Source organism: Emys orbicularis, chromosome 4, assembly GCF_028017835.1.
Source record: "Emys orbicularis isolate rEmyOrb1 chromosome 4, rEmyOrb1.hap1, whole genome shotgun sequence".
NCBI classification, from domain to species: domain Eukaryota; kingdom Metazoa; phylum Chordata; order Testudines; family Emydidae; genus Emys; species Emys orbicularis.
In genome coordinates, this window is record NC_088686.1 from 9,348,159 (window position 1) to 9,636,516 (window position 288,358).

The 288,358-nt window shown below is 44.8% G+C and overlaps 1 protein-coding gene across 1 annotated transcript; it reads right to left on the reverse strand.

Annotated features, from left to right (window-relative positions):
* Nucleotides 1-21,865: 21,865 nt before the first annotated feature.
* On the reverse strand, nucleotides 21,866-131,576 carry DDHD1 (DDHD domain containing 1). The gene is made up of 13 exons (XM_065403611.1): nucleotides 130,946-131,576; nucleotides 103,844-104,017; nucleotides 96,099-96,200; nucleotides 88,297-88,425; nucleotides 84,306-84,453; nucleotides 62,405-62,511; nucleotides 62,014-62,120; nucleotides 47,092-47,351; nucleotides 38,625-38,700; nucleotides 32,892-33,041; nucleotides 27,682-27,934; nucleotides 26,020-26,214; nucleotides 21,866-22,853 (listed from the first exon to the last, which is right to left on the reverse strand). Exons 1-13 carry the CDS (start codon nucleotides 131,574-131,576, stop codon nucleotides 22,672-22,674), a joined length of 2,514 nt encoding a protein of 837 aa, XP_065259683.1. The 3' UTR covers nucleotides 21,866-22,671.
* Between the last annotated feature and the right edge of the window lie 156,782 nt (nucleotides 131,577-288,358).

Consider the following 288,358-nt stretch of genomic DNA (forward strand, 5'->3'; position numbering starts at 1 on the left):
CAGACACAGGGACTCCTTTCTGATCCAGCAAATGGATAGGACCTTTTCTCCAAGGGAGAGCCTCAAACCTTGCTGAAGGTTTGGCCTGCCAGAGCCCCGTAGGACCAATCCATGACTAGTGGTATGTTTAAGTAAGCGTGTAGATCAGTTTATTGCTCTTTATATGCTCTCTCTGGGATGCTTTTGTCCTTAAATGAATGGACCTGCTTTGGCAGAGCCATGTGATCACTGGTAAGAACACTGTCCTTGTCCTTGGAGAGAAATTACAGAGCAGGGGGCTGGATGTTTGGCAGACCTGCCTGGGATAATCAGTCGAGAGAGGGCAGCGGCAGCCTGAAAACACCTGGTCAAGAAGGAAGTGGGACGTTTATCCATGCTCAGAGATGGCTAGATGTCTCACATCTAGGAGGGCATTCCTTGAGCAGCCCATGGAAGGGAGTTAAAGATGCAGTTACCCAGAAACACTTAATTTTTAGTCCTGACAACCAAACCCTCCACTTTTGCTGGCATAATTATTCCCCTTCCCTGAGTGACATAAGCCTCTACCAGTAGAGTTCTGGTAGCCTACTGCCAGTGCAGATGCAGAAGTTAGAAGCAGTTTTCCAGAAACAAACCCACAATGCAACTGTCCCTTCAGTGGTGTCCTGTCTGGTCAAAAAAAATTAATGGAGATATCCCATCTCCTAGAACTGGAAGGGACCTTGAAAGGTCATCAAGTCCAGCCCCCTGCCTTCACTAGCAGGACCAAGTACTGATTTTGCCCCAGATCCCCAAGTGGCCCCCTCAAGGATTGAACTCACAACCCTGGGTTTAGCAGGCCAATGCTCAAACCACTGAGCTATCCCTCCCCCCTCAGCAGAGTTTTGAACTCTGCTGCACAGGGGTCACAGAGACCACCTCCCATTTAAAATGCCCTCTGTGTAGGGTTGCCAACTTTCCAATTTCTGGAAACTGGACACCCCTGCTCCACCCCTCCCCCTGAGGTCCCGCTCCTGGATTCCCCCTCCTCCCCACGCATCACCCCTGCTCCTGCAGGTGGCAACCAGACTTTTGGAGGCCGGTCAGTGTTTCTGACTGGACTCTGTCAGGTGTCCTTTTTGACCAGACATTCCGGTTGAAACCCGGACACCTGGCAACCCTACTTCAGTGTTTTGAACTGATGCCTCTTTCCTTGTCTCCTCTACACGGCAATTACAAACATGGCTCAATCTCGCCCCCTGGTGCGTCACAGTCCAGGAGAGAGGTGCTGAATTTCCTCTGCTCGGCAGGGAAAGAGCAGAATGGCATTCCTGCAGGAAAGAGAATGTGTTTGCTGACCTGATACCGGGCAGGGGATGTGGGTCCAATCTATTGCCTCAGCTCAGTTGGGGAAGCCCAGCTTACTGAATCCATCTGTTATTTCCTGCACATGGCCTAGGCTGACAACCTTGTACAGCAGGACATGCTTAATCACCTTGCACACCTGGATGACGACCGCCTCTGCCATAGATTTACCAACACCCTGAGTCTCCGCTCGCCCTGCACCACTCGGGGCCGACAGCCTGACCCATGCTGTCTGGCGCCTCTTGTCGCTGCTTGGCACCCCCCCCAAATGTTCCTCCGCACCCTCATAGGAGGACGCCCCCCCTTTTTTGGCAAACTGGGCATTCGCTCCATTTACTCTTGCTAACTGATGATCAGTTGGCAAGAGCAAGTGGGACAAATGCCCATTTTTGCCAAAAATAATCCGGATGTCCGAATAGGGAACAGCCTGGCCAAAGTGGGACGTATGGTCACCCTAACACTGAACAGCAGCAATCCAAGCTTCCAGACAGCCATTGCCACCTGTTTCTCCATTGTCAGAGAAGCTCTCCTCTTCTTGTCTGTGCAGGGCTGGGGTGAGGTTGGCCCACAGCTCCAGGAAAGCAGCCTTCTACATCCAAAGGTTCTGCAGCCACTTCTGGTCAGCCCAGGTTTGCATCTGAATCATGTCCTCCTAGTTAGTCCCCACTCCACCCCGTGCAGTCAGCCAGTGAATATCTGCAATAGCTGGTCAGGTTCACTCACTGTCCATTGGTCCTCAGTAGCCGGTGGGCTTACAAAAGAATCCCTTGTCCTGTCCTTAAAATGGGCAAGAGTCGTCCTGCTCAGGGCAGCATCCTTGTTTCTGGGAGCGAGATTGAAAACAAAGCGAATTAGGGGATAGGACAGTGGGATTTATGGGAATTTGCCCCCCAATCTCACACTTCTCTGAGAGGCGCGAGGGCACGTAGCTCCAGAACACACCGGGAAGACTTCCTACACGGCATCACACCAGGACGGGGCGGCACCAGGACGTCTATTCACAGCGCCACACGTCTTTTGCGGATCCAACCGGATGCTGTATGGACACACACTGTCTCCGCACAAGCAGCCAGACGTGAACGTGCTTTGCTGGAATCACTTTGTCAGTAGCCAGGAGCTGGCTGCATTTGTGCTAGTAAACGTTTCTAGTGTAGACAAGGGCCAAGATAAGTTCTCCCAGAAAAGAAAAAAATGTTAAAGGAAATGGGAAATATGTAAAATCACAAAGGACTTAGTGAAAATTGATCCATCTCTCGCCTTCACTCAGTCTCCTGACGCAAGAAAAAGAGACACAAGATTATACTAGAAGTAAGGCTAATTGGAAATTTGTTGATGACTTTTTTTTTTTTTTTTTTGGACAAAAATGCCATTTTGATCAATACTGAAATGTAGATTTCAATGAAATTTCATTTCAAATGATTTTTCAAAACAATTTTTTTCACCTTAAACGTTTTTAAAAGTCAAAATAGAAACAAAATATTTTGATCCACCCAAAATGGATTTTTTCTTCCCTGAATTTTGTTTCATGGGAAATTCTGAAACTTTTTGCTGACGTTCTGTTTTGGAACAAGAGGAAACAGCAGAATTTCCTGCAAAACAGAAAACCAGGCCCCCTCCCAGCTCTAGTTAGAAAGCAGTGCGCTTAGAACAGATCCAAAGAAATGTGTTTTCACAGCAGGCTGGATCAATGGAATTCACTAGTACAGGAGTTCCCAGAGACGGATGACTTTGTATTTAAAGCATTGCGCTGGGACTCAGGAGAGCTGGGTTCAATTTCTGGCTCTGCCACAGATTCTCTGTGTGACCTTGGCCAAGTCATTTCATGGTGCCTCAGTTCCTTATCTGTAAAAAGGGGATAATACTTTCCTCCCACCTTTTGATCTGCCCTGTCGCTTTAGATAGTGAGCTCTTTGGAGCAGGGCAGTCCCTTACCGTGTGTGCACGGACCCTCAGGATTGGGGCCTCTAGGTGCATCTGTAATACAAATTATAAACAACATCCATCAAATTCCTTGGCTGGCTTTTAAAAATGGCTGGTGACACAGATAATAGTGTCTCACGCTTGCAGGTGTGAGCCTACTGTCGATGAGCTCACAATCACAAAGCACATTTATGGTTTGCTTAACAGGAAGCAGTGGAATGTTTCCCTCTTTCTCTCAAGCCCTGGTACTGCTGCAGACAGGATGCCAAATGAGACGGGTTAATAATTTAATCTAGCACAGTAAATTCTGTGTTCCTAATTTACCAGTGCAGCGAAAGCTTTGACTCAGAGACAAAGGTCACGGCCCTGAGAGTTCTGTGGAGCTACAAGTGGAAGATGAAATTCATTTCCCAAAAATATCCCTGAAAATGGGCAACTGTTTCTCTAAAATGCTTTATAGTTGAGCCAGCAGAGTTCCCAAACGTGATTGGTTCACAAACACCAGGTTTACACACCACAGTTTGGGAACCAATGGATGCAGATCTCCTGGGCTGCAGAGAAAAAAGATCCCCCATGTACTACTTGAAGTGTGTGGGAGTAAATCAGAGATGGTTCCAATTATTTAAAACTAATTCCCGGAGGAGGAGGGGCAGGGTGGATTTCTAGAATTTACTTCAGAGAATAAGAATTACAGTTAAGTAACTTTCTGCTCCGCAAAATGCAAGAGTGTTTCCCAGGAGACTCCCCCCCCGCCCTCCTGGGACCTAGAACGTTTGGGAGATAAATGAACAATTTTCAGTGTTAATTACAAACACTGGAAACAGAAAAACCTTGTGATTTTTTCCCCCTGACATAAGACATCCCGACCAGGAACATACTTGGGGTGTGAGTCAACCGGTGGGTGGGGGAAGAGAAAGTTGTGCCCTTTAACTTAATGAAAAAAGCATAAGGAATCAGACAATACTTTGAACTACATTTGCCCATCCAAAAATAAGGCCAGAGTGAAAACACATGACTCACCCATGATTTACGCCCAACCCGAAAGAAAAAGCATGGTTCAGATGGGTCTCTGTAAAGTGAATCAGAGATAATTGTTTTAACAGGTTAATTAATACAATAACCTGGAGCAGATAAGATTCGGCGTATGCAACGTATGCTTTACACTAGGGGTGGGGAACCCTTTTTCTATCAGGGGCCACTGACCCACTGAAAAAAATCAGTCGCAAGCCACACACAGCCCTGTGGGGGGCGTGGGGATTGGGCGGAGGCACTGGGCTTCCCTCGCAGCAGGGCAAGCTGGTGCAGAGGCTTGGGGCTTCCCCTGGGCTCCGGGGTGGGGCCAGAAATGAGGGGTTCAAGGTGCGGGAGGGGGCTCAGGGCTCCGGCTGGGGGTGCAGGCTCTGGGGATGAGGGGTTTGGGGTGCAGGAGGAGGCTCTCGGCTGGGGTGCGGAGGAAGTGCAAGGTGCAGGCTCTGGGAGGGAGTTTGGCTCCAAGAGGGGGTTCAGGGCTGGGGCAGGGGGTTGGGGTGCGGGGCCTGGGAGGGAGTTAGAGTGCAGGAGGGGGTTGAAACTGGGGGCAGGAGGTTCAGGGTGGGGCAGGGGGATTTGTACCTCAGGTGGCTCCCAGTTGGTGGCACAGTGGGGCTAAGTCAGGCTCCCTGTCTGCCCTGGCTCCGAGCTGCTCCCAGAAGTGGCTGCCATGTCTGGCCCCTAGGCGGAGGAACCTGGGGCTCTGCACAGTGCCTGCGCCCCACAGGCCCCACCTCTGCAGCTCCCATTGGCTGCATTTCCCAGCCAATGGGAGCTGCAGAGCCGGCGCTGGAGGTGGGGGCAGCACGCAGAGCTTCCCTGATCATCGCTGTGCCTAGGGGCCGCAGGGACTGAGGTCGCTGCGCGGAGCTGACCAGACTTTTAACGGCCTGGCAACCCTCCCCCCGCAATGAGCGAGATGGCGCTCACGGCTCCAGCCCCGTGGGGGGGCGCCGAGGCTCGGGGCTTCCGGCCCGTGCTGCAGAGACTTGCTGCGGGCTGGATGAAATGAAGCAGGGGCTGGATCTGGACTGTAGTTTCCCCACCCCTGCTTTAGACCTATATTAAATAAAACACTGCTTTTGAACACTACACTTACACAGAAACACACACACACACACACACATATATATATATATATATATATATATATATATACAGAAACATGTCTCACACCCAGATCTGTTTTTCCATATGAAGTTTCATAATATAGAACTGTAAACTATACATCAAAAATGCTAATAGTATCATTGTGCAACATAACCAAGTTTGACAAAATATTTATGACAAAAATCTTACATTTGGGATTATTTTCCCCGTGTGGCTGGAAATGGTCTTAAAATCCTTAATGATGCACAGCAATAGGAAATGCCATGTATATGGCACTAATATGAATATATCCGCATAAATTTGCATGGCTTTCCAGGATCAAAATTTAGTGAAAAGAAGTGTCAAATAGTCCCAACGTTTGCAACCACAAAAGTCTTAAAAAATGCCGTTTAATGCCTCTTTGGCCCAGTGACTAGGGAATGAAAACAAATACTCTTTAGAGAGCAACCAGTAAAGCTGGGAGCAACTCTCTGGCCTGTGCTCTGCAGGTCAGACCAGATCATAAGGGTCCCTTGTGGCCTCAGCATCTATGAACTTCTACATTTGCCCAATGCCAAAGAAACCCTCTAAGGTTCATGTTGTCATCACGTGGAATTTTGGCCCAATTTCCCTGCAGAAAAAGCCTACTGAGAGGCTGAAAATAGAATGAACAAGGGACAGTGGATGAGATAATCCCCATGGCAGGAAAAGCCACAGGAGAACACGCCAAGTTCCCACCCAATTCCGTTGGGGACGATGAGGGGTTGGGCTTTGTCAAGGTTCCTTCCTCAGTCTGAACTTTAGGGTACAGAGGAGGGACCTGCATGAAAACCTCTAAGCTTCTCTACCAGCTTAGATCTGCTTTTGCTGCCACCACTCCCAATGTGCTAACTCCCTTCCCTGGGTAGCCTTGAGAGACTCTTCCACCAATTCCCGGGTGAACACTGATCCAAAACCCCTTGGATCTTAAAACAAGGAGGAATTAATCATTCCCCCCCTCCTCCCTTTCCCCCCACCAATTCCTGGTGAGTCCAGATCAATCCCCTTGGATCTTAGAACAAGGAAAAATCAATCAGGTTCGTAAAAAGAAGGCTTTTAATTAAAGAAAGAAAGGTAAAAATCATCTCTGTAAAATCAGGATGGAAAATAACTTTACAGGGTAATCCAATTTAAAGAGCCCAGAGGAACCCCCTCTAATCTTAGGTTCAAAGTTACAGCAAACAGAGGTAAACACTTTAGCCAAAGGAACATTTACAAGTTGAGAAAACAAAGATAAAACTAACACGCCTTGCCTGGCTGTTACTTACAAGTTTGAAATATGAGAGACTTGTTCAAAGATTTGGAGAGCCTGGATTGATGTCTGGTCCCTCTTAGTCCCAAGAGCCAACAACAACCAAAACAAAGAGCACAAACAAAAGCCTTCTCTCTCCCCCCCCTCCCCCCCAAGATTTGAAAGTATCTTGTCCCCTTATTGGTCCTTTGGGTCAGGTGTCAGCCAGGTTACCTGAGCTTCTTAACCCTTTACAAGTAAAAGGATTTTAGTGTCTCTGGCCAGGAGGGATTATAGTATTGTACACAGGAGGGCTGTTACCCTTCCCTTTATAGTTATGACAGGCCTTCACAAGCCTCAAGTTTCCATGAGATCCTGCAGAAGCAGAGATCCCACAGGTGCTGCCCCTGAATGTCCCTCAGGAATGGCTGTGGTCACTTGGGGAGTTGGCTCTGATTGCACCGCCCCTTCTTTTCTCTGCAGGGTGTCATGCCCTAGAGCATGCTGTGATCCCACCCCTTTCCTGCCCACTGGGCCCAATCTGCTGCTTTCATGGGGGTTGAAGGAGAACAAGACCAGCACTCCCCACAGCCAAAACAAACTTCCTTCAGTTGGCAGGACAGAGGATGGTCTGCCCTAGAAGGGTGTAGAATTAAGACCCAATTTCAAGACCCCACCCCCTTGAACTGAAATTTCTTAGGGATCACAGCAGCTGCACCATTGATTGGCAGCAGGACTCGGGTGAGGGTGTGATGTCAAAATTGAGCCCTTGCTTGTGGGTGAACGAAATTTCTACCTAAAATCTACACCCTTGAAGCTCATCATTTAATCCCACTTAGTGGAGGAAGGTCTGCAGCTGTTACTCCTTGCTCCCATCTGTATCGCATCCAGACCTCTGACCAAAACAGCAGGGTGGAACATGCATTGAAGATGTACCTCCTGATGCCCATCACATTGTTCCAGTGGCAAATTATAATTTAATTTTTTTTGCACTGATTAAACTTGAGACAATTTTAAGCACAGATTGGATCGGTCACCCTATGACTCCAGATACTGTTTTGCCATTATTTAATCAGATTTTTCCCTTCCAGCTTTTAAATACAGACACCTCAAATTCTGTTCCTTTCACAAATGATAAAGTCAGAACTCTCCTCCCATTGCAGGGCTGCTCTCCTCTGTCCCTAGTTGCACATGCTTCCTACTTTCCCTTATTTAAGTCTAAGGCCTTGTGTACATTAGAGCTGTAGGTACACAAGCACAGAAACTCCTCGCTTAACGTTGTAGTTCCTGAAAAATGCAACTTTAAGTGAAACGATGTTACACGACTCCAATTTCCCCATAAGAATTAATGTAAATGGGGGGCGGGGGGAGGGTTTAGGTTCCAGGGACATTTTTTTCACCAGACAAAAGACTCTCTCTCTCTCTCTCTCTATATATATATATATACACACACACACACACACACACACTATAAGTTTTAAACAAACAATTGAATACTGTACACAGCAATGATGATTGTGAAGCTTGGTTGAGGTGGTGAAGTTAGAGGGTGGAAGAGGATGGGCTATTTTCCAGGGAATGCCTTACTGCTAAATGAACTAGCGCTCGGCTGAGCCCTCAAGGGTTAACACGTGGTTGTTAATGTAGCCTCACACTCAACAAGGCAGCACAAATGGAGGGAGGAGAGACAGCATGGCAGACAGAGAGACACACCCTGTGTAGGACAGAAAGATGTGCATTGCCCCTTTAAGTACATGGAGCCCACTCTAAGTACATTGCCTTTTTAAGTAGATCACCAAGTTGAGACAGCAGCTGCTGCCAGCAAGCTCCCTAGGTCCTGAGCCCTGTCGTGTCCCCCCGCTCTATAGAGATGAGGTAAGCAGGAGCACGGGGGAGGGGGACACCCTGACAGCCCCCCTCTCCTACCGCACAGCAAGCAGGAGGCTCCGGGGAGCAGCTCCAAGGCAGAGGGCAGGAGCAGCACATGGCAGTGGGAGGAGGGACAGCTGAACTGCTAGCAATTGATAACCTGCTGGATAGCTATGCACAGGGAACTTAGGGGAGCTGATGGGAGGCTGCTGGTCCACCCTGGTTCCAAGCCCCCCACCAGCTAGCTCCAACGGGCTGCTCTTCCTGCAAGCAGTGGACAAAGCAGGCGGCTGCCAAACGTTGTAAGGGAGCATCGCGCAACTTTAAACGAACATGTTCTCTAACTGATCAGCAACGTAACAATGAAACAACGTTAACCAGGATGATGTTAAGTGAGGAGTTACTGCATAGTCAAACTGTTCCAAACCACTGGTTGTAAACACTCTGCATTTGATGTAAACTGTGCTTTCATTGTCACTGGTGCAGCCGACCCTGGCTTCAGACAATACTAGTTTCAAAACTGAGTGAGCTGCACTGGTACACAGCCCAGTTCACGCTGGTGCAACATACCTACGCTAGGGGTGGCTAAACCCCAGTGTTGACAAGGCCCATGGTTTATTTCTCTGGCAGTAGCACAGCGTGCACACCTTCTGAAATAACATTTTTATTTTGTCATTTTCCCTCATCTCTTTTCTGCACTGAATCCACAAACTTCTCTTGGGACACTGCCCAGCAGCTCATCTGTAATACTGGTTGAAGTTTATTTGAAAATTAAAAACAAAAACCTTAACCAGAAAGTGAGAACTTCATGTAACTGGAAACCAGTGCAGCCTGTAGAAAATGCAAATGAGAAACTCTGTAACAACTATTTCAATAGAAGTGGCTGTCTCGCCCTACCATCTTGTCTCATGAACAAAGGAATCCTGCTGAGACTTCTGATCAAAAGAAACTCAACATAAACCCTCATTGTAAAGGGTGTATTAGTAAGGAGAAATGCAGTCAAGATTCTTTAGCTAAGGCACTTCTTCTCTGCACATTACATCAAGTTGTGTATCGGACACAGAGGTTAACCACAGATTTTTATTCTCATTCCAGCAAAAGAAAGCTAAGGGCCCTTCACATTCCAGCATGTGAAGAACTACCTCTTGAAAGTACTAGTGGTATGCAGTCATGATTTTCCTGGAATTCCTTTAATTCTGCAGCCATGGAGGAAACTGCATTGATTTTGCTTCCTCATTTATACCCTGCCAGCTGACTTCTATTGAAACTACTTCCAGCTACAGATGAGCCCAAATTGTAGTGCTTAATACAAAAGCCACCCCAAGCTCCAGGGAAGTTCGGATCCAAATTCCGTCTTTGCAGCTCAGGCCCCTTGCTGCTCACACCTCAGTTGGTGTTAATTAGCATTGCTCCATTGTCATTATGCCAGTTTGCACCAGCTGAAGTTCTGGTGCAACATTCCAAACCTCGGAGCAGCTTTTGACCAGCCACTATTTTGTTTTTCCAAAGAACCTGGTGAATCAACCTTTTGTTCTTCCCCAGACCATATGGATCCTTCCCACACAACAGTTAATTGGTTGAATTCCAGGAATGAAATTACAGGTGTAGACCAGTGAGTGACTAAATTCCTGAATTACATGAAACAGCAGGGTTAGAAATCCAAGTTCTCTCTCATGGGAGAAAACTGGGAGTGCAGACTCTTTCCAGTGGTTTCACAGACTCATTTCTAGGTCTGGTTGGTCACAAGGCAGTGCTGGACATTTAATTTGAAACACCTTGATTGATAGAGAAGATAATGATCTTTTCTCCTGATGCCTATACACAGTTGGACTCATGTTGTTAAGGCACTTTGGCTTTACAGAGGGATGTGAAAAAATAGCAATAAAGATTTTGCACTACGTATAAACTTTGCTGTGAAATGTTTGGCAAAAGCGAGATACATGTCGTGGTGTGGTGGCCAAAAGGTTACTGGCAACAGATGTCTGGGTTGGCTTGCCGAACTGATTCAGGGGTTTGACACTTGCAAAGTGACTAACTCAAATGCCAATGCAGCAGCTTTTTCTTTTTGTATGCGGACGTTAGAGCTTGTTGTGCAGGTGCCGTAACGAGAGGATAGCCACTGAATCAAGGGAAGCTAGGCATTGTAAACTGCCCTCCAGATGTCGAGTGAGGCACTCTTCCATCACATGAGTTATTGTCTGCAGCACTGCCCTACAGTCACAACACGGGGAGGAAATCAGGCCAAGCCACTGCATAGTTGCTGCAATTCCAGATGAGCCAGAAAGTAGCCTGTTGAGTCTGGTCTGGACCTACGATCAAGTGGACACGGAGGCTGGTGCAGTGATGGACTTCTGAATTTACTTGGTGTGTCAGACTATTTTCCACCAATGCTTTCACTCTCGCCACCCGTGCATGGGAAAAGGCCAGTAGCGCTCTTGTCCAGGAGTGGGTGAGCTGCTGTAGACAAGGGGTGGGGGTTGAGAGATCAGCTGTGGTGGCATACCCTGGTCCGCAGGAGCGGGATTCCTCCCCTGAATACGTGCAAACCTTTGAGTTGGTGCCACGTTTCCTGTCTGAAAATGGGGAATAGGTCAAATAGAGATGTAATAAGTTGGTTTCACCTGTCACAGCTCTCCAAGCAGACTTAACAGTAATAGCACCTTGTCGAAGGTCTGGCAGAGCTATGTGCTTAGCACATATGAACTGGAGATTGGTGGAGAACTCAAGCAGCCCTAATAAGAAGAGAGGATGAATTCAGCTCGTCGACAAGCTGAGTGTGGCAACTGCTCTCTCAAACTGCAGAACAGTATTCAGTTGGAGCAAACAACAGGCTCAATACACATGTACAAAAGACCAAAGGGTCTGGTCCCCAGGAGGTTCCCTACACTTTCCTTCATCTTTCTGTTTGCTCCTACTGTATTTATAGAACCTCTTCTTCTTGTCTTTTCTGTCCCTTGCTAGGTGTAACTCATTTGGTGTCTTAACCTTTCTGATTTTGTCCTTATATACTTGCGCTATTCTTTTGTATTCTTCCTTAGCAATTTGTCCGTATTTCCACTTTTGGAAGGATTCCTTTTCTGATTTTCATGTCATTAATGAGCTCTTGATGGAGCCATATTGGCCTCTTCTTATCCTTCCTATCTTTCCTTCACATCTGGATAGTTTGCTGTTGTGGCTTTAATATTGTCTCTGAGAAACTACCAAACTCTCCTGAACTTTTTCCCTTAGCTTTTCTTCCCATGGGACCTTGGCTACCAGTCCTTTAAGTTAGTTAAAGCCTGCTTTTTTTGAAGTCCGTTGTTCTTATTCCGCATCTCTAACTCCTTCCTTTTCTTAAAATCAGGAAATCTATTATTTCATTATCACTTTCACCCAAAGTGCCTTCAGCCTTCAGATTTGCAGCCAGTTCCTCCCTGTTGAACAGAGGCATAAGACCTACAATAATCAACTGGAGGAAGCATTTACACACCTGGAATGTTACTATTAATAGCTACTATCTATAGATGAGGTAATATTGTGACAAATTTCCACATTTATGGCCAAAGAAATACAACTTCATAATGAAGTCAAGAACAGCAAAATGCAGTTCGGGAGAACGAAAATGAAAGCCTCTTTCTAGATAAACTATGGAGGAATTCAAAACCACAAGCGATTACACATGGGACTAACTCATGTTTGCAAGAGACTCACTGACTCCTCGTACTCTGACCCAAAAGATCAGCTGAGATGGGTTAGCTGGCAGTCCCTACAATTTCAAGAGTGGGATAAATTGCTCTCAGAGAAAGATTTTTATTCTGGAATCTGCTTCCCAAGAGCAGCTGAACTTCAGAACTTTCTGCAAACCTGTTTGCCCAGGCATTTCTCTCCTCGAGATTAGAGTTTTAATTTTTGGAAGATGAAGACAGATTGTTGACATTTTGTCAGTGTCAGATTTTGTGTGTGTATTTTGAAATAGTTTTGTAATTGCACTTGGGGAAGCACACAACATTGCAACAAATACATCTAAATGTTAAACAAATAGATTTATAAATCTATGTACAAGAAAACCTCAAAAAAGGTAGAGAATCCAGCCTCAGGGGAAGCCACCCCAGATCTACTGCTTACTAATAGGACAGAACTGACTGATGAGAGTGTCAGAAGGAAGTTTGATGCCGCCAATGACCTCAAAGTTGCTTGAATTCAATACATATAGGTTCCACCTGAGCAAAACATCTAAATTCATGCTTAAAGTTAAGCACATCCTTAACTGCTTTGCTGAATCAGGGCTTCAAGGAATAAGTTTCATAGTATACAACAATACAAGGCTATCTGATTTCAACAAAATCTATTTTAGGAAATAAGAAATCTGGCACATAGATAGCCATGAAGTATTTGAGTCCACGAATTTTGAAGACACAGGACATCCTCAAAAGATACTACCATAATGCAAGCTACAATTCCAGTGGACAAATCAAGGCGCAAGAAGAAGCCAAAGGCACTAAGAGATTAATTTAAGAACCACAGGTCGGAGAAAACTTGTACTGGAGAATATACATTGAAGAGGGAGAGAGAAACTAAAAATAAAGATTTAGTGTTGAGGAAAAAGAAGGGCTTTTTTTACAAACTCATCAAGTGAAGGGTAGGATGGGGAGAAAAAGAAACGAGAAAGTAGGTCCATTCAATAAGCTGGAACACAAAGATTCTAACATGGATGAGATTGTGAATTGCTTAAAAAACCTTTCACAAGAAAGAGAGAAGACGGGTATAGGAACGAAAGAAAATCTGCTCAGTATATTTGTTGATGAAGAGTGCAGTTGGTAGGGTAATACCTGGAAAAATTGGAAAAAATAATTCAGACGGTCTAGATACAGCTCCCTGGGGTCTTAAGGCAAGTATGTAGCGAGCTTACCGAACTAGTGGCAGTTTTGAAAAATCAAGGAAATACAGCAACCGAAGGGAGAGAATAGGAAGATGATTTTGTAAATTACCATCAGATCAATTAATGTCAATCCTAGTTAAATAAAGCAATGCAGAGGGGAGGTAAACAAAAATGTAAGTGTCTAGCAATTAATGGAACCATGAGAAATAAAAGTTTTTGGGAGAAACTTGACTGCTTGTTTGATAGTTACAAATTCAGTGGAAAAAAGACATTCAACAAATACAACGTTATTATACCTGACTTTAGTAAAACATTTCATATGGTGTCTCATGAATTCGTACTTGGCAAATAAATTCAAATTGACTTGGATTTGGGCAGTCACACCGACTGATGACTGGCTGAAGGAACAAACGGACAACAATAAATCGCAAGCGAGGAAGAGATGCAGATCAGGACAGTAACGAAAATGTAGAGCTAGGCCCAGTTTTGTTTAACCTCTTCATTAACGGAACCAGAAAAAGGACTAAACTAATTGGATGGTTTTGCAAACAAGGTTAGACATATAGGCAATACAAGCAGAAAGTAACAAAAGAAGAGGAATTGCTTAGTGTGGCCCTAGGAGAAAGGGATGGAATTGAGTAAAAGAATATTTAAGCTGAATCCCAGGAAAAATGACTTAACAACAAGGACAGCAGTGAAAGTCCTGTGGCCAGAGTAATTTAAAACTGACAGAGCACTCAAGGACAGATTGCTGGAAACAGTCATAGATAGTTAGGGAGCTAGATATGACAGCCAACAGGTGGTCTCCATCTCTAATGATTTCTGAAGAAAACTACCAGAAGATGCACCTTGCAAAGCTAAACTCCTCTCTAGTGAAAGAAACACTGGTAGTTGGATGATCAGACATTCCAACTATACCCTCAGATCACATGACTAGGGCCCTACCAAATTCACGGTCCATTCTGGTAAATTTCACAGCCATAGCATTTTAAAAAATCTTGAATTTCACCGTTACAGATATTTTAAAAAAAGGGTTACCTACCTTTGTAACTGATGTTCTTCGAGATGTGTTGCTCATGTCCATTCCATTCTAGGTGTGTGCGCACGCCCACATGCACAGTCATCTAGGGTGACCAGATGTCCCAATTTTATAGGGACAGTCCCGATATTTGGGGCTTTTTCTTATATAGGCTCCTATTACCCCCCACTCCCATCCCGATTTTTCACACTTGCTATCTGGTCAGCCTACAGTCATCGGAGATTTTTGCCTTAGCGGTATCCATAGGGTCGGCTGTGGCACTCTCTGGAGTGCTGCATCATGCGTCGGTATATTAGGTGCCGCTGGTCCTATGCCCTCTCAGTTCCTTCTTGCTGGCAACTCTGACAGAGGTGCAGGAGAGCGAGTAATGGAATGGACATGAGCAACACATCTTGAAGAACAGTTATGAAAGGTAGGTCACTTTTTCTCTTCGAGTGCTTGCTCATGTTGATTCCATTGTAGTTGACTCTCAAACAGTATCCCTAGAGGTGGGCTCAGAGTTCACTGCAGTGCAGCTGGCTGCTCTACCGAAACCAGCATCGTCTCAGGCCTGCTGGATAAGTGTGTAACGTGATGTAAACATATGGATAGACGACCAGGTAGCGGCCCTGGAGACATCTTGAATCAGCACTTGGGTCAGGAAGGCCGCCACCAAGGCCTGCACCCTAGCTGAGTGGGCGGTTACGATCATCAGTGAAGGCACTTTTGCCAGATCATAGCAGCAATGGATGCAGGCAGTGATCCAGGATGAAATTATCTGAGCAGACACTGCACGACCTTTCATCTTGTCTGCCATCGCAACAAACGGTGTTGACTTATAAAACAGCTTAGTCCTGTCGATGTAGAAGGCAAGCGCTCTCCTGACATCCAGAGAGTGCAATTTACGCTCCTCCTCCGACTTATGAGGCTTCGGAAAGAAGACAGGTAAGTATATGTCTTGGCTGGTATGAAACTGTGAAACTACCTTGGGCAGGAACGCTGGGTGCGGCCACAGCTGGACCGTGTCCTTGTAGAACACTGTATAGGGTGGCTCAGAAGTAAGTGCCCTGATCTCAGAGACCCTGTGGGCAGACATTATTGCAACCACGAAAGAAACCTTACAGGAGAGGAGGAGAAGGAAGCAGGAAGCCAGAAGCTCGAAGAGGGGACCCATGAGCCGTAACAGCACGAGATTCAGGTCTCAAGGAGGGCCAGGGTCCCGGCCATGGGGATAGAGTTGCTCCAGACCTTCCAAGAACTGAACCGTCATGTCGTGAGCAAAGACCAGTCTGCTCTGGAGTGGAGGGTGGAAGGCCAAGTGGACCTTAACTGATGACAGGGATAACCCTTGGAGCTTGAAGTGCAAAAGATAGTTCAGGATTGCCTGCAGCGAGGCACCTTGGTCTGAGGACCAGCATGAGAACCTTTTCCATTTGGCCAGGTAGGTTGCTCTGTTGAAGGGCTTTCTGCTACCCAACAAGACCAGCTGGATACAGGCCGAGCATTCCTGTTCTTCCGTATTCAGCCATCTTGTAGCCAGGCTGTCAAGTGCAGCGCCACCAGGTTCGGGTGCAGAAGATTTCTGTGGTTCTGGGACAGCAGATCCGGCCAGAGAGGCAGCTGCAGTGGGGTAGCTACTGAAAGGTCCATCAGCGTGTTGAACCAGTGCTGGTGAGGCCAAGCCAGGGCTATCAGGATCACCTTTGCCTTGTCTTGTTTGATCTTCATGAAGACTCTGTGGATCAAGGCCACCGGTGGGAAGGCATACATTAGAGCCCCCAAGCATGGGCGCAGGAAGGCGTCCGACAGGAAGCCCCTGTTCATCCCCCGAATTGAGCAGAACACGTGGCACTTCCTGTTCTGACGGGACGCAAACAGGTCCATCTAGGGAGTCCCCCACCTTTGGAAGATCACACTGACCACCTCCTGATGGAGCAACCACTCATGGTGAGAAGTGAAGGTCCTTCTTAGGCGATCTGCTAACACGTTCCTGGCCACGGGAAGGTGCACTGCCATCAAATGAATGGCATACTGCACACACAAGTTTCAAAGGCGGAGAGCTTCTTTGCATAGGGCCGAAGACCCGGCTCCACCCTGCTTGTTGATGTAATACATTGCAGCGGTATTGTCCATCAGGACCTGTACCGCCTCACCCTCCAGGTGGGGCAGGAAAGCCTGGCAGGCCAGGCAAACAGCTTTGAGCTCCCTGATGTTTATGTAGAGGGACCAATCTTCCCACGACCAATGACCTTGTGTGCTGAGCTTGCCCAGGTGGGCTCCCCAGCCCAGGTCTGAGGCATCAGAAACCAGGGTCAGTGATGGGGACAGGGCCACAAGCAGAACTCCCTCCGATCCCGGGTCCAACCACCAATTCAGGGATGACCATATATGATCCGACACCCTGACTACCGGTCTAGATTGTGCCTGTTGGGGGATGTAGACTGATGCCAACCACGCTTGCAGTGGCCAGAGATGGAGCTGAGCATGACAGACCACGTACATACACACTGCCATGTGGCCGAACAACTTCAGGCAGATGTGAGTGATAGTGAGCAGGTGGTCCTTCACATGGAAAATCAGGGCTGACACTGCCTGGAAATGGGCCTCTGGAAGGAAGACTCTGGCCCACGTGGAGTTGAGGACCACCCCTCTGAACTCTATCCGTTGCACCAGCCTTAAGGTTGATTTCTTTTTGTTTATCAACAGGCCCAGGTTGTGGCAAGTGGAACATATCAGACTGAGGCTCCTTTGGTACCAGTTCCTGAGACCTGCCCTTGATGAGCCAATTGTCGAGATACAGGCAGACCTGGACACTTCGACGCCTCAGGTAAGTGGCCACTGGTGCCAGACATTTTGTGAACACCCTCAGGGTCGACGAGAGTCCAAAGAGCAGTGCTGTGAATTGGAAATGGTGCCAGCCCATTACAAAATGGAGGAACTGTCTGTGCCCTTGGAAGATGGAGATATGGAAATAAGCATCCTTCAAGTTGAGGGTGGCGTACCAGTCTCCTAGATCCAGGGAGGGGATGATGGAGGCCAGGGAGACTATGCAAAACTTCAACATCTTGAGAGATTTGTTGAGGTGTTGCAAGTCCAGGATGGGTCTTAGGTGCCCTTTTTCTTTCAGGATTAGGAAATAATGGGAGCAGAACCCTTTTCCTCACACTTCCAGAGGAACCTCCTCCACTGCCTGCAGGAGGTTCTCGACCTCTTGAACGAGGAGTTGCTCGTGAGAAGGGTCCTTGAAGAGGGACAGGGAAGCGGTGGGGGCCGCCAAGAATTGGGGGGTGTAGCCAGAGAGATAATTTCTAGCACCCAGCGGTCTGAGGTCACACATGACCAGGCCAAATGGAAGGGATGTAGATGGTTGAGGAAAGAATGAGGCGGATCTGGGAAGTTGACTGGGATGTCGCTCTTGAGCACACCCTCAAAGTGAGTGCTTCTGGCCCGTGATGTTTTGCTGGGCCAGGTTGCGCAGGTTAGTGGGAGGAGGAAGGGTGGCAATGACTAAAACTCATGTTTCTATCCCTTCTCCTTACAGATCCCTGCTGCGGCTGCCAAGGCCTTGGCGGAGGGATGGCCAGAACTGCTTCCTCGCCGACTGTGGCGTACGCAGACTCAGCGAGCGGAGGGTGGCCTGAGTGTCCTTCAGTCCATGCAGCCTCGCATCCATTTGCTCTGCAAACGGACAATTTCCATGAAACAGGAGGTCCTGGGTGGAGGACTGCATCTCCTGGGACAGGCCTGTGGTTTGAAGCCAGGAACTGTGCCTCATGACCACTGCCGATGTGACCACCCTGGCTGCTGAATCGGCCTCGTACCATGCCATTTGGAGGTAGCATCTTGCCACTGTTGTACCCTCTTCAACTAGGGCCCCGAATTCTTGGGCTGAGTCCTGCGGTAGGGAATCCTTGAACTTACGGAGGGAGTCCCATAAGCTGAAGTTATATCTCCCCAAAAGAGCCTGGTGATTTGCCACCCTGAAGGCTGGCCAGTGAATACATTTTTCTTCCAAAAAGGTTCAGCCTCTTGGTTTCTTTATTTTTGGGGATAGAATTGGTTTGCCCCTGTCTGTCTCTCATTGGCCGCAGAGACAACCAGCAACCCCAGAGGCGGGAGGATATACAAGTATTTGAACCCCTTAGCTGGGATGAAATATTTCTTTTCAGCCATCTTGGAGGTGGGTGGGCTGGAAGATGAGGTTTGCCAGAGAGTTTTGGCTATTTTTAAGACCCCATCGTGCACTGGTAGCACGACACGTGCAGGTGTTGATGTTGAGAGCACATTAAACAAGGTGTCTGATTGCTCAGTCATCTCCTCCACCTCCAGACCTAAATTTGTGGCCATCCTTTGGAGCAGGGCCTGATGTGACACTTGTCCTTCACATGTGATTCCCCCAAGCACTTCAGGCAGCTGCTATGGGGGTCACTAACAGGCACAGGCCTGTTACAGTCAGAACAGGGCTTAAAACCTGCAGACTGGGGCATGCTGCGCCTGAGACAAAGTCCCTCCCAGGACAATAACTTACTAACTACACTACTTACTAACTACACTACTTACTAAATACTGTAAACAAACTATTTACAAGACACTTAAAACTCAAAAGAAAGGAAAGAACCGCTAACCAGTTGCTAGGCAAGGGAAATAGGTGCTCTGACCAATTGCTATGGGCAGTAAGAAGGAACTTATACCGATGCATGAGCACAGCACTCCAGATGGCACCACAGCCGACCCTACGGATACCGCTAAGGCAAAAATCTCCGACTGTGCACGTGGGTGTGCACACACATTCCCAGCAGGTGAAGCAGCGCTTGAATCTCAGAGATCCTGGCATACCCCAGCAATGATAGCAATGAGCCCCAAGGACCATCCCAGACAAAGTGGGAAAGGAGGAAGAGAAAAGATTAACAGAGAAAAAAACCATCGAATGAAATACAGGAACTATAAAACTATACATAAAAGAGGAAATTCTAAATAACTACAAGAAACGAATACTAGAGAAACCTAAGGCTAAGCTAAAGGTTAAGTTAGAAGTAGGTATGCTAGACACTCCATCTCAGGCCAAAGCAGCTGAGATGGAACTGAGGGCGGTTTGCCTGCGCAGCTCTACGTATCCTCGGTGTGGGGCATGAGGATGTCTGGAGCGCATGCATGGGCTGAAAAGGCCCTGCTACCAAATATCTGACCAAAGCCACGTGGACACATCTGGACATGGAGTACCCATGAGGACACTACTCGAAGACATGTTCTTCCAGAACAATGATGCCAGGGACAAATGCCTTTGAGGGCATAATTCCATTTTTAATTATGGTCCATGGGCCAGGGTAAAAATTTAGGATTATAAAACATCCTCAATTCACTGAGATAAATGGAAGGTTTTCACAAAGATCAAAATTAGAGCATAGCCTTTTGTAGGTATGATATCAATGGGAGAATACGCCTCCTTTAGGACTCTTCTATTTCTGCCTTATCTCTTCCCTCCCCATCCTCCATTTTCACCATCTTTTCTGTCTTTGTGTCTCTTCTCCTTTCTTCTCTCTAGCTATTACCAAATTCTTAGTCCCAATCTATGGCCTTCCTTTCCAAATTCCCACCAATAATATAAGCAATGAAATAGCTAATGCTCACACTAAAGTGCCTTCAGATTTAACACCCCAAGGGGTGCACATCTCTCAGATGTCGTTTCATAGAATCAAAGGACTAGAAGGGACCTTGAGAGGTCATCTAGTCCAGTCCCCTGCTCTCATGGCAGGACTAAGTATTATTAAAACCATCCCTGACGGGTGTTTGTCTGACCTGCTATTAAAAATCTCCAATGATGGAGATTCCACAACCTCCCCAGGCAATTTATTCCAGGCAAAAACTTCCTGTCAGGGAAGTTTTTCCTAATGTCCAACCTAAACTGTCCTTGATGCAATTTAAGCCCATTGCTTCTTGTCCTATCCTCAGAGGTTAAGGAGAATAATTTTTCATCCCCCTCCTTGTAACAACCTTTTATGTACTTGAAAACTGCTATCATGCCCCCTCTTAGTCTTTTCTCCACACTAAACAAACCCAATTTTTTCAATCGTCCTTCATAGGTCATGTTTTCTAGACCTTTAATCATTTTTGTTGTTCTTCTCTGGACTTTCTCCAGTTTGTCCACATCTTTCCTGAAACGTGGCACCCAGAACTGGACACAATACTCCAGTTGAGGCCTAATCAGTGCAGAGTAGAGCGGAAGAATGACTTCTCGTGTCTTACTTAAAATAATCCTACTAATACATCCCAGAATAATATTTGCCTTTTTTTTTTTGGCAATAGTGTTACACTGTTGACTCATATTTAGCTTATGATCTACTATGACCCCCAGATCCCTTTCTGCAGTACTCCTTCCCAGGCAGTCATTTCCCATTTTGTATGTGTGCAACTGGCTGTTCCTTCCTAAGTGGAGTACTTTGCAGTTGCCCTTATAGAATTTCATCCTATTTACTTCAGACCATTTCTCCAGTTTGTCTAGATCATTTTAAATTTTAATCCTATTCTCCAACACACTTCCAACCTTTTCCAGCTTGATATCGTCCACAAACTTTATAAGTGTACTCTCCATGCCATTATCTAAATCATTGATGAAGATCTTGAATAGAACCGGACCCAGAACTAATCCCTGCGGGACCCCACTCGGTGTTGTCCTTCCAGCATGACTGTGAACCACTGATAACTACTCTCTGGGAACGGTTTTCCAACCAGTTATGCACTCACCTATAGTAGCTCCATCTAGGTTGTATTTCTCTAGTTTGTTTATGAGAAGGTCATATAAGACAGTATCAAAAGCCTTACTAAAGTCAAGATATACCATATCTACCTCTTCAGGCCGTCTCCAGCCTCAGGAAGACATTACTGCATTTGTTTACACTGGGTTTGCATCTGTTCGCAACCACCAAGGACCCTTTTTAAAAAAAATATGCAACGTAGGTCACATGAACACATCATCTGGGTCCAGCACACAGGTCATATATTTGACACTTCTGCTCCAGAGCCTTAAAATTCTGTTTTATGATCCCAGAATTGACTAAGTGATTAATTTGAAGATTTCCTTTCTTCATAACAGTCCTCTCCTGGCTCCTTGGGAATTTGATCCAGCTACAACTGCAATCCTTTTACTGAAATCACATGATGGGGTCTGATTTTCATAAAATGAAACACTGGCAGAACTCTTTTGTTTGGCTTTTAATAAAAAGTATCACACTGTTTGCTTCTGATATCAATTATGCAAATGCTTCTGAGCTCACCAAATTCATTTTAAGTTGCACTCTTTCTTCTCAATACATTATTGCACATATTTTCAGTAGCAGTAAATGGAATACACTTCGCTACTGCAAATTAAGTCTAATGAGAGGTCCAAAATAAGCCTTCAGTCATTTGTGAGACATGTGACCAAAAAGGCAGGGGCCTATGAAAGAGGTTACTTACCTCTGAGAAGAATGTAACTAGTGTCATTTGTGTGAAACCACAAAGATTTATTTTTAATGAAAAAAATACTGAAAGTGTGCCACAGTGTCCATATATTCATTTGAATAGTACAAAGATATGTATATCTGAGAAAAAGTCTTAACACTGTAGAAAATAAATGTGGTTCTTAAATTAAGCCAAAATAAACCAGTAAAAAAGTAATGTTTTGTACACTGGAATAAATGAAGCAATTAGTCAGAGGTAATAATAAATTATAATTACAGTATTTCAAATATTTGTTTCATGCTTTTTCAGCAGTTTTTAAACAAGTTATGTGTAATATACCCTTGAAGTCAGCAGTAGGAATGGTCTTTCAATGGAACTGTGGGTAATATCCTGTAGATTTCAATAAAGTCTTAGAAAAATGACACCAATGTTTATTATTTACTGGTACATAAAACATAGGAACATGGCAGTTTTAGGTTTGCATCTAACATATGTTTTGTTAATTTAGTTTCAGTTGACTAATCTTTATATTTTAACGAACTAAACAGTAATTATGGTCATTAGCACATATGTCACCCAAGCACAGTGCTTATGTGATGCTACATGTTCTGGCTTGTTTATACAATCAAAATCATGAGAATGTGGAATAATTTTCTGCAAATGTTTAAAACTAAATGTTTTTAAATGCAAATCATTTTTGCTCTTTAAAAACAGGAAAAAATCCAAACATGCACTTAAACCTGAAACTTCCATGCCTTAGACACTACGTTTTAACAGTAAAATATCAGTTTTGTGCCATTTGTTGTAAAATTCCCACCCTCCTCAAAATAAAAAAAAATAAAAAAAACCCCCAAAAATTCAAACAGGGTCTAAATTTGATTTGTCAGCATCTTCTTGGTCCTGTTTATACATGAAGGTAAGAAGAAAGAGAGCAATATCCATAGATGACCAATATGCAGTGTGCGATGTTACTGCAGACCAGTATCTGCTCTCCACAAGACCTTCCCTGAGCTCAAAGTCAATCCTGTGCTCCAGTTCCACTAGAAATGAAATAAAACAGAAACAGGAAGAGTTACTAGATCCATACTTCGACAAAAGAAAAACCACATGCTAATTCTTCTATCATTTGGTTTTGTTTCTACTTGCCTGTATATAAAAAGTACCCAATATTCCTGTGCTGAGGGTTTAGAGTGTTCTCTTGTTTTGTAATTTATATGTGTGTGCGCGTGTGGTTTTTTATATTTATACATATGCAATTACTACAAATAACACAATACTAATGGATAGATCATGCAGAAAACACTGAAGGTGTTGGAAAGAACAGTTTAACAACCTTATTCTTCATGTAACTAGAGGGAATTACTCAGCAAGTATCCTGATCTTTTCTTCTAAAAACAGGCTTAGGCCAAGATTTTCAAAAGTGACTAGAGAGATACTGATAACTTAATTTTTAGGGGCCCAACTTAAGACACCTGGAAGGTTCTCAGATTTTCAGAAAGTATGGAGCATCCGCCCTTTGAAAATAAGGCTCCTTTAGGATGTCTCAAGTTAGGCACCAAAACAAATAAAGGCATCCGACAATTGCTGACGCTTCTGAAAAATGTTAGCTTTAGTCCCAGTCCCTACACAGAAAGTCAGTCCTTTTAAGTTTCCAGATTTTTCCAAAATGTTTCAGCAGCTGCCCTTTTATTTCAACAGCTGCTATTGTAATACCACATACATCAAAGCAGCCTTTACTGCACATTTAACTGGCTTAGTTGCTACCACAATTAACACACTGTTGTCAACTCATTTGTAGAGATTTTCTTAGCTCTAAAGAAGCAACCGCATGAAATGGATAAACTAAAATCCTAGTTAGCCACAAAGGCCAAAAAACATACTGGGGAAAAAATAGAATTGCTTGTCAAAGCCATTGGCTCAAAGTAAAAAACTATATCACTCAAAATCTCCACAATCATGATATCAACAACATTCAGGGAGGTATAGGGCAGTGGCTCTCAAACTTTTTTTTACTGGTGACGCCTTTCACATAGCAAGCCTCTGAGTGCGACCCCCCCTTATAAATTAAAAACACTTTTTAATATATTGAACACCATTATAAATGCTGGAGGCAAAGCGGGATTTGGGGTGGAGGTTGACTGCTTGCGACCCCCCATGTAATAACCTCCCGACCCCCAGTTTGAGAGCCCCTGGTATAGGGCTTAATATTTTCCAACCAACATCTAACTGGTTTCCAAATACAGTAAATCAGACGACTCTGGTTTCTCTGCAAGCAAATTGCTAAAACACTTCTATCTCTCGGCGATTCCACTATAGAACCTTGGGATACAAGCAAGATTCACACACATCCATGCAGTAGGCCTTTCAGAAGTTAACACTTCAGCCATGGATTGAGTCAGCCTGGCTGGGCTAGGCTGTGGGATCTCCATCTATAGAACACAATAGAGAGATACTGGGATTGGGTGGCAAGGTTGGAGTTGCTGAGTTTCCTAAAAAGAACCCCCCACTAGGATTTAACCACAATCACTGTTACTCCTCCATATTTTTCCGTTTAAAATTAAACCTCTGCCCTATATGATGAATGAGTCACTCAGATTATCTGTTGAAGCTTTGGGGGGAGGTATAGCTCAGTGGTTTGAGCATTGGCCTGCTAAACCCAGGGTTGTGAGTTCAATCCTTGAGGGGGCCACTTAGGGATCTGGGCCAAAATCAGTACTTGGTCCTGCTAGTGAAGGCAGGGGGCTGGACTCGACTCAATAGCCTTTCAAGGTCCCTTCCAGTTCTAGGAGATAGGATATCTCCATTAATTTAAAGCTAGCTCTTATCTAGAGCTAGAACTGTGATGTACCATGTGGACGCTACCATAAGATGCAGCACTGCTTATATTCTTGACTCAACTGTTACTACAGAGATAATTTAAGATGCACGAGCCCAATCCAAAGCCCATGTTGACCACAACACTTACATTTTTCAGAAAAGGAAAAACAAAACTTCAGCTTTTTCTTAATTCCAACATTAAAATTGTCAGAGTGAAACAACTGACTGCACATACAGAGCTTGGACTTCCTATGATTATTTAAAGTCATCTCTTTGAACTTGACTGATTGGGCAGTACTGTGTATATGCATCTAGGGAAAACACCTTTGAGAGCGTGTGAAGTCAAAAGAGATGAAATAAGGAGTCACTGAAAAATTGTTGAAAGTTTAGATTAGATTAAATCAGATTTTTCACAGTAAATGCCTTGACAATAGAGTGATTGAAAAGTTTTGAAATTAATTTTATCAACATTTTGAATTTTGGCATAGGAAGTGCTCTCATTTTCATAAAAACGTTTGCTAAATTTTTGTCCTGTATTTGGACCAGCTCTGCTAGGGGCAAGGACTGTTTCTTTCTCTGTATTTTGTACATCACCAAAAAGTATGTCTTAGGGCCAGACATATACTGGAGAATTAAAAAAAATGCATTCTACTATAAATGAAACTGGATTTCTGAGGCAATTATGTTGATTTTTCCAATGATATTTTAGAGACCATTGTAGCAGAGAATGGACAGTAGAACCTCAGCGTTACGAACACCAGAGTTATGGACTGACTAGTCAACCACACAGCTCAATTGGAAACAGAAGTATGCAATCAGGCAGCAGCAGAGAAAAAATAAAAAGCAAGAAAGCAAATACAGTACAATACTGTGCTAAACGTAAACTACTAAAAAAATAAAGGGACAGCAGCATTTTTCTCCTGCATAGTAAAGTTTCAAAGCTGTATTAAGTCAATGTTCAGTTGAACTTTTGAAAGAACAACCATAATGTTTTGTTCAGAGTTACGAACATTTCAGAGTTACAAACAACCTCCATTCCCGACGTGTTCGTAACTCTGAGGTTCTACTGTACTAGCTAAAGTTCTGTGAAATATATGTACCATTTAAAGAGCAAAAGAAAAAAAAAAAAGAACAGATCAAAGAGATTTAAGCCTCTGGAAATAATTGAAAAATATTTAATGAATGGGAATGAACCCAGTTTTTATCATCGTAAAGCTACCCAGGAAACAATTTAAACAGGAGCATATGTTTGTTGTTATAACACACATATTTCCATGTCCCCCGCCCCCCCACAACAAATGCATCCAAAGTCAACTTAAAAAATAGTCTCCATTTCCAAAAGAGAAGCCAGAAGATACGGCTAGCTGCTGAACGTAAAGGTACACTAACATGTGGGGTCAAGGAAGCCGGAACTGCTGTGTGGGAAGGTCAACGTTCCAACAGTAGAATGAATGGCAACTGGCTTCTTGTCTTCGCCTTCTGTTCCCTCTTTTCCAGTCTCAGATGTTTGTGAAGTGGGTGCACTTGATCGGCCAAATCTTGAGAACAACATCCCTCCAAGGCCCTTCCCAATGCTAGCAGCTCCTGCATTCAGCACAAAACAGGACAGGCACCATGACTTAAATCATACCACAAATTAAAGTGGCTATAACACCCATCAATTACAGCTGAATGACAGCGAAAGAAAAACACTACTCATGTTTTTCCAGGGTGGGAAAAACAGCTTATTTAAATTAAGTCTACATTTTTTATCATGTGACTCAAGTCTAGTGTACAATCAAGGTTATAATTCAGAAACTGTAGTCAGGGAAACAAAAATATGCAAGAACAGTTTTGGACCAATAAAATAAAATCCAATACTGAAAAGGTCTATTTTAATTCCTGTTTTACAGACAAATTCTTTTAAGATCTCATTCATTTTGCTACACAGTAGGTTTGGGTACTTCACAATAATTACAGTACCTTCTATGTGAAAGAAGAATCACATTATCATCTGTAATGAGAGGACACTCCTTTCATCAACTTCTTATGCTTGCACCATTTTTAGAGAGACTTAGAAGTGCTATATTATCATTGAAAGGGGATGATTATTGTTTGAGAATCACTGCATGAAAGTTTAAGATACTTTACAGATTCATAACCTTAAGAGTGATAACATTTTCTCCTGACTTTGCTGCCATCTTGTGGCTATGTTAAAAAGCTACTTTCACAGTAAAACAAAGTTAAATACACAGATCTTACATGGAAAAAAAAAGCTGTGTAGTGAGATGTGTCAGATCTTGCTTAGGAGTATTATATAAATCAGACTAATTCCTTAAGAAGATAGGAAATAAAGATTTACTTGCTCACTAGGGAAGAAACTCAACAGCAGGTTACCTTGTTTAAACTTCTTTCAAGTTATTTTAGTATAAAACCCAAACAGTGTAGGCCCACACTGAGCAACGCTCTTAGGCACATACTTAACTTTAAGCACAAGAGTAACCCCATCAAAAGCAAAAGAGACTGCTCATATGTTTAAAGTTAAGCTAGTGCTTAAACTGGATCAGGATGCTAAAGGACAATGAATGGGACAGAAAAAAATTTCAGGTTAGAATTTTGCATCTGGAATTCATGTTATATTAAGTTAAATGGAATCCGAACATTTCTCATTACTAACTAAGGACCTTGCTGCCACTAACCAATACTGTGAAATGTGATTTTAATGCAAACATTTTAATTCTTCATGCTGCAAACTAACAACACTTGATTACTGGATACTGACTGACCCATCAGGATGTTATTTCAATTAAACATGCAACAAATAAGATAGCAGTAGCAAAAGAATAACATTGGCTGTAGTATATATAAACATCCCATTCCCTTAAGTAAAAGTTTATTTGGATTTAAATTAGCACTGCACTTATGTTGTGGAAGTACAGGAAAGATACCACTACAGCACATTTATTGTTATATGAAAATAGGGCTCTAGTAACAATTAATCAAAATGTTATTGCATGAAACCTAATTGCAAAATGTTATGTACATATGAAAAAAGACTTAATTAGCAGTTACCTAATATACTTGCTTTGCCTATATTTGTTATTGACTCCCCATAATGGCGTCGAACCATGACTGGTGAAGTAGCTGGGCTTGGTATGGTTGGTATACTTTCATTCTCGGTGACTGAGGTAGGTTCTTTTGTTGGGTTGAGAAAGCTTGGCTTCATGTGCTCATAAGGTAGAGGGTTTGCAGTGTTGTACCAGTGGATCTGGACAGGTGAAATGTTGCTGTAGTGCTTCAAAATTAAAGGTTCTAGTCTATAGGCCTGCAAGATAAATTCAAGAGAAGAAAATCCTGAGCAGTGACAGACACTGAAAATTAAATTTACTTACCAATATATAGCGCTCTTCATCCTCAAATTACTGAACAAACTCTAATGATTCATCCTCACAGTCCCCTGGGGATGAATGGATAAATGGCAGCAATCCCATTTTACAGAAGAGATACATACAAAAATTAAAATAACTTGCTCAAGGCAATAGAGTGAGTCAGTGGGATAGTCAGAATTAGAACTCAGGAGTTCCTTGCTCCCAATCCCTGTCACTCTGTTAAGAAAAGAAATCTTGCTACTGTGAAATAGTTGCAGTAAATTAATAGCCAGAAATTGACTAATGTTGAAAATACACTGTGGTCATGTTTATTTTCATTTTCCTGGAAAACTGACGAGTTTCCCTACTGCTTATGCACATATCCTTGTATATTCCTCTGCAACACTGCTACTACTATATTCTTTCATCAGAAGTGAAAAGTACTGTTAATAGTAGGCTATTACAGTACAACAAAAGACTTATCCTTTCTATATGGATAAACTGATTCTGCATTTCACAGCAAATTGCTAAAACTGGCTATTTAATTTTGCTCGCACAATCTGAACAAACCTCTGTTTATTAGGCAAATGTGGAAATTGTAGATACAATTTAGGTAGTGAGCTTTGAAAGTCTGATGAGTAAGATAGAAGTCTTGCTATACTTATTTTCAACAGAAGACATTACTGGACAGTACAGGTGACAGCAAGTTTTACCACTTTTCTGGCATCTCCTTGTAACTCACCACTGAGGCCTGGTCTACACTTGGGAGAGAAAAGGGGGGGGGGGGGCGCAACCTAAGTCGGTCTAAGTTACGTAACTTCAGCTACGAAAATAGCGTAGCTGAAGTCAACGTACTTAGAGCTACTTACCACGGTAGGTCGACTGTTGACCCTCCCCCGTCGACTCCGCCTATGCTTCTTGCTCCGGTGGAGTACCGGAGTCGACAGGAGAGCTCGGCGGTCAATTTATCACGTCTTCACTAGACGTGATAAATCGACCCTGCTGGATCGATCGCTCCAGAGGCAAGTGTAGACATGCCCTGAACAAAATCTAGGTAATCTTTAGGATAAAGAACAAATGGTTGTAGGCTGGATCAAATGTGTGGGGAGGGCCACACTAGCCTTTGAATTAATTGGCACTCAATTAGCTCAAGGTAAAAAAAGTGTATTGTAGACGTACCCAATGAACAGCGCCTCTGTAGATGGGCTGAGGTGGGGAGGGAGAAATAAAAACTATGGCCCTAATTCAGCAAACCATTTAAATGTGTGATTAGTTCAACTGAACTTGAATTAGACGATTCATGAACTTACATACTTTACTGACTTGGGGCCTATAGTGAGATAATAGTAGTAGACTGGCATGGAGGGCTTTTACAGTCCCATGACGGCTTTTATAGTCAGACAATTCCAATATCCTTAATTTGGTTTCAGGGAGCAGAGATCTTGACCTCCCTTTTGGGATATGTATTTGGCGAGGGCCAGATGACAGGATGGCATGTCAGTTTTCTAGGGCCCCTGTCACCAAGAGTTAAACAGCAGCTTTCTTTAAAATAAATCCTTCTTATATGGATCGCTCTGCAGCATCAGTCAAATAAGCTAACAGAACGTTAGGAACGGCTAGGAAAGGGATAGTAAGACAGTAAATATAATGCCCCTATATAAATCCATGGTATGCCCACACCTTGAATACTGCGTGCAGTTCTTGTCTCCCCATCTCAAAAAATATACATTAAAATTGGAAAAGATACACAAAAGGGTAACAAAAATGATTAAGGGTATAGAATGGCTTCCATATGAGGAGAGATTAAAAAGACTGGGATTGTTCAGCTTGGAAAAAAGACGACTAAGGGAGGATGTGATAGATGTCTATAAAATCATGCATGGCATGGAGAAAGTGAAAAAGGAAGTGTTTAATCCTTCACATAACACAAGAACTAGGGGTCACCCAAAGAAATTAATAGGCAGCAGGTTTAAAACAAACAAAAGGAAGTATTCCTTCACACGACACACTTGTTCCCAGGGAATGCTGCGAAGGCCAAAACTATAATTGGGATTAAAAAAGAATTAGATAAATTCATGGAGGATAGGTCCAACAATGGCTATAACCCAAGATGGTCAGGGATGCAACCCCATGCTCTGGGTGTCCCTCAGCCTCTGACTGCCAGATCCTGGGACTAGATGACAGGGGATGGATCACTTGATAATTACCCTGTTCTGTTCATTCCTTTTGAAGCCTCTGGCATTGGCCACTGTCAGAAGACAGGATACTGGGCTAGATGGACCATTGGTCTGACCCAGCATGGCCATTCTTATGTTCTTACATAAAAAGATATTAGCCCATTAACAAAGCCTGTATCATACATGCGGCTAATTGAAAATTTCCAACTGAAATTATATGCAGGGTTATTGTAACCATTCTGCTGAGGGAGAAGAAACAAGCTTTCAAGTCACACCGAGCCTTGATGTGCACTACATATTTACTTTGGTATAACTACGTTGTCGCACAGGGGTGTGAAAAAACCATCCCCCTAAGCGACGTAGTTATACTGACCGTAACTCCTCCTGTAGAGGTGGAGTTATTAAGCCGATGGGAGAGCTTTCTGCCTCGGTGCAGCTGCACTGAGGTAAATTTGTAGTGCAGACCTGTCCTCAGAGTGTCACAGCTATGAGGCAGTGAGTGGGAAGACTGCCTAGGATTGCTGAAGGAAGACTTTGGTACTCAAGAAGGGGAAACACATAGTGACCTGGCCGGAGGGCCAAGTCATGAAGAAGTTGCAGATACGGGTGGAGAGACCGACAGAGGAAAGCACAACACCTGGAAGGAGCTAATCCCCAGAGTAGCCAGGAGAAGTGGACCTTGTGACAATGAGGTACGCTACATGTTGTGGGATTTCTGGATCTTGAAAGGCGCGTTGTGGGGGGTACTGATTATTGTAGCAGTGGCACCATGTCTGCAAGTTTTGCATCTGTTCTGGCAGGGTCTGGTGCCGCTTTGAGTTGGCGTGTCCTGGTCTGTGAGGAGCTTGCTTCTGATTATGAGCTTCGAGAGATTGGAGGGGATGGGGGTGGTTTGAAGAAAAATGGGTTCAGGAAAGATTTCATTCAGGATGGGGTCCCCATTGAGTTTGGATTGTAGTTTGATGATACCCAAGAGAACCTGTTTCAATAAAGAAATAAAACCCCCTTTTACTGCACACCCTTGGTTGTCACCTCCCACCCCATCCTGGAATCCATATGGGGGTAATTTGGGTGGCCCATTACCATGATGTGATCTACTTCTCTACAAGGACACTCCACCCTTTTTGTCCTATGACTACAGGGGCATTAACAGGCCATTTCACCTTGAATGGTCCCTTAGAATATGGGTTAACCACTTATGCTAAACAATCTGTTCAATCTTGTATTTAGCTGTGACACTGAGTACCTTTCCCAGCCCTGAAGAGCTCTGTGTAGCTCAAAAGCTGGTCTCTCTCTCTCTCAACAGAAGTTGGTCCAATAAATGAGATTACTTTCACCCACCTTTTCTCTCCAACTGAAATTGTACTTTTGCATGCCAGTGGAATTTTCAGACTGTCTTAATAAATAATTCAGTTACTGTACATGGATAAAAGGCTAGTTTTCAGAAGTCATTACGTATTGATCTGTGGGCATATGGATTTTCATTAAGGAATTACATTCAGTATGACCCTTTCAGTTTTCTTTGTTTTCATAAGGTAGGAAAGTATTTTGCACCTTCTGAGTCCACGTAAAGAATGTTTCAATTTGTGAGAGGGTCAGAGTCAATTACAATCTGATTGACCTCTTTTGAAAATAAAACGCCTAATGGAATTTGTGCTGTCTGGCAAGTTAGAGATGTTGGACAGATCCTTAGAGGATGTAAATCAACGACGCTCCATTGCAGTCAGATGATATTTGGCGACAGGCAAAGTTAAAAAACTGCTAGCAACACTTTAATGATGTGGAAACAGAAGTTTTATCACAGAAGTCTCGAAGTTTTTAACTGGAAAGCGCAGCTTCTTTGTGAATGCAACATTACATCATTTGTAGGCTTGGCAGTATTCAATTTTTTTCTACTTCTGACATTTATTTTTATTTTTAACCATTTTTATTTTTACAGTTGCTAGAAATGAAAGGGGGAAGGGATGGAGTTAGGGTAGCGTTGATAGCAGGGCTACAGTGGGTTCCCAGTACTGACAGCTGGGCTGCAGAGGACTCCCTACATAACCAAGGGGCCCAAGACACCCTAGCACAAGATGCAGGGGAGGATGCAAGGCCAGTGACACCTGATCCTTGCAGATATGCTTTACTGACAGATTTTTTTCGTCAATTTCACTTTCAGCTGAAATCAACATTTACCTAACCTTTGGAGGAGGGATAGCTCAGTGGTTTGAGCACTGGCCTGCTAAACCCAGGGTTGTGAGTTCAATCCTTGAGGGGGCCACTTAGGGATCTGGGGCAAAATCAGTACTTGGTCCTGCTAGTGAAGGCAGGGGGCTGGACTTGATGACCTTTCAAGGTTCCTTCCAGTTCTAGGAGATGGGATATCTCCATTAATTTTACCAACTGAAATCGAATCCTACCAAGATTAATCGTTAGTGATTAGTAGTGTTCAAATTATGCATAAAAAAATCACTCTGTTACTGAGTAAACTATTTCCAAAGGAAGGATAAGAACTGCATAGGACATTATTGCATTTTCTAGTGATAATTTATTTTGCAATTACAAAACCTAAGACACTGGAAGATGACTGGCAGAAAGCTGTTCTGCAAAACCATGTTGCATGCAGAAAGATACCTATATGTTGATGCAAGTACTTTGAAGATCACTTCTTACATATTGTCTTTTATTGTCCTTCAGCACACTTTATTTAAAAATACTCTTGAGGTAAAAGCTTGTAACTGCAATAAAAACTCACCACTGGATCTGTTGGATGAAAAATGTTTAGCAACCGGTTACAAATAGTTCTGGGCAGAATGTGATCTTGACTTCCACTGTTTCCTGGACGGATGCCACGCAGTGCCAAAAACACTGCTAATGGAGATCCCATACAGAAGAAATTCTCAACCTAAGGAGACATTTTATTTTATATTAATAGCTGGAGGAAATGTAGCTTTCTAACACACAGTGGGGTTTGGTTTAAATCTCAATGTCTCAACAGAGGGACTTCAGAAACATGTTATGAAGAACTAGTAGTAAAAGTGAAGAAGTCCACAATACATTACAGGTAAACTTTCCATCTCCCTTAAACACGATAAGAAATTTACATGTTACTGCACAATGTAAGACAAATTTTGGAAATCTGCAAACACTGTCTCAGTTCAATATGATACTTCAACTGAAGGAGGCATATAAGTGTTACAGGGGGTGGGGTGAGGGAGCTGATTTTGGAGGATATTAAAGAAAAAATTATGAAGTTCGTAATGCTGAAGTCTGATTTCTCATGAAATTGCAGGAAGCTTACCACAACTACTAAACTTCACTTTAAAGAAGTGCTCTGTGTCTGTTTCTGATACATAGACCATCAAGGAAGCAGAAAAGCAAGTTATATTGAAAATCAAGAACTACCTACATTACATTTGTAGTACTCACATGCACGCACACACACACACCCCCACCAGTGTTATGCACAACCTCTTAAAAACATCTTAGGTTGAGTGAATGGTTTGGTACTTGTGAAAAGGTGCCAGTATCACACAGACTGGGAACCGTTACACACAGAATAGGTACAGTACAGCGGTAGTTTTGCAAGCTCCCCTCATATGGACCCAATCTACTGCAATCTTGTTCTGGAGGGACTGCCTCTGACATTGAGAGGTTAGTTCAGTCTCCACTGGCGATTTAAACTTGCAAACCTGTCCCCTGAGAACTGGGCTGAGACCACTAACTTGTCTGACATAGGTCACTGAACATGCATCAGTGGTAACGACTTTTGGTCACTACCAACCTGGGCCGGGATTCAACATTGACCTAGAGGTGAATGGCTTCGTATCCCATTACCAATCCTCAGACTTCCAGTCCCCTAGAAACATCAAATGTAAAACTCTGTAGTCAAATATATTTTCACAAGTCAAAATTACTTTTCAACCTTTAGTATATTTTCTTATAAGAAAAATTAATTCTATCATTATCAGAACTTCATTGTAACTTTCCCGATAAGCTGGCAGTGCATTACAACAGAATCATTACTAGGGCAATACCATTTAGCGGACAAAAGAAATGGCTGCATTTTTATTAAGTGAATATGCTGAATGCTTGGATTCTTGAAGCAACTGTTATATGTCAGGCAGCATATGGAGCAAGACAGGGGAAATAATGGTCCATTTCATTCACCAGACTCCAGTGCTGCTTAAGAAATTCTTCCTCCTCTAAATTGGTCTTGGTAACACACTTCTGAACACGATTCTTTCTTCAACAGGAATGTTCTTTTCAAACTCCATTTTAATATAAGGACTTTATTTCTACAGCAACGCCAGCCATCTTGCAAGCCACAAAACATTATCTATATTACCGCTCCAGTCAATTACAGAGCAGATCTTCTCTTTTATAACCAAGCTTTGCATAGAATCCTGTATTTTCCTAATTGGATGAAAGCTTCATTTTATCTTCAATAGCAACAATAAAAATGTGGTGACCATTAAATACAGGAAGATTATCATTGCATAATCCTTTAAATCATACAAGTAGCTTCAACCCTGCCAATCTGACACACCTGCATTCAGGGTCTGCGCAATTCCTGTTTCAGAAAGGGGTATCATGAAAGCTACTGTGACTGCCATGTGATACTTGATAGCTGATACTTAAAAAGGAGATTTCAGTAAACTCAGCTTAGGTGAAATGCAGACTAGACAAGTATTTGAAAAGGTAAATGGATCCAGTGATTACAAGACACAGGAGGGTTTTTCCTGTTCCTTCAGGCCCATTGATAATGCATCACTGACAATGTCCAGGTGGACAAGGGCTTCCTTCTTGGGTCAGTGTTCTATACTATATATTCTCCTATAGGAAGAAGTCTTTTGATGTGGTGTTCCGGCTAGGTTAGACTTGTAGATTGAAGACTTAATCAATTGTAGAGTATATCCCATGTAATGGTTCTGATTAATACCAAAATGTGAATCTCCACAGAATCAAAAGAGAGCCTTTCAGAAATGAAGTCCTTCAAACTGAGGAACTAAAGCCATTAGACTCTCGGCATTATCAAGTAGGTAGTTTATTTGGAAAGTTATCATATGATGATCTATTGAGGTGAGGAGGCCACAGTCTTTAAAAACTAGGTAGCATTCATTTGGATAGGCCAGATGTTGAAGCAGCGGTGGGGAATATTACCTATTTGTGTGAAATACAGCAGCAAGTTGTCAATGGCACAGTTTAATAACAGAAGCAACATTTATTTTTAATGTTGCGCTCCAAAGATAGATTATGATGACAGCTATGATTCAGAAGACAAACTGAATTACTGGGGAGGAATGATACACAAGGAGCAGAGCTAAGCTACTACTTTAGCAACAAAACCCAAATCACCAACAATACCATTCAAGACTTTGTGTAATTCTTCCAGACTAGAAGAGCAGCTGAATGAGAGAATGAATGTGTGACAATGCACCTTTCAATGACACAATGTGTGCAAGTGAAGGGGACACATGGGCATATTTACAGGTGAAATTAAAATGGGAGGGCAATGAAGATAACTGCAGCATATGTTTATATATTGCCTTTCATCCAGAAGGATTGCAAAGAACTTTACCGACCGAGGAAATACTTCAGCTGAGCATGAAACTGCAGCCACCTCTAGACTGTAGCCCACAGCCCTTTAACTGCATCAGAAACACCATGCAACTTTTGAGGACAAGAAATGAAGGGACGAAGCTAGTAGATTAGCATTACATGGGGAATTTAACTAGGCAGTTCTGTTCTGAATTGCTGCAGAGTGTTGCTACGAGAAGTCTGAAGACCTCCTTTTCTCTCAGATATGGTTGCATTTCAGTTGTACTCCTAGTAGTTCATCAGTGTCTTTTCAACACCATTAACAGCTTTGGATAGATAGAGGATGCTGCTGTACAAAAGTTGAGTTCTAATATGTTGAAATTTGCCCAGGGAACCAGGGTTAACTGACCTTAAGAATCTTTGTGAAAAGTGCCACAGAATCCTGAAATAGCTTGGGTAATTGTGTTGACAAACACAGAGTTAAATAAACTAATCACTAGCTTTGGTATCAGGAAGTAATTGTGGTATGCCCCTCCTCTCTTCCACTTCTTAAAGGAAAATCCTTCTATCATGCTGTTATCTTTGACCACTGAAGCAAAAATGACAACTGACATGCCCCAATGCCATAGAGCGGCTAGCTTTCCCAGCATTTTTACATTCTTCAGATAAGAAACATATAGAATTCTTCCTTAGCCTCTTCTTCCTTTTCCACAGCTGTTGTCCCACAGACAAGGCCAAAACGAGACTGCATCCCTAAACTTTACATGTCTGGTGAGATACTAGTAGAGTTGTGGCATTCAACTCCTGGTCCCCTCAGTGAGGCCTACCATTCCTAGCCCTGAGAGTTTTAGTGAATCCCTCATTAGGGCTATCAGTGGGGAGGAAGTCTAAAGTCCTTAACTCCAAAGATCCTATTTTGGTGGCCATAATCTTGGCCGGGATGATGAGTTAGGGGCACTGAACAAAGACCCTCCAAATCTTCAGGTTCCCCCCCCCAGAAGGAGCAGTTATATGCACCGCTTCCTTTCACATTAATCACCAGGCAATGTAGTTTCTGGATTTCTTCCTGAACTTATCTTGACAGAGAAATGTGTCTATTTGCTCAAGGTCAAGCAAGCATTTAAGTCTCACTTAAGTAGGACTAGTGACTTTCCCTGATCTTAGGCACTCTGGTGACCACAGTAGTGACCACATTTTTCCATCAAAGTAGTACAGGCCCATTCAATCATATATGAAGGCCAGATGTGACCACTATGACCATCTACTCTGATTGTCTGCCGGTCTTCTTTGGACAGGCCAAAGAATTTCATTCAGCAATTACTACATCAAGCCCAATAACTCCTGGTTAAACTAGAGCGTTATTAAAGGAATAGCTCTGTCTGGGTAGAAAGAGCCAAGACTTTGGTGGATGATATCTACACAGCAGTTACTTGTCGTCACGTTAGTCACATACAACCAACTGGTCTAATATGCCGCTGTGACGTTGTCCTTCAGTGGAAGCATCCTGTGAACTCTTCCTTTAGTAGAAGCATCTTGCTCTCATATATTTAAGGTAAGCCTCTCCTCCTCTTGAACTGCTCTCCATCAGAATGAAGGTACTCAGAAACTACAGTGACAGGCAACAGTATAAAACCCTTTGATACACTATTTAACAGTCTATGGAAGATTTAGCAGGATGAGGAAGAGAGAGGATGTATGACAAGGGAAAATTACCTATGAGTAATTTGGTTTGTCATAGTTCTCTCCTCTTTCCCCATCCTACTTCCCTTGCTTTGTGCCCCTTCGTAGGGCTCTTGTTCTGAAAACGTTCAGACTGAATGCAAGTGGATGAAGGACAAGTCTTTGTACAGAATTGAGGAGTGAAGGGTATCAGTCTATCTCCTGCTTCCCAACCGGTAGAGATAATAGCATGATGTAGATTATGTTTTATTAAAATGATGGTGAAGAGAAGAGGGTTAGGACAAACTGAATTACTAGTAAGTAATTTTTCCGTTTTTCTATCAGCAGATATTGACTTTAGTTACTGAGGCCCAGATTTTTAAAGCTATTTAGGCACGGCTGTGCTCAATGACGCAACGCCTCACTAAGATTTAGTCTCAAGTGTCTAAATCCCTTTAGAAAATGAGATTTAGGCTCCTAAATCTGCTACACATTGCATCACTGAGCACAGCAATGCCTAAATACCTCTAAAAATCTGGGCCTATGAGTACAAAAGCAGTGACATCAGAAGGAGAAAAAAAATGATAATTTTAAAAACTCTGAAAAATGAGCTAATTTTCTTTTTTACATAATGTCATATTTTTAAAGTCCAATATCTCAAAACATTATAGGACTGTTAGGAAGTCTTGTGCAACCAATTGGAAAGCTGGGAATCGCCTCTTTCCAATGGCATAAAGCTCCAGTAATTGGCTCTATTGGCTTATAAAATATCAGTCTAAACCTATCACTAAAGACTGCTTGTCCCGTGTCTCAGCAGGCCAGTGTAATCTGGGGGAAAATTCCACATTTGGAGGAAGTTCAGCCAGGTTTGAAGCTGTTCAGAGGTTTGGCATGTTAGAAGCAGTCCCAGGGCAAGATGGATTAGTGGGCAGAGTAGAGGTGAGACTGTCAAAGGTGCATGATAAATGCAAATTTACAAAATGGATTTCACCACCACATGTGGTATAAAACAAACATGTAATATTAATATAATTCATATAATAATATATAATATATATTTTAGATATAAATATATATTATAAATTTTAAATTGAAGAGCAAAAATTAAATATATGAATGTATATTAATCCTTTTATATACATATGTGAATATTTTAAAAAAAAATCTATAAAAATTACCTCAGTACAAGCAGAAAAAGAAACTTGGGTAGAGCGTATTGAAAGCAAACTTTTATAGCAAACACAATAAATATTCATTCATTCAATAAAAATCCATCGAACATACATACCTTAAATTTTAAGGCAGGTGTTTTCGATATGGTTGATGCCTTTAATTCATGTAACCTTTCTTCTATCTCTCTCAATCTAGAAAAAAGGGGTGTCTTCATTAGGCATGGTGCGGACAAAAAGCAGTTAGCCAATTTTTGAGGTTGTATGTTGTTTCCATTCGGAGAAGGAATTGATGCTGGAGTCAGATATTTGTTTGACGCAGTCCTATTTATTTACAAAGAACATACACAAAGTTCTGTTTCCCTGAGCACAGCAGGAATCAAGCAGCAGGAGACAGTTTCTTTGCTCACAGTCCCAACCCTTTCTCAGCCAGAACTTTACCCAAAACCTCTCTCTCAGCTTTTCTCAGGGTCATGGAACACATGCATCCCCGATTGTATCTTGGCTTCCTTCTCTATCTGCTTCTGTGGTTGTTTTGCGGCTTCTCCCCTTCTCCTCCCTCCCTGCCCCCAACTCACAGCTGCAATCAAAACGATCCCTCATTCCTGTGTTTATCAGACCCCAAGGAAACCTTTTGGACTGCATGGCCCAGCCACTGCCTGTATTTGAATGCAGTCTAGTCCACTGCTTCAGCTATCACTGGGGGCATTTAACTGTTCCCTTGTTTTGCATTAATGTAAGGCAGCTATCATGGCCGCCAGCTTTCCTCAATCCACAGCAGAACAATAGTATTACAAATTATTTACAGAATAGAAGAAATGACTTTATTAAATTTTCAAAGTGTGTTTTATGAATAAAATGTAGAACATATCTATTCTGCTGTGTATCAGTCTAACTAGCAAAAAATGGGTTTTGGGGACTGGCGTTTACTGAAAAGCAGCATTTTCAACAGTCTACATGTGTTCAAGAGTTTGACTCACTCAGCAAAGAAACTGAATATTTATCTCCACCCATTACATATTAAGAGGTATCATATGCTGTAATCACACATGCCACTTATAGAACATTATAGAGGGAAGTACAATTTAAAACATTTAAGAATACAATCAAACTACTCCAGGCACAAAAATTTTCACAAGCCCAATATTGCTTTAGAAAGATTATAAACTTTGAAATCCTGAAGTTACAGATTGTAATTGTATGTTTTATAGAAGCATACATATTAGATTTGTACTGAACTGCATTAATAAAATTTAAAGATGGCTGTATTCATTGATAAATGCATATGCTGCGTAACATTAGGATTAATGAGGATCAAGCTTGGAACATTTTTGCGAATGGCTAGGCAGCTGGGGCAAGAGTATGACCATGGCGATGGCCACTGGTCAGATCCTAATGACGTCTAAGAGGTTATCCTTCCTCCGCATGTTTTGGGATGCTGAAGAGGTTTCTTCATATTTCTCTCAATTGAGTTGCACGTTAAGAGGGAATAGCTGCTAGCACTTCACTGTGGGGTTGCCAGGGCTAGCATTAGACTTGCTGGGGTCTGGGGCCAAAGCCCGAGCCCCCACTGCCCGGGGCTGAAAGGGCTTCAGCCCTGGGCAGTGGGGCTTGGGCTACAGGCCCCCTGCCCAAGGCTGAAGCCCTTGGACTTCGGCTTTGGCCCCCTCACCCAGAGTGGTGGAGCTTGGGTTTTGGCTTTGACCCCCCACACTCAGGGTGGCGGGGCTCGGGTGGCCTCAGGGTTTCAGTCCCCCCTCCTGGGGTTGTGAAGTAATTTTTGTTGTCAGAAAGGGGTTGCGGTGCAATGAAGTTTGAGAACACCGGCTCTATCTGGAGGCATCACACTAGCCAACTGGTAGCATAACAGCATGCAATTGGATATCCAAGATAAGATCATTTGAGTGGATACTGGATAGCCCTTCATTCTGTCCACACACGTGATCAAGAGTTGTATCAAAGACCTAAAAGGTATAGTCTGGTCCAGATAAAAAGCTAAAACTCTCTAACATCTAGAGCATGAAGCCTCTCCTCACCTTTACAACCATGAGGTTTTGGGAAGGTCAGTAAGAAGACAGCTTGGTTAATATAAAAACTGGAAACCACCTAAGTAAGAAACCTTGGATAAGGGCAAAGGTAAACTGTGTAGAAAACAGTCTATGGAGGATCTGATACTAATGCTCTCATTCCCCCCCTTTACTAGCCGATGTAATGGTCACTAAAGATTCATCCTCCACAGAAAGGTGCAATAGGAAGTAGGATGCTGAAGGTCCAAAAGGGGAACCCATCAGTTTTGCTAAGACTAGAGTCAAGCTGCATGGGGGAACAGGATCCTACACCTGTGGAAATAGTTTGTCCAGGCCTTTTAAAACTCTTATGGACAACAGGTTGGAAAAAAGTGAATGGCCATCAATAGGTTGGTGGAAGGCAGAGAAAACCACAGGTGCACTCTGAGTGAACTGTTAACCCTCGATGCTTTAGGAACAGAAGATAGTCCAATACGTGCTGAACAGAAGCATGGACGAGGGAAACGCCTTTCAGTCTGGACCAGATAGAGAACCTCTTTCATTTACCTAGTTTTCTACTAGCAGCACATACCGATCTCCTCTAAAGCAGGACCCCTCTGCAGATGTCAGCCATGAAGCCTCCAGACAGTCACATAAAGGGTCTGTAGATTAGGATGGATGGGGTGGCTGCGTTTATGCTAAATCAAGTTTGTGTCTTGTGGGAGTGACAGCGGAGGATTGATTGATAGGGATAACTCTGAAAAACAGTGTTGACAGGGCCCTGCTGAGGCAATAAGTATAAGATGAGCCTTGTCCTGCTTGATTTTGCACAGATCTCTGGGCAAGAGAGGAATGGGAGGAAAAGCATACATGAGTCCATTTGACCATGGCAGTAGAAAAGTGTTTGTCAACAAACCCGGGCTGTGGCCTATTTGGAAGCAAACCTGGGGACATTTTCTGTTGTCTTTTGTTGCAAATAGAGCCACTGGTGGAGTTCCTAAAAATGGAACTTGTTATGTCTGGGCAAAGGAACCACTCATGGTGATTGATAAACAGTCTGCTTAGGCGGTCAGCCAGAGTATTCTGGATCCCTGGAAGGTAAGCCACTTTTAGATGTACAGAGCTGGCAATATAATAATTTCAAAGCAGAATCACTTCCTGACACACCAGCAGAGGTGAAAGTAAGCCGGTCTGGTCCGGCACCGCATACTGGCAAGAGCCAGTACGCCGTGACGGACCGGACCGGCTTCCCCAGGCTGCCGATTTAAAGGGCCCAGGGCTCCGGCTGCTGTGGGGAGCCACGGGCCCTTTAAAGCGCCGCCCGAGCCCCGCTGCTGGAGTCCTGGGGTAGCGGTGGCAGGGCTCCAGCGGTGATTTAAAGGGCCCGGGCCTGCGGCTGCTCCTGGGGGAGACTGAGGACGACCCCTAGATGCAGGTACACCCCGAGGGGAGGGAAGGAAGTAGCCCAGGGACAGCCAACTGTAGTCTGGCTCCGTCACTGCCTGAAGTCAGGTCAGCGTGTTGTGGCTGGAATCTCTGCTGACTCCAATGGCGGAATACTCCACCACTGTTAGGGCCCTGGGCTGGGAAACAGTGGAGTTGGGTGGGCCCTGGGTCCCCATACACCCTGCCACCTCACACCTGGGATAGCAGCCTCCCCATCATAGGCCAGGAGGCCTGCACTAGTCTACAGTCCGCTAAAGCTAGGACGCTAGATTCCTTTTGCTGCTCTGCCCTGATCGCAAGCTAGAGCCCCGACTTTTTGCTGCCCACACTGCCTGAGTGCCGAGGTTCATAGACTCAGTATTGCTCAGCCCAGTTTAAGTGGCCTGAGCTTTAAAGACAGCTAATTCCCCTCTAATTGGTTGCCGTGCCAAGGGCATGACAGTGAGGAGGTGTGGCCTCCATCAGAGATAGACAAGGAGGGACGGACACGCTCTCTTAAAAGGCTCCTCCTTGTTTGTTTACATAGAACATGGCTACTGCATTTTTTATCAAAATCCTACAAGCCCCTTCCCTGGATGTGTGAAAGAAATGCCATGCAAACGAAACAGATTACCTATAAATGTCAGGGAGTTGCAGGTTATTTTAGATTACACTGTGTCTGTATGAGACCCAAGACAGATCACCAACCCAAACCCAACGCATCCGTGACTAAAGTGAAAGATTGTTGAGATGGAGTGAAGGGATCTTCCTTGCAAACGTTGGAAGGTTCTGTCCATCTATCTAGGGAGGATAAGAACCAATTTGGCATATGGACACGATAGTTCAGATAATGTTTCCTTGATGAATACAGCTCGGCCAATCAGCTCTGTAAGCTCTCTGAAACGTAGTCTGGCATACTAGATAACATAAATGCAGGCTTGCCATGTGCCATAGCAGCCTCAACAACTATTTACTGTGGGGAGGAGATATGTCTTTAAACCTAGAATGATGCCTTGCATAGTCTGAAACCTTGACGGTAGAAGGAAAGCTTTGGCCCATCATGGAATTGAGGACCATTCCAATAAATTCTATTTTCTGAATCAAAGACAGGATGGACTTTTCTGTGTTGATCAGTAGGTTGAGCGCATCAAACCTGGACAGGATAATGTTTATACTGGACAACGTTTATGACCTGGATCGACTTTTTACTAGCCAGTCATCCAGATAATGGGAGACATGGACTCCTGATCTCTGGAGGAATGCTGCTACCACTGCCATACGCTGTGTGAATACGAGTCGGCCAACAGACCAAAAGTCAGCACTGTGAACTGATAGAACCGTTGATAGAATCTTAGAATCTTTCTGTGGCTCTGATGAATTGCCACATGAAAGTAAGCATCCTTTAGGTCAAGGAAAGCATACCGGTCACCCAGCTCAAGGGAAGGAATAATGTAAGTTATAGTGACCATCCGGAATTTCAATTTCTTTAGGAACTTGTTTAACTCTCTCAGATCTAAAATAGGCCTGAGACCCCACCTCCCTTTCCTTTCGGGATCAGGAAGTAATGGGAGTAAAACCACTTTCCTCTGAGCAACTGAAGGACCTACTCTATAGCCCCCACAAGAAGAAGCGATTGTATCTCTCGCAAATAACACAGCTTTGAGAGAGAGGTCCCTGAAGAGGGATGGGGAAGGGGGGCTAGAAAGAAATTGAAGGGTTTATTCCACTTCCACCATGCTTAGAACACACTGAGCCATGGTGATGTGGGCCCAAGCATGAAGGAAGTGGGATAGGCAATTTGCAAAAATCAGAGAAGGCAAAGATGGCACTTTTGGAACTGATACTCTGCTCTTGACCTACTCAACAAATTGTGTGCTAGGAGGATGCAGTCTGCCTGGATGAACCAGCAGCTGCAGGGGCAGAAGGTGAGGGTGGAAATTATTTATTTATTTATTTTTTAAACTCCTATATCTTTTTTCCTTGGTTTGAGCTACAACTCCCAGAAATTGCTGGGTCTGATAAGGACAGAAGGACTTCCTCTTTGCCCTCGGAATATAAATCCTCAGGAATTTCAGAGTTACTCTGGAGTCCTTGAGACGATGCAGAGTGTCACCAGTTTTTCCTGAGAAGAGTGATGACCCCTCAATGGGGAGGTCCTGGATTGTTTGTTGACGCTCTGGGAGAACAGAGGATAGCATCCATGAGGACCATCATGTGATGATGATGGAGACCAGGCAATGAGTTGCAGAATCAGATCCATCATGACCAGCCTGCAGAGCTGTTCTAGAAACTAACTTGCTCTCCTCCACCATCACCTGAAATTCTTGTTTCATATTGTCTGGAGCTCATCCTTAAACTTCAAAATTGTATCCCACTGGGTAAAATCATAGTGCCCCAGCAGAGCTTGCTGGTTCACAACACAAAGGTGTAACCCTTCTGTGGAATAAAGCTTCCTTCCGAACAAGTTTAGTTTTTTGGTTTCAATGCCTGGTGACCTTGCCTCTAGATTAACGGCAGATACTACCAGGGAACCCTGAGAGGCAGGACTGTAAAAATGTTAAAACGCATGAGAGGGGATGTAGTATCTCCTCTCCGCTATCTTTGCAGTAGGTGGCAGGGACAATGGGGTCTGCCAAAAAACCTGAGTAGGCTCCAGAACAGACTCATTAATAGGCAGAGCTATCCTTGATGGAGCTGCTGATGTTAAAAATGCCCACAAGCCTGTTGGACTTTTCCTGGACCTCCTCTTGATGGATGCCTACAACCAAAGACATCCTTCGCAACAACTCTTGATGGGCTTTGTAGTCATCCAGTGGCAAGGAAACAGGCTCCACCATGACAGCCTCATATGGGTTGAGGAAGAACATGCCAATGACCCTCGGGGCTTATCCTGTTTCAACTCTTTTCAGGGAAGCTCAAGAGAAGGATCCTGCCCCTGCACAGGGTGGGCCCACTACCAAGGTTTGGCTGTTTATGGCGCTGATGTTCTTGATGACTAGCCAAGGAGGTAGAGTGGGGAGGATGTGGGGACTCTTGACTGAGGGAGGAACCCCCGTAGGTTCCCCAAAAGCCACTGATATGGGTCTGGCCCCCAACTGTGTGCAGACAAAGGGTCCTTGCGGTCTGCACCCTGCTGGAACAGAGGCTGAAACCAGGGTGGGCAGGCACTGCATACAGGTTACTGGACATGTCCAGACTGAGACACATATAAACCTACTTTAGAATTCGAAGAAGAATCCACTTCTTCAGACCATGCAGGAACTGTCCCCTCAGTACCAGAGAGGTAGGCTCAGATTCTGGAGAAGGGGACAACGAGATCCTCTGTGGATTTCCCCTAGACGGTACCATTTTAGTCAGTATACTAATTGTCAAATCCGATAGTTCCACATGGTGTGGAGCTGAACTGCGACCATCAGTGCTGACGCCAAGCAAGAATCTTGAATTCCCAGGGAGGGCGGTATTGACAGATTCAACAAACGCCTCAAGAGTGGATGGTACAGGGAAAGTATTCTGGTCATGTGGCACTGCAACCCGAGATGACAATAGTGAAGCTGGTACTGAACTGGGCTCTGGAGCCAACAACCTCCCATTCTGAGGCTTGTTCTGGAGAATGCCTCCTTTTTAAGCACACCTTCGAGTCCTTGGTAGAGGCTCAACTTCTGCGCCACTGATCTTGAGGTGCCTAGTACCAAGTCCTTAGATGACTTGTGTTACCTCTTCTTTGGCACCAGTGAAATTGATCTGTCTCTCGGTACAACCAAGGCTGGAGGAGCACTGCTGCCCGATGCAGAAGCACTTCGTACCCGGATTGTGCAAGAAGGCTCCAATAGAGGATGAAGCTCCAATTCCAACTTAAGCAGGTACTTAAGTCTAGCTGCCCTGTCCTTTTGGGATTGGGGCTTAAATGCCTTACAGATACTGCATCTGTCACTAACATGAGCCTCCCCCAAGTACTTAAGGCAGCTGGATTGCAGGTCACTAATTAGCATTAGTTTGCCACAAGAGTGGCAGGGTTTCAAGCCCGAAGAATGAGGCATAACTCCAGTACCCAGATAGGAGTCGGTGTCAAACAGCCCCCCCCCCCCCCCAAAAAAAAAACAACCACCCCCCTAAGGGCAGGTCTACACTTACTTCCTGGTCCGGCCGTAAGCAATCGATCCTCTGGGATCGATTTATCGCGTCTTGTCTAGACACGATAAATCGATCCCGGATCGATCCCGGACGTGCTCGCCGTCGACGCCGGTACTCCAGCTCGGTGAGAGGAGTATGCGGCATCGACGGGGGAGCCTGCCTGCCGCGTCTGGACCCGCTGTAAGTTCGAACTAAGGTACTTCGAATTCAGCTACGTTATTAACGTAGCTGAATTTGCGTACCTTAGTTCGAAGTGGGGGGTTAGTGTGGACCAGGCCTAAGTTAAGCTAAACTAAACACAAACTGCTCTATAACAACAATGGGTACTAATGACAGTAACTATGCCGCCCCACAGGTACTGATAAGGGAAAACTCTCCAACAACTGCACTAGAGTGCACATATACCTACAATGGAAAGGATATGTGCAATTCCTCAAAGGAGAACCTTTATTCCTTCTCCTCTCCTCAAACCTGGATAGGTTCAGAATACTTAGTTTTTTATTTTTTAAAGAACAGTAAGTGCTAGAAACTCAGGAAATTCACAGCTAAGATTCCAACACCAACTATAACTCCACCCTGTATCACTGCTCATTTCCCACCCATGGGCAGTGTGCAGCCTCAGCTTCACCACAGATCTAGTCACTTTATTGGAGTAGAGTACTGTCAATAATGTCTTTGGAGGGCCTTGCATTATTGTTCCTTGCTGGAAGTAGTTCCCAAATTGATCAGCTGGCAATGAACAGATGATTCCTGCTGGCCAGCTGTTTGATTCTGGTACAGCACGCAGGATACGGGCTCAGAATTCCAGTCACTGATCCCAGCTCCCCTTACCTTTGACAGCTTCACTAATGTGTTTGTTCTGTGGTTAGAGAATTCCATTTACCATTGCCATTCAATGCCAGCACAGGTGCAGCAGTGGCCAGGCATTTCTGATAGAAGTAATGGTAAGCTCTGGAAAACTCCTAAAGTGTTTCATTTAGGGATGCAGATTTCTCCTTAATAATGAGAATGTGGAATACATTACCGTTGTTTAGTTATGTAAAGTTCTTCAAGCAAATGTTGCTCCTCATAGCTCATCCAACGGTCTTCAAGATCCTCCTCTTCCTTCTGCAGCAATTGTTCATAGAGTCTTACTGGATTCCAGCCAGTCATTATGTCGTAAGTGATTACACATCCCAGGGAATGTGACACAATTGAGACTTTCCCTTTTTCTTCAAACTCTGGATTCCGAGAACAGAACAGCATATATAACCGGTTCAGCTCCTGTTGAAGGCCTTTTACTAGCTGTTTTAAGAGAGAAAACATTGTGTTAAGATTTCATCATTATCTATTTAATCTCCCTGTTCCTGTTCATCTTACTATGAGTTCAAAGATGGGACTGCTTCATGGCTGTGTATGTGGCCATTCTAGTGTAGTGCCATTCACATGCACTAAATGTGACTCTTGAGAATTTTGCTTCATCAATGAGTAACTTAAAACTGTCCAAAAGATAACCATTTATAAAAGAAAAATTAAACCTGACTCTAAATCTCCTGTTTTAAAAAAAAGTTCTAAGGATTTTATTCTTAAATTTCTGACGTACTCTCTATCCTAACTCCATTTTAACTCAGTTCCCTGTCTGGGAATTTCCAGGGCTTTAGACATGTTTATGGGCATGTGCTAAGAGTCAGGGAGCAGGGTCTCTATGGTGCTTTGGAGAGAGGCCAAGAAGCAAGGAGAACAGCAGGATTCACTATGGCTAGGGGAAATGTGGAAAGCTTAGTTATGCAGGCACTCTGACCTGGCAATAAGACACACCCTGTGCTACTTAGGAGCTCTGTAAGACTACAGGAGTCATCCAGGTTCAGAACTGCAGTCCAGCTGCCTTTGCTGGTGGACTGATGCTGATTCACTTGTACACAGGGCATCACAATGTAAATCCCCAAAGCACCCTAGTTTCATATTAGCTGTTAGAAAGTAATTTTATAACAGTGCTCACAGAAACTGTGACTTCCAGAGACCTCTGTGACATTTCTGCTCTGGGTCTGGAGCTGTCAGCAGGCAGCACCGCAGCTCTCAGCCGCTGCCGGCAGTGGGTCCCCAGCAGCTCCTAGCCGCCAGGCAACAGGGGAGTCCCAGAGCTCCTAGCCGCTGGGCAACAGAGGGATCCTGCAGCTCCCAGCCACCAAGGGCAGTGAGGGACCTGCAGCAGCCAAGCTGCCCAGCCACTGTGGGTGCTGGACCCTCCATTTTGTCAGGGGTATTTGTAGTAAAAATCACGGACAGGTCACGGGCTTTTGTGAATTTTTGTTTATTACCCATGACCGGTCTGTGATTTTTACTAAAAATATCCATGACAAAATCTGAGCCTTAAATCATGAATCTTTTGATTCTTCGTTTCTCTGTGATCATCAAGACTTTCCCTTACTCCCCAAAATTGGGACCAATAAGTGCCATCGGCAAGGGGGAAGCTGTGCCACTTCATGTCCGTTTTGTGGAAGTGAAAAAGTGAAAATTTTGCCGCCTGCCCGTGGTTAGATAGGGGCCCAAGATAGACAGTTAGTACCATGCACAAACCAACTCAGATGGACCCAGAAGTATTAGCTCCAATTCCCATGAGCATTCAATTGGCATAAGAGTTTGAGATGCACCCAGCATATAGAAGAGACAAATAACTGAACACATCTCTTTTACTAAGAGGCTGGAGATGAGGAATTAGAGCAGGCTCATAATCACCCATAAAACCAATACTGGTCCTTTTGGTGAGTGGTGGTGTAAAGGTTGACAGCAGCTGACTACATCCAAGGCTTCTGATTAAATATTTCCCAGTAGTGTCACTCATCTCAGTTTCCTAATTGTAGTTTACCCAGCAATTCACGTATTTTTCCAAAATCTGCTTTATAAATGTAGCAACATTTAGATTCCTTCATACACAATGTGATATTAAAGGACCAATTAAGACTGCATTAAAATTTTGCATGTTAGTAATGTGCCTCAATCATCTAACTATAACAGCTCTATTATGTCATCAATGCTTGTATAAAGATGTGTCACAGACAAGTGCATTTACAACCACACCTGAGGCTGAGACTGTGTATTATTCTTTATATGGATTAATGACATATATGATTATGGATTATTTAGAGCTCCTTGTGTTCAATAGTACTGATCAGCTTCAAGGGTTTTATGAAGATATTTTGTGTGTAAAAATCCAGAAAACATTTCCCCCAAATTGCTTCTAAGTTGCTGTAAGCGTTACCTGATCTGATCAAGAACTTTACTATTCTGCTCACTGCTTGGTTAAACTATGCCATAAATAACTCCTCTGAACACTGCTCTGTCACATTTCTCCTGCTACTGGGCATCTCTGCAATTAGCGTCATTTTCCTATTATACCAAAAAGAATGAATAAAAAGCCCCACAAAAGGCAGAAAGAAGCTGTTTTGGAAGAAAAGAACAAATGAGATAGGTGGAGCTGGCATCCGCTGAATTTGAAACGCAGAGAATGCTCAAGAAGAGAGGATCAAAATTTTACCAATAATGCAGTATAGTCTACAAGCATGTATTGCAGTAGACTAATCCTATGGTATTCCTAAAATGATGGTATATTGTTCCTATGCTAGTTCAACCTAACAGAAACTTCTAATCTGCTCTCAAATCCTGTGTGCACACATGAATCACAAAGACAAGATGCATGGAGAAAACTTACCTTGGCAGAAATACTGACAACCACGAGGTTAAGGAATGAGATCAAAACAAAAGCAGTTCTACATGTAAAACCCAACCCGGTCAATAACTGAAGTGATGTTTCCAGAATTTGGCATAAGGGGTGGCCAAGAACATGCTTTCATTGGGGAGCAAGCACAGCAGCACCTCCCGCTCAGGGATGGCCTGGTATTTACCAGATGTAGGTTTTGCCAGGTAAAATCAAGGATTTTACTGCTCTGGGAAAAACTAGGTATTCCCAGTTTAAAGCATTTTCAATGTTAAAAACTGTTGGTTAATGCACACCGCATTACACTTAGTTTTAGTTACATATTCAAATTGTGGTTACATAAGGCAGTAGATTTGTAGATTAATTCATGGCTGCACAAATAAAAAGTAAAACTGCACTGGGTGTAATACTAATATATGTAATTATAATACTGAACACCAGAATGCCTGTATACATTTTGGTTTGGTATTTTCTCAAGGACTCATATTTCAGTTTTCAATATTATATAAACAAAAGTCAAAAACATTTGATTATATGAAAACAACACCAATGCTGAGTTGTGGGCTTGAAGCATGCAGGAACCAGAAGCACACAGAGTTGCAGATTACCACTCTAGGTCCATTTGGCCATGCAGCATTCTATAGCAGAAGACCAGCTTTGATGTAGTGGATAGACCGAGCCTAATCCCCAGTTTTGAATGGATGTCTTCAAAATTTGAAAAAAGACTCGTTCTACGCTCGCTCAACTTGCTGGACATTGATGCAATTATATTTCTCCGTTTCCTCGTTTAAACCTGGTGTAAGCCAGTATTTACCAGCACCCTGTCCTAAACTAGTTTTTCTGAAGGAAAAGCCAACCCTGCCTATGCCCCCAAGATTGCTACAGGAATTTTAATTTAAAAAATAGAGATCAAGAATTCATTTTTAACTTGCATTTTTCAAAACGCTGTATTCTATGAATCGATACTGCATACAAATATGAATGGCGGCTGTCGTTACAAACGTTTGCAGCACGTTTCACTGCCAGACAGTAATCATTTAACATCCTCAGCTTCAAAACATTTTAAAAACATTAATGAAGCCTTACAACAGCCTTGTGAAATAGGCAAGCATTATCTCAATTTCAAAGTAAATTCTTTGGGGCTGGGACACTGCCTACTTTGATGTTTGTACTGAGTCTAATACATTTTGGGTATTACTGAAAACAAAATAAATAACACTGAATAACACTGCAGATAAAGAAACGGATTCAGAGAGGGTTACCCAAGGGTACAGAAAAAAAAAAAAAATCAGTGTCAGAGCTGGAATTAGAACTCAAGACTTCCTGCCTAACTGTCCTGTGCTCAGATCACACCATTCCTACATGTTATATTTTTACTGGGATGGCAGAGACCTTCTGTGGAAGAAGAAAATATAATTGGAAGCCCCCCCCCCCTTTCATTTCATGGACATCTGCATCGATAAGTGACCTTCAGGCATTTATGACATTACATTATGAATTTCTCATTTTCTACAGATCTTGGGGTAGAACAGGGTATGTTCCTGTCAAGCACATCTGAAGTATCAAGTTATCAACCTGATAGGATGTTTCTATCTAGTCTTTAAAAGCATACTGTTATCGGAGAGTTAAACTAACACACCAAAATGTGTATGTATGGTAGGAAAGAAACTCTGCACATGGACTTCTCAGCAGCTGTAAATTCAGAAGCAAAAGAGAGGCCTGATGACCAGATTACAAGGCTGTAATTCAACCTGATCATCTGACAGAGATTGTTTCTAAACCCTAAATCACTGTATACCTAACCTATTTGCACAGTATAATTTACTACTATAGCTAAGCTGTAAGATTTCCGGTCACCATTATCATTAAAGTGTCATGAATTCACTGAGTACCCAAATATTTTGCAGCTATAGTAAAACAAACAAAAAACTCTAATTGCAGCTGTAAAGCACCGTTTCCTCTGACTACATGGGTCTATATCAGCAGTAGGATTATATAACTGAATCTTTTGGTATTTAGTAAGTAAAAAAAGAAAAGGAAAAGCGGCTTACATTTTAAGTCCCAGCTAAGATATGATTTGGGTAATCAGTGTATGTCACAAAATTAAGATATTATTTAACCCTCAACAAGCTTTCTCAATCTTAAAAGGACAAAATATTCTGGCCAGCAAAAGGAGAGCTTGGTCTGAGAAAATTCTTCATCTTGTTAAAGGTATTTTAACCCCACCAAATCGGTTGTCATTTTATCCTGTTATAAACCTCATCTCCTCTCTATAAAATGCATTCACTACAAAACTCCTTTATGCTTCTTAAATCAATGGCCTTATTTTTTCACGTCCAAAATCAAAAGTACTGCTTTAATTCTCCACTGAATTTCCTTTCCTAGACTGCTTTTTTAAAAATTCAGATACAAACAATTCATTAGCTACAACTACTAATAAATAACTCAGTATTGGCTTGTGTTATACAGGCGATCAGACTAAATGACCATAGTGTTTGTTCCCTTCTGGCCTTGGAATCTATAAATGTTTCCAGTTAGGTTACTTCAAAATATTCTCTTCTCTAAGAAGGTTAAATAAACCCAACTAATTTACCTTTTCCTCATAAATGATTTAAAAAATCCCCAACTTTAAATATGCTTAGATTTGGGGGTAATATTAATTCCCATGAGAATGTAAACAAAATTGAACACTGTTCTGTATGCTGCAGACTTTAACATCAGTCTTTGTATCATCACTTTTTATATTTACAAAAGAGAGGTTAAAGCCTAGTGGTTTTCTTTCTTGACTTCTCTCTTTTTTAAGCAATATATTTTTTCGAAGTGTTGCTCTCCCTCTTCAACCACTGAAAAGTTAAATTAATATTTAGTGGCACAAAAACCTCAAATTGATGTTTCTTAAAAAAAATTAAACCCCAGATTGTTTCAAATTTAACTGTAAGCTCTTCGAGGGCAAGAACCACGTATTCCTGTATTTATCCTAGCATAACGAAGCCCTGATTTTGATTGGGGCCTTTGAGTGTTACTGAAACAAAAAAAACAATAAAAAAATTAAAAAATACTTCAGTTGTTTGGGTTTCTTCCTTAAAGAGAGGATCCCTGTCTTTCTTGTTTCTAGACAGAGCCAGCATATACCCTCCAAACACTTCATGGGTTATGTAGACCTGCACGTGGCAAGATCTAGGGGGCTGATGAGAAACTGTAAGTTGGGGGCTGGTGCAAGGTGGGATAAGGGTTTACTCATTCAGGAAGTTACTGGTATTGCAGCAGGAGGTGCAAATAGCGTGCCTCAGTTTCCCCTGTGTGTCACAAAAGTATCTAGGTGGTGGGTGATTGCTGCAGAGACCCCGAGAGGGCAGGTGTGACTGCCATATAGCAGCCTGGACCCAGAGAGCCTGGACACTTTGTAACTTAGCAACTGATGGCCCAGAGGCTCACCCAATCTTGGGAGCCAGCCAGTTTTGACCAGCGGGAGAACCAAGGGCTGAAGAAAGAGTCCAGGTGATCTGTTTGCCCAGAAAAGAGACAAAGGACGGAGGAGGGGCAACTGAGTGTGACAGAGGGTGGGCTGCTGGAAGCTGGTCAGTCTCCTGGGTTGGGACTCAGGAGGGAGAGCCCAGGGCTCTGGATCCCCTCCCCCAAGATGGACTTTCCTGAAACTACTTTCTACTGACTGCCTACTTTCTGTGCTAACAAGAACTGTTCTACACTTTGTTCCAGATGACTAATAAACTGTTTTACAATGCTGGCTGAGAATCACTGCTGATTGTGAAGTTGGGGTGCATGGCCCCTTTGGGGCGTACGTGTAAGGCCTCCCCAGGTGTCCTATCCAGGTGGATTCACTGCAGGGAGCTCATGGTGTGAACAAGAGTGCTGAACGCTCGGAGGTCAGACCCACGGAGGCCTGCCCTAGTGAGAGTGTGCCCTGAGGGGTAGTCACATTACAAGAGGGTCCTGTCTGAAGTTCATTCAGAGCGGTTCTAGAGCACCGAGACTGTTCTCTGGTGACACTTACCAATGCAGAAGTGCATAAAGATGTCATTTGAAGCACCACAAAGGGCTTCCTCTGGCCCTTGAAGCAAAGAATAGACCAAAAAGGCTAAGAGTGGGGACACATCCATGCTTCACCCTGCTTGTGATTGGAAATGGATCTGTTAGATCACTATCAAAGCTAAGTCTTCCAGCCATGCCTCCATGGAACTGCCAAATGAAGTTAATAAATTTGTCTGGACACCCAAATTTAGTGAGGAATTTCCAGAGGGCAGTGAGGTTGACTGTACTGAATACCTTGGTTAGATCCAAAAACATAATGTACAAAGGTTGGTGCTTTTTGCGACATTTTTCCTGTAACTGCCGAATGCTGAAAATCAGGTCAACAGTGCTCCGCTGAACACAAAAGCCACCCTGTGATGGAGATAGAATGTTGTTGATTTGGGTCACAAGATGGGTCAAGAGAAGCCGGGCAAGAATCTTGCTGGCCACAGAGATCAAAGAGATACCGTGGTAGTTACCACAATTGCTTTCAGAGCCTTTACGCTCTGAGATGTTGGCATCTTTCAGTTGCTGCAGAATAACTGCTTGAAGCTAGATGTAAGAAAAATTCAAAGAGCTTGTCAATGCAAAGATTTCCCTCATGTCTGAAAACCTCCGCTGGAATGGCATCGGGACTAGGGGATTTATTATTTTTCATTACTTGAACACATCGGCTCATGTGGGTGGATCGGCAAGTGCAGCAGATGCCGACAGTTTACAGACATTATTCAGTGACTCAACAGGAACGATTAAGTAGTTCAATAAAATGTTCAAGCCACTGTTGGCGTATAGCAGTATGATCTCTGATGAGAGATTCACCATCGGCACTTGTTAGCAGTGTCAAGGCATATCAGGCAGGGCCATACACAGCTTTGACCACATCATAGAAACCATTGGAGTCACCTTTATCAGCAAGGGCCTGTAGTTCCTCTGCATTATGGTTAAACCACATATTTTGCATTTGATGGAGTTTGTGTTGGAGTGTACTGCAAGCTGCCCTATATCTGGCCTTTTTCAACCCAGAGAACAGGTCAGCTGAGAGCACAGCATGTGCTCGTCGCTTTACATCTGAAAAATTCAATATATCAGGATCATTATTGTCAAACCAGCCTTCATGACAGCATCTCATATACCCAACACAATCCACAATGGTGTTATAGTGTCATGCAGGGATACCCATTCAGCAGATACATCATCACTGATTGTTGGAAGAGATGCAATGGTTTAGAAAAAACAGTAGTTAGCTATGTTGAAAATTGTTCGATGATTGATAGATCATTCAGCCAGGCAACATTTACATACTTGACAGGATTTTATGCATTTTCAACCAGATAGAGAGGGAGAGCTTTGAACAAACAAGACGATGGTAAGTCCAACAATAAGCTCTGCGTAATACCCAAGTTATGTGCACATCTCATAGATCCCACTGTCAGACAAACACAGTCAATCAGATGCCAGTGACCTGAGCAAGGGTGCATCCAGGTCGTTTTATATTTGTTGAAGAGTCAGAAGACAGTATTTGTAATAACTAGATGGTGCTTGGTTAGTTTGCAAACTAAGGACAGAAAATAAAGTTCCAAGTTTTTCCCATATATGGTAGCAAACTGACATCTAAAATCTAGGCATGTTTACAAACAAAGCAAGAAACTTGACCTCACAGGATCAAGTTGCTAAAAGGTCATCAGCTTATATCTCACGACTGAGAGGGTAAATGCACTATGACCTTCATGAACCTGGTTAAGGGCTTTCTACATGCTCATGGAAAGCCATAATGACAGTCAGATAAAATTCAAGGGGAAGGTATCTATAAACCAGACTGACAATCAAGCAGCTTGAATGGGTCCTGAGAAGCCCATTAACACTCACGCTGTGGAGTAGCCCCTTGAATCTGAATTGGAGGAATAAAGGCTGAGAGGATGTCACAAAGATAACTACAGGGCTTATCACATTGGACTAAAGTGTACACTGCCATTCAAGTCTCTTGACTTCTGACAGGGGCATTCTATTCTGTTGCCCCTGTTTCAAGGCCTTCTGATCCAACTTCAAGCCACACTTTTTTGCTTCCCCCGTCTAAATAGCACAGCTCCCTAAAGTAGCACTGTTCTACTCCTCTCACCTGAAAAGAGCTGCTCTCTGCTGCAGGACACCTCATTCTGTTGAAATGTTGAGGCTGGCCAACTGAAAAACTCATTTTCAGAATCTTACTGTCTGCTACAGTCATTTGGGACTAAATTTAAGTATTTTGGTACAGGCACATCCAGTATTCTGGCATATTACAAAGTTGAGAAGACATTCAAGGACAAGCAGATAAATGAAGTAGAAACAAAAAACCTGTAAAGCAGTTCTTTAGCTATTCGGTTCAGCAGACTAAGCAAACACAACATTGCATCAATCTCAGTTATCAGTATAAGTTAGAGCTTCTGGCTTCACAAGCCTCTCACTTTTAAACACACAAAAACAAGTGCATACTCTTGATGCCAGGTAGGCTGAGCAGTGTCAGGAGGCTTCAAAGGTAAACTTGACATCAAGAGGGCACTACAGAGAAGATACAGTCTAGACAGCGAAAAGATTGGAAAATGGGTTCCTTTTCAGTTTATCATCCTTTTTAGGTACTCCAAGAACTACCTTTTAAAGATTACGCTATCGGTGTGATGTAGTTTGGAAATATTTCCTGACTACTTGAGGTTTCAAGTTCCAAAAATAACAGAAGTTTCTCCCATTCAGGTCCATACTCTGAAATATTGATAACACTTAATCTTCATTTGAATAACCTTTTAAAATATGAAAGGATGTTAAAAAAATAATATTAGATATGAGGCCTGTCAAGACTTGTGCCAAACCACTGCATCTTTGTAAACAGGGTTTTAATACAGTAATTTGCAAGATATTAATAATGCAAAAGTTGGTAAATTTTTTCTTTGTTCAAAATTGCAAGAGTATAGCTATTAAATAATTATTACTGAATATTTAGATATTATGAAAATATCAAGTAATTTCAAGGAAGACTAGGGAATACTTGCACAAGGAATCTCCTTGATACGCAGTCTGTGCATTTTAGTTTATTAATTGGCCTAGTAAAGCACATTATCTTCCTTTTCTATATAGTCTGCAGTCATCGTTCCTCAGATCTCACTAAATACAGGCTGGAATGGCCAGACGGGAGACCTTCAAGAAACACTTAGCAGCTCCAGAAGCAGAGCTGGTCATCTGTCAGTAGGTGGCACATTTCCTTAAATACTTAACCAATGCCTAATATAGTGATAGGGGACACTGTTTCTTTGAAACATAACACAAATGTAGTCAAATGGAGGTTTCATGAAATGTTCTGTTAGAATAGAGTTGTTAATCATGATATCCTGGCCAAATTTTAATTTGTTCAGTTCTTCTGTAGTTTCAACTGGTTATAGTATTTTTTACTTCCTGTCCTATGCTATTGTGAAATGTTGCTTTATGTTTTTGTTAAATAGCTGCAGCATTCCATCCTAGCAGTGGCTGCATTTCATTAGTGGACAAAGTGATCCATATGCAGCTCCTACCAACTGTGGGTAAGTGTTGCAAGGCTTAATATAGAGAAAACATTTAGATATCCCTGAATGAAATGTGCAAATTACTATTTATACTGTATTCAGAGGACATTTTCTGCCAAGAAAATACATATAAATAATGTACAGATTACAATGAGCGTGGAAAGTTTAAGTATAGTGCAGATCACTGAAATGAGCATTTAATAAGAGAAGATAGGTGACAAAATGTTAAATTTATATTGTGTCAATTAGTCTTTTTAATCTCTGCAAAACCGTTTATTATTAAAGAAACACAAAGCTACTGTTACATGGTTGTGAAACTTAGAAACCCATTGAAATCATCTTCACACAAAGTTACACTACCATAAATGGACACCAAAGAGGAGAGTATTAAGGTAAGTGATGACTGTTCACATATATGTAGGAGATACCTGCATATCACAACAAATTTTATCATCGTTTCCCACTATTTTCTACCTAATTTAAAACATTAATATATGTGAATAATATGCTACATGACTTATTCATACCAGCCAACTATCCAGTTAAAATCAGAAGCAACTTTTGGAGTTCTGCCACTGTGTTACAGACAAATGCCAACTAATGTTGGAGGTGGAGGTCTTCTGCCATGTTGTCATAGTATTCAGCACAGCAATCCCTCTACATTAGCAGTGTGTGTGTGTGCTGCTTCCTGATTGGGACTGAGGGTATGTTTATAGGGCAATTTGTGGGTGGGTGAGTGGGTAGGTAGGTAGGTATGTGTGTGGAGCACATATAGACATACCCAAGCTAGCTTTAATCTAACTAGCTTGGGTACCAATAACAGTGACATTGTGGCAGTGCAGGCTTCAGCCTGAGGCAGGGCGCCTGCTTGCAGATGCAGACCTGCCTGGCTGTGCCTCCACAGCATGGGGAGGGGGAGTCACAGGTGAGCAAGCCCCAGTCATCATGATCACAGGCACAGCAATTCTCTGGATATTTAATTTCACTGCGGCAAGTAATTCAATCTACTCTTCCTTTCCAGACAGTTTGTGGCTTTTCCTGTAAGAACACTTACAATTTCTTTGCAAAGAAGTCCATTTGTAGTTTTTTCACTTGAGAAGTATATTTTCTGGTTGTTCATAAGCTCATTTATTTTAACTCGGTTTTATAGGCAATTTTAAAAGTCACTTAAAATAAATACTTAAATTATACCTATTTTTTTCCATTGGTCCAAAACCACATGGAAGATGTGCAGATTTTTATTTCTGTGGGCCAAACCACCCTGTGTAGAAATGTAAATGTCAGAGACAGAAAAGCTCTTTAAGGGTAAGGGTCCCTTCAGGAAATTGTCCTCAAGTCATTCACTCTTCTGGGTATTCCATTCTATTGTTCCCTCCTATAGTGATAGTGATCAGTGTTTCCACCCACAGGGGAGAGGCAGAAGACTGGGTCAACCCTGCAGTGACTCTGCCTCTACCCTTGTTCTCTGTCTGCTCCCTCTACCAGCCCCTTTGGTCTCCCTAGGATTGCCCCTACCATTACTCCCTCTGGGTCTTCTTTCTCTGGAGCTTCTCATGAAGTAAAGTCTGTCATTACAGGCTCTTATCTCTGTAATGTATTTAATTTTGATGTATTTATTAAGTGTTAATTAATGCACTATGGGAGTCCCCTTCAGCCCTCTGTATAAATTGATCCTCTTTTTTCCATATGTTTTGCCCATATGGTTTTCTGCAGCCAGCAATAACCCCTGTGCCTTTGCAATGGGGTGAGGGAAGGGGACCATGGGTTCCCTATTTATGTGATTTGCAAGAAGTGTTATCATTCCTCAAGGTACCAAATGTGTTTAAATGATATAAGTGCCTTGTAAAATCCCAAAGCAAGCTCATTTTCATTTCTCATGTAATAATCTCATATACAGTATACACACATTTTTCATTAATTGTATGAGTTGAATTTATTATTATTATTATTATTAGCTAGGTTACTGTTTTGTTTTTTTTCAATGTGGCAAAAAGTGTGCTATTTTATGGGTTGAATGATTGAATGACATAATACCCCCCCCCAATGTCCGTCACTAAGTCCAGTAATTTTGTCAAGTGTTCGTCGCACAACATGGTGGTGCCTACCCCTGCCTTGTGCTTCAGGGGGTCACAGGATCCAGGGCAGCCTGGGGACTTAGAGAGGGGCCTGGCGCTGGCAGCAGCGAGTGACCTGGCCCCAGCCCACTCCGCTCCACCTCGCTGGCTCCCGGCATTGCTCGGGGCAGGGGCTTTGGGGAAGAGGTGGAGTGGGGGCGGGGTGGGAAGAAGCGGGGCAGAGCAGGGTTGCTCGCTGCTGTCGGCGCCAGGCAGCCCGCTAACCCCCCAGGCCACCCTGGATCCCGCGTCCGCCTGAAGCGCGGGGCACCCCAAAGCGCGGGGCCCGGGGCGGTTGCCCCGGTCCATCCTATGGATAGGACAGATCCACTTGGGCACCACCAAAAATTATACAAACCTGCTGCCCATGGTTACACTAGTTCTACTCTGTTCTAAATTATGATGTAGAATTGCTAGGTAGAATAGCTGCTGCATTCCTCCGCAGATATGGCTGAACTGATCCCTACTCATTGCTTAATCTACCTCACAGGGGCATAATGAGGTTTAATTAGTTGCTTGTAAAGTACTTTGAGATATTTGGATGAAAAACATTAGAAGCGTGAGCTGCTTGAAGAGAAACTGCTCAATGTTATCGGCAAACAGGAATGCTAATTCCAAGCAGGAAGTGTCCAAATGAATACAATATAGCAAGGAGGCTAATTTAAGTTAGAATAAGTGCTCTGAACAAGATATCACAAAACAGCAATATAGCAAAACATTTGCCAAAATACAGTTCTTTCAACAAGGTGCTCTGCTTGATAACATGCATCACAAGCTTACTGAAAACGAGCTAAAAGGATGAGAAGGAACTAAAACACAAGAATCTTTCCTGTCATTACAGGTAAAGTGCAGTGTAATAAGTCAGGAAAGTAACAAATACTTTCCCCATGGATTATATTTTCTAAATGGACAACCAACCTAATTCTCAATTACTGCGGGACAATCTCCACTCATTGATATATTTTGCTTTCCACAACCAAATCTCTGTACAACTTTTCCTGAGTGATGTACCCGAGTATTAGGATTCTAATATCTAAACTGTATTGTTAAATCTATTCACCTAAATTTGGATTATTGCTGATTATGTACTCTATGTATCATATGACTTTTAAAAACTAACTTTATATTTGTGGGTAATCTAAGCCCTATACGCAGATGTAAAAACACTCCTTTCCCAACCTATGTATTGTATAATTTTTTTTAACATTAGCTTTAATAAAAATTTTAAATCTGTTAAAAAATTAAGAGAGCTACACAATTTCTTAAAAAAAATACTTTAAATATAAAAAGAATCAATCAAGAAGCTACGTTCTTAAGTGCCTAATGATATAGCCTACGGCACAGCTCAACATGAGAATGCATAAAGTACAGAAATTTTTCTCCCCAAAATGTTTTTGTTAACAGTGGTTTAAAATAAAAGACATTTCAACACAGACAAGTGACAACTGATTACCTTTCTGACTCTTTTCATGGGACGAAGAAAAGAACGTATATGTTCTAATACTAAAAAGCTAAATCAGACAGAAGCAAACAGCACATAAATGGTGTTGATTAAAAATGGTCAGATACAAAGTTCAGTACTGTTATTGGGATATATAATATAAACCACACTCCGCATATTACAAGGTTTGGAATTTTTTAAAATTATTTAGATGTTTGTCTTTACCATACTGACAACTTTTTGTAGTACTCATAGAATCATAGACGATTAGGGTTGGAAGAGACCTCAGGAGGTCATCTAGTCCATCCGCCTGCTCAAAGCAGGATCAACCCTAACTAAATCATCCCAGCCAGGGCTTTGTCAAGCTGGGCCTTAAAAACTTCCCTAGGTAACCCATTCCAGTGCTTCACCACCCTCCTAGTGAAATAGTTTTTCCTAATATCCAACCTAGACCTCCCATACTGCAACTTGAGACCTTTGGTCCTTGTTCGGTCATCTGCCACCACTGAGAACAGCCGAGCTCCATCCTCTTTGGAACCCCCTTCAGGTAGTACTATCATGTTTGTCACTGAAATCCTACATTGCCCCATCACAGACCACAGCACACTGTGAAAGAACTTATAATATAAATGATTTTGCCATAATACAGGCCTTTTGTAAGTCTAACTAGTAGCTTCTTTTGTAAAACAACTGAATATCTAGTTTGAAGATATTCAAAGCAACTGAACACCTACAAAAATGACACCTACAAAAAAATGCATCAAGGTTTCTGCCTTACCACACAGTGCAAGAGCCAGTGCTGAGATGCCACAATCTTATTGCTGGAACCCATCCTTACCACCCTCCCTTTATTGTTTTGCTACCACAGTGTTGCACCATGAATGAAACTGCATTCCACACTCTAGGACAGAAACCCATTTGTGTTGCACAGGACCTAGCAAAAATCTGGGAGCTATTAATATTAACTGAACTGAACACAAAGACCACCATATTTAACACGTTTTTTATAGTTCATAGACACCCCAGGATGAGCCTTCCCTTTTTAGAAGAGGGTGTAAAATTTTGTTTAAATTCTGAAGTGCAGTTTCATTTCAGCCATTATTTGCCTTGCTCTAGAGCAAAATACAAAAAATACACTTACTTCATCTCTATAGAGAGGACTTGTATAATACATTATATCCATTGCACTGCTGTTCAACATATCCCTTAAACCACGTACTTTATCAGGAGTAATGGAATCAACAGTGTCTAGAAAAAAGAGACTCAAGTGTTAGATTCAAAGTCTTACAAGGTATATTGATGAATAAAATGTGGAAAAAATCCAGAATATGGCTACATAATTCTGAGAACAGAATTACAAAATTATGATTAATGATGCATCTAAAAGGAGTTAAGTACTAAAATTAACTCTTCAAGTCAACCTAGGTGTCCACTTTTCCCATATTTGTCCCAAAGAGAAGAACTTTCCAATATAAATCACTATTTTGTTAATTCTTCTGCATGCCTAAAAATTGTATTTTCAGTGACTGTACCTCCATCAAGAGCAAGTTTTGATCTCCATTCAACAGGCAGAAACTCAACATGTGTTGCAAGATTGCAAAAGTACTTCTCTTCTATTTTTCTTGCAGTATCTCGCATCCTAAAAGAATTAAAATTGTTATGTTAGCTAAGTTTCAAGTTGCATCAAATAAAATTACAATATTTCAAATTAAAAGTTACCTTATGTACACAAATCGAACTTCTGTTACTTTTCAATTATTACAGTACACATTAATAAAAATATCATGCTTACTGTTGCTTCTAAATACCATGTGACCTTAAAATGTACTGTACTAAGGTACTGAATTCTCATATAATGGAAAACTTTGTGTATTAATTAACCAAGAGATAAAGTCTTTGAAATTGCTATTGAATTATATTAAAGGCGTGACCCAAAACCCATTAAAGTCAAAGGGAGTCTTCCCATTAACTTCAATGGGTTTTGAATCAGGCCTAGTGGTGAAATCCTGGCCTCAACTGAAGTCCATGCTATTGATTTCAATGGGCTCTGGATTTCACCCAAGTGATTCGTCTTGTACATAAAGCAGCTAATCTAGATTTTTAAAATATGACCATGAAAACAATGATCAGTTTGACTACATGTAGCCCAAAGAGTTAGACTGTTGCTTTAGAAGTGAGATGGCAACCAAGGGAGAGGTCGGAAGGCTTGAAAGGCCTCAAAGCAAGCAACAGGAGCGTTTATTAGTATTCAAACTGGTGGCAATGGCTGCAAATAAACTAACTGTCCTTTAAAGCTTTCTTTTCTTTTTTTAAAGCACATTGGAGCACAGGCATTCATGGGGCTTATTTGAATTTCGTTAATTAAAAAAAAAAAATAAAGTATTTTCAAGTACTGAATATGTTTGACTCACTGTCATTTTTAGGGCTTTTATAATCTTTTTTTTTTTTTTTTTTTTTTTAAGGAAAGTCTCCCTCCTCTGCTGCTGTGTGAAAGACTCTCAAAAAACAAGGGAAGCTGGCTAACCACCTATAAAAAGACGACAGTAAAAATATATAAAAATGCTATATAACGCACAAAGTAAACAAACTTAAGTAAAGGAAGTTATGTTTTTCTCTACTCTCTTTCAGTTACAGTAATCTTGGGTGTTCCTGACAACACTAGCAGGTAACAATTTTCAGAAAGAAGTGTGACTTATGTTGATGGTGTTCCTTTTTAAAAAAACTTGTAAACACACACAAAAATTGGTTTTAAAAAGGCAGTAGTCCTGAGCTAAGAAGAGCCATTTCCAAAATGACTGTTTATTCCCCAATTACAGGCATTCGAGTTTGTTGCGAAAAGAGGAAATGAGACTTAATCCAGTGCTCCAACATGCATATTTCTTTTAAAAGCAAACTCCTTTTAGTGCCTTTAGCTGGAGTAGTATCATTATTATAGACTTGCCTTCAGCTAGGCAATTTTAGGAAAAACATCCCATTGGTATTGAAGCTAGTGTAGAGAAGTCTGTCAGTTTCCAGGTTTTTTCCCCCCTTCTTTCTTTTTAAATCACCATATCAATTAACTAAAGGTGAGAAAGCTGGAAGTGGCTGGAATCCTGTCTACACTAGGGTTCCCACACAGGAAATACTGGTTCAGATGAACTGGTGGAAGCTGGTGTGAGATTTTTCTCCTCCTTAGGTTCTCTGGTGTACATATATTGTCTACCCTGGACACAAGTGACAAACTCCCATTGTACAGCTCTGCTTTGCAGGCATGCCTACAGATTTATGGGTAAGCTGCACTTGTGGTGTTAGAAGCAACTGCATCTAGTGGAACGAACATGCAGCAGGAAACCAGGTAATCCCAAGTTCTACCCCAGCTCTGGCACTCATTCACTATACGCTGCCTTATTCAAAGCTCACTGAATTTGATGGAGAGATTCGAGGTGGCTTTGGGCAAGTCACTTCTATGTCTCTGTTTTAGTTTCCCCACTTCTAAAATACGAATCATACTCTCCTCTCTCACTGGGAGGTTGTGAGGAGAAAGTAGGTGATGTTTGTGAGTGCTTATCTGGGTTTGGTTGTACTCCTAGCCTCTTGATCCCCAGACCTATGGGATGGTAAATGATTAAGAGGTACAGCAGCATGCTCAGCCCACAAGAGAAGGAAATGGAGAAGTCTACTCAGCAAGAAAGTTCATTCAAAGGATAAAGAAGTGGTACTGACTGGCTCTGAAGGAAGCCCCATTAGTCTTCCTCAGAAGGATGTCTCGGATATGAGTAGGGTTGCCAACTTTCTAATTGCACAAAACTGAACACCCCTGCCCCGCCTCTTCTCCAAGGCCCCGCCCCCACTCACTCCATTCCCCCCTCCCTCCATCGCTCGCTCTCCCCCACCCTCACTCACTTTCACCGGGTAGGGACAGGAGATTGGGGTTCGGGCTCCGGCCGGGGGTATGGGCTCTGGGATGGGGCCAGAAATGAGGGGTTCCGGGTGCGGGAGGGGGCTCTGGGTTGGGATGTGGGAGGTGGTTCAGGCTCTGGGGTGGGGCAGGGGGTTGGGATGCGGGAGGGGGCTCTGGATTGGGATGTGGGAGGTGGTTCAGGCTCTGGCTAGGGATGTGGGCTCTGGGGTGGGGCAGGGGGTTGGGATGCGGGAGGGGGCTCTGGATTGGGATGTGGGAGGTGGTTCAGGCTCTGGCTAGGGATGTGGGCTCTGGGGTGGGGCAGGGGGTTGGGATGCGGGAGGGGGTGCAGGGTGTGGGCTTTGGGAGGGAGTTTGGGTGTGGGAGGGGGCTCAGGGCTGGGGCAGGGGTTTGGGTGCGGGCTTGGGGAGGGAGTTAGGGTGTGGGAGGGGGCTCTGGGCTGGGGCAGGGGGTTTGGATGCGGGATGGGGTTCAGGCTCCAGCTGGGGCGGGGGTGGGCTCTGGGCTGGGGGGGGGTGGGGGTTAGGGTGCCGGAAGGGTCTCAGGGCTAGGGCAGGGGGTTGGGATATGGGAGGGGGTTCAGGGTGTGGGCTTTGGGAGGGAGTTTGGGTGTGGGAGGGGGCTCTGGGCTGGGGCAGGGGGTTTGGATGCGGGATGGGGTTCAGGCTCCAGCTGGGGCGGGGGTGGGCTCTGGGCTGGGGGTGGGGTGGGGGTTAGGGTGCCAGAAGGGTCTCAGGGCTAGGGCAGGGGGTTGGGATGTGGGAGGGGGTTCAGGGTGTGGGCTCCAGTTGGGTGGCGCTTACCTCAGGCGGCTCCCAGTAGGCAGCGCAGTAGGGCTAAGGCAGGCTCCCTGTGGAGGAGGGCAGAAACTGCTGGCATCTCCCTCTGGAGGGGCCAGAGCTCTCGTGGTGGGGGCAGTGCGTGGAGCCCCCATGGCTGCCCCTGCACCTATGAGCCGGACAACTGCTACTGGTGGGAAAATGTGCCAGTTGCAGTTTTGCCACTACCCCGGCTGCTTCCTTAGCTCCGCTGCGCCACCAACTGGACTTTAAGCTGCCCGGTCGGCTGTGCTGATCTGAGCCGCCAGGCTCCCCTTTTGACCGGGCGTTCCAGTCGTAAACCGGACGCCTGGCAACCCTAGATATGAGGCCAAACGAATAATGTGGTGGGGGTAAATAGAGCAGCAGAAGAAAGAAAATCCTCAGATTTCCTGGGGACATCCTTAAGGGAAGGAGAAAGGAGGAGATACAGAATGACCACACAGAACAATACAAACACCTCAACCACAAACTGACCTAATGCTGGCAAGTAAAGAATCTACTATGCCATTTCTTACAAGATGGTTCCAGAGAAACTCATTTGAGAGCCTAACTTTACTCCCACAGAATCTCCATTTTAGAGATTATCAAGAAGTTAATGCAGGAAATTTGGTAAATATATTTATAACACCACCCTTAGCGAGCCACATGCGTAGCAAAACAAAAGAAAATACACTTGACTGAATAAAATAAGTTCGCCATATAGCACAAGACACAGGAAAAGTTAAAAACTTTAAAATCTAAAGAGAAGTTCTTGGAAATACTAACACTCCTTAGGCAGAGACTAGAGAAGTTCTTGCCTCTTCTGAGAAAGAGAACAGTTTGTGGCGTACTACTAACATCAATATTAAACAGATTGCATCCTATCAGTTCCTAGCTTCAAACAACTGGTAAAAGCACAGAAGCACCAGACATGCAGAATGCACAGAATTCCACACAATAAGTACAAGAAGTTAGGATAGCAGAGAAACACCTTTGTGAAATAACTGGGTCCTAACAGTAGCCGGAGAAGGTAAAGGATTCATACAACGGTGGAAGTTGTAAATATAAAAAACAATACAAATTATAACCAGGAATAAAGTATTAACCGAAACAGTACATCAGAGTCCTTTAAGATTGGGATGATATGTCGTCAGATACTGCAGCCTTCTTTCTATCAATTAAGTTACTAACCTTTGTTGGGTTTTTAAAGATGTTTAGTTGTCTGATAAAATTCACCCAAAGCTTGGAAGATTATGGGACCACAAAAGTCAATCTCATCTCAGTATCCGTGGATCTCTTCTTTCTTTTCAGAAGCAATGGGGTATAGTCTAGGCAAATTGGAACCTTCACGTCATGGAATACTGAGTTCCCAGAGGCCCAGGTTGTGCGCAGGATTCTATTCCTGTTTGGAAGGGTTTGGCATATTACTAAAACCACCCTTGGGCAAGCTGATGAAGAGGATTTCCTGGTTAGTCTCCATTACAAACAAACAATCATCCAAATTTGGAGAAGCAGTCCACCTTAGCAACTCTAGGGGGGAGGGATAGCTCAGTGGTTTGAGCTTTGGCCTGCTAAACCCAGGGTTGTGAGTTCAATCCTTGAGGGGGCCACTTAGGGATCTGGGGCAAAATCAGTACTTGGTCCTGCTAGTGAAGGCAGGGGGCTGGACTCGATGACCTTTCAAGGTCCCTTCCAGTTCTAGGAGACAGGACATCTCCATTAAATAAATATAAAAATAAATAAATTATCAGCAGTTCACCAAAAAAATCCAACACCCACACACTATTACTTTTTTTTCATTTTTCTCAGGGACACCAACCAAGCACATTTTCTAGTTTGATATTTATTTCCGGATTTTTTTATTAAAACCACCTTAAGACTCTGGAGACATTGCCCAGTCGCTAGTAGCACAAGTCCAAACCTTTTATCACAATGGATTAAAGGTAAAATTTACAAAAGCAACTAAGTCCCATTTTCAAAAGAGACTTAGGCCTGGTCTACATTTAAAGACTAAATCAACCTAGCTAGGTCACTTCAGGGCTGTGAAAAATTCCATGCCCTGAACTCCATAGTTAGGTCGACTTAACCCCCAGGGTAGACACAGGTGGGTTGGCAGAAGAATTCTTCCATCGACCTAGCTACTGCATCTTGGAGAAACTGATTAACTACATTGATGAAAAAAACCTTCTGTTGATGTAGGAAGGGTCTACACTACAGTGCTACAGTAGCAGATGTAGTGTAGACATGCCTTCAGAGACTTTGGAGCCTAATTCTCATTGAAAGTCGATAGGATTTATGCACATCTGAAATCATCATAAGTCAGTGGTCCACCTAACTCTCATTCTGGGTAATGAGGGCCAGTCCCTCAGTCACTGTAGAAGAGTTGGGTTTAACATGTAGGAATGATAAACAAAGAGGGTACAACAATATCCTGTCAGTTTTAAGAAAATATTTACAGAAAGAATATGAAAAACTGACAAAATCAAAGCAAAACTACAATCTATTTATTTTATGACTTCCTCAAATCTCTCATTTTGTATAAGAGTATCCTGAATTTCTAGTTGGTTATTTTTTTAATTTCCACTCTCCACATTTCAAATCATATTACAATCAAGTTCCTCAAAATGGGTTTAAGTATTTTCCAGTCAGATTATACACTGGACATATTTGTCTGACTAAACACATTCATAAGTCACTAAAAATATTGCAAGTCAACTTACAAATACTGTTTTATTATTTTTTCTCACCCAGTAAGCATTCCTGTGGTATCCATCTCAATGTTTACAATACCAGGGCAAATACAGTCACATCTACAGGGAATCAAAAGGTCCTGCAATTGGACTCGGTCCCTACTCCCACTATCCCACAGCAGCAGTGTCACATAAGGTTTCTTCTGGCCATACAGTTCTCTCATACATTGAAACCACTTAGCAAACAGCTTATGCAATCAACGCAAGGGTCCAATGGATAAAGGGCTCATCTGCACAAACATCAATATACAGTGGCTTCCCTTTAATTTTGACCAAAATAAAAATCCGTTTGAGTTTCCTTACAAATAGTCAGGGGTGTACATCAGGATGCATAACACAGGGTTTATAAAATTAACATATGAATAACTTTTGGGGATAGCCCTTTTATCATAAGGCTTCTTTGTGCTCCCTCTGGTTCAATTTACTTAAGAATTTTAAGCTACTTTATTTTATTTATTTTTATTAATGGAGACATCCTATTCTCCTAGAACTGGAAGGGACCGTGAAAGGTCATCGAGTCCAGCCCCCTGCCTTCACTAGCAGGACCAAGTACTGATTTTGCCCCAGATCCCTAAGTGGCCCCCTCAAGGATTGAACTCACCAATCCTGGGTTTAGCAGGCCAATGCTCAAACCACTGAGCTATCCCTCCCCGTGTTATTAGATAACACTTCTCTGTAGCAAGTGACTGAATTAATAATACCCGACTGAAGTGATAAAAACTGATCCACAACAACAAGTGGAAATTTGTCTTCTCCCAATTACAGATGATCTGGTTACTGAAATTTTGATCATATTAAAGGGATAGCCTTCTTGTAAATCAAATTAGTGCAAGTGACTGTAGTTCTGTTATTTTAGGATTTATATAAAAAGACAAAAGAATATTAAAAATGGATGCAATGCAGACCTTAAGAGACATTTTGTTACACAGGTATAATTTTATGTATATAAAATTGGAGGGAGGGATAGCTCAGTGGTTTGAGCATTGGCCTGCTAAACCCAGGGTTGTGAGTTCAATCCTTGAGGGGGCCACTTAGGGATCTGGGGCAAAATCAGTACTTGGTCCTGCTAGTGAAGGCAGGGGGCTGGACTCGATGACCTTTCACAGTCCCTTCCAGTTCTAGGAGAATAGGATGTCTCCATTAATTTATTTATTTATTATAGAATGGTGTATTGAAAATAAATGTTTTGGGACATGTCATGAATAAAATTACAGTGCACTTTCATTCTGCTGCCTTTATTTCTGTGACTAAAATAATGAAATTATGATCCCTTAATTTAGCTGATGTGCATTAGAGACTTAAAAAATCTTTACCGTTATCACTATGACTTTCTCTTTCATTACATTGCATTACTAAGCTTATTCACAATCAATATAAGGAAGGTTCAATACAACACTGAGAACTGGAAAGCTTGCAAGCAAATTAGCTTCATAGTTAGTATAGCAAGTTTACAGATTCAATTTAATAGCTGATAACATAGAAAAAGTATAGTGTCTGAAGAGCTGAAAACATTATTCAGAGTCATTAGTGTCTACTCTTCTCTGCTAGTGCTTCAATCTGAGATTATCCATAACTGAGAGAATAAATGGGTCCTTAACCCAACTCTCTCAAGATCAGAAAATATTAACACAGCAGTCAATTTCCCAGAGACTAGTCTGGTCTCTTAAAAACTTAACAGACAGGGCAATGAAAGAATGGTCTCTTACACACAGGACTGGGAGTCAGAAGACTAAAGTTGTATTCCTTGCTCTGCCAGATGGTGACAGGGATAAATTAAGCTCTCAATACTTCATTTTACTAATCTGTAAATTGGGAATAATACACCCTTTGTAGGATGTTGTTCACGCATATTAATGCAAGGGGTTTAGAGAAAGCTTCATCTATTGAGGATCATAAATTCTTCTATTTTTTTTCAGAAGGGAACCCGTATATAAATGTATGGCTAGAACAGCAAAACCAGTAAGTCATTCCCAAAGAAGTATAAATGGAACTGTCATAAAAGGACTCAAATTAAGGAAGTCTTGTGGAGGTGTTTCTGTGGGAGGGGAGATAATCACCATAGGCCCAACACATTCCTTCGACTTCTACTTTTCTGGATTTTGTTTTCCACCATCTGGCTGACTGTCTGGTGGAGAAAGGAAGGGTAGAAAGGCCAGCCAGGTGAAATAACTGGGTCTTTAAAATAAATGTGTTAGTCTCTAAGGTGCCACAAGGACTCCCCATTGTTTTTGCTGATACAGATGAACACGATACAGACTAACATGGCTACCACTCTGAAACCTGGTTCTTTGGGGTATGTCTACACTGCAGCTGAGTGTGCCACCTAGCCCAGGTAGACAGAATCGCAGCTAGCGCCACTGGAGTTTGCACGCTAAAATCAGCAATGTGGACATTCCAGGAAGGGCAGCAGCTTGGGCTAGCCACCTGAGCTAAGACCCAGGGAGCTTGGACTCAGGCAGCTAGTCCAACCTACCTTCTGTACCAAAATGTCCACACTGCTATTTTAGGCACAGTTACTCAAGCAGAGCTAGCACAAGTCTGTCTACCCAGTCTGGAAGGCTCACTCCCAACTGCAGGGTGGACATACTCTTTGCCTCCCCAAGTGCTGCTCTTTCATCCACAGCTGGAAGAAGTATACTATTTTAATACCTGGGAGGAGCCATAAGAAAGGGTGGCTTTTGTGAGGAGCAGATTCAGGATAGGGTACAGGAAGGGAGGACAACATGATGATCACAATAGTCTCTGTGACCTTGTGCTCCCTCCTCCTGATTGTTGTATCCACCTGTTCTCTCATCTTACACTTAGATTGTAAGTTCTTGGGGGCAGGAGCTGCCTGTTTGTAATATGCCTGTACAGTGACTGGCACAGTTGGGGGCGTGGACTCTAGGCACTACCACAATACAAACAATAAATACTACTACCAATAAAAATAAACTTGTTATAAAGACTCAGGTGAACTACTTTTCTAGTTCTTGTTCTACCACCTGAAGAATTCTTTACTGGTTGCCAGATGCAATTTTCAATGATTTTTTAATGGAAGGGATTCCAAAAAAGTCTTTTTAGCTGACACATCAATAAGCATTTACTTTGCTGGAGACATAGGGTTTTTGATAGGTCCAAGTAATTTTCAGAATGATAAAAGTGGCAACACGAACATCTTTGATCCCACCAGTCTTTAAAAGTCTCCTTCACTAACAGGCCACTCAACCACCTCAATTTGCAGAGATGAAATTCAACATCCTGAAACCTGAAGGCATAAGACTTCAGCAATACAGATATTTTAAGACCTAATCAACTTGTAATTTCCAGAAAAGCTTCTATTCACTAAGCACTACAAGTGAATCTGGAGGACTTGGTTCATCTGGTGCAGAGAGTACAATCTGAATCCTATTCAAGTGACCTTCCAAGGCATCCTGGAATTTTCTGTTGGCAGGCTTCCACAAGGGACTGAACTGTAGCTCTCCAAGTGACAGCATTACAGGCATTCAGTCCACAACTGGAAACAAAGGGAGAGCTGAAGTTGACTATATCCAGTTTTACATTTATTAGGTTTTTTTTATTAGTAATTTTTCTCCCCATAGGTATTTTGGTCTCTTGATAACTAAGACATCAGGATTTACCATCTAAGATGCATCCCATATTTGCATATAAAATTCTAACATATCTAGTTCTTGTTCCCCCCACTCGGGGAAATTATCCTTAATATACACTCTTCCCAGAAGTGGAGTCCAGATTAACAGATGTTTTCATTATGAGAAATTAAATTACAGACCAGGAGTAATTTTTCACTTTTTGGCAGCTGTTTCAAAATCAAAACATTAAAAAGCAGATTTTGCACAGAAAGCTCCACTTACCAAAAAGTTTGAGCCCTACCCATTACCTAATTTTTTTTTAATCAAGTAAGTTTGCTTCAATGCCACCTCGGAGATTCTTAGCGTAGTACATTAGGTTCCTCTCATACAGCAGATAAAGAGTACTTTTCAATAGTGGACACAAACTGACAGTGCAGGATAAATTGAACTTATGTGGCTAAAATTTAATGGGAAAATATATGTAACCTGCTCATTCTTGATTTAATACATGGAGTTATGCATTAGATGTCTATAAAATAAAATCCACAATGCAAAATTTTACGAAAGCATTTAAAATTGTGGGAAACACTGTTCAGTACCAGCTGCAGTAGACATTCTAAGCTGAACAGAATTATTAGTTATGTTAAGAGGCTTTATTCAACTGCTATCATTTTTTTCCTCTTTGCTGCCAATTAGATCCTGCTAAGCTCTAGTAAAGCTAAAGTACTGAACGTTTCACTTCATTTACCCTGCAAGACAATCCCCAGTTGAGAATGTTAAAACAGCATTAGCCATTTGAATTCCTCAGTTAAAGATGAAAATTTAAGCGTAGCCACCAATGACAAACTATAAATAGGCAGTTAGCTGTGTCCTTATCAAAGCCAGACTACTGTCTATCAAAACAGAGTCAAATAGGTAAAAGGAAAACTTAAAACTGCAACAGCACCCTTAATGCATTCAAGTTGTTCCAAGGATAGAAGAAACATATATGAGGTGCAAGATATCCCTTGGATCTAAGTAATTAACCGCTATCTACACTTGGACATTTACCAAAATAACAATTCCAGAAAATGTATTCTGGAATAGCTATTTCAGTAAAATTTCCGAGCATAGACAAAAAAGGCCAGCAAAACTTTGAGAAAGTTAAATTCAGGAATGAAGGTAACCTAGAGAGATTAGAAATATGGACAGAAAACAACACTTCAACTAAGAAAAAAATGCCAACTAGTATGCCCAAGGAAAAATAATGCTTTAGAAGAGTAAGAATCATTGTCTGTTTCAACAAAACTGAACACTATGAACAGGCATTAATCTAAAAGAACAAAACTCAAAAATATCCATCCAAAGAGGCCCCAAAAAGCATGTAGGCAAATTAACAGGATATCAGAGATGCATTTTCTTCATTTAGGATTGTTCAAGATTAAAATCCCCAAAATAGTAAGGTTGGGTCACAGGGAATGCTGGGAGATCCAAAACCAGGTGGGATGCATTTTCCAGAAAGACAGTACTGAAGAACGTCTTTCCATTCTTACATTGTAATGCTGCGTTAGACTGCAAATCAAAATAACCAATAAAATAAACTATGCCAGCGGTTCTCAAACTTCATTGCACCGTGACCCCCTTCTGACAACAAAAATTACTACATGACCCCAGGAGTGGGTAGCAAAGCCTGAGCCCACCCACTTGAGGGGGCCAAAAGCCAGAGTTCCACCACCTTGGGTGGACAAGCCAGCCAAAGCTGAAGCCCAACGGCTTCAGTTCTGGGCAGGGGGCCTGTAACCTGAGCCCAGCTGGCCAGGACTGAAGATCTCGGGCTTGGGCTTGGGCCCCAGCAAGTCTAACGCCAGCCCTGGCGGCCCCAGGGGTCGCGAACCACTTTGGGGTCCTGACCCACAATTTGAGAACCACTGAACTATGCCAATACTCATCTATCTGAGATTAGAAACCTATGACATTTTCCTCCGTAAGCAATAATGATCCACTCTGCTATGCTATCCAGACAGAACAGTGCAATATTTTGTTTATGTTAAGTAAGGTGAATAATTGTTCTAGCTGAGCAGGAAGTACTGTCCCTTCTTAAGATTAGTTTTGTAGCTAATATCAGCTTTGACAGGAACAGCTTGCGCCAGTTGCCAAGCTACATTTAGATAGGAAATGTGTTTAAATACTACAGTGAGGAAACAAAGTTAACAGATACATCATGCCACATCCTTCAGAAGTCTATTTCATCTGGAACTGGATTCCACTGATAGATCTATAGATCCTATCTACTTACAGGAAGACTCCCATCAGCAATGTATCTGAGCACCTCACAAATAACAATGAGATTGCACTCCATATTTTTATGCAATTAACAGATAAAGTTTAAAACCATACTTCATAAAGTAGAATTTTGTTTTGACCTTTGCAATGACCACCACCTAACCAATGGTGATTTCTGTCAGAGCCAGTGATTTGAAGATAGAGCACACTACAGGAGCCTTGGGCCAGGTCACTAGCCCATCCATAATCTACAGTTAAAATGTCCTCCAACTGGGTCAGTGTGAGAACTGTGAAATTTTTAAAACGGAAATTAAAAAAAAAATCTATGCAGCAAGGCTGAATTTTTTTTTGGCCATGAGCAGAGGTGTAGATTGTACATGACTTGGAAATAAAAATATGAGATTCATAGAGAGGCACACCAGATACAGGCAAAAGTTACAGTTTATGCTTATGCCCAGATCACCCCCCACAAAGGTCAAACCCATAGGAGGGTACTCTAGTGCAGTACTCTAGGCCAGGGCACACTCTAGTGATTTTCTGCAGGGCTGGAGAGAAAGAGACAGTGCATGTTTACACTCCCTTAAAGGCCTGGCCACTGACCTGCCCGCTCCTTCCCTGCACCCTCTCCCAAACTCTACAGAGAGGCCTTCACCAGGTCTGGCGATGGATGGTGCCATGGAGGCTGATGAGCTCCCCATTCCATCCAGAAAGGGAAGATCAGCACATGGAGGTCCAATCCTCTATGCTGATCTACGGGGCCTGATTTCTCCCTAAAGTATGCATTGAGTATGGCTGCAGACACAGATTCCTTATTAAACCATACGTATTTAAAAGGAAAGGACACTGAACTATTTCCCCTCTACCCCCACCACACCCCCTGTTTTGGTCTTTAAAATCTGGAGAGCCTTAAAAATATTTCCTGTCCATTCTGTGTTTTTCCAGTGGGCAATATCTGATTTTCCCTACCCTCGTGTTTCTAATGGAGCACAAACCAAGGTGACTTATTTTGTTTATTTCTCTATTTGTGCAAAAGTATCAGCACAAAAGTGCATTGTGCTGCTAATATAGTTTGTGAAATCAACTGTCATGCTGGTGTGGCAGATATTTCTTGAAGAAGTCACTACTTTGTTTGTTTGTTTTTAAATCTTTTCCCTGGAACATATCTGATAATCCCCCATTGATAAATTTGAATCTACGGGAAAAAAGATTAAGCGACCCTTTAATTGCATATTGTCCAGGACAGACAGACTTTATCATCATGCAGTGTTATTGTAGCTGTGTCAGTCAGAGGATTTTAGAGAGACAATGTGGGTTAGGTAATTTATTTTATTGGACCAACTTCCATTAGTGAGAGAGACAAGCTTTCGAGCTACACAGAGCTCTTCTTCAAGTGTGGGAAAGGTACTCAGTGTCACAGACAAATACAAGATTGAACAGATTAGTTCAGCCTAAGTAGTTAGCACATATTGTAAGGGACCATTCAAGATGAAGTGGCCTATTAGCACCCCTCCAGTCACAGGACAAAAAGGACGCTTAGTGGGTTACAAATTGTTGTAACAAAGACATAAATCCAATGTCTTTATTAAGACTATGGCTTTGTCTACAGTACACTACACAGCTTTTAGCTAAAAGTTGTGTAGTGTAGCTGCTCTATGTTGGCTCTCCTGCCAACAAAAAACTTTCACCCTCAACGAGAGGGGTTAGCTTTGTTGGCAGGAGTGCACCATTCATACCTGCACTTGTCGCGGCAAAACTTTTGTCTTTCGGGGGGGGAGGGGTTAACACCTCTGAAAGACAAAAGTTGTGTCGTTCAATTGCCAGTGGAGACCTAGCCTAAGATTTTTGAAGTCTAGCAAAGTTATGAATTTAAGCTCCCAGACTTGTTTTTTTTGCAAGTGTTGTGCAGGTTTCCTTTGAGGATGAGGACTAATAAGTCAGATATAGAATGACTGTTTTGTGAAAAGTGTTCACCCAGAGGTGATAGGGTGTTTTTGTCTTTTATCATTTTCATGAGTGAGTTCATTCGAGAGCATAGTGATTGTCTAGTTTTACCCATATAGTTGTTATTGGGACAGTCGGTGCACTGGATGAGGTACACCACATGTGTAGGGGACAGATCTTGAAAGGTGTGTTGTGGAGGGTGTTGATCATTATTTCCACTGCTACACGTCTGCAGGTTTTGCATCTGTTGTTCTGGCAGGGTCTGCTGCTTTGAGTTGGTGTGTCCTGGTCTGTGAGGAGCTTGCTTCAGATGATGAGGTTGTGGGGTTGTTTGAAGGCCAGAAGAAGGGGTTCAGGAAAGATTTCTTTCAGGATCGGTCTCCAATGAGTATGGGTTGTAGTCTGGTGACATACTGTACGGGTTCCAGTGTGGCGTGGTAGGTGGCAACCATGGGTGTGAGGTCTCTACAAGGACACTCCACCAGAGAAGTAGATCGCCACCCAAATACCCTGAGAGAACCTGCTTCAATACAGAAATGAAACCCCCTCTTCTTCGAGGAGCTTCCCTGTGAATGCTCCACTTAAGGTTACTGTAGAGCAGTTCTCTCTGTGGAAGGAAGGGGCTTAGGAGTTGCAATAGTGGCAGATGATAGAACCGCAAGTCCCAGTAGAGCGTCTGATGACAAGTGCTGCTCTATGGAGTAATGTTGTGTGAACATATGGTGGACACCCAGGTTGCTACTTTGCAGATGTCCATAGTAGGCACATTGTTGAGGAAAGCTATCGATGTAGATAGTGCTCTGGTGGAGTGTGTGTGGGTCCCCGATGGGGGTTGTAGTTGTTGATGGGGATAGCAAAAATCAATGCTGTCGGAGATCTATTTCAACAGCCTTTGTTTGGATATGATCGTTAGATCCCTTAGATCGTTCCGTAATGGAAAGAAATAACTTTGGTGATTTTCTGAAAGACTTTGTCCTTTCAATGTAAAAAGCTAGCACCCTTTGGATGTCCAGGATATGAAGCATTGCTTTTCATTTGTTCCCATGAGGTTTTGGGAAGAACAGTGGGAGACGGATGGGTTGATTCAAATGCAATGCTGAAACTATTTTAGGTAGGAATTGGGGATGTGGTTTTAGGGTAACTTTGCTGTTGAAAAATACCGGGCCTGGCGGGTATGCCATGATGGCCCCAGCGCCACTACTCCTCGGGTGCATGTGATAGCGACGAGGAAGGCCACAGTCATCGAATGATGGAGAAGTGAACACATCACTAATGGTTCAAAAATGGTCCCCGTAAGGCACTGAAGCACCAGATTGAGGTTCCATGATGGGGTAGAGCCTTGTGTTTCAGGGTAAAGACCCTAGAGGAAGCATTTAGTGGTAAGGTGAACAAAGATTGAGAACTCATCCACATCGTGATGGAACACTGTGATTGCCATGAGGTGTACTCTGATCGAGCTCGAGAGATCAGATTTTTTGAGTTCCAGTATGTAATCCAGCACCATTGGTAAAGGAGAAGTAGTGGCTATCGTTTGCTTATTTTGGCACCATGCATGGAATCTCTTCCATTTGCGCAGGTAGGTACACCGTCTAGCAGACCTTCTGCTGTTTAAAAGAATGTCCTTTACCTCCTCTGTGTGGGGAGTTACATTGAGTCTGCCTGGTAGGTGCCGGCAGAGAGACACAAGGAAAACCCCAAAATGACAAGCTTACAGGTGTTCACTGACAGAGATAGCCAAGTGCTCAACAACAACCCCTTATATGGAAACAATGGTCATGAACGAGGGTAAACAAACACGAGCAGGGAATTTAGCAGGGAAATTAGAGGGCAATTATTGGGCCGAGACCGAGACCAGAACTGCCCACCTGGGGATGGGGAGGGCTGATGATTACAATAAAGGGGAAATGCAAAAGGATCTCGGTGTTCTCTCCTCGGGATGTGGGGGAGGTAAACGGGTGGTACAGCTATGCTTCTGCAGGGTGTAGTTGAGCTTCTGCTACAATAAACCGAGCTGTAACGGAAGATGTTGGATAAAAGTAATAATTAATACATTTATGTTATGGGAAAATGTGAGAAAGAATGGCTCAGAGCAGACCCCAGATTTGGCCTGACCATTAGAAAGAAATACGCCTCTCAGCCTGCTGAGTCTGTGCTAATTGAAATATGCCTGTCAGTTTACAAGGTCTGTGTTAATTGTAGAAGCACATCCTGAGACAAAAAGTCTGTTCTAAAGTGATAAGATTACCATTAAGGACAGCTGCTGTTACAACGGTTTTCCTGAACTCAGGAATAAGATCTGTTAACCCACCACTCTTGTATTTTTATCTTGCTTGCTTTTCTTTTCATATGTAACAAATGGTATGAATAGGTTTATTGGAGTCTGTCATGCCCCAATGATTTTAGAATGGTTATGTTAAAGAATGAACAGGTAATAAAATATAGATGTGATAGGAAAAATGCTAAGTGAAATAGAGTGTGATTGCGGTTGTATGTTTGGATGGGTAATAAAAGGTTGAGGTGCCAGCCTCAGAATCATAATAAATGACACCACATCTGGAGGAGGAAAAACCAACTACCCTCCGACAGGACCGTTTGGCCAAAGAATGCGCTGGGCGAGATAACCCGATAACCCTGAGGGCACACCGGAATCCACCACCAACAGCCCCAAGGACAGGGGGATCGAAGAACCAAAGAGCAAGATAACAACAAACTGTCACTGCTGTGCCATCTGCATGATTGATTATCACTTCAAACGTGAGAACAGCATGACAAGGCAACCCCCATAGACTTGTATGAGGATGGATCCCTATAAAGACAGACCCTAAAGACTCAGGACTTTGGGTCCTTATCATGCGTATGACCTTGGCTAAAAAGGGGGGTCGGGGGAAAAGCGTACAATAGATGTGCATCCCATTTGAAGAGAAAAGCATCGCCTAGAGAACGGGGCCCCAGTCCTGCTCTGGGGCAAAAGTATGGGCATTTGGCATTCTGGGTTGTTGCAAAGAGGTCTCTATTGGGAACTCCCAGTGTCTGAATATGCTCTGTAGTTAGGGTGACCAGACAGCAAGTGTGAAAAATCGGGACGGGGGTGGGGGGGTAATAGGAGGCTATATAAGAAAAAGACCCAAAAATCGGGACTGTCTCTATAAAATCGGGACATCTGGTCACCCTATCTGTAGTACCCTGATGTTCATTTCCCACTAGTGGTCATGAGAAATTTTTCTGCTCAGTGCATCTGCAGTAGTGTTTTCGCATCCTGGTAGGTAGGAAGCTGAGATGTCGATATTGTGGTGGATGCACCAGTTCCATAGTAGCATGGCTTCTGTGCATAGGGAGTGTGGCTGTGCCCCCCCTTATCAGTTTATATAAAACATACAAAGCGACATTGTCTTTTCCTGATCATGGCTATGAAGTGTGAGCATTCATTGCGGACTGCCTGCATCTCCAGTAGGTTTATGTGTTGTGTGATTACAATGGGGACCAGCAGCCTTGGATCGTGTGGTTGTGCAGATGTGCTCTCCAACCTAGCAGAGAAGCGTCCGATGTGAGTATCATTGATGGAGGGGTCTGTGCAAAGGTCGTGTGGTTGAGTCCACCAATATAGAGAATTTTTTTAGTGTGGTTGGCATTGTAAGACGCTTGTTTGTGTGTGTCTGGGTGGAATATACACTGTCCTGAGCCAGTCTTGCAGGCATCACGTGCAGTCTGGAGTGTTTGACAACAAATGTCATTGCTGACATATGGCCTAACAGTTGGAGGCAGGTCCTGGCCGATGTCTGTGGGCTGGTTTGCATTGTGGTGATTAGATTGACTAGAGTGGTAAACTTGTGACAGGGAAGAGAAGCTGTAGCTTCCAGAGAGTCGAGGTAGGCACCGATGAACTCATCTCTGCCCCGGTGTGAATGTTGATTTTTGTTATTTGTAGACCTAGCTGTGTGAAGAGAGCTACTGTCTTTTGGGTAGCTTTTAGTGCCTCTTCTTGAGTCAATGCTTTGAGCAGGCAATCATCCAGACAGGGGAATATTATGACCGCTTGTCTGCAGAGGTGGGTTGCCACCCCACAGACTTTTGAGAATACCCATGGAGCAGAGGATAATCCAAAGGGGAGTACTTTGTACTGGAAATGATCTGTTCTCAGAACAAACCTCCCTGTGTGAGGGATGTATCATTATGTGGAAATATGCATCCTGGAGGTCAAGGACCAAGAACCAGTCCCCTCATTCTGGTGCTGGAATTATCATTGCTAGTGTGACCATCCTAAAATCGCTGAGTCTTCACAAATTTGTTGAATCTTCTTAAGTCAAGAATGGGCCTCCATCCTCCAGTTTTTTTCTAGGTTAGAAAGTAATGGGAGTAGAAACCCTTCCCTCTGTGTTGTGTTGGTACTGGTTCTGCTGCTCTTAGCGGCATTTGCGATGGTTTACCTCCTGTCGTCATAGATGTTCATGAGAAGGGTCCCTGAAGAGGGACGGGGAGGGAAGTATATTGGATGGAATATCCAGTCTCGATGATTTCTAATACCCATTTGTCTGATGTGATGTTTTGTCACGTTGGATGAAATGGAGTCAGACGGTCTCTGAATGGATGGATGGTGTCGGATGGGCCCAGCAACAGAAAAAGTGGGAGATGTCTCTGGTCCTCAACCAAACCCTGAAAACTGTTGTTTAGAAGGAGGTTGTTAGGACATTGAGGGCTGGAACGGGAGCAGTATCTCCAGGGTATCTGCAATCGGCTTAAACAGTTCCTGGAACTGTTTAAAGTCATTCCCCATTGTGGATGGGGGCAAGGTAGAAGATGAAATATTTGCAGCTGGTGTGACTTCCTGATCCAAAGTCTCCTCCAATTCCTCGACTGCCTCTTCCGGAGGTTCTGAAGGTATGGATACAGAGGATGAAGGGGAATGCCTTGACCTCTCCCTGAGTGGATTGGGAGGCTTAGGATAGTGTTGGCGGTATGCCGTCCATGGGTCCCAGTAAGTCCACTGTGGTGGAAATGGCATAAAGTATTAACTAACTAACTAGTGTTCTAAAGTTAAGCTAGACTAAATATAAAGTTCAGAGGCACTGCCAAATGTTCCGTCTCAAGCCAAGGGCGGTAGAGAAGGAACTGAGGGAGGGTTGGTCGCACAGCACTATGTAACTGCCTGAGATGGTGCGAGACGGGGACAGCACATGTGTGACCCAGTCAGGCACGGCTACTAAAAATCTCCAATTACAAATGCAGGGGTGCAGATTCACCTAAAGTGGAGCACCCAAAGGGACACTCCTCGAAGAAGAATCTAAGGTTTCATATGTGTTGCTTTGGAGATTAGCCCTGTCATTTTATCAAGGGATCCTGGTCTCTGCCCCTTTGTTTTACATTACTTGCTCTTGAACTTTTAACATGTAGGAGCAGGAAAGCACTAGAAGAGAATCAGGCTATGTCTACACTACAAATTACTTCAGTATAATTTACATCACCGAGGGGTGTGAATAATCCACACCCCTGAGTGACGTAAATTATGCCAATCTAAGCATCAGTGTGGACAGCGCTACGTTGGCAGGAGAACTTCTGTCTCTGACATAGCTACCGCCTCTCACGGAGGCAGGAGTTATTAAGCAGACAGTAGAGCTCTCTCCCGTCAGCTTAGAGTGTCTTCACCAGAAGCGCTACAGCGACGTAGCTGCATCGGTGCAGAAGCACCGCTATAGCTGCTGTAGTGTAGACCGTCTCAGACCAGCACATTGCTGCTGTAAGACGACAACTTTTATCTTCTACAATAGTTGAAATAAAAAGGTTTACTTGGTTTATGTGACTAGTACAGCAAGAAATCTAATCTATCCTAAGAAAACACCACAGAGTTGAATGATAATTTAAGTTAGCTGAACACTTAGATAATATACCAGTCCACTTCATAACTACAGCAATAGAGTTATTGATGCATCAGCACTGGATCTAGATTTTATTGAAGAATCTAAATGAAGGTTTACATAGTAGCTATCATTTATGAAGTCAGGTAAAAATATAGAATCCAATGCTGCACATACTTTCACATGTAATATTCTTGTTAGTAGTTACACTGACTTTTGTGAAAACATCAGTGGAACTACTCATATGATTCAAGTTACTCACATGTGCCAAACTTTGCAGAATCACGTCCATAACCTGAACCATCATCAGAAGTTTTTAAGAACTGGTTAAACAAACACCTGTCAGGGATGGTCTCTGGGTATATTTAATCCTGCCTCAGTGCAGGGGGCTGGTCTCCTCTTGAGGTCCCTTCCAGCCTTATCTTTCTATGATTTTATGATTCTATGAAATGAAATTTCAGGTATCTAAAAAGGTGTCATAAGGAGGAGGGAGAAAACTTGTTCACCTTAGCCTCTAAGGATAGAACAAGAAGCAATGGGCTTAAACTACAGCAAGGGAGGTTTAGGTTGGACATTAGGAAAAAGTTCCTAACTGTCAGGGTGGTTAAACACTGGAATAAATTGCCTAGGGAGGTTGTGGAATCTCCATCTCTGGAGATATTTAAGAGTAGGTTAGATAAATGTCTATCAGGGATGGTCTAGACAGTATATGGTCCTGCCATGAGGGCAGGGGACTGGACTCGATGACCTCTTGAGGTCCCTTCCAGTCCTAGAATCTATGAATCTATGAAATTATTAAATATTTACCATCAGTGTACCTGACAAATAGATAAATATAGTTTAGCACCTCAACACCAAGACTCCACAACAAATCCTTCTGTTGTCTAGCAAAAAAATAAACAAACGTTTGCCGGGCATGAGTTCTCTGAGTCCCAAGCATGGCTCTTCCCTACTCCCAACCGCCCTCTGGCATGGTGGTAACCTGGCCTCTGGAGAACAAGTGACTTCCTGTGCACTCCCATGCCCCATCAGCTCAAACTCGATTAAAAAATTATATCAGGGCATGCTAGCTAGGCTAGACTATTAGACGGGCTAGGAAAACAAATTTTAAGGCTTCTGCTATTACATTTTAATTACCAAACTAGCTCTTTAAACTAAATGAAAACATTTAATAAGCAAACCAATCTTACACGCACCTCCTAAAAAGACTTATCTACTCAGATCTCACTAGGACACATCAGTATTTTATTGAGCTGCCACACAAGACAAATTAAAAACTGGATTTTCATTCTTAGAATGGATGAGGCACAACATACTCAGATGATCAAGTACACTTTTTAAAGAGCCAAAATGCTGATAACTCTCTTACAGTAGATGATTTTAGGATCAGCCTTCATAGACCAGTGAAGAGTCATGAGCTTGGCTATCATACACCATAGCAAGTATGACTGTCAATGAGTGTGTGTATATATTTTATCGTCTTCACAAATTCATAACATTCACTTATCAGTCTCATCAAAAGATGTTTAAGGAAAGGTTTGGTGGTCATTAGTAAGCTTTGGATACGTGTTTCTCTTTCCAGTAGATCTCTATGCAGAATAAGTCAACCTACACGGATACTTAAATAATCTTGGCCTTCTACTGTCAGAGTGACAATAGCCAGACTGACTCCTCATATTCCTTCCCCCCTCCAAGATACCTTTAAACTCACCTACTGTTCTGCCAGTCAAGGACAAGATGATATTCACTCTGATTTGAAGCAAGGGAACACCTCTCCTCACCTGACCAAGTGAGCCACTGACCACCAGTCCTAGAAATCCTCTGCCCTGCCCCCATATGGTGAAGGGTACTGGCCAGGACTAAAACAAACTAAAGGCCATGTCTGTATGTACAGCGCTGCAGCAGTGCAGTGTGTCTGGGGAAGACGCTCTATGCAGACAGGTGAGAAAAAAACCCCATCTCTGCAAGCGGCATAAGCTATGTCGGTGGGAGAAGCGCTCCTGATGGCATAGCACTGTGCACATGAACACTTATGCCGGCGTAACTTATGTCGCTCAGGGGGAGGAATATTTACACCCTAGCGACATACGTTTTGCTGACATAGGCTGCAGTGCAGACATAGCCTTAAAATCTTGTGCTTCTTCCAGGCACTGCTCTAACTAGGCACAAAAGTTTAAACTTTAATGTGAAAAAAAGCAATGAACATTGGCGCATCCACACTATCAAAATAAATGGCCCCAGAGAAAGGTATGTCTTACACTGAAGACTAGGCTGTCATTTATAAGCTACCTGAATAATGTCAGCAGAGTCTTCATATTGACTTCAGAGTCACTACTGTACATATAATAAAGCACTCACATAGCTGTGTTTTTGATGATTCTTCCTTGGTCCATTTTCTGCCCAATACCATGCACAACAAACACTATGTGAGTAGTTTGCGACGGCTTGTCTTCTAATGTAGCTTCTTCTACATAGCCTCTATGAAGCCTTGTCCCACTACTTGAAGCTGTAGGAAAAAAAAACAATTACCCTGGATCACAATTGTATTCCATGAAGTATGACACTTCCATATACACGGACAGAAGAGGCGCCAGCTTCAAACCAGAACATTGCAAATTATATTTTGCAAATAAAATACATTTTCAAAAATCAGCATTCACAATGCTGAGATCTTCAAAGCGGCCTAAGGGATCTGGATAAACAATTTCCATGACCCCTATCAGCCACCTATGGATTTACATGTCATTTCCAGTGAGGATTTTGCTAATTTCATAGCTGTTTTGGAAAATAACTTTAAAGCAGCTGAATAATGCACTATCTATTTTGTAATACAGATAACTTTCTATACGCTTGAGTTATTAATCATTAAATTTTCTCACAGTTCCACAACACTCCTTCAGTGGTCAGTGTATATGTAAAGATTCTTGGCAAGTTTATTTCGAAACAATGGGTGAGAAAGCATCATCAGCTTGACTGAGACACAACTCCCTCTCTCATCCATGAGTAGAGCTGGCCCTAAAATTTCAATAGGACCATTTTCCATCAAAACTGAAACACTTGACATGATTTTGCTCATTTTGCTCACATTTTGTTTTAGAGGAAAACATGGAAGAATTCCTCTGAGAATGCTGAAATGTCTTGTTTCAACATTTCTGGAATGCAACTTTTCAATTTTTGTTTCACTATATAATATAAAATAAAAAATAAATCAAAATAAAACGAGATAAAAACATTTTGATCAATTTGAAACAATTTTTTCCCCCAAAACTTTTTTCAGAGAGAATTTCAAAATTTTGGGGATTTGTTCTGCATAGGAATGAAAACACATTTCAAAATCTTGAAATCCTTTGTGAAACAAGTGTCTCATCAAGTGATCCATCCCGTTACCCATTCCCAGCTTCTGGCAAAACCAACACTAGGGACACCATCCCTGCCCATCTTGGCTAATAGCCATTGATGGATCTATCCGCCAGGAATTTATCTAGTTCTTTTTTGAACCCTGTTATAGCTTGGCCTTCACAACATCCTCTGGCAAGGAGTTCCACAGGTTGACTGTCGTTGTGTGAAGAAATACTTCCTTTTGTTTAAGCTTGCTGCCCATTAATTTCATTTGGTGACCCCTAGTTCTTGTGTTATGAGAAGGAGTAAATAACACTTCCTTATTTACTTTCTTCACACCAGTCATGATTTTATAGACCGCAATCATATCCCCCCCTTAGTTGTCTCTTTTCCAAGCTGAAAAGTCCCAGTCTTTTTAATTTTTCCTCATATGGAAGCTGTTCCATACCCCAATCATTTTTGTTAACCTTTTCAGAACCTTTTCCAATTCTAATATATCTTTTTTGAGATGGGGCGACCACATCCGCACACAGTATTCAAGAGGTGGGCCCGGGAACTCTTCAAGCTCAGCCTATGGTCTGAAAAAATGCCTGAATTTTATTGCCAGATGGATACATCATGGCTATTTCACCCTCAGCTTTTGGAAGACCTATGTCTTGTTTTGGGTATCAGACATTAATAAGCAGAGACATTAAAGTGGAATGAGTCTGTTTGTATAAAAAGGATTAGTTCCAATACAGTGAGTTATTTTAAGAATACATACTGGTCTCCCTTTTTGCTAGGACTTCTACACAAAAATCACATCTGATGTGATATGCAAGTTTCCTCTCCAGCCTCTGTTACACCATTTGTACCCATGGTGTCTTTATTCTGTGACTATCTCATAACAGCAACACATGCCCTTGGAATCTCAAAAGCCTCATTTATTCTAAATTTTTCTTTGAAGGGCTCTCAGCAGAGATGCTCCATTGCTTGCTTGCAATGGCAAAATTGCTGATTGGTTTTAGCTAACATGACCATATTATGCTGACCTTGTATGTTATATATGGGCTGCCTGCAAAGAGGTGGACGGACTGACTTTAAATTGACACAACTGATCTTTAAAATTATTAGTGGTGCTAGTGCTGGCTATATTTGACAACTGCTTGTACAGGCTAATACTGATGATTATCTACCATATCTTCCTCAACATTTTTAAAGATCACATTTTAAGCTTACAAGTGATGTGCTGGACTCTATGGTGTAGAACACAGACCCCTATAAAATCCAGCTCACTTTAATCACCTCACTTGTAAAAATATTTTGGGAGGAAAATATTTTGGGACTATAACCTCCCCTTCTAATCCATTTCAGCTACATATATGTGTGTGCATATAAGCAAGCCCCCTTCATTTGTTTCTAGGAGTTTGTATTTTAGCAGGGTATTTTACTATATTCCTGTATGTAGTTTTCTTTTGTTGTACAATGTCGTGTGGTATGGAAACAGGGCAGGAGCTGCTCCTGTGTTCCCTCCACAGGAGGCAGGGAGAGGCCGGGGAGATAGGGTTGGAAGAGTCTATAACCACTTGAGCACACTCTCTGGGCCTTGCAGAACTTGGAACTGAACCTGTTATTCCTCAGTCTCAACAATCCTTTGCTGTCTAACAAATAGCTGTGAAACCAACTGGCCAAGTGTGTGTCCATCCCCCTCCTGGGGCAGGTCCATATAGAAGACAGAAGCCTTGCACCACTACCAGTTACTCCATCAGTTCAAGTGGTAAAGGATTGTGCTGTGAATCTGATTATCCCTGCTGATGGCCAGGTTGGGAGTCAATATAGTTCCATACTATATATTTTTTAAAAAATTATGAAATTACAGTAAAAAACTTACATTAGGATGGACAGACTGCTCATTGAATAGCAGATATGTTTATCCTCATCATTCAATGTGAGGCCCTATGCATTATTTACTGCACACCATCCAAAACCTGCACTTAGTACAGAATTATTTAATTCCCCCAAGAGTTTTTCTATGGTGATCTCAAAATAACATCTTAGTTCTTTACAAACATTAATGAACTATCTTCACAAACGCTGTGAGAGGTGGGGATACTATCATCCCAATGCTACACTCGGGGGACTGAGGCACAGAGATTAAGGCCAAAATTGTTAGCTAGTTTTGGTTGCCCAATCGGAGATGCGTGGGGTCTGATTTTTCAGTGTTCTTAGCATTTTATAGCACTCTGTGTGTTCGGAGCAGAGCTCCCACTGTCCTGAACTGTAGTTACGGACGCTCACCCCTTTTGTAAATCAGACCCCAGACACCCAGAAAATGAGGACACATGGTGGCCACCTGTGCACATTTTGGTTTAGGGACTTGCCCAGCATCATTAAGAACTCTGTGATAGGGGCTGGGATAGAATCCAACTATCCAGGGCAGCATTCAACTGCCTTAACCTTTCTCTTTGTGCAATCCCCTGCCTCATTCACTACATATCTTTCAACTTCTGCAACAAAATGAGACAGGGTACTATGGACAAAAGTGTCCTTTGCTACATAACCCTTACTCATCACCAGAGCAGGTACATTCTGTGCAGTGAATGAGGCAGGGCTCCAGTGGTAAAAAACAGTATGTGATCATGTAATTAAAGACCATTGTAATGGCTGCATACTGGGGGGGTCGAATTAAGGTTGCACAGACAACATTAATTCTGGCATTTCTTAGCTTCGGAATGCTCGACTTTGTAACCTTAATGTACTTTAAGTTATATGAAACTATATCAGAGTTATTTGGTAATAAGCTGCAGTAAACCTGTTTTATTCTTAATTACAAATGTGCACGACAACCTAACAGCGCCTTTGAGTTATTCTCCCACCAGAGTGCAATGACAAAAATTAACTATGCATTAGACAAAAATTTCAAACTTGAAATTATGGATGGAACCTGGAATTTTCTTCTCATAGCATTAAGTAACAAACTATTAAAGCAATAATCTTTACAAAATTACTTACAAATGCTGAGAAGTATTACCTTTGGAAAATCCCAACTTTTGCGTAACAGTTCTTGCAATTTTAGATGTTGTTGCATCACTGTAAAGATACACTTCATCTACACTGTGCCAGTCCACGTGGTTGCGACTCAACTTGAAACTATGAACAGCTGTAGCAAAAAGGAACAAACCTTTAATTTAAAAGTGTTAAAAAAAGATGGCTTTAAAAAGCCAGGTAAGAGAGAGATGCACATAGGTATGACTGAACTCTAGATTTGAACTTAAGTCCATGTATAAAGGTAAATATTTCTTCTTACCTTTATATTTTGGATCTACCAGTCCATATCAATTGGGTAGTTCCTTTTGGGAATCCTCCCACACCCTTTTTTTTGCGGGGGGGGGGGGGGGGGGAAGAGTAGGGAGGAGAGGCTCCCTAAGGGAGAATACCCTTAGCTGAAAGGAAAACATGAATGCTCTCTCTCTCTCTCACACACACACACACACACAAATTCTGCCAAACTGCCCAAGAGCAAAAAGAAAAATTGAGATCCACATCCACAAGGTGAAAGTGTTTGCTGAAAGCTGTACCACTGAGACACCAGGGGGGCTGAGGTGGATGCATCTCCCAAAATAATGCTTGAGTAAGTTGATGCAGTGGTAGGTGTACACTTGTGCTCATAATGTTACACTCATGCCATCTTTTTGTTCTGTTTGTACAGCTCGTAGGCACTATGGGGTAATACAAACAAATAATAATGCTAATAATGAACATTCTTTCCGGTCTCCATTACTAGCAATGAATGTTAACACATGCAGTCACTTTGGGGACCACATCGTACTAAGTTTATGAATGTTTTATGTATTTTGTGGGCCAGTGATTGTAAGCTACTCTATTGGGTGTGGGGGAGGGTTACCACTGTTCCTCCAAGAACTGAAAGGGTGGAAAGACTTAGGCTTATGAGGGCCCCATGAGATAGAAAACCTACCAGGATCCACCTAAGCGTACAGAAAGCAATAAAAGTTCCTATATGCTTTCTCTGTAATGCTTTTAACCTAAGAATAAATTTATTTTGCTTTGTGAAAGCTGGTTGGTAATTAGTATACACCACTGCAGCCCTTGGAGAAAGGTTAACCATAGTTGCTGGACCTGGGTCAGATCTGCTGGGGAAATCACAATGAGATGCAGAGGGACTGCACCCTGAATCTGGAGAGGAAGAGAGACATGGGTCTCCATCTGAGAGAGGCGACAGCCAGGAAGCCCAAAACCTTGATGAAGACTGAGGGGTTGAGGTGGTGGTGGCGGGGATCAAAGATACAGTTAACCCTGAAACTGGGACATATATAGTGGCAGTTATGACAGTGGGGAATTGCCAGTGAAGTGCCAACAGCAGCAAAAGCAAGTACTATAGAAGGGAAAAGCACAGAGAAAAGTCTCAGTCTTTTCAAGACTGGAACAGCGAAAAGAGATGGTAAAATGAGTTATGAACAGCTGAAAAAAGGTTGTCTAATTGAGATATGCAGAGAAAGGCAACTCATCTCTGAAGAAAGGACAAAGGCATAACTAGTCAACTTGCTATACTCTGGAGGACCAGAAAAAAGAATGATGGTCTAGGGCAGTGGTGAGCAATCTGTGGTCCATCAGGGTAATCTGATTGCGCGCCGAGAGACATTTTGCTGATGTTGACCGTCCGCAGGCATGGCCTCCCGCAGCTCCCAGTGGCTGCGGTTCGCCGTTCACAGCTAATGGGAGCTGCGGGAAGTGGCGGCCAGCACATCCCTGCGGCCTGCCGCTTCCCACAGCTCACATTGGCTGGGAACAGCGAACCGTGGCCACTGGGAGCTGCGGAGGGCTGTGCCTGTGGACGGTCAATTGTATGAGGCCCACAGGTTGCCCACCACTGGTCTAGGATCACAGAGAACATCCAGCCCACTGTCAGAGAGTCCAGCAGGCGGGGAAAATCTTGGAGACACTAGAAGGGATCAGGGAAGAGGCAGACAGAGACAGCAGCCATGTTCTATCCAGAAGAAATGCATCACTTCAGCAGAGATACTGGACAGATCTACAGTTAGAGCAACAGAAGCTGGATGGGGACACAGTGTGTCTGGAAACCCAGCTGCTTGCTGGCAGGGAGAGAGAGAGAGAGAGAGAGAGAGAGAGAGAGAGAGAGCAGTTGTAGGGATATTAAAGAAGGTACTAACAGTGATTCCCCCAAGTGACAGTGACCCCCTCATAATTTGTCCCACACACTTTAAAATCCAGTTTCACCAAGTACAAAAATCTCTTGGGTCTTCTGTTAAAACTTGTAAGCTACTGTTTGTAGAAACCATTAATTATATCTATCCTGTGAAAGATACTTTACTACTATGTAAAACTTACAAACAAGTTAACTGACTTTGTTCTTGAAGTAATTGATACAATGTAAACAAACACTGTAAGCTGTTAAGTGACTTTCACTGCATTCAACGGCTCCTAGGACAGACCCCCCACCCTCTGTGATTAAAGGGCCGGGAGTCTCAAATGAATTAGCACACACCCCGAAAGTGGTGGAGACAGTAAATTAAAATACGGTTAAGATATGGAATGTACGCTGATGAATGCTTGATATACATGGATGGTTAGGGAGGTGCCAGCCTAGAAAGGAAGTATCCATCGGCGAAGAATGTGTCAAGTGGATGACCAGAAAACCCCCGGAGGGTAAACCGGGATCCACCCCATCACCTGGAAGGATGAGAAACACAAACTTTGGACAATGTGGAGCCACCAGGAATGTGCCACTTTGGACAGGAATGTGTGCCATCTGCTGATTGAGTCAGCAACAGCAGGATGAAACAGCTCCCATAGACTAACATAGGAATTAAATCCTATAAGAATGGACTCTCAAGACTGAGGACTTTGAGTCTCTCTGGTTCTGCTGCCAGCCTTCAGGAGCATCAGATGCATCTGACGCAGACTCGGCTCCATCCTCATGACCAAGATACTTGGCCAGTAACTTGGCATGAGCAACTTCTAGGCTGGTAACTATAACACCTATACAGAACTTGAATGAATGATTGTGTGAATGAATCTCTCTCCCTCTCTCTCTCTCTATATATGTATGTGTGTGTGTATAAGAAATAAGTAGTCAAACAACGTTGTTTACTTTTATCTTTTGCTTTATCATTATATTTACAATAAATATGGCATCTTTGCCTTATCCCTCTTAAGATCCTGCTGGTTTTTATTTTATTGGTATAACACAGTCTGGGAGAAGCAGCATCAGCACAAGGGGGAGAGAAGGACAAGGAATGTCAACATGAGCTCGAAATGGAGAGACTGCGCCAGTAAAATACTGATACAGTAGGTGGAACCAGACCCCATATACCCAGTGGATGGCACAGACTCCAAATTATTTCCTCACTTTAGAGAAGAGGATGGTATGAATGTGCTTCCAAATCCTTTTGAAATGGGATATGAATTGAACAAGGTGGGACACAAGGACATGGTATGGGGTCTGGCTCTGCTACTGTCAGGGAAGGCCTTAGACACTTTCACCCATATGGACAGAGAGGGTGATAGAGATAATGGGCTCTATAAACAAGCTTTCTTGCAAAAGTTTAAATTGACCCCTCTCCCCCACGGGTACAGAAGTTCAGAAAACAGGGGATACGAACTATGATGAGGTTGCAACTTGGATTAGGGGATATATCAGAAAATGGAGAACTGGTTGTGAGGTTACCACATGCAAGTGATTGATTTCCTTGTCTACACCAGGGATTTAGACTATTGAGTAGGTACACAGAAGGGTGAAATCATAGTTAATTCCAGCCTAGACAAGGCTTTGGTCTTACAGTCCTATGCAAGGAAGATACATTTTCTGGAGAGGAAAGAGCAATGGCCCTACACCAAACAAGAACGATTTCGCAATGTCACCAATCCTCAACAAAGAGCCTGGCCTGAACTCAGGCAAAGCAGGTTTTTTAGGACAGGTGAAGAGGTGTCCTCTGTTTCCTATTTGAGGCCACTGAAGAGGATTTCCTTCTGCTCTCATGAATTCATTCAGGGAAAGGTTGAACTATTATGCCTTGAACAATTACACTTCAGAGTTTAAGTCAATTACATTACAAGACCGCTACACAGAAATGAGCATTCATGCCCGTTCCTGCTGTATGATTTTTGGTCTCATTGTCAGGGTATGTGGGTATGCCATCTGATGATAAATTAAGTCAGCACAAAGGGCAGCAATGAATTAAAAGAGGATGAAAACATACCCATGATACAAAACTGCTTTACAGACAAATAAGTGAAACTATATAGTTGCTCGGGATTGGTGGCTCCAAAGGACAGAAAAATAAGTTTTAGTTCTGAAACAGAAGCAGAAATATTTTTAAGTGGCAGAAAAACCAAAGAGGAGGTATGTGGATTTAGGGTGACCTTTGGCACGTGTAAAAGGCCACTTTATATAATCATTCAGTGGATTATTGAATGATACTTCCATTTAAAGTTAGCCACTGTAATCTTAGGACTCCATGCTCACTTTGTTTCTAAGAGCAGGGATGAGACCGTGTCCAAGGACCTCTGCTTGGAGTTGAGAAGGGAAAGGAGGGCTCCATGCCATACTTCTCCTTCATGACATCACAGAATTCCCTGTGTGGGGGCTGTGGCTCTGAGTTGGAAGGAGGTTAGGAGGACTGGGAACGGAGGCAGACAACTTTCCTAGGTATCTCTGTGAAATTCTTCCCTCCCCAAAATCCATGATCACAGTAGTGTATATTTATTTCATACCAAGCCTGCAAGAACTGATGCTGCTTCCCGGTTCATGCTGTGGAACATCACACTGAAGTGAGTCTCTGGGGAAGCTGGGGATCAACTTGGAAACGTGGCCCCTGCAAATGCCATTATGTTCAGGTACTGTAGCAAGCTGGGATCTGGGTTAGGCAGCAGTGCAGTGGCAAGACACCTGTTGTGGAAGTTCCTTGCTTTTGGACAAATGGTGGCCTGGGCTGGCAGAATCCTTGACCTCTTCCTAGGACCAAACCCTGCCTTCCTAATGGCAGGATTCCACAGAAACTCCACAAGTTTCCACTAACCTACTTGGGTTATGGAGAATGGGGACCCCAACATTTACTGCTACATTATTCTCCGAAAAAGTATAGACTGAATGGCACCTTGTTTGCTTCCCAGCTGTCAAAGAGCAACTAAGAGCCACACACTAAGGGTGTCATAAGGAGGAGGGAGAAAACTTGTTCACCGTAGCCTCTAAGGATAGAACAAGAAGCAATGGGCTTAAACTGCAGCAAGGGAGGTTTAGGTTGGACATTAGGAAAAAGTTCCTAATTGTCAGGGTGCTTAAACACTGGAATAAATTGCCTAGGGAGGTTGTGGAATCTCCATCTCTGGAGAAATTTAAGAGTAGGTTAGATAAATGTCTATCAGGGATGGTCTAGACAGTATTTGGTCCTGCCATGAGGGCAGGGGACTGGACTCGATGACCTCTCGAGGTCCCTTCCAGTCCTAGAATCTATGAATCTATGTATTGTAAAAAGCAAGCAAAAAGTGCAACAATATTTCTCTGCATATTTAGCATTGGATATAAAAAACTAATGTTAAAGATTGGGGCCTATTTTCGCCATGAGCAGCATGTAGAACTACCACTGACATTCAGTAGAACTGTCTGAGTCCACCATGTGAGAATACAGTATATTCCCTTATGTCTGTTGAGTTCCAAGTTAAATACCTTTTAAAACAAATATTTGAAAAGCATCTGCTCATCTTGCACTTGCTAACCAGAACCAAAGTGTAAAATTTATTGCTTTTTATTTCTTCTGTAAAAATCTACAAAAATCAATCCAGATAACTGCAATCCCTGAAGTGCTGTAGCAATTAATGTAACAATTGTGCAAAAAGGAAACCCTCTTTGGTCAGATCTAATATCCAAAGAAGAGGGACCCTTTAACAAATTTACTTTTAATTTTTATCTCTACATGTTCACACATTATATATTTATTTTTAAAAATGAAACATTTTGGAAGTTTTGTGGATAATAGTAACACAGGCTTCATTATCAACCACATGCAACAAGGTGAAGGAGATGCAGATGCGTTATGAAATCTAGAACCAAATTCTCCTCTTAAATACATGCATGATTTCCTAGTGACATCAGCAGGAGTTCCACAGTATAACCAGGAGTAACATCTGGCCATTTATCTGGACAATTCTGAAGTCCTGATACATAAAGTTGAGGCTAAAATCTCTGCTGATCTAAAATGCAGTTTTATTTTTAAAGAAACAAAAGCGTTGCCATTCAACCTAAAAACACTATTGTTCTTAAGTAAATGGGGCTGTTCTAAATTGTTCACATTATTTACATTATGCCTCAATTTATTCCTTGGCATATCAATTTGTCAGTGTCACAATATACCACTTTTAATTCAAACGCATTGAAGATCACAATTGCACATGTTTGGGTAAACCAAGTGTTACTATTAGAGTTATATTTCTTGTATATAAGTAAAAATGCAGGACAACAGTACAATTATTAAATGATTACAGATCCAATCCCACAAAGATTTACTCGTGCTTTATTTTACATACTGCAAGTAATCCCAAAACACGTTTTGAAGTTAGAAAGGCCAACTTTTATGCTCCTCAGTTTCCCAATTTTTAACATGGGACTCCTTGTTTATCTTTGTAAAGAGCTTTGAGTCCCATCGATGAAAAGTGGTACACAAGAGCTAAATATGAACAGCTTGCTTTCAGAGATTTTCATTTTGGACTCAATTAAGGAAAATGCAATTAAAGAAGTCAAAGGGGCAATATTTTTATGTGCCAAATGATATAGTCTTTTGGGTGAGACATACTTAAACACATCTATATCCAGGGTCATCCAGATCTAGGCGAATACAGGGACAAGTCACAATAACGTCACAGCTACCATCTAAATTTAAACTGTAGGTCTAGGGTGGGATTTTCAAACTCACTCAGTATAGGGCTAACTCTGCTCCCCCTGAAGTCAACAGGATTTTACCATTGGCTTCAAAAGGAGCAGAAGTAAGCCAATGCTGAGTAGGACTTTTGAAAACCTACCCCTAATCGCTAACGGTTCTTAAGGATCCATCCTGTTTATGAAGTGCACTGATTTACATCATGTGATTTCAATTACTTAAATTCCAAGTTTCTTTTTCTGAGGAATAATGTCCTGATCCCATGTGCAACAGCCTCCCCTTTCTCTTTCAATTGCCTGAAGCCTCACTTCAGATCAGCGCTGACTCCCATTGCAAAATATTAATTTAATAAAGAAAAGGAAAACATACATACAGTGCAACTAAGTGAAAAAACACACCGAAATCTACATTTTTAAAATGTCAAAAACAATTTTAAAAAAAGGAGAAAAACACGATGAATGTTACACAAAAAAAGTGATCACACAAAAAGGCAACCTCTTAATTCTATCTAGTGTTTCTTTCCTTTAGCTCCTATTTCTTCTGACATAATTTATCTCTAGGTCACATCTACTTGTGATTGTAAGCTCTTTGGTGCAGGGACCCTGTCTCATTGACTGAAAAGCTCCATACATACCAACAGTGCTGCAAAAATAAATAATGCTTAAATTTTTCATAATTGTCATAAACACTGTAACTAAGTGTTAGCACATATATATTGTTAGTTTCTACTTTTCTCTAAGAGTCACAATGCTTCTACTTTTCCTCTAAGATTCAAAATGCTTTTTCTTCCCCTTCCGAGGGAAGATGACACAAGAACTGGAAGCACAGAGATCTAACACATTTCACTGAAATACACAAGCTACAATTTAAAGCTTCCTAAGCCAGGAGGAAACTACAAGAAAGAAATCTACAATTACTGTACCTTGGGAACGCTTTCGTTTAAGACATGCAGCATCTGTACTCTCCTTATATCCTCTCCATTTGAACAGAGAAGGGAGGGAGAAGGGAGGGAGGTGGTAGACAACTAAAAGTAAAAACACTGAGCTTCAAAGTAAAATTTTAAAAAGGGGCATCATTTCTCTTTTCATTAGTATCATTATCACTGAAATGAATTGTCAGATTTGGAAAATCAAAAATACTGCAAGCACATAATTTCTTTTTTTTAAATGGATTTTGTAGCAAAAATGTCAATTCATCTTAGCCAAATGTTATTTCTTCAGTTCTCATAAACCAAACATTTATATCATCCTGGGTATGGCACATCTAACACCATCAGTAAAAGACAAACCATGCCACAATGTGATTATCAACTCACTCAGTGCCTTTGCATTAGCACGTACAAAAACAAAATGTAGTATATTCGTGCAATGGGTAGTATGCAGGAATCTTAAAAGTAATCTGTAAACAATAAAAAAGTTAGTAGCTTTAAGGACAGCTGCTGGATGCCTCCCTCAGTAGTATGAGGATATGGTCATCGGAAGTTAGTTAGGCTAAAATATCCTACTGTTTTCCTGTTTCGTAACAGGTCTGTAAACAGCTGCCTCTCACAGTCAGACAGCCCAGCATACTCACTGCTTGAGATATCCCTTCCATTCCTGAACAACACTGGAGTTTTCTCATGACGGTAAGGCAAGTCCGTCATTTTTGTAAGGTTTTCAATAGTCTTGTTTCATTCCTTCTAGGATATAAAACAAGACTATTGAAAAGAAAACCCTGGGACTACTTTGCAACATTTGATGGCCTTACCTTACCCTCATAGGGAGGCACCAGTGCTGTTCAGTTATGGAAGGGACACCCTGAGAGGAATGAAAGTTACGGTATCCCACCAGGCGGAAAGTTAGGTGATCTGGAAGAAACTGCTCTCACACACCTGTGAAACAGGAAAACAATAGGTACCTTAAAGGTCAGTTTTGACTAACTGCTATTGTATTTATTTGGGGCTTCCAGCAGCTAGTCTGAAAGTGAGGCTCTCCCCCAAAATTGACTGTGTAAAAATGGCACCTTCTTACTCAGTACAACTGTTCTGTACGTATTCATTCAGTCATATCTTCTTTCTTTAGTGACTAAGGGCCAGCCTACATGGTATCTCAGTTCACGCTAGCTGGGGTGTAAATTCTAATGCACAGTAGCGTGTTGTGCACTAATTAGTAGGTGTGGACCCTGCTAGCACACACTAAGGCTACGTCCTCACTACGGGGAGAGGGGGGGTCGATTTAAGATACGCTAATTCAGCTACGCGAATAGCGTAGCTGAATTCGACGCATTGGAGCCGACTTACCCCGCTGTGAGGACGGCGGCAAATCGACCTCCGCGGCTCCCCCGTCGACGGCGCATACTCCTACCTCCCCTGGTGGTTTACAAGCGTCGATTCGGGGATCGAATGTCGCGTCCCGACAAGACGCAATAATTCGATCCCCGAGAGATCGATTTCTACCCGCCGATTCAGGTGGGTAGTGTAGACGTAGCCTAAAAGTTCCCTACCACAGGTTAACTTAGTACTGCTTGAAACAGGACTACATTAACTTGCACTAAAGAACTTTTAGTGAGTGCCAGCAGGGTCCACATGGGCCAGCTAATGTGCTAGATGCTGGTGTGCACTAGAATTTACACCCCAGTTAGTGGGGACAAGCCTTAAGGAAGCTTTCCCTTTTATTAAAGAAACCTTTTAGCTCCAGAAAGCCAATATGGCTAAGAATATGTGATTAAATTCTGAGAGAATGAAATGGATTCTCTATTCTGGTTCCTGAATCAACAAAATCACTACGTTCCAATTGAAGGGACAGGTAAAACTTCCACAACCCCACTAAAAACAATGGGCCTCATTCCTCCTTTCATGTAGATCAGTATAAACTGGGAGGAGATCCACCATGGGAAGAGAGTTACAGAAGTGTAAAGCTGATGTATGAGAGCCGAGAATCAAGCTCAAAAGGGCTGCACTTGTGTAACTGAAGAGAAAATTTGGTCTGCAGTCTGTCACTGCCTGATGATTATACACTAGTCAGGAAATGCCTGGTTTTACTTTCCCAGGTTGAATGGGTCAGGTTGGCAATTAATCAAAAAATCCTCCTTTTAAAAAAAAAATAAAAAAATTAGGGATGTCAAGCAATTAAAAATGAATTTTGATTAATCGCGCAATTAAAGAAGTTAATCGTGATTAATCGCGCTGTTAATAATAGAATACCATTTATTTAGATATTTTTGGATGTTTTCTACATTTTCAAAGATATTGATTTCAATTACAACACAGAGTACAAAGTGTATGTACAGTACTCATTTCATATTATTTTTATTACAAATATTTGCACTATAAAAAACAAAAGAAATAGTATTTTTCAATTCCCCCATTGCAAGTACTGTAGTGCAATCTCTTTATCATGAAAGTTGAATTTACAAATGTAGAATTATGTAAAACAAAAAACAAAAAACCTGCATTCAAAAATAAAACAATGTAAAACTTTAGAGCCTGCAACTCCACTCAATCCTACTTCTTGTTCAGCCAAGTTTGTTTACATCTGCAGGAGATAATGCTGCCTGCTTCTTGTTTACAGTGTCACCTGAAAGTGAGAAAAAGGTGTTCTCATGGCACTGTTGTAGCCAGCATCATAAGATATTTACGTGCCAAATGCCCTAAAGAGTCACATGTTCCTTCATGCTTCAACCACCATTCCAGAGGACATGTCCATGCTGATTAAGGGTTCTGCTCGATAACGATCCAAAGCAGTGCAGTCCGATGCATGCTCATTTTCAGCATCTGAGTCAGATGCCACCAGGAGAAGGTTGATTTTTTTTTTTGGTGGTTCGGGTTCTGTAGTTTCCGCATTGGACTGTTGCTCTTTTAAGACTTCTGAAAGCATGCTCCACACCAAGTCCCTCTCAGATTTTGGAAGGCACTTCAGATTCTTAAACCTTGGGTCGATGCTGTAGCTATCTTTAGAAATCTCACATTGGCACTTTCTTTGCGTTTTGTCAAATCTGCAATGAAAGTGTTCTTAAAGAAACAACATGTGCTGGGTCATCATCCGAGCCTGCTATAACATGAAATATATGGCAGAATGCAGGTAAAACAGAGCAGGGGACATATGATTCTCCCCCAAAGAATTCAGTCACAAATTTAATTAATGCATTATTTTTTTAACGAGTGTCATCAGAATGGAAGCATATCCTCTGGAATGGTGACCAAAGCATGAAGGGGCATACAAATGTTTAGCATATCTGGCACGTAAATACTTGCAATGCCGGCTACAAAAGTGCCATGTGAACGCCTGTTCTCACTTTCAGGTGACATAAATAATAAGCAGGCAGCATTATGTCCCGTAAATGTAAACAAACATGTTTGTCTTCGCAATTGGCTGAAGAAGTAGGACTGAGTGGACTTGTAGGCTCTAAAGTTTTACATTGTTTTGCTTTTGAGTGCAATTATGTATCAGAAAAATTTACATTTGTAAGTTGCACTTTCACGATAAAGAGATTGCACTATAGTACAGTAACTCCTCACTTAAAGTCGTCCTGGTTAATGCTGTTTTGTTGTTACGTTGCTGACCAATTAGGGAACATGCTCATTTAAAGTTGCCCAATGCTCCCTTATAACGTTATTTGACAGCTGCCTGCTTTGTCCACTGCTTGCAGAAAGAGCAGCCCGTTGGAGCTAGCTGGTGGGGGCTTGGAACCAGGGTGGACTGGTAGCCCCCCTATCAGCAACCCGTGTGGCAGCCGGCCAGCAGGCTATCAATTGCTGGCAGTTCAGCTGTCCCTCCCCCCACTGCCATGTGCTCCTCCTGCCCTCTGCCTTGGAACTGCTCTTGGGAGCCTCCTGCTTGCTGTGCGGGGTTGGGGTGGGGAAAGAGGAGGACTAATGTCAGGGTGTCCCCCTCCCACCTGCTTACCCCATCTCCATAGAGCGGGGGGAGGGGGGACGAACGACACACAACAGGGCTCAGGATGGAGGGAGCTTGCTGGCAGCTGCTGTCTCAACTTGCTGATCTACTTAAAAAGGCAATGTACTTAGAGTGGGGTCAGCGTACGTAAAGGAGCAATGCACTCTCTCACACACACATAGGGTGTGTGTGTGTGTCTGTCAGCCATGCTGTATTCCCTCCCTCCATTTGTGCTGCCTTGTAGAGTGTGAGGCTACATTAACAACATGTTAACGCTTGAGGGCTCAGCTGAGTGCTAGTTCATCATTTAGCAGTAAGGCATTCCCTGGGAAATATCCCACTCTCTTCCTCCCTCTGACTTCACCACCTCAACCATGCTTCACAATCATCATTGCTGTGTACGGCATTAAATTGTTTAAAAGTGTGTGTGTGTGTGTGTGTGTGTGTGTGTGTGTGTGTGTGTGTGTGTGAGTGAGAGAGATAGTCTTTTGTCTGGTGAAAAAAATTTCCCTGGAAGCTAACCGCCCCGCCCCATTTACATTGATTCTTATGGGGAAATTGGATTCTCTTAACATCGTTTTGCTTAAAGTCGCATTTTTCAGGCACAACTACAATGTTAAGCGAGGAGTTACTGTACTTGTATGAGGTGAATTGAAAAATACTATTTCTTTTATCATTTTTAAAGTGCAAATATTAGTAATAAAAATAATAATATAAAGTGAGCATTGTACACTTTGTATTGTGTTATAATTGAAATCAACATATTTGAAAATGTAGAAAAACATCCAAAAATATGTAATAAATTTCACTTGGTATTCTATTGCTTAACAGTGTGATTAAAACTTCGATTAATAAGAGTAAATTTTTCTAATCGTGATTAATTTTTTTGAGTTAATCCCGAGTTAACTGCTATTAATCGACAGCCCTAAAAAAATGTTTCTGATCTGATCAATCTGATCTGGATTTACTGAGGCAAACAAACAAGGTAGCCCACAATGCAATTTTTACAGAGTCAGTTATTGGAGTACAGCCGCATTTTAAACATGCAAGCGCATAACAAAAACAAATACATAGTAAGTGAAGGTTTCCAACATGAAACTCACTCAATTTCAAAAAAAGTAAATTTCAAAATTCATTTAAATGAATAAGACCTATGCTAAACTGCCTCAGAGTGATTTTCAGAGTGATTTTCTGACCTACGAAGAAAGGTTGAAAAAAACGGGCTTGTTTAATCTGAAGAAGAGAAGATCGAAGGGGTACATGATAACCGTCTTAAAAGTATATAAAAGATTGTTATCAAGAGGAGGGTGATAAATTGTTCTCCTTATCCACTAAGAACAGGATAAGAACTAACAAGCTTAAATTGCAGCAAGCAAGATTTAGGTTAGACATTAGGAAACGCTTCCTAACTGCAAGGGTATTTAAGCACTGGAACAAATACCTAGCAAGATGGTGGAATATCTGTCATTGGAGGTTTTTAAGAGCAGATAAGACAAACACCTATCAGGGATGGTCTACATAATACTTTGTCCTGCCTCAATACAGGGGGCTGGACTAGATGACCTATTGAGGTCCCTTCCAGTCTTACATTTCTGTGATTCTAATTTTATGAGGCTTAAGAAAGAAGGAAATCTCACCATGGGCAGGTTATTCCATTAGGGGGTTTCCTGCACCTCCCTCTAAAGCATCCAGTACTCGCCACTGCAAGAGACAGGACACCTGACTAATGGACTATACCCTGATCTAGCAAAGCAATTCTTACTTGCCCAAGACCTACCATTGATATGTCTTAAAGGTCCTGCATAATTCATGGTTATTTTCCTTGATGAGGGATTGGAATCCAGGATCAGAACTAAGGAAAGGGATAACTTGACTCAGGCTTTCTCCTCCTACAGAGTGGGACATTCCCCTGAAGGGAAAACACAGAACTAAGAAAGACACTGATATGAGAGTAACACTTGGGCTATGGCTCTAGGTATTATGCCCTTCACAACTGGTGCATATGGAACGCACTGCGATGACTTTCTGCAAAACAGCAAATACGAATACATTTGCTCTCCTTGGCACTTTTTTGGGGGTTCACATCTACTGGGATTATTCATGTCTAAAGAGAGAGCAGCATCACTTGGCATATACTTAAGCTCTGTGATTCTACTCCACGTGCTGCACTGTGGGATTGCAGAAAAATGGAGTGAGAAACATCTGATAAGCTATTGGTTTATTTTCTGCAGAGGATCAGCTGGGCAATGGCAACAGAAGAGAAGATGAAATGGTAGAGAGGATGTGCCTCAATCACTAGAGTAAAGGATACCACAGGCCATCCCAGGGTTTTCAAGACAAATTAGGGAGAAAAAGTTGCCCCTAAAATGAAAGCAGTTAAAAGGAACTAAACTACTTCCTGTCTACAGGGAGGGAGGGGGATTTCTGCCCTGAAATTCTGCATATGGCTGGGGCCAGCTCCAATAGTATAATCTGGATTACTGATGTCTGGTATACAAACAATGTGCTTTTTTTATACTATAGGTTAGTTTTTAAATATAGATTAATATTCCATAGTATATTTTGCTAAAGTAATTAAGTCTCACTATTCTGCTAATAAATCTTTGCTGAGAATTTAGGACTTCTGTTGCTGATTTGTTAGCATCAGCAAATTTCTACAGTGCTCTCAATAAACAGTACAGCTATGAGTGATAATTAGAGGTCTAGTCTACCATCAGTTAGTATTAATGAGAGCTACATATGAGCCTTGAGAAGATAAAAGACTGCTTATTGTAGCACACTATTATATCAATTGTAGCAGACGTATACAAAACATTTAATGAATTTATACACATAATACACCACTTTCCCAATTAACTACTCAGGGGAACACTTCCAAGCACAGGCCACTTTCTGTAATTTCTGTCCAAAGTATTTTTAAATGTATATTTAAAAAAAAAGTTTAACAGTAAAGTTGTCTTAATAAAAAAAATAAAATCTAAAGCGCTATTTAATTAATTTATATTTTGAAGCCCCTGTAATTGCAGTCCTTGGTTTAATGGGAACTTGACAAATAGTGGCAAGCAAGGACAAAAACTAGAAAGTTAAGAATACTGAATTTTTGTTGTGCTGTACTTACCCAGAGCAATTGATTCTACTGCCTGTGGTAATTAGTTCAACAACAGTAATTTCAGCAGGGTGATCTTAAAAATGTGAAATCACTTTGACTCACAACCTTGAGAAATATCAGCTCAGTGTTTTCAGCCTGGTCATTAAAATACAGGGATTTCCATCACAAAAGCAACACACAGAATTTAATAAAATTGCAAACTACGCTGATAAAGTCCTGTATTGAGCCAGAATGAAAAATGAAGTATCTGATCTGTGAAAATGATGCTCCCTTCAGGGTAGAATTAAGGTAATTGGCTGGACTTTTAGAGCCAGTTTAGACTGAGGTCATCAGCACTTTTCTTGGCCCATGGACAGAAAAGTTTAGTTTCAAGTGAGACTTTCAGATACAATAAAAAGCCACAACATGAAATGAGGCAAAATGGGGATATGACAAGAAATTCACCCATGAGTTTAGTTTTACATAGAATGCTGTGAATGGTACCATTTTTGTGATTCAGTAATAAATCCTAGAACCATCAAGCTACATTGAAAAATGGGAAAAGCAACCAGAGCAAATAATTGCTAGTCGCCATGCAAGATTACAGAATACACTAAACATTCATATTAATAGAAATCTGTTTCACAACCACAGTAATACAAATAAAGAATAATGGTATGAACAACAGTCCAGGCAATATCTTACCCTCTTTCCCATCTACAGGTTTTGATACTTCCATATCAAAGTTCTCTTGCATTTGTTGGCCTTTGAAACAACTGAGATGTTCTTGTTCTATTAGATTACTTTCTTCTTCTTCTAATGGCTGCCATGTACCATCAATAAACCACTGCCCACGCATTACAGGGATTTTATCCGTTTCTAAAAAGCAAACAGGAGGGATTTAGCATTCAACATACCAGAAATTGGCACTAAAGTAAAAGAATTCAAATTTTGTTATGTTTTGATGACAATCTAACTTCATGGTTGGAACCCTTAATGTGGTAATTGCTGTTGACTTATTACTAAAGAGTAACTTTTCCTTTGCGGACCAATTCAATATTTTTAAAATGGTCCAATTTACATGCTGGCAAGAAGGTGATTTTTAGGGATTTCTTCAATATGGAAGCCAGAGATTCTATTAAAACATAAAACTGCATTCTCACTAAGGGCCAAATTTTTAGTCTCACTCCAAACTCTAAATCTGCATGAAACTATTTGTATTTACAAAATGAATAGCTGGGCATTCATCTTCCCAATTTGCACACAAAACATCAGAGGCCTGTGCTGAAAGTTTGCACCCAAGTGTATCCTTATAGTCATTAGTGGCTGTTGCCCAATGTAAGTGGAGGATCTGCAGGTAGCAATCTGCAACCCCTTCCCATTTGCAAGCTAATATTATATTCAAAGTGAAAAACTGGCACACTGTAGTCAGGGGTGTCACCATGAAGCGTTTCAGTGGAGGACAAAGGAGTTGGGGGAGAAGTGGGAAGCAAAAAGTGCATCCTCTCCCCCTCTCAAAATGAAGAGCTGGGACACTTTTACATAAAGGGCACAGTGGGAGAACAGTTTTTATTCCTTTGTGACCATTGTGCTGTTCGCTCCTAGTCCCAAATCATTCACCTCAAATCTCTCTTACCCTTTCATCACTCCTACCCTCTCTCTCTTTCGGACACCTACACCTCCTCCATGTCCAGGCTCAGAACTCTTCCTCCTCCTACCTCACACCCACCAACATCAAGCTCCAACACCCCACTCTCCCTCTGTTCAGAACGCACACACACACGCTTGCTGGGAAGGGAAAAGCAGGAACAAAAGCTGAAAAGAGCATATTCTCTTTCCTCATGGCTCAACTGATGTAGTTCCACAAAAGCCTGTATTCCTGGCTCTGTGCCTCTTCCTTTGGTGCCTTCCATCTAATGTACTGCTGAGCCAGAAGTCCTTGGTGGAAGTCAGTTGTCCTATAGTCTTGGGGTTCGAGCAGACCACGCCTCACCAGAAGTCCCTCAGAGGAACCAGGTGAGCCACTGATTTCTTACAAAGGTAGGCTCCAAAGAAAACAACTGGGGCATGCATAGCAGGTGTATATACAGCTAAACAAATTTAGACATGTTCTGTATGTCTGGGAGCTAAGAACTCTAGACAATGACAAGGAGTTCTTCCGAAAGAGACTAACAAAGAACATGGCTTCATTATTGAAAAGAGCCAGGCCCCCCTAAAAAGAGAGATTTTTTGGGGAGAATGGAGAAAGCAGCTCTCCTCTGGACAGTTTGTCAACAGTTGGGGGGAAATGAAAAGAAACAAATGGAGGCACAGACAAGGACTGTAAGGGTTATCACCACTAAGTTTTCCCCTTTGTCATTAGGAGTTCTAACCAACTGTAGTAAGGTTCTCTTCAGAACTTGCCCACATGAGAATAAGGCAGATGTTCTATATTTTATTCTTTGTTTTTACCAGTATTTTCTCCTTTTTATTTACAAGATACCGCTTAGTTTTTCTGAGCTTTCCATCTAACAATACACACACTGCATTGAGGTATAATCCTTACAAGTTCATGGGAGAACCAAGAGGGCTAGATCTCTCAAGCATTCGAATACAATCGCTATATAGCGCATAGCTTTTCCAATGTAGTGCAAACAGGTATTTGAAAAACGTTTTCACAGGAGGTTCACCAGAGGGAGAAGCTGCTTCCAGAGCATCCTGAATGGCAACCACCTTCCTGTCTCCCTGTAGCAGGGAGCTGGGACGTAACGGGAGGGGAAAGGAAAGCGGAAGAAATGCAGCTACAGCCACTTTGGGAGCAGAGCGTCAACTGGTTCTGGAGCAGCTAGGTATAGCTGGGGGTGGATGGGTGGTGATCCTGGGCTGTTGAGGCAGTCAGGGTACTAGGGTGGTCTGCAGTGTTAGGAGTGTGTGGGATAGCTTGGCACAGCTGGGGGGTGGGTAGAGTAGAAGGCCTGCAGCAGCTGGAGGATTAGTGATGGGAGCTTGTTGCAGATGGCCTGGGAGGAGCCTAGGGCTACAGTTAGCTTCCTTCACTTGGTGCTGCCAGCTGCTGAAGAAGCAACAAGAGAAACCTCCTAAGATGCCTGCAGAGAATGCATCACAGAGTCCACTAGTGGCTAGGAGAACTGCAGGCAGCCCTGTAAGGCAGCAACAACCCTTTAAGTCCCAATTCCTCCCCACAGACAAAACTCCTTTCCAAAACTCAGGCTCCAAACAGTGCAGGCCTCTCTCACCCCCAGGTTCCTCTAGATGCTAGATATTTCCCCCCAGTCCCAGCACATACCAGCTAAACCCCTTCCAGGGCTCCCCAAAGACTCCCCAACTTCTGATGCTCCCAAACACTGCTCCCCTTCTCACCAGAGCCCAACTCTCTCTGCTGCCCATTCTGCCTCTCTCTGTCACCAGTTATGTATAGAGCATAGCTTGTGAGTCAAGGCAGGCAAGGCTGGCAATGTCATTCAGAAATCAAAAGCAGCAGACAACTCAAAAAAGTTTCATCAAACTTATGGTTGCACAGCTCAGAACAGTTATTCTGTGTAAGGATCAAAAGTTGTCTATGTCCAAGATATTTTGTGTGTGAGTGAGAGAGACAGAGAGATTTGGGATTTGTGAGGAATCTGGTTAACTACAGGAATACAAAAAAATGTGAGGAAAATAGCAAAATTTCTGAAAGGGTGTCCTTTTAAACATCTGCTCTGCAAAAGATAGTAAATATTTCATTTGACATGCAAAATTCAGTTGTCCTATGAAAAGTTATTGTGCCATGTCTGGACTCTAAATTCAGTCATTAAAAGTGTGAAATAAAAGGCATTTTTGGTCCTGTTTAAATGCAAACTTTAACTATGGAGTCACCAACCACCACCTACATAATACAAGACTAGGGTGGGGAGCAAAAAGTGAATTTCAGCAAGTGGGGCCTCATGAACCAGTTATTCATTTTAAGCTGTGCTGTATTCCCCTATATTTTACACCTGTCACATATATGTTTCATGATGGAATTAATTTGTACACACAGTAAGGCTGCTCTTTGCAACAAAGGAATGTGTGTGGTAAAACTGAATTCACATGATGTGTGGGTGTTCATGATGGAATACATTGTTGATGGAAGCCAAGATGCAACTATTCCACGCATAAATCTTTACAAGAAATTCTTCAGTTCTTCACTAAGTATCTGATCAGATTACACTCCTTCCATAGCTTCTTAAAACTGTATGTACTTTAAAGCTGTCATCAGAACAAGTGATTCCAAATTTTACATTACAGATTAAATGACTAAAACACTGCTTTCAATTTTTAAGGACCCCAAAACTTTTCAACTGTAATTTTCCTGCCCACAAATCTTCAAAACCTAAATTTTAAAATAAAAAGTTTAATTTTAACATTTTCAAACCCTTCCTGACAGAATTTCTCTTGGTGGTGCTTTGCTGCTGCAGGCTGTAACATTCAACAGCAGTACCCAGGCTATTGACAGGGACAGTCTCCTCCTCACAGACAATCTTAGTCAAGAAGGTGAGACTAGTTTTGAAAAGCCAAAATTCGATTTTAAAAAGTTGTTAAGGTGGCTTAATTTTTAAGGAAACCAACCATATTTCAGGTTCCATGTATGGAACGGGCATGAGTTCATGTGAGAGTGTAACATTCCAAAGATGTTTTTTTGGTAGGGTAGGATTGTTGACCAGGATTAGAGTAATTACATTCTGCCTCCCTAAAGTCCCAATGAAGTTTCAAATGGAAGCAGTATTCTTCCTTTCTTCCTCTAAACTGCTGTGCAATACAGCTATACCCATACTACCCTGAGCTGTAATCTTGTCAGATTTCACAAGGTAAAATAAGATAGGATTGGTCAGTACTTCAGTGAGAGACCTGGAAGGAAAATCGAGATGGTACAGGAAAACAGTCAGTAAGTGGCAGTTTTCCTTCCGTGTCTGTAATGACATTATCCTACCACTGTATTAGGGAACACTAACTTTCAGATGAGAAACAACCAACCTTGTGACCATTTTTGATCACTGAATATTCCATGGGACTTCTCACAAAAGTAGGAATGTTTGGTAAAGCTGATATGAATAGTTTTTCATTAGCATTTGTGTTTAATTTTCTTCACTGATACTACAGTAATGGGTGTATTAGAAATGTTTAGACAGGGACTTTAGTCCTGGGCAAATTCTAGTATGGATTATGATGTTCTACCGACCTAAAATTTCCCTGCACTTTCAGTTATACACCATAGTCTTCATTTCCTGCCTTTAAACTAGAGTGTAATAAATCCTGGATACTGCTAATCAGTTGTCATGTTCTGCTCACAAAGACTGCATTTCAGTAGCAAGTGGAGCAACTATATATCAGGATTAAGCAATTACACTGGGTCAATTAGAGGACCAAAGGAGGTAAGGTTGGGAAAATATTACAGGACTTTTTTTTTTTGGTAAGCTCTAATGGTCCGGGGGGCAGGGGGCTGTGACTCCATGTCTTAGAGCTATGCCCCTGGCTCTGAATGCCAGAGTTCCTGGATTCAAATTCCAGGGATGCTTTGGTAGCTGGGGTACATCTAATTCTCCTTTAATTGTGGTTTGTGTTATGAAGTAGATCAGATTAGATGATCAAAATGTACCTGTCTTGCCTCAAAAAAAAAAAAAAAAAAAATCTATGAAATGTCTAGAAATTGGTTTGTAAATTGCACTTAAAAATTAGGATAGGCACAAAAAAAATTAAATAAAAAAGTTATTACAGTTTTCACCAATGTATGGTGAAATCCCAAAACTTCCATTTCAGCCTCATAATTGTTTCAAGTGAATTCTTCATCTTAAGTTTTTTACTTTTTGTGAATGTTTAAGCAAAATTAATACAGCCATTTTGAAGACACACTTTCCCCTGATGTTTCAACTGAAATTTTTGCCAAAGCATAACTCAAAACCAGCAGACACCTAAAACCCACCCTTCAAACAAAGTATACTTCCTAGTCCTCACTATGGAACATTACTGCTTCAAGAAAAAAAGGTTCTTTCAGCAGCCTAAGCAGTGCACTCTATATAATGTATTTGATGCTCCTCCCCCGACTCCCTAAATTAAAGGTGTGCTGTGATATTTGTTCCTTCTCTTCCCTCAGACCTTTTTAAAAAAGGATGGGGGGACGGGTGGAATTAATTGTTTTAATGCCAGTTTTCGAATTTAAGGTTGAGAAATCAAGCACTGAAAAGCTAGAAAATTCTAAAAATTAAGGACATGATTTTTATAAGCACTTAAGTAATTTAGAAGCAAAGCCCAATTGTGCTCCTCAGTGACTTAGACACTTGAAAATTCCAACCTACAATTTCTACTATGTTATCTGGATATGTTGCATGTACTGTACGTACATTTTAGCCTTGATTTCCTTGGGAAATTAAACCCTTAACGGTATTTAGTATCTAACTTACACTATAAAATTGTGTGTCAAATCTTCATTTCTGGAACTTCCCGACTTCGATGTGTTAATGTCTCAGTCTTAACATTGAATCAATGCTTTTTCTTTCACATTTAATGTTTTACTCCTTTGCTTGCCATTGGTGAAGTTTTACTAATTTTGTTGCTTTGCTTTACTTTTTGTCCCCAAAATTTTGATTCACACGGAGGTATTTCCCTTGACTTCTTGACTTCCCCAACTTTTACACATATAGTCTATAGTTTGCAATGACTTAGGTGTGAAGATATCAATATGTTTGGCTGGTTATTCATTTGCATGGTGTGTATATACAAGATCTTTAAAAACAAATTTCAATGCCAGAGATGACAAGTGGAAGAAAAAGGTGACAAACCAGAAAGTATTCTGTTCTAATTATTCACATAAATTTTACTAGTCTTATAAAAAAGTTTAAGCACAAGAAATTAAACTGCACAAAAAAATTACTCAATTTCATTCTTTCATAGACAAACATTTTTTTCTGGAAGGAGTTGTAAGAACGCTCTCACTGCAGGGAGTATGTTCATTGTAATGTAACAGTAAGACCTCCGTTTTGATATATAATTGTTTTAAAATCATTACGCGAAAATCAATTTTTAAATCATACAGCCATAAACCCAAACCAAAGAGATGTGGCTGACTATTTAGGCAGGCATTCCTAGCAATTAGGACTGAATAAACCTGCCACCATGGAATTTAAAACAATAAAAAGCAAAATAAAGCCATGAAACATCAAATTAGTGGTAGAATGATGAACAATCAATAGTTATTATGAATGAAGGGATAAAGGCCTGTGGATACCAATCTGAATGGCTCATAAGTCCTTTTGAAAGGAAAGGAAAAGGTAGTTTTTAAAATAGAATTTGTATGTATTTAAAAACACCTTTTCCTTTCAAAAGGACTTACTCACATTGTGTGTGTAAGTAATATTACATATTAGAGCCACTGGAAGCTCAGGAGACTGCAACAGCCATTTCATCGTATAGCAACTCTACACTACAATTTAGGACAGGAATTGAATACTGCATCCAGTTAAAACTGGACGACAAGTTCTGCCCAAACTGCAATTCCTCTTCACTTCTCTCCTTCACACTGCTACCGGAACCTTGTGATCTGCAGTGTGATTAAAATACTATACAATTTTAAAATCTTGACAGATACACATTGACACAGAAAGCGAGGTTTAAATGATTCCTCACTCATTCCACTTGAATCAGAACTGTAAATTGCTACACTAAAATGTACAGAGACAAATTATTAAAAAATTAAGCTTGAACAAAAAGCAATGAGGAAAACTGTCTAAAGCATATCAATAAAAGCTACTGTGACATTGCACTCGATATGATTTTATGAAAATATGCTAATAAGTGTGAATTTAATGTAACTGGAATATGCTTTATGCAAAAGGTCTCTTGTAAGGTATCATTACAAAGCTTAGAATCTACTGAGTGTGGTCATCCTATTTGTATAAATGTATCACTCTTGTATCTGAAACCAGATGAAATATAACTCTGAGGTCCTACTGTAATTATGCAAAGAGTGGGCCATTAATGGTGGTTTGGAATCTTGATGACTCCCATTAACCAGGACAATTGACTGCAGATGGCTCTGTTTACTTGTAAGTCTTCCTGTATACGTATGTGCTGGCAAACGGGGAATGAAGTCTTACAGTGACATGTGATCATGTCACCTGAACTGGAATCCATCTTTAACCTGGTGCTTTTCCATTTAGAAGGAGGGATGGGAACCCAGAGGGACAAAGGATTCCCGCCTTGTGCAAAAGATATATAAGGGGGTGGAAAAGAACAAAGGGGGCTGCAGTCATGAAAAATCCCCTAGCTACCACCTGAGCTGGAACAAGGACTGTACCGGGGAAAGGACTGTGCCCAGACTAGGAAGGCATCCAGTCTGTAAAAGAAACTTATTGAAACATCTCTGAGGGAGAGATTTTATCTGTATTCAGTTTTCTTACTGTATTAGGCTTAGACTTGGGTGTTTTATTTTATTTTGCTTGGTAATTCACTTTGTTCTGTCTGTTTTTACTTGAAACCACTTAAATCCTACTTTTTGCATTTAATAAAATCACTTTTTACTTATTAATTAACCCAGAGTATGTATTAATACCTGGGGGGCAAACAGCTGTGCATCTCTCTCTATCAGTGTTATAGAGGGCAAACAATTTATGAGTTTACCCTGTATAAGCTTTATACAGGGTAAAACGGATTTATTTGGGGTTTAGACCCCATTGGGAGTTGAGTATTTGAGAGCTGGAGACAGGAGCACTTAAGCTGTTTTCAGTTAAGCCTGCAGCTTGTGGGGGACGTGGTTCAGACTTGGATCTGTGTTTGCAGCAGGCAAGCATGTCTGGCTCAAACCAGGCAAAGGAACTGAAGTCCCAAGCTGGCAGGGAAAACAAGCTGAGGTAGTCTAGGCACATTAGATGGCAGTCCCAAAGGGGTTTCTGTGATCCAACCCATCACAGCTACTATTCAATATGGTAAACACACACATACACAAAGAATAATAGTAGGATATGAGAGTTAGATACAATAAACAGTTTTCATTTCACTGCTGCAAAACTGACTAGTCTGTCAATGTTGCTGTTTGGTAAAGCTAAGGCAGTTCCAGGGCCTCTAGTTCTGCTCAGTCTGAAGTGAAGACATCTATATTGGTTTACACTCAGTTTATAATTGTAAGAACATCTTCACTAATAAGAGCTAGAAATTTAAATTTTACTTAAATAAAAGCCTAACTTTTGCAAAAATTGATGGCTTACTTTCAAACCTCTCAACCTACCTAGGTCCAAATGCAGAACAAAATGTGTGACAAAGAATCAAAAATAAGATTCCCCAAAAATTATTCATGCAAGAAACTTAAAATCTGTGAGATTCCTTCCTTGAGCGTAAATAACCTTCTAGAAACTTAGTTTCATTATTATTATGGTTGTAAATAATTTGACAAGAGTCAGAGATCCCTGGGACCACAACGAATGGTTTCGAAATGAAAGACATTTGAGAGGTACATTTAGGGTAGGTCTACACAGCCTGCAGCAGCAAGCCTCCCAGCCTGGGGCCCACAGACGCAGGCTTGCGGGGCTCACACTAGCTATCATGCTAAAAATAGCTGAGTAGATGTTGCAGCTTGGGCTGGAGTTCAAGCTCTGAAGCCTAGGGAGAGGAGCGGGCTCCAGAGCCCAAGTGACAACTTCAAAGCACCGTCTACACAGCTATTTTTAGCACGGTAGTGTGAGCCCCAGTCTGTTGACCTATTCTGGCAGGCTCACTGCCGTGGGCTGTGTAGACATACTGTTAGAGCCCCCGGCACTAATCAGTGAAAAATTCTCACTTGCTACTTGTAAATGGCTTTTTCTCAAGCCCTGCTAGCAAAAGTTAATCAGCTTCTTTCTTCAAACAAAGTGATCCGGATAATCACAAATAAGTAAACATATACAAAATTAAAAACCTGTTTGAACTATTGGAATGTACATGTGCTGTAGCCCTTTATCCTTCCCTACTCCATCTCCTTCCTGAAGGCTGTTCCCTTCTTTCATAGTATCGTGTCTAAAATTATGTCTTCTGCACACAAAAAAGTGTGATCTGTAAAATTCACCTTCAGTGCAGTTTCACTGGTGGTAGCAAGAGTGTGGTTATTGTAAGTTATAAGGGACAGAACTTAGGTGTTTTTTACCACTGTGTTAACTCGAGTCCCATAAACACTACAGCTTGCACTATGACTGCCACTAGAGGTGCTACACTACTTGATAATGGTGGCCAACTGCTGGTCCTATTCTTGTCAATGCACACATGTTTAGAGTGTTAGTTTTTTAAGATAGGGAACTTCCCATTCTATTTGTTCTACTTCTCCCACAAACTTAGCCAAGAGTGCACTTTCTTCAAGAGAGAACTCAGAGGACAGGAAGTTTTATTATGAGTATAGCCGATTACCAAAAAAAACAAGAGTAAACCATCCAAGACAGATAGAGATAATTGAAGAGTTATGTTTTACCCATGACAATTTTTTTTTCTACATAATGTTTGAAAGGAAAGGTCTGTGCAACAAAAGCCAACCACTTGGAGTAAGTTCAGTACTTGATATCATCTGGGCAACATCCTGGATTCCTTTTACAACTTGGTACTGTACAGATTTCTACCAATTCATCAAAAAATGATTTCAGAATGCAGTAGGTTACTACTATGAAAATGAATGGAAGCATTCATTTAATCCCAATTATGTTGACCTTTCTATGTTTTAATGGAAAGGTGCGCAAACTGCTGTGTTCTTTTGTGAGGAACAACACAACCTAAAGAAGGAGACTTTAGGTCTCTCATTGACTTAATATGGCCAGGATTTCATCCAGTGTCCCAACTCAGGGGAGTACTTTCATTTATAAAGTGGTGAGGAATCTTCCCCTGCTCTACTCTCAATAAAATATTTCCAAACTATTTATTGAGGGATTTGCAAAAATTAGAGAGGCGGGGGTATTCTTGGTGGCTAAAAACATTAAATGCAATCTGCTAAACAGGGTGGATAAAAATCAATTTTTTTTTTAAAGATAAAACAGATTTTTTAAATTTAAATCAGATTTTTTTGATAAAATGCTTTTTGAGGAAAAACCTAAGGATAGTTTTAATGAAGATGCCTTATAGCTCAAAGATATCTCATCATGGAATAGGGATTATAAATTCTAATTCTATAGTATGAGACAATATATTCATGTAATGTTTAAGAAAAGTTTTGTAAATGAGTTCCAATAATTCATGGATTAGGGACCCAATTTTATGGGGTTCCAGGGGCTTCTGTATAGATTATTTAGGTTAATCTTTCTATCTACCCAATGGGACTCAGTGCTCAGTCTAGAAGATACCATCAGAGACGCTTAGTTTTGCAGTTCTCAAACTGTGGATTTGTGTCTCCAGAGATAACATGCTTGTTAACAGCAAAAATGTTTTTAAATAAAATAAATAAATAAATATATAGAGGTGAGAAATAACAGATCTCAACCCTATTGTCCCTCTGCAAATTTGTGTACACAGGGTCAATCCCTTACCTCTCTCTAAAAGTGTAAAGTTTCAAAAAGTTCAATGAATAGAAGATGGTGGGGGGCGGAATAGATCTGGACAAGGAGAAGAAGTCTGGAGATAAATGTGAGAAGGGAGGGACAGGCAGTAGAAACAAAAGTGAAACTGTTTGAGCAGCATATTCCAGAAGTCTTGAGGTCTTTCTGAGTGTAGCCTTCATTGATTTGAGATCTATCATACCATTCTCTCACTAGAAGGGATAGCCTATAATGGCAGCAGGCGGTAAAAGAGACCCAGTTCAGGAATAAGAACCATTCAAGAAATATATGTTTGCTGATGATGTTTTAAAAGAAAATCACACCAGTGAACTGGTGGAAGTTTCTTAAGCACATGGATTCAGAGACTGTTGAAGTGATAATCTCACTTAACAGCAGTAGCTTCTTTTGCCCATGTAGAAAGAATATTTTCTTCCTTTGGACTAATTCATTCCAAATTGAGAAATTGTTTGGGACCTGAAAAAGCAGGAAAGCTTGTTTTTCTTTTCCAGATTATGAAAAAAAACAGGAAAATGAAGGTGAATACGACTGAGCTAGCTACAGAAGCCAATATTTTAAAGTTTCTCATGTTGACCTGGCTGACACAGTCAATTTAATTTTTGTGGTTTTTTTTAAATATTTCATTTAACTATTTTAGTTAAAAACAATTAACAAAAACAAACCTGATTTTAAAAAACTTGAATGTTTTAACTAAATTCAAAAATTCATATGCTTGTTTTGTTAAAATATTATATGTTTGCTGTTGAACAAAAAAAATCCAGAATACATAACATTGTTGTTTTAGTTAAATAAAACAAACAATTTAAATGTCTGTCTGGTGATGTTCTCCTCCTAAAACAGCATGGCAAGAAAATCCTCCAAATATTAATGATTAACCTGTTGAAATGGAGATATTTATGAAGTCATTGGGAGGTGAACTATCTGCTTCAATTACCTTTGGTAAATGAAATAACCAAAACAATCATTCGTTTTCTGATATAGCTGTAAAACTAATCTGAAAAGTTTTCAAAATAAATCATTTAAAAAATGTATAGTGTGTCCCTTCTAAAAATGAAACCTACATCTATCTCTGAGTTGTGAAGAATATGTATTAAGGTTATAACCACCAGCAAGAAGGCACTTTTATTTAGAAATCCATGATTAAATCGAGTCTTCCTGACTAGTGATTTAAATCAAATCCACCCTGCTGCTAAACAAAGAGATTCTCTTCTCTTTCCAGATTTAGGCCCTGATCCCACAAACAGTTACACATACAAGCAAGTTACCCATTCAACTCACATCTACTGTCACCCAAGTGGACTAAATGGGGAAAGGAACAAGGATTCCACTCCCTCTGTGAAAAGGAAATGCGAAGCTGCCTTATGTAAACAAGCCACTTTGGGTATTCTGCAACAACTTGTAAACATGTTTCTATGAAGCACATTTAATCAGTTTATAACATTGACCAGCAGGTTCCAAAACCATAAGACTTTCAATCTTCAGATCTAGTTCAATTATCACACATAATGCACATGAAAGAAAAGGGAAGATGCCTCCAAACCCACACTCAGGTTACTATTATATATCACCACAAAAGAAAGATTCTGATCCCACTGACTGGAAGAAAAAATTCACTTAATTTCATAAAATCTGGAATCATTCAGCAGACCAGCAATTGAGGTGGATCCTTTTGTTAATCATTCTTTTTTCAAGCCATTAGTAAAATAAAAGATTCTGAGTCTGATCAACTGTTTCCACAGATCTTCTATTAACATTCATGTCAGTTTCTTAATCAGGTAAAGACACATCTAAATACATATGGACTACTGCATTCAAATATAAAACAGGGCTACAGTTCCAGTTTTTAGGAAATTTAATTGATGGGGCTGTATTTTTTAAATATAAAGTAATGAGTCTGCGTCAGACTTCAGATTACCATAATTTAGTCATATATATAAAAATCTTGAAATCCATTTTACATAGGTCTAATATGAAGGTAAAGGAAACCAGCTCCCTTGGACTTTGTATCTGTAATCTATACTTTGCCTGGCAGAGTGGCTCTTGTTTTTAAATTAAACACAGCAAATTGACAGGAGACTTTCCAGCATCTATGGACAGCAATTCCACACTCAAAACTTTGGTTTCCAAAAACATACAAATTTTGAGTATGTGGCAGGCAAGAGAGGTAGGGGAATAAATATTTTTCTTATCAGCAGATCCATTTGAGTCTTGTTAAACAATATTAGGAGATAAATTTCAGTAAAGGTTTGTGAATGTTCTTCTGTCTGAGCCTGGTATTTTTCAGAAAATAGCACTGTACCGGAAATCATTATATAATTAAGCAAGAACCTTATGACACTTCAGATTTTAGTGCCCAACCCAATGAAGGTTGGTAAAATTTAACTGAGATCATGTAGGGGCAATTTTGCTATCCTATCCAGTAAGAAGTCTCTGTGACGTTGTGTAGTCTATATGGTTTTATAAAAATTTAATAATAAGTGAATATCATGTAACTGAGATATGCTTCATGCAAAAGGTCTTTTGTAAGGTATCATTACAAAGCTTATAATCTACCGAGTGTGATCATCCTATTTGTAGAAATGTACCACTCTTGTATCTGAAACTAGAAATATGAAATACAACTCTGAGGGCCTATTGCAATTATGTAAAGTGTGGGCCATTAATGGTAGTTTGGAATCATAGAATCATAGAATATTAGGGTTGGAAGGGACCTCAGAAGGTCATCTAGTCCAACCCCCTGCTCAAAGCAGGACCAGTCCCCAACTAAATCATCCTAGCCAGGGCTTTGTCAAACCTGACCTTAAAAACCTCTAAGGAAGGAGATTCCACCATCTTTAACCTGGTGTTTTTCCAGTGAGGGGGTGGAAACCCAGAGAGAGACAAAGGATTCCCGCCTTATGCAAAAGATAAATAAAGAGGTGGAACAGAACAAAAGGGAAGAGCCATCATGAAGAATCCCCTAGCTACCACCTAAGCTGGAACAAGAACTGTACCAGGGGAAAGAATTGTGCCCAAGCCTGGAAGGTGTCCAGTCTGAGGAAAAAACTTACTGAAGCATCTCTAAGGGTGAGATTATCTGTATTTAGTTTGATTAGACATAGATTTGCGCATTTTATTTTATTTTGCTTGGTAACTTACTTTGTTCTGTCTGTTACTACTTGGAACCACTTAAATCCTACTGTCTGTATTTAATAAAATCATTTTTTACTTATTAACTCAGAGTATGTATTAATACCTGGGGGAGCAAACAACTGTGCATCTCTATCAGTGTTATAGAGGGCGAACAACTTATGAGTTTACCCTGCATAAGCTTTATACGAGGTAAAACGGATTTATTTGGGTTTAGACCCCATTGAGAGTTGGGCATCTGAGTGTTAAAGACAAGCACACTTCTGTGAGCTGTTTTCAGGTAAACCTGCAGCTTTGGGGCAAGTAATTCAGACCCCGGGTCTTTGTTGGAGCAGACGGGAGTGTCTGGCTCAGCAAGACGGGGTGCTGGAGTCCTGAGCTGGCAGGGAAAACAGGAGCAGAGGTAGTCTCGGCACATCAGTTGGCAGCTCCCAAGGGGGTTTCTGTGATCCAATCCGTCACAGTCTTCACTTACAGGGCTCTAAAATATCTGTTAAACAGAACTACAATCCAGACTCTGAAGAGCATAAAAACATCCCTTACACAAACACATGCATGCACATTCTGAATAATAGTAGGCATGGCATTGGATGTATGAATGACTATGGTCAAAAAGAGTTCTTTAGCTCTGTGCCAGTCAAGGCTTATCGGTGACTAACACCTTCTTTGCTGGTAACATCAGAAGAAGAGCATCGTGGAACATAAGAACATAAGAAAGGCCGTACTGGGTCAGACCAAAGGTCCATCTAGCCCAGTATCTGTCTACCGACAGTGGCCAATGCCAGGTGCCCCAGAGGGAGTGAACCTAACAGGCAATGATCAAGTGATCTCTCTCCTGCCATCCATCTCCATCCTCTGACGAACAGAGGCTAGGGACACCATTCTTACCCATCCTGGCTAATAGCCATTTATGGACTTAGCCACCGGTTCAAGCACTGGTATCAGCTGAACTTGGTATTGACAAAACATACATATTTGAAAGATCTTGCATACATGATCCTTCCGAAGTGCAGACTGTGACACAGACCACTCTCGTTTGCTGCAAAGTGAAATTTCAAGCCAAGAAGATTGACCGTAATAAAACTGCCATACAACCTTGTATTCATTTGAGCCAAATCAACGATCCGGTCAAGAAACAGCTTTTTAATGAAGTAGCAGCAAAGACAGCCGGAACTAATTAAACTCCTTTAGATGCACAGGAAGTTCTGGAGACAAGTACATACAATGCAGCAATCAAGAGTTTTGGAAAGAGTACTAAGAAAAATGTTGACTGGTTCGTAGACCATTCTGAGATACCGCTGCCACTCACTGAGAGAAAACATCTGCCCTGATCACCTACAAGTCTACTACTACTGATTCACTCAGCAACCTAAGAGAAGCTTGTAAGGCTGTTCAAATAGCTTGCAGGAGGTGTGCTCAAGAATTTTGGCTGGGTTTCTGTGACAGTGTCCAAAGGTGACTGATGAAGGTGATAGTAGATGGTTGTATGAGGGCATTAGAAAGGCCATTAAGCTGATAAAGAACAAGACAGCTCCACTGAAAGATCTGGATGGCAATATCATAACTGATAAAAGGAAGCAACTGGTGAGGTACATTGAGCACTATGGAATGATATACTCAAGGGAGTCTGTAGCAGACTGTGAGTTAGACAAATTGCCTGGGTTTGAAGTTATAACTCCGCTGGATGCCAAACCTACACTAGAGGAACTTGAACAAAGCATCAAAAAGATTCCCAACAACAAAGCCTCAGGATCTGACTGTTCGCCTGCTAAAATCTACAAATGTGCAAACAAAGACTTGCTGCAAAGATTGCACGAGGTATTGCTACTCCGTTGGAAGGAAGAAACCGTTCCGCAAGATTTTAAGGATGGTCATTTCATCCAACTCTATAAAAACAAAGGAGGCAGAAGTGACTGTAATAACCACAGAGGTATCTCTCTTAACATTATGGGAAAAAATCTTAAACTGTATTCTTATACCTAGACTTCAAACTTTAGCGGAGATTATCTATCCTGAGAGCCAGTGTGGCTTCCGCTCAGGAAGGTCCACAATAGCCATGGTCTCCTCTGCAAGACAACTTCAGGAAAAGTGCAGAGAAAAGCATATTCCACTGTACATGGCTTTTATAGATTTAACAAAAGCCTTTGACAAGGTTAGTTGGTCAGGGCTTTACATTGTTCTGAAGAAGCTTGGTTGTCCACCTATATTGCTAAACCTTGTGAAATCTTTACACGATGGCATGAAGGCAACTGTAATTTATGAAAGCCAAGAGTCAGACTAATTTAACATCAACAACGAAGTGAGCAGGGTTGTGTACTGGCTCCTATATGGTTTAATATTTACTTCTCATTCCTGCTTGAACATGCGTTCCACGTTGCTCGAGAGGGTGTCTATCTTAGCACTAGACATGATGGAGGTTTGTTTAAAATTGCAAGGTTCAGAGCCAAGATGAAGGAGATCATCATAAGGGACCTGTTGTTTGAAGATGATGCAGCCCTTTAGGCTCACAGTGTTGATGCCTTACAACATCTTAATACCAAGTTCTCAGATTCATGAAAAATCTCTGGGCTAGGAATAAGCTTGAAAAAGACTGTTACCATGCACCAAGGCTCTTCAGAACCAGTTCCAGATATCACCTTAGATGGTATTTGTCTGGATGTTATTGACCAATTTTGCTATCTTGGCTCTACTGTTACCAGCAATGTAGATCTTGATGCCGAGCTCACTAGCAGGACTTTGCAAGACAGCATGGAACAATAACAAATTGTCAACTAAAGTGAAAATCCATATTTAAGAGACGTGTTTTATCTACTCTTCTATATGACTCAGAAACATGGACTTACATACCAAACAAACCAAAAGACTAAATAGCTTTGTAATCAGATGCTTGCATAAAATTCTTCTAATAAGATGGCAAGACAGGGTGACAAATGTGGAAGTGTTAAAATGTGCTGATGTGTCATTCATGGGAAGGTTGATTAGTAAGAAAAGACTCAGGTGGCTCGGACATGTCAAATTAATGCTGGATTACAGGATCCTGAAGAGTGTGCTGTACTCTGAAGCACGTGAAGGGTCTAGAAAGAGAGGCAGACTACTGCACTGATTTCGGGATGCTTATAAAGATGATTTAGTATCCTTTGGAATCTCTGTGGATGATTGGGAAAGGAGTGCAGAATGCCGCTCTGGTTCACAGAATATCAGGGTTGGAAGGGACCTCAGGAGGTCATCTAGTTCAACCCTCTGCTCAAAGCAGGACCAATTCCCAACTAAATCATCCCAGCCAGGGCTTTGTCAAGCCTGACCTTTAAAACCTCTAAGGAAGGAGATTCCACCACCTCCCTAGGTAACCCATTCCAGTGCTTCACCACCCTCCTAGTGAAAAAGTTTTTCCTAAGATCCAACCTAAACCTCCCCCACTGCAACTTGAGACCATTACTCCTTGTTCTGTCATCTGCTACCACTGAGAACAGTCTAGATCCATCCTCTTTGGAACCCCCTTTCAGGTAGTTGAAAGCAGCTATCAAATCCCCCCTCATTCTTCTCTTCTGCACACTAAACAATCCCAGTTCCTTCAGCCTCTCCTCATAAGTCATGTGCTCCAGCCCCCTAATCATTTTTGTTGCCTTCCACTGGACTTTTTCCAATTTTTCCACATCCTTCTTGTAGTGTGGGGCCCAAAACTGGACACAGTACTCCAGATGAGGCCTCACCAATGTCCAATAGAGGGGAATGATCACGTCCCTCGATCTGCTGGCAATGCCCCTACTTATACAGCCCAAAATGCCGTTAGCCTTCTTGGCAACAAGGGCACATTGTCGACTCATATCCAGCTTCTTGTCCACTGTAACCCCTAGGTCCTTTTCTGCAGCACTGCTGCCTAGCCATTCGGTCCCTAGTCTGTAGCAGTGCATGGGATTCTTCCGTCCTAAGTGCAGGACTCTGCACTTGTCCTTGTTGAACCTCATCAGGTTTCTTTTGGCCCAATCCTCTAATTTGTCTAGGTCCCTCTGTATCCTATCCCTACCCTCCAGCATATCTACCACTCCTCCCAGTTTAGTGTCATCTGCAAACTTGCTGAGAGTGCAGTCCACGCCATCCTCCAGATCATTAATGAAGATATTGAACAAAACCGGCCCCAGGACCAACCCTTTGGGCACTCCGCTTGATACCGGCTGCCAACTAGACAGGGAGCCATTGATCACTACCCATTGAGCCCGACGATCTAGCCAGCTTTCTATGCACCGTATAGTCCAGGGGTCGGCAACGTTTGGCACGCGGCTCGCCAGGGTAAGCACCCTAGCGGGCTGGGCCAGTTTATTTACCTGCTGACGCGGCAGGTTCGGCCGATGGCGGCCCCCACTGGCCGCGGTTCGCCGTCCCGGGCCAATGGGGGCGGCGAGAAGCAGTGCGGGCCGAGGGATGTGCTGGCCACGGCTTCCTGGTATAGTCCATTCATCCAGCCCATACTTCTTTAACTTGCCGGCAAGAATACTGTGGGAGACCGTATCAAAAGCTTTGCTAAAGTCAAGGAATAACACATCCACTGCTTTCCCCTCATCCACAGACCCAGTTATCTCCTCATAGAAGGCAATTAGGTTAGTCAGGCATGATTTGCCCTTGGTGAATCCATGCTGACTGTTCCTGATCACTTTTCCTCTCCTCTAAGTGCTTCAGAATTGATTCCTTGAGGACCTGCTCCATGATTTTTCCAGGTACTGAGGTGAGGCTGACGGGCCTATAGTTCCCCGGATCCTCCTCCTTCCCTTTTTTAAAGATGGGCACTACATTAGCCTTTTCCCAGTCATCTGGGACCTCCCCCGATCACCATGAGTTTTCAAAGATAATGGCCAATGGCTCTACAATCAGATTGGCAGAGTCAGCCTGTAGATGGATTGAGGCATTGCAAGGTGAACTGAATCAAGCTTTGTGATGACCAGCATTAGAGGAGGAAAGAATCTGCTGCTTGGATTCAGAGCACTGCTAGTGAGCGGGTATGCCCTACCTGTGGATAGGACTGTCATCAAAGAACTCATTGGCGCATACACCATGCTCTGAAAAGAGCGATGGTGCCATTGAATCCAGACTTGGAAGAGCATAAAAACACGCCTTACACACACACACACACACACGTTCTGAATAATAGTAGGGAATTTAGTACTTAGAAGTGAGACAGCTACATAAGTTACTTCCATCACCAGCATCCTATGGATAGAATAAACATGTCTTAGAACCCCTTCCCCCATCAACCCTCTTCAAACCCAGGGAAGAGACCTGCATTCTTTCAAACAATAGGCAGAGGCTAACTGAACCAGAGAAGGATGACTATTTGTCAAATGCCTAACATCACGATTCACGAAAGGTACATAAGCATGTCCTTAACTTTAAGCATTGACTTCAATGGGACTTAAGCACAAGCATATCCTTAACTATAAGCATAAGCACCTTCCTAACTGGGGACCTAAAATGGGACTGTGAGCAAACTACACTACAGGGCAGAGTAGCAATGGACAACAGATTAATAGTCTAAGTGAGAAGGTTTCTGAAATGTGAATGCCTTTTTAACTCCATTAAAAAAAATTGAGATCCTCCATATGGAGACGAAAACCCTTCCTGAAATATTAATGAACAAGAAAATAAGAGTTGTGAACTTCTCGCTCTCCTCTGTTTGCTTTTCCTTCCCCCTCTAGATTCTCTCCTCCCTCTTCTGTCAAGGATGCAGAAGTTTCTCATTTGCTTTCCTCCTCTAACCCTCCCACTTGCTCCAGTCACCACATCCTGATCTCCCTGGTGTCAACTCTCATCTCCTCCCTTATCCATCTCCTTAGCCTCTTACTCTCCACTGGTTCTTTCCCTTCACCATATAAGCATACTTTATTCTCTCCCATCTTAAAAACTCACTGTTATCTCCTTGTCTTTCCAACTACTGCCTCATCTCCCTTTCATCTCCAAGCTCACTGAATGCATTGTCTGCAATAACTGTCTGGAATTCCTCTCTTTCAGTACCATCCTAGAACCTCTTCAATCGGGTGTCAGCCTGTTACACTCTACCAAAACAGTTCTTCCCAAAATCTCTAATGACCTTTTCCTGCTAATGCTCAGAACCAGTACTCTCAATTAGCCAAGACAGTCGGACACAATCCCATGCTCTGGGTTTCCCTAAACCTCCAACTGTCAAAAGCTGAGACTGAACAACAGGGGATGGATCACTTAAAATTGCCTGGTTCTGTTCATTCTCCCTGAAGCATCTGGCACTGGCCACTATCAGACAGGATACTGGCCTAGATGGACCACTGGTATGACTCAATGTGGCGGTTCTTATGATCCAAGGTGTTATTGGTTACAGGTAAGAGAAAGGTTGGGATTTTTGTTTTAATATGAATTTACACTTGACAACATTCCTGAAATTTAAACTTTTAGCCAACACATTTCAATTTTATTTTTACAGAAAAATTTACAAATCATTACTTGTGCAATTACATATTAAAGAAAAAGAAGGGAACAAGAGTTGCAAGGACTGAATATTAATATCAGCTGCAGCTATACAGTCAGGTTTCAATATGTCTGTAGGATAAATATAAAAAAAAGAATTAAAGTTTGCATAAATTTGATAAAGGAAGTATATCTGTTATAAAGAAAGCCCTGACTAGCAAGTAGAAGGAAGTCCTTGAAAATAGTAAGTGATAAGGCCAGAAGGAATAAAGTAGGGAGGATGCCTGGTTCAAAGAAGACGATAAGGGGAAGTTTCTAAAAATAAGGCCTCTGACTGATAGGGATGAGATGGTTTTAAATAAAACAGAATCTGTCTTAAAATGAGCCAACACAGTCCTTCCTTACCCCACACACCAGTGTTAAAGCCTATGTGAACTCACATGCAATGGGAAAACTGCTTGACAGCAAGAATGAGGGGAGGAAAGGCCTTGGGAAGAAGGAGGTTGTAAATCTTATCAGGATTAATACTGGAAATAAGGGTGAACTGTCTCAATTTGGGTTTTAGCTGAAGTCAGTAATTGGCAATGACATCACTTGTTTGGTAAAGGGTATAAAAAGTAAGCTCTTAAAGGATTCATTGCTAATACCTGCCTGACCACATTGGAGCTGACCAATATGGGTCTAAGCACCTCTGGGTTTAGCCTGTTTGTAAGTATCTAGATCAAATGCTTCAAAATGTTTTGTTACTGCTTGGATGCAGTAAATTGCTTATTATTTAGGCTTTTTAGGCATGTTTAGAGCAATTGTATAAGTTAGACTTTGGATTTAATAAAAATTTGTGGTTAAATTAGTGTTTGGTGGTTTCCCATATTAATAATTTCAATTATTAATAATTCCAGCAACTTTCAATAATTTATTTTGTGTTATTTGCATCTCTCCTACATTTGCACAGTTTAAATCACTATACTATCAAGCAATTAGGCTATTAGCAAATATCTGTTTAGAGTACTGGTCTCCACTAGCAGAGGTTGGAAAGCTTTCATCCCTCATAGTAAGTCCAGTCTTACTACTTTGTAATACTTCAAGCCTGTTTATTTGACAATTGGTGCACCTGGATAATTGCACCAAACTATTAATACTGTGCAGAATGGTCTCTCTTGAATATTCAGGTTTCTCCTTCTTTTGCAATGTCTCCAAATAGCAACAAAAGCTGATGTTTTGAAGTATGAAAAGACAAGAGGATGTGCTCAAGGTGAAAGACTTTTAAACTGTACCTACTCAAAACCAGCATTTTAATAATCCATACAAACCCCAGCAGATATATTGTTAAATGTTAGTATCTGACAAAACACTAGCAAGAAGGAGAGTCCTAACTACTGATAAAAAAAAGTCCTGGGAGAAATATATACATTTTATTTTTGTTAGCTCACCAACCATGATCACTACAAGAAAAGGTATGCACTGTACAGTGACAGTGATGTGTGAAAAAACCTTTTTCTCATCAACAGAAAGGATATGTTTTTACCAAAGGGTATACTACCTACTGGTACCCCGGCCAAATAAAATTCTAATAAGGATTAAACAGCATTAATGTGGAACTGAAAGGTGACCTGCAAAAGGAAATAAATGGAATTCTACTCTTTTTGCTGATGTGTGATATACAAAGGGTACGTCTTCACTACCCGCCATATCGGCAGGTAGCAATCGATTTATCCGGGATCGATATATCGTGTCTCGTTAAGACGCGATATATCGATCCCCGAACGCGCTCACCGTCGACTCCGGAACTCCACCAGAGCGAGCGGCGGTAGCGCAGTCGACGGGGGAGCTGCGGCCATCGATCCTGCGCCGTCTGGACCTCAGGTAATTCGATCCAAGATACTTCGACTTCAGCTACGCTATTCGTGTAGCTGAAGTTGCGTATCTTGGATCGACCCCCCCCCCCCCCCCAGTGTAGACCAGCCCAAAGGCTGCCAGAAAGACTTTTTTTCTGCTTGAAATACAAAGTCGTCTCTTCTGTGTTTTTGCTGGCAATCTTCTTTGGAGTCTAGAGAACCTGAGTATGAATTTTCAAAGGCCTTAATTGAAGATGCGGGGCATAATCTTTAACCTAGATTCCCCCCTTCCCCCGCCAATTGTTTGTTCAGGCATTTGAGGTAAAAAATTTTTAACAAAACCAGGTAAAAAAAATGGATTTTAATGAGTGAAGAAAAATTTCCTTCTTAGTTCCACAAGCTTCTCCTTGGTATTTGTGATGACATAGTCCTTTTAGCTCTGCAGTTGTCCATACAATCTTCCAGGAAAGACAGGGTAGATGAGACCTGAATTTCTAGTACAAAAAGAGAAGCTTAAAAATAGGTTCTCTCTCGCTCAAAAAAAAAAAAATATTAACGTTTCAGACTCTTGCCATATATTGCACATCAGCAAAAAAAAGGAGGAACAGTGCCAAAGGGTTTCTTCTTTGTAGGTCAACTTTAAGGCGCGTGGAAGTATTACATCCCTCTTAAAATATAAGCAGTATTCTCATGCTCAGGTAGGTAATGTCCAAAGGGGTGGGGAAAAAAGAACATTTTGTTTTTATCCCAACAACAAAATTTTTGGCTCATGTCATAAATTTCTATTGATAGACAGATGTCAGTTTACAGGATGGACAACCCTGACATGCAGTTAGAATTCAAAATAAAGAACATTCTGAGAACTAGAGTTAGCAGCAGCAGAAGGGGATTGATTTATGAGAACAGATTAAAAAACTAAATATGTGTAACTTGGCTAAGTGACTACCAAAGGGGAACAGAGGTAAAGACAAAATGCCAATCTACAAATATTTGATGGATGTGAACACCAAGTGGGATGAAATTAAGAATAGGAAAACTAGGCTATCAGGACAAACCTTCCTGTCACCACTACGATTAGGCTGTAGAACAGTCTGACTTGCAAAGGAAGGGGAAGAAACTATATTGCTTGGGATTTTGAAAACTAAACTGAGCAAAACTATAGAAAAATGTACTGTAGGAAGAGTCTTGCATTGTCAAGGGGATGGATTGGGTGATCTAATAGTCACAGAACTCAGATGGAAGAGACCTATGAATTATTGCTACTTGTAATCAAATATTCATTGCCATGTCAATGGAAGAGACAGGGAATGAAACTTCAAGTTACATATTTATCTAGAGGCCTCCTCCAATAACTTTACTGATTTGCATGGCACCCTTGCTAGGTTTGCAATATTCATTAAATAAATCTCCACTCACTGGGTAAAGATAACATTCTCAATAATTAATTTCTTCAAGCTGTAACTCAATCTGGTGGTTCTGATGTTACAACTGACTCCTCAGATAGATCTAGGATATCTGAAGACTTCTAGTAAGGAAATATTTTAGCAAGCATAAAGTTTTAATCAAGTCCTTCCTGTCACTTGGGCAATAAATTTCATTGATTAATGAATTGTCAGTGTTCATTACTATAGGGCCTGATCTACACTACAGACTTAGGTCACGGTAAGGCAGCTTACGTTGACCTAATTATATCAGTGTCTACATTACAGCCTTGCTCCCGCGGATGTAAGTGTCTTACTACAGCGGCATAATTCCACCTGCATGAGAGGCGTAGGACTTATGTCGGTGTATTTAGGGCAATGCAGTGTCTGTGTAGACACTGCTTAAATTAGCTGTAGGCTGTCATTCTTGTTAATTCAAGGTTCCTGCTGGAGCTGTGAAATTGACAAGAAAAGCTGGTAGGGTTCCTGCTGTGAACCTTGCTGGGCTCACAGCTGGGGCTGTAACCCAGAGGCAAATGGGGGGGGGGGGGGGCTCCAGCTCTGAGCCCAGCTACTGTCCAGGCTCTCAGCTCCCCATTGGGAGTCCAGCTACCGCCCCCCCAAGCTCTCGGCTCCCCGCCGGAGACCAACAGCAGAAACAGAGCAGTGGGCATCAGTGCATCACACAGCCAAGTGATGCAGGCTTGCTGGGGCTGGACAGGCTGCCTCACTTGGTTGGGACAATTAAGGACTCAGGAGGAGGAGGAAGATGAGACCCCATACTGGGGCAAAGAGAGGAGGAAATGTGAGAGTAAAGAGGGGGAGCTAGAGTAACAGATGATCAGAGGGAGGTCCCTGAAATACCAGAGGCTCTGTTTATCCATAATCCAACCCTGGTAAGGTCAAGCATTGTTGTTTCAGTTAGTTTTCTATGGACAGAAAAGCATCCATCATCCTTAATCTTCTCAGTACCATGAGTTTATGTTCTCTCTTGTACAGTGCTGCTTTAGGTACTGGAATCTAGGAATCTCTCCTTTCAAACTTCAGAAATCCCTCTCACTGAGCAGCAAGTTATTATTTAAAACATCTTTTACTCAGACTTAATGAGACTGAATCAGCTTCCAAAATGGACAAGGCACAGGATCAAGAAATTAAATCTTTCAACTGTTGGGATGCACGGTCTCCTGCCCCACCTCACAGCTGTGTGCACTTGCTCCTGTTCTGCCCCCTGGCACAGTTGCTAGAGAGAAGAGAGCAGCTTTCTCCATTCCCAGGGTGACTTGCATAGTCTCCTCCCTGCAACCAGGGGCCAATTGTGTCCATTACCCATTCTCCCATGGGGCAAGTGCCAAGGTTATGGTAGGTGGGGAGAGATGAGAAGAGGAAGTCTTCTCTGCCTGCTGCTGGGCAAAGGGGAACAGAGAATACAAGGGATCTTCATGGTCTTCTCCTCATCACCTGGTACATCTCTCTAAGAGTCTGTCTACACAGCATTTTGGAGTGAGCCTCCCAACCCGGGGTCAACAGACCTGGGGCTAGCAGGACTCATGCTAGCACTCTAAAAATAGCTGTATAGACAACATTTTCAAGTTGCGGCTCGGGCTGGAGTTTGGGCTTTGAAGCATAGGGAGCTGTCTATACTGCTATTATCAGAACACAAGTGCAAGCCCCACTAGCTCCAAATCTATGAACCCAGACTGGGAGGCTCGCTCCAAAATGTTGTGTAGACATATCCTCAAAGGCCCAGAACGTAGGGGAAGGAAAAGGACGCGTCTCCCAATTCCCAAATAAACTATATTTGCTCCCCACTCCTTTGCCCATTCCACCATAGCTCAGGCTACATGGGGACCAAGAGCAGTGCCCCCTATGTTGTGCTTCTTCCACTACAGCTCTGTGTCTGTGTGGGGGATGATCTGAAAGAGTAGAAATAACAGGAGTACTTGTGGCACCTTAGAGACTAACAAATTTATTAGAGCATAAGCTTTCGTGGGCTACAACCCACTTCTTCGGATGCATCCGAAGAAGTGGGTTGTAGCCCACGAAAGCTTATGCTCTAATAAATTTGTTAGTCTCTAAGGTGCCACAAGTACTCCTGTTATTTTTGCGGATACAGACTAACACGGCTGCTACTCTGAAACCTGAAAGAGTAGATACACCCTACTCCTCAAGTGACCTGCACGGCCTATACCCCCCACGCTCACTCCCCACAGGATGTATGGGGAGAATAGAAAACAGGTGATTCCCCCAGTCTCCAAGGGATCTGCACTGCCTCTCCAACCTCCCACCATGATTCAGGGGGTGGGGGGCCCTTGGGGAGAAGACACGAGTCCCAAAAGTCTCCTGCCTGAGTCTGTTCTGTCCAGGATGTGTGTGGGTGGGGGTGCCCTCAAGTACACAAATGAGCCTGATAGCCTCCCTCCCACACATTCCCACCCAGGTGGGGCCTGAGGGGGGCAAGGGGTAACCAAGTGCCTGCTCCTTCCCGGGAGCTCTCCAGAGTAGGTGTTGGCCATCTGGGTAGGGAGTGACAGGGACAAAGGGGAGGCAGGTGCCTATTCATTCTCAGAGGCTCTCCAGGGCAGGTGCCCACCCGAGCAGAGACTGAGGGGAGCAGGGGCTGAAAGGGATAAGGGGGGGGGGGGGCAGGGGCTGAGAAGGGTGCAAGGGCCTGCTTCTGCACAGGGGCTCTCTGGGGCTGGTGCCCTGGGGGGGAGACCTGGGGGGGCAGGTGTCCGCCCCTCCTGGGCAGGACCTGAGAGGAACAAGGAGGGGCAGGTGGCCGGCCCCCGGCGGGACCTGAGGGGAACAAGGAGGGGCAGGTGGCCGGCCCCCGGCGGGACCTGAGGGGAACAAGGAGGGGCAGGTGGCCGGCCCCCGGCGGGACCTGAGGGGAACAAGGAGGGGCAGGTGGCCCCCCCCCCCCCGGGCGGGACCTGAGGGGAACAAGGAGGGGCAGGTGGCCAGCTCCCCCCCCCCGCCGACGGGACTGAGAAGGACAAGGGGGGGCAGGTGGCCTGAGAGGGACAAGGGGGAGTCAGGTGCCCCCCCAGCAGAGACTGAGGGGAGCAGGGGCTGAAAGGGATAGGGGGGGGGCAGGGGCTCAAGAGGATGCAAGGGCCTGCTTCTGCACAGGGGCTCTCTGGGGCTGGTGCCCTGGGGGGGGGGAGACCTGGGGGGACAGGTGTCCGCCCCTCCTGGGCAGGACCTGAGGGGAACAAGGAGGGGCAGGTGGCCCCCCTCCCCCGGGCGGGACCTGAGAGGAACAAGGAGGGGCAGGTGCCCCCCCCCCCCCCGGGCGGGACCTGAGGGGAACAAGGAGGGGCAGGTGGCCGGCCCCCGGCGGGACCTGAGGGGAACAAGGAGGGGCAGGTGGCCGGCCCCCGGCGGGACCTGAGGGGAACAAGGAGGGGCAGGTGCCCCCCCCCCCGGGCGGGACCTGAGGGGAACAAGGAGGGGCAGGTGGCCGGTGCCCGCACTCACGCTGCCAGTAGACCGGGTAGCACTCGGCGCTGCTCACATCCACCTCGTAGAGCCCGCCGCGCACGCAGACGGGCGGGCCGGGGCCGGCGCCGGGCCCCAGGGCGCGGTAGGCCAGCTCGAGGCGCAGCGAGTCGTAGCCGATGAAGGGCTTCCAGCTCTTCCTGTCCTCGCGGTAGAGCCAGCGCACCTCCTCGGGACCCAGCTCCCGCACCACCTCGTAGCGGGGCCGCCCGCCGCCGCCGTCCGCCGAGCGCGGCCGCTTCCGCTCGGGCAGCGCGCTGGCCGCCAGGGAGAAGCCGCTGCCGCCGCTCTCGCTGCTGGCCAGCCCGGCGCCCTCGCTGCCCTCGCCGCCCGTGGAGTAGCGCAGCGACGTGCCGGACTCGGCCGAGTCGAACTCGTAGCCGCCCCCGGCCTCGTCGCTCAGGCTGGGCTCGCGGCGGCGGGCGGCGGCGGGCTCGCCCTCGGAGGAGGAGGACGAGAGCGCCGGGCGCAGCGGCGGGAGGTGCTCCGGGCCCCGCGCCCCGTCCTCGCCCGCGGTCCCCCGGGCCGAGTGCTCGTAGCAGCAGCCGTAGCCGGCGTCGTTGCCCAGCTGCCAGGGGCCGTGCGGCGGGCCGGGCTCGGGGGACTCCATGCCGCGCACGGGGCAGCTGCCTCCGCCCGCGCCCCCCCGGCCCCCGCTCACACCCGGCCCCGGCTGCCGCAGCCGGCTCCAGCCCAGCGGGGCGGCGCGGCGGCAGCGTCACGCACGCGGGGGCGGTGCAACCCTGCCCTCTGCCGGGGGGCAGACCGGTCATGTGACCCCCCCCCACCCCTACTGACTAACGGGCGGGGGGAACCGGTCATGTGACCCCCCCCAGTCCCTACTGACTAACGGGCGGGGGGAACCGGCCATGTGACCCCCTCCCCCCAGTCCCTACTGACTAACGGGCAGGTGGGGAGGAGACCAGCCATGTGATTCTCCCCCCCCCCCCAGTCCCTACTGACTAACGGGCGGGGGGCGGGGAACCGGCCATGTGACCCCCCCCCCCGTCCCTACTGACTAACGGGCAGGTGGGAGAGAGACCAGCCCTGTGACCCCTACCCCCCCAAACACCTACTGCCTAATGGGGGGACCAGCCCAGTGACCCTCACAGCTGCCTACTGCCTAAAGGGGGGGGGATGGCCTTGTGACCCCCCCCCATCCCGCTACTACCCAACAGGAGGGAGCAGGCCATGTGAGCCCCAGCCAACTACTGCGTAATGGGGGTGGGGGGAGACCGACCATGTCCACCTACTGCCTAAGGGAGGGGGCACCAGTCATGTATGTGACCCACACACCCATGCCTCCATCCACTTTATTCCTAATTGTGGTGTGTGTGTGTGTGGGGGGGGGAGTACTGGCCATAAACCCTATTGCCTAACAGGGGGACCAGGTACCAGCCATGTGTGTGACCGTCCTACAGCTGCCTAACCTGGGACGGGGGTTACCAGCGATGGGAGTGGTGTGCATGGTACCAGCTTGGCTGGGTACACGTCTATCGGGGAGATGGGTTTTCACTTGGCATAGTGTGAATCAAAGAGAATCCAGTAAGCATAAGCTTGGCAGAATTCAATTTTTATTTATTTTTGCAATTTTGATGGATAGTATCACTTGTCTATTATTAAGCATTTTAATATTTTTTTATTTATTTAATTTTTCACAGTTGCAGGACATCATGGGCAAATCAGACAATTATTTAATGACAGTAAGCATTGGGATTCAAAAAGTTAGTTTTATAACCATTAAAACACAAATTGTTAATATGCATGTCAAAATATACAGAATACCGTAAATATCCTTTAATTAAACTCTAATACGTTCTCAAGCAGCATATTTCTTACCTTACCTATCTGTAAATTTTGATAATTATCAATTAAATTTTGTTTTCTGTTTGTCTGTTTGGTGAAATTGATATTTACCAACATTTGCTGATAAAAATCAAATCCTTCCAAGCCTAAGTAAACGAAATGGGCACCTGTGACGGGTTGGACCCCTCTTCTGGGATGCCACCTGATGTACTGTGATTTCACTGAGCTTGCCTGCTCCATTAGCCTGGGCTCCCTAAGAAACATAAGAACGGCTATACTGGGTCAGACCAAAGGTCCATCCAGCCCAGTATCCTGTCTACCAACAGTGGCCAATGCCAGGTGCCCCAGAGGGAGTGAACCTAACAGGTAATGATCAAGTGATCTCTCTCCTGCCATCCATCCCTCTCCCTGTTTTTCTGAATTAGGCTCTCCAGCCTCTGGCAGCACACACACACACACAGGTAGGGACGCACCAGCTGTAGAATCTCACAGTCTGCAAACAGCTCTCTATGAGAAGACACAGCAAGGAAAAGGCCCAGCACCCAAGTGCAGCTCCCCTCTGGAAAGTACACCCCAAATAATATTGTCTTGCACTGTAGAGAAATCTATACAACGTAAGCTCATAAATTCGCCCCCTCCCTCAATGTGGAGAAAGATATGCACAACTTCGTGTCTTTCTCCCCCCCCCCCCCATTATAAATTGCACAAACTGGGTTTACTAATTAACGAAAACAAGTTTATTAACTATAAAAGGCAGATTTTAAGTGATCATAAGGAATGGCAAACAAAACAAGACAGATTACTAAGCAAATAAAACAAAACATGCATACTAAGCTTAAGATCTTAAAGATCAGGTCAGTTCCTTTGTCTTTTCAGGTACTTTCAGCATTCACTCTTCTTGGGTGGGAAGGCAGTGAAGGGAGAGACCTGTTTGCCTTACTCCCCAGCCTTAAATAAGATTTACATGAGGCGGGAACCTTTTGTTTCCCAGTCTTGACCTTCCCCCTCCTTTTAGTGGAAAATTACTAGAAGTCCAAGATGGTGTTTAGTACCAGGTGACAGGACCACTTGACCTAGTAGTGTCACAGCTATGTCCCAGGATGCCTCTCAGGAAGGAGAGAGATTAGTATCTTCAAAGTCTTATTGTTTCTTCCTAATGGCCCATCAAGGCTGATGGCCTGTTGTCTGGTGGGTGTCTCCTAAATACACACACAGTTGTAATTGTTACATAGTCAATATTCCTAACTTTAGATACAGAAATGAAACATTCATACAAATTGGATAATCACATTCAGTAAATTATAACCTTTCCGATGATACCTTACAAGACCCAGCTTGCATAAAATATATCTCAGTTATGCCATAGCCATATCATAAGCATATTTCCATAAAGAATATGGGATGTAACATCACAGCACCTTCTCTCTACTCCACATCCATCTCCTGAACAGTAAGGGGGATTACAGTACAGAGGGTAAGATCGCGCTCCAGGGGAGCTGGATCCTAGATCTGTCAGGCAGTCTCATGCTGTATTATTGATATAGCACCAGACAAGTTAGTTACTTTACAGACATGTAGAAAGGCAAGATTAACCTAATGCTGGAGGGATTTTTAAAAACTATGTTCGTGTATCTATTGTTTTCCTTAATCATTACAATTATAGTACCAAAAAGACACAGCACACAATTCCTTTAATTCATTAATAATACTTTGCATTTCTATAGCACAATCTATCCAAGGCTCTCCGAGCTCTTGACTAACATTAGTGAATTTAGTTTCACAGCAGTTCTGTGCCAGATCATTCTCATTTTACAGGTGGGAAAACAGAGGCACAGACAGGTAAAGCATTGTACATATAAGAAGTCAGTGGCAACACCTGGAGTAAAATGCAAAGTACAAAATCCCTCCAGCATTAGATTATGAGCGAGGCCATAGCAGTGAGGGGTGTCATTCAACTGCCCTTCAGCCATGGTCTTCTTGGAGACTACATTGCCCAGGAATTGGCTTCATGCGACAAGGAGTAGGGTGGACCCTAAGGCGTGTAGTCCACTCCAAGTAGAGCCCCACTTTGAATGTGTGGGGAAGGGCCTTTCTGGGATAAACAGGCAAGCATGGGAAGAATGTTGGGAGGATGATGGTTGGGTCATTAAGGTGGGAACCTGACAACAGCTTGGGATATCTCAGATGAATCATCATCACTACCTTATCCTTGTGTACTCTGGCATAAAGCAGACAGTTACTAGAGCTGAGGAATTGCCCACTCTATGAGCTGGAAACATTGTCACAAGGAAAAACATTTTCCACTTAAGACAGGTACCGAGCACCTCAAAGGTGCTGTCATACCACATGATGCACATTGGCATAGTCAAGGGTTTCGGTAGAACATAAGAATGGCCATGCTGGGTCAGACCAAAGGTCCATCTAGCTCAGTATCCTGTCTTCTGACAATGGCCAATGCCAGGTGCCTGAGAGGGAATGAACAGAACAGGCAATCACCAAGTGATCCATCCCTACCACCTACTCCCAGCCTCTGGCAAACAGAAGCTAGGGACACCATCCCTGCCCATCTTGACTAATAGCCGTTGATTGAGCTATCCTCCATGAATTTGTTTAGTTGTTTTTGAACCCCATTATAGTCTTGGCCTTCACAACGTCCTCTGGCAAAGAGGATTTTTTGCCCTGATTTGCGTTGCCCTGTATCAAGGACTGTCTTCATAATTATTTGCCACATACCAGGCTTTGCTTTCAAAGCCAACTAGGGAATTAATTTAATTTGAATGGAAGTTGTGTGTTTAAATCTAGCCAGTATTGAAAATCTCAACCAAAGTTTGCAGATGAGACAGGCCCAGAGCCTCAAAGATCCATCAATGGCTATTAACCAAGATGGTTAGGGATGCAACACCATGCTCTGGGTGTCCCTAGCCTCTGACTGCCAGAAGCTGGGAGTGGACAACAGGGGATGGATCACTTGACTGCCTGTTCTGTTTATTCTCTCTGAAGCACCTGGCATTGGCCGCTGTCAGAAGACAGGATACTGGGCTAGATGGACCATCGGTCTGACCCAGTATGGCCGTTCTTATGTTCTTGATCTACTAACTTCCACTGAATACCTTTGAGGCAGGAGAGGCGGAAGCACCCTAAAAGTGGGGGGGCCACAGGCACCGAAACCGTGGCCTCACTCCCCCGCCCCATGTCACCCCCAAGGCCCCGTCCCGTCGCTCATCCTTACAGCCCGTAAAAAGTGAGAGGGGGCATAGCCCCCTGGCCCGCCTGTTCTGGCACCCCTGCTCTGAGGATCTGCTCTGCACGGATTTCATATCTTTTTCCAGATCAGAGATAAAGTCAGATAAGAATAGCATTGGGCCAAAAATTGGGGCCTGCAGGACCCCACTAGGAGCACACATTACTCATTGATGATTCTCCTTTCACAATTACATTTTGAGATCTAACATTTAACCCATTTACTACGTGCCATGCTGATTTTGTATAGTCCTGATTTCATAATCAGAACGCTGCGCAGTGTTAAGTCAACACGCCTACTTTTACTCAACCACACCTGTAATTTTATCAAAGAACAATATCAAGTTTATTTGACAAGACCTCTTTCCCAAGAAAACATGTTGACTGGCATTGATTATATTTCTGTTCTCTAATTCTTTATTGCTTGATATCAGCCATTCCATTATTTAGTCCAGGACTGATGTCAGGCTAACTAACCTGTAAATATTTGGGTCACCCCATTTACCTTGTTTAAATTTTAGCACATTAGCTTTCTTCTAGTCCTCTGAAACTTCCCTCTTTTCCAAGATTTATTTAAAATGAATCATCTAGCTAGAGAGCCAACTCCTTTAAAACTTTGGAGTGCAAGTTATCTAGACCTCCTGATTTAAAAATGTTTAACTTAGCACTCCTGTTTAACTTAGCACTCCTGTTTAACATCCCCTTAGATACTGTTTGAAGATGAAGTATTTCATCATCATTATACCACAAAGGTACACCACGCAACTTTGTACCAAATACAGATGGGAAATATTTATCGAACACTGCTGCCTTTTCAGCATCACACCTATCCAAATATATTTCAGGCATTGAGGGCATTATTAATTAGAACCCACTCAAACACTGTTCACCAAATTAAGCAGAGCTCTGAAAAAGCTGCAGAACTTTGCTTACAGCAGGAAACCCGCCGCAAAGGGAATTTTAACCTGCCTAGCTGTTTTAAAAGGGATTGTCGCACATATCGGTTAGCTGGGTTAAACATCCACCGTGAGAGAGTTTTGTGCTGTTGGCAAAGCTGTGAAGCTTGTTTTGTTTCTGGTGTTCCAGTAGATAATCCTGTATAGTTGTTGTTTCAAGGTCAGTTGTGTCTTTCACTAGAGTTGAAATGTTCTTTCAGAAGTATGGCTTGAAATTCTTTTCCTCTCAGCTGCAAACAGCAAAAGAAGAGTAGTTCATAGGGTCTCTCATTTAAAGGAAAGAATAGGGCAATAGAGGGTCACATACATGAATTCATATACTATACCTAGCAATGCAATGTTTTGTGTAAATTGTATGTGCTCTTATGCTGCTATTCCATAGCAAATAAAGAAGGGAAAACAAAATAACAAATCCTGTCATAAATATTTACCCTTTTAGGCCCAGATCCTGCAAAGACCTATGCACGTGCTTAACTTTACACATGTAAGTAATCCCACCTGTGCTTCATCAGAGAGGAACTTGTAGTCATCCGCAGACAGATCGCTGACTAAGGCTGCAGCAGGAAGGGTGGAACAAGTAGCTGCACTGCTCACATGACCTCAGCTCTTGCTCACCCCCCTGTATATCCCCACCTGCTCCTCCAGAACTAAAAACGGGCATATATTTTTGGCAATTTTACTGGGGCAGCGTTACAGTTGGATGAAATGTGTACATTGGGGTGATAGTGAGTGATGAAGGATTATGTGGCAATGGTGAACTGTACCCAAACATGCAAATATGGGTACATGTCAGTGCATACATGTTTTGGATGCAGAATGCCCCCTCCCCCTCGCTTTATTAAAACTATGCCTGGCTGTGATGGGGCCTGGGCCTCAAACGCTCCCCTTGAGTGTTCTGCCTCAGTTTGCTGCCCCTCCCCCACACATCCGGTGGCCTATCCAGCCATAAGATCAGCGTAACCTGCCAGCCAGGTGATCTCTAAGTGTCTGACCCCTTCCAAGGGAAAACAAAATCCCCAAAGTTACAAAACAAAGGAATCTTCCACCCTGCCAGGCTCTACCTCCAGGCCCTGTTCCTGTACATAATTGTCCAACATTACACCACTGCACCTCTCAGACAGATAGTTTGGGTTCAGTGTCTATAGCCCTGATCCACAAAGGCACTTAGGTGCCTAAACCCCAGACTTAGGCTCCACAGTGATTCACAGAACTCCTGCCTAAACTCCCTCAGCGCTTAAGTTTCTGCCTCTGGGCATGTGTGCTTCTACTTCCCAATAGGCTTCTGGATGCCTATCGCCCACCTAAGCCCCAGAATGATCCACAAATAGGCAGGCCATTCGTCCGGTTTTAAGCCAGTCTTTTTTGGGTGGTTTGTCTCCCATCCAGTACTGAGACAAAATTGGACGTGATTTTGGCTGGTGTCCGACGGGGGACACCACTTGGAAGAGCGCATTGCTCCATCCCCACCTGTGTGACCTCGCATGCACTGTGGGGGGGCCTGATCCGGTAGGGGTGCTCAGAGCAATGCCCACAGCTAGGGCTGTGAATTTCATTTCTTGCCAATCACTAGATCAACAGCGAAAGCATGACGTCTGTGCTGAGGAAAACAGGTGCAGACCTTTGGAAAAATAGAAAGCTGATGTCATCTATATATTATATAAAATAAAAAATGAAAGGCAGAGAAGGAAAGAGCAATCAATCCCACTCTCACACGTGTTCACATGCTCAACTATTAGTCCTATAGTTGACCTTGATATTAGGGGGCCTGGTTTGTAGACCAGCTTCTTCATATCCATTGATGAATTTGTACAGTACCTAGACACAGATTGCAGAGGATGGAACTGTGGTGAAGAGGGATGGAGGAAGGAAGCAGTCACCACTTATTAAATCCGTGGACTCATATAAATGTATAGGTCAGGCTATGCCTGCTACTGTAAGGAGAGTACATGGTACTACCTGCAGCTCATCAAACCCACTGCCTTGTGGGTAGCCAGTGAGGGCGTAAGGCTAAGGGAACAACCCCTGACAGAAAAGCCCCACTGCCTTGTTGGTGAATTCGGGAGAATGCAAGGCTATGAGAGTAAACTCGGACAGAAAATCTGGAGTGGAGCCCCAAAGGCGGTTAGGTACTAACTAGGGCTGTTGATTAATTGCAGTTAACTCACGCAATTAACTAAAAAAAATTAATCAAGATTAATGGCAGTTTTAATTGCACTGTTAAACAATAGAATACCAGTTGAAATTTCTTACATCTTTTGGATGTTTGTCTACATTTGCATATATATTGTATTCTGTGTTGTAATTGAAATCAAAGTGTATATTATTTATTACAAATATTTGCACTGTAAAAATGATAAACAAAAGAAATAGTATTTTTCAATTCACCTCATACAAGTACTGTAGTGCAATCTCTTTGTCATGAAAGTGCAATTTACAAATGTAGATTTTTTGTGTGACATAACTGCACTCAAAAACAAAACAATGTAAAACTTCAGAGCCTACAAGTCCACTCAGTCCTACTTCTTGTTCAGCCAATCGCTCAGACAAACAAGTTTGTTTACATTTACAGGAGATAATGCTGCCCACTTCTTATTTACATTGTCACCAGAAAGTGAGAACAGGTATTTGCATAGCACTTTTGTAGCTGGCATTGCAAGGTCTTTATGTGCCAGATATGCTAAACGTTCGTATGCCCCTTCCTGCTTCAGCCACCATTCCAGAGGACATACTTCCATGCTGACGCTCATTAAAAAAATAATGCATTAATTAAATTTGTGACTGAACTCCTTGGAGGAGAATTGTATGTTAGGGTTACCATACGTCTGTTTTTTCCCGGACATGTCCGGCTTTTTGGTACTCAAATCCCCGTCCGGGGGGAATTGCCAAAAAGCCGAACATGTCCGGGAAAATACTCCCCCCCCTCCCCCAGTCCCCTGCTTACCTTGGCTCCGGCAGGCTGTGAGCTGCAGGCGGATTCCCCCCGCGGCGGCGCTGGCTGCTGCTGCTCCCCCCAGACACCTCAGCTCTGTGCAGCTGAAGAGCAGAGCTGCCCGAGTGCTACCGGCTTCATGGTTTGCCGGGCAGCCCCCAGACCTCCAGACCCTGCGCCCCCGGCCGGGCGCTTCCCTTCCCGGGCTCCAGCTGCACTGGGGAAGTGCCCGGCCGGGGGCGCAGGGTCTGGAGATCTGGGGGCTGCCCGGCAAACCGTGAAGTCGGTAGCGCTCAGGCAGCTTCGTGTGGCTGGGAGGGAGGAGGGGGAATGCGGGGCGCTCAGGGGAGAGGGCGGAGTTGGGGCGGGGACTTCGGGGAAGGGGCGGGGCCGGGGCGGGGAAGGGGTGGCGTTGGTAACCCTATTGTATGTGTCGGTCCACCTACCCGCTAGGGGGCGGTGGGGAGCTACGATGTCACTGGCCGGCCTGGGTCACACCTCCGCCAGCGGGGAATTAGCAGCGGGAAGGCCGCCAGCCAGAGTCTGTAGCGCGCCCCTCAGGCAGGGGAGCGCCGGCACAGGTCAATAGCGCGCCCCTCAGACAGGGGAGCGCCGGCACAGGGCAATAGCGCGCCCCTCAGGCAGGGGAGCGCCGGCACAGGGCAATAGCGCGCCCCTCAGGCAGGGGAGCGCCGGCACAGGGCAATAGCGCGCCCCTCAGGCAGGGGAGCGCCGGCACAGGGCAATAGCGCGCCCCTCAGGCAGGGGAGTGCCGGCACGGGTCCTGGCGTGGCTCGGCCGGGTAGGGGAATGCAGGCCCACCCTACACCACTGCGTTCCAGCCCAGGGCCCTGACAGTGGCAGGACGAGGGTCCCGCCACTGGATCAGCGGGGTCCTTCCGCGATACAGACTCACCACTGTGCAGCTCTGTCCCTGGGCTACTTCCTACCCGATTGCTCGTCCAAATCCCTCTGGTCCCACCAGTGCGTCGGGGTAGTCCGCTGTTGGCAGCTCCAGCTCCCCCTCAGGCTCAGGCTCCTCCAGCTCCTCCCGGTCCTTGGCTGCTGGCAGCTCCAGCTCCCCCTCCGGCTCCTCCAGTTCCTCTGGGTACTCGGCAGCGGGCAGTCCTGGCAGCCCCAGTCCGTCCTCCAGGTGAGGTTTCCACTGGTCCAGGGCCTCCCCTGGTGTGGCAGCAGGGTCTGAAGGGAGCAGCCCGCGGTCTGTGTCTGCCTCCCTCCCTGGTGCTGCTCTAACTGAGCTAAGGGCCCCGCCCTTTATACTTCCTGTTCCACCCCTCCCCTTCCGGGGGGTGGAGCAAGCTTGGGCTGGCCCCGCCCACTCAGGCTGAGAGAAAGGCCCTTTACCCTCAGGTTCGGAGGGCAGCCACCCTGGCTCCCTACAGTCCCCTGTTCTGTTTTACCCGCATTCTGCCATATACTTCATGTTACAGCAGTCTCGGATGATGACCCAGCACGTTGTTCATTCTAAGAACACTTTCACAAAATGCAAAGAAGGTTCCAATGTGAGATTTCTAAAGATAGCTCCAGAGCTTGACCCAAGGTTTAAGAATCTGAAGTGCCTTCTAAAATCTGAGAGGGCCGAGGTGTGGAGCATACTTTCAGAAGTCTTAAAAGAGCAACATTCTGATGCAGAAACTACAGAACCCGAACCACCAAAAAAGAAACTCAACCTTCTGCTGGTGGCATCTGACTCAAATAATGAAAATGAACTTGCATCGGTCCGCACTGCTTTGGATTGTTATCGAGCAGAACCTGTCATCAGCATGGACGCATGTTCCCTGGAATGGTGGTTGAAGCATGAAAGGACATATGAATCTTTAGCGCATCTGGTACATAAATATCTTGTGACGCCGGCTACAACAGTGCCATGAGAATGCCTGTTCTCACATTCAGGTGACATTGTAAACAAGAAGCGGGCAGCATTATCTCCTGCAAATGTAAACAAACTTGTTTGTCTGAGCGATTGGCTGAAGAAGAAGTAGGACAGAGTGGACTTGCAGGCACTAAAATTTTACGTTGTTTCATTTTTGAATGCATTTTTTGTACATAATTCTACATTTGTAAGTTCAGCTTTCATGATGAAGAGATTGCACTACAGTACTTGTATTAGGTGAATTGAAAAATACTATTTCTTTTGTTTTTTTTACAGTGCAAATACTTGTAATCAAAAATAACTATAAAGTGAGCCCTGTACACTTTCTATTCTGTATTGAAATCAATGTATTTGAAAATGTAGAAAACATCCAAAAATATTTAAATAAATGACATTCTATTATTAACAGTGCGAGTAATCACGATTAATTTTTTTTAATCGCTTGACAGCCCTAGTACTAACATCTTAGTATCTGTCTGGCAACTCCTGCAGTGGATCGGGTACCACATATATTGGTTCTTCCTCTCTTCTGGATTTTACCGATGACGCCAAGAGGGGGGTCCTATTCATGGGCAACTCAGGGCCTCCATATCATCTGTCCACCATCTCCATCTGTGCTCTGGAGAGGTACTCCAGCTTTCTTTACCTTTCAGGGGCGCATACCCATGGTCTCTCGAGACTGAAGGCTGCCTACTACTACTAATATAAACGTAGGGCTGGGAAAGCGTGATCGGGAATTTTTAATGGCAGATACAGAAGACCTGAGCTGGCATATTGAACGGAGGCAGGTAAAGATTATAAAGAAACAAAATTAAAGTCCCAAATTACTTATTTCGAGAGGCCTGCTGACACAAACTGAACAGAGGGAAGGTTCCGCAGCCTCCTGAGGCTGTGTCAGAGATCAGAACTGCTGGGGAGCTTGGGAATGAAATCAGGCCATGAGTGAAGAGATTTTTCAGTCATGGCCAGAGAATCAGCATCCTAAGATGCACAGATACTTTTTCAAGTATAACTTCAGCAACGGTTGTGTGTGTCCCAGGACCTGAAACTTTGGCTCCACAAGGGAATCGGAAACCATATCAATAAGGTACTGGGTGAAATCTTGTCCTTACTCATAACTTTGGGAGTTTTGCCATTGATTTCAATGGGGCCAGAATTTCATCCACTGTGTGCAGTTAGTCTTTCTTCTCCCATGTCTTTATTATTTTCAATTGATCAGAATTACTGGGAATGGATTTCTGGCCCAATCTTAAAATGGATGCTATGTATGATGAAACCTCTAATAGCAGAGACAGTGTAATGCTCCAATGGTAACTGTACACCCTATACCAGGAAAGGACAGTAGCAAAGGAAGTTGGACACTGTGACCCTCATTCAGAAACGTACTTAAGAACGTACCCAACTTTAAGCATGGAAATAATGCTTTCCATTATGGGGGGAGGGATAGCTCAGTGGTTTGAGCATTGGCCTGCTAAACCCAGCATTGTGAGTTCAATCCTTGAGGGGGCCATTTAGGGATCTGCGGCAAAAATCTGTCTGGGGCTTGGTCCTGTTTTGAGCAGGGGGTTGGACTAGATAACCTCCTGAGGTCCATTCCAACCCTATGATTCTATGATAATCCCTGTGACTTCAGTGGGGATGACTCATGTATTTAACGACAGGCCTGTCCTTAAATATCTTGGTGAATTGGAGACACCAGCCCTTGCATGCATCCACAGGTTTTTACCCAACCTTTTTGAAAACCAGCCTTCAGGAACAGCTAATGATATTTAAGTGACATTTGGGATCATATTTGTTTAGCAGACACTGGCAAATTGGGAATGTTTTACAGGTAAGACAATAATTTGTTTTTATTGGTTAACATGGGACAGCTATAGTGTAGTTACAGCACATCAAAATGCAAAGGAGGGTGTCTGCAGAGGTGTTATATTATCATAATGCGCAAGGTCACACTGCGTTGTCAGTCTATCTGGAGCTATTCCATAGGTCAGGTGACAGTGAGGACCTGACTTAGGCTCGAGTTATCAGTATAACCCATTGTAGTAATAACACTAAATGCTTTCAACCCAAGATTGATTTCTACAAGCTGTTGATTTCTACGAGTTCCAGAACACCCCGGTTCTGCTCTTTGTTGAATATTCCAGCTAGCTTGGTCTGTCTCCATTGCAGGATTTATTCAGTTCTCTTCTAATTTACCTTTAAAAAATAATGACTTTAATGCCATTTCTAGTTAGTGGATTGAGCTTTAGATCTATAAGGCTAAGCAGGACATAAGGTCACTTGGTCCATAAGCACTGGACCAGGTATGCATTAGGCAGCAGGGCCGGCTCCAGGCACCAGCTTGCCAAGCAGGTGCTTGGGGCGGCCACTCCGGAGAGGGGCGGCACGTCCAGCTATTGGCGGATGGTCCCTCACTCCCGCTCAGAGCGAAGGACCTCCCGCTGAATTGCCGCCGCAGATCGCGATCGTGGCTTTTTTTTTTTTTTTTGCGCCACTTGGGGCGGCAAAAACCCTGGAGCCAGCCCTGTTAGGCACGATACGTCCTCTGTATGTATCCTAGAATCTCAGGGTTGGAAGGGACCTCAGGAGGTCATCTAGTCCAACCCCCTGCTCACAGCAGGATCAATCCCCAGACAGATTTTTACTCCAGTTCCCTAAATGGCCCCCTCAAGGATTGAACTCACAACCCTAGGTTTAACAGGCCAATGCTCAAACCACTGAGCTGTATGGCAAAGAGCTATTACAATAAGAAAGTGCATGGCACTAAAGCTCAAGGAAGGGCCTCAGAGATGAAGCCCCCGCCAATTAAACTAATTAACTCTCACTGTATCCGGGATATCCACGTCAGGAAATGCAGTTCCTAAGTATAAGGTACAGTTTGGCAAACAGACAAAACAGCTGTCTCTGTGCTGAACCCCCACAGCCACTCTCTTATGTAAGAAGTCTTCAGAGGGGTTTCCTCCCCATGTCTCTTCAGCACTAGACAGCAGGGGTGGCCAAACTGTGGCTCACACTGGTGGGGGAAGCACGGGACCTCTGCCTTGCAGAGGGGTGGTGGGGTAGGAGCTTCTGCCCAGCGGGGAGGGGGGTCTTGGGGCTTCAGCCCCATGGGGCGCCCCTGCCAGGGCTGTGGGCTTCAGTAGGAGTGGGGCTGAAGCCCCGAGTCCTGGTAGGTGTGCCCCAGCTCTCAAGCTTCTGAAGATTGTCAGATGTGGCTGGGAGCATCCGTAAACGTGGCCTACAGTCTCCTAAGTGCGGAGCATGTGCTTTACCTGTCAGATGTTTGCATTTAACCTTCAACATAAAAATCTAATCCAAACAACTACCATTGATACAGTGCTTCTGCATGGTAAGACAGGGTGGTGTTCCCATCATCATCTTCCTTGGACACATTTAGTATATTTATTCTCACAGCTACTCATGGAATCAGCCAAATCATGCCCATACACTTTTGAGAAGCTGTATGGAGGGCGATGGTGGAATCTTTTATCGGATCTATTTTTATTCATTACGTTCAAATTCACTCCTGTGCAGATGGCCGGCACAAGGCCTAAGGGCTTCTTTAAGTCCCAGGTCACCAGTTCCCTCTCTTCCAAGCTTAGAATTAGACTTTTACAGCCACATTTTTTAAAGGAGACCTTGCAGGTACAGCTGTGTGTGTGTTCGTGAGCAGAAGCCCCCAGAAGCAGGCAGATAAGGCAGCAGAAAGCCAAGGTGCTTAGTCTTTAAGATGAGCCTTTTTGAAATACTTAGAATTCCTTGCATGGGTGATGCAAAGACAAAGGAAAGTGCACAGCATGTGTTCCAGCATACAGTATATACAGGGATGTGGCAAAGTTCATTCCCTTGATAGTAAAGAGATGCCAGAGCTAGCCCGGCCTGCAGCCGTCACTGGCATAATCTCAAAGACCAAAGATAGCTACAATTAGAACCAGTGTTTTGAAGTCCTTGGGCTAACATCGATCAGAAATGTCAGTTTGGGGTTTTCGTTCATTAAGGGAAGAATTTCTCTGGTCTCCCCTGCATATCAAGCTGTTTGGATTTGATCTTCCTAAGGAACGTCTCTAGACTGGATCCTGAGTCACAAAGGGAAAATGAAATGCATCCCCGTGCAGCATGTTGTTCCTTTAAGCCCAGAGCGATGTGAACAAGTAACAGAGACTACTGTAATGTATTGAAAAAGTCAGCTATATATAGCAGGTCTCGGGAACTGCATCTCCCGGACATTTCATTCTGTATTGCTGTCAGTGTAACAGCTGAAATCCTAATAGCGTTTAATTGTTTTTAAGCTTCGAGACTGCTCTTGTACAACAATCTGATTTGCAAGTGACAGAACTAATTTATTTCAAATGCACTGTTTTCTCTTTTGTGCCTGCCCAGCAGGCTCCGCTGGGAATATCTGAGAAAACCAGAGAATGCAAAGCTTTTCTGTGACTCTTGAGGACTATGGATAGATATTATATTATTATTACTATTCATTTAGAGTCCCCATCCAAGACCCAGCCCTATATTGCCAGGTGCTGTACAAACACACAGTAAGAGACAGTCACTGCCCCAAAGCTAAATAGACTAGACCAAGGATGGGAAGTGCTATTATCCCCATTTTACAGATAGGGCACTGTGGCTAAAACCCAGCTCCTCCAAGGTATTTAGGTGTTCAACTCCTAGTGGTTTCAATGGGAGTTGGGTGCCTAAATACCTTGGAGGATCTGGACTTAAGTGACTTGCCCAAGCCCATACAGGGAATCTGTAGATGAACCCAGATCTCAAGTGACCTGTCTGCTTCCTCAGCTTCCTGGCAGTGCAACTCCACTGAAGCTGCAGGGCAAGGACTTCTCCAGCCAGCGTCTGCCCTTGCAAACCCTCTTAAAGCAGAAGGGGGGGGGGGGTCACTGCCATGGAGGTAGCTACTTAAGAAAGGGAATGTAGCCTGAGGCTGTATTACTTTTTCCTGGGGAGTTTTGGGGAGCCAGTGGGAGAGATGATGCATGTCTCCCTGTAGTCCTGCTCCTGGCCAACTACTCTTCCCCTGGCCCTACCATCCTCCACCTGGTTGGTTACCCAGAGAAGGACAATGTTGCCATGGAACTGGCTCCCTACTCCTGCCATGTGGGGAAAGGGAGACCCATGCATGCAGGGGACTCCTTACCCAGATCAGCGGGGCATGAGTGGACCAAAGAGAGCAATGGGGAAGTTGGGAACATACTTAAGTATAGAAAAGTTAGCTGTATTTGTGTGTTAGATAAGTACAGACGGAATGTTAGTTAATAAAAAGCTACCAGATGTTAAAGTAACTGGCATATGAGCATGGACGGCATGTGCACCCCCCGTTCGAGGAGGCTAGCTGCCTGCCCTGGCTCTTCTACCCGAGGCCCCACCCCTTTTGCCCATGGTCCCACCCCTGCTCTTGCCGGCCGGCCCACCAGAGCAGCCCCGAACCCCAGCCAGTGCCTGGAGCAGCCCCGGCCGGCCTGCCAGCTCCTGCAGCAGTCTGGAGGAGCACCGGCTGGCCAGCCAGGGCTGAGCCTTGAGCCTGGGCCGCCCAGAGGAGCTCTGAGCCCCTCCGTGGCCTGGCCCCGGGTCTGCGGCGGGGAGCATTAGCTGAGGTTTGTGGAGGCTTGACCTCCCCCAGCCTCCATTATCCGCTGTCCATGCATACAAGCCTTTTTGGAATTTGCCAGCTTTTCCATAGCATGAGAATCCCAAACTTTTGTAATGCACCTGCTCAGTGAAGGTGAATCCGGATGTGTCCATTCTGCTCTGAGCAGAAAATGCTGTAGTCATCAGACACTTCAACTTCTTGCCCTTGTGCAAGTCCAACAGAGTACATCAGGGTGAGAATATCAACCCTGGCCTCACAATTTCAGAATGGGATTTTCCCCTTCTACCTCACCAACTTTCTGTTTAGGGCATACGCCCCAGACATAAAATTACCTAGGGAAATGCATCCCCTCCAACACTTGCCCACTAGTGCATTATTCCTTTCATTTAGTTTCTCCACAGTGAAGTGGCACTGACAAATAATTTAGTGATTGTGTTATAAGATGTGAAGTAAACATATAGATTTTGCTAATAAATATAATGACAGACAGCCAAAAATTATTCAGGTCTTGCACATCAAATTCTCACCATGATTCAGGACTCCTTTTTAGAAATCAATGAGGAGAAGAGGAGGAGGAGGAGGAGAAGACACCTGTGCACTTATTGTTCGTCCATCACTGGAATAATTTTTTTCCTGATTCAGTCCATGGTTTAAAGCCATCATCTGCAAGGTGGGAAAGAATGAGATTCATATATAAATAATGAGGATGTGAAACTGCCTCATAATCTTTGCTCTATACACAGAACAAGGCTTATTTTCAATTAGAGAATTGCATTACTCAGACAGCTAATTTCCCCAAGGTCAGCGACCACAGATTAAAGTTTTTTGCTTTAGGTAAAACTCATCAGACCTCAGCCAATGTAATCAAAAGCGTTGTGATCATAGGCCTTGGATCCGGCTTTTGTGCTTTATAAGACCATGAAGAATACTACTTAGCCAAATGTCATAGAAGAGGCTCTGTTCTTTCTTTTTGTGCTATATGAGCCAAATTCTGCAAAGTGCTGAGTGCTTCCTGCAAAGTAAGTGGGAGCTGAGAGTGCTCAGCACCTCGTGGGACCAGCCTTTTATGAATACTCTTTTGGAAGGATATAGCTGGCACACCAACATCTGGGGCAGTGAGCCGCCGGGGGCGTGAATCTTGCAGCAAGCTCAGCATGGGCATAGGGGTCCACCCACGCAGAGCTCACTGCATGAAAAATGTAGGCAGCTCTCTCCAAAAATCATCAAAGAACCAGCGTGAGCATCAAGCTCCTACGTTCCCTGCAAGCAAATACAATTAATGCCGGTCAGTGCGCAGAGCAGGGGCATCAAGGTGAATTACACAACTTGGCAGATGCGTCGCATTTTCAATAACATTTATTGTTCTTTCCTGTAGAGCTGTTGGAAACAGGTTTCACGCTGTCTCTCTCACCAACAGAAGTTGGTCCAATAAAAGATATTACCTCACCCACCTGGTCTCTCTTTTGTAGGATGACAACAGATAGCATTATCTTCCTGCAGCTGACACAGGTTAGGAGTTTCTTCCTTGTACGTGGAGAGGACTCTGGATAGATGATTCCAGGGATGTGCACAAGGGGGGACAACCAGGGCATACCCCCCCCCAATAATTGTTGGCGACACAGAATTCCTCCAGCCCTAGGGCTGGGGTGGGAGGGGAGAGCGAGCTTCCTCCATCCCAGGCCTTGGCGGGGGCACAGAACGTGCCCCTCCAAAGGGGGTCAAATTTAAATTCCTGCGCATGCCCCTAATGGCAGATTCTTACAAGACATTGTTTGTTCTTTGTTTCATCATTTATGGGAACCAATATACACAAAGGGCTTTTGTGTACTTTATAGATGAACCTAACTCAGTTAAACTTGCAAACCAAACGTCGTTGAGAAAGGGGAAATGGCTGGTTTCTTCTACCTTCATCTGTGAGTGCCATTAAAAAGACAGCATGAGAGTTGTACCCAAACAACATTATTGGGGGGGCCATGCCCCTGGTTGTCCCCCCCTTGTGCACACCAAGAGAAGGTCCCACCAGACTGCCAATACATCATCCCCGCTAGTAAGCTGCAGGGGTATTACTATTTGTAGTGTGGTAGCAGCCCTCAGTCATGAACCAGAGCACCATTGTTCAAACACAGAACAAAAACCATCTCAAAAGCTAACCCCTGCTATAGTCTCACTGAGTTAGTTTTTGATTTCTTTTGTTAGCAAGGCACATTACTAGAACTGCCGCTCTGTCATTTTTAACGTTGACCCCTCCAGAAAGCCTTCCTAGGGCCAGATTCATTAGTAGGTTCTGGCAGCTTTGTGTTGTTCCTGCAGCGCAAAGCGGCTGTAAACCCAGCTGCACTGGCTGGAGTTGCTCGGGTAGTGCAAAGTAGGCAGAATGCGCTAGTGAATCTAACCTCTCCTCTTCCCAGAGTAGGGGAACAGAAAGAATTGGCTACCCAGCACTTTCAGATACAAGGGGGAAAATCACTTATCACCACAACGCAGATCTGTTGTCATTTGCCTGGCAGAGTGACATGGGTGTCCAGCAACTGGTCTACACTGAAAAGTTAGGTCAACCCAGCGAAGGCACTCAAGGATGTGAAAAATCCACACTCCGAGAGACGTAGTTAAGCTGACCTAATCCCCAGTGTAGACAGTTCTAGGACAATGGAAGAATTCTTCCGTCGACCTAGATACCACCTCTCGTGGAGCTGACTTCAGTACAGTGACGGGAGAAACCCTCCTGTCCCTGTAGTGAGTACTTATACTGAAGCGCTATAGCAGCTGTGCCAGTGTCTCGTTTCAAGTGTAGACACAGCCTAAACCTGTCAGAAGTGGTAATCTGAGTAATACTGACCAGTGGTTATAGGGGGTGATTCTGGGTTGCCTTAGAAGTCAGTGCAGACAGGTATTGTCCCACTTTGCTCCAGTCCTAATATAGGAAACACCCATGAAATATGATATACATTCAACTGTTTCTGGGGCTTTATTAATAATTTAGGGCTAGATTCTGATCTCCTTTATGCCAGCATAAATCCAGAACAGCTCCACTGAAACCAGTTCTCCCAATTTACACTCGCGAAACCGAAGTCAGACTTGGACTTGAAGGGCCAGATTTCAAAAGTGCTCAGGGCCAGTTTTTTTCACGGCCCAGCCTCCACAACTGGCTCCTGATTTTTCAGAACAGCTCAGGTCCCTTATTACAGGCATTGAACTACAGATCACTTTTGCAGAAGTGCTTAGAGCCCACCCACTATTCCCGCTCAGCACTCATTCTTCTGAGCATTTTTGAAAGTCTGGCCACTTACTTTGGGGGCCTGATCCAAAGTGCCGTGAGGACAATGAGAATTATTCCACTGACTTCAATGGGCTTTGGATTGGGCCCTTGGCCTTTGGATCGGGCATAAATCAGAGCTGGGCTTTAAAAAATTTTTTTTGGCTTTAAACAGCAACACACACAAACATCCACATGAGTTTCCTTTAAGCATAGCTGTCCGTATAGTCCCATCTGATCCTGTTTCCCTCTTGCTTTAGAGACCTACTCTCAGCCTTTTATATTCTTGAGTTGGAGAGAATATCTGGCTACCTGGATGAGTCAGCAAAAGAGCTCTACAGCTGATGCAGGGTCCTAGAACTAGACACTATGGAATTGTCTGCAGAATATTCCCTGTTAACAACGGCTACCAGGGCCGGCTCCAGGTTTTTGCCACCCCAAGCGGCGGGGGAAAAAAAAAAAAAAAGCCGTGATCGCGATCGGCGGCAGCTCAGCCGCGCTGCTTTCTTCTTCGGCGGCAATTCGGTGGCAGGTCCTTCCCTCCGACAGGGACCGAGGGACCCGCCACCGAATTGCCGCCGAAGAGCCGGACGTGCCGCCCCTTCTCCTTGGCCGCCCCAAGCACCTGCTTGCTAAGCTGGTGCCTGGAGCCGGCCCTGACGGCTACATAGGCGGTGAGCTATGTTGTCGGCACTGTTCATCTAGGTGAAATCATGCTCCTATCACTGTCACCTCATCCTTCCTCCCCACCTCTGACTGGTTTATCTCATCACCCTGTGCATCTTGTTATTAAGCAACATTGTAAGCCTTTTAGGGCCAGGCCTATCTTTCCCTACATACAAACAGGGCCTGATTTGAGCAGTGCTGAGCACCCACAAGTCCAGCTGAAATCCATGGGAACTGCCGCACACACCTTGGAAATTCAGGACCTACATAAATAATCGTGACGATTTAGCACAGAATTATGCCGGGCACTCCTCCTATTTACCTCCTGAAAAAGGTGTGCAGTGAACATTCTACCTGATTTTATTTTTCCTGTTGGCATGTCCACATTTACACTGGTGCAATCAAAGATTTTAAACAGTTCAATAGGCACACGGTATAGCTCAGTGTACAACCAGGGATTTTTTTCCCCCTCAGAGAAGCAACACTTGTGAGTTACAGCACTGTAAAGGCTCCCCCAGTGCTGTAACTCACTCCCTGTCCACACTGGCAAGGCATTTGCAGCGCTGTATCTCCGTGGTTGCAGCGCTGCATGTACTCCACCACCCCGAGAGGAATAGCGAGTATTGCGCTGCCACTGCAGCGCTGCGGCGCCAGTGTGGCCGCCCAATGCGCTGTGAATGGCCTCCAGAATATTCGGCAGTATCCCACAATGCCTGTTCTAGCCACTCTGGTCATCAGTTCAAACTCTACTGCCCTGGCCTCAGGTAACCAACCATGTGACCCACCCTTTACATTCCCCGGGAATTTTAAAAATCCCCTTCCTGTTTGCTCAGCCTGGCGTGGCGTGGAGTGCTATCAGCGAATCTTTCCAGGTGACCATGCCTCCACGCACCAAGCGAGCCCCAGCATGGAGCAATGGCGAGTTTCTGGACCTCATCAGTGTTTGGGGGGAGGAAGCTGTCCAGTCCCAGCTGCGCTCCAGCCGTAGGAATTATGATACCTTCGGGAAGGTATCAAAGGACACGATGGAAAGGGGCCATGACCGGGACGCCCTGCAGTGCAGGATTAAAGTGAAGGAGCTGTGGAGTGCCTACCGCAAAGCCCGCGACGCAAACGGCCGCTCGGGTGCTCCCCCCGCGACCTGCCGATTCTACAAAGAGCTGGATGCGATACTTGGGGTTAACCCCACCTCCACTCTGAGCACCACCATGGACACTTCAGAGCCGGTGTGGGGGGGGGAGGAGGAGGAGGAAAACAGGAGTGATGGTGGTGGGCCGGATGGAGACACCTCGGAATCCCTGGAGGCATACAGCCAGGTAGCCAGTCGCAGCGGCCGGTACTTGGTGGAGGACAAACAGAAGAGCAGGTTTCCGGTAAGCGGTTTTTTTTTCAGGAAGGAATTTTTTCGGTGCGGGCTCTTTGGGAGAGGAGGGTTAGGCATGCATGCCTAGATGCGGAATAGTGCATTGATGTGGTTTATCACATCGCGGTAATCGGCCTCGGTAATCTCTTCCAATGTCTCATCCAGAACGTGTGCAATGCGCTTGCGCAGGTTTATTGGGAGAGCCACCGTGGTCCTTGTCCCAGCCAGGCTAACGTGTCTGTGCCACTGTGCCGCGAGGGGCGGGGGGACCATTGCTGTACACAGGCAAGCTGCATGTGGGCCAGGGCGGAAGCCGCATTGCAGTAGAAGACCCTCCCTTGCTTCCCAGGTCACCCTCAGCAGCGAGATATCATCCAGGACGAACTCCGGTGGAAAATGTTGGGACAGTGTTCAGTGTAGGTGCCCCCTGAAGCTGTTGGCTCTCCCCAAGGCACAGAAACCCAGAGGACAGTACAGCCCTGAAACAATCAGTCCCCCTGACTCACCATTTTGAGGCTCCCGTGGGTTGTGTGTGCTCTGTTTGAGACGGGAAAATTATGCTATTGTGTAGACCCTGTGTGTGCCCTCCTTAAGTGCGGGGGGAATCATTACTCTGTCTGCTATAAACAATGCTGCCTCTGTTAAATGTTGCATTTTGCCTATACAGCTGCAACAACCTTGAGACCTCAGCCATCCCTCTTATCGCCTGCTCAGAGACTGCAAAGACTCAGGAAGAGACCGCGAAAAAGCAAAGAAGACATGCTGCAAGAAGTGATGCGGCAATCTATTAAAGAGAATGAAAAAGCACAGAACTGGAGGGAGAAAGAAAGCAGGATCTGCCAGGAAAACGCAGCGCACCGGCAGCAAAGCACGGATCGGCTCATAAGCATCCTGGAGCGCCAAGCAGACGCTATCCAGGAGCTCATAGCCATGCAGAAGGAGCAGTACCGCAAACGCAAACACCCCCCCCCCCACAGCCCTTGTCCCAAAACTCTTTCCTTTGTGCCCCACTGTTACCTCCAACCCACTTTCCCCAACTTCCGAGTTCTTCATGCCACCAGCTGCCTCCAACACCAGTATCTTCACCACCCAGCCCTGAAAACCACGACCCTTACCCTCTGCACTCAACCCCCATCACCATGCAGTATAGCTATCCTGAAGTGCAGCACTCACTGCACAGCACACCAGACAGGACATACGCGAATCTGTGATTGTACCGTTCCCCACTCCACCCCCTTCCCTTTCTGATTCCCAAGCAGTTGTGTTTCTTTTCAATAAATGGATTTTTTGGCTTTGAAAACATTCTTTATTATTACATAAAGTAAAAGATTCCTTAGCCCAGGAAATAAACAGGCACTTTTTATTTCTGCTTAGCAGAACACTGCTAAGTCTGCTTAGCAAACCCTGATTCCTAAAGATTGGAACTACTGCACTTCACTCCCCTGCAGGGCACCAGATATCACTGCTGGTTTTCAGCCTCAAATTGCTCCCTCAAGGCATCCCTAATCCTTGCAGCCCCGTGCTGGGCCCCTGTAATAGCCCTGCTCTCTGGCTGTGCAAATTCAGCCTCCAGGTGTTCAACCTCGGAGGTCCATGCCTGAGTGAAGCTTTCACCCTTCCCTTCACAAATATTATGGAGGGCACAGCACGCGGATATAACTGCGGGGATGCTGTGTTCGGCTAAGTCCAGCTTCCCATACAGAGATCGCCAGCGGCCCCTTTAAACGGCCAAAGGCACACTCCACAGTCATTCGGCACTGGCTCAGCCTGTAGTTGAACCGTTCCTTGCTGCTGTCAAGGCTCCCTGTGTAGGGTTTCATGAGCCACGGCATTAACGGGTAAGCGGGATCTCCAAGGATCACAATGAGCATTTCAACTTCCCCTACCGTGATCTTCCGCTCTGGGAAAAAAGTCCCAGCCTGCAGCTTCCTGAACAGCCAAGTGTTCCGAAAGATGCGTGCGTCGTGCACCTTTCCGGGCCAGCCTGTGTTAATGTCAATGAAATACCCAAGGTGATCCACAAGCGCCTGGAGAACCATAGAGAAATACCCCTTCCGATTAACGTACTCGGATGCTAGGTGGGGTGGTGCCAGAATAGGAATGTGAGTCCCATCTATCGCCCCTCCACAGTTAGGGAAACCCATTTGTGCAAAGCTATCCACTATGTCCTGCACGTTACCCAGAGTCACGGTTCTTCTGAGTAGGATGCGATTAATGGCCCTGCAAACTTGCATCAACACGATTCCAACGGTCGACTTTCCCACTCCAAACTGGTTTGCGACCGACCGGTAGCTGTCTGGAGTTGCCAGCTTCCAGATTGCAATAGCCACCCGCTTCTCCACTGGCAGGGCAGCTCTTAATCTCGTGTGCTTGCGCCGCAGGGTGCGGGCGAGCTCCTCACGCAGTCCCATGAAAGTGGCTTTTCTCATCCGAAAGTTCTGCAGCCACTGCTCCTCATCCCAGACTTCCATGACACTGTTATCCCACCACTCAGTGCTTGTTTTCCAAGCCCAAAAGTGGCGTTCCATGGTGCTGAGCATGTCCGTGAATGCCACAAGCAATTTCGTGTCGTACGCGTTATGCGGCTCGATAGCATCGTCGGACTCCTCACTCTCACTGTCACTTTGGATCTTAAGGAATAGTTCGAAAGCCAAACGTGACATGCTGGCGAGACTCGCCAGCAGTTCGGACTCCATTTCCCGCAGACAGATCGCGCTGCACAGAAACAGTTGAAAGATGGCGCCAAAGGTGGACGGAAACAAAGGGATTTCTGGGATGCGAAGCGATGCATCACGGGGCGTTTTGACAGGACCCAGAATCCCCCGCATCCACGCCCCCTTCCCACAACCCACGGTGCCAGAATGGGAAGAGGTGCTCTGTGGGATAGCTGCCCATAATGCACCGCTCCCAACAGCGCTGCAATTGCTGCAAATGTGGCCACGACAGTGCGCTGGCAGCTGTCAATGTGGACAGACTGCAGCGCTTTCCCTACTCAGCTATACGAAGTCAGGTTTAACTCACAGCGCCGTACAGCTGCAAGTGTAGGCAAGGCCTTCTTTGACAGATAACAAACCTTGTGGGTAGGGGGGAAGTGGTAGATGTAGTTTATCTTGACTTTAATAAGGCTTTTGATACTCTCACATGACCTTCTCATAAACAAACTAGGGAAATACAACATAGGTGGGTGAATAGCTGGTTGGAAAATTGTTCCCAGAGAGTAGTTATCAGTGGTTCACAGTCAAGCTGGAAGGGCATAACGAGTAGGGTCCCCCAGGGATCGGTTCTGGGCCTAGTTCTGTTCAATATCTTCATAAATGATTTAGATAATGGCATAGAGAGTACACTTATAAAGTTTGCGGGCGATACCAAGCTGGGAGGGGTCGCAAGTGTGTTAGAGGATAGTATTACAATTCAAAATGATCTAGACAAACTGGAGAAATGGTTTGAAGTAAATAGGATGAAATTCAATAAGGACAAATGCAAAGTACTCCACTTAGTAAGGAGCAATCAGTTGCACACATACAAAATGGGAAATGATTACCTAGGAAGGAGTACTGCAGAAAGACACCTGGGATCATGAGCTAAATAAGAGTCAACAATGTAACACTGTTGCAAAGGAAGCAAACATCATTCTGGGATATATTAGCAGGAGTGTTGTAAGCAAGACACGAGAAGTAATTCTTCAACTCTATTCCATGCTGATTAGGTCTCAACTGGAGTATTGTATCCAGTTTTGGGCACCACATTTCAGGAAAGATGTGGACAAATTGGAGAAACTCCAGAGAAGAGCAACAAAAATGATTAAAGGTCTAGAAAACATGACCTGTGAGGAAAGATTGGAAAAATTGGGTTTGTTTAGTCTGGAGAAGAGAAGACTGAGGGGTCATGAAAACAGTTTTCAAGTACATAAAAGGTTGTTACAAGGAGGAGGGAGAAAAATTGCTCTCTTTATTCTCTGAAGATAGGACAAGAAGCAATGAGCTTAAATTGCAGTAAGGGAGGTTTAGGTTGGACTTTACGAAAAAGTTCCTGTCAGGGTAGTTAAGCACTGGAATAAATTGCCTAGGGAGGTTGTGAAATCTCCATCATTGGAGGATTTTAAGAGCAGGTCAAACACCTGTCAGGGATGGTCTAGATATACTTAGTTTCGCCTTGAGTGCAGGGGACTGGACTAGAAGACCTCTCGAGTTCCCTTCCAGTCCTATACTTCTATGAATCACAATTATCATAGATTTTAAGCCCCGAAGGCACCATTCTGACAATCTAATCTGACCTCCTGCATAGCACAAGCCACAGAAATTCACCAGTGATTCCTGCATCAAGGTTAATAATGTGTGGTTGCACTAGAGCAAAAGGCTTCCGGAGATGGAGAATCTCTCTCTACGAGGCTCTTTCTACAGCACAACTTTTAACCAAGTTTGTAACAGTTAGTGGCACGTTTGGCCCCACATTATTATTATTACATCATTATTTGTATTACTGTTGCACCAAGAGGCCCCATTGTGCTAGATGCTGTACAAACCCATCGTAAGAGACAGCCCCTGCTCCAAGCAGCTTACAGCTTAGTGTGTGTGTGTGTGGTAGAACAACCGCAGTAAGCGGTAGAGTAACAGTGATAGGAAACACGTGGTTATACACACTAGCCATTTCCCCATCCAGCATTGCACTTAAGAATGTGCTTAACTTTAAGCATGAGTAGTCACACACTTGCCATACACACACATGCCCCATTAACTTTATTAAGAGGTTTATATGGGAAAGGAGATGAGGCAGGAAATCCTGGTCCCATTGAAATCAATGACAAAACTCCCGTTAACTTCAATGGAGCCAGAATGTCACCCTAGGACTCTAGACCCAATCCTACAAGTTAGTCTGTGCCGGGGACCCCTGAGCCTGTGCAGAGTCCCATTGACTTTAATGGAACTCTACATGGGTTCAGGGATCTGCCCGCATGAACCAAGTTTGCAGGGGTGGATCCAAAATGCTGAGGAAAAAGCCAAAACGTTTAATGTTTTCTAACTCAAAGACATTGATCTTGTGACATGGTGTATTCCATTGACTTTCCGGTCACCATTAAGAAAATAAAGATAAGAACATAAGTATGGACATACTGGATCAGACCAATGGTACAGCTAGCCCCGTATCCTGTCTTCCATCAGTGGCCAGTGCCAAATGCTTCAGAGGGAATGAACAGAACATGGCAATTATCAAGAGATCCATCCCCTGTCGTCCCATCCCCACTTCTGGCAGTCAGAGGTTTAGGGACACTCAGAGCATGGGGTTGCATCCCTGACCATCTTAGCTAGCAGCCAGTAATGGACCTATCTTCCATGAATTTATCTAATTCTTTTTTTAACTCAGTTATAGTTGGCTTTCACAACATCCCCTGGTAATGAGTTCCACAGGTTGACTCTGCTTTGTGTGAAGAAATACTTCCTTTTGTTTGTTTTAAACTTGCTGCCTATTAATTTCATTGGCTGACTCCTGGTTCTTGTGTTATGTGAAGGAGTAAATAACACTTCTTTATTCACTTTCTCCACATCAGTCACAATTTTATAGACCTCTATCATATTCCCTCTTAGTCGTCTCTTTTCCAACCTGAAAAGTCCCAGTCTTGTTAATGACTCCTCATCCAGAAGTGGTTTCATACCCGTAATCATTTTTGTTGCCCTTCTCTGTACCTTTTTCAATTTTAATCTTTTTTTTTGAGATGGGGTGACCAGAAAACTGCACACAGTATTCAAGATGTGGGCGTACCATGGATTCATATAGTGGCATTATGCTATTTTCTGTATTACCTACCCCTTTCCTAACACTTCCTAACACTGATCGCTTTCTTGACTGCCGCTGCACATTGAGCAGATGTTTTCAGAGAACTATCCACAATGACCCCAAGATCTCTTTCTTGAGTGGTAACAGCTAGGGCAGATCTAGACTACAAACTTACATCAGTGCAGCTGCCCCAATTCAGCTGCGCCGCTGTAGCACGTCTGGTGAAGAAACTCTAAGCCACTGGTTTAATAACTCTACCTCTGTGAGAGGCAGCAGCTGTGTTGGCAGGAGAAGCTCTCTCATCCACATAACGCTGTCTACATGGGGGGTTACGGTCGGTATAACTGCGTTGCTCAGGGGTCTGGATTTTTCACACCCCTCAGCGATGTAGTTATACTGAAGTAAGTATGTATTGTAGACCAAGCCCTGATTTCGATCCCATCATTTTGTATAGATAGTTTGGATTATGTTTTCCGATGTGTATTACTTTGCATTTATCATAATTGAATTTCATCTGGCTATTTGTTGCCCAGTCACCCAGTTTTATGAGATCCCTTTATAACTCTTCACAGCCAGCTTTGGATTTAACTATCTTGAGTAATTTTGAATCTGCAAATTTTGCCACCGCACTGTTTACCCCTTTTCCCAAATCATTTACGAATATGTTGAACAGCACTGGTCCCAGTACAGACCCCGTGGGGACAACTCTATTTACCTCCCTCCATTCTGAAAACTGACCATTTATTCCTACCCTTTGTTTCCTGTCTTTTAACCAGTTACCAATCCATGAGAGGTCCTTCCCTCCTGTCTGTTTAGTTTGCTTAAGAGCCTTTGGTGAGGGACCTTGTCAAAGGCTTTCTGAAAGTCCAAATACACTATATCCATCAGATCACCCTTGTCCACAGGTTTGTTGACCCCTTCAGAGAATTCTAATTGATTAGTGAGGCATGACTTCCCTTTACAAAAGCCATGTTGACTCTTCCCCCAACAAACCATGTTCATCTATGTGTCTGATAATTCTGTTCTTTACTATAGTTTCAACCAATTTGCCTGGCACTGAAATTAGGCTTGTGATTGCCTCTAGGACCTTTTTTAAAAATTGGTGTCACATTAGCTATTCTTCAGTCATCTGGAACAAAAGCTGATTTAAGTAATAAGTTACATACCACAGTTAGTAGTTCTGCAATTTCATATTTAAGTTCCTTCTGAACTTTTGGGTGACTAGAGCTAGGAATTAGCTGGTCCTGGTGACTTACTACTGTTTATCAATTTGTTCCAAAACCACCTCTAACGAAACCTCAATCTGGGACTTGTCAGATTTGTCACTTAAAAAGAATGGCTCAGGTTGGGGAATCTGCCGCACATCCTCTGCAGTACAGACCAATGCAAGGAATTCATTTAGATTCTCCAAAATGGCCTTAGCTTCCTTGAATGCTCCTTGAGCATCTCAATCGTCCAGTGGCCCTACTGAATGTTTGGCTGGCTTCCTGCTTCTGATGTACTTAAAATTTTTGTTGTTGTTAGTGTGAGTCTTTTGCTAGCTGTTCTTAAAAGTCTTCTTTGGCCTGCCTAATTATACCTTTACACTTGACTTGCCAGAGTTTATGCTCCTTTCTATTGTCCTCAGTAGGATTTGACTTCCAGTTTTTAAAGGATGCATTTTTGCCTCTAACTGCATCTTTTATTTTGTTGTTGGCACTTTTTTGGTCCTCTTACTATGTTTTTTTTTTTTTTTTTTTAATTTGATTTGAGACTATTATGGTGTTTTTAAAAAGATTCCATGCAGCTTTCAGGCATATCACTTTTGTGACTTGTACCTTTTACATTTCTTTTTAGCTTCCTCATTTTTGTGTAGTTCCCCTTTCTGAAGTTAAATGCTACTGTGGTGGACTTCTTTGGCATCCCCCCACCTGACAAGGATGTTACATTTAATTATATTATGGTCACTATTACTGAGCGGCTCAGCTATATTCAGCTTTTGGATCAGATCCTGCGTTCCACTTTAGGATTAAATCAAGAATTGCCTCTCCCTTTGTGGGTTCCAGGACTAGCTGCTCCAAGAAGCAGTCATTTATGGTGTCTAGCCTCCTGCCTACAATCCCATTGGTCTGTATAAGCTGTTTACTGGATAGGAGTCAGAGAAAGAACTGTTTGAATCAACTTGTATTAAACCTGTTAAAGCTTGTCACTAAACGTTGCTTTAAATCTATTGCAGTTTTTCCAGAGTGACATGCAATGTAAAAAAAAAAAAATTAGATTTAAGAATTTCCTGCTTCTATTGGTTGGAAATACTGGCTTTCGGACATTGAATGCACTGGCGAAAAAGGATCAACGATGTGATTTTTTCCGTAACAGTCTGTGATTATAAGCCATGAACTGTGATATTTTCCACCAGAGTCATCCCATGAAAATTGTTTCCCAGGGTTCAAGCCATTAATAATCCTAGGAAAATATTATTAGCAGGATTCTCTAATGAAGGTGAATTATATAAGGTACTGTAGTAGAAAGAAAGTATAAGGGATTCATAAGATTTATCTGACCACCAGATGGCATCTGGAGTCTGATAATTATTTTACATACACAGTAGCTACTGCAGAAAAGTAAATAATTTGCCAATTCAGTTTTAAATAGCACAAGACAAGAATCCACACCTGGGAATAAGAACTTGCAACATTTCAGCTCTGAACAATTTTTTTTCTGTTCAGTTTGAATGAGCTACAAAACATTTGACTACCTGCAATCCTGCAGCCATTTCTTGACTAATCAGTATCAAATAAATGATTTAACCTATTTAATCCCCATTGATATGAAAATAGTTGTGCATCTGGTCTAACACAGTTTTGATCTATCCTCATCTGACACCAAATTATGCAGAGGACCTCTAGCCAACCTCCCTTGTCCTGTCAACAATTACCCCCATGATTTCCATTAGAAATGGGATTCTTATTTGCTATTAAATTGCTTTAGTCTTAAAATGCTGTTTCTGTGGATTGTTACATAGATGCGTTCCACCCCAGAAGTGACTACATTTCAGTAAAGTGATCCCTATATATCCCTTCCCTTCTGTACAGGGGCATTGGAAGGTATAATTATTTGGGCTCCAGTACTGCATCGGTTTAACACATGAGTAACTTCACTCATGAGAGTAGTCCCAATTGAAGTCAATGGGACTATTCATGCAAACAAAGTCAGACACCTGCGCAAGTGTTTGCAGGATGAGGGCCTAAATGTTTGTAAAGCTCTTCAAGATCATCAGCTGGAAGGTGCTATAAGTATAAATTATCACATGAATATTGACAATGTGTGATTGCAAAGGGAAAATCGGGGTTTAGAGCAGGAATTAGTATCAGCAGAGTTTATTAATTTTTTTTTATTTTTTTAAAAAATTTTTTAAATAAGTTTATTAATTATTTTCCTCTGCGGATATTAATTAATTTATATATATGCAGCCTGGGAATACTATTGCTTACATAATGGCAAATATTTTGTTATGTACATATTGCGTTGTGCTCTTGAGCAATCTGTAGGATGTGCAATTTTTACTGTCAACCTTTGGTAATTTCTACTATAGGACATACCCTTAAAGCCTGTTTTTTGTAAGCATTTAACATGTAGCACTTGGTGTCATTTATATTAAATAGTTATATCCTAGGATCTATCGCATTTAAGGCACTTGAAACCCATTGAGCATACCTACAACTTATTGCAAAAATTGATATAGCAATACAAACCAGGAAGCCTGGTAGCCTGCAAAAGGGAGGGCGGGTATGAAGAGAATGATTTGCCAAAGGAGCCTGTTTGTAGCGCTTTAAATAAGAAAGCATTTGAGCAATGAGTGTGTTCCTAGGAGATGTGCAAAGCTCAACAGTTTCTGGAAGGTTTTGTAGTCAAGCCAAAAGTTCAGATTATTACCAGAAGTTTCAGAATCCACTTAAAAATAAAGTTTTTCAAACACTTCCTCGGTTTCCCTTTCTTCTCTCTCATGTATTATTTGTGTCACAGTAGCACCTAGAAGTCTCGACTGAGATGAGGGTCCCACTGCGTTAGGCACTGTACAGACACATAGTAGCAGACAGTCTCTGCCCCAAGGAGTTTACAGTAAGTAGATAAGGCAATGGGTGGGAGGGAAATCAAAGATACTGGAAGGTGAAATGACTCATGACAGAGCAGGTCAGAGTCAGGAATAAACTCACGTTGCCCAGATCCCAGATACGGACTCACTCTGCTGTTGCTTCCGAAGATAAAAGAATGTAACCTCCCCAGTCCCCACCTCTGCCAGCCTGTTCTTCTTCCAACCTTTCTGCTTTCATATTTCATTAAAAATAGTGTTACATCTCCTACCTGGGGAGCTTGAGCTTCCTGCAGTATCGGGTGCTGATTCTGGGCCAGACTGACATACAACACAGAGGCACTGGGGCAATTGTGAAGAATAAAGGGTTAAGAGCTGTCTGCTGTGGAACAAGGCACAAGTTATCTGCCATGGAAAAATGCCCACAATAAGCTGGGTATCTCTTGGGTGGATTCATCGTGTGAAATGAAATCTACAATAGCGCCAGGCAAACTTAGATCTCAGGCTTTCCTCCTTAACAGGATAGGCTCTTTACATAGGATGTGGTGAACATGCCCAGACGTTGGCTTCAGGACCGTCTTTTAGCTGCTTTTCTCTGATCTAGTGTGAATTGTTTACAAAGGTCTGAACCAAGTTAAAACTGAAGTGTGGGCCAGCTCAGAAAATTCCTGTGTCTGTTAGGTAATAATATACAGCTGCTATTCTGAGACCTGATCCAAAGAGCACAGAAGTCAATGGGCATCTTTCCACTGATATCCATGAGCACTGGATTGGAGTGGATGCATTTGGAAGAATTCTTCAAATATTTTAACTTGACATGGGCTGAAGCAGCCGTGTTGGATCCAGTTTAGGGTTTTGGGATTCAAGCCCAGTTCAGGACTAGGTTTTGGTGTGGTAGTTGATTATTATTTATGACTTAGGAGAATCCAAATTATGCTAGACACTATCCACATACACAGGAGGAAGAGACAGTCCCTGCCACACAAACTTACCATACAAGGCCCTAATCTTGAAAGCTCTTTCACCTCCCTGGACTCTCATGCCTGCATGGAGCTCCATTGAAGTCCATGGGGCTCCAGTAGGCACAGAGGTTGGCCAGAGTAGATCTGCTTGCAGGGTCAAAGACTAAGAAGCCAAACAATGCTGTGACACACTGTACCTCAAAGTGGCACCCTGGAACCCACATATTCACCATTGTGATATTATGATGATAGGTTTTGTACAAAGTATGCCTTGTGAGGTTTAATTTTGTAAGACTTGATCTCTTTGAACATTAATATCCCATTGCATTGTATGTACTATCGTGGTAGGTGAACTTATGAAGTATTGCTGTATGTGCTACTGAAATATGTTGCGAGGTTGGGAACACCCACTACCAGCCTTTCCGTTACAACAAAGGAGTAGCCATCAATAGGCAGACAGCGTTAATTGCTCATCAATACCCATCAAGAAAAGAATCCACTATTCCAGAGGCGCCTTAGAGAAGGCACATATGCAATGGAGACAGCATGATCCCCACATCGCAGCAAAGATCTTTCCAGCAAGCTGGAAGAAAGTATAAAAGAGGGGAAGTGACATTATCACTTGGCCTCTCCCGACCTCCTCCCCCATCTCAACACCTGGAAGCACATCTGGAAGATAAAGGCTTTGAACTGGGGAAATTTGGTCCCAGGCTGGAAAGGGAGTCTAGCCTGTGTATTGGGGAACTGTAACCTGCTTGTACCATCTGTCAGGGTAAGAAAAGGTGTTAGATTCAACTCTCGCTTAGACTAAAAGTTTAGGATTTAGAATGCATGTTTACTTTGTATTTTCTGAAGGTAACCATCACTGACCCTTATGCCTACCACTTAGAATCACTTAAAATCAACCTTTCTATAGTTAAACTTATTTTAATGTTTCATCCTTACCAGTGAGTTTGTCTGAAGTGTTCATCTGCTCATCTTACAAAGGCTGGTGCATGTCCACTTTCCTCTGAAGAAGTGATGAACTAAGTAATGAGCTTACACTGGTCAGGCTTGTGACCAGTGCAAGATGGTACAGTCCCGAGGTACAAGACTGGGGAGCTGGGGGGAATTGGCTGGAGCCTCCCTATTGATGGTTCATGAGTGGCTGGGAGATCATTCATGCAACACAGTTGGGTGTGTCCCTACTTGTGGATGGCTGTGCAAGTGCAGTGCCTATCAGAAGTTCATAGCTTGACATCAGCATCACAGTGTGAGAGGCCACTCTGGTTGGCAGGTTTGGGAGGGCTCAGTGGTCCAACAGTCCAGGTTGCATCCCGGGGACCTGGTCACAAATGCACAAGGTGAGGGAAGAGGGATTTAAGGGAAGAGGGTAGTGGTCTTGCAGAATATTTCACAGGGCACTATGGGGAGAAGCTTGAATATGGTTGTAAAAGAAGCAGATGATAAAGGATAGTCAAGGCAAGCATCATTAGCAGATGGGGATGGGAGCAACACAATAAGACACAAGAGGAGAGAAGTAGTGAAGGGCAGAGCTGTGAAGAGACTTGGAGACGAGGAACTTTATGCAGCGGATAGGAGGCAGCCAGAAGATGGATTCAAAAACAAGGTCAGGGTGATGGGCCCGGAAGATGAGTTTAGCAGATGCATTTTGAATGGAAAGAAGGGGGGAAGAGGTGGTTATCAGAGCAGCCAGAGAGTAGGAGGCTGCTGGAATTGAAAGGACATGATGGGATCCTGAATGAGACTGAAATAAAAGATTCGAGATGGCACCAAAATCTCATGAGCCACACTAGATCTCACCCAGAACTAAAACAATCATGGTGGGTTCAAAGGTCAGAAATCCATCACAAGGTACGCAAAGTCCTGGTCTTAGGCCATTTTAATCTTAACTAAACTAAGATAAAATAAATAATTCATTTGGGCAAATATTTGCAGGGAAATCGTCATCATCAGAATTTGTCTGGTTTCAAGTTGCTGAAATGGTCAAAAAACAGGATCAGTTTTGTCATCATTTTTAAAGTTCTCTACAATATTTTGCATGAATTTCTTTCTTCTTTTGCTGTTAGGGTGACAGCAAAAAGGTGTGGCAAATTTTTCATGCCTCTTGTTTGAAATTTGAGATGGATTTGCTGGTTGTGATTAGTACTGGTATATATAAAAAAAAAAGGTAAAAATGTTGACCCAAAATTTTTAAACTCTTACCAGACAAAATATTTAAGGAGATTTTTTCATTGAAAATTCCCCTCTTTATTTGAGTTAAAATTTGAAATTTTAATAATAATTTGGTCAACATTTTGAAAATGTCTTACCATCTTTAGCCATGGCTGGTCACAAGTTATTGGTCTTTGTTTTCTGACTGACTGAACCTGGCCTATGTGATCAGCAGGGCTAGCAGAAACCACCTTGATTCACTTCCACAGAGGTTAATGGCGGCCATGTGTGCCCAAGAGTTTCCATAGCAATTACTCACATGGGACCTTATGGAATCTGCTGCTTTTCAGCCCCTACGAACTGGTGGCAGCAGCAGGGAGTAGTTCTGTGCTGTTCCTTGCTTCAGTGAGGGGAACACGGCCTCCTTATCATCTCCCATTCATTTAACACTATCGGGAATTTGAGGGTGGCAGTAACCTTGCCTTGTAGCTCTCCAGAGACACTGGAGGGAAGAGCCGCTCATCCACCGAAGACAGGAGGAAGTTAGCAGTCAACAAGTCATTCTCCACAGAGACACCAGCCAGAGGTGATGGAGATCTTGGGCTGGGCTGAGGGGGAGATGTCCCACGGTCTACAGGATGGAGGGGATTCGAGTGAAGATAGAAGATCTCACACAGATTTGCATAGTTCAGATATGCCTAGTTCAGGTTCTGCTGAGGTTCCCCATCACTAATATGACTATGGTGAGGCAGTCATAGGTGGAGTTTGGAGGGACATGGGGGCATTGCCCCCCCAAACTGCAACCCTCAGGCAGACAGCCTGAGTGTGCAATGCAGTGAGTTCTGCAGAGGAGACAGGAGACATGCTGCTCCCAGCTTGTGCCCCTGTGGCAGGGAGTCAGAATTTTGTTTATGAACAGAGTGATTAACAGGTAATTAAGATAAGAAAGGGCTGTTAGGATGTTTCCTAAAGTTACATGATCTGTTCCAAGCTTGGTGAACTGTAAAAAGTAAGTAGCCTAAATCAGTGGTTCCCAAACTTTAACAACCTGTGAACCCCTTTCACTAAAATGTCAAGTCTCGCGAACCCTCTCCTAGAAATGAATATTTCCAGGGATTTTCTCCTTTGCCTGAGTATAAATTATAAAAGCCGTGATCTTGGAAATACAAAATTTGTTTTCATGACATGCCTATTACACACGATTTATTATTAATTATTATTTATCATTACAGTATTTTTATTACATTATGAAAACGGCAACACTCTTCCAAAATCTCACTTTAGTAGCTTGTATCACTTTGAATAAGCTTGTTATAAGACAAGGCTCCTATGTTTCATCAAGGATTATCAGATGTGAAACAGCATGAAGGTATTTAAAAAGCCAACTCAAAGAGTTCCTCCTACACAAGCATTCAGGTCTTGAGCAGTCCAAGCAAACAATTAGGGTGACCAGACAGCAAATGTGAAAAATCGGGATGGGGGTGGGGGGTAATAGGAACCTATATAAGAAAAAGACCCAACAATTGGGACTGTTCCTATAAAATCAGGACATCTGGTCACCCTACAAACAATGCACGTTACAACAAAGCTTAAACTTGTTCTTCATAATAATTTTAAAAACAATACTAGTGCCTATTTAATTTTAAAAACAGCAAAAAATATCTACCTCCCTTTCCATTTCTTATAGGAGTCTTGAAGTTTAAATCTCCTCAGTGTGATAGGTATGCTTGCTTTGATCTGCTTAGCTCTTGGAAGTCCAGGGGCTGCTGGCACTGTGCTGCCCGGGTCCCTAGGGACAGCTCTGTCCGCCATTAGAGAATTTTTTCCCGAGAACCCCCTGTAACATTTCATGAACCCCCAGGGGTTCACGAACCCCAGTTTGGGAACCACTGGCCTAAACAATAGAAAGTAATTGTAGATTTTTCTACAATTGTTTCAATTGTTGTATTCAAGAGGTGGTATCTTTCTTTGTGAAGATAACTGATTGTTTAGACAAAAGAAATGCAGTAGATCTAAGGCATTTGACACAGTTCCACATGAGAAATTATTAGTTAGATTGGAGAAGATGTGGATTAATATGAGAACTGAAAGGTGGATAAGGAACTGGTTAAAAGGAAGAAGTAATTCTTCCGCTCTACTCCACGCTGATTAGGCCTCAACTGGAGTATTGTGTCCAGTTCTGGGTACCACATTTCAGGAAAGATGTGGACAAATTGGAGAAAGTCCAGAGAAGAGCAACAAAAATGATTAAAGGTCCAGAAAACATGACCTATGAGGGAAGATTGGGGGGGAAAAGGGGGGGGGGTTGTTTAGTCAGGAAAAGAGAAGACTGAGAGGGGACATGTTTTCAAGTACATACAAGGTTGTTACAAGGAGGAGGGAGAAAAATTGTTCTTCTTAACCTCTGAGGATAGGACAAGCAGCAATGGGCTTAAATTGCAGCAAGGGAGGTTTAGGTTGGACATTAGGAAAAACCTCCTGTCAGAGTGGTTCAGCACTGGAATAAATTGCCTAGGGAGGTTGTGGAATCTCCATCATTGGAGATTTTTAAGAGCAGGTTAGACAAACACCTGTCAGGAATGGTCTAGATAATACTTAGTCCTGCCATGAGTGCAGGGGACTGGACTAGATGACCTCTTGAGGTCCCGTCCAGTCCTATGATTCTACAACAGGTCACACTGAAAGGTGCAGTGGTTCTCAACCAGGGGTACATATACCCCTGAGGGTACGCAGAGGTCTTCCAGGGATACATCAACTCATCTAGATATTTGCCTAGTTTTACAACAGCTACATAAAAAGCACTAACAAAGTCAGTACAAACTAAAATTTCATACAGACAATGACTTGTTTATATTGCTCTATATACTATACACTGAAATGTATGTACAATATTTATATTCCAATTGATTTATTTTATAATTATATGATAAAAGTGAGAAAGTAAGCATTTTTTAAATAACAGTGTGCTGTCACACTTGTATTTTTATGTCCGATTGTGTAAGCAAGTAGTTTTTAAGTGAAGTGTAACTTGGGGGTACGCAAGACAAATCAGACTCCTGAAAGGGGTACAGTAGTCTGGAAAGGTTGAGAGGCATTGGGTTAGAGGGAGGTTACTAGTTGAGTTCCTCAGGGATTGGTCTTTTTATTACTGACCTTGGCACAAAAAGTGGGAGTGTGCTAATAAAATTTGAAGATGACACAAAGTTGGGAGGTATCGCCAATACAGAGGAGGATCAGAATATCATACAAGATCTGGATGATCTTGTAAACTGGAGTAATAGAAATGGGATGAAATTTAATAGTGCAAAGTCATGCATTTAGAGACTAACAACAAGAATTTTTGCTATAAGCTGGGGACCTATCAGTTGGAAGCGACAGAGGAGGAGAAAGATCTGGGTGTATTGGTTGATCTCAGGATGGCTATGAGCCATCAATGTGATGCGGCCATGAAAAAGGCTAATGTGGCCCTGGGGTATATCAGGCGAGGTATTTCCAGTAGAGACAGGGAAGTGTTAGTGTCATTATACAAGGCACTGGTGAGACCTCATCTGGAATACTGTGTGAAATTCTGGTCTCCCATGTTTAAGAAAGATGAATTCAAACTGCAACAGGCGCAGAGAAGGGCCACTAGGATGATCTGAGGAATGGAAAACCTACCTTATGAAAGGAGACTCAAAGAGATTGGTTTGTGGGCAGGCACAGAATTTCCCTCCTCCCTATCTCCCCCACTGCGCTGCCCCATTGACCTGACTGGAGCCGACCTCCCCTCTGCCCCCCCAAATATAGAAGTCAAACTACGCCTGTGGTGAGGTTCTATATGTTTTTGGCTATGGTGAAGCTGATGTACTGTGGGCGCTTATTAGCTGTGTATGAGAGTATGGAGGTTCTCATGGTTTGTGTTTCCCCCCCTTTGTAGCCATAGGAGCTAGGTACAGAAGGAAGAGGAGGTGACTGTTTTTGTTGAGAATTCACAAATGGCTTTAGGGTTTAGTGGGCAAATAGCTGGGGGGGGGGGCAGGATCCCAATGTTAGGGCCCAGCCTGGAACTCAGTGGGACTGTCTTGCGAGGGGGGAAGGGAAGCAGTGGGATCTGGGATTCAGGAGCAGCAGGGTAGAGGCTGGAGGGGAAGCCGAAGGAGGGGGAATGCGAGCAGCACACAACATTCAAGGACTCTCAATTTACCAGCATCTTGTGTATGCCTAGAAACACAATCAGCACAGCTGGTCAGGAATTTTTCATCAAAATATTTTTGTCAGCAGAAAATGTGCTTTCCGTAAAATCCAGTTGTCCACAGGAAAATGTCAATTTTGCTAATTTTTTTTTTTTTGTATTTTCTGTCAGAAAAATTGTTACAACATGTTTTGTTTGGGGTTGTGTTGACATTAATCTGTGTTCTGCAGTGCCTCTTGCCCCTCTTCTCCCTTAGGGGCTGGGCTCCCTGTCCCTCCCATAAGGCACGGTAATGGGCTCAGACAGAGACAGTGAGGTGAAAACAAATGGTGAGCTATTGTGCTTTCTTCTGGGACAGAAATCCCCAGGATACTTTCTAGAACTCAATAAAAAGCAATTAACTGATTGTACCTCACTACATTTATTCTTCCTTTCCCTTCATTCCACTTATTCTTTCCTTTTGCTGACTTGATGCACCTTCTTTTCTCCAATGTTCTCTTTTTTCCCCTCCATCGTAGTGCTTGCCCTATTAACACTGGAGGTTTTCCCTGTATTTCTTTCTCCCGTTCCAGACCCTTTCCCCTGGTCATGTTGTCTCCCACCTTTTCCATGTTGTTTCAATTTCTCTCCTCCTTCCGTAGCCTTAGTCTTTCCTTCTCTACTACTCACTCTTTCTACTGTCTTCTCTCTCACTCCCATTCCTTCTCCTCGGGTTGTGTCTACACCAGGTGGATTTAGGAACAGTTTCCTCTGGGGATAATATGAACTTGGCTGTACTAGCAGGATCCCTAGTATAGATGAGTTTCCTATGGCTTCCAGAGGAAGGAGGGGTTGGGCCAGAGCAGCAGCGAGGGATAGAGAAGGGCAGAGAACAAGCAAGGGAGCGAAGTTGTGAGCACTTATTGGTGCAGCCCTTTGTTTCCAATTGGGCAGGGGAGTGTGGTTGGCAAAAGTGAATCCTTAGACCTGCCCCTGTTCACAGTGGAGTGTAGCCAGCACTAAAGTGAGTGCGGTGTGAGTATGTAGGATACCTGTCACACGCTGTGACGAACTGGGACTGTTCCTACTGTGGTCTGTGAGTGCTGACAGGGGAGTGTGGCTGGGATAGTCTGCATTGGGGGATGGGAGACTGACTGAAAATACCTGAGCCTGTAACATGAGAACCCAGGAGGGGGCTGGGGCGAGGTGACACCTTTGCCCGGGAAACTGAACAAAGGCTGTGGGAGGGGTCGCTGAAGGCAGAGTCTGGGAAGCTGGCTGGGGAGGTGGCTGGCAGGCAGGGAGGGCTCTGACCTCTGGAGGGGGGCTGGGGTGCCCGAGGACCCCAAGATGGACCTAACTGAGGGGTATCCTGTTGTCTGTGCCTGCAAGACCTGTCTCGGACTGTATTCCCGTCGTCTAAATAAACCTTCTGCTTTACTGGCTGGCTGAGAGTCATGGTGAATCGCAGGGAGCCGGGGGTGCAGGGCCCTGAGTCCCCCCTTACTCCATGACACACGCACACCAGACAGTACCGAGAGCCCATGCTGAGACCACCACATAACACTCAGTGTCTAGGTCAGACTTTGTGATGCGTCAGCAACACATTTACAACAGCATGGAGGGATCCAGGTAGGGTTCCAGGCCAAAAGGTCTGTCTGATCTGATCCTATCTCCTCCTCTACATGTCACCCTTCTGAATGCCCATGTGCAATGCACATGTCATAGGAGTCAGTGGGTGACCTCCTCCTGGCCATGCACAAGGGCCAAGCATCCATCTTCCTTTTCATGGCTCTCTCTGCAACATCGGATTCTATTCTGTCTGCCACTTTTGATTCTGTTCACTGTAAGCTGGTGCTGCTAAGCAAAGTGCATAGATGGCCCCTGTCCTTCCTCACAGACCGCATCCAGAGTCGCAATGGGTAACTGCCCCAAACTGAGCAGGGCTCTCCACTGGACAGTCCTACAAGGTTCCATTCTCTCCTGTAGCCAACTAGGATCTACATCTCCTTCGCGGCAGGCCATTGCTCAGCTACCCCACTGCTGAACAAAATCAGCTTCTGGAGGAGAAGCAACTTGCAACGACATGCCGGAAAGAAGAAGGAAGTGGGTTGGGGGAGACACTCAGAAGAACTAGCCAACTTCGTCCCCTCACTTGCTGTAGAGGTCCTCTGCCCCATCATTATCAAAACTGTATGCAGTCCAGGAGTCCTTAATAGTAGACACCCAAATAGTGATGGCTGCAAGAAACTCCTTATTCCACCCTCAGCTGGCCAGGAACCTGCACCCTCTCCTATCAGACACAGACCTTGCCACAGTGATTCAGACATTCACACCCTACTGATTAGGTCACTGCAAGGCACTGGACATAGGCATGCATCCACAGACACTAAAGGAACTCTGGTGCAGAACACAGCAGCTTACCAGCTCTGACACAGCTCAGTACCTGCTCCCGTTCAGCAGCAAGATTTGGCAGCTCCTGTCCACTACTTTAGGAAGTCGGATGCCTCTGCTTAGCCTGGCACCGTGCAGACCCAACCAAGGCATGAGCTCTCTTGGGGGTGCGGGGCTGTGACACTTCTAGAGATGGAACTAGAGTGTGAGAGTCACAGGCCGGTTCTGGCCTTGCCTGAGCTGTTGTGTCCATATAATATATGTTGCTCTATCCTCCTCTAGCATTTCCCCCCAAGCAACACTATCCCAAATATAGCTGCTATGGTACTTTGGCATGAATTTACAAGCTCAACATGGATTTGGCAAACCAATTCACGAACAGTTTTCAAGCCCTTGCAAATTTCAAGGAGAGTAAAATTTCGAGGATGTGAAATCCTGAAACAGACAAAAATACCAGGCATGAAATGTCGTGAGAAATTTGTCCCCACCCCCGGTGATAAGTTTACGTGAAGTGTGAGTGTACATTGCAGTGCATTAGCTCACAGCAGTTCATATGACAGGGTGCTACCCGTAAGTCTTGAGCCAGCTGAGGTTGTTCTAAGCAAGTCATTTCTGCAGGACTTGCAAACAGAAGTGCTTTGCAAGGTTCTGCCACAGCATTGTTAATTTGTCTTTGTCTCATGCATGGCACCTAGGCTATTCTGATTCGGAGCGCTTCCTAAGCAGATGCCATCTCACTGCAGCGAGAGGCTTTGTAATAGTTACAAAGAGAGGCGAGGAAGGTCCCATATCCTAAGGCACTGTGGTTTCCAGAGGTGAAATGCTAATGCAGTCAGCCTGTACTTCCATAATGAAGCATCCAGACTGCTGTAGGGTGTTTGGGACTTTTCTCGTTTCACTACTCCACATTCCCAATGCCAGTTCAGGAGGGATTATTCTCATTGTGGAGTAATTGCAAGAAATATCTATTTCCCTCTGACCCAGCACAAGAAGGAAGTGGACTCCATAGGAGTTTCCATGGGCCACCATCTCTGGTTTTGCTAAGTACATCCATGCTTAGGTGAACTGCATGAAGTCAACACATGGGGCCTCCTGCATTGACATTGGTGCCAACTTTTCTAAACCTTCCCTGGGACAATTTGGAGAAGAAGACAGGGCTCCTGCACTTGACCCATGAGAGGTGGCTGCATCTTGGTGAATTTTAGGGGACTGTAAAATGAATCTCTCAATGCTTAAGGCCTCAGAAGTTCTGGGTGCTCTGCCAAGGGGCCAGAACCCCGAAGACCCTTTCCCACCCCCAAAAACCCCTTCCCAATAGGGGCTTCACCCCACCTACAGCTGGATTCCTGGTTCCCAATGGAACCATCCTTGCAGGGTCTCCCCCGCTGCAGCTTCCCCTTCAACCTCACCCTTTAGAAGGAGTCCTGTAGCACGGAGAAGCAGCACAAATTAACATCTTCAGGCTGTATTTACTAGTGCACAGGCTGCAGTGACTTGTTCTCTGTCCCCCCATGGGTTTGAAGTAGAACCTGGAGGAGCCCAGCCTTCTCTCTTCTCCCCTCCCATCCCTGGCCCACTCCCTCCCACTCCTCCAAGCCCCAGAGAGAGGTGTTGGAGGGAGCACACTGCAGAGGCAGAACTCCCTCCTTCAGTGAGCACAGTGCACGGAGGCAGACGGCGGGGTCATGGGCTCTTTCATTTTTACTCTGAGCTCACCCATGCAAAGCTCTTGGAACAGTCTCATGTACCTATGGCCGCAGGAGCGGCGCCAGGGTTTTTGCTGCCCTAGGCAGCAGCGCTCCTCCTCTGAGCATTCGGGGGTCCTTCCGCTCCGCGTCTTCGGGGCACTTTGGCGGCGGGTCCCAGAGCGGAAGGACCCCCCGCCGCCGAATTTCCGCCGAAGACCCGGAGCGGAAGGACCCCTCCCGCCGCTGAATTTCCGCTGAGGACAGCAAAATGCCGCCCCCCAAATCCTGCCGCCCTAGGCGACTGCCTAGGGTCGCCTAGAGGAAGCGCCGGCCCTGTATGGCCGAGTGAAAAGGACTTTAGGATGCAGCCTAAAGCTAACTATGTATAATTCAGGATTTAGGGCCTGCTCCATAGCCCAAAGTTAGTGGGAGCCTTTCCACTATGCCTTGGGCTTTGGACTGGGCCCTCACATAACCTGAGATTTCGTGTATAAAGAGTTTTGTTCATTAAGAAAGTGCCTGGCTGCAGGTCCCACCGTCCTCCACGTTGCTGGGCAAATGGGTCCCACTTAGTAAAATGAAGAGGAGTGAAAGAAACCTTTCGCCCCAACCACATTTCGTTCACCTTCTTTGTCCGTTTTGGGGAAAACTTGCTTTTGCTTTTTCCTCCCTCCGCATGACTACGTCAGGAGAAAGCGTTAGAAATAAATGGGAGCTAGTGCAAGATTGATCATAGGGAACGGCAATGGAGCGAGATGCTCCCATCTCTGCCTGACGGATCATCCCTGCCCCCTCCTGGATGTTTGGGAGAACTTGGAAGATTTCTCCCCAGGAAAAGGGGATTACGATGAATTTTCGTTCAAATCTATTTCAACAGTCGAGAATTTAGCTAAGCATTAAACGGATTAATTTTTTTGCCTGGATGCAGCCTTTTGATTATGCAGCCGCTGTAATGAACTCAACGTGGTGGTTTCCGATTTGGCCTTGTAGAGTTTGGCAAGAAGCCTTCGCCTGAATATGAGCCCTGCTGAATCCAGATTTGATTCCTCTCACTTGGCACTGCTTTCCCGCCTGCTGATGGAAGCTTTAAAGAAATAATAATAAAAAAACCCTTGCATCTGAAATGCTGCCAGAAAACATCAACGTGCTTTCAGGCTGCCATCTATTGTGCAACGCAAGCCTCTTAAGATTTAATATTTCTAAAACGGTAGTGCACCTGCTTGCAAGAAAAACTACCTTGTCACTTGATGACATGTTTTGTTAAATCACTTATTTTTTTGTATTTATTAGCTTCATAATGTGGATTTCCTCCTCCCTCTGGCTTCTATATTGAATAACACTTCCTCCTAGAATTACAGCTCATAATAACATGATGCATTTACCAAGATGCCTCAGTTCTCGGTCATTCACAAGTGAACGACTTCTATATACGGTCAGAGCTTAAATGATTTGGGGTGATCCTGGCCTAGTCCTTAGAGCATTGCATCCTGCTGTACAAAACCACTGCTCAACCCAACTTGGCATGCTTTGGAATGATGCCGGTGCGCTAAAGGTCAAGTTGATTAACCCTGGAGATTCAATACCCCTTGTCTAACTGAAGAGGGCACTCCTGTCAGGTCAAAGTTAGTCCCACTTGGTTGCTACCAAGTAAGGTTTGTTTTGCTGATTGGGGAGAGCTTAAAAAAAAGGGATACGTTTCCAACTCAGCAGGTGCCTTGCAAAGCCCTGGAATCTGACCCGTTGCTGTGCATTGTGTGTGTCAAGTGGGGAAGGAAATCTCCCAGTGCATTTCTGAGCACATGGCACCCTTTCACCTTGTGTCCACGTGTTGGATCAAAGTGCAGCTCTGTGATAACCACTAGCCAGTTACCTTCTGCATAGAAATATGCAGAGAAGTCGTGTCAACTACATCATACTCTCCCATTTACAACCCGCCACTGGCTCCTTCACTGCAGACAAAAAACTATTTGTCTTTGCTGAAAAGCCCTTCTGAGCTCAGCCCTGCCCTACTTATTATCAAGCCATCCACCCCAGCCTCCACTCTGCTGTTAATGCCAGCCTTCATAGCCCACCAGTCCAATTGTCCCTCAAGTTCCTCCGCATTTTCTCCAGTGCATAAAGGGCAACCTGGAGGGGGGCTCTCCCTATAACTCTCCATAATATCACTTCATCATCCTGCTTCAGATCCCCAGAACTTAAAGAGCACTTGACGATGATGGGCATTGCTGCCTTATAATGCCAGATAGGATCATTTCACTCTTGCCTTCTCTGCCCCACCAAGTACTGTCTCTTATTATACATATGCACAATGCCTGGCACAAAAGGTGGCAGCTAGGGCTTCCCAATGCTGCTGAAATGCAAATAAATATGTACCTCCACTTTGTGTCAAAATTCCCATCTTCAGCGTGGCCACCACAAACAGCAGAATTCACCTGGGCTAGATATGCCCATCAGTAAGAGGGGTTTGTGCAGGCCTGTGTGTATAGTGAAAGGGGATTTTCCACACTTGGGCTTTGGAAGCAGGAACGCTGGGTAGCTCTACCTGCTCCAGTTTAGAAAAGCTCCCTGCGGCTTTTGGGGGCACCGGAGAGAGGAATTCTGAAGCCAAGAGGACTGCTGGTGGTTGTTCAGTTGAATGCTTCCTACCCAGAAATCTTTCCCAGAGATTGCCATGGAATCTGAACACCTCACAATCTTGGATGCCATAGAGTTTAAGGCCAGAAGGGAACAGCAGACCATCAAGCCTGACCTGTGCATCAGACCATCCACACACTCCCGCACCACGGCCAACAACCAAAGTACTACGCCATTAGACCAACGTATTACATCCCTCAGAAGACTAATACAGGCAGCGAACTGGAGAGACTGAGGTGCACCAATACCCGAGACCCCTCCAGTGGCAGGGAATTGATTAAGTGAGATATACCCAGATGCTCCAAGCCAATGACCTGCACCCCATGCTGCAGAGGAGAATATTTATCCCCTGTGAGGTAGAAGAGTACTTTTACAGTTGGAGAACTAAGACCACAAAGAAACTTACCCAGGATCACAGAGGGAGTCCATACAGAGCAAGGAACTGATCCCCAGCCCCGCAACTTCCAAGCTAAAGCTCTAACCACCAGGCCATTCTTCCTCTAGATTTACAAGCAGCTTCTAGTAGCTGAGCTCTGGTGACACGCTGCGGGTATGTCGACATTGCAATTAGACACCCACGGCTGGCCTGTGGCAGCTGACTCAGGTGCATGGAGCTTGGGCTAGGGGTGGGTTGATTGTGGTGTCGACGTTTGCGCGCGGGCTGTGAAGAGGGTCCCAGAGTTCAGGCTCCAGCCCGAGCCCAAATGTCTACACTGCAATTAAACAGCCCCTCAGCCCAAGTCACCTGGCATGGGCCAGCTGCGGGTTTTCAATTGCAGTGTAGACATACCCCGAGAGGCCTGGGTGTGCTCCTGTTGCTGCACTAAGTCCTGTTCTTGGGCGATTTGCCCTTGTGATATATACAAATAGGGATTATAATGGGAACACCCCCCTTACTTTTACCTGAGACTTATGCTGGGGGGTGGATGGCACTCTGAGGTGAAAGACAAGTGCACTAAGCCGCCTGGTCTCTCTACAACTCTAAATAGGTTATTGAATCATCTGAGAATCTAAGACACTTTGTCAATATTTATCCTACCGGCATATAACAGATCAGCGTTAGTGAATTAGGCTCTGCACTGCAATTGGCAAGCAACATCTGATTGTTCCAATCAAGCCTTGCCAAACGTTCTAATTTATGCAGAGTACGTCTGCTGTCCTGGCTAGCAAATCAGCTAATCACTGGAATGTTTATCTCTATTGATTGCTGGTTAATTAGCAACACCCGCAAGAACAAATCCAATCCACTCGGATACTTGATTTTCCATATGATGGTGCGGCTAAAGGCAACCAATGCAGGGAAAGGGGCATGACCTTCTGATCCCGCTACATGGGCACACGTGAACTCTGCTCCCATTGGCCAAAGCTTTCCCGCTGGAAAACCCCCTTCGTAATCAACACCCACCCTTATTGTGCCCCAAACCAGTCTTACCCACAGAGCTCAGCACACTATTTTTGCTAGGAGTAAGAATGATTTGTCTGCATACAGGACCATTGTTTGGGCCAGGCGTCCACATACACGTAAGTGCATATTGGTGAGACTGGCGCCCACTTACTCCATGGCCTTGGCTTGGTTTTGTCCTTCACCGCCAATCACCAATGCTCTGCTAAGTACTCCCCCTGCCATTCTGCAGCCAGGGGGCAGAATGGAGTAGGCCACTTCCACTCATGGGAGTGGAGACATGCACGTCTTCACAGAACGATTTCACTCCACGCCTTTACATTTTCCCCATAAACCTCATGTAATTGAAACAGATCCAAAATTGGTTAGCAGTCACCATCTTTTTTACTGTTGTGGTAAAATAAAAAGACAGCACCAAGTATCACTAATGATGTCGCAAGCACTCGCTTGATTTGGGAGTTTGCTTCCCTAGATGAAATTGCGGGAGTTAGTACAGACCCTGGTTTGACTGGTAAGTCAATGCATCTCTTTCATTTCAGAGGAATCCAATTCAGCCAAAGCTTCTGGTTGATCCTAATTCTACGGGATATTCCAAGACTCCTTTGTAATGGCTGCAAGCTTGGCCATTGAATGCAAACAGTGTTTAAGATAAAACAATGAGGAGTCCTTGTGGCACCTTCGAGACGAACACATTTATTTGGGCATAAGCTTTGGTGGGCTAAAATCCACTTCATCGGATGCATGGAGTGAAAAATACAGTAGGCAATATATATATGAAAAGTTGGTAGTTGCCTTACCAAGTGGGGGGTCAGTGCTAACGAGGCCAATTCAATTAAGGTGGAAGTGGCCTATTGTCAACAGTTAATTACTTTTGTAGTGCTAACGAGGCCAATGCAATCCAAATGGACATCGTGTTTAAGATGTATTTCCTCTAACCCCAGAGTAATCCTGAGTTACCCCCAATCTCTGAATGGGCCTGATCCAAAGCCCACTGAAGTCAATGGGAATCTTTGCAATTACTTCAGCTGGCTTTGAATCAGGCCCTGTATGTTCAAACAATAATGGGCAAAAAAAATTCTCATCTCCTGCCTTATCAATCTTGCTTTTGAATAGATACCATGATTCTTGTCTTAGAATGGCTGTGCCCCTACTGCATATTTTCAGTGTGAAGCTATCATAATTCAGACTATGACAGCCTTGTTCTCTCTGTAATGGGAAATTATTACAACTATAGCTGTATAATTTGGCTGTTAACTAACCATAACCCATGTTTTTGTTGTAGTGATTTATGATTTAGTTATATGGGCGCTTTCAGAATACTATCAGATTTAAGATTTTGTTATGTGATCTTTCAGAATGTTATCAGATTTCATTTTTCACACATATCTTAGTGGCTTTTCTGTTATTAGACTTCGCTGCAACATCAATCATTTGAAGTTTAAGCACTGGTAAATTTGACTTTACAGTTTATCAGGCTTGGTCTACACTTACCCCCCAATTCGAACTAAGGTACGCAACTTCAGCTACGTGAATAACGTAGCTGAAGTTCGAAGTACCTTAGTTCGAACTTACCTCGGTCCACACGCGGCAGGCAGGCTCCCCCGTCGACGCCGCGGTTCCCCCGTCGACGCCGCGGTACTCCTCTCGTCTAGCTGGAGTACCGCAGTCGACGGCGATCACTTCCTGGTTCGACTTATCGCGTCCACACAAGACGCGATAAGTCGAACCCAGAACTTCGATTCCCAGCCGCCGAACTAGCGGCTGGGTGTAGACATACCCTTAGATCAGAAGTAAAAAGGCAGAGAAAACAGGCTCATTCTGAATTAATGAGCAGGGTAATCTGTTTCTCAACCAACAACAAAACACTACATAAATGGAAAGCCATTCTCTGGTTGTATGAGGACATAACAAATGGTCATAAAATTTATGAATCTATCAAACAATGCAAGCAGTGGCATAGATTTGTTCACTGAAAAAATCACAAGTGGCTTTAAAAGCTAGAAATCATGGACAATTCAGTCTAATTAACAGTGAAGTTGTGTGTGAACCTATTTGAATAAATGTTTAAGTAAAAAAGATCCATTTCTAGTTATAAAGAGAATTATAACCACAGTAATAATGCTATGTAGAAGAAATGTCTATATCATGCACAAGGTATATCAATCAAATGGACAGTCCCAAGGTCTGGGAAAGTTCCCTAGCTGCCAACTATGGAGTCCTACGAGGGACAAAACAGACCAGCAGGCCATGGCTAAACTTATTTTGGTTTATGCTGTTCTTTGCAAAGATAGCTCCATGAGCTAAAACCAGATAACATTTATTTATACTCCATGTGGTCGGTGTCGGTCCACCTGCCCGCTAGGGGGCAGTGGGGAGCTACAAGGTCACTGGCCAGCCTGGGTCACGCCTCCGCCAGCGGGGAATTAGCAGCGGGAAGGCCGCCGGCCAGAGTCTGTAGCGCGCCCCTCAGGCAGGGGAGCGCCGGCAAAGGGCAATAGCGCGCCCCTCAGGCAGGGGAGCGCCGGCAAAGGGCAATAGCGCGCCCCTCAGGCAGGGGAGCGCCGGCACAGGTCAATAGCGCGCCCCTCAGGCAGGGGAGCGCCGGCACAGGTCAATAGCGCGCCCCTCAGGCAGGGGAGCGCCGGCAAAGGTCCCGGCGTGGCTCAGCCGGGTAGGGGAACGCAGGCCCACCCTACACCACTGCGTTCCAGCCCAGGGCCCTGACAGTGGCAGGACGAGGGTCCCGCCACTGGATCAGCGGGGTCCTTCCGCGATACAGACTCACCACTGTGCATCTCTGTCCCTGGGCTACTTCCTACCCGATTGCTCGTCCGAATCCCTCTGGTCCCGCCAGTGCGTCGGGGTAGTCTGCTGTTGGCAGCTCCAGCTCCCCCTCAGGCTCAGGCTCCTCCAGCTCCTCCCGGTCCTTGGCTGCTGGCAGCTCCAGCTCCCCCTCCGGCTCCTCCAGTTCCTCTGGGTACTCGGCAGCGGGCAGTCCTGGCAGCCCCAGTCCGTCCTCCAGGTGAGGTTTCCACTGGTCCAGGGCCTCCCCTGGTGTGGCAGCAGGGTCTGAAGGGAGCAGCCCGCGGTCTGTGTCTGCCTCCCTCCCTGGTGCTGCTCTAACTGAGCTAAGGGCCCCGCCCTTTATACTTCCTGTTCCACCCCTCCCCTTCCGGGGGGTGGAGCGAGCTTGGGCTGGCCCCGCCCACTCAGGCTGAGAGAAAGGCCCTTTACCCTCAGGTTCAGAGGGCAGCCACCCTGGCTCCCTACACTCCAGAAGAGGCATTAAAAACACTGGTAAGACTTTGACATAACCTAACAAAACTGAGCAAGATTGAAATGTACTGTCGGAGAAAAACAGAGTTCTCACTCTTTGTTTGGGTACAGCAAGTCAGATGCTTTATTAACTCTCACAATTGCGCAGAGGGAGAGAGCTAAGCAGGTCTCTCAACAGGTAAACAATTACAGCAAGCATTTATACCTTTTGTTACAGACAATAATGAGCAACAGCTGCATTTTGTTTATACATAGGTCATTCTGATATCTTGTTTTGCTCACTAATGTAGACTCTTAGTCTACATTCCATATTATCTACACATTATCTACACAAGGTCGCAACAACTTCTCACACAGTTCTTTCCCACTCGCCTCACACATTCCTCGCTTCTACAAATCTCGCGTTATTAGGGTTACAGTTAGCCTAACTCTTGCTAACGAACTGTCATGCATTGCATCCCCTTCCTGTCAGTTCTTTCTCTGCTTCCACAACCCCCCCTTTTGTACTACTAGTACAACAAACATTTTCAAATCTCTATTTGCATTAAATCTCGGAATTCAGATTCTACATCAGATGCTTCAACCTTAGGGGTTTTGATTGGATGTAATGACAATGCATGATGAGCATGGACATGAAAGGTATTACTATTATTACGTCCTTCTCCCCTTCTTGGCTTCTTTTAACCTGCAAAGGAAACTTCCACTCTTCACTCGTACACCTTTTCCCAACAATGAACACATACACATTGCCATTATACAGTACATTAGTCTTATTATTCAATGTATGCCATGTACACCCTTCCAGTAAAATAACTTTATTACAGAGCTTTGGAGCAACAAACCAGGACAAGCACACCCACTTTTGAGGAGTCCACTCGGTACAACCTCTGGTGTCCAATAGCTTTCCTCCCTCCCCACCCTCTGGCTAGAAATCTGAGGTAGCCAGAAGGATCCCATGGGCAATATGGGGAGTGGGTTAACCTTCCATGTCCTTGCTTCCGAAGACTGTTGGTATGCAAATTTTAACAACAATTTTTTCAATTAAAAAAAATCTGGCCAATGAAGTTTCTTTTTCTTACTTAAGCAACTGTATTAGGCTTTAGTATATCACATTTTCCTGATGTATCCAAACACTTTGTATTCCAAGTTGAATAAAACAAGTATCTGCTTTTTGATTTAACCCTTCTATTTAATTTTGAACTAGACTGTCTTATGAAAATATTAAACCCAACAATTCTGGCCACAAGACAAACACCACAAGACAGGACAAAGAACACAAAAATAATTCCTATTGTACCAGTAAATGCATGGTACATTGAATGCTGGTCAGCTGGCATCCGTTTTCTCTGATGATCTGAAAGACAAAAGAACAGAGGTCTACCCCTTCTGGGTAGTCAGTCATTGCTTAAAATATTTCCTTTATATACACATACTCTTGTTGATTTTAGGCAAAACAGAGGAATTACCCCATATTTCCTTGTATTTGTTTCATAGGCAGCCCAGGTTTCAGTGGCTTCTACCTTATTAGTTAGAAAATTGCATTAATACAGATGCTTTCTGGCTTGCTTCCAGATCCAAAGCTATCCACAGCTTAAAGATTCTTACTTAAAAAGGGTCACAATTAACTTTCCCAGACTTTTGATTGCCTTTTACTTCTAACTCCTGCTTTCAAACACCCAGTGATCTGAAAGAGACAACACAACCTATATTGGTAGGTTTGCATTTCTTTTACCTCTGCTACAATATACACTGCACATGTTCTGGGGAAAATGCACATCCTATCCACAATTCAATTTCCACAACACTAGCCACATCAATTTCTACACAAGGTGTAACTGTTTCTTTTGTGCTTACAAAATTTCTATGCACCCCTAGTAAAGTGACAGCTCGACCACACAGAGCCAGGGGCACTGTCCTTCTCTCTCTTTTTACCAGATCTTTTATCTGCTATTTTGTTACCCAAAAACAAATTCAAATCTTTTATTCTTTCCTGAACACCGGGTAAAGGCCATTTACTTAACATATAATTCAAAGGGCTATTCTTAGAGGGTTTTACCAGAGATCCGAAGAAGTGGGTTGTAGCCCACGAAAGCTTATGCTCTAATAAATTTGTTAGTCTCTAAGGTGCCACAAGTACTCCTGTTCCATCTGCCTGCTGACACTCGAACAGAGAATTACACAGAGAACAGAGGGAATTATGGCCTAATAGGATCCTATTACAGGAATTTCTACTAATACTGACCGCTACAGGGGACGGGACAGAAGGATCCCAATTCAACCTCAGAGCTTCATCGCACGCGATGGCTTCCACTCTGAGGAATTACGAATGAGAGGCTCAGTTCCGTCCACACACCTAACGCCCAAATGTATAAGACAGAAATTCATTAACCGGAGTCGCCAGTAACTGTCACCGAAATATCGGGTCCACCTAGCTGAGAGCCAATAACAGCCAGACAGGGATAAGGAAGAGTTGCTTTATTCTGCAGAAGAAAGGAGAGCCTGGCACCTTGGTACAAAGACTCTGTCTTACACACATTTTACCATTCCAATTATTATCCTGGGGATTTGAAATCCCCATGCTTATAATTACTTACTCCTTTCCTTACACTATGCCCTCAAAGTTTCCAACCTGTTTTCCAATCTCTCTATCTATTGCCTGCCCGCTTGGGCCCGATCCTGCTATTCTCGCTGAACCGTCCCTTCCATGGGCACCGGCTTTTTCACTACCAATTTAGATAGGAGGGTGGGCTTCTCAACTAGCCCCCACCCTTCCTGGTCTCTTCTCTTAAACATTCTTACTCACAAGGCTACCCGAGTCCTCCCTCGTGAGGCTTGCCACTTGGGCAAAATGCATGGCCCATTGGCGTTTAACTATTCAATTTTCTCTTGTGGCAAACACACTGCTCTTACAGCATATGCAAACACAAATGGTTAAATTCTGACAAGTCCCTGAAGGACTGGTACTGCTTAGCCAGTGCTTCCTTTTCTGCCTGGAAGTCCTGTCTCAAGGCTTGCAACTTGCCCTGGGCGTAGGTTTGAGTTGCTGCCTGGTTCATGATCTATGCTCTTAATTGCTCAATTCTAGTTATCAAGTACACAACTCTTCCCTTTTCTCCAACTTCTCTATTGCCCAGTCCTGCTACGACTGGGGTAAATCCACCTGACACCCTTCCCGGTCAACCGGGGTGGAGAGAGGAATGCTAAATCCCTCTCCAGTTCTCAGACTTACTGCGGCTGAAAGTAGGCACACTTTCATACTCACACACGTACATCCAGACTGGCCACGTCTGTGTATAACGTTCAGAGAAGGTGCTGTGCAATCTCCAACTTGCTTCCTCTCTTGGGAGGGCAGTTCTTTTACACCCTGAGGTCTCCTGGGGCGTCTTTTCAGTGATTCCAGTCCAGGCCGGCTGCCTGTGGCTTCTTCAGCGTCCCCAAACCACGCCGGCTCCAGGGTCGCAAAGGCAGACTGTTGGATCTCACTGGACAGTTAAGCTTTGCAAATGTAATATCAGCACTGTAACTTGTATTGCCTTTGGTTTGACTATGTCTATATTTTTTCACAGCCAGCTGGGGCCGAAAGCAGTTTTCTTTGTACTTAGCCTGGTCTGCATTGATTCTTGACCTTGAATGCAGATTAACTTTCTCTTTATCTCTGGACCAAGCTGAATTTCAAATTAACCCGTTCCTTTCCTCAATAGACAAATTGCTCCCATTGTGTGTCAGAGGCTTTTTGGTGATTAAAAGCTCCTCTAAGATGTATGATCTTATCTAGATTGAAGGTACCTTCTAGTGGGCATTGTTTAGATGAATTTTCACGTGTGTAATGATTCCAATTCTCTAAATACCTGCAGGTTTTAGGACCATAATGTACGTACATGAAATAAGCTGGGGTACCCTTAGGAGGTGAGAGGGAATCCTTAGACTGTCCCCCACCCATTTTCCAATCACACACACAGGGAGGATGCCCTGTCCGCTCTAGCGGCACATAAACTAAGGAGCTCTCCCTACAGGGTACTCACACAGGAGAGGCTAACGAGGATGGCCACGACCCTCCTACACCTCCCTTCAGCAAAGAGCGTCGACTAGTCTCAGAGAGATGGCGCCGCTTACTCTGTTGCATCCAGTGAGATGATCAGACTGTCAGCGGCTCACACGGAGAGGAAAAGGGGAGGGAAGATGGGTTCACACACTCCTAGACCCAGGTAGCCTCCTCGCCGGACGATGCCAGGCCGAGTTAGCTTACCGTGGGTCGGATCTCCTAAAAAATCCTCTAGTTACCGGGCTTGCGTTAGAGTAGTTCTGGTCACAAGCCAAAAGACTTTGCAGAGTACTCTGGGCGTCTTCCGGTAACACTCAATTCACACTGGTGTACACACACACACACACACACACACACACACACACACACACACACACACACACACACACACACACACACCAAGGCCTTATTCCAGGTACTATTCCCAAGTACCTCCAGGTACTATTCCCAAGTACCTCGATGCATCACTCGAGGCGGTAACAACCCCTCAACACCGGTGCATACCTATGCACCTCGCATATGCATACAGGGGGCGGCAACAATTCCCCTAAGCCGCTCAGCATCTGACCTTGCTGCACAGTCAATAAGTTCGGATGGCGTGAGCCCAACAGGGACAGACGGCCCCACGGACAGTCCTCCTCCGACACCCCAATAGAGATTTCAAAAGGTCTCCTACCTCTATTGTGGCGCCATGGGGTTCGAAGGGGAACGATCCGTAGCAGCTGCCGGTGCTTCTGTGGGCGTTGCCATCCCGGACGAGCCCCCAAATTGTCGGAGAAAAACAGAGTTCTCACTCTTTGTTTGGGTACAGCAAGTCAGATGCTTTATTAACTCTCACAATTGCGCAGAGGGAGAGAGCTAAGCAGGTCTCTCAACAGGTAAACAATTACAGCAAGCATTTATACCTTTTGTTACAGACAATAATGAGCAACAGCTGCATTTTGTTTATACATAGGTCATTCTGATATCTTGTTTTGCTCACTAATGTAGACTCTTAGTCTACATTCCATATTATCTACACATTATCTACACAAGGTCGCAACAACTTCTCACACAGTTCTTTCCCACTCGTCTCACACATTCCTCGCTTCTACAAATCTCACGTTATTAGGGTTACAGTTAGCCTAACTCTTGCTAACGAACTGTCATGCATTGCATCCCCTTCCTGTCAGTTCTTTCTCTGCTTCCACAGTACCGTGCTGCGTCCTCCAACACCGAGGCATAACAGGACGCATGAAGAAAGTGGCTAAGGCAGGCCTGCACAACATGCGGCCCAGGGGCCGCATGCGGCCCGCGGGGGTTGAGTAGATGGGCTCACTGTGCGGCTCGCGGGGGGGCAAGTAGGCAAGCAGCGGGTGCGGGACGGGGGCTGAGTAGGCGAGCGGGCAGGCAGTGGCAGGGAATGAGTAGGCGAGCCGGGCGGGTGGAGGGCTGAGGAGGCGAGTGGGCGGGCAGTGGCAGGGGGGGCAGGTGATGCGGTGACGGGGGAAGGGGGGGCTGAGGAGGCGAGTGGGCGGGAAGTGGCGGGGGGGCAGGTGGGGTGGGGGGCTGAGGAGGCGAGCGAGCAGGCAGTGGTGGGGGGTGAGTAGGCAAGCCGGGGGAGGGGGGCTGAGGAGGCAAGCGGTGAGTCGGTGGCTGACCTATTCTACTGATCTGATCTGGCTCCCATCCCCTCTCCCAGGGCCGGCTCCAGGCACCAGCAAAAAAAGCAGGTGCTTGGGGCGGCACATTTCTAGGGGCGGCATTCTGGCGCCGGCCATCATAGGTACCGACTCCGGGGCATGGGGAAAAAGTGCCCTCGCCGCCCCAGCTCACCTCCGCTCCGCCTCCACCTGCTCCCGAGCACGCTGCCGTCGCTCCGCTTCTCCACCCTCCCTCCCAGGCTTGCCGCGCGTGAAACAGCTGTTTCGCGCAGCAAGACTGGGAGGGAGGAGAAGCCAAGCGGCGGGGCGCTCAGGGGAGGCGGCGGAGGTGAGCTGGAGCGGGGAGTGGTTCCTCTACCCCCCCATTACTTCCTGCGCCCCCCCACCCTAGCTCACCTCCGCTCTGCCTGCTCCCCTGAACGTGCCGCCACTCCGCTTCTCCCCCCTCCCTCCCAGGCTTGCCACGTGCAAAGCCGCTATTTCGTGCAGCAAGGCTGGGAGGGAGGAGAAGCCGAGCGGCAGGCGCTTGGGGGAGGCGGCGGTGGTGGAGCGGAGGTGAGCTGGAGAGGGGAGCGGTTCCTCTACCTGCCCATTACTTCCTGCGCCCCCCCACCCTAGCTCACCTCTGCTCCGCCTGCTCCCCTGAACGCGCCGCTGCTCCGCTTCTCCGCCCTCCCTCACCTGAGAGGGAGGGGGGAGAAGCGGAGCGGCGGCACGCCCGGGGGAGCAGGCGGAGCGGAGGTGAGCTAGGGCGGGAGGTCACAGGGGGCCCGCAGGAAGCAATGGGGGGGAGAAATGCGGCACGCCGGGGGAGGAGGCGGGGCTGGTGATTTGGGGAAGGGGTTCGGAAGGGGTGGAGTTGGGGTGGGGCCAGGGGCAGAGGGGCACGAAAAAGAAAGGGGAGGCGCCCAAAATTTTTTTTGCTTGGGGCGGCAAAAATCCTAGAGCCGGCCCTGCCCTCTCCAAGGGTTGCAGCTGTCTGGAGGTGCCTGCCTTCCATGCCTTCCTCATTCACACCTCATTCATTCAACAGGGCAATTGATTACGAAGTGGGGGGAAGATCTTATTCTACTTCTAGCAAAAAGACATTTTTCTTTTACCTTAATTATACAACCTTAGGGACCCGCTATAACATATTACCGAGGTTCAATACTGCTGTTTTGGTGGGGCGGCGCTGGGGAAGGAGGGTTTGTTTCCGCGGGGCAGGTGGCGCGGGGCGGGGGGTGTTTCGGCGGCGCTGGGGGGGGTTGTTTCCGTGGGGCGGGTGGCCCGGGGGGGTGTTGTGTTTCGGGGGGGCTGGGTGGCGCTGGGGGGGGGGGGTTGGCGGCACTCGGCGAGTTTCGGCCCTCAGCTGTTTTCTTTGGAGTAATATGGCCCTCGCCACTTTACGAGTTGTGCAGGCCTGGGCTAAGGGATACTCCATTGTTCCCAAGCGGTGGGAAGACAAAGGCCAGGTCCTCAGCTTCTGTAAATGGAGACAAATTAGCTACATTGATGAGGTGGCCCATGGTACATTTCAGCCTTCATTGTGAAATTCTTCGCTTGTATTGATTGGTGTTCCAGCTGCACTGAATTTTTTAATTTCTGGTTTGGTGGGTGAGTTTCCTTCTTTGAGATAACCTGCAAACGTGAAGTGTGGAGACTTACCTACCTTCTGTGGGCATTTGCAGAGCACTTTGAAGATGGAAAGTGTTACAGAAGTGATACAAATAATAAGTGACAAGAAGAAACCTTAGCGGTGAATGTATGGACTAAAATTTGTCTGATACTGCATCAGAAGACTTGTAGGGGAAATCATGATCAACCTGTATCACATGCTTGTAAAATGTGTGCAATGTCCTCCTTTAGTCTCTATAGACGATAACAGCCTGCTACTGCTGTCAAGCTAATAGAACTATTCGTTTAGCTCAAATGGGAAAGGTCCATGCTTTGGTGCTGAAGGTCCTTGTTTTAATTTATAGGCTAACATCCCAAAAGGATGCAGGGTTCCACTGGGAGTTGAGGGCACTCAGCACCTGGCAGGATCTGGCCCAAAGGATTGGATGGCTGTCAGCTCCTGACAACTGGAGCTAACTGGATGGGTCAGACAGAGGCAGGCAGGCAGCAGCACTGATTACAGCCCAGGATTATAACCATAATGCAATTATACTGGAACAGAACACAATGGGACCAGGCTACACTGATACCGAGGGACTGAACTGCTCAATGACATTGACTGCAATGTGTCCAGAAATGAGATGTCAGAGGCTTGGTGACTTTCCTTCAAAGAAGCTCATGGAGACACGTGGAGCGTGGCTTGAATGCAAGTCCCTGCTCCTACTCTGCGGCATGATAACTGTAGTTACATTCTCAGATTGCTAATAGGAGAGAAGTCACAGCTGCTAGGGAAGCCACCAGCACGCATTACCTGCAGTGGTTACGGCAGCATAAACACAGGGAGCTGATGTAAATAAATGTTTATCTGCCCACGCTCCCTCACAGGGTCATGAAGAAACCTTGCCAGGGAGCAGCAGGGATGGATCAGAAGGGGCTGCAGGGACTCTGTTCCCTTCCCCATGCACTGAAGATTGGGAGCCCGCTATGGAAAAGGCAGTTTGGTTGGACAATGTCACTTAAGGTGTTGGAATGAACCATCCCACCGAGGTGCCAGGGAATGAACACCTGCATTAGCTCTGTTTCTCTCTGGGGGACGGGCAAAGAGGGAAAGGGTGGGTGTCACCCGCTCCCAGACAGGCTGTAGCTTTTCTTCTGGAAGGAACCGAATGACAGCTAACATGCTACCAAGGAGAAACCCAGCTCTGCAGTCAGCCGGCCAGCGCCATTAGAATGAACGTGGGTGAAAACTTTATAGATCAACAAAAGATAACCATCACAGCCCCTGTGCCCCTCTCCTTGCTAGTGAATACGAAGGAAGCATTAGGTCTGAATTCCACCTCAGCCTCATGCACACAGCTCCCACTGACTTTCAGGGCATGCATAGCCAATGGCAGAATTTTGCGGCCAATGTTTAAAAACACTTTTTCTACATCGGCACCCTGTGACACCCTCTACCCCCTGTGATACCCTATACTCCACTTTCAGCCCTTTTATATGGTTAGGATATGTTTTGTATAAAGTATGCCCTGTGAGGTATCATTTGAAAGCTCAATCTGCTGCGTGTGACATCGCTGTAGGTAAAATTATGGTATTTTGCTATATGATTGTTACTGAAGTATATTGTCATTCTGGGTGGTGCCCACAAACTACTTTCTTGAGACAAAAGCACACTGGCGGGCCAGCAAGGGCTAAAGAACTATTGCTGGTTTAATGGGTGTGATGTTGCACCCCATCATGCTTTATGGGAATATGCTTATGAATGTATATATGACATAACTGGAATATGTTTTATGCTACACATGCCATATAACATGTCTCTGTAAAAGTTATGATCTACTGAATACATTCCTCCTGTGACGTTGTGCAGTCTATATGGTTTTATAAAAACATGATAATAAGTGAATATAATGTAACTGGGATAGTTTTATAAAGATTTGATAATAAGTGAATATAATGCAACTGGGATATGCTTCGTGCAAAAGGTCTCTTGTAAGGTATCATTACAAAGCTCAATCTACTGAGTGTGATCATCCTATTTGTAGAAATGTACCACTCTTGTATCTAAAACTAGAAATATAAAACATAATTCTGAGGGCCTATTGTAATTATGTAAAGTGTGGGCCATTAATGATGGTTTGGAATCTTGATGACTCCCATTAACCAGGACCATTGTCTGCAGATGGCTGTGTTTACCTGTTAGTCTTCCTGTATATGTGTGTGCTGGCAAGTGGGCAATGAAGTCTTGCAGTGACATGCGATCATGTCACCTGAACTGGAATCCATCTTTAACCTGGTGTTTTTCCAGTGGGGGGGGGGTGTGTGGAAACCCAGAGGGACAAAGGGTTCCCGCCTTATGCAAAAGATATATAAAGGGGTGGAACAGAACAAAAGGGAAGAGCCATCATGAAGAATCCCCTAGCTACCACCTGAGCTGGAACAAGAGCTGTACCAGGGGAAAGAATTGTGCCCAGGCCTGGAAGGTGTCCAGTCTGAGAAAAAGCTTACTGAAGCATCTCTGAGGGTGAGATTATCTGTATTCAGTTTGATTAGACATAGATTTGCGCATTTTATTTTATTTTGCTTGGTGACTTACTTTGTTCTCTCTGTTACTACTTGGAACCACTTAAATCCTACTGTCTGTATTTAATAAAATCACTTTCTACTTAGTAATTTACTCAGAGTATATATTAATACCTGGGGGAGCAAACAACTGTGCATATCTCTCTATCAGTGTTATAGAGGGCGAACAATTTATGAGTTTGCCCTGCATAAGCTTTATACAGGGTAAAACGGATTTATTTGGGTTTAGACCCCATTGGGAGTTGGGCATCTGAGTGCTAAAGACAAGCACACTTCTGTGAGCTGTTTTCAGGTAAACTTGCAGCTTTGGGACAAGTGATTCAGACCCTGGGTCTGTGTTGGAGCAGAGGGGAGTGTCTGGCTCAGCAAGACAGGGTGCTGGAGTCCTGAGCTGGCAGGGAAAACAGGAGCAGAGGTAGTCTTGGCACATCAGATGGCAGCTCCCAAGGGGGTTTCTGTGATCCAACTCGTCACACCTCCTATTTGTATGCACGTATCATTTTTGTATTCAAAGTTATGAGTATTGGCTATGTACTTGTTTAATTTTAAAGCCTCAGTGAAGCAGTTGGTCAGCTTCCTGAGAAAAGACTATTCTCAGTAAGTGCCCAATCAAGAAAACCTTAAGCCAACAATGAACTTGGAGATGCCAATCCACATCTGAGCTTTCCCAGGAATGTGGCTTGGCTGGTAAGGAACTCAGTCATGCATGGACATGTGACTTGCCCATGTGACTCCAAAACTCCATTTTGTAGCTGGGATTCTACACAGGAGGAGGGAAGGAGGGGTATCCACCCACAAGAGAAAGTCTATTTAAACCTCTGGGAGACCCCTCCATTTTGTCTTCAGCTGGCTCAAGAGATAGCCTCTCCACCCCCAAGGATACCTGAAAGAAACTGGAACAAAGGACAGTAACTACAGGGGGTGTGAGTGATTGCTGGACCCAGACTAGAAGGAGACTAGTCTGTAAAAGGAAGCTTACTGGAACACCTCTGAGGGTGAGGTTTTATCTGTATTCAGTTTTCTTACTGTATTAGGCATAGACTTACGTGTTCTATTTTGCTTGGTAATTCACTATGTTCTGTCTGTTACTACTTGGAACCACTTAAATCCTACTTTCTGTATTTAATAAAATAATTTTACTTATTATTTAACCCAGAGTATGTATTAATACCTGGGGGGTTGGGGGGGATGGGGCGCAAACAGCTGTGCATATTTCTTTATCAGTGTTATAGAGGGCGAACAATTTATGAGTTTCAATGTATTTATTTGGGGTTTGGACCCCATTGGGAGTTGGGCATCTGAATGTTAAAGACAGGAACACTTCTTAAGCTGCTTTCAGTCAAGCTTGCAGTTTGTGGGATGTGATTCAGACCTGGGTCTGTGTTTGTGGCCGGCAAGCGTGTCTGGCACAACCAGGCAGGGCTCTGGAATCCCAAGCTGGCAGGGAAAGCAGGGGCAGAATTAGTCTTGGCACATCAGTTGGCAGCCCCAAGGGGGTTTCTGTGATCCAACCCGTCACAATGGGACATTCACCAGCAAAGGGGGAGATGTGAACAAGAAATTCACAGTTCATTTGAAGGACAGCTTGGAGCTCACATATGCAATGGAACTGCCTGCCCCCATGACCCAGCAAGGTTTTTTCAGCATAAAGAGTTGGAGTATAAGAAGGGTAGAAAGATGTCTCTAATCACCTGTAGTGACTTGGAGTGGTTCCTCCCTGTCCATGTCAAAGGGAGGACACTCCGCCTCCCCGTGCTGCCTAGCAGCGGAGAGCTGATCCACAGGGGAGTAGCTTGGTAAATCAGTAAATAGTCTAGGGCCCTGGCCCCTCGGGACAGGGCAATTGGCAGCCTTTAGCCCAGGCCCCTGGCTGGGGCAGACAACCATCACAGTCAGGCTCAAGCCCAAGCCCTCTGGGCAGGGCAGAGCAAAAGCAGTCTATGGCCCAGCTCTCTGGCTGGGGCAGGCAGCAAAGAGGTGCAGGCCGTCCGGCCTAAGGTGAGTAGCCTGCAACCCCAGGGGTGGGGTTGGCACTAGGGGGTAAGGGGACCCGGGCCCACCCTACTCCATCGGGTCCCAGCTCAGGGCCCCAACAGAGGTGGGAAGTCCTGCCACTGGGTCAGCGGGGATCCTGCCAAAACACATTGACCGTGGTTTCGGCAACACAACCGGACTAATGTCTGGTTTCTTTGGACTACTTCCTACCCCTACCTGTTTGTAGGGCTTTGTCGCTCATGGGCCCTCAGGCTCCTTGGCAGCTCCAGCAGCTCCTCCGGGTATTCACCTGGCAGCAGCTTCTCAGAATATTTCTCCAGAGGCAGGGGTTGAGACAGCTTGGTCCCTGGTTCAAGAGGCAGCAGCATAGTACCAGTGTCAAACTCCTTCCCTGCCTCTTATACTTCCTGTTCCGCTCCTCTGCTTCTGGTGCAAGGGGTGGGCCCGGCCTGGCTCCACCCACCAGGGGGCGGGGAGTGGTTCCTCCCTGTCAGCGTCAGGAGGTGGCCACTTCACCTTGCTCCGCCACCTCTCCGCTCCACCTTATATATCTCTGCTCATAACATCAACGAATACCTGAAGACCACTGAACTAAAGGGAGTGGTCCCATGCTGAAAGGAAATCCAGACTGTGAACTCAGAACTGTGAACTGTCTGCAGCATCTGCTGTGGTGAGAAAAATATTTGCTATAAAACCTATTTAGCTTGGTAAAGTTTAGGAATTAGCTTGCAATTTTATCTTTTTATTTCTTTTGTAACCAATTCAGACTCTTATGCCTTATCACTTATAATCACTTAAAATCTATCTCTCTCTAGTTAATAAACTTCTTTTATTGTTTTCTCTAAACCAGTGTGTTTGATTGAAGTGTTGGGGAAATCTCTACTTGGGTCCATAGGGCTGGTGCATAGTCATTACCCATTGTTAGAATGACGGACTATTTATGAGTTTGTGCTGTCCAGTGGGCTACTGAACAGTATAAGACACACATTTCTGGGGGGCAAGGCTGAGATTGAGGTATATGTAGGTGTTGCCCTCTATGTAATTCACGGATGGCTGGGCATAGCATTCATGTATTAGCTGGAAGTGATTTTACTGCTAGAGTCTGTTCACAGCAAAACAGTGTAAACGGCACCCCAGGCTGGTGGCTTAAAGGGACACAGCAGTCCAGGTTGCACCCTGGGGAATGTCACACACCCCTCTTCCTTCTTTCCCTCACCCTGTCTCCTAGTAGTGCCACAGCCTCTAAACCACCCTGCCTGTTCTCCTCCCTGTCAATTGACTCCTAGTTCACTCATCTCCTGATCTCATCAGCACTTCTATCCAGCCACAGAGACCCTCCATCTCTGCCAGTCTCCCCAGTACTGTGGATCTACTTCACGAGGGGGCAGTGGTATAAGAAGATGGTACAGAACTGCAGAAATGACATGGAAACAAGAGACTCAACTGGGCCAGGCAGCAGTTGGGGGCTGATTTTGAAGCTGCCTCACATTTGCAGACAATTATGCAATAGCTGCATTGGTCTCAGGATACTAGAGATACAGGGTGGGTGAAGTAATCTCTTTTACTCTTGAACAGAAGTTGGTTCAATAAAAGATATTAGCTCACCCACCTTGCCTCTCTTACCCTAGATTAAGCACTTATGCTAACCGATCAGGCCTGACGCTAACTGCTAGACTCTAGTAGGCCTCAGACTTGTTGCAAAAGCTATTTCCATGTATACATGTTGCTCTTCCCTACTGTGAGGGTGTGTTCACTCCACACTTGCCCTGAAAGGGTTAATGCAGGCTAAAAAGGGGACCAATAAATCAGACAGGCCACAGCTGAAGGAAATCAGGTGGTTTAAGAAATCCACTAACTGACTAATGAGGGAGCCCAGCTGAGAAGGAATGAGCTAGGCTGGTTTATAAAGGCAGGAAGCGGGCAGCAGAGAGGGGGCTGCAGGGAAGTAGTCTGCAGTCACTCCCTAGGAGGAGGGAGTTTTGGAGCTGGCAAACTCAGAGAAGGGGGGAGCCAGAAGGGCAAGGAAAGGCTCAGGTATAAGGCAGTAAGTCCAGAATGGAACAGACCTTGGCTGCTGATTAGAGGGTCCCTGAGCTGAAGTCCAGAGTAGAGAGTGGGCCTGGGTCACCCTGCCAGCCACTGGGAAAATGGCACTGGCTGGGCAGTGAATGGGAAGACTGCCAGAGCCCATGCGTAAGAAGAGACATTGATACCCTGGAAGGGTAACTTGGCTAGAGGGCTAAGCCATGAACACAGAGCATCTTGCCACACTGAGAGCCAGGAAGAGAAGGCAAGGCATGTGGCGAGAGACAGACAGGAGGCATCTATTTGGAATTAGCTAATTCCCAGAGCGATCAGGAGGCGGCGCACTAGTGGTGAGCAGACCCTGTGACACCTATTTACATTACCACTTTAATATCAGCATCCTAGCTTTTCCTAACACATAGGTTGTAGTTTAAATGTAAGCATAAACCGGGACAGAATTTGGCTCCCTAAATAAAAGGCATAAATTGTTTAGCCGCTTCATGTAAAGCACTGCCATGTGTTCACACGCTTCGTCGATGTGATGCTTTCAGCGTCTTTGCTCTGTCAGCCTATTGCATATTTCCAGCTTCTGGAAAAATGAAACGTTCAGGACTCAGCGGCTTGTGTGTCCCAGGTACTTTACACAGCATCGTTTCACACTGCTTTCTGTCAGATCTGGACCATGCACCTTGCCAGCTGTCTTGGGGCTGGTTAAGTGTCTGCAAAGGGATGTTAGACTTTATTTTCAGACAAGCAAAGGAAACATTTTGCTAGCTTGGTAGCTGGCTGCATACTATTGAACATGAGGACTGGGTTCAAATTCCAGACTTGGTCTCCTCTGATGGGGAGGGATATGGACGGAGGGAAAACAGGGGGTTCTTAGCCTTGCCCAACAGGGACACGTGATTGCTCATGTCAGCCTTTCTAGCCAGAGAACAATTGTAACAGTGTGAGGCACGTGGATGCAGGGGCAGAGGCAGCTGCATGAGGGAAAACTAACTTGAGGGCCTCCAAGAAGTAAGAGGCTTGACTCAGACCTCTTGGATTTTATCCATACGGGCTAGATGCTCTCAACCAAGCAGAACTCAGAGGGGAGAAAATGAGCAATATTCCTACTGATGTGAGGCTGGGGTGTGCACAAGGAGATCAGTGGGATAATCCAGCACATCATCGTCCCCTGCTGAGTAGCTACCAGCAGCCCCGCTGGAGCAGGAGAGCAGGAAACCAACATTAACACCCAATAACTAAATCAGTAGACCTAATATGACACGTCTTCACAATGGACAGACTGGAAGCAGTATCTTGAAAGATTTCAAATGGCAAACGACACAAAGAAACTGGAGATATACAGGTATCTTTTTAAATTCATGCGATGGGGAAGCAGGCAGAGCAGATCTTTACATCCGTTGACTTCACTGAAGATGGTCACAAAGATGACTGGGAAAGGGTTCTGGCTATGTTTGATGCATACTTTATACCCCAGAGAAATGTGGTTTATGAAAGAATATGTTTCCATTAGAGAATTCAAGAACCATTGGAAAATGCTGAATGTTTTGTAAGAGCTCTGCATACATTGCTGGGAATGCAAAACATGAAAATATCAGAGACAGGCTGGTTATTGGGTTAACAGATAACCTTTCACAGCAGCTACAGCTGATGAAAGATTTAACCTTAGCCACATCTATACAGGAAGCAAAGCAGTCTGAGCTGGTGAGACAGCAAAACCTAGAGCAACTTGACAAACTTGAAAAAACCCAAACTAGCTTAGAAACTGTAAACAGACACTTGAGTGTTAAAAGTCATTGTCATAAAACCCCTGAAGCAAGGAGAAAGAATTCTTGAGCTAAGAGAGACAAATTCCAGACTACATGCACAAGGTGTGGAAAAAGTCACATTCCAAGAGATGATGCATGTCCAGCCAGAAGCACATGGTGTACTAAATACATGAAATATGGACATTTTGCAGTTGTTTGCTGCACTAAAGCAGCCAAAGCGTCAACGAATATTATAGACAACCAAGAGCCCTTGTTTCTGGGATCTATTATTTATGATGACATAGAGCTTGCCTAGAGAGTGAACCTGAATATTCACGGCAAGACTACTGACTTTAAATTTGACTCAGGAGCTGATGTCATAGTCCCCTCAGAAGGAACTTACAATCACCTTCAACCCCTCACACATCTGAAGTCATCTGACACAGCTCTGACTAGCCTTGGAGGTATTCTGCACTGTATGGGCCAGTTCACCACAGAAACAACTCACAAAGATAAAAGCCATGCATTCAGAGTGTATGTAATGAAAGGACCACAGACCAATAACCTTCTCAGCTGCAACATGGCAGCCATGATGGGCCTAGTGAGAAAGGTGGAAGAACTGGATGGAATATTTGGTGATGTGTCTTTTGAAAGAAGATCCAGTACAAATAACATTGAGACAAAGCTGAACCATATGGTGTACATACACCTTGCAGGATTTCTATCCCGTTACTTCATAAAGTGGAAACTGAGTAAAAGAAAATGGAGCATAATCAAGAAAATCTTTGAGTCAACAGCATGGTGTTTGATCCAGGTCTTTTCCAGTGATGAGGGTTACAAGTGATTTATGATCAGTTATCAGTGTAAACAAATCCAGTCCACACGGATACCTGTAAAAGTTCTCACGCTGGCAATCCCAAAAGGTAATATTTGAAAGCAAAGTCTTCCAAAGGGTGTGAAAATGTAGTCTGTTTAACACTTTCTTTGGCTAAAGGGATTTGCCGAACCCATTCGAGGCCTCCAGCTTGGAGAATGTTATAGCTCCTTTCACTTTGGGTGGGGAAGTCATCCAGTGTTGGGAGGATAACTTTTCTCTCACAACTGCTTCATTAAATCTTTTAAGATCCACATAACTTTGTATTTTTCCATTTTGCTTTATAACTAGTATCATTAACTGAGATGCCAATGTCTATTGTTAAGGTTAATGCAATTTAATGCAATTGCTAAATATGTTCCTGGGAAAAATCTGGGAGTAGCTGACACTGTCACAGAGCCCAGCATTGCACTCAACCACCCATGAGCTCAGAGATGACATAAAAGCAGATGTGGATGCTGTGGACACATCAGAAAAGAGACTAGTCAAGCTACAAAAAGCAAACTCGACAGACATACAACTTTGGGAAGCTTTAAATTACATTCCGGGGGTGTCTGGCCCAAGCATCTAGAGGACACTAAGGAAGTGACAAGAGACTACTTTGCGGTGTGTGGACAATTGAGTAATCAAACAGACTCATGATTAAAAGGAATTGCATTGTAATTCCAAATGGAATGAGAGGAGAAATCCTAAATCTCATCCATGAAGGGCATCAAGGATTAACGAAATGCTGTGAACAGGCCAACCAGTCAATGTCCCCTGCCTCTATGGGAACTGACAGCGAGGCAAGTCCACATGGCTCTCCCATTGAGAATTTTTGTTCAGTTTTGGCCATTATCTTTGAAAACTCGTGGTGATCGGGGGAGGTCCCAGATGATTGGAAAAAGGCAAATATAGTGCCCATCTTTAAAAAAGGGAAGAAGGAGAATCCGGGGAACTATAGACCGGTCAGCCTCACCTCAATCCCTGGAAAAATCATGGAGCTGGTCCTCAAGGAATCCATTTTGAAGCACTTGGAGGAGAGGAAGGTGATCAGGAACAGTCAACATGGATTCACCTAGGGCAAGTCATGCCTGAACAACCTGATAACTGGCTCTATGGATATGGGGAAAGCAGTGGACGTGATATATCTTGACTTTAGCAAAGCTTTTGATATAGTTTCCCACAGTATTCTTGCCAGCAAGTTAAAAAAGTATGGATTGGATGAATGGACTATAAGGTGGATAGAAAGTTGGCTAGATTGTCAGGCTCAACGGGTAGTGATCAACAGCTCGATGTCTGCTTGGCAGTCAGTATCAAGCGGAGTGCCCCAGGGGTCGGTCCTGGGGCCGGTTTTGTTCAACATCTTCATTAATGATCTGGATGATGGGATGGATTGCACCCTCAGCAAGTTTGCGGATGACATTAAGCTGGGGGGAGAGGTAAATATGCTCGAGGGTAGGGATAGGGTCCAGAGTGACCTAGACAAATTGGAGGATTGGGCCAAACAAGGACAAGTGGTTCAACAAGGACAAGTGCAGAGTCCTGCACTTAGGATGGAAGAATCCCATGCACTGCTACAGGCTGGGGACCGACTGGCTAAATGGCCGTTTTGCAGAAAAGGACCTGGGGATTACAGTGGATGAGAAGCTTGATGTGAATCAACAGTGTGCCCTTGTTGCCAAGAAGGCTAACGGCATATTGGGCTGCATTAGTAGGTACATTGCCAGCAGATCGAGGGAAGTGATTATTCTCCTCTGTTTGGCACTGATTTAGTTGGGGTTGGTCCTGCTTTGAGCAGGGGGTTGGACTAGATGACCTCATGAGGTCTCTTCCAACCCTAATCTTCTATGATTCTATGATGTTTGTGCAGAATGCTGAGCTAGGATTATCCTCTTCTGGTCACTGTTTGGGAAACCCGTAAGAGCCCAGTCCAATTAGGATAAGGGCAGTCAGGTTCAGTGCTGCCAGATCCATAGTAGGTTGAAATAGGACTTGTAACGGCCAATAAAAAATAATGAAATGGGTGGAGGAGGGTGTCAAGGGTTCAGGACCCTACAGCAGCTTTAGAGAGGTCAAGGCTGATTCTGAAAGCTTCAACCTGGACTTCAGAAATCACCCAACTAAACTTTAAATAAAAAAAATGGGAAGGTTGAAAGAGCAGGTCTCTGCATCTCTTCTATTGCTCTCTGCCTGGGCAGCAGAGGTTCCTCTTTAAAGAACCACATCAAGAAGTTTCCTTGTCCCTTTTCCAATTCCTTCCTTCCATTTGCCCCTCCCACCCCTGTTCCTTCCTCTCTTCCCGTCACTTCCTCCAACACTCCTCTTGTCTCCTGACTCCACTACTTTCCTCCTCTTCTCCACTGGATGATACTTGGTCAGACATCTATGGCTGCATTGTGGGCCATGTAGGGATGAGGTGCAGCAGCAGCAGCAGCTTCTATAGACATTGGGCCTGAAATAGGCACAACGGGCACCCTATGGCTTCTCTGTGCTAGCTCCCCCTGGGAAGGGGGAGTGTCTGGAAGATGTAGGGTCAGAATAAACAACTCTGTGCCACCCCTAGCAGGAGCCCAGGTGCAGGGAGGATGGTGGAGGCATTCCTGGAGTATTCCTATGTCCTGTCTATTAACAACTGCTGGAACAGCTGAAGGTATACACTGCAGGTGGGTGTGATCCTCCCAGCCCAAGTAGACAGACTCACAGTAGCCTGGCGCAAGCTAGCGCACTAAAAATAGCAGTGTGGAGATCCTGACTCTGGCAGAGACTCAGGCTAGCCACCCAAGCGCAGACCCCGGGGGTCTGATGGGCTCAAGAACCTAAGCACTGGCCGCCAAAGCCACAACATCCACACTGTTATTTTTAGAGCACTAGCTTGAGCTGAGCTAGTGCTAGTCTGTCTACCTGGGCTGGGAGAATGGCTTCCATCTGCAGTGTAGACATAGCCTTAGATGGGGCTGCAGGCAGGTGGGTTCAGATTAGAGCAGCCCAGTGGCTGCTCTAAGCTGTGATGAGGGATGACCTGGCCCCCAGCAGAGGGGAGGTGCAAAGGAGGAGATGAAGTAAGGATAGCAACCATTGGAAATTTTTGGCACAAAGGCTAGTGCAGAGAAGGCCTCAGGGCATGGGCAACTGGTGACCCAGCCGTTGGGGGAGGATAGCCCCCAGCCCCTCCCCTTGTGACCAAGGCCCCTCCCCTCCCCATCTGTCCCCCCCTACATCCCCCTCTTGCAGGAGCCCAGACCACCCCCACTGCGGCCCTCGACCCGAGCACCGGGCAGCCAGGGGCCGAGGCCCCAGTCCTGATGCTCTGGGCAGAGCGGCCAGCCCCGATGCACCAGGCAGCAGTGCTCCGGGCAGCCAGGCAGCACAGCCAGCCCCAGTGCACCAGGCAGAAGCACTCCCAGCCCAGGGGCTCCAAGTGGCCAAGCGGGGCAGCCAGCCCCGGGGCTCCAGGCGGCACAGCCCCAGCACCAGGTGCCCTGACTCCTTGCGGGAGGCTGGCCAGCCAGCCCGGGCCTGCCAAGGCAGAGCGCTCTGAGAACCAGTGGAGGGGGCCTGGCCTGGGGGCAGAGTGTGGGTGAGGCCATGCTAAGCTGTTTGGGAAGGCACAGCCTACTCCTGCCAACGATACCCTCCGCCCATGCCTCAGGGTCTTGCCTGGAAGGGGGCTGCAGCCTGACAGGGTGTGGCCCCAGGCAGTGAGTAAAGGAAAGCAGAACAGAAGAGGGTGCTCTCCAGTTCTGGCAGCCATTGAGGGGGGGAAGGAGTTCGTTGGAGACCTGAGTTTAGATAGGAGCACCATAGCCTGCCAAGCTGAAGAGCGAGTGTGCGTTCATTCATTCTGCTCTATTAAACAGCCACTTGAACCTGCAGACCCTCGCCCTCCTCACACCAGAGCTAAGATCCCCTCTCCTATCTGTAAAACACACGCATCTCCCATCTAAACTCAGGTCTCTAAGGTCCGTCCCTGCCCATGGGCCAGTTCCACCTCTTAACATGTCTAGCAAACATCCACAATTTGAGGACTTCAATAACTCAGACATAGGTTAGGGGTTTGTTACAGTAGTGGGTGGGTGAGATTTTGTGGCCTGCGTTGTGCAGGAGGTCAGACTAGATGATCATAATGGTCCCTTCTGACCTTAAAGTCTATGAGTCTATGAGGTGCATAGGGTGAGCAGATCACAACACTAAAGTATCGGGACACACTGGGGTGCCATCAGCCCTGCCCACAGTCCACCCCTGCTTCTCCCAGGCTTCGCCCCAGGTCCCGCCCCTTCTCGCTCGCCCCCCCACCACACCCTTCCTCATCCCCCAGCCCTGTTGGCTTTCTGCATCCCTCCTCAGTCCCCCACCCATTGCTCGCCTCCTCACCCCCACCGCCTGCCCGCTGGCCTGCTGCTCACTCGCCTCTTCACTTCCCCGCCCGCCCGCCACTCACCCCTACGGCGCTGACTTCCCCTCTGCCGGGTGGGTGCTTGCCTGACCCCCACCTCTTCCCGCCCAAGCATCTGCCCTCGCTCTGCCCCCATTCCACCCCTTTCCCCCAAGTCCCCACCCCTGCCCTGCCTCTTCTCCACCTCCTCCCCTGAGCGTGCCGCATCCCCGCTCCTCCCCCCTGGAAAGCGCTAAGTGCCGCCAAACAGCTGTTAGGCAGCGGGAAGTGCTGCGGGGGGGAGGAGCCGGGACGTGGCACGCTGGGGGGAAGGGGAGAGAAGGAGGCAAGGAGGGGGGAGCTTGGCTGCAATTTTCCCCCTTTGGGTGCTCCAACCCTGGAGCGCCCATGGAGTCGGCGCCTCCCTCCGGCTTGCCTCCTTACCTGAATATCGGGACAAATGGCGTCCCGGTCGTACATTGATCGGGACGCGGGTCAAAGGGTTAACTATCGGGACATCTGGTCACCCTACAGGTGCACTTTATTGCAATATTTCAGCACCACTTTCAATACAATTATTTGATTGCAGGGGGTGGGAGGGGCATGTTTATTTTTTTTTACTGGATGGGAGTCTCTAGGTTGGGCCTTTACAAGACTCACAATTGCTTCCTTGCTCTCCCTTTCCTCTTGGGTGGGGTAGGGGGTGAGGAATCAACTACTGCCCCTTTCCAGCAGGGGCTTATGGCCAGTGATGACTCAGCTGAGCTGGCCAGCGCTCAGGGGCTGGGTAGAGTCAAGCGCTGCCTGCTCCCAGCCCTTCTGTGCCCACTGCTGCAGGGGCACTGGGCAAACAGCAGCCTGCTGGAGCCTGTTTTGGGTCAGACCCCCAGAGTGTGAGCGTGGCTCACTCCTGCATTCATTGCCGTCCGTGACAAACCCCCCCAGAGTGAAATCCTGGCCCCATGGGTGCCAAGGGGAGTTTTGCTGCTGATTTTGAGGGGGCCAGGATTTCACCCCTATCGACTGCACCGGGTGGAGGATTGGGTCCCTCTGAGTTCAATGTCGGCCGCATGAACGTTCCATCCACGCATGTTTTTATCGCCCATTGCTGCTACATCCAGGGGTGAAAGTAACTTAAAGGACTTACCAGTACTGTCGGAGTCCTGAGCAGGGGCGTGGCCTCAACCAGAAGAGGTGTGGCCTCAACCAGAAGAGGCGGGGCCTTTCAAGATTTAAAGGCCCTGGGGCTCCAGCTGTGGCTGGGAGCCCCAGGGCCTTTAAATCACCCCGGAGTTACCAGCTGCAGAGGCGGCTGGGAGCCCCGGGGCTCTGGGATGAATTAAAGGGCCCGGGGCTCCGGCCACCATGGAGCTCCAGGCCCTTTAAATCACCGTGGGCGCTTGGCTGCTGGAGCTCTGGCGGGGATTTAAAGGGCCCGGAGATCCCCGCAGCGGCTGGAGCCCTGGGCCCTTTAATTCTCTACCACGGAAGCTGGTCCAGTCCAGCCCGGCGTACTGGCTCTTGCCGATACGCCGTGCCGGACTGTACCGGCTTACTTTCACCTCTGGCTAACTCCCAGAGCCTACCCTTCCTGCTCGGGTTGGTGGTGGTGCTGAAGGCCGGGTCCTGCGGCGCAGTGCACAAGCAGTGGAAAATGAGAGCCGTACTGTGAAAAGGCAATGTTAATATTCAAGTCTCAAAATCTGCTCGGAGGTCAAGTATCTGCTGCCTTTGCCAGTAAAAAGAACCCAGATGTTTTTCTATTTATTTAGGCAACCTTTCCGAATGCAGGTTAGCAAGCTAAAAACTTTACATTCGTAACGTTCAGGATCCCTGTTTGAAAAGTCCCAGGCATAAAATACATGCTGTGAAACAGAAGGTCAGGGTGCTGAAGTGATTTAAGAGCCTTCATTTTGACTAAAGAATTTTGATGGGGTGTGTGCATTTGTTGGGTTTCTGGATTCTAATATCAATGAGAAAATTAAATCATATTAAAACATCAAAACCCTAATGCTTTGTTTTTATTGGCAAGGGCCAAAATGAGCTAATTCAAATGCCATGAAATATCAATCTTTTTTTTCGCTGATGAATAATAAGACCTCTGGCCGCTCGTGATAGTAAATTTCATAATGTCAGTGATTCCAACAGTTTGAATCCTAAACATGAAGAAATGTGTTTTACCACCCCTTCTTCCCCCCTTTCTTTCTGTACTACTGTCAGGAAGTTTTGTGGCAAATAAGCCAAAATACATAGATTAGAGCATATCATTCACATATGCGATATGGATGCCAAAGTATGAATACCCACAGCAAACCTCCTCTCCCAGGTGGTCTGAATTTGCTTATAGCTGGGTCCTGTAAGCAGATTTAATATTTCATAAGCACTACTCCATCTCATGCCTACATTATTGACACCACATGGATGTCAGGAAATTGGTTCTTTCTGGGAACAGTTTGCAGAAATATGCAGCCTGTCAGCTCCTTTCTCCTGGGGTACATTAACAGAGAGGCTCACGATTACAAGTAATGAACCTTCGCCAGATGTCTGCAGCCACTCAGCTCCAACTTTATCTTCGACGTACGAGATGGATTGGACAAGATGGATTATTTGTGGATATAATATAACAACTTTGCAAAAAAAAAAAAAAAAAAAAGTGGAATTCCCAATTATTGCAATAGAGGCGAAGTATTCAGTAGTGAAGGAATGCCGGGGCTTATCCTCTGTATAAACAACAACAACCGAAGAGGAAATAAGTTCTGGCATTTCCCCTTCTTGAAACGACAAATGTTCCCATGCTGTTTTAATTCTTCCTCTTTACGATACCATTTATGTTACACACATTAAAGTTAAGTCATGTCTTTAATATGATGGAATCTGGAAGTGAGATTTAGAAAGAAAGGAGCTGGGCTTCTTAGCTTCATTCCGCACTTGGAGAGCACAAAAACCCCCAGAGAGGATGGGCTCTACCAAAGCAAACAATTTTAATTGTCATCTTCCATGGAAAACTGAATCCAGTCATTCCCCGCTGAAGCTAGTGCCAACATACTTCTCTATATATGGCTGGATGCTTATTTTAGCAAATTGGCTGCATGAAAAAGTGAAGTTTCTTGGGTAAAAATCTGCCTACAAATGATGCATAGGCTTCTTGGGTTATAAATTCCGAGATGGCTATTTCAAGGCCTGCATAAAGTAATTGGGACAAATCTGTTTCCCTTTGAATTTGATTAAGAGTGATAATTCCATACTAATACTCTCTTAAGGCGGACTTGTCAGGCTTGGATGAATGGACGCTGCATTATCTTTCAGTTAAATCACCAGTCTCTTGGTACCCTAGTTGTAAGACTGGGCTCTCCTTTGGGAAGTATTTGTACATCTTCAAGGGCTGTGCTACAGCACTGTTTGATGTGGACCATCAAGATAAAATTACTGCGCTCCAGATGTTACGGTTTAACTCGAAATGTTTGTACATAGGGATTTCCTTGGTCGTTGAAGAGAAGAGAATCAAAACAGACTCAGTCACTCATGCGTCTATTTCTAGCACACACTTTGCTCTGATAGGCTATAGGAGGAGGATTTCGAGAGACGCTTTTATAAACAGGCATTTCTTTTTCACAGAGGAGTTTTGTTTATTGGGCAACATGCAGAGCAGACCTTTTCAAGACTAACATTTTGTTAAAAAGGGAACTGTTGATTTAAACCATCATCCGCCCCCCCAGCCTTGACCCTGCCTCTCCCCCTCAGCACTAACTGATCTTCCTGTTTCACTAGGACCAGAGAGTAAAGAGGGAAATTCTATTCAATACCTCTCAGAGCAGCCAGTGGTGGGGACATGTGTGTCCCGTGTCAAAGGCTGACTGCTGCCCACATGCGCAGGAGCATGACTGAGCCAACATGATTTAGGCTCAGTCCGGGTCAACCACAGGAAGAGGGCTTCCAGTAGCATGAGCAAGACACACGCAGAGTGTGTCAGAATCACGCTACTGACACCAACTGATGCGAACTGGGAATTCCTTCTCCAGTGGAGAAAAGGCCTAAAAGTCTGTCTGTCTTCTCAGCGAAGTCCTACACACGTACATCCCCATCCTGCTGCCACCGAAGTCAGTGTCAAGCCTCCTACCAACCTCAATCAGACAATTATGGGCCCTCCTAGGTCACCCTACAGTGAGCTTATACTGGTGCCATGTGCTAGACAGCCCCACAAACCAATCAGAAAACAAAGTGTGCAAAGCAAAGTGGGTTAGTTTCTATAGAGGAGTTCCAAAACTATACACACCCCCTACAAGCCTTCTCCCACACACTCTAAATAGAATAGGGGAGTCCTTTAACCCTTCGCAGGCCTACAGGCAAGGACACGCCCCTGCAAGGCCTAGCTCCACTGGGGCTACTTGTGTCAGTAAAGGTTTGCCCAAAGTCCATCAACAGCAATTCCAGCAGGTTCAAATGGGCCCCCTGCCTATAAAGCCCCTTGCAGCCTTGCTCTCATGTAGACCCTTCGCTACCAACACCTCCTTTAGCCCCACTGCCTCCCCATCATCTCCAGATGGCCAAGGGGATGTCTCTCATCTATCTCTGCACAGCACGATTTAGCGTTGGGGCACTGTACGAATGTTTTGTAATATTAATAATGTCAGGGGGGAGTTCCACGTGGCCAGTAGGGGGAGCCAGCCTCCCCCCCTCCAATCGGCTCTCAAAGCTAACAAGCCCAAGCTAGTGATGGGGAACCTTTGGAAGGTTTGGGGTGCAGAGGCATCTGGAGTTTGAATGGTAGCAGGTGGAGTCTCCTCCATGTGAGCTGCCGACCCTGGTTAACCTCATCCCTCCAAGCTTTTGAGCTTTAGGGAGCAGGGAAGTCCAGTTGCTTTCTCGTGATGTGTCGGGGGAGTAGGCAGGACCAGTCCCAGCTCTGCAGGGGCTATCTCCCTCTTCTGTACCCTGCGATTCTGTGTCTCCCCAACTGCTCCTCCCCCATCCCCTTTTCATCCTGTCTTTCTTTACCACACCAGCCTAGCCAGACTGCTAGCCATGGAGGCTGCTACTGCCACCTAACACAAGTGGCTTTTAAATGCAATGTAACAGGTGCATTGCTTTATGCCTCTATCACATGATTATTGTGGGAATGTAGGCAGAGTCACTGTGAACTAGCACAACTAGGTACTAGTGGATACACTCAATGAACCCTTCAAACCATGTCGGTCTCAGACTACCAATATGAAATTCAGCCAGGTCATTGAGCTCAGATGCTAAGAATTCACCCCATCAGCAGACTGATATGAACGAAAGTCAAATGTTTAGAGTGGTGTTTGGTTCCTCTGCATTAAGGACATGAACATTAACATAAGTGTAGCAGAGAGGCACCATTAGCATCCATCAGGAAACCAGCCCCTATTCTGAGAATGAACAAAAACGCACACCACATGGTTGAGTGCTGGAAGACAGGCTGTAAAACCACTAATAACGGGTGCCCTCTGCAATTTGGGCCTAAAACGTGTCTCAGAGTAGCAGCGAACACGTATAAAGGCACAGGCTCCTTCAGATGTCCATATGCAAGTGTGATGAATGCAACCACTGGTGATTACCATGAGGAACAGCCAGCTCTTTGTAAACAAGGCTAAAACACTGCAGGCCTGATTCACCAGTGCGTTAATCCAGCGTGACTCCGGTTCAATGGAGTTATGTGGCTAGCTGTAGGGAATCAAAGCCTACATTCCCTCCCAGAATCAATCAGTAGACAACCATGTAAGGGACCGCATTGCTTGGACAGAGTCCAAAGGAATCTGTAGCAAGCCCAACAGTAATTGTTCTTAACTAGCAGAACTTTGGGGCTAGACCGGCTGTCCCACCAAAGGATTCGCCAGCACGTTTTGTGCATAGAACTTGCTTGTTTCCAGGTACCTACCATCAGAGAAGTGCCTGCTGTCTCAAGCTCTAGGTGCCTGCTGTCTCTCCGCTCAGACCTTGGGGAAGAATAAAAGCTGGGGTGGGAGGAGATAACTGAGGGGGGCTGTGGGAGGCAGACCAATTGTAGGGAGTACAGTGATGTGGTGGAGGGAATGAAGAAGATCCATCTAGTGAAAATTAGAGTTCATCAGGTTCCTACTGGTAGACAACCAGGCTTTGGAACAGAGCAATGGGTCTCTCAGGCTACTGGCCCTTCAGATGAAACCAATAGGGACGAATTTAAGGATCCTAATGGGATCTTCTGGAATTTGTACTTGGGATGGGGCCTGAAGCCTGCTCCGCAGGCCGAGGGGGGAGTGGCATTCCTTGTGCATGCTCATCCCTACAGGCATTAGAGTCATGCCCGTGGCCACGGGCCTGGGCTCAGGGGACCTGTGTTGGAAGGCGGAGAAGGCCTGTGTGAGACGTGTGGGGGATTGCAGAATATGGGGGTAGGGGCGTGGGGGGATCTGTGGGGAACAGCAGGGCTGCCCAGAGGATTCAGGGGGCCTGGGGCAAAGCGGGGGAGCTTGTACTCATTGGGCGGCGCTCCGAGTCTGCGGGGGCCGGCATTTCAGCGGCGGGGGGCCCTTCACTCGCTCCGCATCTTCGGCAGCACTGAAGGGCCCCCCGCCGCCAAAATGCCGCCAAAGACCTGGACCGCCGCCGGGTGAGGAAAGGGATTCTCAGCCAGGGCTCGCGGAATCCCTGCGGGGCCCGGGGCCTGGGGCAAATTGCCCCACCTGCCCCCCCCTCTGGGCGGCCCTGGGGAACAGTGAGGAGTGAAGGGATTGATTTGTCCTGGGCTCTTTCAGGTAGGTGCGGAGTGGGGGTGCAACCTCCTGATCCCTGCAGTTCCCTGACTGTGCGTAAAACTGTTTCTCTGCTGTCCCTGCCCCTCCTGCAGCCCTCTCCAACGGCCTCAAACTGACCTGCCTCTTTAGGCTCTGTCATCATTTATGATTTGCATCCTGGTAGTGCCTGCTAGCCCCTACAGAGATCTGGGTCCCGTTGTGTTAGGAGCTGCACATGCTCATACTGGGACACAGACAGTCCTTGATTAACATGCCCAAAGCCCCCAGGGCATCTGTGGCAGAGCTGGGACTTGAACCCAGAGTCCTAGCCCAAGGTCTCGCATTTGCTATCGATACCGGAATGACGGTGGCCGTGAACCTCCATTGCCTCATTCCTCTGAGCCCTGCAGCATTTCGAGGAGGGAGAATTGTATATTCCAAGCCCAGCTTAAACGCAAAGCTTAAAACAAACACACCCTGCAGTCACCCCTTGGATCCTTCCGAGCAGCCCTGGAATCACGAGGCATGTTGATGTAAGGGCAGCTCTAAGCTGAAAACACATCCTTTCCTGGTGTTATGTTCTCCTCTCCCCTCCTCTTCCACTCAGCGTGCCAGCAACATAGCCGGCACCTGTAGCCACAGATGAGGTGTGCTTGGCAGCTGCACAGACCAGATGCCAAGCGCTAATGTATTTTTCCAGTAATAGCATCTGGATCTCAGGCAGGCTTCCTGCTGGCACCTGGATCCACTGCTGTCTAGGGTGGTGGTCTTGGAACCGCCTGCTGCTCTGAGGTAGGACTGGCTGCCGAAGGGCTGTCTGAGAGGAAGGCACTCGCTGTTCGACTCGCTGTGCGAGAATGAGCTCCGCTGATGTTTCCGAGGCTATCCACGTAGAAGGCCCTTTTGTAGTATGAAAGGAATGTTCCTCCAATCTCCGCCCAGCCCCATTCGAAGTAGTGTGTTCTAAGTGAGCCCTGCGGACCCCCTTTCTTCTCTCGGCCTCACTTGGGTGTTAAGGGTTCTTAGTAAATCCAGAGTAACATGGGCTGCCTCTAACCCTTACACTGGGAATATTTTTATCTGCAGCTCACCAGAGGCCTTTCATCGAATCCTAGAATATCAGGGTTGGAAGGGACCTCAGGAGGTCATCTAGTCCAACCGCCTGCTCAAAGCAGGACCAATCCCCAGACAGATTTTTGCCCCAGATCCCTAAAAGGCCCCCTCAAGGATTGAACTCACAACCCTGGGTTTAGCAGGCCAATGCTCAAACCACTGAGCTATCCCCCCTGCTGAGCAAGCCCTACAAACTATCTTTTGGTGCTCTGGGGTGTATATAAATTCACCCTCCCACCAACACTAACCAATGCCCAAGTAGGCAGGTCCAGGAGAGTTTCAAATTTGGTTCTTAGTCCCTTGGCTTTCCTTCGCTTAGACAGACATAGAAGGAGATTTTAACACAACGCTGTGTTTGTTCATTCTTAATTCCCTATTGCCCTAAGCCCCTTTATGCTGCTCCAGTGTTTAGCGGGAGCGCCCCTGAGCTGGGATGGACAATGGGCCCCAGTATATTAAATTGGCATAAACAGATTGGTGCTAAATTCAGGTCTGGGATAACTGACAACTCCCTTCAAGGTCAATGAAGTGGTGCCAACTTATGTCAGGTCTGAATTTGGCTCGTCAATTAGTGCCACTTGGTATCTCCAGCCCATGTAACTGTTGTATAATTTAACACTGTCACTGTAAAACTAGATGTCAGGTTTGTGTGACATACTGTAAATTGTACCGTAACTAGCTGGTTCTATCTCCCCACCCAGCTACCTCTACGGGCTTCATCACCATGGTTCAGAGGATGACGAGACACTCTTTGTTCCTCGCTCCTTTGGCTTTAAAAGAACAGCCTCTCCGTGCAGTGCGCTATCAAAGCAGCAGGCTTCACATCAGTCAGGCTGAGAACACTTTGTTCTTGGATGCCGATTACAATGTGGTTGCTAGGACAAAGACCTATGAGCCAGCATAAATCATTGTTTAAAGTTTTCAATGACAGCACTGGGGAAACAGTTTAAGGATCATTTAATAAAACCCACATTGTTTCAATTCGAAAGCTTTAAAAAGATCAATATCAGGAGCCAACTGAATCCAGACCTTCAAGGCAACAAGTGGAACTATTAATCTGAGACTCACCACTTAGATAGAAACATAGGAATCAGGACTGGACAATGGACTAATCCAACAGTAGTTTGACTTGTGGGTCATTCTTGCAGGGTTTAGGATTCTGTGCTATTCACTCCATCCCTTGGGAGGGAAACTATTTCATAGATCAAGGAGACCCCAGTAGAGACTCCAGCATGGGGCCCTCAATGAGAATTGAGAAGATAATGGATTTTTTGGTTCGCTGGCAATTTAAAAAAAGAAAAAAAAAAAAAATCATTTCAGGTCAAATAATGTTTCATTCAACCCAGAATGAAACGTTTCATTTCAATTTTGAGCCTTTAAACATGTTTAATGATCTTAATACATTTGAAGAAAATATCAAACCAAAAAGTAATTTTGAACCGAAACACTGAAATTTTGTTTCAAAAATGCCAAAGCGAAATATTTTGACTTTCCTGGTTTTTCTGTTTTGTTTTTTGTGACCTCACAATTTGGGGACGCTGACGCACATTCACAAAACATTTCGGGGTCGCCAATTTATTGCAGTGAAAAGTTTCAGCTGAAAAACCCAGCACCGCTCTCGATACATTTCTTTACCCCCATCACATTTGGAAAGCTGTAGGTCTGCGGTTACGTGTACCCTGGGCTGCATGTGGGCTGCCGTCAAACTGGTTGGTTTAAAATATAGTATCAGAACAAGAAGCCATTATAATGAAATGGATTAAAATGAGGAAGGTGGTATATCAAATGCTGCTGCACTTTAGAAGAGGTATTAGGGCTGAAAACAGCCTGTGGTCAGACATCCCGCAGGATAGATAGATTGGTCTAGTTTCCTGTCAAAACTCAATTTAGCAATTTTCCTGGTAGAGATGTACAAGGCAGTGCCAGGTCCCAGCCAGGGGCATGATTGGTTTTATTGTGCCAGCTGCTGTCTTGGCAGACAATATATTCCCATTTAGTAACAAGAGAGAAGTTTCACAGGCTGTCTTGTTTAGATTGTACAAGCCCGTTCTCCGCATACACAGCTGTAGTCCCCCATGTCACTCAACGAGCAATCAGAGGGATTTGGGCTGTTTTTGTTTTTCCAGCTTTTCTTAGAATTCCTAGGAACAGGAAATGATTGCTCTGAGTGAGAGTTAAAGGGTGAGCGGTGGTGTTCCCAACTCTCATGATGATATTGCAATATTTGGTGTTTTCCTTAAAGTCCCAGCTCTCGGAGCCTTGTGATTAGGTGAGAATCTCCGCTTTCATTTAGAAAAACTAAGTTTCCAGCCTTGGAGCTGTGGGGAAAAAGCTTGAAAATGTGACCCCAGTCTATTGTAAAAGCTTAGAAATCAGGAAGCAAAGAAAAAGAACCCAAAATATGTGGGTGGGTGTGCTTTTAAAACCAGTATTTGAAGCTAATCATGATTTTGGGGGACCTGACTCGATTTTTTTTTAACCTTTGGGGTTGCTAATATTTATACTACTCACGTACCCCAAATGTAGCATTCTGGAGGAATAACACAGCCCCAGGCTTCAGTTTAATGTTTTTTATTGAACAGTTACACCAGCAACTTGATGGATGAAACTGGACTCAGTATCTTAATGAGAGACTATCGCCATGTGTCTCGCTAGCCTAATTCCTGCTGCATACCTGCAGGGATCTGCAGACTGAGGCCCTGAGGCAAGGGCAAAGAGGGTGCTGGGGCCGCAGGGAAGTGGCCTATGGAGATCTACAGAGGAGTCAGCAGGGACGGAGCAAGTGGCGGCCACCTACAGGGTCCCTGGGCCGGGACCTGGAGGAGTGGGCAGGCCTGGGTCCCCCTCCCCACCCCCACTGAGGAAGTGTCTGGACTGAGGGACTGCAATATTGTGCCCCAGAAGGCGGAGAGCACGGAACGTGGCACAGCCGGAGGGTACTGTTGCCAACTTTCACGCGGTAAATAAGCACCCCGACTTTCACAATAAGCCAAAAATCAAGCTAATTCCATTTCAAAACAAGGCCAAAACAAGCCAATCCCTAAGAACCCCAACACTCTGAGTAGATCCCCCCGGCGTGCACTCTGGGACTGTGGTGGGCCCGCTGTGCACCCCTGGCTCTCTCCCCACACCCCTTGCCCCTGCTTGCTAAGAGCCGATCAAAAAAAGAAGCAACAAGCTACAAGCCAAAAACTAGCCAACAAGCAACGCACAAGCCAATTAAGCCAAAAACAAGCCCAATTTCTGCATTTTTTTCACGGGTTTGGCATGTCTGCCGGTGAGCTGTGTCACAAAGAGGACACTGCGGTCCTGGGAGTGACGTGGGTCCCTGGAGCAGAGGTGACAGTGGGAGAGACACCACCAGCAGGAGGCGCTGCAGTGGTGAGTCACACCCCGTCACACCAAGTAAAAGCCCTTCCTGTGTTATTTGTGTACTAGCAGGGAGCAAAGTTTGTCCAGAGGAGAAGACAGTTGGGGAGAGAAAGATCTAAGGCCCAATTCTCCCCTGCTTTGTACCTTGGGTAGGCGTTTATACCTGTGGAACGAGAAGGCAGAGCACTATTACCATTCGCCAGTGTGACTGGAGAGTTCTTGTGGTAGCATTTTGCGCAGGTGTCAATGGCTACACAAGGCAGCAGAGAACTAGACCCACAAATATGGATGAGCTAAGGCCTGTGGAAGCCAAATGTTAGCAAAAGTCAAGCAGCCCCATGGGAGCTCGGTTCTTATCCAAGAAGCATCTCTAAGATCTCATCCAGGCTGGTTTGCTAGTCTCCAATTATTACACTCGGCTGCCTTAAAACCTTGGCTCAGTAGTGGGAGGACGACGATCTCCTAGTCACCCACTCGAAGGACATCAGGTGGCATCCCTCTCCCAATTTCTGATCACTTGCTACCCTCTCGCATCACTTCCTCTTCGCCAGTCATGAGCAATGAGATGACTAAAGGGAGCCAGAGCCCATGCTGTATTGCCATCACAATTCTTTGATTTTTCTTGGCAAACCCCGTTTCTCTCCCTTTTCGGCTTCCTGATGGCTATGTACTTTCAACCCCTCCGTTCAATCTGCGTTCCATGCTGGAGGTCTGCGTGAAGTCAGTTCTCCAACCGTTGAACTGGCCTTTCAGCAAATCTAGCCATTCTTCCCGTGAATCCTCAGGTGGAACTTCTCGGTCATTTTATCTTTCAGCAGGACCCAGCAGCTAGATTTATTTGGTTTAAACTTAGTTCTGCCTCCCTTGATTAGTTTATCTTATGTTGGTAACTGCCATCTACTTTGAATTACAGACCATGCCTAGGTAGTTATTGCAGTATATATAGCAACCCTCCCAGCTCCCATGGGGTGCTTTACTTTTGCTAACATTTGGCTTCCACACTCTCTCTCGGTAGATTTCACGATCAGATTCATTGCTTTGTCAAACTCAATCACTGATACGTACGACCCATCATGGTTCCTTTTTCTGCTGTCTGCTAGTCTGCAATTTCCTGGCCAACTCTAAAGCCCATGAAAATTGCTCTGAATTAATCTTTTTTTCATCTGCTGCTCTTCATGCGAAATGTAGTAGCTTGCTAAGGTTTTTTCTAACACTATGTGTTGTGTTCATAGACGCATTTGCTAAATACAGCCAAAATACTTCGGTGTTTTTGTTTTGTGTTTTCAAAACTTTGCTTCTCTTCTGAACTCTGAAATCAATTATGTTTGCTTGGGAAAGCATGGGGCCATGTTTTTTAAAATCGTATAACTTGTCTTTAGATCTGTTTTCTTGCACAAATGCGCTATTCTATTAGTTAGGATACCGAAGGATGAGAGTGAATGGCTTGTACAAGGAGATGAAATGCTTGTACAATTCAGCAACTGGGTGTTGGCAGAGTAAAGGAACTTATGTTAACAGGGCATATTGGGGTATTGCGGACAGAGGGCAGAGTTAAGGTTACCTGGCCAACTTTAATTGTGCATTTCCTGGTTTTCAGAAGCTTGAATTTTGCTCAACTCACTGTTCTGCATGGGGACAATATACCACCAAGCAACCTTAACGCTGCACTAACCGTTTTTTGCCATTGAATTTTCTAGTTTTTTTAAGAGGAAAAGACAAGGTATTAGTAGGAGTTAGCAGTCATTTAGGCAGTTGTATATATCATGTCCTGCAATTTGCATATTGAGCCAAATCAGCCTGTAGTCAGCAATCCCCATGTCACGGTATGCTCCCTCAGCGGTTAAGGTACCTGTGCGGTCAGTGTCAAACTTCCACACTGTGCGTCTTTGGAAACACCACATTCATCTGCCTTGTGATCAAGAAGTAGCCATTTGCCTCCACCTTCCCCTGGGGCTAGTAAAATACAGATTTTCTCAAACTCTCAATCCAAAGCTTGCCTACCACTCAGCCTCATTGCCCAACCCCTCCGCAGCTGCAACTCGCCTCCCTGTCCCCTCTTCCCCCGCCCCACAAAGTCCTCTGTCTCTGTCTCCTCCGCACCCAACAAAAATGTTGGTTAGACCGGCTGCTGAGTATTCTGCTATGTTCACAGTAAGCCTTCCCATAAAATAAAGACACTTAATATTATAACAGAGACAACTTGTAGCAAGCAACATGGCTTCTTAAATCTTTCTTGCACAAGTGTACAAAGGTTTGGACTGGAAATGGCCATGGTGGGATGTTTACCAGGGACAATGGCCCTTGAATTACCCAGACGAGCAGAAAGAGGCTGCATTTATTGGCGCGTGTGCCCTGTAATCCTTCCAGACCGCACAGCTACACAAGCGAAGGCGGTTCATAGTTTGGGGCCCCCAAAGACTTAGTGGGTGCCGCACACTATGATGGGTAAAAATTGACCGATTGAGACCAGTTTCACCTGCATCGCAGCAATCATTTGATCTCTAGCTCTGCGTCAAAAAGCCTCCACCTAGAAACTTCTTTTAAAAAATGACTGTATAATACAGAGAGAGGGAATCGCTTTGTTAACCAGGACCCAACCAGTATACAGCTGTAGAGATAACTATCGGCAGTCACAACAACTCCCAGAAGCAAACAGGAAGTCGGCATAGTTATCAGAAAACGGGTGGATGCTGAGCACTTTTGAAAAACTGCCCCCTTAGTATGTTGCCTAAATAGGAGCTGGGATCTTTGGAAAATCTGGTCCCAGCTGTGGGGGCTGAGCCTTATTGAAAATTCTGGACTACAATTCTGTCCTTCAAAATTCCTGAGCCTCTCCAGAAGAAAGGATGTCACGCTTACGAAAATGCCAGCTGGTCCACGGAGCAGTGTGCCAGTAGGAAGCACCATGGCATTTTCCACCATCCCTCCACTCCATCAGCTGCTCCATTCTTGACAGTACGAGCAGGAAGGCTATTCATGTTGGCAAGGATCCTGCTCTGATCCTAAGCACACCTAGGAACCAACATAACACTGGGTCTTTACCACTATTTCAGAGGATGGATGGGAAACACGTAGGGAGTATTGCATTAGCAAAACCGCCGGCAAGCCAACTTATTTATGGCAAGAACAGGGGTGCAGCCAATAAAATGTCTCCACACACTTGACGTGAGCTGTATGGCAATGACAGAATAATGGATGGGGTGAATCCCTAGGAAATTTTGGATCTTGAATGCTTTCAGATGCTGTGTTAAATCTTTTATTAAAAGGGCGTTCAGGGGAGTTTTCCCCGGAAACATTTGCTTTATATATGCTTCATTTTCTAATTAAATTCTGCAGGGTTGACCAGCAAAAAGGGAGGGCCACACAGCCTGCCAGTAATGACATTAAGCACACTTGTTGAAATTTCCACTTTGTTATACTAAGAAAAGCCAAGTGAGCATATTGATAGCACAGCACGTAAAGGAGCTTTCTAGCACAGCCAGCCCACACATGATGGTAACAGGCGGTGCCTACTGCCCGAGACCAGTTGACGAGTATAGCGTCCAGTGACTGAGCCACCCGGCTCACATTCACACAAGTGGGGTCAGGATGGCGCACCTGGGAAGTGATAACACGGTGGCAGGGTGCAGACCTTTACTGGAGCTTCCACCTTCCACCCTCTGGCTCGCATACACAAGAGTCAACGCTCAGACCAAGGCACCAATCCTGCAACGAACTCTGCACAGGGGAAGCCCGTGGAGAGCGCAGCCCAGAATCGGGGCCCAAGTGACAAGAACTTCATTGGGCTGTCCCATGAGGCAGCGCAAAATTCTACTTTAAATGACATGCAAACAATGGCCCACTAGAGGCAGGGCGACATTTCCTGGGGAATTAGTTAAAAAATTCCTTAGCAACGAAGACAATTTTTTTTTAACCGCAGGGTCAAGAACATCCAGCAATAGTTCTGATTAACGTCGTCTCCCCGTGTCGTTACCAGCCAAAAGGCAATGCCGGGAAATGAGGAGAGAGAGACATTTACCATTCAACGTGGCGAGTGTGGATTTCAGGCAGGCTGGCTGCTAGCTTTCTTGGCGACTTGCGGCCTGCTCTCCCCAAGGTGATTGTCAGCACTAGCCACTCCCATTTCTCAAATTACCTCCTCTTTACACGGTATTTTGAAGGCCCCTCAGTGCTGAATCAGGGTCTGGAACTCAGGCACAGTGCCTTCCGCCACACAGGGCAAGATTCTCAAAAGTGCTCAGCACCCACCTTACAGCCTAGGTGCTGAGATTGCTTGCAAAAATCAGGCTGTTTATTCCAGTGCCCAAATGAGAGTGCCCAGCTCTTTGGAAAGTCTGGGCCCCACATGCCCCACGCCAGGTGCTTTCAAATACGATTCATGTCCCAACGCAACAGCATTCTGCCATCCAGTGCCCTACCCTCCCCAGAGCTGTGAGATGTCAGTTGGGTCAATGCGAGGACACGCAAGTCGCTAACACAGAAGACGTCTCCTTGCGGCACCAGAGGAATCACCCAGCAGCCAACTTGCAGTAGGAGAAAAATGCTCCCCGACCACCAGGTGGAGAAGGAACAAGCTTGGCTGCCTATCAGACCATCTACAGGAAGCACAGAGCCTCATGCAACTTGCATGTATTGCCTAGACCCAGTGGCGGATTAGCCACTGGGCCGACGGGGCCCGAGTCCAGGGGCCCCGGCCAACTGGGGGCCACTGGAAAAGCCCGGAGCCCCAGAAGAAGCACCAGGCGGGGTGGGGGAAGCCTCCCGCTCCCGAGAAGAAGAGCCAGGCGAGGGGAGTGGGGAAAGCCCTAGCACCCGGACCCTGGTTGTAGCCCCGGGACTGGAGGCGCTGTTGCTCCCTGCCATGGCCTCAGGGCTTGGGGAGCGCTCACTCCCTGCTGTGGCAGGTGGGTAAGGCAGAGCTTCTCCGGTCTTGGGGGCAGAAAGGAGCAAATAGGTTGTGGGCGGCAATGGGGCGGGGGGGGGGGAGTGGGGTGGGACCATGGGTGGAACAGGGGCAGGGCTGCAGGCGGAAGAGGTGGGGAGGACCCCCCCCCCACACACACACACTTGCTCTTGCCCAGGGCCCCACAAAACCTTAATCCACCTCTGCCTAGATCTAACACTGACTATTTATCTAAGGGGCGGTTTTAGTCCCCTCCGGCTTGAGGGTGCCTCTGAACCATTAGAGCAGGATCTTTGGAATTATATCAGATGACCCTGTCAGGAGAAGGGACACCAGATGGGGTGGGCCACTGTTCTGAAGCTGTGCAGAGAATGATCTCTCTCAGCTGCGTGGCTGGCCGGATCTTGCTCACATGCTTGGGGTCTGACTGCCATTTTGGGGGTTGGGAAGGAATCCCCCCCCCCCTGCCCGGGTCAGATTAGCAGGGGCCTTGGGGTTTTTCCCCCCCACCTATGCAACTTGAGACATGGGTCACTTGCTAGGGTCATCTGGGCACATCCCACCAAATCACTTCCCTGCCATTGCAGGGGCTTCAGGCACTGGTGCATCTTGGTCCCTCTTGTTCTCAGCCTGTGGCACACAACAGTTTAGTCTCCTGAGGGCTGTAAAACTTGAATCCAGGTTATTGGGTTCAATACAGGGGTGACTGCGTGGGGCTTAGCAGGTCTGGGATGTGCAGGTGGCCAGACTAGATGGTCTGGTGGTCCCTCCTGCCCTTAAATCCTACATGCCTATTTGTTTCCTTCAGCTTTTACGTACCGGGCAGGAATGTCTGTGGTCTTGCTTGCTCTTGATTTAAAAGTGTGTGTGTGTGTGTGCGTGCGCGCGCGCAAACCCCACCCCTGGGGCGCTGAGGGAAGAATTAACCCACGTTCCTACAAAAGGACCACAGCTTCCTGCCCTTATGGCAGGAATTTGCAAGGGATCAGGGCAAGGTCTGCTTAGCAGCCCTCTCCTGTCTCCTTAAAAGGGGGCCGTGGGAGATAAGGGTGCTTCTGGGCTGAGCTACCTTTGGGTAGGATAAAGTAAGTCCAGCTCCTTTTCCGTTCGGTATGTACCCCTGTGTAAAGGCTTTGTTTGCTTTAGTTCTGCATGCCCAGGCATCCCACAATGGCAAATCAGAGCAGCTCTGAAGCGTCAGTGGTAACTGGAGAAATAGGGTGGTAATGGATAATTAAAGGATGCAGCCTGTCTTCAGGCAGAGAAGGAATCTGGTGGCCACATGTATTTTCCTCCAACTTGATGACTATGATGAAAGATGTCATGCTAAGAAACGATGGAGATCGAAGACACACAGACCAGCATTTCAACAGAAAACACAGCTTCCAACATGTGCTGAACCTTGGAATTTGCACCTTGTAACACAGAAATGTACATCTGCAAACTAAAGAAACATCCTTGTGTACACACACATTTTATACCATTACTGCTGGGAAGACCAGGAGGGGGCTTTCTTGTCCCTGACAAATTGCAAGGGGAGCCCCAGTCCCAATTGTTCCATTTTGGACTCGGAACATAAGTCCTTGAGTTACAGCAATTCCCAAGATCTTCAGTAACTAGTCAGTCCTGAACCACTTGTCCCAGTTCCACAAGGACAAACCCCAGAAGGTGGGAAGTGTCCTGCCCATATTTAGCTGACAGAATAGGATGCATTCAGTTTCACCCTGAGGAAAAAATTGCTGGTCAGTTGGCAGTAATTTAGGACATGATTTTCAGAAGTGACGTGATTTTGGATACCTCGAGAGACCTTCAGAACACCCTCATTTTCTGGGCTGGGTGTGTAGCATCTTCTGAAGGTCTCTGCAGAAAGTTGAGGTCTCTCAAGTTGAGGCACCCAAATCACTAGTCACTTTTGAAAATCTTGGCTTAATGCTTTATGGAATGTCCCACTTACAAAATGGCCTGGTTGATAGACAAGAATGTCGAGCACCTGATTTTGCTCTTAACCGGATCTGAATTAGGAGCAATTCCACCAAAGTCACAGGAGTTAAACTGGTGTAAATCAGGTCACTGGCCATCTTCCTTTTCCTTTTCCCAATGAGTAGCCTGTTTCTGAAGTGATCCGCCCACAGGCAGCACGAGTCCTACTCCCTTTAAAGTGAATATCAAAACTCCCATGGACTTCAGAAGGAGCAGAATTGTGCCACATAATAATTAATAATGAGAGCAAATGGGGTTGGCTAATTATTTTCCAAGTATGTGTAACCTACACACCTCCTGGGTGTGGTGTTCAGTCCCATCTAGAGACAGAGACAGACTGGACAAGCAGCTGGCTTTTTGCTCATGCACTAGAGGCTCATGCTTTATGCTCCAGAGGTCCCTGGTTCGATCCCACCTGGTGTTATAAGTGGGGGGCTTGTCCGAGATTTCAACTGGGAAGTCTCTGAAGCTCGGGACGCGCTTCTTCAGCTAGGGGAAGTATGTAACCCACACACCTGCTGGGTGTGGTGTTCCATCCTATCTAGTGACACTGAGACCACTTAGGCCTGGTCCACACTAACCCCCCACTTCGAACTAAGATACGCAACTTCAGCTACGTTATTCATGTAGCTGAAGTCTAAGTACCTTAGTTCGAACTTACCGCGGGTCCGGACGCGGCAGGCAGGCTCCCCCGTCGACTCCGCGTACTCCTCTCGCGGAGCAGGAGTACCGGCGTCGACGGCGAGCACTTCCAGGATCGATTTATCGCATCTAGACAAGACGCGATAAATCGATCCCAGAAGATCGATTGCTTACCACCAGACCCGGAGGTAAGTATAGACGTACCCTTAGAGAGAGAGTTAAATGAGTCTGCTCTACAGCTTTAGCTGACAGCCAGTTGGCTTTTAGTTCATGCACTAAGCTCCAGAGGTCCCCGGTTCGATCCTGCCTGCCGCCGACTGGGGTCCATCGGCGTTACATATACACTGCTAACCTCTATTGGCCTGAATCTAACTTTCCACATAGTACACCACCCTGTAGCTACCTAGCCAATGGGGCAGCTTTCATTCTATTCATTTCTTACAGAAATTATTTGCAGAGGTGCACCTTCAAAACAGTCTTTTTGCCACGTGAGCTGTGCCTTAGAAACACATATCTGGCAATTTGGACTTTACAGCATAAACAATTTGCAAGGTATAGGGGGAAATATATCCTAGTCTCATCAGTGGGGGCTGTAAACTCTAAGCTCTACATATTCTCCTAAGCCACACTTATGTTGAAATTGGGGGTGGTGCTCTGCAGAAAAGCATATTGGGTTAAGTAAAGTTCTCAAATCACAAACAAAAGTGAAACACAAACTGATTTGAAATCTCTCTCACACCAGAGATAGGAACACATAACAGGAACTCAGGGTACTTACCAACAGGAAAAAAAAGAGGCAGCAAGCAGCAGAGAGTTGTAAAATGGCTGCTTTAGGATTCCTGCTGCTCAGCTCTGCCAGATTTAAAGGGCTAGTCCAGAAAGGCATGCTGGGAACAAAGATCCTATAAGAGAGTAACCTTGCCCTTAAGTGGGTTAGGAAGAGCAGGAAGCTAGTAAGAAAGGTGCTGCTGAGAGCGGGTAGTAGTTGCTGTGTGCTGAATGGCATATGATTGCATTAAGCAGAGAGGGGAAGAGTGTAAAAGAGAAATCATTTAAGATTTTGATTGCAAAATTTGATGCCATGAATGGCTCAGTTCTAATTCTCTCTCTTACACTGATATTTTATGTTCTTGGGCAAGTCATGAGAAGAAAACACTGAGAGTTCTAAAGGGCACTTTAATCTAGCAGAGAAAGGCATGACAAGAACTACTGGCTGGAAGTGGAAGCTGAAGCTGGACTAATTAAAAATAAAGCACAAATGTTTAATAGTGAGAATGATTAAGCACTGGCGCAAACTACCAAGGGACATGGTGGATTCCCTGTCTCTTGACACTGCAGATCAAGACTGGATGCCTTCCTGAAATTATGCTTTAGCCAAACACAAGTTAATGGGCGCAATATAGTGGTTACTGGGTGAAATTGCCTGTGCAATACAGCAGGTCAGATGAGATGATCTAATGGTCCCTTCTGGCCTTAAACGCTCTGAATATACTTAACCTCTGTGCCTAAATCTTTCCATCTCTAAGGAGGTGAGAACTCTCCCATAAATATCTCACAAGAGTATGGTGAAAGTTACTATAGTGAACACAACTGAAGTGCACATTAAGACCATGACATAAATGCTAAGTAGCATTAACACAATTAATAGCATTTAGAGAAGCATCCGATGAATGCTAGTTCAGGCCCTTGATATGTGGAATAAAAAATGAAGTATTGGACTCCAAGCTTATGCTACAGTGGGTGGTTTTTCTTTTAAGTTGGATTTTGTTAGTGCACGGTGTAATATGGCCTAAGGCAAAAATGCTTGACTGTAGGGACAAATTCTGATATCTTCAAAAATGCATTTCAGCTCCATTAAATTAACTGCCTAAAGCTGCAAACACTAAAAGTCCCATCTTGCCATCACCACTGATCATGCAAACTCTCATTCACATGCTTTACTTTTTACACCTAAGTATCTGCAAGGCCTTAAAGAGTTGAAATGATACCTCAGGACTCTAAAATAGCAATAACAGTTTCAACACAGATAGATTAAGATTTGTGAATGAGTTTTTAATTGTGCTAAGTGAATGATAAACTTGACCACAGTTCAGCTTGCACCTGTGTACATTAGATAACTAAAGTTACAGATTATCTACCAAACACTTCCCTACTTTGCTTGGCAGTAGAACTGAGAGACAACTAAGCAGCAAGGGTTATTTTATTACAACAAAACTAACACTTAAGCCAAGCTGCATTGCTTGTGACAGGGAAATAAAGTAGGTAATTATAGTATAGCCCTTTTAGGAGAAAACAACTGAAAAGTCTAAAGAAGTTTGCTAATGCAAGTCATGCAACTTTACCACGTCTGAGCAAGTAACTAATATACTCAAGCTCAAAAAGAAGCATAACGTTCTAAGGATGTATTCTCAGTCTCGCTATTTACAAAATCCATTGCCAAATAGGATACAATCCTGCAAAGTGCACATGGGCTACAAGTCACTTTTGGTCAGTAAGTTGTGAAAGGAAAATATTAACCATCCTTTTGGAAGGAAGGCAGTGGAATTAAAACTGGATCCAGTTTTTCTGCACATAGTCTTTCCAAGTACAATGGATTCCATGCAATTTAACAAAGACAGTAGCTACCCTGACATGTTTAAAACTCAGCAGTATAATATATTGCGAATGGCATAATGAGTACAAAACCTAGATATTAAAGTAATACCATTATAACATACTATGAAATTATTACAAAATCCTGTAATATGTCTTAGATTGTCTTGGACAACCAGACTTTGCTCAGAATTTTCCTTCTTTTAAGAGTTTTGGTCACAAGAACAGCTGGTGAAAAATGGAGTTTTTCATGAAAATGTTCATTCTACTCGTTTAAAAAAGGAACAGTTTTTGTGGATTAAAATGTGTGAGAAAAATTTCAGCTTAGAAATTTTCCCCATTTTGTGTCTCTTCCTCCCCTTCCCCCCCAGTTTTTCAGTGGCAAAATAGAAAATTGGAGAAGAGGAAGGAAACATTTTTGTTTTCCAGTGTAATTGGAAAAACAGTAACTCTCTTTTAAAAAACAACAACAAAAAGTTTTGGTGCAAAATGTTTCAGAAATACCATTTTTGATTAATGATATTTGTTCAAATACTTGACCAGCTCTAGTCATAACTGCAATGTTATTTAACAGCGGTCATTTTCATTACATTTTTTTCGACCTCACTGCCTCCCTCCTGTGGCCACCACTAGAAACTCTGTGAGGTTCACCTCCAGGTTCCCTTTCCGTTCATCTTCAATAGGGATGAGTGTCTAACTGCCTTCTGGGGGAAGATGGTGTGAGTTAAGCCCACGCTGTGTGGGCAAAAGCAGGCTGCAGTCCCATGTATCCTGGGGTTGTACAGCGGAGGGGAGAGCCAGCCACTCTGTGGAGGTCCTCAGCTCCCCCAACCCAACAGCGCTCCTGAGTGAGTCATACTGCTATTAGCTTTGTCCTTTTGTTCTACAAGGGGTTAGAAGGTGCAGAGGGTGACTTGATTCAGCTTGGAGCAGTGCTAGCTTTTAGATAGGTTGGAGGATGTTCTGAATGGGAATGCGCTATGTGTGACTCCTAATAAGTCACCGCCCAACCCATGGAGTGACTTCCATTGCCACAGCGGAGAAGGGAGCGTGTACAGCACATACTGTCTACCCAGTATCTTTAGCTGTGCCACTGCCCAGTGTGCTGGCGTTATCTCCCCTTCTCCTACGTAAGGGCTAATTGAGCCCCTCCTTTATGTATATACAAATACTTTCCATTGTAGCAGTATACACAGATTCTTCACTGCAGCTTATCTGAGGCCATTGCTCTTAGATATAAACCCTACTGCCCATTTGATGCCAACTGCAATTGCATGTATAACCACAGGCTGAATCTGGCCTTCAATATTCAGCCAGGAACCAGTTCAACTCCTACACTTCTGCTTTTAAGTAAACGGCTATAACTTCTTTTGAAGTCAATGGGAATTGCAGCCGTGGTGGTGGTGGTGGCGTTTGTATTATGGTAGCACCTAGGGGCCCCAACCTATCTCATGATCCCATTGTGCTAGATGCTGTACAAATTTAGACCAATAGACCGCACCCCTAAATTGCCAAGACAAAAAGAGTAGGAGAAAGGGGTAGAATATTCAAACTGATGGAGCAGAGTGATGGTCAGCAAACGTCATGTTAGTACCATGATTTCCCCCCCCCCAGAGGTGGGGAGTTGGTCGCTTTTGTTAAGAGTGGAAGGGAATGAAAGGAAGGACAAAGGAATAGAGAGAAGACATTGAAAGGAGGTGGGTAAGGAGAATGGGGGGCCTGGAAAAGGGGGAGCAAGGATGGCAGGTGCAAGGAGGTCTTTTCTTTCTGCTATAACCAAAAATGGCCTTGCAGATGATTGTTTTTCAGAAGGAAGTCCACTAGGAGTTTTGTATGTCAAGTTTCAATCCTGGTCAGATATTTATAACCCAGTTCTGGACACCTGAAACAGGGAGTGAATGCCAGGGCTGCCCCCCACCTATCCTGTGAAGCAACAATATCCCCTGCATTTGCTAAGTGAGCCACGATGCAATATTTATTAAGCTCATTACCAATCCTGTTAATTTTATTTCTGATTATTTATGTTGTTCATGAGCAGCCATTAAATGTTCATTTGTTAAAGGCTTAACACATTCCATTACACCACAGAATTTATACTTGTAACAAAACCATGTCCCTGAGTGATTCAGAATTAAATTAATGTGACATGCTCTATTTATCAATATGGCAGCTTGGCTACTCAGGAACAAGGAATGATTTACTGGTGTATGTGTAAACGTATGGGTTCTGCCCTGGTATTTCTCTCATTCTGCCGAGGAACTGATAAAATAATCCTCTAAAGTACCTCGACATATGGTTTAAATCACCAAAGAGAAAAATACTTGTAAAAGCACAAAGAGGGAAACCAATAAACATGTACATCTTACCAGCTAATTCCCTTTGTAATACATGTAAACCAAGAAAGATGATGATTTGAGTCAAATTCTGTCATGTGTATTTTTTAATTACTCTAGCATGTTAGCTTAAATTACAATAGGTCCATGAAACCAGTAACTTTGGGATCATTACAAAACTCAGAGCTTCAGGTGATGTAAATTTATGCTGATTTATACCAAGTGATGATCTGGCCATAATTTTAATAAGTGGTTCCCCTTTCAGCCCTAGCACTTAGTGAAAATTTGGGGCCTTGTTGGGTCGTTTCCATTAGAAGAATACATGGTTAATGAGTCAGATTCACAATTCCAAACCTTCGTTTCTAGACAGCTCTCTGACCCACAGAAGCTCTCTCTTGGCTTCCCTTCAGGGCCACACTGCCAGTGCTTCTCTGGCTCCTTTCTCTTGGCTTTTTCTAGCTGCTTTCTGCTTCTGACAGCTACCCACAGATACCTGCAATCCAATCAATGCCCCAGCCTCTGCATTTTCAAACAGTTCCCAGGGAAACCCCTCTTATTCTTCCTGAGTTACTTCTTGCTTAGGCCTTCCCAGATGGCCTAGTGCCTTGGATGGTGGCTTCTATTGTTTCAGTTATCTTGCTCCATAAAGGAGCAGAAGGAAGTGACAGTGGCCCACAACTTGGGCACAAAGGAAGTGGAGAAGACTGAAGAGACCTATAATGATGGAAGGTAGGGAGGACAAAAGACTCCCAGAAATAGGGTTGAAAGATACCAGGATAAATACAGAGACTAACCCGGACACGGTGGCAGCTCAGACCCTGAGGGAAAGGGTGCTGAGGGAGTCTATGAAGCAAGGGCAAGGGCTATACGAGAATTAGGTAGCTGCAGAGAAAGACCTTCAGGTAGTTTTGCAAGACCTAGAGTTCCAATAGGAGAAGTACCAGGACAGCATGGAGGAGCAGGGCAGACTGCTCCTCTTAGTGGGTGACCTAGAGCAGGAAAGAGATGACTGGAGGGCCCAGTTATGACAAATGCAAGGTAGGTGGCACCCATATCTCGAAGTGATACGGTCTTAATGGGGAGGATATGTGATGGGGTGTCTACCCCACACAAGGCAGAGCAGGTTAAATTAGGTCAATTAACCTGATAGGCTGCACATGGGGGAGAACCAGGGATTGAAAGGCTGATTGAAGATGGAGCACAGCTGAGAAGGAACAGGTGGTGCTGGTGTAAAGCCAGGAAGCTGGCAGCAGAAAAGGGCTTCAGGGGAAATAGTCTGCAGTCACTCCCTGAGAGAAGGGAGGTGTGTTTGGGGCTACAGCGTTAAGAGGTCTGCAGTTATTCCCTGCGGGGAGGGAGTTTGGGCTGGAAAACCCAGAGATGCCAGAAGATAAGACCAGAGAATAGGAAGGAGTCCAGGGAAACAACAACAGGGCTGGGTGCAAACAGACCATAGTTGCTGGAAACAGGGTCTCTGGACTCAAATCCAGAGTAGTTGGTGGGCCAGGCTCCCCTACCAGCCACTAGGAAAGTGGCACAGGACCTGGCCTTAGATTGGAAGACTGTCTGGAGCAGATTAGGACAGCTGATCCAGTGGTCCTTTGATACCCCAGAAAGGGAGGACTATATAGTGACCTGGCTGGAGGGCTGTCATGACCAGGCCGTGGGCAGTCTGACCTAGTGGTCAAAGCAAGAGTTGAGAGTCCAGGCTGGGTTGGATACCAGGAGGTCAGAGTCCAAGACAGGCCAGAGGGCAAACCAAGAGTCGAGTGTCAGGAATCAGGCAGGGTCAAGGTACTAGGAGATCAGAAGCAGGAGACAAACTTGAGAGCAGAACCACGGATCAGTAACCAGAGTCGGGCCAGGTTGGGATACCAGAAAGTCAGGGAGAGAGAGAGCTGGAAGCACACAGTCCAGAGCAAGGGAGATCACACTTGCATGGACAACTTCCTGTTCCTGTGCTGGGTTTAAATAGTGGCTGTGGACCAGTCAGGGACCCCAAAGTTCTGCTAGTTAGCTCCTGGGACTGAGTCCTCTGTCTGAATTCAGCTCCTCTTCTAACAACTGTTAGCAGATCCCTGAGTGGCAGGTTGGAGCCTGTTAGCTCCAAAGAACCCTGTGGATTGAGGTTTGAGACCCATGGTCCCTGACAAGGACTAGTCATGAAGAAGAGTTGTGATATAAGCAACCAGCAGAAGAGGGGGTGTCAGACACATGAACAAGGGGGCACCAAATGACATTAAGAGGCAGCAGGTTTAAAAGGAAGTGTTTCTTCACATAACGCACAGTCAACCTGTGGAACTCTTTGCCAGAGGATGTTGTGAAGGCCAAGACAATAACAGGGTTAAAAAAAGTAAATACATTCATGGAGGATAGGACCATAAATGGCTATTAGCCAGGATGGGCAGGGATGGTGTCCCTAGCCTTGGTTTTGCCAGAAGCTGGGAATGGGCGATAGGGAATGGATCACTTGATTACCTGTTCTGTTCATTCCCTCTGAAGCACCTGGCACTGGCCACGGTCGGCAGACAGGATACTGGGCTAGATGGTCCTTTGGTCTGACCCAGTATGGCCGTTCTTATGCCTGAGTGGAGCTAATCCCTAGGCCAGCCACAAGGAGGCACCCCAGCAGTGAGTGAACCTTGTGTCAATTACTATTATCTATTAGGCAATACAAGGAAGAAAAAACAAATATCTCCATCAGATTTTATTAAGAAATTAGGTAATAAAAGACAACTTGAAAGCAATGCAAACAAATAGCGTAGCTCTTTGTCATTGCCACTGCCACCGGGATAAAAGAAAAGGGGAACACTGAGTTATAGTTTGTCCTAGCTCTCCTTTCGACTAGCTGATTGCATTATTAAGTAACAAGTAACTTATTAATAGTTACCCCACTGTGACAGCTGAGATCCTGCACCATTGCCTTACACTTGGGATAAGAAATAACCAACAACTGATATGCTATAGTGTGGTCACTGCTGGTCAGCTTTAATGGATGCCTCTGTACTTAACATCTTCAGTTATTAAACTAGAAGAGGGAGCAAACAGCATGTTAATCAAATTCGCACATTATATTCAGAAGGACCTAGAGAGACCAGGAACACAGGGAGAAAGCTGAGATTCAGTTGGGAAAAATCAATGTTTGTGAAGGGCGACTAAAATAATTTAATATCAGTACCTTGGCCAAGCAGCTGTCTATAGTGCCTCCTGTAACAGCTGCATGAGGAGCTACAACTCTCTGGGCTACTTCCCCATGGCCTCCTCCAAACACCTTCCTTATTCTCACCACAGTACCTTCCTCCTGGTGTCTGATAATGCTTGTGCTCCTCAGTCCTCCAGCAGCACACCCTCACTCTCAGCTCCTTGCGCCTCTTGCTCCCAGCTCCTCACACTCGCACCACAAACTGAAGTGAGCTCCTTTTAAAACCCAGGTGCCCTGATTAGCCTGCCTTAATTGTTTCTAGCAGCTTCTTCTTAATTGGCTCCAGGTGTCCTAATTAGCCTGCCTGCCTTAACTGGTTCTAGCAGGTTCCTGATTACTCTAGTGCAGCCCCTGCTCTGGTCACTCAGGGAACAGAAAACTACTCATCCAGTGACCAGTATATTTGCCCTCTACCAGACTCCTGTACCCCACTGCTCTGGGTCTGTCACACTAGCTTCTTCATTGTTGTACCTGAAAGGCTAGTTGTGGGTGCTAGCCACATTTGAAATACAGATACATAGTCAATCTTTATAACTCTAGATACAAAAATGACACATGAATACAAATAGGATAATAATATCCAGCAAATCATAGACAGCTTACATGACACATTTTATACAAAATGCATCATAATTATGCCATAATCATATCATAATCATACCACTTGGATGAATATGGGGTGCAGCATCACAGAGGTATCTTTGGGTTTTTTTGTTTTTGTTTCAGTGTACACTCTGCTATTGTGGTTGTGTCTTTGGAGGCAAGGTCGAAGAAGTGAGCCTTAGGGCTTGTCTACATGGTGCTTTAGTCCATATTACAAGTGTGTAAATTGTAGTATGCATGTTGTGCAACTAAGTGGCCGGTGTGGACCACATTGGTGTGCACTAAAGGCTCCTAGGGGATGGGGATCAGGGCTTGAGCCCCCTGGGGCACCAGGGCTCAGGACTCCAAGTGGCCCGGCTTGGCCCCCTGAAATGGCTGACAGCCCCCCAGTGGGCTGTGGACCCCCAGTTGAGAACCACTGCCCTAGAACATGTTAATGTAATATGGGACTACATTAACGCACACTAGGGAACTTTTAGTGCGCACCAGCAGGGGCCACTCAGGCCAATTAGTGTGCAACACTAGTGCGCGCTAGTCTCCATTAGTGAGGTGTAAATTCTAACACACTGTGTAGACAAGCCTGTACACTTGGAGCCAAAGGTTTGGGTTTCAAGCTCTCAGTTTGATACCTTCTCACTAATCCCACTGACAAAAGGTATCATTTTTAAAGAGAAAGAACAGCAACCCATGTAATAGAACTGAACTTACTCAAACTGATACCCAATCCCACAAACTTTACAATTCAGCAGAATTGTGGGGTCTGATCAAATAACGTGGCTTCGGCTTGCAGAGGAGCTATACATTAGAATCAAAGTGCATTGGGAAAGGCTTATGTAGCAGTAACCCCAGCTGTCTCATTCATGTCATGGCTATGCTGTTACCCCTCTTTCCCGAATTTGCTGCAATTAAAAAAAAAGCAATAAAAACTAAACTATCATGGGGAAAAAGCTCCCTCCTGTTCTAAGTTTGGACGAAGAAACAAACAGCTTCTAGCATTCTCCTACTTCGTGTCTGGCATTGCTGTTAAGAAGTTGGGTGCAAATGTCCACACCACAGAAACGCACTAGATGAATGTGCCGGGGTACCCGAGTGCCAGCACAATTTAATGTTCCCAGAGGTTGTGTGACTTCAGTGAACACTCTGGAAGAGTGGGAAGATGAGACACGCAAAGCACTTCATCAGTCAAGTGCAACTTCATTTCCTTCCTGCTTCATAAATGAGTTTCCCATGGCACATAGAGAAAATATGTCACGTTGATAACCAAAACAGATAAGCACATGTACAACCGCTAACCCAGCTGGACAGCAAGCTTGGGTTTATAGGCAACCCACAGGGGTCGCCTGCTTTTCTGCTTGCTCAAAGTGAGATTTCAGATTCCAAAAATCATCCTCAGGACACTAAAGAGAAGGGAGATCAGTCTCAGTCTTCCTTGGACATTACAGTTTTAATGCATTGCAAAAAGGCTGGGATATTTCTCACATATCCAGTAGCTTTAAAATGAGCGTAGAGAAACTGTGATGGCCATTTATTGTATTGTCCCAGCTTATGTATTTGTATTTTTTGACTGGCGAAGAATTACATTTATCTTAGTGATTCTCCTGTACCTTGGGGGAAAGCAACGGGGAGAAAGTTCTCTTACCTTGAATCAAATTGTTCAGATGGACTGTGAGGTTTCTTCTTCTGTGCCAATAAGCTGTAGAGGGCAGACAGCGCCTCTATGATCACTTGTGTTATTAGGATGCAATTAATGACAGTAACCAGCAATTCTTACGGACACAGTGATAATAGCACACTTGACATATGAGCTGATCTTTTGGGTCCATGCTACTGCCCCCCCCCCACCCCAAAGTTCAAAGGTATATGAAAGATCTGTGCTACTTAGCATTCCACAAAAGTGATATCAAATAAGAATGACACATTAGTGGCCCAATCCAAAGCCGGTTGAAGTCAGTTGAAAGACTCCCATTGACTTCAATGGCCTTTGGGTCTGGCCCCAAATGTGTCTCAAAGAATCCATGGATTTGTATCTTCCAGTGGAACAGGGGTCCCCAACGCGGTGCCCACGGGCACCACGGCGCTCGCCGGGGCGTCTAAGTGCGTCCGCGTACTGGCCGGCAGACAAGCATCCGCCAAAATGCCACCGACAAGCAGCGTCGTCCAGAGGCGTCGCCGCCGAAATGCTGCCGAAAATCGGTGGCATTTCGGCGGTGACGCCTATTGACATTGCTGCTTGTTGGTGGCTTTTCGGCGGATGCTCGTCCACCGCCATGGTCCTCCGTGGCTCGTCGTCTGGTGCCCGCCAGACGAAAAAGGTTGGGGACCACTGCAGTGGAACAAGTGAATCTTCACCCATTCATTCTTTAGCTGACAACACAATGCAGAGAACAGATACATCTCACTCCATTTTCTAAGCCTTTCCTGTGCTCGGACTTCCCCTCTCCCCCCAGAATTTCCCACCATTGACACCAACAGGTCAGCTCCACTGAGGATAGCAGTAACGGGAGCGCTAGTGTAGAAAGAGTTTTAGGCAGCCCCGACACTTGAAGCGCTTTACCTTCAACTCTGCTCAGAACAATTCTATGAGCAGGATTGGAAGGACTAGATTATTACTGGTGAATGTCGGTAAATGTCAATTTCACTGTACGCTCCCAAACTGACAAAAATCCATTTCCATCAAAAACAATTGACATTTACAGACAGGCAAAGTAAGAAAAAATGCCGCTTGAGAGTCACAATCCAGTGATTTAGACTTTTGAATTACGCTTATTACAAATGGACCTGGAAATGAATAGTGAAAACAGGTCTGATTTGTTGATTTAAGGCTATTTATTTTGTATAGGTTGACATGTGATGTCGACAATTTGTGTTCTAACAATTGATAAAGCTTTAACTTTTTGAACCTCAGTGTCTACTGTCATTAAATCATTGTCGGTCCCCCCATAATTTCTTGCAACTGTGAAAATCGATGTGGATAAAAATCTAAAAAATTGGTGAAAAATAAACATCAGTATTATCTGTCAATTATAAAACAATAACTATTCAATTGTGCCAAGATTATGGGGTGTCTGGTCTACACAAGTGCTCCCAGCAGTTGAGGTAACAATAGTAGAAAATACATCCCACTGTAGCCCTAGCATCAGAAACATATAAAGAGATAACATCCCCTTTGGATGGCTCACTAGGGGCCCTCTCACAGTTCTTATAAAAACAGACCATTCCAGTATTTAATGTCTGTTTAATGCATTGTGTTGGTTTCTCTGTGCTGTATAATGGTCAGTCTAGTTAGAGGCAAATATACTTTCTAGTTTCCTCCCAGATAGGCAGACATTTCTAAGAAGGAGATTCTTCAAAGTGCAATACACTGAAGTGCAACGGGCTTGTTTGGAAGGGCTTCTCTTCAGGATGACAACAAAAAGCCAAATTTTAAAGCCAATGTTGGTTATGGAATATTCAGAGCAGCAAATTATTATTATGGTAGTCCCTAGAGACCCCAGACAACATTGGGGTTCCTTTTTGCCACTCACTTAAGAAGAGATAGTCCCTGCCCCAAATTGCTTATAATCTAAATAGACAACACAGAGGAAGGATTATTATCCCCATTTTAGAGATACAGAAGTGAGGCTCGGAGAGAGATTACATGATTTGCCACAGGGAGTCTGGAGTAGAGCCAGGGATTGAACCCAGATCCCAGACCAAGCCCAGGTCCTAACCATAAGCTCATCCTTTCCTCACATGTTTATTAGTTAACATTGTCCACGAGAGAGCAAATGTTGGAGCAGGCCCAGTGAGTTTTTTAGGTGTACTTAATTCTGCCTCATCCCAGGGAGATGGGCTAGCACCCGGATGCCCAACGGCTCCTAGCCTCCTAAATACCTTTGTGGATCTAGGCCAGGGGTTGGCAACCTTTCAGAAGTGGGGTGCCCTGGCTTCATTTATTCACTCTAATTTAAGGTTTCGCGTGCCAGTCATACATTGTAACATTTTTAGGTCTCTTTCTATAAGTCTATAATATATAACTAAACTATTGTTGTATGTAAAGTAAATAAGGTTTTTAAAATGTTTAAGAAGCTTCATTAAAATTAAATTAAAATGCAGAGCCCCCCCAGGACCCGGGGAGTGTGAGTGCCACTGAAAATCAGCTCGCGTGCTGCTTTTGGCACGCGTGCCATAGGTTGCCTACCCCTGATCTAGGCCTAGATGACCACTTGAGGGCCCTTCTAGCCCTACACTTCTGTGACGCCCTTATCTCCAGGTAGGGTAACCAGATGTCCCGATTTTATAGGGACAGTCTCGATTTTTGAGTCTTTTTCTTATATAGGCTCCTATTACCCCCCACCCCCATCCCGATATTTCACACTTGCAGTCTGGTCACCCTGTCTCCAGGGGTCTCTGCAGTATGAGTCTTTAGACTGAGTGAAGAGCTATGGCGCATTTAACCAGGTAACTCAGCTCTGAAAGTCAGTGGAGCTATTAAAGAGGCAAGCCCTTCCCTGGTTTCATTAAGTGTCTAAATTGTTGACATTCCTGTCAAATGTTAAGTGGGGGCCTTTTAGAGAGTGGCAGCTGGGTCAGCTGGGTGCACTTAATGAGTTAATACAATTGGGTAGCGAGTAAGGAAATTACTTTTCAAGAGGGAGGCCTTCATCTTGAGGAATGTGTTTGGCTGTTTCTTCTGCTGGGGGGGACTGAGCTGTGAGTGCAGAAGGAGTGGAGGAAGCGTGAGAGAGCTCCGAAAAGCATCACCATAATGTGATGAAGGCTTCACATTCGGCAAAGGAGATGCTGATGTGAATTTGTTTCCCAGTAAAATACCTCTGAATTCCTTCAGCTGGACAACACCAGGATTTATCATGTCCTTGCACAGTGCACTGGGAAATGTTTAAAGGGGCAAGGATTAGAAACAAGCAAACTGTGCCCCAAGGGGAGTAAAATAATTCTTTCCTTTTCTATTTCTCAGATAGTCGTTTGCAGCTGCAGGTTTTGATCTCGTATATTACTGTACAGAATACGGCTATCCAGAATGAGGCCACGCAAACGAGGCTGGAGTTTGTGACCATCGTGCCCTTTTCTGTTTGGGTGGTGTGAACATTTGCTTTCCTATTTCACAGTCAACTGATCTGATTTTAAAGAATAAATATCTCCTGTGGGTAAAACCTCCCCCTATACAGTAATAAATCCAGTCAACAAAGGGGGACTAGGGATAATAGCAGGATCAGCTTCCAGTTTAATTTCACACAAACAAAAGGTTGAAAGTAGCCCAGGTGCTGATGGCAGAGAGCCGCTAAATTTAGCGCTGGGGCCGTGGGAATGGAGGGGGGAAGGGAGCCTGAGGCAGAAATGCAGGGGGAGCTGAGAGAGAGGTATACCACTATCACACAAAAAATTATACTGTATATCAAGACAACCAAAGCATCAGTAAAACGGAAGGAAATTCATATCTTAATACCTTTTCTGTTATGTTCCTGTGGGAAGTGTTTTCCATTATGGGAGGATAGGTCAAATGGCTTAGAAGCCTGATCCAATGCCCCTGAAGTGTATAGACAGGGTCCCATTGACTTTGGATCAAGCCCTAGCAGAAAAATCTTAACAGGATGGCTTGGAAAAAATGAACTCTAAAAGCAAAAAGAGTTACACTGCAATAGCAATAAAACTTGCTGGGATAAGTGTTTCAGGGGCACTAATAGGTGAAGGGGTTACTTGATCACCATCTGTAAGTATCTACATGGGCAACAAATATTTAATGATGGGCTCTTCGGTCTAGCAGAGAAAGGTCTAACACAATCCAATGGCTGGAAGTTGAAGCTAGACAAATTCAGACTGGAAATAAGACATACATTTTTAACAGTGAGCGTAATTAACCATGGGAACAATGGTGGTGGATTCTCCATCACTGACCATTTTTCAATCAAGGTTGGAAGTTTTTCTAAGAGCTCTGCTCTAGGAATTATTTGGGGGATTTTCTCTGGTCTGCACTATACAGGAGGTCAGATTAGATTATCACAACGGTCCCTTCTGGCCTTAGAATTGATGACTCTATAAACCCTCAGTTGGTTAAACACATTAAGGCCATTGATGTGAGAATTAATGTGCTCATAAAACACGTCTTGATATGCGGCATTTCTGCACATAGAATTAAGCAATAACTTTAAGTAATACCGGCCTGTCCCAGTTCCGAGCTCACATAAGAAAGCTCCAGCCCCACGCGCCAGGATTTTGAGGATAATATAAAGCATTTGTTATAAAACTGCATCTTGTCTTCAGAGCTACCAGCCTCCATGTAAAGCTAAAAGGCACAAAACTAAATACCTTTCCTGTATTTTCAACTGCTTTCATGTCTGCAGCACCAAGAATGTCCCCAATGCCCTTAATTTATTTCCTGTCCCTTGTCTGCCCTGCCAGAAGACTTTGCACCTGTCAGTTATGGTGGGAGAGGAACTCAGAGCCTTCTGCATTTGTCGGGGCCACTGCAGGCAACCTGAGAAAATTACAGGCTTGGCAGCTGTTTGTTCCACTTCTAATATGGTGCCACTCTGGAACTTTCCATTGGATAGAACTTCAGAGCTCACCTCAGCGGAGCAGCTCCAGAACATGAGAGACTCCTTGAGAAACCGATGGCTCTTGTGGCAAGAGAGGCATCTCAAGACCACTGGTGCTACTGCTTCTGGCTTCTGAAGGAAGTATTTCTTCACACAATGCACAACCTGTGGAACTCCTTGCCAGAGGATGTAGTGAAGGCCAAGACCATAACCGCGTTAAAAAAGAACTAGATAAATTCATGGAGGATAGGTCCATCAATGGCTATTAGCCAGGATGGGCAGGAATGGTGTCTCTAGCCTCTGTTTGACAGAAGCTGGGAATGAGTGACAGGGGATGGATCACTTGATGATTACCTGTTCTGTTCATTCCCTCTGGGGCACCTGGCACTGGCCACTGTCGGAAGACAGGATACTGGGATAGATGGACCTTTGGTCTGACCCAATAGGGCCGTTCTTATGTTATGTTCTTATGACTGTCTTACACTCCACAGCCAACTCAGGTATCTTCCCCGTTGATGTTACTCGTGCTGAGTTGCCATCGTGTGCCACTCTGATAGATGCTGGAAGTCAACCATTGGAAGTTGGATCAGGGGCTGCGCTGCCAAGCAGCTGAGGACATTTTCCATTCATAGAAGGAAGACACGTGCCAAGTCCTTGGGGTAGGATCCTCAACTCAGGGTAGCATCAAGACACTGTTGTTCCCTGCTCTAACAAAGACAGGTGCCTCGGTGTCTGTGTCCATACAGGACAGGACAGGCAGAGCACTGCAAGGGCCAAGGGTGTGTATTTGAGAGCGGTCATTATAACCAACGAATACATTCAGAAGCTAAGCAAGCATCAGTACCAATGTGTATTCCATAAACCACTGAAGTTCAGATAATTAACAGGCCCAGTGGCTATTCAGTGCCCCCCCTAGATCACCTCATACCAATGTCTGCTAAATATATTTGGGGAGGAAACGGTAGATTCAGTAGCCTGTTTTCAGAACATAAAGACATGGCGGATGAAACGGGAGAATAGAAGACAGCTTCAGCACACTTCCATTTAAAACTTCATGCCTTACTGGTAGTAAATAAACATAGTTTTTTCTCAGTGACTCACAGGGCACACGTAGCATGGAAATGGTGTGTGTGGGGGAAATATAGTCAGAGATGGAAAAATGATCATCACTGTACATTTTTTCCATTCCCCTTTCATCTCATACACCTGTGTTTGAATTGAGCCAAGCTTACAGAATCCTTTAAACAGCTGTCCAAGTCACATCTGAAATAAGCTGAAGTGGTCTCAGCCAGGCTAACGTCTCTTCACTCTGGATAGTTAAACCCAAACAGGTTTAAAGAGTTTGCCAAACCCGAAGGATAATGGCCTTCCCATAGCCCTCCACTCATTCAAATGTTAAACGGCTTTTGCCAAAACTTGCATTGTAGATGTCATTGGATGAAGCCCCCTATTTATAGCTGTGACTTTGAGACTTGCGGACAGAGGCAAAGAACCTTTTCTAAAGTGAAGTGCAGGGCTGTCCTTACCCATACGCAAAGTACGCAGCTGCGTAGGGCACCAGGACATTTAGGAGACCAAATTTCCTGGTGCACTGTGCAACTGCGTGCTGCTCCAGCCCCTGCTCCGGCTCTTCCCCAGGGCCCCCGCCCCTGCTCCGCCTCCGCCCCGCCCATGCCCCAGCCCCACCCCCACTCCCCTGAGCTCTGCAGCAGGGCCGGGGCTGCACTCACCGGCAGCGGGAATGCAGCAACCCGGCCCCAGCTGCATCGCTGGTGAGTGCTTGGGGGTGGTTCCCCCTGACCCCCAAGCCAGCCCCGCTCCCCCGCGGAGGCCTGGGACCCGCCCCCCCACACCTCCCTGCGGAGTTCTGGGCCCCAGAATAGCTAGGGACGGCCCTGGTGAAGTGACTCACTCTTATAAAATCAAAAGTTATTGGAAAAGCTACTTAAAAATCTGACCATACATTGTGACTTCCGGAAGGTTAATATCATTGCAGGTGTGTAGCGAGGGGGCATGGCCTCCCTCCCCGACGGACGGGGAGAGAGCCGCGACCGCCTTAGGAGGTGTAATGTGCATGTGTCTGCAGGGGGCAGGCTATGTGCTGAGCCAGGCGACATGGAACAGGGATCGTTACAGTGAGGTGCCTCGAAAGGCGCGATACTGTGCAAGTGCAAAGCACAGGTGTTAGTGTTATAGGATAGCGCTCTGTAGTGACAGTCATTTCAGAGCTTCTTTTCAAAGGGAGTGGAGACTGGTCACAAACCACTGGATGGGGGTAGCCAGGCCTGGGGGACTCTTCAGTGAGCAGAAAGCCAGCTCCTATACCACGCACCTCACAACCCCATCACGGGGGGCAGGAGGGCTGTACCAAGCAGAGAACTGGGGAGTTGTTGCTGCCTGCCCCTCCTCCCAGCCTGAAATCCTTAGTTCGTTTTAGACCAACAAAAGGATTCCTCTGAGGATGCAATTTAGCAAAGTCATAGAATCATAGACTATCAGGGTTGGAAGGGACCTCAGGAGGTCATGTAGTCCAATCCCCTGCTCAAAGCAGGACCAACCCCAACTAAATCATCCCAGCCAGGGCTTTGTCAAACCGGGCCTTAAAAACCTATAAGGATGGAGATTCCACCACCTCCCTAGGTAACCCATTCCAGTGCTTCACCACCCTCCTAGTGAAATAGTGTTTCCTAATATCCAACCTAAACCTCCCCCACTGCAACTTGAGACCACTGCTCCTTGTTCTGTCATCTGGTACCACTGAGAACAGCCGAGCTCCATCCTCTTTGGAACCCCCCTTCAGGTAGTTGAAGGCTGCTAACAAATCCTCCCTCACTCTTCTCTTCTGCAGACCAAATAACCCCAGTTGCCTCAGCCTCTCCTCGTAAGTCATGTGTTCCAGCCCCCTGATCATTTTTGTTTTCCTCCGCTGGACTCTCTCCAATTTGTCCACATCCCTTCTGTAGTGGGGGGCCCAAAACTGGGTACTCCAGATGTGGCCTCACCAGTGCCGAATAGAGGGGAATAATCATTTCCCTCAATCTGCTGGCAATGCTCCTACTAATACAGCCCAATATGCCATTAGCCTTCTTGGCAACGAGGGCACACTGTTGACTCATATCCAACTTCTCATCCATGGTAATCCCCAGGTCCTTTTCTGCAGAACTGCTCCTTAGCCAGTCAGTCCCCAGTCTGTAGCAGTGAATGGGATTCTTCCGTCCTAAGTGCAGGACTCTGCACTTGTCCTTGTTGAACCTCATCAGATTTCTTTTGGCCCAATCCTCTAATTTGTCTCGGTCACTCTGGACCCTATCCCTACCCTCCAGTGTATGTACCTCTCCCCCCAGCTTAGTGTCATCTGCAGGAGGTGTCATCCTTCAGCTCCCAGCAGGGGATGTTCAGTACCTTGCAGGGCTGGGCCTCTAGCTCCCCTCTCAGGGACGCCAAGACCCTTCATGTGAATATATCTGAACTACCTCTGAGGGCTAACACTGAAAATGCTTGCACATGGGACACCCTGGAACGTGCAAAGAGTTCCACGAGCCGAGTGCTGGCAGGCCGGGGTGCATTCTTCCCCTGAAAGCTCTTCTAAACGCACGTCAGGGTGTGCGATCCAAAGGCTGAGACTTCAAATGCCAAAAGTTCAGGGAAGGCACCAGGTTCCCAGAGCCATTGTACACATCGAAACCTAGCTAGCAATCAAAAATACCTGTCCTTGCTGTGTTACTCCAGTTTTACACCATCGATGCCACACTGGAGCCATGCAGTAGGAATCAGTATGAGCCTTTCTCTCCCCGTAGCCCCTTTCCTCGCTCTTCTTTCCTTTTGTTAGCTCTCCTCTTCCTTGTTGGACACCTTCCCTCGCCCTTATTTAGGGCTGTAAGCAGCATAACGAAAGACTTCACTTGGCCCTGTCTCTGCGGCTAGGGCCAGGAGGAGTCCATGTGAGCCTTGCACCCTGGATGCGCCTCTTAGGAGCTTTCTGGCTGCAACAGTGACTTCGTCACACCCCATCTTCTAACAGACATGCTCCATTCCATTGCCCAGCTGACAGTCAGTGGGGACTGGGGGAAGAAACCATTTGCTAAATGGGCTGACCAGGATAGTTCAGGATTGAGGGGTAAAGGATCATCCCTTTGCCCTATCCTGGTCAGGTGCTGCAAGGAAACTGTCATGAGGGTTTTAGTCCCAACTCTATAACTATTTGTTGGGGGAGCTGGGACAGGTCCATGTTCTCTGTGCCTCAGTTTTCCCATCTATAAAATGGGAATAATATTGTCCTCCTTGGCTAAATGCTTTGAGATCTGTGGATGAAGAGTGCTAGGTATGACTGCAATTGGTGTATAGTGGGTAGGGATTTCTTAGGCTCTGCAAAAATGTTTAGAAATTTACCGCTGAGGTGGGCCAAATTCTCAGCACTGCTTTGTTGAAGTCAATGGAGTTGTACCAGTTTATACCAGAAAAATTTAGCCCTAAAACTCTGATTTCTTTCCATCCTAGCCAAGTGCTGCTGTCCTCCTTGAGAACTAGCCCAAGCCACATTTGAAATCTTTGGAGGTTTTTGATTTATTGGTGAGCAAAGAAGAAATAAAGAAACAAGCCTTCATATTTTTTCTCTCAGACCAAGAACTCGGAAAGAGCCGAAGGGATTTTCCTCAACTTCTTCAACAAAATTCCTCTAAGGGTTGTGATCACAGCAAGTCAAGTAGGGCTACCGCATCCGACGAATTCAGCCCATCCAGCTGTTTATGAATCAATTCTGATTTCTGCAAAAGTATTTCATATTCCCAAGCATTTCCTGGACAGTCACTGCAAACAAATTGCAGTCTCTGGGGTGTTGGTGAACTTTTCACTTTATTATTATTATTTCTGGTGTGCGATTGTTCTGAAGCATAGGATATTATCTCTACTCCCTTATTCTACCTAGGTGCCGTGCTTATATGGCCCACGCCATTGTGGTATCCGAGCACCTATTTATTAATTCATCCTCACAACAGCTCCATGAGATAAAGTAGTAGAATTATCTCTAGTCTACAGATTGGGAACTGGGGAAGAGAGTTCAGGTGACTTGCCCACAGTCACAGAGAAGAAGTTGAGATACAAGCCATTTAGGGCCAGATTCTGTTACCCTTACTAAATACCACTTTCCTCCATGAATAAGGAGAGCTGAACTTGACAGATGGGGCAGCTGATGTAGCAAGGTGCTACTCAACATGTGAAATGGTGGCAGTACCTGGCTGTTAGTACGTTATATGATATCTCTCAGGCTTTCAGTAAGGCTTTCCTTCTAAATATTTGCTGCATGAGCTTGCACATATGGACAACAGAAACATGCACTGAATTGTCACATGCATATGTGCAATATTCTAAGATAATGTAGCCGGACTCCTGTCTACCTGACATTTTCATGTAACTCAAACAATGATGATATTGTCTCCTGAAATATTATGCACTTTTCAGTCAATTGTTGGAATTCTTTGCCAGAGGATGTTGTGAAGGCCAAGACTATAACAGGGTTCAAAAAAGAACTAAGTAAGTTCATGGAGGATAGGTCCATCAATGGCTATTAGCCAGGATGGGCAAGGATGCAAAACCATGCTCTGAAGTGTCCCTAGCCTCTGTTTGCCAAAAGCTGGGAATGGGTGACAGGGGATGGATCACTTGATGATTACCTGTTCTGTTCATTCTCTCTGGGGCAGCTGGCATTGGCCATTGTCGGAAGACAGAATACTGGGCCAGATGGACCATTGATCTGACCGAGTATGGCTGTTCTTATGTAGGAAAGTTAAAGGGATGAATGAGACACTTGGAGTATGCAAATTTAAAAGAGCAGAGAGAATGGAGCCCAAGGAATTGGCTCAAATGAACAATTCACACAGTCACTGGTCCCAGATTGTTCAGCAATTGTAGAGAAATTGGGAACATGCCATAAGTTGAAGCAGTCCTGAGCCCAACCTGCATTAGCTAGAACTGAGCTAGCACAAGTCTGTCTGCCTGCACTGGGAATCAAACCTACCATCTGCAGTGTGGCCAAATCCCTAAGTCTCCGGTCTGGACCAGGGCCCCATTGTATTAGGTGCTGTACAAACCCCAGGGAAGACAGTCCCTGCCCTAAAAGGTTTATAATCTATGACAACCTCTCCAACGACTAATCCATAAACGTGCATTTTATTTGACGTCTCTTCTCCCCCACCTGTTTGAACATACAGAACTACTGTGGCTAGTGGGAGGAAACGTACACTCTCCTTTCATGTTTGACTTCCTCAGTGTCTTTCCTTTCATATCCCAGGGCACTCATGTAGTACATGCTCTGGTTTCACTCCCCAGTAGTTTTTGGCACATTCCCCAAAGATATAGTGTCATACCGCCTCTGCAGGTAGTAAAGTTTATTTTTCTTCTTCAGTAGCTGCTTGTTTGGGTGGTGGTTGGGGGAACAGATTGATTTTCCTTGGCTTGGCATGTGGAACTCCAGAGCTGTCCTTGTTTTATCCCATGTAGAGTTCTGCATTTAAAAGCTAAGCCGCAGTAGGGGATGTGGAGGCAGGCACCGACTTGGCTTATCAAAGTGGCTAGACTGTGCTGAGGCAGTTCATGAATCCAAATACTGCCCACTTGCGCAGGCTGCCGTCTAGCCTGAACTCTTAAAATATGAAGTGGGTTAGCTTTGTATGAAAAACTCATCTCAGAAGTTCTGGTGCCCTCAATCAAACTGGATGGTGGCTTTCATAGGCTGAGACGAGGAAGGCATAATTAGAAAGGATATTCATTGCGAGCCTCGGCAATTCACTTCTCAAAGATCTGGCATTAGAAAGCACATCCTCTCCTTGTCGACAGAGGCGTTCTGAACACCACTAACATGACAACGTAGGAAGTCAGCGTTCTGAAGGTCTGCGTATGGGGAAAAACTTATGGCTCTTTGTGCCAATAATCAGCAGCTGTACTGCATTAAAAGGGATCAAAGACAGCAATGATTTTTTCCCATGGCAAACAAAGAAGCTGACAACATCTTCGCACTTATGCATGTTTGTCCTAATGACCACAATCATTTACACACACACACAGTCTGTGGAACTCACAGCCACAAGATATTTCTAGAGTCTAGATCTTAGCAGGGGTCAAAGAATAATTGGACATTTATGTAAATAATACAAACACCCACAAATCCTGCATATTATATACAATAAAAATGTGTAAGGAATATACACCCTTTTGCTTCAGGGCATAAACCAAGCACTGTCTGGGATTAGGAAAATTTTTCCAAATGGGCTGGTTGTTCCATAGGCAGCTTCTCATACCTTCCTCTGCAGCATCTGTTACTATTCATTGTTGGAGACAAGATACTAGAGCAGATGGACCACCTGCTACATCCAGGGTGGCAATACCTGTATAAGGATGTGGGTGTGACTATAGAGGTCAAAATGGTCACCCAGGTTAGTTTTCTAATGTATGACTAAAAGAATGACTAAAATCTTGCTTTGCTTTCATGAGCACACCACAATTCCTGTGTCCCTTCAGCCTTGGTGTGCCCCATGCAACCCACCTGTTTAGAATGTCTAAGGACGGCCTTGCAGGCTTGGCTTACAAACAAATTGTTGTGTAAATGAAAGGTTATTTCAAGGAAAGAAGCCTTGTGGTTAAGGCACTGGACTGGGACTCAGTTCCCAGCTCTGCCATGAACTTCATTTATTGCCTTTGGCAAGTCACTTAATCTTTCTGTGATTGAGTTCCTGTTTGCAAAATGGGGATAATAATACCTTTGTCTAGCTTGTCTATTTCGATTGGAAGGTATGCGGGGCAGGAGCTGTCTATTACTATATGTATATGTAAGTACAGTGCCTAGCACAACAGGGCCTGGGCTTGGGCCTCTACCGTAATAGAAATAATCCTGATAGTAAGTGAAAGAAGGAATGTGAAATGGAGAAGGATGGAATAAGTTAGTATCAGTGCTTAGGTATTATGGTGTTAGGCACTTTGCTCATGCTTAAAATAGATTAAAGTTGAACTGAAGATTAGAATTGGCATAATTATCCCGATGTATCAGCGCTTGCAAGATCTCAAGCTCATAACGAATTGTTTTGATGCTTGGTTATCTGAATTGCTTAAAATAGGTTATAAATGAGGTGTCCCCTATGCACAAAGAAGGAATATATATTTTCACTCTGCATCAATTTAGATTAAGGAAAAATAACACGGAGAAAGACCAGCAAGGTCTTTCCAAGAGAGCACAGTGTGTGTGCCTTCTTTGCCACAGACTGCTGTCACTCTGAGAACAAAATGGCTGCCGTCTCTGCACACAGGCCAAGTTCTTAGAACTTTAAAGCTGCAGTAGCCAGAAAATAAAGAGATCATTGGTTCCTAGCCGCATACACCACAAAAATCAAGAATTACATGAAAATGCAGGTGGTAGCATATGACCAGTGGGAGCAGTCAAGTAGTGTGAAAACAGAGATGGGAGCAGAAAGACATGCATACTCTCCCTGTCTGTTACTGATTTGCTGAGTGACCTTGGGAGAGGTTATTCTCAATGCTGCCTTCACCCCATGTGTAAATCAGGAGAGAAACCAGTCATGATTAATTTAGAGATTGTCAGATTGAGCTTTTCCTCCCCGTTTCAGCCAGAAGTAGATAACTGGCTTAAGAAGCATCTTACTCATGGATGGTGTGACGTTGCAGTCGATATGATTTTATAAAAATATGCTAATGAGTGAATATAATGTAACTGGAATATGCTTCATGCAAAAGGTCTCTTGTAAGGTATCATTACAAAGCTTAGAATCTACTGAGTGTGGTCATCCTATTTGTATAAATGTACCACTCTTGTATCTGAAACTAGAAATATGAAATATAACTCTGAGGGCCTATTGTAATTATGCAAAGTGTGGGCAATTAATGGTGGTTTGGAATCTTGATGACTCCCATTAACCAGGACCATTGTCTGCAGATGGCTCTGTTTTACTTGTAAGTCTCTCTGTATACGTGTGTGCTTGCAAGTGGTAATGAAGTCTTCCAGTGACATGTGATCATGTCACCTGAACTGGAATCCATCTTTAACCTGGTGTCTTTCCATTGAGAAGGAGGGGGTGGGAACCCAGAGAGGGACAAAGGATTCCCACCTTATGCAAAAGATATATAAATGGGTGGAACAGAACAAAGGGAGAGGAGCCATCATGAAGAATCCCCTAGCTACCACCTGAGCTGGAACAAGAGCTGTACCAGGGGAAAGAATTGTGCCCAGGCCTGGAAGGTGTCCAGTCTGAGGAAAAAACTTACTGAAGCATCTCTAAGGGTGAGATTATCTATATTCAGTTTGATTAGACATAGATTTGCGTGTTTTATTTTATTTTGCTTGGTGACTTACTTTGTTCTGTCTGTTACTACTTGGAACCACTTAAATCCTACTTTCTGTATTTAATAAAATCACTTTTTACTTATTAATTAACTCAGAGTATGTGTTAATACCTGGGGGAGGCAAACAGCTGTACATATCTCTCTATCAGTGGGAGGGCGAACAATTTATGAGTTTACCTTGTATAAGCTTTATACAGGGTAAAACAGATTCATTTGGGTTTAGACCCCATTGGGAGTTGGGCATCTGAGTGTTAAAGACAGGAACCCTTCTGTTAGCTGCTTTAAATCAAACCTGCAGCTTTGGGGCAAGTAATTCAGACCCTGGGTCTTTGTTGGAGCAGATGGGCATGTCTGGCTCAGCAAGACAGGGTGCTGGGGTCCCAAACTGGCAGGAAAAGCAGGGGCAGAAGTAGTCTTGGCACATTGGGTGGCAGCTCCCGGGGGGGGGAGGGGGTGTTCTGTGACCCAACCTGTCACAGATGAGTTTTTCTGTACTTCCACATTTCTACTACATGACCTCTTGTATTTCTCAATTACCTACATGGGGAAGAGATTTCTGATAGTAGATAGATGGAAAGCTAGATGGACTAGCAGCAAAAGGCATAATAAGCCATAAAAAGCCATAATAATAAGCAGCAAAAGGCATAATAGTTGGAAACTGAAACTAGGCACAGTCAAACTAGAAATAAGGTGCACATTTTTTCCAGGGAGGGTAATTAGACATTGCAACAACTTGCTTAGGGATGTGGTAGATTCTCTATCTCTTGAAGTCTTTAAATCAAGCCTGGATGTCCTTCTGAAAGCCATGCGACAGCTCAAAAACAGGCTATGGTTGATGCAGAAATTACTGGGTGAGGTTCTACAGCCTGTGTTATTCAGGAGGCCAGACTGGATGTCCAGAATAGGCACATTTGAAATCTTACCCCTTGTCCAGTGGGGACAAAAAACCTAACTGACTTAAAAACTAGCAGCAAATATCTCAAATGGCTGGTGATGGGACACTAGTTGGGGAGGGATCTGAATTACTACAGAGAATTCTTTCCCAGGTGCCTGCTGGAATTTGCTCACATGCTCAGGGTCTACCTGATCACCATATCTGGGGTCGGGAAGGAATTTTCCCATGGGTCATATTGGAAGAGACCCTGGGGTGTTTTTGCCTTTGTCTGCAGCCCAGGGCATGGGTCACTTGCAGGTTTAAACTAGTGTAAATGGGTGAATTCTCTGTAACTTGAAGTCTTTAAACCATGATTTGAGGACTTCAGTAACTCAGCCAGAGGTTAGGGGTCTATTACAGGAGTGGGTGGGTGAGGGTCTGTGGCCTGCAATGTGCAGGAGGTCAGACTAGATGATCATGATGGTCCCTTCTGACCTTAAAGTCTGAGTCCTCAAAATCGCCCAAATAAATAAAAATAGACTTAAGATTGACTTGTCTGAGGCTATACAGGGAGTGTAAGATATTACTTGACAACAGTAAGGATGGTATAATCTGGCCCTATGAGAAGTAGAATTTCCTTTTATTTCGTTTACTTCATCAAATCAAACCTTGTTTTTGTGTTATAGGACTGAACAACAAGGAGGGGCTGAGCAATTTCACTGCAGGTGACTTACAATTGGTGCCCTATAAATACCTGTTACAACTTTGGTTCAGTCAAAACAACTTGAGCTCTTCATTTTATCAGACTAAATAATCCTGATTTCTGCTTTGTCTTTTCATGTGCATGTCCTGTCACACTAGCCGTCTTTGAGTTCCGGCTCTGGTGCTTTACTCTGTACCAGTAGATTTTGCAGCTCCCTTAAGAGACAAAGGCTCTAATAATTGTTCTGGAAATCTGCAGTATATTCCTATCATTTTACCTGAGACAAGGTGGATGAGGTAATATCTTTTATTTGACCAACTGTTGTGCAAGCTCTGCATGGCTCGAAAGTTGGCTCTCTCGCCAACAGAAGTTGGTCCAATCAAACCTCACCCATCTTGTCTCTCTAATATCCTGAGACCGACATGGCTAAAACTACACTGCATACATATCATTTTACCTGGAATTTGTAACCCAAGAGGTTCCACTAGAAGGTTGCCTCCACCCTGGAATGATCTTTTCATGGTATCCTTTTGGGATAATTCAGCTTCTCACCTTCTCCAAGCCCGCAAACTAGCCGGAGCTTCCCATGTTGTTTATAGCCAGGGATTGCTGTGCCCCATTCATTTACAACGTCCGACCACATCTCTGATAAACCAATTATGTCACCTCTCTCTTGCCGAGCTAAATAGTACAGCTCTCTTGCCATGTTTGGTGGTAGACTCCTGCAATTAGTAGGAAGGAATGTATACATTTAACTTCTAATAAATGAAGATATCCTATCTCCTAGAACTGGAAGGGACCTTGAAAGGTCATCGAGTCCAGCCCCCTGCCTTCACTAGCAGGACCAAATACTGATTTTGCCCCAGATCCCTAAGTGGCCCCCTCAAGGATTGACCTCACAACCCTGGGTTTAGCAGGCCAATGCTCAAACCACTGAGCTATCCCTCCCCCAATGGTATACCCATTGCTATTTGTCCCACTATGTTTGGACTGGTGTCTTTTCTTCAGTACTCTATATTGTTCTTGCCCCCGGAAATTCAATACTTCCTAACAAATCCTTCTCTCACAGATCCTTCAACTACTTCTAGCCACCTATAGTGTTTGTGGTCTGAGATAAATGCTCCTCTGCGCTCCTCCACTCCCAGTTTAAATAATCTCTCAAAAAATGTAGGCTGAGATTTTCAAAGCGGTTAAGAGGATTTAGACACACGTCCTATATAGACATATATCTTCCTTCAGGGTCAAAGTCTCCATGACTGCTTTGAAAATCTCGTTGCCAGCAATATGGTTCCCTTATGAGTTGTCTGGAGTTCATGCCCTCACCATAAATCTTCCGTTTCCCCTACACGTTCATAAGTGCGTAATAAACTTAAAACCCACCCACTTTTCACCATCTTCCCAGCCACACCGTTGAAGCTCCTTAGCATCAGAGATGGGTGGGAAATGTTTTTTCCATCCCAGGAATCTTTGAGATTTCAAACATTTTCCTGTTCCTCCTTGGGATGAAACTGAGACCAACCCACGTTCAAGTCCCTGCTCTCCCATTCTCCTACATCCCAAGTGAGAGCACTAAACTATTGGCTATTTTGGGGTCTCTCTCTCTCTCTCTCTCTCTCTCTCTCTCTCTGGTTTTGGTCAGAAATTCCACCCTGGACTGGAGAAACCTTTCCCACATAAAATTTTGTCAAAACTGGTACATTATCCTGAAAAGTTTCACTTTCAATGAATCGCCATTTCCTAACGAAAAAATGTTTTGTCGAAAAATTCCCAAAGAGCTCTACTTAGGATCCCCTGCCCCTCCATATTCTAGAATTAGGAGCATGTCAGGTGACACTTGTTGACATTCCTCCTAATCTAACTTCTTCTACAATCTCTCTTCTCCAGCTCCTCATGTTGCTGGTGCTAATGAGCACTAGAACCATGATTTATTGCCCCATACTCACTATATATCTATTTACTGTCCAGGTGAGAAGCAATCTCCCTTGTGTCTAGTGGCCATGTCACTTCTTCAATCTTTTGTCTTAAAACCACCTCTTGAGTGTCTAATAACAGAAGACAGTACCACACATACACAGCCTCTCCCACCTACTCAACACAACCAATCCCCCGTCATCTGGAGAGAACTGTCTGGTTTGTCTGCTTAGAGTCTGAGCTCTTCAGGGCAAAAATTGTCTGTAATTGTGTGTCTGAACAGCACAGCAGAGGCCCAAACATGGCTGGATCTCTAGATGCTACTGTCGTATAAGTAATATTTTATCACGCTAAAATACATGGATTATTTGGGGCCCACAGTGCTAAGCATGTTCCCGTCTCCCCTCCAAATCATAATAATCCAACTTGGTGCTTTTATGCCGAAAACTATTAATGAATTTAGGGGGGTTGTATTCAAAGCTCTAATTACAACACACACATGTAATTATATTAAGACCTTTTATTTTTGCTAAATAAAGCTATCTTTACATACCACTCTATATTTATAGCAGGCTTACCAGGATCCAAATTTTCAGAGGCACAAAAGAAGGTGGTATAAAGAGGACGTTTATAACAAAAGTGACTTTAAAAAAAGCATAAGAGAGTTTGGAGTCTAATCCAAGACAGAGTGTGAGTTACTGCAAAAAGTTTCATACAGATGGTTAAAAGCACCCTGGTTCAAGAATAACCCAATAAAATGGAAAAGTGCTTCTATATATTTTCCTAGTCTGTTAGCTCAGAAACACCATTCCTGCTTGTTTTGGCTGATTTTTATTCCTGCCTTTGAGTGTAAAGGAATGGCAAGGAAGTTTATGAATGAGGTCCCCACTAACATTCCAGACTGGAACATGTACCTGGACTGATTTCTGCCTAAATCCTGGGATGAGGTCATTTAAAAACCACCTATTTTCCCCAGCGTGCTAACTCCAAGCCTGAAATGGACAGATTTGTGGCTAATGCAATGCAGAAACATGCACAGTAGTCTTCATGAATGCCAACATAAGCCTACCTTCATTGGATAGGGCTCTTGGAAAAAGATTTCCACTTTCAAAGGATGTTTATAAATCAGTTTGATCTGCATGCACTCTGGTTCAGGAATGAGCTGAGATAATGTTTTCCCATACCAATGTGAGGACAGCTTCTTGGTAACAAAACAAAACAAAACAAAAATAAAAAAAAAATAAAACCAAACCAAAACACTAAAGGGTTAGAACAACAGGAAATGATTCATTTACTACTAGTTGCTCACATATTTTAAAGAGCTCCCTGAACTATTCCTTTAGTGTATCCAAAAAACAATGATGGTGGGGGAAGATGTGATGCATGACATGAAAGTGAATTTCATTGTTGAAACAGTAAACACAGAGGAATGGTTCTGTAACCAAAGGATGTAAAATCCCTTGCAATCCAGCAGCAACAGAAATCCAAGTCTGCTGGAGTTAGTTGCATTCTGGGGGAATACAACAAGGATTATGACAAGTGTATTAGCAGAGTAAAGGAGCCACTGAAAGATGGTTTTCCTTGTGCCATAAAATAAATTGGACAATTAAGGTCTTTTGGAAACCTAACGGGATCGTTCTTGAATGCCATTTACATGGAAGCTGGCGAGCTGTCATTCATCAGAAAACATTCACTTGAAAAAATATAACAGAAATCAAAATGACTGTATTTCCTAACCGTTTATTTTAAGCCAGTGATACTCAGACTGCAGCTCGCAAGCCACAAGTGGCTCTATAATGCGTCTCCTGCGGCACATGATATTAAAACACTGTGTGATGGAATTATTAACCCATCTAAGTTATTAACCAATCAGGATGCTTTTATTATGTTTTTAACCAATGAAGTTATCAACTTGCATTAAGTTATAACTTATTTGCTGTAAGAATAATATTTATATATAAAACCTAATATTTCCCCCATCATACTGTTTAAATCAGAATATATAGTACTATAGTAAATGAAACAATGAATTCATACTACTATGATTCTTTTGAATCTGAGGTCTATTACAGCACTGTTTTAAGCACATTTATATAGAAAGCAATTTTCTGCATAGCCATCTTATATAGCTAAGAAGCAAATGCATTTCATTATAATAATAATAATATAATAATATATGGAGATATACCTATCTCATAGAACTGGAAGGGACCCCAAAAGGTCATTGAGTCCAGTCCCCTGCCTTCACTAGCAGGACCAAGTACTGATTTTGCCCCAGATCCCTAAGTGGCCGCCTCAAGAATTGAACTCACAACCCTGGGTTGAGCAGGCCAATGCTCAAACCACTGAACTATCCCTCCCTCCTGAAGGTTTAGCTAGGGCTGCCTTCATTTTGGGGATCAGTATCTGACCCAACTAACCTATCTATTCACATGGCCCCTTTCTCCATAGTATCTGAGCACCTAACATTCTTTTAGGTAGTTGTCCTCCTAGCACACACCCAGGGTGGTGTTGTTATTCCATTTCACAAATAGGGAACTGAGACACAGAAATCCACAGCAGAACAAGGGATTGAACAGAGATCTTGTAAACCTCAGATTAGTGCCCTAACCACTGGACTATCTTCCCTTTCTTCTCTAATAATGTACATTATCTGGCACTAGGGCAGACTGAGACTGGGTCCAGCTATGAATGAGCTATTTTTACCCCTAAGAAAAAGAATACCCAAGGGCACTTTGGATTCCGTGCTGGACATAAATAAAATAAAAACCACGTAGAAACCAAATTCAGATCAGGAATGCAAATTCTTACTCCCAGATATCAAGAGCCAGATTCTTATATAGCTAAGGTTGAGTAGCAGCACCTTCCATTAGTGGTTCCATTCATTTCAGCAGGACCACATATGGAGTAAGGTACTGCTCATCATTCATAACAGGTGCCAGTATTGTCAAAAAAAACACTTATTCATAAATGATCTGGAAAAAGGGGTAAACAGTGAGGTGGCAAAGTTTGCAGATGATACTAAACTGCTCAAGATAGTTAAGACCAAAGCAAACTGTGAAGAACTTCAAAAAGATCTCACAAAACTAAGGGATTGGGCAACAAAATGGCAAATGAAATTTAATGTGGATAAATGTAAAGTAATGCACATTGGAAAAAATAACCCCAACTATACATACAATATGATGGGGGCTAATTTAGCTACAACTAATCAGGAAAGAGATCTTGGAGTCATCATGGATAGTTCTCTGAAGACATCCACGCAGTGTGCAGCGGCAGTCAAAAAAGCAAACAGGATGTTAGGAATCATTCAAAAAGGGATAGAGAATAAGACGGAGAATATCTTATTGCCCTTATATAAATCAATGGTACGCCCTCATCTCGCATACTGCGTACAGATGTGGTCTCCTCATCTCAAAAAAGAGATACTGGCATTAGAAAAGGTTCAGAGAAGGGCAACTAAAATGATTAGGGGTTTGGAACGGGTCCCATATGAGGAGAGATTAAAGAGGCTAGGACTTTTCAGCTTGGAAAAGAGGAGACTAAGGGGGGATATGATAGAGGTATATAAAATCAGGAGTGGTGTGCAGAAAGTGAATAAGGAAAAGTTATTTACTTCTTCCCATAATATAAGAACTAGGGGCCATCAAATGAAATTAACGGGCAGCAGGTTTAAAACAAATAAAAGAAAGTTCTTCTTCACACAGCGCACAGTCAACCTGTGGAACTCCTTGCCTGAGGAGGTTGTGAAGGCTAGGACTATAACCGGGTTTAAAAAAGAACTGGATAAATTCATGGAGGTTAAGTCCATTAATGGCTATTAGCCAGGATGGGTAAGGAATGGTGTCCCTAGCCTCTGTTTGTCAGAGGGTGGAGATGGATGGCAAGAGAGAGATCACTTGATCATTACCTATTAGGTCCACTCCCTCTGGGACACCTGGCATTGGTCACTGTCACAGGACAGGATACTGGGCTGGATGGACCTTTGGTCTGACCCAGTATGGCCATTCTTATGTTCTTATGAAATCCTGGCCCCATCAAAGTCCATAACAAAACCTCCAATGACTTCACTGGGGCCAGGATTTCAGCCTTAGTGTGTGAGAGTGTCTATCAAGTGACTAACTACATCTGTTAGAAATCCCATTGAGGTCTCTGGCTTGAGCTGCATCCACACTGTAAAATGATGGGGCTTGGACCTGAGTCATAGCCGGACTTGGGCTCTGACCCACCCCTGCCAGCAGGATCCTAGGAGCCGAATCCTTGCTGACCCGAATCAAGCTGATTTGTGTGTGGATGGAAGGGGGCTTGAACTCAAACATGAGTCTTAATGTGCAGTGTAGCCATGAGAGGCCAGGGTCATCCACAAGGGGGCACTGTATCTCTGCCCAAGCACTGGCCCCTGGTATGTCCCCAGCCCCCAGGCTACCTGCTGGGGACATCCCTGGCTGAGGCAGCCCCAGGTAGGGAGCTCCATGGAAGGGGCAATTCAGTGTCTCTGCATTATCCTTTTCCAGGGATGCTTCGTGGAGTTGGAGAGAGAACAACATACATCGCCTCTGGCCTGCCTTGTCCTCTCCTGGTCCACCTCCTGCTCCCCGCTCACTCCCCAACCTGCTCCATATCAACCCCCAAAGCCCAACACAGAGCAGCTCCATAGAGAGGCATTCTGGGGGACAGAGGCAGCTGAGCCCTGCTGTGTGGGGGAGTGGGAAGATCTGTGCATGTAAAGTTCCTTCAGGTTGCGAGGTGGGGTAGGAACCTGGAATCCAAACATACACCAGGCCAGATTCTCATCCTACTACAGACACTGGAGTAAATCGGTTGTTTGCGTGGACTTACTCCAGATTTACCCGGGTGTAAGTGAGATCCGACTCTGGGCCCAAGATGCACTGTTGTTTCTTCTGAGTACCCATGAACTATGGGCTGATATCCACACAAATGGGTGAATTGGAGTTGGAAGCCTGGGACACCAGGGACTTGCCAAGCAGTGCTTTTTGCTGGAAGTGTGAACTCCAGAAAGCCCTACTTTGGATTCAGGACCCATGTCTCAGCGCTTTGTTGGATGCGTGATGACTTGAGGCTCTAGTTTTGTTTTCAGTGAGTGCTGCTAGTTGTGGCAGAAGGTTAGCCGTTTCCCATCCCATTAGTTCCAGAGAGACTTACAAGTCTGACACAGTGCACTGCGGGCTGCACATCACCAGGCCCCTCTGTCAAAACCAGGACAGCTGATGAGCTACGAACAAGCTTACAGTTAGATAATAGATGAAAGAGTCGCAAGATAAATGAGGTGCCTATAGAAAACCTGGCCAAATGTGTTTAAAACAGGGGATCCGACACCATTAATTCTCAGCAACCAGCTTTAAAAAAGGCAACTCGGCACTTGACTTATGCTTAGAAAATGTTATCTTTCCTTTTAACAGCAGTTTTATAGTGTATTTGGAGAAGATGACAAACAATAGGGTTATTCTGAAGTCATGCCAAACACTACATTTGTTCAAGGAGAGGAGCAACGTTTCCCCTAATGTGTCAATTGACTTCTGTAGCCATGAAAACAGCTTGACCAACAAGCAATATTAATAAAAAGTGAAACCTCTGTTCCTAAGTTACAACTAGAGCTGGTCCAGATTTCTCCAACGGAAGATTTTATGGTTGGAAAACGTGGTTTTGTCAAAATCAAAAATCAAATCAAAATCAAAACTTTCCACAGGAATGTGTTGATTTTGACAAAATCGGGAATTGCAAATTTCATTTAGGAAACAAACAAACAAACAAACAAACACAGGAGGTAATTGTCCTGCTCTGGTGAGGCCTCAGCTGGAATACTGTGTCCAATTCTAGGCACCACAATTTAGGAAAGATGTGGATAAATTGGAGAGAGTCCAGAAAAGATCAACAATAATGATAAAAGGTTTAGAAAACCTGACCTATGAGGAAAGGTTAAAAAGACTGGATATGTTTAGTCTTGAGAAAAAAAGATTTAGGGAAGACATGATAAGTCTTCAAATACACCTCTACCCCGATATAACACTGTCCTCAGGAGCCAAAAAATCTTACCGCATTATAGGTGAAACCACGTTATATCGAACTTGCTTTGATCTGCCGGAGCGTGCAGCCCGCCCCCCTGGAGCGCTGCTTTACTGCGTTATATCCGAATTCGTGTTCTATCGGGTCGCGTCATATCGGGGCAGAGGTGTATGTTAGTCTGTTATAAAGAAGATAGTGATCTACGTCCACTGAAGGAAGGACAAGAAGTAATGGGCTTAATCTGCAGCAAGGGAGATTTAGGTTAGACATTATGAAAAACTTTCTAACTATAAGAGTAGTTATGATCTGGACAGGCTTCCAAGGGAGCTTGTGGAATCTCCATCATTGGAGGTTTTTAAGAACAGGTTAGACAAACACCTGTCAGGGATGATCTAGGTTTACTTGATTCTGCCTCAGTGCAGGGGGCTGGACTAGATGACCTCTCAAGGTCCCTTCCAGCCCTACATTCCTATGAGTCTATTTCCATTTTGACATTTTCCGAATGTTCCATTTTGATTTTTTTGTTTCAATCATTTTTATTTTATTATAAAACATGAACATTTTAAAAAGCCAAAACTGAAACAAAATGTTTCAATTGATCTGAAATAACGTTTTTTTTTGAAAATTTTGTTTCGGGGGAAATTTCAAAATTCTTTGCTTTAGTTCTGATTTGTAACAAAAGCAAATATTGAAATCGAGGAATTTTGTGTAGAATGGAAATGCTGGTTGCCACAAACCTGTAGTTACAACTAACCTTTGCAATCCCTGTACTGAATAATGAGTACTCTATTGTATGCAAAACATTGGTTTTTAAATGGGTTTGATTATCTATCTAGAACACCTATATATCTGCATCTATCTACAGCTATTCCATATTACAACTATAAAATGAATTGGAACTATAAAATCTATCAAAGTAATGCTTAGAGATACTTTCCTCTGCATTTTGATCTTAAAGGAATGCTGTTGATTTAAAATGTATACCCTTCTGTCTGAAATTCATTCACTCGCTATAGTTCTAAGACAGACCAAAGTTTCCTGTGAATTTATGAGAGTACAGACAAAACATAGTCTCTTTTCAACATTGCATGTTTGAGAGCACTTTGTGTAGGGTCCATTTCACTGTTTTGCTAGAATCAGTTATTTGAGTGTGTTTTTCACAAGAGAAAACATTTTTAAAAGGAACAGGAATTTATTATTGTAAACCCACAAGATTTGCACGGGGACCAGAGGGGAGGTATAGCGTCTACAAGCAAGTGCTTTAACTCATTAAAAAAAAAACAAAAAAAACTAGATTTGAAAGTGATGGTGTCCCTTTAACTCAATACTTCTCAACCTCTCTGATAGTATGACCCCCAGTTCCAGCAGGGAAAAAAATGTTTCAAGGACCTGTCTCAGCTAGGCATAAACAGAGGGTGAGCATGACCCTGAAACCCATGTGTGACCCTCACCAGGTGGTGGTGACTCTCAGATTGCTAACCCATCTTTAACTCCCCGTGAGAGAAAATTAGGGAAGTGGGAGATGGACAAACATAGGCCCCAATTCTGCAAACAGATCCACACAAGCCAACCCTGGCGTTCACGCAGACCCCAGGGATTTCAGCAGGCTCCACAAAGGCACAAGGGCCATTGTACGGGGTGTATGTTTAATGCCTATAGTGTTGAGGTATACTAGAAAAATAAATGCATCACCAACCATTCACCATTGTGGGACCGGTTACAATTTATGCTGCAGCAGCCCGGCACGGCACTGCACTGGGCATCCTTAGCTTTGAATGTCCTTGAACTTGTTCTTTGAGGTCTCGTCGTTAAGTGACGCTAACATGTTATTTGCAGGTTGAGTTTCCTGGGTTAATATTAGGAGGGTTGGGTTTTTTTTTTAAATTAGGAGAGATGTAAATGCTAATAAATTCAATATTTGTTTTGATAGGTCTTACATTCACAGTTCACTTGTGACTCCGGCACAGGTTATTAAGCTGGGAGCCAATTACTTAAAACCAAAACAAAAAGCCTAACTTTGGCCTCCAATTCTGCAAGGCACTTAAGCTCATGCTTAAGTCCCAGAGTTAAGTTTTAGGCTTACATGCGTTGCTGGATCAGGGCCTTAATGAGTGTTCAGAATAGATGAATGTTCAGAATTAGAACATAATTAGAGGGCATAATTAGAGCTGTGGGACCTTTAATACTTGTGTTGATGCATGAAAAGGAAGGGAACCTGCCTGACTCTCAGAGGCCAGGCTGAGTTTGCTGGGCCTGGAGTTAGAAAAAAAAAATCAGTTTGGAAGTCCCGAATCCTGCAAGTGGCTCTGTGGTGTAATGTGTTCCCTGCTGTGCCTGGTTCACAGAGGATAAGAGCCTACTACAGCGCTCCCCTGGGGAGCCTGGCTAAATAGCTCATGTTGCAGAGGCTTATGCCTTCAGCTTTGAAGGGTACCTGTTCAATTCTCTGTGTTGGCGAGATGGCAGCCATTGCATATAGGCAGAGCTACTCCTATAGCAAGTCCCACTGACTTCAGTAGGCCCCAGACAGGCCTCGGTGCCCATGGATTCATTTGCAAACTCAGGGCCTTACACTGGAAACTGAGGAAAATCTGACCTGAAATCACTAACAGGCTAAAGATGGAAGCCTCTGGTGCCTCTGTCAGAGAAGAAATGCAGTGTAAATATACAAGATTAGAAGACAGGAAATGGTACAGATGATGGGCTTATTCCTATGAACATATTAGCAACATACTGAGGTGAGTGGTCTGATGGAGAGCAACAGGTTCAGGTGAGTCAAGATATTCACATGGCTTTGGGCTAGGGTTACCATATTTAAAAAATAAAAAAAGAGGACACTCCACGGGGCCCTGGCCCGGCTCCGCCCATTCCCTGCCCCTTCCCCAAAATCTCCGCCCCCTCACCTGAGCGCCCCGCATTCCCCCTCCTCCCTCCCAGCCACGCGGAAAGGGCTGCCCGAGCGCTACCGGCTTCACGGTTTGCCGGGCAGCCCCCAGACCCTGCGCCCCCGGCTGGTGCTTCCCCAGCGCAGCTGGAGCCCGGGAGGGGAAGCGCCCAGCCGGGAGCGCAGGGTCTGGAGGCTGCCCGGCAAACCGTGAAGCCGGTAGCGCTTGGGCTTTGGGCAGCCCCCATGCCTCTGGACCCTGCGCCCCCGGAGCCTGGGAGGGGAAGTGCCCGGCCGGCGGTATTTTTCCCGGACATGTTCGGCTTTTTGGCAATTCCCCCCGGACAGGGGTTTGATTACCAAAAAGCCGGACATGTCCAGGAAAAACCGGACGTATGGTAACCCTACTTTGGGCTAGACTGAGCCTTTGCTCCTAGCTCTAAGAATGGTGGGGCGCCTTATAGTCCCTTCCCTGGCCTATTTACCAGGCACCCATCCACAGGGGCTTGGGGGATAGTGTCAGGGCTTTGCTAATTCCCCCTGCTGCAACACAGACACCTGCTTAGGGAGTTGTGCCCAGGCACTCTGTCCATGCTACAGCTGAGATGCCAGGAGGCCATGCAAAGGAGGGTGCTCTTATTTCTCCATATCACCGCATTAGGCCCAGGCACGGCCTGGCCCCGAGCGTTTACAGGATGAGGCCCTATACCAGTTTGCGGTCAAAATGTCGGCCAGCACGATGATACCACCAGGGCTGAGCAAAGTGAAGTGGTAATCGCTACGTTGGTGCTATACTAATGGGGCGTTTTGCAGAGGACTAGGAAGTGTAGTCGCTTTAAGCTCTTTGGAGCAGAGACCATCTTTTTTGTTGTGTTTGGACAGTGCCTAGCGCAGTGGGGTGCAGGTTCATCACTGGGGCTCCTAGGGCTACCTCAATACAAATAATAAATAAATAATATGTACAAGCTTCGCACCTCTGGGAACCTGCATTCTGAATGGGCTTAGATCACAACTAGAGGTGAGAGTACAATGGGAGAAAAAACGGTCACACTTATTTTCTTTGCAAATAAAAAAAAAGTGCAAAATTCAATCAAACACACAGACTGTTCACCCAGAACGCAATGCTGGGCGAGTAACAGAAGAAACTGCTGAATATTTTACTTGAAACATATTAAGAAATTCACCATATAAATGATGCAATGGACGTTATTCAGTGACCTCTAGTTGCAAATGGAATAAACTTGGTCTGAAGTTAGCTCCTATAAACACTAAAGCACACGAGTAACATTGCACATACAAGTAGTCCAACTGTCTTCAAATCAACGGGGCTACTTGCACATATACTATTGGGCACTTGGGTAAGTGTTTGTAAGATGGGTAGCTAACTCTCTAGCAAACATTTATAATGATAAAGGAATAGTACCAATAAGGTTAGTGCTAATAATCCTTTGAACTTCTACAGCATGTTTCAGCGGACGAGCTCACGGTGCTTTATAAACATCAATTAGTTACGCCTAATAATCCCCATTACCAGAGCTTCCTGTCAATTATTTTTTGATGGAAAAATGCAGCTTCTGCAAAAGCAAAATGTTTCCTCGAGAAAATTTCAATTTTTTCCCACGAAAATTTCTGTTTTCTGGCTGAAAAAATGAAACATTTTGTTTCTAGTCGGTCTGATATTAAACCACATCGGCCATAGTGCCCCGGTGCCCCGTGGGAGTTGTAGTTTGGGTGCCCCCATTCTACACATGCTGCATCTCTCATGAAGAAGGGTATGATTATGTCACCGAGGTCACAGAAATCATGGATTCCATAACTTTCAGAGACCTCTGTGACATTTCCCAGGCCCGGAATGGCAGGCTGGAGCTGTCAGCTGGTAGGGGCAGTCCCTGCAGTTCCGAGCCCTGCAGGCAGCAGGGGGACCCCGGAGCTGCCAGCCACCACAGGCAGTGGGTGCTGGACCTCACCCTTCCAAGGTGGGGTTTGGGCTCTCATTCCCTCACTTCCAGGTGGTTTCAGTCTCCCCCCCTCCCCCCCGCCCCATTTTATCATGGTTATTTTTAGTGAAAGTCAGGGACAGGTCAGAGGCTTCTGTGAATTTTTGTTTATTGCCTGTGACCTGTCCCTGACTTTTACTAAAACCAACAAAATCTTAACTTTACTCATGATGCACCAAGTTCTCTCCTCTAACTGAGCTGTGGGGGATCATGAGTCACATGACTGTGGTGCATTATGGGAGATGTAGTCTGGCCAGGGAGCAAGATACACAGGTTTGGGGTGAATGGGATAAGAGGTTTTATTTTCATATATACACTGGTAATGAAATGAGATAGTCAAACAGCAGACAAGGCAATCCTTTCAATCTGGAATCTTAACCCTGTACCGTTGCCTGGTTCCTGACAGCAACTCTGCCTCAAGAATTAACTATGATCAGAGCCCAAGGCAGCCAGCAAATTCCTGTTGTGCTAACCTCTCTCTTGCAAACCCCCAAACTAATACCCCTGTATGTCTTCCCAAGACTCAAAACTTGCTTGTACGCTAGCAAAAAACCTTGGATGTCTGTGTGTAACAGCGCCACCTGGTGATGCCTGCCATAACAATTACATGATTTCACTACAAGAGAGGTCCAACTGCACTATGATTCTCCATTAACCTTAATTTCTGGGAAACGTTCACATTTGCATATGCCAGCCTGACTGTAATCAGTTCTGGTGCCCTCATTTCCCAGAGCATGAGCCAGCTCCAAATTCAAGATACATGTTAAATGTAGCAAAAAAAAACCCCGATTTTGGCCCTGATCCTCCAAGATGCCATGCAATTACGTCAATGGGGCTCTGTGGGATCGCAGGACTCTGCCATGCAGAGCTCAATGCAAGATCAGGGCCTTTGCTTGGAACTCAATAACATTTCTGCAAAACGACCTTTTATGATCCAGATGTTTAGATAAGCTTATGCCATGCAGCCAACATGTCCCATACATAGTTTTGTCAGTCATTCTATGAGAACAAGAGAGTTACCAATGACAAAGGACTTTAAGTGGTTAATTTTAATTTGATCTTGCTTTTTCTTAATGTAGATTTGTTTAAAGTGCATGTTTGTTTAGGTATTTGTACTGATCAGTTGACTGAGAAAGGCCCCAATCTGGCTCACAGTTATGGGTGTTAGTTGCCCCAAGCACTTCGGCGAGCTTACGGGCATACGTAAAGTTAAGCATGTGCCTCACCGATTGAAGGATCAGGGCCTACATCTGCAGCTGAGGCCAGAGCAGTCTCATTTTAATTTCTCTTCTCTTTACAATGGGAAATATAACCCCTGCCCCAAGGAACGTGCCAATGACAAGACAGCGCCGATGTGCATAGAGCCTTAGGCACTGGTTTGAAAATGATAAAAGCACTCTAGCAAGGGATTTTCAAAGGTGGGATTTTCAAAGGTGCCTATGGGAGGGAAGCACTGAACTTCAACAGAGGCTGGATGCCCATCTTCCTCAGCCACCTTTGAAAATCCCAACCTAAATAAACCTCCACGGGTGAAATCTTGGGCCCGCTGACTTCAACGGCAAAACCCACACTCATGTCACTGAGGCCAGGCCTTCACCCTGGCTCTACGGCCTCTGTTTTAACAGAAGCCCTCTTTCCCTCCCCCGCAGCTAGCTACTAATTAATGCTTGTTTTTCCTCAAATAGCCACCCCCGGTTTGCAAAATCTCTTACCCTGACATGAACTCTCGTTCTGTTTCTGCTTCGACTGAAAGTGGATTACTTCACTACCGCTCCAGAAGTGCCAGGTGAAAATCTATCTCTCTGGAGCGAACATGCCCAGGTTCCTAGGAAGAGACACATGTGGTATCATTTTTCTGTTATTTGGAACATACAGAACTAAATTAATAACAGTTCTTACAAGGCCCTGGGGCTCTGTGGAAAAGAATTTTGATCTCCTCAGGAAAGGCTCGCCATTGCGCACAGGAGAGACGCACTTGACTTCTGACCTCTTTTCAAAGACACCTGTGTGAGCTTTCAAAATCCACTACCGCCAATTATCCACTTTCAACCTGAAGTGTTTAAACCTTGGACCACATTAACAGAGCTTAGCACATAGCCATGTCATTGCAGACTTCCTGATGGGAGGAGATGTCTTGCCACGGTTAAAAGAGAGTTTAGGGATGGGGGCATAAGATTAATCAGCTTCTCCTCCTGACAGCTTCAAACAAAGAAGCCTTTTAGCCACCTGGTTTGTCTCTCTCACACCTGCGTTAAGATTGCGAGACAATGCTTTGTACTGTTGCCTTGATCCTGTTATTTGCGGGCACCTGTCTACAGCCACACTGTAGCACTTAATAGCCCTTCAGTGAGACCAAAGTGAAGAAGCGGCACATATACTGTTTCTTCAGGATTGTAGTTTTAGGACATGATGGAATGTATTTAAAATCCAATGAGATTTATTGGGGGGTGGATGAGTGTTGTGTGAAGGGGAAGGAGGGACGGAGGAGCAGAGAGCATTTCAGCTTTGACTGTATTCCCTGTACAGTTGTGGACAGCGTATGGAATTCCTCCTGTTACTGGAATTGCAGGAATTGCAAAGCAGCACACTGATTGTTCATGGACCTACGCAGGGGAACACCCAGGCAGGGTGCCATGGGCACCCTGGGCTCTGCCTGCATGGATCCGATTGCAGGATCGGGGCCATTTTTCAATGTCTGAAGACTCAGTCTGGAGTTCCTGACTCAGGTAAAGATAGCCTAGTAATATCCAGATGGATTTCATTAGGGAGGGATCCCACTATACAGCTTTCAGGTGTCTTCTTCTGGCCATGCCCTGCCCCTTTTGCCACACACCCCAGACCCATGATCCATGCTCTCATCATCTTGTCCTCCTCTATACCCAAATCCCTAGTGGGTTTTACCATCTCCCTGGTGGTTCTTCCCCTCTCCTCACTGGAGAGCTGGACTCATCCAAGGGACAGCAGCAACTCCTCTATGTACAAAACGTTCCTAGAACTTCAGGAGCTGCTGGGGTTCGGTTTATCCCCACGAGGGCCAAATTTTCACTGGGTTCCACTGTATTTTGCCTGAGTAAAGAGTTCACGAGTGGGCTCTCTGGCAGTAAAAGCTGCTTTGTTGTCTCTCTCCCAGTGCCGGAAAGTAAGTCTAGATTTTAAATTCAGTTCAGTTTGTTTCCCATATTAACAGCATTAACCGGAAGGATAGAACATTATGGCCCACCTCGGATCCCAATCCTAGTCAACAAGATGTCTACATGACGGGGAGAGTTGAGCTGTTGAGCCAAAACTCTGTTTATATGAGACGGTATTTCAGCAAATGCCAGCGCCTGGATTGATCACCGTAACCGAGTAGGGTCGAAATATTAGAGAAAAATTCCTAGTCAAGGCTGGTTTAAATCACCAGAAAGCTCTGGATGTGTACTAAAAAAATCCAAATGTTTTTTGGTTCTAGTTCCTTCCCCCCCCCCCCCCGAAAAGCAAAACCATCCTTGCACAATGACTCCTATGCTGTAAGCCTACGTCTATACCAATAATTTTTCCCAGGCCAGTCTTGGCTGAGATGAGCACTGGTTCTCTCCAATGCTGCACCTACCCAACCCATTTCTTCTTAGTGAGGATTCAAGGGGACTGTAGGAAAAATACAAAGGGCCAGACCCTGATCACATTGAGGTCGATGGCAAATCTCTCACTGACTGCAGTCGGATCAGGATTTGGCAAGGGTCCAATCCAATGCTCCTGAAGTGATGAAAAGACACTCATTGACTGCAATAGGTATTGGAACAAGCCCTGAGAGAGAGAGGGCTCAGTTCACCACTGCCCTGTACCGTGTGTTGTCCTTGATACCAGCGCTAAGCAGATGTAAAGCTTCTGATTTGATCGTGTTTTACATCCATGTTGCATTTGTGTCAATGAATCCTCAAAGTGCAAGGTAATGGTGAATCAGGCCAGGCGTGTTTTTCTTTTGCACCCTACCTGATAAATCATTTATTTCCCTGTTGTTATTTCTCTCAAAGGGCAGTTCCTTCGGGATTTCTGTGCTCAGTACTTCAGAGTACACAGCCATTCAGTGGTACAGGCTGAACGGCGATAGGATCCGGATTCTCTGGAAGTCCTACGTCCCAGCGCACCGTCATTCTATCTCCTTGCGTTCACCCAAGCTACTTTTACTTCGGTGCTGCCTGTGCCGAGTAATGGGATTCTCAGAGATGAAGGTGTATCGCTATGGGTTTGGTAGGTTGTTCCACAAGCTAATGAAATAAAAGTTTGTATGGTTTCCTGGTCACTGGAAAACTCAGTATATGTAAACCACCCGAGGGGTGGGACCTCCTCTGAGGAGTTGTCTACACTTTCAGTGACTTGCCTTTATCACCACCTCCTTCCCACTGTTGTTAGTTCCTGGAGGAGCTGTGGTAACCCTCCCCCATTTAGTAGAACACAACCACACATAAACCATTCATAAATTTAATACAATGGTCCCTCCCAAAGACACTGTTTGGGGTTGCAATATCTGCCACAACAATTTACACCTGCAGAGGATCTGGCCCTCAACTTTCTCTTCCGTCTAAGGGGGCTGCTGTTTGTTTAATCTAAACCAGGCTTGAGTCTCTGTTTCTCTTGTGCATTCCTTACCCTTAGGATGCACTCTACATTTCTTCAGATCTCTCCAACTCTGCCATGCTGGCAACACAAGCAACAACTCAGCACAAAAGCCCCCATCCTAGCCCACACAAACTTCCTTTCATTTAAGTAACAGGTTTTCAATGAGCTGTAAAATTGGATTAGCTGGAATAAAGGATTCCGGTTAGTGGAAGAGTTCATTGGGGACATGGCTGGGCCTTACTGTACTATGGGAATTTGGGGCAGTTTAAATGAACGTCTAGTTAACTCTCAGGGCACAGGCCAGAATCTGGGAGTAAGCAAACTGTTGACAGTGGGGATTACTCATCAGGGGTTATGGTAGTTGGACATGAAAATCCAAGAGGATCTGTGTGTTGATGACTCACAGAAGAAGAATGAATAAACTAGTTGCCTGACGTGCACCACTGGAATTGGGATAATCTGGGCAGGTGGGAGAAGGAATAATAGAAAGATTGCAGAGGACTGCTCCTACTACCAACCATACTGGAGCACTCTAGAAATGACCAGTATGTCCCCTCCATGATCAGTCTCTTGTGAGATTTTGTGGCTGATGCAGAGGAAGATTCGCACTAGCCATCGCGGTGACACGAAGAAGAAACAGCTTCTTTCTTTAGACGAGACAACTCCCATTGCTCTTACTGATACACATGTCTCATGAATAAGCCTTTAGAAACAAGTTCATCAGCAACACTCTGTGCGCCCAGGCTACAAACTATGGGATGGATGGTGTGCAAATGTCGGGCAGAAATTCTGACTCTCCTTACTTTTAGGCGTATCTGTGGCTTTTTGATACTGTAAACAACTGACACAGCCATGGAGGAATAGTGTATCTGAAACAGTTTATACAAAAGAATTCCATCTGTCAGTCTGTTTACAGTTCACATGTGAAAAGGCAAAATCTTTAAAAGGAGAGACCAGGAGAAAAAAATCTGGGATACACTACAAATAATTGTTGAAATGGAACAAGTATCCGTGCAGACTTTTTAAAACCACAATACAATTTTTCTGGTTTTTTGGTATAAACTAATTTTAACCTGTTTGCTTTTAAAGTTATTATATAAATGTAGACTAGAATTTAGGGTTTTCTTCAGTGCTTCTTAATATTGAAATTTGTCCTTGTGCTTTTCAAAATTATACACTAGATAATGGCATTGCAAAGACTCTGTATGGAAGAAATAAAAATATCACTTGGCAATAACCTTGAACATTAGAAGCTGTGTTATCCAAAGAGGAACTCTGAAAATTGCCGTAAAGAGCTTTAACTTCCCGTTGGACAGCCACCAGGGAAAGGCAGAAATTATCTAGTTTGTATGCTTCTCCAAAGAATCATAGAATCATAGAATATTAGGGTTGGAAGAGACCTCAGGAGGTCATCTAGTCCAACCCCCTGCTCAAAGCAGGACCAACACCAACTAAATCATCCCAGCCAGAGCTTTGTCAAGCCAGGCCCTAAAAACCTCTAAGGATGGAGATTCCACCACCTCTCTAGGTAACCCATTCCAGTGCTTCACCACCCTCCTGTAAGAAGTCCTCTTACAATGTACACCCCACAGCCACTGTAATGGATAGAAGAGAGGTTCTCAAACTGTGGTCCACGGACCACCAGTGGTCTGCGAGGTCCATTCAGGTGGTCTGCGGATAGTTCCCTCTAAGGTGCATGCCCGGGCGGCCGCACACAAGAGAATGAAGGGCCACCCACCTAATTAGTGGAGCTGCGCAGACACGGCTCCACTAATTAGGTGCCTGGACCCTGGAGAGGATGCACATGGAAGGTGAGGTGGTGGCCTTGGGGGGAATAGGGGGTAGGTGGAAGGGGGCAGTGGGGTGAGAAGAGGGGTGGGGGGAAATTTGGAATGTGCAGGGCTGCGGCAGCCAATGAAAGAGGCGACTTTCCCCAGTTCCAGGGCTGCATCGGCTGGGGAGAGACGGCCCTCCTTCCCAGCCTCAGCTCTGTGGCTGCTGTGGCAGGGGAGAGACCCTCCTCCTTCCCAGCCCCAGCTTGGGGGCTGCCGCATCGGGGGAGAGAGAGAGAGACCCCCCTCCTTCCCAGCCCCAGCTCGGGGGCTGCCACAGCAGGGGAGAGAGGGCACATCCATCACATTAGAAAGGTAAGACTATTGATATTAAAATATGAGTTGTGTGCTTTTATTTGTAGAACAAAAAAAGGTAATTATTATTAAGTTTTTTTTATATAGCGCTTTTATCCAAAGCGCTTTACAATAGTTAGCTAATGGTACAAACAACATATGGCAAGATCATTAAGAGGTCTGCCGAGACCCTCAGCAATTTTCAAGTGGTCCTTAAAAAAAGAAGTTTGAAACCCACTGGGATAGAACATAATTTATGGGAATGGGGCTGGTGTAGGACCTGAACCCAGAATGTTCCTGCACAACTGAAGCAGACAGATATATTTAGTAACACCATGCCTAGATGCTGCACAAGTAGGGTGGCGCTACAAGGAACCAGGCACAACCCTTGTGTTCCTGTCTCTGGCCCCAATCCTGCAGGATGATCCATGAAGGCACAGTGTCCATGACTGAGTGTTACTGCCTGCTACGGTATGGTCTACAGTGAGATAAGGAACCTATTACTACCTTCTACCTGAAGGGATCGCCTGTTGCGTAAGTGGTGGAGGCCTGTGTTTTAGAACTAAAAGACCAAGGTTCTATCTTTGCTCTTGGGGAGAAGCAGGGCTGACTGCATGGTTTATATATATAGTAATTTTGTCTTCTGGCTGCAGAGTATATTGCACAGGCATGTAAGGACCAGGGGATTCTAACACAGATCAGTACTAGCCTCTGCAAAGGGAGTGGGGCCTAGGACCATTCCCACCAGCCAACAGACTTGGGTTGGCATGGCTGCTCCATGCAGAAAGGTGAGCCAATCAGGACACCGCGCCTGTTTCAGTCAATCTGCTGATGTGCAGCCCCTTCTCACCCCTCCCCCAACACCGGCAGTGGCTCAAAGTCACAATCTGAGCCAAAAACAATCAATACTTAATAATGAGCTTGATGGCTGCAAAGGGTTAAATGCACAAGCCTGTTACATCCAAATACCTTGGTTTTCAATCACACTCCAAACTTGCATGCCAATGAATGTGGTGGGCTTGCCCTGAGGGTGAATTTGTCCCCATTATAAAACCGCCACAGAGAGTTTTTCCATGGTTGGCACTGAACTGGAATAGCAGAATTTCATAAGTGGACCCAAATGAGAACTGGTGAAAATCCCATTGCAGCCTGTTCCCTTATTCCAATTCCTCCTGTAGCATTTATCCTGAATGCTTTTTTAAACCGCCCCCGGCAAATCCATGCTGCAGTATATTGTAACCCTCGTCTAAGGGTGGTTGGAGGTATATTAGGAGCCTTGCAGATGAAGTGAGATTATTGACATCAAACGTCTTACCCAGACTGATTCTGAACCATTAACTTGGAATATTGGCTAATAATGCAAATATTTACATCAGGCAACAGCTTGTTTTAATCGCCCAGGTTTAAATCAGGCTTTTAGTATCCCCACAGGAATCGGAAGCAGTACTGGGGGTTTTCTGAGCACAGGGCTGGCCCACAAACATTTTGGTACCTGAGGCGGGGAGCTCAAATGATGCCCCCTGAGAAAAGCTTTGCCAACAAATAAAGCTCCTTCAGAATGAAAGGTCATCCACACTTTTTTTTGGCAAAGTTATTGAAATTATATATTTTCATGAAATTTTCTGCAATTTTTAACCAAAATGAGAAAAAAATTCCATTTACTGGCTATCCATTTACTGGATAACTGGATTTTGTTATTAAAAAAGACTTTCAGAAAATTAACGTTCAAAAATGATTTTGATATAAAAAACACACTTCTTGTTCAGCTAATTGCTAAGACAAACAAGTTTGTTTACATTTGCAGGAGATACTGTTATTTGCTTCTTGATTACAATGTCACCTGAAAGTGAGAACAGGCGTTTGGATGGCACTGTTGTAGCTGGTGTTGCAAGATATTTAAGTGCCAGATGCGCTAAAGATTCATATGTCCCTTCATGCTGCAACCACCATTCCAGAGGACATGCGTCCATGCTGATGACGGGTTCTGCTCAATAACAATCCAGAGCAGAGCAGACCAACGCATGTTCACTTTCATCATCTGAGTCAGACGCCACCAGCAGAAGGTTGATTTTTCTTTTTTGGTGGTTCAGGTTCTGTAGTTTCCACATTGGAGTGTTGCTCTGTTAAGACTTCTGAAAGCATGCTCCACATCTCGTCCCTGTCAGATTTTGGAAGGCACTTCAGATTCTTAAACCTTGGGTCGATGCTGTAGCTATCTTTAGAAATCTCACATTGGTACCTTCTTTGCGTTTTGTCAAATCTGCAGTGAAAGTGTTCTTAAAATGAACAACACGTGCTGGGTGATCATCCGAGACTGCTCTAATATGAAATACATGGCAGAATGCGGGTAAAACAGAGCAGGGGACATATTATCCCAAGGAGTTCAGTCAAAATTTAACTAATGCATTATTTTTTTAATGAGCTTCATCATCATGGAAGCATGTCCTCTGGAATGGTGGCCGAAGCATGAAGGGGCATACGAATGTTTAGCATATCTGGCACGTAAATACCTTGCAATGCAAGCTACAAAAGTGCCATGCGAATGCCTGTTCTCACTTTCAGGTGACATTTTAAACAAGATGCAGGCGGCATTATGTCCTGCAAATGTAAACAAACTTGTTTGTCTTAGCGCAGGGGTTCTCAAACTTCATTGCACCACAAGCCCCTTCTGACAACAAAAATTACTACAGGACCCCAGGAGGGGGGACCGAAGCCTGAGTCTGCCCAAGCTCTGCCATCCCGGGGCGGGGAGAAGCCAAAGCCCCACCTCCCCAGGCCGGGGGGCCAAAGCCGAAGCCCAAGAGCTTCAGGCCCAGGCAGGGGGCCTGTAACCCGAGCCCTGCTGCCCAGGGCTGAAGCCCTAGAGCTTGGGCTTTGGCCCCGGGCCCCAGCAAGTCTAAACCAGCACTGGTGGCCCCATTAAAATGAGGTCATGACCCACTTTGGGGTGCCAATCCACAGTTTGAGAACTGCTGTCTTAGCGATTGGCTGAACAAGAAGTAGGACTGAGTGGACTTGTAGGCTCTAAAGTTTTACATTGCTTTGTTTTTGAGTGCAGTTATGTAACAAAAAGAAATCTACATTTCTAAGTTGCACTTTCATGATAAAGAGATTGCACTACAGTACTTGTATGAGGTGAATTGAAAAATAATATTTCTTTTGTTTATCATTTTTACAGTGCGATTATTTGTAATAAAAATAACAATATAAAGTGAGCACTGTGCACTTTGTATTCTGTGTTGTAATTTAAATCAATATATTTGAAAATGTAGAAAAACATCCAAAAATAGTTAATAACTTTCAGTTGGTATTCTATTGTTTAACAGTGCGATTAAAACCGCGATTAATTGCGATTAATTTTTTTAATAGCAATTAATTTTTTTGAGTTAATTGCATGAGTTAATTGCGATTAGTTGACAGCCCTACATAGCAGACATTAAACTGAGGCTAGACTCCATCTAGAAAAGGTTGAATGGCATAGCTGTACCAGCAAACCCTCAGAGTATAGCCACAGTTTACCCCAACAAAACAGGTTCTTTGACCGATATAGCTTACATCAGTGCCTCAAATGAAATATGCTACACCAGGGTTTGCTGATATAACTGCCTACACGACGGCTTACTGCTAGCAAAAGAAATCACATCTCTAAGCGATATTACTCTACCGGCAACATTTTTTAGCCTAGACTAGGCTTAATGCTGCACTGGATTTGTAGGTGTGGATGCTGAATATATGTACTGCTCAAAATCACTTGTCTCGCCAGTTATTTTAGCTCAGTGGTTTGAGCATTGGCCTTCCAAACCCAGGGTTGTGAGTTCAATCCTTGAGTGGGCCATTTAGGGAACTGGGGTAAAAATCTGTCTGGGGATTGGTCCTGCTTTGGGCAGGGGGTTGGACTAGATGACCTCCTGAGGTCCCTTCCAACCCTGATATTCTATGATCTATTTTAGCATAACGGCCTCTAGATGCTACTGTAATCAACACCATTCTAGAAATTCACTATTTAAAATTCATGTATTTCTGTTCTAAAAGATCGTTTTTGTCCTTTTTTGCATGAAACAGGAATTTTACAAGCCAGCCAGGCCTTGGTTGGGGAGAATGACTGGGACTTGGGGTTATGACTCTGCTTAGAAATGGGGAGGGGGTATATTCCTCTTTTTATTTTGTTTGGTTTTTGAGCAGATGAAGCCTGAATTCTCTCCCTCCTACTCTCCGCTTCCCCTCTCGTTTGGGACCCCTGTGTTTAATTATCCAGTCTGGGATTCTTGTTCTCTTCTATTACATTGTTGGAAGCCTTGATTTATGACTCACTTATTTATTTTACTTTTGTAGTTTTGCTACTTTTTAGCGCTATCAATCTTGGCTCTGGGTTTTGTCTTGTGGGGCATGGGAGGGGCCAGTAGGCTGTATCCCACACACATGGAGACCCAGGCATTCTTACCGGGGGAAGGGTTTCTCCTGGTCTTAATCACTCAGGGGCAAATAATCTCCCCAGAGCCAAGAAAGTATCACTGGGCTGGGCACAAAAGCAGGCCAGCATCCTCCCAAGCCAGAGAGCATCAGGTCTGCAGTAACATTCCCCACACTTGCAAATGCCCCTTACATAGGTGGGAATGGCTAGTGGATCCATTGGCTCCTGCCTCCATCCCCATCATTACCCACAGATAGCCCTCACCGAGCCAGGGATCCTTCAGTCCTGAACTTGCCTTCACTGGCGCCTCTGCCAGGGCCCTCCAGGCACGATCCAGTAAGCAGGATTTGCCAATTATTACAGTTAAACGACACGTCTCCTATGTGTTCTTCTATTTACAATGGAGACGCGTTGTAGAGTCTGTCTAATGCCCGGGGGATTTGTGTGGGTGGCTCTTGCTAATGGTCTTCAGGAGCTACGCCCAGCAACTGTGGGCTTCTTCCACTCCATCCCTCCAAGAATAGCTGGTCCAGCTTTTCCTTCCTCTTCATTCCTCTGCCACTCAGGAGCCTCACCAGGAAACTCCCTCCATGCCATCTTCATGGCTCTTCTACTCAGGTCAGCACCTCTTGGGCCATTTTGTCGCACCTCTTTAAGCAACTAATCCTCTTGGGTATATTTCCCTGTTTGTCCCATCGATGGCTGGCTTCCCTGGGCACCAAGTTCAGTCTGGTTTCATCTTTGTGTCTCTATCATCCTCATATAGCATGATGGTCATGACAGTCCCTTCTGGCCTTTGAGTCTCTGAGCAGATCAGACAGTGGATAATCATAGAAATGTAAGGCTGGATGTGACCTTGAGAGGTCACCTAGTCCACTGGCCCTCAACCTTTCCAGACTACTGTACCCCTTTCAGGAGTCTGATTTGTCTTGCATACCCACAAGTTTCACCTCACTTAAAAACTACTTGCTTACAAAATCAGATATAAAGATACAAAGTGTCACAGCACACTGTTACTGAAAAATTCCTTACTTTCTCATTTTTATCATACAATTATAAAATAAATCAATTGGAATATAAATATTGAACTTACATATAAATATTGTACTTACCTAGAACAGTATAAACAAGTCATTGTCTGTATGAAATTTTACTTTGTACTGACTTCGCTAGCGCTTTTTATGTAGTTTGTTGTAAAACTAGGCAAATATCTAGATGAGTTGATGTACCCCATGGAAGATCTCTGCGTACCCCCAGGGGTTCACGGACACCTGGCTGAGAACCACTGACCTAGTTCATCCCCCCAGTGCTGAGGTTGAATTAAATATACCTAGACTATCCCTGAAAGGTGTTTGTCTCACCTGTTCTTAAAAGCCTCCCGTGATGGGGATTCCACAACCTCCTTAGTGTTTAACTATCCTGATAGAAAGATTTCCCTAATAACTAACCCGAGTAACGTCCCCTTCCATCCAGCAGGTGGAGACAGGAAAACACAGAACTTTGGGCAATGTCATTAACCACATATAAAGGGCTCCAGTTGTGCTTATCTCCAGCAGGTGGGAGGGTATACAGCTGGCTGGTTTGCGGTACAGAGCACTGCATTCCAGACTGGTGCTTTAAATTTATTCATACACTCCTCGTCCATTGATGGAAGAAGGAATATTTCCATTGGTCAGACTGGTAGGGACCTTGGAGTTTTTTCACCTTCCTCTGTAGCATGGAGTGTGGTTCACCTGCTGGGATCATCGGGGCAAATCTCACCTAATCAATTCCCTGCCACTGCAGGGGTCTCAGGCGTTGGTGGCACCTTGGTGCCTCATGTTCTCTGTCTGTGGTACACAACAATTTAGTCTCCCAAGGGATGAAATGGATTAGTCTAACTAAAGTCTTTGGGCTTAACACAGGGGTATCTGCATGCAATTTAATGGCCAGTAATATATAAAAGGTCAGATTAAATGATCTAATGGTGCCTTCTGGCCTTAAACTCAATGGAACTATTAAATAGGTCTGTATAGAGGAGCATGAATCAGCAATAGTAGAACTCATCTGTAGGGGACTTCATTGTGTTTTGTTTGCCACAAAGTAGCAATCAACACAGCATGCAGAGAGGGACAAATGCTGCGCTGATTTACACACCTAGGCAACTAGGGCAGGTAGAATTTGACCCATAATATTTTTCTTTGTTACCTTCCCCACCTGTGGCTGATTAACACCTGTTGAAAAATCATCCAGAAAGAGACAATAGCAATGGACAGACTTTGGTATTTTAATAGCCCAACTCCAAAACATCACAAGTAAGTAGGGGCAGAAGGATTGGAAGGGGGGACATGGAAGATTCTTGGCTTGCAAATGATGCGATCCCACACAATAAAATATTACCATAGCAAATCAGCTGATGCAACAGGCCTGCCAGGAGCGCAGCAGATAAGAAGAGTAATTTCTCCTGGCAAATTAAAAATTTACAGCTTGAAGTGGCCTTGGCAGAAAGCCATCAGACCAGTGCTGAGAGAGGGGGAAAACCAGGGAATTTAGAACATGCCTTGGGATAGCTGGATATCTGCACTCGCTGCACAGCTAAGGTTTCTCACCAGTCGGGCATGGCTGTTTGCAGAAGCTAGGGGCTTTTCAGGATGCCAGCAGCTGCTGGTGTCACCTTAACAAGAAGATGTCTCACCCTGTGGGGCAGCCTGGTCAGTTACCATTCTCTGTGGTTACCACGGCATCAATTAGTAGCAATGCATTCCCTTGGCATGGCAACGCAAGACTGCACAGGGTCTTTGACCAGGCAGCACTAGTTATTACCAGTGCTACTTTGTGTTTGTTATAGTGCTTTTTATTCAAAGGCCTCACAATACTGTACATAGGTGGGTAAGTATTGTCATCCCCGCTCTATGCAGGGCCGGTGCTACCATTTAGGCAAACTAGGCGGTTGCCTAGGGCGCCAAGATTTGGGGGCGCCAAAAAGCGGTGCCCCCAATTTTTTTTTACAGCGTTCCTATGCCCCCTCCCCGAGTGCGCGGTTGCCGCTCCACTTCTCCCGCCTCCCAGGCTTGCAGCGCCAATCAGCTGTTTGGCACCACAAGCCTGGGAGGGGAGGAGAATTAGAGCAGGGGCGGCGTGCTCGGGGAGGAGGCGGAGCAGAGGTGAGCTGGGGTGGGGAGCTGCTGCACGGCTCCCCGCGCCGGGGGGGTGGGGAGCTGCCACGGGGGTGCCCCAGGGCGGGGTGGGGGGGCAGCTGCCGCAAGGCTCCCCACCCCAGCTCACCTCTGCTACGCTCCATCCCCGAGCACGCCGTCGCTGCTCCACTTCTCCCACCTCCCAGGCTTGCGGCGCCAATCAGCTGTTTGGCGCCACAGGCCTGGGAGGGGAGGAGAATTAGAGAGGGGGCGGCGTGCTCGGGGAGGAGGCGGAGCAGAGGTGAGCTGGAGTGAGGAGCTGCCGCACGGCTCCCCGGGGGGGAAGAGCTGCCGCGGGGGGTGGGGAGCTGCCGCAGGGCTGGGGGGGGGGGGGGCGCAAGATGGAAGTTTTGCCTAGGGCGCGAAACTTCCTTGCACCGGCCCTGGCCCTATGGATGGGGAAACCAAGGTACACTGAGGCCACGCCCCTCCTTCCCACGCCCACACAGCTTCTGCCTCCTATTGCTGGGCTGCAACCACCAATCCGAGTGACAGTGTCCTGTAGTCGGAGCTCGGATTGGGCTGGCACCCAGCAGTATGGCCCACCAACACCTCTCCCAAGCCGCTATCATATACCCCAGAATCTCAGCTTTCATATCTAAAACGTAAGTCTCTAGCTGTTATGGTGGCAAAGACAGCCTTGAAAATGTGAACAAAGGCCAGGCCTACCACTGAAACGTGGGTCAACCCAGCTATGTCGCTCAGGGCTGTGAGAAGTGTCACGCCCTGTGTGACGTAGGTGGGTCAACCTAACTCCCACTCTACATGCAGCTAGGTGGGCAGAAGCATTCTTCTGTCGGTCGATCTTGAAAAAACTACTTTGACGAAAAAAAACCCTTCAGTCCCCGCAGCAAGGGTTTACACCAGCGGTTTCTCAAACTTTAGCAATCCGAGGACCCCCATTTTGATTTAAAATTTTTCGCAGACCCCCAAGCTGACTTCTAATTTCCCCCCGGGGGGTGCTCAACCCTCGCTCAGCCTCAAGCCCCACCCCTCACTCCACCATTGCCCCTCTTCTTCCCCACCTCTTTCTGCCCCCTCCCCCGAGCACACTCCGTTCCTGCTCTTCCCCCTCCCTCCCAGCGCCTCCTGCACACCGCTGAACAGCTCTTCCGTGGCATGCAGGAGGCACTGAGAGGGAGGGGGAGGAGTTGATCAGTGGGGCCAGCGGTCCCGGACATGACTCGTGGACCCCCTGGAGGTCCGCAGACCCCAGTTTGAGAACCGCTGGTCTACGCTACAGTGGCATAGCTGTAGGGCCGCATCTGAGCCCCTGTAGCCTTTGTAGCGTAGACGAACCCTTAATGTAAGGGATGCTGCAACCTCTTTGAGTCTGGAACAATAGCTTGGAGCTATGTGAACGGCCCCGTTCGTTTCAGGGAGGTCACAACCCCGATGCCCAGGGATGATCATTTAAATGTCATTCCTCATGAAAGCGTGTAAGAAAGGAGAGGGAGGGTCACAGATGTACAGAATTCAGTGTGAGTGATGTCTCATTTTGGCACCATCAGTGGATGGTGTTTGGAAGATATCACCACATACTTTCCCCCTAATCAAGAAGGAGCCAAGCAGGATGTGTGCTCCATCAAGGTGTAGCTAAGCCCCTGAGTCCTGCAGAGTCCAGCAAGGCATCTGAGCCCTGTGGAGGCGGAGGGGGGGGGAACTAAACTCAAAGGGTGCATTGGACCTCAGTCAGTTGCGAGATTGTATTTTGAACAACTGTATGATGGCGTGGCACCTCATTTTGGAGGTGGGTGGAGTTTATGTTGTGGGCGGAGCTTGGAAGAGCACCACCACCTTTATTTTTCTGCTCCAGAGCCTGCGACATGAGTCAGTTTTTCCCTCCTGCTGTCGCCATGGGTGGAGTGAGAGCAGCGCACAACCCAGGAAGTGGAGATGGAGAGACAAGACGAGGGGGTGGGAGGTGGGACGGAGGCCTTGCAGTCTATTTCACTCAAGTAGGCAACAGAGGTCTGGTCTGGTCTTAGTTAGCAGGAAAATGGCAGGCTCCAATAATTGTATCGTATCTAGGGCAGGAATTTAAAACTGGCATTGGGAGCAAAGGCAGACCAACGCCGAGAGCTTTCAAAAGTCCCATCCTTTGTAGCAAGACAGAACAGCAAAACATGTTGCATCTTCATCAAGCCATGATTTAGTGCAGACATTGAGAGCTTGGCCACCGAGTTCTAGTCTCCAGTCAGATGGGAAAGCTGAGATGTCCCTGGGGCCTGCCCTGCTCTCAGCCCAGAGAGAAGGGGAGATGGGAAATCTTGTTGGTTCATCTTTCTGACGGGCTCACACGCGGAGTCGCCCCTCCTTCCTTTTATTCCTGCACGGTGCCCTTCTCCGTGCAGGAGAAGCAACAGTGGAAGACGCGGTGGATGGGGGAAGAGTATTCGAAAATGTTTTTAAAAAGCATGAAACGTGTTGATGGGGCGGAGGGGGGAACGTGACAAGATGAGACAGTCAGAATAAAAATGGGAGCTTAGTTTGCAATAGTGGGGAGAACCCCCAGTGTCTTCCCACTCACTCCACACACCTATTCGGGAGTCTAAACAAGACACCTTTTATACGCAAAAGGGGAAGCTCCAACCAGAAGCCAAGCCATGCCTGTTCCCTTTGTCGGTGCACGAAATGGGGCCACAGCCTTGCACCTCCATAGTCAGGGGCTGGTGCAATTGCAGTTTCCGCACTCTCCCAGGGGAGCACTGTCCCCCCAAAAGCCTCCTGTTGCAAAGAGGCTCTGCCCTAGAAGAACAGGAATGAAGGAACGACACAGCACCATCCTCAGACATGGGACAGCATGCGCATGCCCCTAGGAGTTTAGGGGACACAGTCTCTCCTGCAGCATCTCCTAGAGTGGCCTGGCTCTGCAGCGCCCCCTAGAGCCAGGCTGGGAACTCGTGACCTGAACTGGCCGGTTCAGCTGAAATCCCATTTCTCTCCAGGAACGATCAAATCCCCATCGTTTGTCTGTTGCTGAGTGTTTCCAGCACTCCCAGCCTTCATATTTCCCTGCATCTTTGCTGTCCCTTCTCTCCCACTCGGAGAGCAGCTTTCCTTGCCAGGCTCAGGAGGGACGCATATTTGCATGGCACAGGAATCTCGACAAACACAGCCAGCTGGGGTGCATTACATCAGCCCCGGGTGGGGCAGGCAGGGACAGAATCGCCTCCAGACAGCTTCCCTCCATTCAGGACTTTGAATCAGAGTGCCGTCCTCGTGCGGAAATAATTTTTTAACCTCTTGTTTCTAAAGAGCTTTCTAAAATAAGCCCAGTTCGCGGCAGCTGCGAAAGCCGTTTGCGCTCAGAGTTGGTCCCCGTGCAGATGCCCTGGATATTACACGGGCTTGTTTTGCATTTTAACCCTAAACATTTGGCCCACCCCACCCCTACCCCTACCCCCCCTTTCTTGGTTCAACTCTTAATTTTGAATAGTCCTTGTCATGACGGAAAGTGCCAGACTCCAGCTGTTTTTCCCAAACCTCTGGGAGAAGCCTGGTTACAACTAATTCTCATAAATCTTGACTCCAGTTCTAGTAAGTCTTTAAGCCTGACCACTACACTGCACAGGCAGTGCATGATTGAAAACAGGAGTCGGGGAGGGGAGAGAGAGCGTAAACCTGTGATCTGTTCGGGAAAACCTCCGATGAGCATGTGTCAGGGACCAGCGTGTGTAATCTATGCAGAGACAATCGCAGTATTGCCCTGTTCATGACATGGGCAATCTAGCCAAGCAGAAAGAGAGACGGGTCTAGCCAAGAAGACAGATAATCGGTGACACATATCTGGGCACCCCTTGTTTGCCTATAAGAACATCCTCATGCAGAAGTCTAGGCCCGTATTCTCCAAGATGTAGAAATTCTATATATACTACTACTGTCCATTAAGGATCACTGGGCCAGATCTTCAGCTGGGGTAAATGGGTATCGCTCCATTGGCTACAGCTGTGCTGATTTACCCCAGCTGTGGATTTGACCCCCAGTGTGGCAAAGGAACCAGTATGTAAGAGGACAGGGATTCAGAAAGAGGTATTTAAGGCCCGGCTTCACAAAGCCCTGGCGGGGATGATTTAGTTGGGGATTGGTCCTGCTTTGAGCAGGGGGTTGGACTAGATGACCTCCTGAGGTCTCTTCCAACCCTAATCGTCTATGATTCTATGAAAGTCTGCACTGCGGTTTGGAAAGCTGCATCCACTAGCCTTGCCTTGTGTCTGCCTCTGTTCCTGTGATACAGACACCACACGGCACAGGGACACCCAGCGGCCCAGAACACCTGCAAACCTGAGCCTGAGTCAAACAGAAGGGCAGATCCTGGGCTGTGCCTCCAGGCAGGCTTTATTCCCTTAGATTCTTGGCTGCTCCCGGACCATAACTGCCCCTGGTATAAAGAAGAGCAGCCCCTGGCTGCTAAAACTCAGTCCCTAGGCACCCTAAGACAGGCTGTGGTGCAGCCCAGACTCCTCCTAGCCATGAGCTATGGGGTCACGCCCACAACACCCAGTAGGCTAAGGCTTAGGGGCCAGCACATAGTCACCAGAGGTGGCCCAGAGACTGTTTCTGCACTGGGACATTGTCTTGTGGCCAGATGTGATCTATTAACAGCCCTTCTACATCACCAGGGCAGCCTGTGGGCTGCTGGCATTTGTGCCAGGGGCCAGCTGAGCCCCAGCACTGGAGAAAAACCTAAGCCATATTTGTGCATGTCCACATTGCAATGTAAGCCCAGGGCTCGAACTCAGGCTCAGACCTAGTCTTCCTTCCATCTATGCCCAAATCGTGCTGACCCAGAGCTCGGACTCAGGGTCCCAGGACTCCACAGAGGTGGAAGGCCCAAGCCTGAGTCAAGCCGGGACCCAGGGTTCAAGCCCTATTGCTTTGCAGTGTAGACACAGCCCCACTGGAGTCATGCTCTGAGAGTCCACCAAAAGTATCCCACAATCCCACGGGCTGAATTTCTTTGTCCTCTGGACAGTCAGGTTTTCCCACTCTGCACCATGTGCAAAGGGCTAGAGCAGCCACATTTGGGGAGGGTGCTAGGAAGTCTGGGATATGGGTGGTTGGACTTGGGCCAGCATAATGCAGTGTGGACCCTGGAGCCCCAGGGTTCAAATAGACGCTCAAGCCCTAGGTTAACAAACCCAGCATCTAGTAACTCAAATTCTACTAACCCTCGGCTTACACTGCAGTGTAGACAGACCCTTAGAGCCATCTTTGCCACCCTCACCTCCACAGGTGCACTGAGCTGTGCTCTGGTACAGCTGAGGATTAGCCTGCCATCTTTTTTCATATCTCAACTCAATACATAAGAACATAAGAATGGCCGTACTGGGTCAGACCAAAGGTCCATCCAGCCCAGTATCCTGTCTGCCTACAGTGGCCAATGCCAGGTGTCCCAGAGGGAGTGAACCTAACAGGTAATGATCAAGTGAACTCTCTCCTGCCATCCATCTCCACTCTCTGACAAACAGAGGCTAGGGACACCATTCCTTACCCATCCTGGCTAATAGCCATTAATGGACTTAACCTCCATGAATTTATCTAGTTCTCTTTTAAACCCTGTTATAGTCCTAGCCTTCACAACCTCCTCAGGCAAGGAGTTCCACAGGTTGACTGTGCGCTGTGTGAAGAAGAGCTTCCTTTTATTTGTTTTAAACCTTCTGCCCATTAATTTTATTTGGTGGCCCCTAGTTCTTATATTATGGGAAGGAATAAATAACTTTTCCTTATTCACTTTCTCCACACCACTCATGATTTTATATACCTCTATCATATCCCCCCTTAGTCTCCTCTTTTCCAAGCTGAAAAGTCCTAGCCTCTTTAATCTCTCCTCGTATGGGACCCGTTCCAAACCCCTAATCATTTTAGTTGCCCTTCTCTGAACCTTTTCTAATGCCAGTATATCTTTTTTGAGATGAGGATACCACATCTGTACGCAGTATTCATGATGTGGGCGTACCATGGATTTATATAAGGGCAATAAGATATTCTCCATCTTATTCTCTATCCCTTTTTAAATTATTCCTAACATCCTGTTTGCTTTTTTGACTGCCGCTGCACACTGCGTGGATGTCTTCAGAGAACTATCCACGATGACTTTCCTGATTAGTTGTAGCTAAATTAGCCCCCATCATATTGTATGTATAGTTGGGGTTATTTTTTCCAATGTGCGTTACTTTACATTTATCCACATTAAATTTCATTTGCCATTTTGTTGCCCAATGACTTAGTTTTGTGAGATCTTTTAGAAGTGCTTCACAGTCTGCTTTGGTCTTAACTATCTTGAGCAGTTTAGTATCATCTGCAAACTTTGCCACCTCACTGTTTACCCCTATCTCCAGATCATTTATGAATAAGTTGAATAGGATTGGTCCTAGAACTGACCCTTGGGGAACACCACTAATTACCCCTCTCCATTCTGAGAATTTACCATTTATTCCTACCCTTTGTTCCCTGTCTTTTAACCAGTTCTCAATCCATGAATGGATCTTCCCTCTTATCCCATGACAACTTAATTTATGTAAGAGCCTTTGGTGAGGGACCTTGTCATCTAATAGATTAGTAAAACATGATTTCCCTTTACAGAAACCAGGTTGACTTTTGCCCAACAATTTATGTTCTTCTATGTGTCTGACAATTTTATTCTTTACTATTGTTTCAACTAATTTGCCCGGTACAGACGTTAGACTTACCAGTCTGTAATTGCCGGGATCACCTCTAGAGCCCTTTTTAAATATTGGCGTTACATTAGCTATCTTCCAGTCATTGGGTACAGAAGCTAATTTAAAGGACAGGTTACAAACGATAGTTAATAGTTCCGCAATTTCACATTTGAGTTCTTTCAGAACTCTTGGGTGAATGCCATCTGGTCCCAGTGACTTGTTAATGTTAAGTTTATCAATTAATTCCAAAACCTCCTCTAGTGACACTTCAATCTGTGACAATACCTCAGATTTGTCAGCTACAAAGGATGGCTCAGGTTTGGGAATCTCCCTAACTTCCTCAGCCATGAAGACTGAAGCAAAGAATTCATTTAGTTTCTCCACAATGACTTTATCGTCTTTAAGTGCTCCTTTTGTATCTCGATCGTCCAGGGGCCCCACTGGTTGTTTAGCAAGCTTCCTGCTTCTGATGTACTTAAAAAACATTTGTCTTGTCCCTGGCCTATGCCTCTCCCTTTGCTGTTACTCCTTAATCCTGTCACTGAACAATTTAACTCTGCAAAGCCGTGTGAGAGCAGGCTGACGTGAAACACACGACGTAGTGTCCACAGGAACATGGCGGGGTGTGCTGTCAGCGTGCTAGCTGCTTAGTCTAGGGGCCCTTTGGAGGCACACGACTGAAATCTATCTCCTTGACAATGGGATTATTTCTTTTTACAGTCACCCCAGGGCCAAAGACCAGTACTTCCGGAAAAGTCTGAATAAACAGGTTTTGCACAGGGTGGTTACGTGGACCTCGGGGCTCATGGAAACATCCCCATGCACAACCCTGTGGTACGGAACAAAGCACCAATACCCGCATTCTCTGTGACCCCCCCACCTACCATGTAGGCGATTGGGTCAGTTGCTCTTCATACTTGCTTCTCCACTTCTCTGGCCTACTCCAGACCAAACCTCCCCCATTCATAAACCCTCCCCTCCCTCAGTCCCCTGTCTGCTGCGATAGCGCGTATTGCTATAGAGCAACTCTCTGTTGTGTATAGAGAGCATGGTGTGCCCATGTACAGCCTCTCAGGGTACGTCTACTCAGCAATTAAACACCCATGGCTGGCCTGGCTCAGCTGATTTGGGCTTGCAGAGCTGGGGCTACTGGACTGTAAAATTGCTGTATAGACATTCAGGCTCAATCTGGAACCCGAGCTACGGGGCACCGTGAGCGGGGAGGGTCCCAGAGCCCAGGCTCCAGCCTGAGCCTGAACATCTACACAGCAATTTTTAGCCCTGCAGCCTGAACCAGCTGACCAGGGCCAGCTGCGGGAAATGCCACGGTCTTTTATTCCCGCAGAGACGTACCCTCAGCAGACTGGTCCATCGCGCGTAGTGTTTCTGCTGCTTTTGTTGGTGTTGTGCACCTGTGCCAGAGGGGGAGCTTGGTGGATAGGGTTTGACCCATGCATGGGAGTTAGTGTAGGGTTGCTCATGAGTGCTGGACGGTGGTCATTTTTTCTAAATCCCAGTCCCACTCTCCCAAAAAACTTCAATCCATCGGTGAATCATCTGTTTTTGTTTTTTAAATCCACACTCAAGGAAGAATCCACCCCTGTGCAAAGGACTAGCATGAAGGATACACACCACTTCAGTGCTCAAAATACAGCCTAAATGGTTCCTAGGGCTGGTGCTCGTCCTCTGCAGAGCAGTGGGGTAGAAGAACATGCTGGCTTCCAGTGTGTGAGCAAGATGGAAGGCTGCGTCAGAAATCTTACTAGCTAGTAGACCTAGGCCTACAGCATATGCATCATTGTGCAAGGCTAAAAATCCAGTAGCTCTAACCAGATGCCACAGCTCTGTCTGTGGTCTCTAGCTGGGGCACTGTCTGTGGGCCAAACGTGCTTTCTTACTGCAGATGTGGAGGCTGGTACAGGTCTGTCGCATCTTACGCGCATTTAACATGCGTGATTTCAGCTTTACGCGGTCGGCAAAACCAAAACCAAAACGAGAAAAATAACAATTTTGATACAGTACCTGGAGTGCGGGCGATTCCGCCCACCATTACACTCAATGGAATTTTGACTATACGCGATTTTCGCTTTACGTGCGGACTGCGGAACGGAACCCCAGCGTAAGATGCGACAGACCTGTAATCTTTCTTCTGTATCAAGGGAGGCATATTAGGAAAGAAGTAATATTTAGGGAAAGGGTTAAATCTGTGTCTGTGAGCCTTGAATGTGACCTCTTTCCAGTGCACCTGGCTTTCAGACCTGTTTCTTTTGCCAATTATGTCAGAAATATTCTCTTTACGATTAAGAAATATGCATACTTAATAACAGTTACAGTCGATACCAAGAAGTGTTAGTAACATGCCAAATATGGATCTTAGGGCCGGGGTTCTCAACCTTTTTCTTTCTGAGCCCTCCCCCCGAATATAAAAACTCCATGCCCCAGCTGGGCCACAACAATTGTTTTTCTGCATATAAAAGCCTGGGCCGGCGTTAGGAGGTAGCAAGCAGGGCAATTGCCCAGGGCCCCACACCACAAGGGGCACTGTGAAGCTAAGTTGCTCAGGCTTTGGCTTCAGCCCCAGGTGGTGGGGCTTGGTGCTCCAGGCTGCAGTTCCATGCAGCAGGACTTCGGCTTTCTGCCCTGGACCCTAGTGAGTCTAACGCTGGCCATGCTTGGCGGACCCCCTGAAATCTGGTTGAGAACCATTGTCTTAGGGTATGTCTACACTGCAGCACTTGTAGCTCTAGCTAGCTCAGAAAACAATCACTGGAGCCCCATCAGCGTGGGCTGTCCAACCCCACATGAAACCCTGGATATGTGCTATCACAGCTTCACTGCTATTATCAGAGCAAGCGGGGGCACCACCCCGGAGCAGCCTTAGTAGACAATGTGCTGCAGACACACGCCGCTGAGGTACAACTCCTCCTTGGTTTCTTCCTTGCTCTGGGGCTGAGATGTAGGGTAGTCATTTGCTATTGACCTCTCCCAGCAGGGACTTGCCATCCCAGCCCACCTGTGTTGGCCACCAGTAGGGTGGATGGTCCAAGATTCTGGCCATTCCTCACTCCCCTGTTGCAGGGAGGCAGCAACTGGGCCTATAGTCCTACTTACTCCTATATGCCCGTCCAGGGCCCATTATAAGTGTCAGGTGGTTCCTTAAGGTTAAGGGCTGGAATCTGGAACCCATTTGCAGGACATAAGAACAACTTTATTGAACCTACCGACGTTAGAATGACTCTATATGTTATCAGCCAGTAGATGGCACTCTGTGTAGCTCTATCTCTTCTGCATAGCACTCCCCTAGCACTTATTCCCTCTCTGTGTGGGCACATAGTCTTAAATCAGAACCTAGCCTCCTGTTCCTTCTAACTTACCTGCATTTTTATCATCTCTGTAGTGGCTAGTGACTGCACACACACATATTCAGCCTTTGAGGAATATATCGCAATCTGTGTCCAGACCCACAAGTCGGGTCATGTGTTTGCAAGCAGTTAGCCTATGGCATGGACAGACTTGAATTTGCTTCTACCTGTGTGGCCACATGGTCTGGGGCAGAGTCCTGAACATCGGGGCTCATAATTCAAGGGACAACCTGTTTATATACAGATGAGAAATCCATCCACGGTGACCGTCTCACGGCAGGCTTGCCCATTAGGAAGTGAAAGTGTATCTCGCAAGAGGAAAGGGAAAGCCACAGCTTTGCATCCAAAATTGGCAGCTTCAGCTGAAATACATAAAAGTCTTGGATGGGCTTCATGATTGCATGTGCACATGAATATTGAATAAGCTCATCTTTGTGCAAAAGCAATCGGTTACAGCCTTATCCTGCAGACCTTCTGAGAGCAGCACCATTAAAGCCAATGGGAGGATTCATGTAAAGGTTGCTGGTTCAGGGTCTAAGGGCTGGTCTACACTGGGGGGGGGATCGATCCAAGATACGCAACTTCAGCTACGCTCGCGTAGCTGAAGTCGAAGTATCTTGGATCGAATTACCTGGGGTCCAGACGGCGCGGGATCGACGGCCGCGGCTCCCCCGTCGACTGCGCTACCGCCGCTCGCTCTGGTGGAGTTCTGGAGTCGACGGTGAGCGCGTTCGGGGATTGATATATCGTGTCTTAACGAGACGCGATATATCGATCCCAGATAAATCTATTGCTACCCGCTGATACGGCGGGTAATGAAGACATACCCTTAGATCCCTTGAAGTAAGGAAGTCCTTTAAGAGAGCAATCCTGCTTCTATTTAAGTAAGTGGCAAAAGTCCCACTGGAGGCAATGAACCGAGAAAGCCTACTCGCTATTCCTTTAAGGAAATCTTTAAGACAGATGCACCATGAGCAAAGAGAGAAACCAAGATGTTTCTTTTCTTTTCTTTTCTTTTATTGTTCCTTGGAGGAACAATTTTGTGAATTTAGAGTAATGTAGGAAATAGTTAAGCGGCCAGTCCAGTGGAAAAAACAATTGGGGTTGGATTGGACCTTCTGTATTATCTATATCTAAAGGGGAAAAAAATCAGATACATCACCACATTCTTTTATTATGTGCGCACAGTTCCCATTCATTTTAGCATGGATTGCAGATCTGAATCAAAGAGCAAAGTGTGGTCTTTAATGTAGAATGGGGACCACGAGGGGGCGGGGAGGGATGGGGGGGAGAGGGGCAGGGAAACAAGTACAGAAAACCAGAAAATAAACCATTATGTCTATCAATCACTAATGATTTAGTTGGGGATTGGTCCTGCTTTGAGCAGGGGGTTGGACTAGATGACCTCCTGAGGTCCCTTCCAACCCTGATATTCTATGATTCTATGAAAAGAGTATAGTAATTAACAATTTATAGCAAGTGACAGCTAAAATTAACCACTTCATCTACTCTTTTAAATATGACATTGTTTAAAGCATGGAAACCACAAACTATGGGAAAATATGGAGGTGTTGGCTTGTGTCGTGGATGGGCAAACCATGGCCTTCTTAAGTAAGTGCATTTCAGGGAAACAGAAATGGCTTTTTCCTCAGTCAAAGCATACGTTTGATCCAAAGCCTATAAAAATTCATGGGACTTTCCACTGACTTCAGTGACTATTGGATCAGGCCTACAGAGCAGAAGCATGAGTTTTAGTGGATCGTCTGGTCTACCTACATAGCTGCAATACTTAAAATGACCCTCCTCTCTGGCTTTTCCCAGCATCTGGGCTTCCTCTCCTTGAAGCAAATTCTCCTCTTGGAACTATGTGCTCATATTCCACTGAAAACAATGAGTGCATCCAATGGCAGAATTCCTCCTATAAGACAGCGGTCAGCCTAATGATACTTGAGAGCTACAGATGAAGAGTTCTCCGTGAGTGGCAAGTACTGTCAATACTACATTATTAATGCAATCGCTAACATTGCCTTGGCAAAATAATTAACATTGCCCCACTCGTTGGGGCCACTCCTTACTGACCATAGGAATAACGGGAATACAGCAGGAATGTAAGAGAGGGGGAAGCATCTGGTCAGATTTGCTGCTATTCCTCCGCCCCCAGCCCCGTCCTGTTACCAACTTCTTTTGTCTTCTTTGCATCTTGCCCTCTTGCTCTTTGGAGGTGAAGGGGACATGGCCTGCTGGTGCAGCCTGTCAGACTTCTCGGCCTGTCACAGGCCAAACAGCTTGGCCAGCTTTGCTCCATGTGTCTCCTTTGTTACGACAGAGATTTTTTTCAGTGCTGTTATAAAGCTTATCTCCTCCTGTTATTTCTCAATATCAAATCACAGTAAGAAAACAGATTTCCCTGTGCTTAACACAGGTAGTATTACTCTTGGGAGTGTTAATGGCTTAAGCAAAGATTTTCCACCTACAGGCAAGTGACTGATAGCTTATCCATCTGCTACATAAAACCAATGTTTAAATCCAGGTTTCAATGGGTCACATCACCTGTGGTTTCAAAACAACCCCAGATTTTTCCCAAATGCAAGACACAAAACAATGAAAATTAGTACTTGAAAATCAAGCGGATTTTCTCCAGTTCAACAAACAACTGGGAGCCCATCACTTTGTAAGTTAATTGTCCTGAGTGGTTCTGTCATGGGTCAGGAGGAGGTCATGCGGTTTAGGCCAGCGCAATGTCCTCTCACAGCTGGAGAAGGAAGTCTACCCCAGCAGGTGTCATAAACACCAGTTTCCCAAAATTTCATAATCATTTAGATCCAATTACAAGACCCACATGGTTTTTGACTTTCCTGAGGAAGAGTTGCAAGATATTCATTACTAAACAGAATCGAAGGAGTTTGTATTAACGTTGTGTCTTGTGCAGCATTTTGATTTTGTATTTTAATACAGAGAATTCAGTTTAATTCCAGGACTTTCTCTTAATAAGCTGTAGTCTAAATTACTGGTAAATATACATATTATAGCCACTAAGGGGCACGGTCTCCCAAAATAGGGAGAAAAATGTAAGTTGCATGCAATTTATTTCAATATATGTCTAGCAGAAACTAGAGAGCAATAAACTTATGTTGATTTTGTGACAACCAACATCCCTCCATCAGCCTCTGATTATAATAAAGAACTATTGCTACACCATTCCTAATGTTTTGATTCAAAGATAAAAACAAAAAAGAGAGCAGCAAATTTGAGTTATGTGCAAGTTTTAATCTAGTAAGGTATGTGTTTGCAAGGAAAGCAAAGGGGGCTCGTTTTCTGCGTAGTTCACTGAAAATGGCACCAACTATGACTGATGTTTTCAAAGCTAGGTACCTAGCGTTGAACATGGATTTTGTTGCCTAGTTACCTTAGTAATGTGCCTGGTTTTCAGGGATGCTGACAATCAGGTAACTAACTTAGCTGCCTAATTTTAGATACACCTTGCTTTGAAAATATTGGCCTCTCTGTCCTACTGTTTTTCTTAGTGTTAGTGAAGGGGGCCAAAACCAACAGCAGTGGAGTTCTCTATTTATCCACAGAAAAGATACTAACTGAACTTCTCTCCACTAAGAATTGGAATGAGGTCAGCTCTGTCTCTTGTATAAGCCACCAGAAAGCCAAAGGGTGGTAAATAATTTGTCTCTGCTTAACTAGATCTCCACAGAAAGTAGTGATCTAGGCCTCGATTCAGGAAAGCAATTAAGCACGTGCTTAAATCCAATTGCTACCAAGCGCAGCACTTAAGCACATGCTGAACTGTTAATAATTTAAAGGAGCGTTAACAGTTTGCATGGGTAGATAAAGGACCCACAAAGAAATCAAGCAGTCCCTTCTAGCCTTACAGAGTCTATGGGTATGTCTTCACTACCCGCCGGATCGGCAGGCAGTGATCGATCCAGCGGGGATCGATTTATCGCGTCTAGTCTAGACGTGATAAATCGATCCCCGAGCGCTCTCCCATCGACTCCGGTACTCCAGCTCGGCGAGAGGTGCAGGCGGAGTCGACGGGGGAGCGGCAGCAGTTGACTCACTGTGGTGAAGACACCATGGTATGTAGATCTAAGTACGTCGACTTCAGCTACGTTATTCACATAGCTGAAGTTGCGTAATTTAGATCGACCCCCCCCCCCCCAGTGTAGACCAGGGCCTACTCTCACCTACACCAGTGTAACTCATTGACTTCAGTGGAATGACTCTTG

What these genes read in the sequence shown, in the direction of transcription:
- DDHD1 (XM_065403611.1), bottom strand. Translation starts at nt 131,576, where the DNA reads ATGGAGTCCCCCGAGCCCGGCCCGCCGCACGGCCCCTGGCAGCTGGGC. An exon ending in ACCTGTAGATGGGAAAGAGG is followed by an intron (nt 96,201 to 103,843) that starts GTAAGATATTGC and finishes TTTTACTTTTAG; the next exon opens with TTGTCTACCACCTCCCTCCC. An exon ending in CTTTACATAACTAAACAACG is followed by an intron (nt 38,701 to 47,091) that starts GTAATGTATTCC and finishes CCTTTTTTCTAG; the next exon opens with ATTGAGAGAGATAGAAGAAA.